The 256696-nt window shown below is 41.3% G+C and overlaps 3 protein-coding genes, 2 non-coding genes and 1 pseudogene across 31 annotated transcripts; 3 read left to right on the top strand and 3 right to left on the bottom strand.

The window, feature by feature from the left end:
• Positions 1-21534: 21534 nt before the first annotated feature.
• Positions 21535-30555, top strand: LOC102136015 (amyloid beta A4 precursor protein-binding family B member 1-interacting protein-like). Its single transcript, XM_015455670.3, has 3 exons — positions 21535-26551; positions 27516-27619; positions 30133-30555. Exons 1-3 carry the CDS (start codon positions 26515-26517, stop codon positions 30532-30534), a joined length of 543 nt encoding a protein of 180 aa, XP_015311156.2. The 5' UTR covers positions 21535-26514; the 3' UTR covers positions 30535-30555.
• A 47220-nt stretch (positions 30556-77775) lies between these two features.
• On the bottom strand, positions 77776-77872 carry LOC123567023 (small nucleolar RNA U13; annotated as a pseudogene).
• A 7552-nt stretch (positions 77873-85424) lies between these two features.
• ABI1 (abl interactor 1) lies at positions 85425-202848 on the top strand. Of its 20 annotated transcripts, none has more exons than XM_005564817.4 (12): positions 85425-85707; positions 122612-122779; positions 172269-172445; positions 178374-178388; positions 179118-179218; positions 180469-180609; positions 184179-184279; positions 185540-185620; positions 190479-190652; positions 193933-194019; positions 197910-198095; positions 200986-202848. In XM_005564817.4, exons 1-12 carry the CDS (start codon positions 85591-85593, stop codon positions 201159-201161), a joined length of 1524 nt encoding a protein of 507 aa, XP_005564874.1. In that variant the 5' UTR covers positions 85425-85590; the 3' UTR covers positions 201162-202848. The 20 variants fall into 20 exon arrangements, with proteins under 20 accessions (XP_005564874.1, XP_005564873.1, XP_073857364.1 ...); XM_005564816.4 differs by having other exon boundaries at positions 190476-190652; XM_074001263.1 differs by lacking the exon at positions 178374-178388.
• On the top strand, positions 158843-158949 carry LOC123567057 (U6 spliceosomal RNA). The gene has a single exon (XR_006689752.1). It is a non-coding gene; the product is annotated as a U6 spliceosomal RNA (small nuclear RNA).
• On the bottom strand, positions 160336-160482 carry LOC123566992 (small nucleolar RNA SNORA57). The gene has a single exon (XR_006689703.1). It is a non-coding gene; the product is annotated as a small nucleolar RNA SNORA57 (small nucleolar RNA).
• Positions 202849-202941: 93 nt separating the features above from the next.
• Positions 202942-254269, bottom strand: PDSS1 (decaprenyl diphosphate synthase subunit 1). 8 transcript variants are annotated; one of them, XR_012417543.1, is made up of 12 exons: positions 254098-254269; positions 249821-249853; positions 247516-247580; positions 246863-246971; positions 242030-242160; positions 229825-229966; positions 225991-226102; positions 225781-225894; positions 214662-214742; positions 214403-214516; positions 207416-207496; positions 202942-203403 (listed from the first exon to the last, which is right to left on the bottom strand). XR_012417543.1 is itself a non-coding variant. In XM_005564831.4 (12 exons), exons 1-12 carry the CDS (start codon positions 254224-254226, stop codon positions 203263-203265), a joined length of 1248 nt encoding a protein of 415 aa, XP_005564888.1. In that variant the 5' UTR covers positions 254227-254269; the 3' UTR covers positions 202942-203262. The 8 variants fall into 8 exon arrangements, 6 of the variants coding, with proteins under 6 accessions (XP_005564888.1, XP_045255657.1, XP_073857369.1 ...); XM_005564831.4 differs by having other exon boundaries at positions 225785-225894; XM_045399722.3 differs by lacking the exon at positions 254098-254269 and adding an exon at positions 253395-253573 and having other exon boundaries at positions 225785-225894.
• Between the last annotated feature and the right edge of the window lie 2427 nt (positions 254270-256696).

Below are 256696 nucleotides of genomic sequence, written 5' to 3'. Positions count from 1 at the left end.
CCAACTTTGTATAGTATCCTTCTTGATAGTAAGACATAGATGGAATTGTCCCTATCATACAAGATTATCTAAAAAAGGGATTCATTATTTCCTGTACCAACCCCTACAACACCCCTGTATTCTCTACCAAATGGTAGAGAATGAAGACTTTTTTTCTTGAGACTGAGTCTTGCTCTGTTGCCAGGCTGGAATGCAGTGGCACGATCTGGCTCACTGCAACCTCTGACTCCCTGGTTCAAGTGATTCTCCTGCCTCAGCCTCCCGAGTAGCTGGGATTACAGGCATGAGCCACCATGCCCAGCTAATTTTTGTATTTTTAGTAGAGATGGGGTTTCACCATGTTGGCCAGGATGGTCTTGATCTCCCGGCCTTGTGATCCGCCCGCCTTGACCTTCCGAAGTGCTGGGATTACAGGCATGAGCCACTGCGCCCAGGTTGTTTTGTTTGTTTGTTTGTTTGTTTTTGTTTTTTTAATGAGGTCTCACATCTCACTATATTTCCCAGGCTAGTTTCAAACTCCTGATCTCAAGATATTCTCTCTTCTTGACCTCCCAAACTGCTGGGATTAGTCATGAGCCACCATGCCTGGGCTAAGGGTGGAGATTTGTACAGAATTTGAGAGCAGTAAACAATAGCATAAATTTAGACACTCACATGCCCTTCTATCAGCTGTACCTGCTCCCAGTTAATATTTCTCAATTGTGCATCTACAGTGCCTTCTCTAGAATTCCTGTAGATCGACACAGCCAATAGTTGTTTGCCTTCACCTGGAGAGAGTTTTTCCCAGGATAGTGCCTATGATGTCATAGACACATAAGTGTTTATTGTCTTACTGACTGGTATAGTTTGGATGTGTGTCCTGCCCCAAATCTCATATTGAAATGCAATCCCCAGTGTTGGAGGTGGAACCTGGTGGGAGGTGATTGGATCATAGGGTCAGATTTCTAGTGAATGGTTTAGCACCATCCCCATTGGTAATTTATAAAGAAAAAAGGTTTCACTGGCTCACAGGTCTGCAGGCTTTACAGGAAGCATGGTGCTGGCAACTGCTCACCTTTTGAGGAGGCCTCAGGAGGCTTCCATTCATGGCAGAAGGCAAAGTGGGAGCAGGCTTCTCACAGGGAGAGACTGGGAGCAAGAGAGCAAGCAGGGGAGGTGCCACACACTTTTAAACAACAGATCTCCTGAGAACTCACTATCAGTGGGACAGCACCAGATTATGAGGAATCTGTCCCCATGACCCAAACACCTCCCACAAGGCCCCACCTCCAACACAGACGATTATATCTCAACATGAGTATATGAGTACGTTTTCATACTGCTATAAAGAAACTACCTGAGACTGGGTAATTTATAAAGGAAGTTTTAATTGACTCACAGTTATGCATGGCTGCAGAGGCCTTAGGAAACTTACAATCATCACAGAGGGTGAAGGAGAAGCAAGGCACATCTTACATGGCAGCAGGAGAGAGAGAGCAAAGAGGAAATGCCAGACACTTATTAAACTACCACATGTCATGAGAACTCCCTCACTATCACAAATACAGCATGGGGGAACTGCCCCCATGATCCAACCACCTCCCACCAAGTCCCTGCATCCACACATGGGGGTCATAATTCAAGATGAGATCTGGGTGGGAACATAGAGCCAAACCATATCAATGAGATTTGGAGGGGACATCCAAACTATATCCCAGGTTCAATAAATAATACCACGGAATGCAATCAGAAAAATGCAGAATGTTGAAATAACACAGGATAAATAATCTGGTTTCTTCAGTCAAAACTAAAGGAACCAATAGAGTGCAAGTGAATAAAAATGTAGGGACACATGTAGGTGATATACTCAAAGATATCAAAGGAAACTGAAGACGTCTTATCTAATTTTAATGTATACTTCTTATTCAGATCCCAATTAATATAACCATGAGGCTGGGCACGGTGGCTCACACCTGTAATCCCAGCACTTGGGAGGTCGAGGCAGGTGGATCACAAGGTCAGGAGTTCAAGACCAGCCTGGCCAAGATGGTGAAAGCCTATCTCTACTAAAAATACAAAAATTAGCCAGGCATGGTGGTGGGTGCCTGTGATCCCAGCTACTTGGAAGGCTGAGGCAGAGAATTGCTTGAACCCAGAAGGCAGAAATTGCACCACTGCACTACAGCCTGGGCAACAGAGTGAGACAATGGTCAAAACTAAATGAATAAATTAATCAATTAATGTAACTATAAGATAATGATGATGATAATAATGTATAAGACAGTAGGAAAACCTTGAAAACTGGCTGAATACTTAATGATACATTAAGAGTTACTGCTGATTTGTCTCAGGGTCATATGATGTCATGGACTGTTTGTGTTTTAAGTCATTAACATTTAGAGATGCATGCAGAAATATTTGTAGAGGAAATGAAACGATGTTTTTATTTTCCAAAAAAATGAGGGACATATATATTATACCTCAATTAAGGCAATAATTAGGAATATGGAGGAAGTGTGTGGAGGCATAGGTGAAGCAAAATTGGCAATGTATTAATCATTAGTAAGCTGATTAAATGGTAAATTAGGTTCATTAAACTATTAAAATTTTGTCTACCTTAGTTAATGTTTCAAAATTCTATCATAGAAAAAAAACTCTAGGAACATAATAAAACTAAATACCCACTGATGTGCCCCAAAGTGCTGAATTTACAGTAAATACTAGAGCAATATTTAATAATCCATTTTTTTCAGGTGGAGTTTTGCTCTTGTTGCCCAGGCTGGGGTGCAATGGTGTGATCTCAGCTCATTGCAACCTGCGTCTCCCAGGTTCAAGTGACTCTCCTGCCTCAGCCTCCCAAGTAGCTGGAATTACAGGTGCCCACAATGATGCCCTAATAATTTTTTTTTTTTTTTTGGTGTTTTTAGTAGAGAAAGGGTTTCATCATGTTGACCAGGCTAGTCTTGAACTCCTGACCTCAGGTGATCCGCCCGCCTCATCCTCCCAAAGTGCTGGGATTACAGGCGTGAGCCACCATGCCTTTGATTACAACTGTCATAAGATCTTGTAGTCATTGAGAATAACTCATGTGGTTTATCAAAAACACCTAATTATTCCATTAAAGTTACTAAGTAGAACAAAAATGATTATAAAGATGTTTGAAAGAATAGGTTCCAATTTAATTGGCTAAAATATTTGCATATATAATCATTATTGCCAAAGGTGGGGTTGGCATCAAAATGTGGATGATCAAAAATAATTTCTTAAACAGATTATTCTATGTTGTGTGTAAGGATAGAAGAGTCTTTAATTATTTTTCCAAAATGAAGTCTGAGATCTTTAGCCCAAGAAGGAGTAGGTGAGGTGTAGCCTGCTTTCCTGGCTGTTGAATGCTTCTGGAAAGGATGCTGAATAACTTGCTGGAGAAGATGCATATGGTAAACATTGTGGGCAGATAAATATAGATTATAATTACTCAGGACCCTGATGAATTTCTGCATTTCTAAATGGAAAGGTCAATATTAAATGTTTAAAAATGTTTATACTTTGGGAAGCAGAGGCAGGCAGATCACTGGAGGTCAGGAGTTGGAGACCAGCCTGGCCAACATTGTGAAACCTTGTCTCTACTAAAATTACAAAAATTAGCTGGGCATGGTGGCATCTGCCTGTACTCTCACCTACTTGGGAGGTTGAAGCAGGAGAATGACTTGAAACTGAATGTGGAGGATGCAGTGAACCGAGATCACGACACTGCATACACTCCAGCCTGCGTGACAGAGCTAGATTGTCTCAAATCAAACAAACACCAATAAAAGTTCATACATTTTGTCTTATGAAAAATCAACTCTAGTTGTTACTTAGAATTGCTATTATTCCACAGAAGTTCCTTAAGTACTATTTTTGCACTAAACTAAGAGAAAGAAAATGTACATTGTCATGGAGAGTACACATATATCCCCGTCATGTTAAGATCCCTTTACAGCATTAAGAGAATTCTAATTTTCTAAAATATTTAGCAAAAAAAAAAGAATAGGGCATGAATTCCAGCTCATGCTGCTTCCTCACTGGGAGTTTGACTCTATAATAATACACTGAGGCATCAACGACACACTTCTTTCAACAACAAATCAAAGATTGACATGTTTATTTTGCGTGGTTTTGCTATTTCTTAGGGATTATGAAGGAAATGCTTAGTTAGAATAGAGAGGGTAGATGATAATACCAGGAAATTAAATGTGAGAGGTCAAGGAGAACATTTTATTTTATCACTAGTATTTTAAATATAAAGATGACATAATCGTAAATATAGGGCTTTTGGAGCCCATCTTAGTACTTCTCCCCAGGTACGTTCAATACATATCATTTTATTGAAGTTGCTTGTACACCTATCAGTCTCACCTACTAGTTAAATGGCTCCTCTAATTGATTTTTACATTTCTCTACCACATCTTGCCTTGAGTCGATTCTAAAGACATGATTGATGAAAGAAGGTAAATGCCAGTAACGTGAACAGGGCTGCATCTAGAAAGCCGCTCTATCAGGAAATCATTTAAAATAATGATGTACTCAGTGTACAAATTTTAGGAAATTTCCCTATTATACTTGCTAGTTTGAATGATTTGTGTTATTTTCAAAAACGTAAATTGAATATATTATTATTGAGTGCATGTGTGTATATATATATATGAAATATGAAATATTTATGTTAACATCACAGAGCAGACTTAACTCATGGCAAAGTTTTTTTTTAAGCACCTGCAGAAATCAGTCTTCTTTCCAGTTTCGAAAACCCTCACAAGCCATGGGCGAAAGAGGATCCTTTGGATGCCATATAGTGCATGAAGCACATTGGGTTACAGTAATTTTTAAATAATTCATATTCATAATTCACAATGAGGAAACCTGAAAGTTGCTGGAAGCTATCAACGAATGAAAGGTGGGGCGGGGCCGCTGTCGGGGCGGGGCCTTGTGAGCCAGTGCCTGGACTCCCACTTCACAAATGAAAGGGAGGCGCGTGGAGGGAACTCAAGGCCTGATTGGTTCCTCCTAAGCAGGAGGCGATCTGGTTGGCAGGGCAACCGGCCTTCAGTTAGAGCCTTCAGTGGGTGCCTTCAGTTGGTGGCATTTGGTTGCCTTTCCTGGGAAGAGGTGGCAGGTGCTCAGCTCTGCAGGCGTGGGGGCAAGCGAAGGCCCCAGCTGCCCGAGAAGAACAGAGTTGCCCCACGGGGACCATGCTGACCTGTCACATGTGCACCAAAGCCAGCCTTAGGCAGTGCCAGCGCAGGGCTTCTGCGGAGCCTTCCTGAGGCTCTGACATCTATGATTGGGCGGCCAGCAAAGGCGCAGGCCCAGCACAGAGGAGCAGAGGAGCTGGAAACACGCTGTCCCTTAATACCATCCCCAAGCGGGGCCAGCTGAGGGTGTGGTGTTTGGAGCCGTCCTGCAGCTCTGAGATCCACGATGTGGCGGTGGGAGTAGCACAAGACTCCACTGCTTTGGAGCCTGCCCGGTCTGATTCAGGAGCCATGACTAGCAGCACATTGGCGACCAGAAGACGCCAAAAGGTAGGGAGACTACAGATACCGCTTGGCCTTAGGAGCTCCTTTGGCACTTGCTCACCCAAGGTTCCCCCCAGCGGCAACCACAGCCTAGGGCTCCTCCCTCCTGCCCCTAGTTCACTTTTCTAGGCTTAGGCCCCAAGCAGGAAGTACTTATTCTGATTCCAATGCCTACTCCGTTCTTCTTTCCCTGTTGCATCCAGCCGTTTACTTTTGGTCGCCCTGCCCAAATGTCCACTTCAGCGCCCTCTTCTTTTCCTAGGCTGGCCGAAAACCAAGTTTTCAAAATACAAAATGGATGCCACATTTTTCGTTACAGTAGAGGAAATGTTCGACAGCTCTTGTATTTAAACTGAAGTAGCCACATTGGGACTCCCAATTTCATATCTTGAGTTCTAGAGCAGAGCTCTCTCTCCTAAAGTGATGGCTGAGGGTTAGAGCTACTCTTTTTGATTCTAATAATCAGAAATGATTTTTTATAGAGACAGGGTCTCACCGTGTTGCCCAGGCTTGTCTCAAACCTTGGCCTCAAGTGATTCACCCACCTTGGCCTCCCACTTTGTTGGGATGACAGGCAAGAACCACCACACCTGGCCTTGGGAGCTGCTCCTGCTTGGTGTGTTTTGGCTGGTCTTCTGCGCAGCTGTCAGTAAGATGCTCCTGCAGCACAGTTCCAAATCTTTCCGCACAAATTCAGTGGATGCTGTGATTTTTTACATGGAATAGCCCCTTTATTTATTGCAGAGAAGTTGGACAATTCACACTTATTAACATACGGCCTAGCAAATTTCATTTCTTGATCAACACACCTGTTAAAAGGTGATGCTTGTGGTCTAAATATGCAGATTCCTCATCATCCCCAAGAAAAAGGGAACCACTGCAAGGCAACCTGGGAGGGAGTTTAGGATTGTTCTGAGGCAGTGCAAGCCATTGAAATTCACACAGGAGTGGGTAGGAAAGAGAATCCACATGTTTTGATCCCTCCATGTTCTGGGTATCACTTGGTCCTCCTTAAATTGCACCATTTTTGGTGTCAGAGAAAACTGGATTTGAATCCCAGGTCCATCACTCTTTATGATGTGATGGTGAAAGTGTTTTTAAGTTGTCTGAGCCTCAGTTTGCTCATCTATAGAAGGATGTGATTGTTATGAGGCTTCCACAAGGTAAGTGTGTAAAAACCATGGTAAAATACTTGTCATTTAAAAGAGAGTGTTATTATGAGGCTTCTGTAAGGTAAGTGTGTAAAAGTCTGGATGCAATGTCTAAAATTTTGTAAGTGTCCAATATGTGTACAAGGAGGATTATCTTTCATTTTTCAGATGATTAATTTTTAGACCAAGTTGATAAAATTGGGGACACTCATATTTCTTAGACAATCAAACCAAAGATCAGAAAGACTAAATAAATCACCACAGTCACAAAGCAGTTCACAATGCATTCACTGGGTAATTTCTAGTTAACAGTAGAAATGATGATCACATTGAAAAATCTCATATTTTGTGGTAGTTTTCTCTTACATAAACCTCTTGCTTTGTTGAAAGCATAGATTCTAAGCTGCTCTGTGAAAGTGATTATTAGAAAAATGTGATGTACTTACTGTGTACATTTGAGAAAATTTCTTCTGTTAGTCTTGTTAATTTGATTGAACATCTGTGTCATTTTCAAAAATGTAAATCGAATATATGTGAATGGGATATATATATGTGTGTGTACATATGGAATATAACTTGATATTAGAAAGTAGGCTTAGCTCATGGTAATGCTTTTTTTCTGAAAGCGCCTGCAGAAATCTCTCTCATTTCTAGTTTGTTAATGTTTCAGAGATTAAGGGGGGAAAAGGGGCTTCTATGAATCCCGGACACTGCGTGAGGCAGATTTGGTTTCAGTAATTTTAGCATCATTTATTGTAAGGCAATGATCCCTAGGAATTTCTTCACAATGAGAAACCTGAAAGGTCCTAGCAGCGAACAATAAATGAAATGTAGGGTGGGTCCACTGGCAGGGCGGGACCTTGTGAGCCAGGTGCCTGTGCACTCAATTTCCAAGTTTGTGAGGAGGCACGCAGGGGATTCTGGACCTGATTGTTTCCTAGAACCTGGATGCGTTCTGGTTGGCAGGGCAACTGGCCTTCACTTGGTGGCCTTGAGTGGATGCCCTCATTGGTTGCCTTCATTTAGTGCCCTCAGTTGGTTCCCTCAGTTGTTTCTCTTCAGTTGGTGGTCCTCAGTTGTTGGGCAGTGGTGGAAGGAGGATGATTCCATTTGTGCTCTCTCCTCCCCCAGTCACAGCTCCCAGACTTGTTGCATCCAGTCCCTTCTAAAATAAACCAGACAGGTTGGCATGGTTTTTTTTTTTAGCAGACAAGTCAGCTTAGGGTACAGGGGTGACCTGGGTTCCGGGATTTTAGTGCAGTGCCGCCCCATGGCCCAGGGCTGCCCATGCCAGCCATGCCTTTGCCAGGAAGAGGCGATAGGTGTTGAGCCCTGCAGACTTGGGGGCAAGCGAAGGCCCAAGCTACCCCGGAAGAACACAGGTGCCACATGGGGACCACACTGAACTGTCGCATGTGCACCAAAGCCAGCCCCAGTCAGGGTGCAGACAGCGAAGGCGCAGGCTGCGATAAACAGGACCAGAGGCACCCGGAACACGCTGTCCCCAATGTCCTCTGCAAGCGGAGCCAGCTCAGGGTGCGGTGGATGAAGCTGTCTTGCACCTCTGGGATCCACGAGGTGGAGGTGGCAGTAGCGCTGCACTCCACTTCTTTGGAGCCTGCCCCGTCAAATCTGGGAGGCAACAAGGGACCTGACAGCAGCACACTGGCAAACAGAAGACGCCCAAAGGTAGGGAGGAAACGGATGCTGCTATAGTTCAGAAGATCCTCTGGCTGTTGTTGGCCCAAGGTTCCCCCAGAGACATCCAAACCCACAGTTTTCTCATCTATAAAAGATGTGATTGTTATGAGGCTTCCATAAGGTAAGTGTGTAAAAACCATGGCAAAATGCTTGTAACTTAAAAGAGAGGGTTTCTATAAGGCTTCTGTAAGGCACGTGTTTAAAAATCTGGACATAATACGTGTAATTTTTTTTAAGTGTTCAGCATATAGAGAAGGAGGATTGTTTTCTCATCTACTTTTTAGAGCAAGTTTGTAAGATTGGTGATACTCATATATCTTAGACAATCTAATCAATGATCAGAAAGAATAAATAGATAACCAAGGTCACAAAGCAATTCACAATGCATTCACTGTGTAATTTCTAGTTAAAAGTAGCAATGATTTTCACACTGAAATTTTTGTATTATGTTGTGATTTTCTCTTACATAATCCTCTTGGTGATATGTAACCACAGATTTTAAGTTGCTCTATCAAAGTGATCATTAGAAAAATGTGATGTACTTAGTGTGTAAATTTTAGAAAATTTCTTCTGTTAGTCTTGTTAATTTGATTTAACATGTGTGTTATTTTAAAAAATGTAAATGTGAATTGGATATATATGTGTACATATGAAATATGACTTGACTTTATAGAGCTGGCTTAACTCATGGCAATGTTTTATTCTGAAGGCACCTGCAGAAATCTCTCTTATTTCTAGTTTGTTAAAGTTTCAGAGATGATGAGGGAAAGGGGGTGTAGGAATCCCAGACACTGCGTGAGGCAGATTTGGTTTCAGTGATTTTAGCATCATTCATTGTAGGTGATGATCCCTAGGAACTTCTTCACAGTGAGAAACCTGAAAGGTCCCAGCAGGCAGCAATGAATGAAAGGTGGGTCGGGGCCGCTGGCAGGGCAGGGCCTTGTGAGCCATGTGCCTGTGCTCTCAAGTTCCAAGTTTGTGGGGATGCCTGCAGGGGATTCTGGACCTGATTGTTTCCTCTGAACCAGGATGCAATCTGGTTGGCAGGGCAACTGGCCTTCACTTGGAAGCCTTCAGTAGGTGACCTCATTGGTTGCCCTCAGTTAGTGCCCTCAGTTGATACCCTCAGTTGTTTCTCTTCTGTTGGTCATCCTCAGTTGGTGGTCCTCAGTTGGTGGTCTTCAGTTGTTGGGCAGTGGTGGAAGGAGCAAGAATCCGTTGGTGCTCTCTCCTCCCCCAGTCACAGCTCTCAGGCTTGCTGCATCCAGGCTCTTCTACAATAAACCTGACACATTGGCAGGTTTTTTTTTAGCAGACAAGTCGGGTCATGGTATGGAGATGACATGGCATGCGGGCTGGTAGAGCAGTGTCACCCCATGGCTTAGGGATGCCTGTGCCAGCAATGCCTTTGCCAGGAAGAGGCGATAGGTGTTGAGCCCTGCAGACTTCGGGGCAAGCGAAGGCTCAAGCTGCCTGAGAAGAGCAGGGTTTGCCCCATGGGGTCCACATGAACTGCTGCATGTGTGCCAAAGCCAGCCCCAACCAGGACTTGCACAAGGTTCTGCAGAGCTAGCCTGTGGCTCTGATTTCTACGAGAGTACAGACAGCGAAGACGCAGGCCGTAATACCCAGAGGCAGAGGCGCCCGGAGCATGCTGTGCCCCAGTGCCCGCCTGAAGCGAGGCCAGCGGAGGGTGCGGTGAGTGAAGCTGTCCTGCAGCTCTGGGATCCACGAAGTGGAGGTGGTAATAGCACAGGACTGCACTGCTTTGGAGGCTGCTCCATCGAATGTGGGAGCCAGCGAGGGTTCTGACAGCAGCACAATGGCCCCCAGAAGATGCCGAAAGGTAGGGAGGCGACGGATACCACTTAAGTTCAGGAGCTCCTCTGGCTGCGGATGGTCCAAACTTCCCCAAGAGGCATCTAAAACCTCAGTTTTCTCATCTATAAAAGATGTGATTGTTATGAGGCTTCCATAAGGTAAATGTGTGAAAACCATGGCAGAAATGTTTACAATTTAAAAGAGGGGGTTTCTTTGAGGCTTCTGTAAGGCAAGTGTGTAAAATCTGGACACAATACCTTTAATTTAGGTCACTGTAACCTTTGCCTCCTGGGTTCAAGTGATTCTCTGGCCTCAGCCTCCTGAGTAGCTGGGATTAGAGGTATGCACCATCAGGCCCGACTAATTTTGTCCTTTTAGAAGAGACAGGGTTTCAGCATGTAGGTCAGGCTGGTCTCGAACTCCTGACCTCAGGTCATCTGCCTACCTTGAATTCCCTAAGTACTGGGATTACAGGCTTGAGCTACAATCCGGCCAAAAATTTCATTTCTTGATCAACAAACCTTTTCTAAGGAGATGCTTGTGGTCTAAATATGCAGATTCCCAGTCATTTCCAAGAAGAAGGGAAGGACTGCGAGGCAACACGGGAGGGAGTTTAGGATTGTTCTGAGGCTGTGAAAGCCATTGAAATCCACACATAAGACGGTAGAGAAAGGGAATCCACATGTCTTGATCCCTCCATGTACTGGGTATATCTTGGTCTTCATTAAGTTGCACCACCTTTGGCATCAGAGAGAACTGGATTTGAATCCAAGTTCCAACGCTCATTAGGACATGATGGGGAATGTGTTTTCAAATCCTCAAAGCCTCAGTTTGCTTATCTATAAAACATGGGATTCTTATGAGGGTTCTGTAAGGTAAATGAGTAAAAATGTGGGTGGGCAAAATGCCACCAGAAGACGTCCAAATGTAGGGAGGTGACAGATACTGCTCAAGTTCAGGAGCTCCTCTGGCCATTGCTGGCCCAAGGTTCCCCCAGAGACATCCAAAGCCTCAGTTTTCTCATCTATAAAAGACGTGATCGTTTTGAGGTTTCCATAAGGTAGGTGTGTAAAAACCATGGCAAAATGCTTGTAATTTAAAAGATAGGGTTATTATGAGGCTTCAATAAGGTAAGTGTGTAAAAATGTGGATGCAATGCCTATGATTTTGTAAGTGTTTAGTATAGAGAGTAGGATTATTTTTCTCTCATTTAATTTTTAGAGCAAGTTTATAAAATGGTGTTGCTCATCCTTTTGAGATAATCAAAGCAAAGATCACAAAGATTAAATGAGTCACCATAGTCACAGAGCAGTTTACAATACATTTAGTGGGTAATTGCCAGTTAAAAGTAGCAATGATGATCACATTTAAAATCTTGTATTATGTGGTGGTTTTCTCTTACTTAAGCCTCTTTTTTGTTGAAGCAGTAGATTCTAAGTTGCTGTATCAAAATGATCACTAGAAAACTGTGCTATACTTTGTCTATAAATTTTAGAAAATGTCTTCTATTACTCTTATTAATTTGATTGAATATGTGTGTTATTTTCAAAAATTTAAATGGAATATGTGTGGACTGAATATGTATGTGTATGTATATGTTGGAAATATGATTTGACATTATAGTGTAGGTGTAGCTCATGGCAATGTGTTTTTCTGAAAGCAGCTGCAGAAATCTGTCATTTTTCTAGTTTGTAAAAATCTCAGAGGTTATGGGGGAAAGAGGGTTTTTTGAATCCCAGACAGTACATGAGGCAGATTTGGTTTCAGTAATTTTAGCATAGTTTATTATAAGGCAATGATCTCTAGGAACTTCTTCACAGTGAGAAACATGAAAGTACCCAGCAGCCAGCAATGAATGAAAGGTGGGGTGAGTCTACCGGCAGGGCGGGGCCTTGTGAGCCTGGTGCTTGAGCTCTGAATTCCAAGTTGGGGGGACACATGGAAAGGATTCTGGGCCTCATTGTTTCCTCTAACCAGGATACAGTCTGGTTGGCAGGGCAAGTGGCCTTCACTTCGTGGTCTTCAGTGGGTGCCCTCATTGGTTGCCTTCATTTAGCACCCTGAGTTGGTTCCCTCAGTTGTTTCTTTCAGTTGGTGGTATTCAGTTGTTGGGCAGTGGTGGAAGGAGGATGAATCCGGTTGTGCTCCCTCCTCCCCCAGTCACAGCTCTCAGGCTTGTTGCATCCAGGCCCTTCTAAAATAAACGAGACAGGTTAGCAGGGTTTTTTTTAGCAGACAAGTCAGCTCAGGGTACAGGGGTAACACGTGGTACTGGATGCTAGTGCAGTGCCATCCCATGGCCCAGGGCTGCCTGTGCAAGCCATGCTTTTGGAAGGAGGAGGCGATAGGTGTTGAGCTCTGCAGACTTGGGGGCAAGTGAAGACCCAAGCTACCCCAAAAGAGCAGGGGTGCCCCATGGAGACCACACTGAACTGTCGCATGTACACCAAAGCCAGCCCCAGTCAGGACTGGCACAAGGGTTCTGCAGAGCCAGCCTGTGTCTCTGACATCTACGGGGGTGCAGACAGTGAAGGCACAGGCTGCAATAAACAGGACCAGAGGGACATGCTGTCCCCCAATGTCCTCCGCAAGGGGGCCACCTCAGGGTGTGGTGGGTGATGTCGTACTGCACCTCTGGGATCCACGAGGTGGAGGTGGCTGCAGCGCCGGACTCCACTGCTTTGGAGACTGCCCAATCGAATCTGGGAGCCAGCGAGGGACCTGACAGCAGCACACTGGCCACCTGAAGACATCCAAAGGTAGGGAGACAACAGATACTGCTTAAATTCAGGAGCTCCTCTGGCCGTTGCTGGCCCAAGGTTCCCCCAGAGACATCCAAAGCCTCAGTTTTCTCATCTATAAAAGACATGATTGTTTTGAGGTTTCCATAAGGTAGGTGTGTAAAAACCATGGCAAAATGCTTGTAATTTAAAAGAGAACTTTTTTTCAGGCTTCTATAAGGTAAGTGTGTAAAAATCTGGACACAATACCTATAATTTTTTAAGTGTTCAGTATATGGAGAAGGAGGATTATTTTTTCTCATCTAATTTTCAGAGGAAGTTTATAAAATTGTTGATAGTCATATTTCTTAAACAATCTAACCAGTGATCAGAAAGAATAAATAGATAACCGAGGTCACAAAGCAGTTCACAATGCATTCACTGGGTAATTTCTAGTTAAAAGTGACAATGATTTTCACATTGAAAATTTTGTATTATGTTGTGGTTTTCTCTTACATAATCCTCTTGGTGTTTTGAAACCACAGATTCTAAGTTGCTCTATCAAAGTGATCATTAGAAAAATGTGATTTACTTAGTGTGTAAATGTTTGAAAATTTCTTCTGCTAGTCTTTTTAATTTGATTGAACATATTTGTTATTTTCAAAAACGGAAATTGAGTACATATTGATTGGATTTATATGTGCTTATATGTGCATATATGAAATATGACTCAACATTATAGAGTAGGCTTAGTTCATGGCAATGTCTTTTTCTGAAAGCACCCACAGAAATCTCTCTTCTTTCTAGTTTGTAAATGTTTCAGAGATTATGGGGGAAGGGGATTCTATGAATCCCAGACACTGCGTGAGGCAGATTTGGTTTCAGTGATTTTAGCATCGTTCATTGTAAAGGATGATCCCTAGGAACTTCTTCACAGTGAGAAACCTGAAAGGTTCCAGCAGCCAGCAATGAATGAAAGGTAGGGCGTGGCCACTGGCAGGGCGGGGCCTTGTGAGCCATGTGCCTGTGCTCTCAAGTTCCAAGTTTGTGGGGAGGCAAGCAGGAATTCTGGACCTGATTGTTTCCTCTGAACTAGGATGTGTTCTGGTTGGCAGGGCAACCGGCCTTCACTTGGTGGCCTTCACTGGGTGCCCTCATTGGTTGCCTTCGGTTAGTGCCCTCACTTGTTAACCTCAGTTGTTTCTCTTCAGTTAGTGGTCCTCAGTTGGTGGTCTTCAGTTGTTGGGCAGTGGCAGAAGGACGATGAATCCGTTTGTGCTCTCTCCTCCCCCAGTCACAGCTCTCGGGCTTGTTGCATCCACACCCTTCTAAAATAAACCAGACACTGGCAGGGTTTTTTAGCAGACAAGTCAGCGCATGGTGTGGGGGTGGCGCGAGGAGCGGGCTGCTAGCGCAGTGCCACCCCATGGCCCAGGACTGCCCTTGCCAGCCATGCCTTTGCGAGGAAAAGGCGATAGTTGTTGAGCTCTGCAGACTGGGGGAAGCGAAGGCCCAAGCTGCCCGAGAAGAGAAGGGGTGCCCCATGGGGACCACACTGACCTGTCACATGTGCACCAAAACCATCCCCAGTCAGGGCCAGCACAACAATTTTGCAGAGCCACCCTGTGGCTCTGAGGTCTATGAATATGAAGACAGGGAAGGCACAGGCCGCGATATACAGGAGCGAAGGAGCCCTGAACATGCCGTCCCCCAATGCCATCTGCAAGCGAGGCCAGCTCAGGGTGCGGTGGGTGAAGCTGTCCTGCAGCTCTGAGATCCAGGAAGTGGAGGTGGCAGTACCACCGGACCCCACTTCTTTGGAGTCTGCCCAGTCCAATTTGGGAGCCAGCGAGGTTCCTGACTGTTGTACTTTGGCTACCAGAAGACACCCAAAGGTAAGGAGGCTTCGGATACCACTTAAGTATAGGAGCTCCTCTGACTGCCGCTGGCCCAAAATTTCCCCCGAGGAATCCAACACCTGGGGCTCCTGCCTCCTGCCCCTAGTTTGCTATCCTAAGCCCAGGCCTCAAGCAGGAGGACTGACTCTGCCTCATCTCCCCACCCCTCTTTTTTCCTTGCTGTGTCCAGCTGGTTTCTTTCCTCTACCTACCCCAGTGCCCAGTTCTAGGCACTCTTCTTCTTCCCCTAGGCTGTCGGAAAACTACGTTTTTAGAATACAAAATTTATGCTACAGATGTCGTTGCTATAGAGGAAATGTCTGACAGCTCTTGTATTTAAACTTAAGCAGCCACATTGGGACTCACAATTTCATTATCTTGAGTGCTAGGCCAGAGCCCTCTCTCCTAAGGCAATGTCAGAGGGTCAGAGGTACTCTTCTTGATTTTAATAATAAAAAGGGATTTTTTTGCAGAGACAGGGTCTCACTGTGTTGCCCAGTCTGGTCTTGAACTCCTGGCCTCAAGTGATCCACCCACCTTGGCCTCCCACTTTGCTGGCATGATAAGCAAGAACCACCACACCTGGCCTTTGGAGGTGCTCTAGTTTTGTGTGTTTCAGCTAATCTTCCTGCACATCTGTCAGTAAGATGCTCTTGCAGTATAGTTCCAAACCTTTCTGCACAAATTCAGTGGATCCTGTGATTTTTTTACATAGAATAATCCTTTTTTTTTAAATTGCAGAGAAGCTAGACAATTCACAGTTAGTAACCTAAGGCCTAGAAAACAGTGTGTCTTGATCAAAACAATTGTTCAGAGATGCTTGTGGTCCAAAGATGCAGATTCCTAATAATGAAAGAGAAGAAGTGATGTCCACTACAGGCAAGCAGGGAGGGAGTTTAGGATTGTTCTGAGGCCGTGAAAGCCATTCAAATTCACCCATAAAAGGGTACAGAAAGGGAATCCACATGTTTTGATTGCTCCATGTGCGGGGTATAACTGGGTCTTCATGAAGGTGCACCACCTTTGGTGTCAGAGAGAACTGGATTTGAATCCCAGTTCCCACACTCATTACGAAGTGATGGTGAGTGTGTTTTTAAATCCTTTGAGCCTCAATTTGGTCATCTATAAAAGAAGGGATTCTTATGAGGCTTGCATAAGATTAGTGTGTAAAAATCTGGGAATAATGCCTGTAATTTAAAAGATGGGTTGTTATGAGGCTTCAATAAGGTAAGTGTGTAAAAATCTGGACACAATGCCTTTAATTTTGTATTGTACAGTATATGAAAAAGAAATATTTTTTCTCTCCTTTTATTTTTAGAACAATTTATACAATTAGCATTATTCATATTTTTAAGATAATCAAAGGACCAATAAGTTTAAATAAATCACCATACAAAGCAGTTCACAATATATTTACTGGGTAATTGCTACTTAAAAGTAGCAATGATGATCACACTGAAAATCTTTTATGTGGTGGTTTTCTCTTCCATGAGCTTCTTCATTTGTGGAAACCATAGAGTCTAACTTCTCTATCAAAGTGATCATTAGAAAAATGTGATGTACTTAGTGTATAATTTTAGAAAATTTCCTCTGTTAGTCTTGTTAATTTAATTGAATATGTGTGTTTTGGATTATGAATATGAATATGTATTGATATATGAAATGAGGCTTGACATCAGAGTAATCTTAGCTCATGGCAATTTTTTTTTTTTTTTTTTGAGACGGAGTCTCGCTCTGTCACCCAGGCTGGAGTGCAGGGGCCGGGTCTCAGCTCACTGCAAGCTCCGCCTCCCGGGTTTACGCCATTCTCCTGCCTCAGCCTCCCGAGTAGCTGGGACTACAGGCGCCCGCCACCTCGCCCGGCTAGTTTTTTGTATTTTTTAGTAGAGACGGGGTTTCACCGTGTTAGCCAGGATGGTCTCGATCTCCTGACCTCGTGATCCGCCCGTCTCGGCCTCCCAAAGAGCTGGGATTACAGGCTTGAGCCACCACGGCAATGTTTTGTTCCGAAAACACCTGTCGAAATTTGTCTTTTTTCTAGTTTCCAAAAAAATCAGAGGCGATTGGGCAAGGTGGCTCTTTGAATGTCAGATAGTGCATGCGGTACATTGGTATACAGTAATTTCAGCATAATTCATATTCATAATTCACAATGAGGAAACCTCAAAGTTGCTACCAGTTACTAATAAATAAAAGGTGGGGCGGGGCTGCTGTGGCGGGTGGGGGGGGGCCTTGAGAGCCAGTGCCTGGACTCCCACATCACAAATGGCAGGGCGGAGCCTGGGAAAACTCAAGGCCTGATTGGTTCCTCCTACGCAGGACGCAATATTCTTGGTAGGGAACCGGCCTTCAATTAGTGTCTTTAGTGGGTGCCTTCACTTGGTGGCATTTGGTTGCCTTTCCTGGGAAAAGGTGGCAGTTGCTCAGCTCTGCAGGCGTGGGGGCAAGCGAAGGACCACGAGCTGCCCGAGAAGAACAGAGTTGTCCCATGGGGACCAGGTTGACCTGTTGCATATGTCCCAGAGCCAGCCCAAGGCAGGGCCAGCTCAGGGCTTCTGCGGAGCTGTCCTGAGGCTCTGACGTCTATGAGTGGGCGGCCAGCAAAGGCGCAGGCCCCAGCACAGAGGAGCAGAGGCGCCCGGAGCACACTGTCCCTTAATGCCAGCCCCAAGCTGGGCCAGCTCAGGGTGCGGTGTTTGGAGCCGTCCTGCAGCTCTGAGATCCACGAGGTGGCGGTGGGAGTAGCACAAGACTCCACTGCTTTGGAGCCTGTCCCGTCAGACTCGGGAGCCTTGACTAGCAACACATTGGCGACCAGAAGACGCCAAAAGGTAGGGAGACTACAGATACCGCTTGGCCTTAGGAGCTCCTCTGGCCGTTGCTCACCAAATATTCGTTCCTCCGAGAGGCATCCGCAGCCTAGGGCTCCTCCCTCCTGCCCCTAGTTCGCTTTCCTAGGCCCAGGCCCCCGAGCAGGAGGACTTGCTCTGACTCGACTCCCCACCCCTTCTTCTTTCCCTGTTGCATCCAACCAGTTGCTTTTCATTGCCCTGCCCAAATGCCCACTTCTGGGTCCTCTTCTCCTTTGACTAGGCTGGCAGAAAACTAAGTTTTCAAAATACAAAATGGATGCTACAGATTTCATTACCATAGAGGAAATGTCTGACAGCTCTTGTATTTAAACTTAAGTAGCCACATCGGGACTCCCAATTTCATATCTTGAGTTCTAGAGCAGAGCTCTCCCTCCTAAAGTAATGACTGAGGGTTAGAGGTATTCTAATAATAAAAAATGATTTTTTTTGTAGAGTCAGGGTCTCACTGTGTTGCCCAGGCTGGTCTCAAACCTTGGCCTCAAGTGATTCACCCCTCTTGGCCTCCCACTTTGTTGGGATGACAGACAAGAACCACCACACCTGGCCTTGGGAGCTGCTCCTGCTTGGTGTGTTCTGGCTGGTCTTCTGCGCAGCTGTCAGTAAGATGCTCCTGCAGCACAGTTCCAAATCTTTCCGCACAAATTCAGTGGATGCTGTGATTTTTTACATGGAATAGCCCCTTTATTTATTGCAGAGAAGTTGGACAATTCACACTTAGTAACATACGGCCTAGCAAATTTCATTTCTTGATCAATACACCTGTTAAAAGGTGATGCTTGTGGTCTAAATATGCAGATTCCTCATCATCCCCAAGGAAAAGGGAACCACTGCAAGGCAACCTGGGAGGGAGTTTAGGATTGTTCTGAGGCAGTGCAAGCCATTGAAATTCACACACGAGGGGGTAGAAAAGAGAATCACTTGTTCTGATCCCTCCATGTTCTGGGTATAACTGGGTCCTCCTTAAATTGCACCATTTTTGGTGTCAGAGAAAACTGGATTTGAATCCCAGGTCCATCGCTCTTTATAATGTGATGATGAATGTGTTTTTAAGTTGTCTGAGCCTCAGTTTGCTCATCTATAGAAGATGTGATTGTTATGAGGCTTCCATAAGGTAAGTGTGTAAATACCATGGCAAAATGTTTGTCATTTAAAAGAGAGGGTTATTGTGAGGCTTCTATACGGTAAGTGTGTAAAAGTCTGGACACAATGTCTACAGTTTTGTAAGTTTTCAACATGTGGACAAGGAGGACTTTCTTTCATTTGTTTTAGACCATTAATTTTTAGACCAAGTTTATAAAATTTGGTACACTCATATTTCTTAGACAATCAAACCAATGATCAGAAAGACTAAATAAATCACCACAGTCACAAAGCAGTTCACAATGCATTCACTGGGTAATTTCTAGTTAACAGTAGTAATGACGATCACATTGAAAATCTTGTATTTTTTGTGGTTTGCTCTTACATCAGCCTCTTGCTTTGTTGAAAGCATAGATTCTAAGCTGCTCTATGAAAGTGATTATTAGAAAAATGTGATATACCTAGTGTGTAAATTTTGGAAAATTTCTTCTATTAGTCTCATTAATTTGAACATGTGTGTCATTTTCAAAAATATAAATCAAATATATGTGGATGGGATATGTATGTGTACATATGAAATATAACTTGATATTAGAGAGTAGGCTTACCTCATGGCTATGTTTTTTTTTTGTGAAAGCACCTGCAGAAATGTCTCTTATTTCTAGTTCATAAATGTTTCAGAGATTATGGGGAAAAGGGGGTTCTGTGAATCCCAGACACTGCATGAGGCAGATTGGGTTTCAGTAATTTTAGCATCATTCATCGTAAGGTGATGATCCCTAGGAATTTCTTCACGGTGAGAAACCTGAAAGGTCCCAGCAGGCAGCAGTGAATGAAAGGTGGGGCGGGGCCGCTGGCAGGGCGGGGCCTTGTGAGCTGTGTGCCTGTCCTTTCAAGTTCCAAGTGTGTGGGGAGGCATGCAGGGGATTCTGGACCTGATTGTTTCCTAGAACCTGGATGCGTTCTGGTTGGCAGGGCAACTGACCTTCACTTGGTGGTCTTCAGCGGGTGCCCTCACTTTTTGCCTTCAGTTAGTGCCCTCAGTTCGTTCCCTCCGTTGTTTCTCTTCACTTCGTGGTCTTCAGTTGTTGGGCAGTGGTGGAAGGAGGATGAATCCGTTTGTGCTCTCTCCTTCCCCAGTCACAGCTCTCAGGCTTGTTGCCTCCAGGCCCTTCTAAAATAAACCAGACAGGTTGGCAGGGTTTTTTTTTTTTTTGCAGACAAGCCAGCTCAGGGTACAGGGGTAACACGGGGTACCAGATGCTAGTGCAGTGCAACCCCATGGCCTAGGGCTGCCTGTGCAAGCCATGCTTTTGGAAGGAAGAGGCGATAGGTGTTGAGCCCTGCAGCCTTGGGGACAAACGAAGACCCAAGCTACCCCAGAAGAGCAGGGGTGCCACATGGAGACCACACTGAACTGTCGCATGTGCACCAAAGCCAGCCCCAGTCAGGACTGGCACAAGGGTTCTGCAGAGCCAGCCTGTGTCTCTGACATCTACGAGGGTGCAGGGTGCAGACAGTGAAGGCACAGCTTGCGATAAACAGGACCAGAGGGACATGCTGTCCCCCAATGTCCTCCGCAAGGGGGCCACCTCAGGGTGTGGTGGGTGATGTCGTACTGCACCTCTGGGATCCATGAGGTGGAGGTGGCTGCAGCGACGGACTCCACCACTTTGGAGTCAGCCCAATCGAATTTGGGAGCCAGCGAGGGACCTGACAACAGGACCACATTGGCCACCAGAAGACATCCAAAGGTAGGGAGGCAACAGATACTGCTTAAGTTCAGAAGATCCTCTGGCCATTGCTGGCCCAAGGTTCCCCCAGAGACATCCAAAGCCTCAGTTTTCTCATCTATAAAAGACGTGATTGTTTTGAGGTTTTCATAAGGTAAGTGTGTAAAAACCATGGCAAAATTTTTGTAATTTAAAAGAGAGCGTTTCTTTCAGGCTTCTATAAGGTAAGTGTGTAAAAATCTGGACACAATACCTATAATTTTTTAAGTGTTCAGTATATGGAGAAGGAGGATTATTTTTTCTCATCTAATTTTCAGAGGAAGTTTATAAAATTGTTGATAGTCATATTTCTTAAACAATCTAACCAGTGATCAGAAAGAATAAATAGATAACCGAGGTCACAAAGCAGTTCACAATGCGTTCACTGGGTAATTTCTAGTTAAAAGTGGCAATGATTTCCACATTGAAAACTTTGTATTATGTTGTGGTTTTCTCTTACATAATCCTCTTGGTGTTTTGAAACCACAGATTCTAAGTTGCACTATCAAAGTGATCATTAGAAAAATGTGATTTACTCAGTGTGTAAATGTTTGAAAATTTCTTCCGTTAGTCTTTTTAATTTGATTGAACATATTTGTTATTTTCAAAAACGGAAATTGAATATATATGAATTGGATTTATATGTGCATATATGAAATACGACTTGACATTATAGAGTAGGCTTAGCTCATGGCAACGTTTTTTTCTGAAAGCACCCGCAGAAATCTCTCTTCTTTCTAGTTTGTAAATGTTTCAGAGATTATGGGGGAAGGGGATTCTATGAATCCCAGACACTGCATGAGGCAGATTTGGTTTCAGTGATTTTAACATTGTTCATTGTAAGGGATGATCCCTAGGAACTTCTTCACAGTGAGAAACCGGAAAGGTCCCAGCAGCCAGCAATGAATGAAAGGTGGGGCGGGGCCACTGGCAGGGCGGGGCCTTGTGAGCCATGTGCCTGTGCTCTCAAGTTCCAAGTTTGTGAGGATGCCTGCAGGGGATTCTGGACCTGATTGTTTCCTCTGAACCAGGATGCGTTCTGGTTGGCAGGGCAACTGGCCTTCACTTGGTGGCCTTCAGTGGGTGCCCTCATTGGTTTCCTTCGGTTTGTGTCCTCAGTTGGTTCCCTCAGCTGGTGGTCTTCAGTTGTTGGGCAGTGGTGGAAGGAAGATGAATCCGTTTGTGCTCTCTCCTCCCCCAAGTCACAGCTCTCAGGTTTATTGCATCCAAGCCCTTCTAAAATAAACCGGACAGGTTGGCAGGGTTTTTTAGCAGACAAGTCAGGTCATGCTATGGGGCTGACACGGAGTGAGGACTGCTAGCGTATTGCTGCCCCATGGCCCAGGGCTGCCCGTGGCAGCAATGCTTTTGCCAGGAAGAGGCGAGAGGTGTTCAGCTCTGCAGAACTGGGGGCAAGTGAAGGCCCAAGCTGCCTGAGAAGAGCAGAGTTTACCCCATGGGGTCCACACTGAACTGTCGCATATGCACCAAAGCCAGCCCTAATCAGGGCTGGGACAAGCATTCTGCTGAGCCAGCCTGTGGCTCTGACGTCTACTAGCATGCAGACAGCGAAGACGCAGGCCGCGATATACAGGAGCAGAGGCGCCCGGAACACGCTGTTCCCCAATGCCAGCTGCAAGCCAGGCTATCTCAGCGTGCGGTGGGTGAAGCCGTCCTGCAGCTCTGAGATCCATGAAGTGGAGGTGGTAGTAGCGCAGGACTCCACTGCTTTGGAGGCTGCCCAATCGAATTTGGGAGCCAGCGAGGGTCCTGACAGCAGCACATTGGCCACCAGAAGACACCGAAAGGTAGGGAGGCGACGGATACTGTTTAAATTCAGGAGCTCCTCTGGCCATTGCTGGCGCGAGTTTCCCCACAGGCATCCAAAGCCTCAGTTTTCTCATCTATAAAAGATGTGATTGTTATGAGGCTTCCATAAGGTAAATGTATGAAAACCATGGCAAAAATGTTTGTAATTTAAAAGAAAGGCTTTCTATGAGGCTTCTATAAGGTAAGTGTGTAAAAATCTGGATACAATACCTATAATTTAGGTCACTGTAACCTCTGCCCTCTGGGTTCAAGCAATTCTTCTGCCTTAACCTCCGGAGTATCTGGTATTAGAGGCATGTGCCATCAGGCCCAACTAATTTTATTCTTTTTAGGAGAGACAGGGTTTCACCATTTTGGTTGGGCTGGTCTCAAACTCCTGGCCTCAGGTGATCTGCTCACCTTGGTTTCCCTAAGTACTGGGATTACAGGCTTGAGCCACCATCCCCGGCCAAAACTTTGGTTTCTTGATCAACAATCCTGTTTCTAAGGAGATGCTTGTGGTCTAAATATGCAGATTCCCAGTCATTTCCAAGAAGAAGGGAAGGACTGCAAGGCAACCTGGGAGGAAGTTTAGGATTTTTCTGAGGCCATGAAAGCCATCGAAATTCATACATAAGATGGTAGAGAAAGGGAATCCACATGTCTTGATCCTTCCATGTACTGGGTATATCTTGGTCTTCATTAAGTTTGCACCACCTTTGGCATCAGAGACAACTGGATTTGAATCCAAGTTCCAACACTCATTAGGATGTGATCGTGAATGTGTTTTTAACTCCTCTGAGCCTCAGTTTGCTTATCTATAAAAGATGGGATTCTTATGAGGCTTCCGGAAGGTAAATGAGTAAAAATTTGTGTGGGCAAAATGCCTGTAATTTAAAAGATAGGATTGTTATGAGGCTTCGATAAGGTAAGTGTGTAAAAACCTAGACACAATGCCTGTAATTTTGTAAGTGTTCAATGTATAGAGAAGGATTATTTTTCTCTCATTTAATTTTCAGAGCAAGTTTATAAAATGGTGTTACTCATATTTTTAAGATAATGAAAGCAAGGATCACAAAGATAAATGAGTCACCATAGTCACAGAGCAGTTTACAATACATTTAGTGGGTAATTGCCAGCTAAAAGTAGCAATGATGATCACATTTAAAATCTTGTATTATGTGGTGCTTTTCTCTTACATAAGCCTCTTTTTTTGTTCAAGGCATAGATTCTAAGTTGCTGTATCAAAATGATCACTAGAAAACTGTGCTATACTTTGTCTATAATTTTTAGAAAGTGTATTCTATTACTCTTGTTAATTTGATTGAATATGTGTGTTATTTTCAAAAAATGTAAATGGAATATGTGTGGATTGAATATATATGTGTATATATATGTGAAATATGATTTGACATTATAGCGTAGGTGTAGCTCATGGCAATGTGTTTTTCTGAAAGCACCTGCAGAAATCTGTCATTTTTCTAGTTTGTAAAAATCTCAGAGGTTATGGGGGAAAGAGGGTTTTTTGAATCCCAGACAGTACATGAGGCAGATTTGGTTTCAGTAATTTTAGCATCATTCATTGTAAGGTGATGATCCCTAGGAACTTCATCACAGTGAGCAACCTGAAAGTTTCTAGCAGCCAGCAATGCATGAAAGGTGGGGGAGGTCCACTGGCAGGGTGGGGCCTTGTGAGCCTGGTGCTTGAGCTCTCAATTCCAAGCTAGGGGGACACATGCAAAGGATTCTGGGCCTGATTGTTTCCTCTAACCAGTATGTGGTCTGGTTGGCAGGGCAACTGGCCTTCAGTGGGTGCCCTCATTGGTTGCCTTTGGTTAGTGCCCTCAGTTGGTACCCTCAGTTGTTTCTCTTTAGTTGGTGGTCCTAGTTGGTGGTCTTCAGTTGTTGGGCAGTCGTGGCAGGAGGATGAATCCGTTTGTGCTCTCTTCTCCCCTAGTAACAGGTCTCAGGTGTGTTGCATTCAGGCCGTTCTAAAATAAACCGGAGAGGTTGGCAGGTATTTTTTAGCAGACAAGTCAGCTCAGGGTACGGATGCGGGCTGCTAGTGCAATACTGCTCCATGGCCCAGGGCTGCCCGTGGCAGTGATGCTTTTGCCAGGAAGAGGCAATAGGTGTTCACCTATGCAGACTCGGGAGCAAGCCAAGGCCCATGCTGCCCGAGAACAGCAGGGGTGTCCCACGTGGTCCACACTGAACTTTCGAATATTCACCAAAGCCAGACCCAATCAGGGCTGGCACAAGGGTTCTCAACAGCCAGCTTCTGACTCTGACATCTACGAGTGTCCAGACAGCAAAGACGCAGGCCGCGACATACAGGAGCAGAGGTGCCTAGAACACACTGTCGCCCAATGCCAGCCATAAGCAGGGCTATCTTAGGGTGCGATGGGTGAAACCGTCCTGCATCTCAGAGATCCACAAGGTGGAGGTAGCAGTAGCGCCAACTCCACTGCTTTGGAGCCTGCCCAGGAGAAGTTGGGAGCCAGCAAGGGTCCTGACAGCAGCACATTGGCCACCAGAAGACACCCAAAGGTAGGGAAGTGGCAGATACTGCTTAATTTCAGGAGTTCCTTTGGCCGTTGCTGACCCAAGGTTCCCCCAGAGGCATCCACAGCCTGGGGCTCCTTCCTCCTGCCTGGCGTTTGCTTTCCTATGCCCAGGCCCCAAGCAGGAGGACTGGCTCTGCCTGGAGTCCTCACCCCTTCTTCTTTCCCTGCTGTGTCCAACCGGTTTCTTACTTTCCCACTACATACCCCAATGCCCAGTTCTGTTTCCTCTTCTTCTTCCCCCAGGCTGGCTGAAAACTAAGTTTCAAAATACAAAATATATGCTAGAGATTTCATTGCTGTAGACGAAATGTCTGACAGCTTTTCTGTTTAAACTCTGATTGTTCTCTTCATTTCTTTAAACGTTAGAATAATTAAGTCTCATCATAGACGTGCTTTTGTAACTTGAAAGTATGACAGTAAATTTGCACAATTTAAAATTTCTTCTAAATTTTTCTTTTCATAAATGTTTGGCAAACAGGTAGTATTTAGTTACTTGAGTAACTCCTTTAGTGGTGATTTGTGAGATTTTGGTGCACCAATCACCCAAGCAGTACACACGGAATCCAATTTGTAGTCTCTTAACTTTCTCCCCCTTCCCACCATTTCCCCCTGAGTATCATCCTTGTATTTGAGACTGAGTCTCATTGTGTCACCAAGGCTGGAATGCTGTGTCACGATGTCAGCTCGCTGCAACCCTTGGTTCCCAAGTTCATGTGATCCTCCTGCTTCAGCTTCCCGAGTGGCAGGGATTAGAGGTGTGGGTCACGATGCCTGACTAAATTTTTTAATTGTTTTTTTTGTTGGTTTGTTTTTGTTTTGTTTTGTTTTTTTGAGACAGAGTCTCACTCTGTCACCCAGGCTGGAGTGCAATGGCGCGATCTTGGCTCACTGCAAGCTCTGCCTCCCGGGTTCACACCATTCCCATGCCTCAGCCTCCCAAGTCGCTGGGACTACAGGTGTCCGCCACCTCGCCCGGCTAATTTTGTGTATTTTTAGTAGAGACGGGGTTTCATCCCAGGATGATCTCGATCTCCTGACCTTGTGATCTGCCTGCCTTGGCCTCCCAAAGTGCTGGGATTACAGGTGTGAGCCACCATGCCCGGCCAATTTTTTGTATTTTTAGCAGTTAGTGGATTTCACCAAATTGGCCAGTCTGTTCTTGAACTCCTGACCTCAAGTGATCCACCTGCCTTGGCCTCCCCTAGGGCTGGGAATACAGGAATGAGCCAGCAGAACCCAGCCAACGTTCCCCACCCACTTTTTTTTTTCTTATGTCCTGAAGTCATTCTTTGAGTTGTCATGTAAATTAATGGGTTACTCAAATTACTGGAAAACTAGTTGAAGAAATAAGCAGGCAGTTTGTGAATATTAGACAGAACGGTGGTGCCGAGCATGGCTAAAGCATCTCTGCATTCACAGGGAGAGGAGCGGAAGACCTTCTGGTGTGGGCTGGGCTGCAATTCACTTGCAGGAGAAACAGCCCGGGTGTGGAGAGGTGGCCATCCTTGGCGGGATCCTTTCTGAAGAGCCGAGAAATCAACACAGAGCTTCTTCTATCTGATTCTCTAACAACTGCAGACCTTCCATGAGTCAAGCTTTGTGTCAAAAGGACAAATTAAAAGGCAAGAAAATAAAATCTTAATACCAGGACTTTTGGGGAAAACAAAACAAACAAAAACTCACATCTAATTCCAGATTATTTCAGGGACCCGCACATTTTGTCCAAATCTGTGTCTGTTGTTTCTGTGTCCAATGTACTCTTTGTTGTTGTTGTTATTGTTGTTTATCTGTTTTTCGTTTTTGTTGTTGTTGTTGTTGAGACTGAGTCTCACCCTGTCACCAGGCTGGAGAGCAGTAGTGTGATCTCGGGTCACTGCAAGCTCCGCCTCCCAGGTTCACACCATTCTCCTGCCTCAGCCTCCCGAGCAGCTGGGACCACAGGCACCCACCACCACCCCCGGCTAATTTTTGTATTTTTAGTAGAGACGGGGTTCCCCATGTTGGCCAGAATGGTCTCAATCTCTTGACCTCGTGATCTGCTCGCCCTCGGCCTCCTGAAGTGCAGGGATTACAGGCCTGAGCCATCGCGCCCAGCCCAATATACTCTTTGTCGAAGACAATGTTCGAAAGTTGTTCCTATACTCAGCATGGTATGAAACTAGATAAATACATTTTAGGGAAATCAACAATACAATTTTTTTGAAAGAAAATTGGTTTTCAAGGTTTATTCTTCAATTATCAAAAGGTTTTCAAAAGTAAAACATACTATTCCTCTCCACGATCCCAGTTAATCCAGACCCTCCTCGGTGAGCTTTATCAAATACCGCACTCATCTTCCTGAATCTTCTGCTGAATCTCCTATACAGTTTTGTCACAGAACCTCAGATTTTTCGTAAGGTTTTGTGTACCATGCCATGCCTGTGATTTGCTTTCTTTGCTTTGTTTTTATTTTTTATTTTTGTAAGAAGTAGCCGGCAAGTATCTTTCTTTGCTTTAGAGATGTAAACTGCTTTTATTTTCAGATTAACTTTCAAGAATGTTGAAAATGCTTTGCTCACTCTTCTTTTCTCGCTTCCTCCCTCTCAGGACCTATAAAAGGCACCGCCCAGCCCAATGGACAGATGCCCCAGGCTGCACATTCTGTCAGTGCTGTTCTCCAAGAGGCCAAGACACACGCTGAAACATCCAAGGTAAAACCAGCAAGCAGCTGACATACATTCCGTCAGCCGTCCCCCAAAACCCATGTTCTCAACCATTCACATTGTTCCAATAACTGCTCTTTTAAAAAGAGAAAACAGGCTGGGTACGGTGGCTCACGCCTGTAATCCCAGCACTTTGGGAGGCCGAAGCAGGATAATTGCTTGAGCTCCGGAGTTCCAGACCAGCCTGGGCAACAGAACGAGGGCTCATCTCTACAAGAAATAAAAAAACTAGCCAGGCTTGGTGGCATGCACCTGTGGTCCTAGCTACTTGGGTAGCTGAGGTGTCTGAATGGCTTGAGCCTAGGATTTCAAGGCTGCAGTGAGCTGTGATCACACCACTGCACCCCAGCCTACATGATAAAGACCTTGTCTTAAAAAAAAGAAACAAATATAAAAGAGGGTTACACTAAAAATGTGCATTTTTTATTGTTCCCACTGATGTCCTACCTACATCCCCAGGGTGATGAAGGAGAAAATACGTTGTAAAATGATAGCCAATAGGGATGACATCCTCCATAACATTTTTTCAACCAAATAGATCAATGAAGATTCACTTAAATCTATCTTAAAATCATAGCTAATAATTATGATTTCGTTACTAATCTAGTTCAAAACCTCTCAGTTGACTGTATAAATCTGTTGAATATTTCTCATGTGTGATTCAAAACAACCCGAAATAACTGTGACAACAGCATGTCTCCCAGCTAGGAAAGGCAGGGTGCTTCACTTTAACAATTTTTCACTTCTTTCACCCCTTCATTTTGTCCATCGGCCAGTCATGAAAACAACTAAATCTTGGTATTTATTGAACTTCTTATAATTTTGACAACCACTGCAGGCCTGTAAAAGTTCTATTTCTTTAGTGTTTTCATTATCTTCTCAAGCCTGACAATCTCTTCATGCAATGCACTTTCAGCTATTATTATTTTCATTATTTCTATAATGCCAATCGAAGGAAAGCATTTAAAAATGCTGAAAAAAATAAAAGAATCCCAGAATAGAAATCACTTAACTATATGTGAACACCAATTCCCAAGCTGCCTGTTCAGAGATTTTTTAAAAAGGAAAATGTACATCGCCAGTTAATTAGCTTATCATGCTAAGTAAATAAACTAAAATAGAAACTAAATCAGAAGGCACTGTTAGAAAAAAAAAACTTCCAAATTTAATTTTCAGTGTCAAGAGGCTATTAAGCAGAGGAAGAAATAAACTGGAACCCTGATGAAATGTCAATTGGAATGATAATTATCACTAAAACAGAGGGATTCAATCCAGCTGCCTGGGGACGTTTCATTATATACACCCAAATTATCCTTATCTATTCGAGTATTGGTGGAGGAAGGGCTATACCTCTATTAGACTTCAGCCACATTTGGCGCTCTGGTTTCTACCAATAGCACGCTGGTGATTTTTCTTTTCAGAACTCATATATGTATCTCATTTGATCTCATCACAACCTGAGACACATGTCATAATAGAGGCTACTGGGCTCATTTTATACCCGGTGAACCAGCCAACTTTCATGCAGTTGAGAAAAGGTAAACTGTCTGGGTGAGGTGGCTCACACCTGTAATTCCAGCACTTTGGGAGGCCAAGGTAGATAGATCACTTGAGCCCAGGAGTTGGAGACAAGTCTGAGCAACATGGCAAAAAACCATCTCTACAACAAATACAAAAATTAACTGGGCATGGTGGCACATGCTTTCATCCCAGCTACTCAGGAGGCTGAGGCATGAGGATCATTGAGCCCTAGAGGCAGAAGTTGCAGTGAGTCAAGCTTGCGCCACTGCACTCCAGCCTGGGTGACACAGCGAGATCCTGTCAAAAAAAAAAAAAAAAAAAACAAGGCGCAGTGGCTCATGCCTGTAATCCCAGCACTTTGGGAGGCAGAGGCAGGCAGATCATGAGGTCTGGGGTTCGAGACCAGTCTGACCAACATGATGAAACCTCATCTCTACTAAAAATACAATAATTAGCAGGACGTGGTGGCCAGCTCCTGTAGTCCCAGCTACTTGGGAGGCTGAGGCAGGAGAATCGCCTGAACCCAGGGGGTGGAGGTTGCAGTGAGCCAAGATGGCACCACTGCACTCCAGCCTGGGCAACAGAGCAAGACTCCGTCTCGATAATAATAATAATAATAATAATAATAAAGGCCATTGAAAGTCATTTCCCTATTCCAGAGCAAAGATGAGCTCATGAACAACCAGGGCTCTCAGTGACTGAGGGACGGAGGCTCCCCAGTGGGCAGACAGAGAGACTCACCTATCTATGGCATGGTCCTGTCCACTGGGGCTGTTTTGTCAAGAATAGAGAATGCTACCCAGGAGACTGAGGTGGGAGGGTTCGCTTGAGCTCAGGAGGTGGAGGCTGCAGTGGGCCCAGATTGTGCCATTGCACTCAGCCTGGGCGACAGAGTGAGACCCTGTGTCCATTAATTAATAACAATAAATTAAAATTTCAAAAATTTTAAAATAATGAATGCTGCTGTCACTGGGTTGCAGGATAGGAAGCCAGCCCTCAGGAACCACCAGGAGCCAGGAGCACCCCCGGCCCCACACGGCCCCAAGTCCAGCCTGCCCCCCGCTCTGGTGCATAGGTCCTGGGACACCATCTGCAGCCCTGTCACGCCCCCCAAGGCCAAGAGCACTGGCGGCGGGGGCTTCCCCGCCCCGCCCGACGACTTCCTGCCGCCACTGCCACCGCTGCCTCCATTGGACGACCCAGAGCTGCCGCCACCCCCGCTGCAGGATCCAGAGCTCCCGCCACCGCCCCTGGACTTCATGGAGCCGCCCGCCCGCCCCCGGACTTCGTGCCCGCTCCCCCAGCGGTCGTCAAGAGGCCTCCTATGCCCCACCCTCCCAACAGGCACGAAGCATCAATGTTCAGAACCAACAAATGAATAAAACAAATGAATAAATGTTAAACGTTCTTCCTACTGTATTTATACAAAGATTACGGGGCCAGTAGATCTGGAGGTCAACACTATAATTAAAAATAGCTTTCACCATCCCATGCCTTCTTAAGTCTTGGTGACCTTAGATTTTCATCTCTACCTCTGCGACCTTCAGAATTTTCAGGAAAATTGAGAGAGGAAAATGAGAAAACATGACAAGCAGAGCCTGTTCCCTTGCTCTGAGATTCCCGTCGCTTGATTGATTGGAGCCCTGGACACAAGCTGTTTTGGTTTTGCTTCTTTAATGCTTGAATAACAGTAATTTTAAAAAACAGTTATTCAGATAATTTTTGAATTCTCTGTTACTACAGCGCTGTAAGTATCCTGTAAATAAGAATGTAGGGGCAGGTAAAAGCAATCTTATTGATGTATATTTCAATCTGGAATATTTTCCCTCAGAGATACATTTAATGCCCAGTTTATCCTAGGCTCTTGTTACCTGTATCTCTTCTCTTTCAAATTGGCTTCTCATAGGCTAAAAGGCTATTTTCTTAAAACTAAGGAAGGTAATTAATGGTATGTTTTAATATCTGGGGAAGAGTAAGCTATAGATCATGCTGTCTCAACCCATGGGCTCCCGCGGCCCAGGACAACTTCGAATGCTGCCCGACAAATATTAAAACATTGTAAGCTCTTTGCAGGGTGCGGTGGCTCACACCTGTAATCCCAGCACTATTGGCAGGCCAAGGCTGGCAGATCACTTGAGGTCAGGAGTTCAAGACCAGCCTGGCCAACACGGCAAAACCCTATCTGTGCTAAAAATACAAAAACAAGCCAGGGGCAGTGAGCATGCCTGTAATCCCAGCAACTCCAGAGGCTGAGGTGAGAGAATCCTTTGAACCCATGAGGTGGAGGCTGCAGTGAGCTGAGATCTTGCTACTGCACTCAATCCTGGACGACAGGGCAAGACTCGCTCTTAAAAAAATTACGAGATATTTTCACATTTTTTTTTTTTTTAGCTGATCAGCTATTGCTAGTGTTAGTGCATCTTATGTGAGTCCCAGGGAAGCCAAAAGATTGGACACCCCTGCAGGCTAAATGGAAATTTAAAATGAAACAAATTTAGTTTTAAAACCAAAATATTTAGTAATTAAAACTGGCAAGGTGTTCTTAATTTATTTGAGCATATGCTTGAAATAGTATAGAAGGTAAATTTGCTTTACATTAAATTTTATCTCACAAACAGTAACTTTCTACTTTTAGTATACTATGTTCTTTTGATGTCAGATACAGTAATAATATGGTTTTTCTTTTTAAAATTTTTTAAAATATTATTTTACTTTAAGTTCCAGGATACATATGCAGAACGTGCAGATTTGTTACTTAGGTAAATGTGTGCCATAATGGTTTGCTGCACCTATCAACCCATCACCTAAATGTTAAGCCCAGCATGCATTAGCTATTTGTGACATTAGCTATTTGTCCAGGTTTTGTAATGGCAAACATACTCCCTGCATGACCATTCACCCCTGGACCCCCTGCAGCAGCGCCCCCACCATTAGTGAATGCCTTCTTATCCCCTTTTCAATCATTTTCTCAAATGGTTCCTAGTAGATACAAAACGTTTTTTTCTCCAATGGGAAAATAGAACACAGGGAGCCACTCAGTTTGCTCCCAACACCCCTTTCCAGTGGCTCACCGGAGCTACCTTGGCAAGTACTCTAGGAGTATGGGAAAATGAAAACAACAAACTCATACACCTTTTTAACATACACAACCAGTTCTGTCTACCCAGCCAAGGCATATTCTTCTTATATGGAACATCAACCTATATCTGCCTCCCCACTAACTGGACAGGCACCTGCACCTTAGTCTTTCTAAGTCCCAACATTAATATTGCCCCAGGAAATCAGACCTCATCAGTACTCCTTAAAGCTCAAGTCCGCCAGCCATACAACTAATACCCCTACTTACAGGGTTAGGAATGGCTACTGCTACAGGAACTGGAATACCTGGTTTATCTACTTCATTATCCTACTACCACACACTCTCAAAGGATTTCTCAGTTTGCAAGAAATAACGAAATCTATCCTTACTTTACAATCCCAAATAGATTCTTTAGCAGCAGTGACTCTCCAAAACCGCCGAGGCTTAGACCTCCTCACCGCTGAGGCTTTAGACCTCCTCACCGCTGAGGCTGAGACCTCCTCACTCCTAGCAACTGGGACTACAGGCGCCCACCACCACGCCCCGCTAATTTTTTGTATTTTTAATAGAGACGGGGTTTCACCGTGTTATGGTCTCGATCTCCTGACCTCGTGATCCACCCGCCTCGGCCTCCCAAAGTGCTGGGATTACAGGTATGAGCCGCCGTGCTCGGCCTCTTACTATAAATTTTTAAAACACATACAAATCTGTTTTATAGCCAATCTGTTAGAATTGCAATCTTAAAAATTACTCCAGGTCAAAACATTTAAAATCTCATCAGAAAAGTCTACCTTTCCAGACTGCTATATTTCTATGGAAAATCTTCAGTAGTAGCCTGCTGAAAGTTATCATCCCCTTACCCCCAATTAGAAATCCACATGCCTGTTCTTACTCCCCATTCTTGTCCTACCAATACTGTCTTCACTTCAATGCCACTTTGATCATTTTGTCTTACATTTGTATACAGACTTTTCAGTTTACAAGTGTTTTCACATTTGTTACATTTTTTCATCATGCAGACCTAAGAGGTAGATACGAGCACTATTTTTATAAACAAGGTTACTGGTATTTGATTAGGTTAAATGATTTGTTCCAAGTTCCCATAGCTAGTAAGTGGCAGAACCAAAATACAGACTTATCTTTTGACATCCACTCATTGCTGTTACTACTATGCAGCTGCTGCTTCTATCTAAGTGGTGAGGCCTTACCTATCTCTTCCACATCCACCGTTGTGACCTTGGAATCCATCATTATTATTTGACATTTATGTGGCTGCAAACCTGGCTGCCACAAAGGACTCAAAGAGTTCTCTTTGTGAAAAGAATGTCTACTTATGAAAACACTACTCAACTGAATTGTTATTATTATAGTTTTACAGGTGTCCTATTTCTCATGTTTATCCAGCTCCTGAAATGTTCCTTCAGCTGTATACTGGATAATCAAAATATACCAATACTTTCAAGTCCCAAGCATTATCTTTTCAAGTTCCAAGTTGTACAAGACTGAGACTACAATTTAAACTCTTTCTCTCTGAATCCAATTAGAGCTTTCGTAAATCTGGAGATACACAGAATCATATATTTGCCCATAGGTGAATGCAGAGAAATTCTTTAGTTTTTAGACAAACTTAACTTCAGAACTCAAATAGATTCCTAGTGACTTCTAAGCCTTATTTTCTTTCGCACTATTCTACACTGGCTTCTTAAATTAATCCTACAAATTAGCAGAATTGCACTATGCAATAGTTATCTAGTTGGCACATGATTATAAAGTATGTTCTGATAAATGTCTGAAAATAATTTCTTATGACACATGCAGAGGTGACAGAATAAAGTCAAATCATCTTTTTATGTTTTAACATGACTCATTACTTATGTTTTAAAATAACAACAGCAACAACAACAACAACAACAATATACTGTACCTCAGTATTTGAAGGTCATTTCGTATCTTCTTTTTGTCCTGATTCTGATGTGGGCATCTTATCTACAAAATGTTATTCACAGACACATATATGAGAACATTTTTTACTGTAAATTGTAAAAATATATACTATATCCATTTATGAATATTTCAATAAAATAACAGTAATAGCAAAAATAGAATTTCAGGATTGAAGCAGGTTCAGGAAAAAGAATTGATAGTATGGAAAAAGATAGCAAAAAGTATTTTTTTTAAGTAGACATTATATTTGGGTCTATAAAGTTATTTTCTAAATAATAGCGTTTAAGCATAAAAATATTTTCAGAGATATTCACTGACTTACCACTTCTATTATTTTGGTATAAAAAATAAAATTGTCATTGCTTGCTTGATTTTGTGGAGCTCGTTCAATAATGCCAATGTCATTTTCTTGTTTTCCAGTTATTGTCTTTGTTGCTCCCTCCTATTACAAACAAAAAACAAAAGCAACAAAAAAAAAACTTCAGAAAAAAATGTATTTATTCACTCACTCACTCAGTTTGTCAGTAAGACAAAACAACACACACACACATACATTGTATCTACCAAATCACAGGCACTATCCTGGGAGAAGCAGAAAATATATACAGAAGATAGATTCTGACCTATATTCAAGAAATGGCAGAGACATATGAACACAAATAAAAACAGAAAAAGGTGTAATTCACCAGTTCTACAATTTAAGTCAATAAAATACATAAGGGCACAAAGGAGAGAACAATCAGTTTTACCTGAAAAGCATAGAAAATGCTACCATAATTGGGCCATATTTGGAAGGACAGAAAAAGTGCAGAGTCAGGACACAAAGTCTAGGTGCAATAGCATGTGTAAAATAATAAGGCATGAAACAACATTGCAAATGAGGGGTGCCAAAGAGATGTGGTAAAACTGGAACACAGTCGGAGGAAATGAGATGAAGAGATAAAATGGAACCACACCATATAAGATATGTGTCACACTGGAATGTGAACTTACCCTTTCATGTGACGGGTATCCACTCCATATGTAGATGAGTTACATTATTACAAATATATTTTAGAAAGGTGACACTTCTAGCAGTGTAAAGATAGAGGAACATGGGGAGATGGGGCAAAACTAGAGAGGAGTATGTCAAAATTATAGGTAGAGAGTCAGTTATGCTAATGAGAGATGGAAGATTATAAGAAGGTAGAAAGTACACAATTTGGTGTGTGACTGGATTGGTGGCCTGGAGGAGGGCTGAGGGCAGGTTGAAGTGCTTGAGTGTTTCAGGGCTACTTCCTAGGTGTTATTTACTAGGGTGGGGAAACCACATGACAGGTTAGAGTCAGGAAAAGAATAAAAATGTTTTCAGTTTGAGACCTATAAAATTTGAGGGATCCAAGGGGCTTGGAAGAAAGAGCTGAATAAATACATTTGGAGTGCGAGTAGATGACCTACATCAGGAGAATTACATGGTGATAAGAAGATAAACATTTATAAGATAGACTAAATGGGTAGAATTAAATAACACAAACCTATGCAGAATGCTGATATTTTGAAAATGAAATCAAAGAAGAGAAAAAAATGGGATTAAGTTTTTCAATTACGTATTTCTACATTTGTTTCAAGAATATAATTTTATTTACATAGGTAAATATTTCTGAAATATTTTTGCAATATATATCTTTGAATTGAATGAAAACATTTAATTCTAAAATACCAATTCTGGAAGAGGACTTTTATAAAAATTAACCTTGAAACTTTTAATTGTACAAGAGAAATGCTTACCTAATTATAGAATTATGAGGCTTTTTTTCTTTCCTTTTTTTTTTTTTTTGAGATGGAGTCTCGCTCTGTTGCCCAGGTTGGAGTGCAGTGGCTCCATTTCCTCTCACTGCAACCTCCACCCCCCCAGGTTCACGCCATTCTCCCACCTCAGCCTCCCAAGTAGTTGGGACTACAGGCACCCATCACCATGCCTGGCTAATTTTTTGTGTTTTTAGTAGAGAGGGGGTTTTACCGTGTTAGCCAGGATGGTCTCGATCTCCTGACCTCGTGATCTGCCCACCTCGACCTCCCAGAGTGCTGGGATTACAGGCGTGAGCCACCGCGCCCAGCCTCTCCTAGGTATTTTAAAGAGTACAACAAATTGCTCTTACCTATAGTCGTCCTTATATTTTCTTTCAGCTTTTTATTAAAATCAGCTATAAGTCACTCAAAAACATCTGAGCAGTATTTTATTACTTGGCTATCTTTTCTTAATTTTTATTTTAAATAATTTATATCATAGCTTTTATTCTAGAGAGTTCCTGCTCTCGTTTAAACCACTATTTTCGCTGTGTTGTTATAATAATCTTATATAATATATATAATGTCTATATATAATATATAATCTTATATAATTATAATAATCTTATATAATAATATAATAAGAGTCTCATCTTGACTCTTATGTAGTCTCTATGTTTATCTTACTTTTCTGTATTGAATTATTTCCTTTCATCCCCTTCTTCTAATTGATTATTATACAAATATGGTGGCATCCATTAGATTATTTTTTGGCCAAAATAACCTAGGACAAAAATTTACCCTTACGTAGCTTATAGTATTGTAGAAATAATTAAGATTAAAAAATTTAAATTGCATGTTATATTTTGAAATATCTCTTCACGATTTACAGGTTTATTACCTCTTGTGTGGAAAATGTGAGATTTTAGTTTTTAATAGTACCGTATTTAAATGGGTTTGCATTGAAATAGTATAGGTTGTTTCTATTCTGTGTGTCAAATAGCTAAGTATAAATAATTGTATAAATTCTGCTTCTTCCAAAAAACAGAGAGAAAGAGAATAATGGGGTGGGGGGGCGCGCAATGATTGATTACTGAAAACCATACATAGAAACTAAATAGAAAACTGTAACTAAATATGGTGACAACTGAGACAGTGATAGCCTAAAAAACAGACACTGAAGAAATGTATTCTGTGAGGAAAAAAGTCTAGGGTAAATAATTTTTAAAAAGGTGAAGGAGGCCAGGCGCGGTGGCTCAAGCCTGTAATCCCAGCACTTTGGGAGGCCGAGACGCGCGGATCACGAGGTCAGGAAATCAAGACCATCCTAGCTAACCCGGTGAAACCCCGTCTCTACTAAAAAAAATACAAAAAAACTAGCCGGGCGAGGTGACGGGCGCCTGTAGTCCCAGCTACTCGGGAGGCTGAGGCAGAATGGCGTGAACCCAGGGGGTGGAGCTTGCAGTGAGCTGGGATCCGGCCACTGCACTCCAGCCTGGGCGACAGAGCGAGACTCCGTCTCAAAAAAAAAAAAAAAAAAAAAATTTTTAAAATCTAAACTCCACTTGGAGGATACTAGAAAATATAGAGTAACCTTCTTTCCTATTTACTACGTATCTCTGATTTATTGTCTTCTTATTTAAGACATATTTTCTCAACATAACTCACCTGAATTTATGCATTCTAAACATTACAAGAAACTATAAATTTAAGTCATATTTTAGAAATGCATTAGATTTCATTATTAGATATATTATGCATATTATCTTACTTGTAACATTCCATTACATAAAAATTCATTTGTCTGCTTATTTATTCACATTGAAAACCTCTTAAAATGCTTTTTATAGACAAGACTGTATTCTCGGTACTCTACAATGAACACAAGTATGTTTTCTAACCTCCAGTATCTCATAGTGATGCAAGAGCTTCAAAACGATTATTTAAACAACTAAATACAAAATCTTTTGAAATTTAAAATTTTCAAATGTGATCAAAAACCTTTGAACAATATGTTTAAAAACCACAATTTAAAAATTCTGAAATTAAAATCTTACCATATACTTATTAAGAGTGTCCACTTCCAGAACTGCATTCTTCATTTAGATGAAGAGTTTAAAGTATACTTTTAAAGAAATAACTTAGAAAACACACTGGCATCCCTTAGTAATACAGATTCTTAGAAAGATAATTTAGAATTCTAAATTTTTTCAGTTATTTTTTAAAATTAGAGATAAGGTTTCGCTATGTTGCCCACACTGGTCTCAAACTCTTGGGCTCAAGCAGTCCTCCTGCCTCAGCCTCCCTAGTAACTGGAACTACCATGCACCGCCATGCCCAAATAGGTTTTCACAATTTCTAATATTATTCTGGTGTAAAGAACCAAGAAGAGAAACTGAGAAAAAGCTCTCTCCTAAAAACTACATCATATCGAAATAATAAGTGCAAAAAAACCCAAAAAACCTATATGCTACGTGGTACAGTTTGGAAACTGAACGGTATCAGAAAGATTCCTTGATTACTATAAATAAGTAATTGGATCCATTAAAGATAAATGTCAGCATGAGTTTTTTTAAGTTACAATAGAATATTTTTAAAAGTCACAGTAAGAATACTTACTGCCAGGCTGGGTGCAGTGCCTCACGCCTGTACTTCCAGTGCTTTGGGAGACCGAGATAGGAGGATCCTTTGATCCCGGGAGTTTGAGACCAGCTTAGACAACACAGGGAAACTTCATCTCTACAAAAATGCAAATCAGCCAGGCATGGTGGTGCCCGCCTGTGGCCCCAGCTACTTAGGAGACTGACTGTGGGAGGATCACTTGGGCCCGGGAGTTCGTGGGTACAGTGATCTGTGATTGTGCCACAAACAAGGAATGAGAGGTCCTGTTGCTTCACAGCCTTGACAGCATTTGACGTTTTCAGTCTTCTGGATTTGGGTTATTATTTGGTTATTTGTGCTCCTGCACTCCAAGCCTGGGCAACAGAATTTCTCTCAAAATAAATAAATAAAAGACTTCTAGTCACTATATCATATCTATGTCGAACTCTTCACACACCAAGCTTGCAGAGTTAAAGCCCACAGCACCCTCTAATTATGTGATGGGGACCATGTGATTAAAGTGGGTGACCATGTTCTTGCTTTTGGTCATTCCAATAGATGTGCAGCGGGAGCTCACTACTGCATTTCCCTAAGGATCATTATATGGAGCATCATTCCAAACGCTTATTTCTTATTTGTATATTTTATTTTGTGAGATGCCTGCTACAGTCTTTAGCTCACTTTTTAATGGGGTTGTTTGTTTCTTACTATTAAGTTTTAAGAATATTGGTATATTTCGGATAAAATTCATTATTCAAATATGTTTCTGCAAATATTTTCTTCCAGTCTGTGGCTTGTCTTCCATTTCAGTGGCTTAACACAACAAAAATGTGACATTTTAATCAAGTCCAGCTTGTCATATTATTTCTTTTATGTATTGTAACTTTGGCGTTTTTTTCTTTTTTTCTTTTTTTTTTTTTTTTTGAGACGGAGTCTCGCTCTGTCGCCCAGGCTGGAGTACAGTGGCCGGATCTCAGCTCACTGCAAGCTCCGCCTGCCGGGTTCACGCCATTCTCCTGCCTCAGCCTCCGGAATAGCTGGGACTACAGGCGCCCGCCACCTCGCCCGGCTAGTTTTTTGTATTTTTTAGTAGAGACGGGGTTTCACCGTGTTAGCCAGGATGGTCTCGATCTCCTGACCTCGTGATCCACCCGTCTCGGCCTCCCAAAGTGCTGGGATTACAGGCTTGAGCCACCGCGACCGGCCTTCGGCGTTTTTTTCTAGACATAATCAAATCCAAGAGAGTCTAGATTTTCTCCTGTTATTTTCCAGAAGTTTTATATTTTGTATTTGACATTTAGGTCTGTGATTCATTTTGAGTTAATTTTGGTGAGGGAGTAAGATCTGATTCATTTTTTTTAATGTGGATATTCAGTTATTCCAGCACCACTTTCTGAAGAAACCAATCTTTGTTTCATCATATTGCCTTTACTTTTTCATCAAAGATTAATTAAGTATATTGATGTGTCTCTATTTCTAAACTCTCTGTCTTGTTTCATTAACCTGTCTATTCTTTCATCAATATGATACTGCTTTGATTACCGTAGCTTTTCAGTAAGTCTTGAAGTTGAGTAGTGCCTGTCTGTCCTCCAGCTTGGTTCTCCTTCACTATCGTGTTATCTATTCAAGGTCTTTTTCTTCTCCATGTAAGTTTTAGAATTACTTTTTCTATGTCCATAAAATAATTTGCTTCCATTTTGATTAGAAGTGCATTGAATCTGTACCCTGGGAAGAACTGACATCCTGATGATATTGAGTTATTCTATTCTTGAATATAATGTATCTTCTCCATCTGTTCAGTTCTTTTTTATTTCCATCATCAGATATGGACAGTTTATGAAATCACATAACTCTCTCTACCTTGACCAAAGGACAGTGATGAATTCCTCATTCTGCGGCCAACAAGTCACCTCTAGGGCCATGTGTCTAAACATAGACAGGAGGGTAAGAAAATGATAAAGACATCCTGGGAAAAATAGGAAATTCAAGAATCAGCAACTGTGTCTAAGTAACTCCTTTCCATTTCCCCAGGGCACCTGTTGCTTCAGCCAACACCTGCTGGCATGTGCCCAGGACGCTGGTGCTGCTGGCTTTCCCAGCCCTGCCTCCGGGGCTGCCATTAGGTGTGGTGTAGCTCTTGACCTTAGCAAGAATGTTCTTCTTCATCCCTACCATGGGTGAAATTTTTTCACAAACACTTTTTAAAATAATGCCAACTTTTATATTAGATAGAAGTGCCACGTGTGCAGGTTTACGTGTGTCTTTTTGGTAGAATGTTGTATTTTCTTTTGGGTGTATTCCCAGTAATGAGATTGCTGCGTCAATTAGTAGCTCTGTTTTACATTTTTTTGAGAAATCTCCAAACTGCTTTCCACAGTGGCTGACCTAATTTGCATTCCCAGTGACAGTGAACAGGAGTTTCCTTTGCAGCCTCACCAGCATCTGTTAACAAATAATGACTTTTATTCCAGACATAGATCATCTGTTAGTTTTGATTTTAGGACATCCTCTGAAAAAGACAGTGTTTTTCTAGTTTTTTTTTTTTTTTTTTTTTTTTTTTGAGACGGAGTCTCGCTGTGTCACCCAGGCTGGAGTGCAGTGGCGCGATCTCGGCTCACTGCAAGCTCCACCTCCCGGGTTTACGCCATTCTCCTGCCTCAGCCTCCGAGTAGCTGGGACTACAGGCGCCCGCCACCACGCCCGGCTAGTTTTTTGTATTTTTAGTAGAGACGGGGTTTCACCATGTTAGCCAGGATGGTCTCGATCTCCTGACTTCGTGATCCACCCGCCTTGGCCTCCCAAAGTACTGGGATTACAGGCTTGAGCCACCGCGCCCGGCCTAAGACAGTGTTTTTCACAACCAAAGATGATTCCTCTTTCCAAACATGTTTTTTTTTTTTTTTTTTTTTTTCTCTTTTTCTGAAGGTGTGTGGAACTTTCTGTCTGCATCAGTTTGGGGTACAGTTTAAGAGCATTGTACCTTGAAGTGACCCATGCAGTGTTCTGTCCCAGAACTCTCCACAAGCTTTTTCCCCCTGTGGGCCCAGTGTGGAGAGGAGCCCCCCCGATAGTCTTTCACCAGGCAAGTGACACAAAGAATTACCACAATCATGTGTGACTGTTCTCAAGGTTCCCAAACATAAAAAGGGGACAGTTGCAGGTAATACAGCTTTATTAATGGCAGTAACATCTCAGCTCAGCAGGAAACATACTGTGGGCTATGAGAACAGGTTACAATGAATATTGAGGCAGAAAAAGTCACATGAATCAGATATTAGCACAAAAATGTTCTTGCTCAAATGTTAAAGGTCCTTCCTGCACATGTGGCAATACCAGACTTGCAGAAAGCACATGTGTGAGAAACAAAGCTTGCTGCCTGTCTGTGAGCTTCAGTGCCCAGTGAGACGCAGCAAGCTTTCGTCTCTTCTTTCTACACTCCTGCTTTTATTGCACATTTTCATGTATGTTTTATTCCATTTTTCAATGTTGTATTCCATTGGTCTTTCAGACTAATGATGAAACAACACAACACAATTTTTTTTTTTTTTTTTGAGGCGGAGTCTCGCTCTGTTGCCCAGGCTGGAGTGCAGTGGTGCGATCTCGGCTCACTGCAAACTCTGCCTCCCGGGTTCACGCCATTCTCCTGCCTCAGCCTCCCAAGTAACTGGGACTACAGGCGCCTGTCACGACGTCCTGCTAATTTTTTTGTATTCTTAGTAGAGACGGGGTTTCACTGTGTCAGCCAGGAAGGTCTCGATCTCCCGACCTCATGATCTGCCCGCTTCGGCCTCCAAGACAGCACGATTTTAATTTCCAAGTCTTTACAATATTTTAAAGGACAAGTCACTCTCTTTTAATTTTCAGATTTTTCATGGATATTTTAATTTGTTTGCTCTTCTTTATGATAAAATTGTAAGTTAATTGGAGTTAAAATCAACTTTTTTCTTTTCTTTATTTTTTTAACTTTTATTTTAATCTCAGGGGTACACGTGCAGGACGTGCAGGTTTGTTGCACAGGTAAATGTCTGTCGGCGGGGCGGGGCTGTTGTACAGACTATTTCATCACCCAGGTGTTAAGCCTAGTGTCCAGTAGTTATTTTTCCTGATCCTCTCTCTCCTCCCACCTTTCACCCTCCGACAGGGCCCAGTGTGTGTGTTTCCCTTTATGTGTCCATGTGTTCTCATCATTTAGCTCCCACTTACAAGTGAGAACATGCCATATTTGGTTTTCTGTTCCTGCCTTCCTTTGCTAAGGATAATGGTCTCCACCTCCATCCATGCCCTTGTAAAGGTACATATACTCCATGGAATACTATGCAACCATAAAATCAACTTATTAATTAAAGTACCTTTGATGTCTTAACAATGCTTATCCTGCCTAATCATGTAATGTCTTAATTTTTCATTTATACAAATCTATTTTTACGTTTTAAAGAAATATTTTGCACCAATTCAATACTAATTGAATCATTTAAAATAATTTTCTTTTAAATGTTGGCATTATCTGTTTTCCATCTATGAACATGAACACAAGACACTCTCATTAGTTCAATTAATGTAATTTATTGTGTTAATGAATTTCCTAATGCAATGACTCTCACTTGCGTTTCTGGCATAAATGGACTTCCTAATGATCTAGTACTTTAATGGGTTGGCACAATGGTTTTTAACATTCAAAAATTTTACTTTCATATTAATATGCTCTAACTATCTACAGTATTCTATACAGCATCAAACAAAGTTATATCACTTTTATATATCCTTTCTAAAAACTATTGGGAAAATTGGTTACTTTATAACTATTAGTTTAAGCATATTGGTATATTAATAAGTTCATGAATAAAATTTTCTTCTGGACAATATAAATTTGGTGCTTTCTTGTGTGGAAAACAAATATTTAATAAATGTCCTGTTTCTTCTATGAATATTACTTAATTCAGCATGTCTATCTATATGGGGTAAATGATCTTAAAATACATTTCTTAGACTATATATGAGCCACAGTTTAATGTTAATTTGCATTGAAGCACACTATTTTGTCCCTGTTTTTCATTTTAATATTTGTCTTTAAGTTCTTCTCTGCACTGTAACCTGTTGACACCTCCCTCTCAAGGTCTTTGTGTGGTCCCATCTATTTACATACAATTCACTAATAGTTTGGCTCAGGAATTTGGGGGTTAACTGAAAATCAGATTTTCAGCAGAGGCAGATCTCAGGGAAGCGCGGAATCCGGTAAGTCACATGTGCTTTGCTGTCAGTCTCCTATGTCTCAGACTCAGCATGTCCTGTTCTCTCCATGTGAACCCCTGTCTGCCTCCAGGGATCATGCAAAAACAGAGCCTCTGCCATTTTCTTGTCTTTGAAGGTGCTTGGTAGAAAGTTGTCATTTTTCTGGTAATTGGAAACTAAGACAAAGTTATTCCGAAATAACTTTAACTCATCAAATATGTACTGTCCTTGGTGAGATGACAATTGCATTTCTCGGGGGAAGTAAAGTCACAGAATCACAAGCCCTTATCTCAGACCTTTATGCACTCATTGGCTGTTGTGAACATAAACCCGAGCCCATTGTCCCAGTAGCTGAAAGAAATGAGGCGAGTATTTTATGTTTCAATCTGTGAGCAGAGTCTATTGTCTGTGGATCAATAGGCAGAATAAGTGCTCATTCCTGGGGAAAAAAAAAAGCTCTGGGTCACAAACTGACCAGGGCCAAATCTATGCATGAAAAAGGAAATAATTACTGAGTCATGAGCTTAACTTGTGGGAAAATAATGAATGTCCAAGACCATAAATCAATCCATAAGTGTTCCTAAATTAACTATATGTAATTCTCACTGTTCATCATTGTTGAATTTTGATGTATGAAGCCATAAAATTTGTTTTCTGGCTGGGTGTGCGGCTTACACCTGTAATCCCAACAATTTGGGAGGCCGAGGAGGGCAGATCACGAGGTCAGGAGTTTGAGACCAGTCTGGCCAACATAGTGAAACCCCGTCTCTACTAAAAATACAAAAAGTTAGCCGGATGTGGTGGTGCGTGCCTATAATCCAAGCTACTCAGGAGGCTGAGGCCAGAGATCAGGAGGCTGAGGCCAGAGAATCACATGAACCCGGGAGGTGGAGGTTGCGGTGAGCCGAGATCACACCATTGCACTCCAGCCTGGGCAATGGAGCAAGACTCCATCTCAAATAAATAAATAAATAAATAAATAAATAAATATATAAATAAAGGAAATAAATGTTTTCTGAAGGTTCTGTAGTATAATTTGAAAATTAATCTGATAGCTGTTCTATCTTTCTACAAGAGTTGGAACATTTCTAGGATTAGTAGAGGTATTTCTAAAATACTTCCATCCCTGTAATAATTTATAAGATGTTGCTAATTGACTGATTTTGTTTTATTCAGAAATAGCAAATACGTATAAGCTTTATACCTACTTTGTATATACTTTGTATTTAGTGGAGACAGTGATTTAGTGGTGACAGAGAACAACAGGTGTCCGCAAATTATGATTAGACTATTTTTATTTTATTATTTTTCATTTTTAACTTTTGTGGGTGCACAATAGGTGTATACATTTATAAGATTCATGAGATGTATTGATGATGTGCAATGTGAAATAAGCACATCGTGGAGAATGGGGTATCCATTCCCTCAAGCATTTATCCTTTGGGTTACAAACAATTCAGTCACACTCTTTAAGTCATTTAAAAATGTACAACTAAGTTATTATTGACTATAGTCACCCTGATGTGCTATCAAATAGTAAGTCTTATTTATTTTTCTGAACTTTTTTTTTACCCATTAACCATGCCCACCTCCCAAGCTCTCCACTGCCGTTCCCAGTCTCTGGTAACCATCCTTCTCTGCTCTCTGTTCATGAGTTCAGTTGTTTTGATTTTTAGATCCCACAAATAAGTGAGAACATGTGATGTTTGTCTTTCTGTGCCTGGCTTATTTCACTTAATTGTTTTCAGGTCCAACCATGTTGCTGCAAATGACAGGATCTCATTCTTTTTAAGGCTGAATAGTAGTCTGTTTTGTATAAGTACCACATTTTTTTATCCATTCATCTGCTAATAGACTCTTAGGTTGCTTTTAAGTCTTAGCTATTGTAAACAGTCCTACAACATAGGAGTGATATACTGATTTCCTGTCTTTTAGATGTATACCAAGCAGTGGGATAGCTGATTCATATGATAGCTCAACTTTTTGTTTTTTGAGGAACCTCCAAACTGTTCTCCACAGTGATTGTACTAAACTACATTCCCACCAACAGTGTCCAGGGGTTTCGTGTCCTCCACATCCTCGCCAGCGTTTGTTACTGCCTGTATTTTTAGCGAGAGCGGGCAGCTAATATTCCTGGCTTTGAATCTTTTTAAGCCAATGGTACTCTTTCAAGTGACTCACCAAATTCAGTAAACCTTAACCAAGGTTATAGCTTAATTGAGGTTGCACGTGGAATCTCCAAAGAGGTGCAGACCAGTCCTCACAAGATCCAGAATCACCCCAAAGACAGCTCAAGGAAAGGAAAGTTTTGCTACCTGCAAATAGGATACAACTCACATTGGTTCAGCCGTATTCTCTAGGGTGTCAACTTCTCAGCTGACCGTCTACACACGAAGGCCCTAAATCCCCGTGTGCCCCACAGACAGAAAAAGACGAGAAATAAAAAGACGGGAACAATAGACACTGGGACCTACTTGGAAAAGGGAGTGGGGGCGGACAATGGTGAGGGTTAAAGAAACTACCTGTGCTCACTACCTGGGTGATGAAATCATTTGCATACCAAACCCCAGTGACATACAATTCACCCATGTAGCAAAACAGCACATGCACACACTGAACCTGAAATAAACATGTGTGTGTGTGTGTGTGTGTGTGTGTGTGTGTGTGTGTATGTATATATCCATTGGAGGGAAAAGGATGGGTAACAAATGGTCCCCCAAAAGATAAAAGTCACACAAATATCCAACCAGAGTGACTAATTCCCCACCAGGAATCAAACCCAGGCTATGGCAGTGGAAGTCTGGAATTTTAACCAGACTGCGAGGTGGAGTGGCCGGCACTGCAAATTCTGCAGGAGAGTCACAGCAGGCACTCGGAGCATACAACAACTTTAAACTTTGCTTTAGGCCAGATTTTCGTGTTTTAATTTTGTCAAAAGAATTTCTAAGGCTAGTCATGAAACCACCATGAGTCTTTATTTTAAATTAATCTTTCCATAAATACAAATGAGGCAATTGTTTAGAATAAGAGACCTCTCTTTCTAAATTTAGGAGTCTTTCTGACATGAAGGATCGGTTTTCTAACAACTAATGATTAGAATTTCCAATGGTGAACTTATTTCAATCGTGACTCAGTCCAACAGGCCTGTTCATGAAAAGCCCACAAGGCAATTTTACAGGTTTAGAAAAACTTTAACCATATAAACAAAAGGTATTCCTGGAGACAGCATAAATGAGGCAGCCCCAGTGATCCTCAAAAACTTTACTCTTCGAAATAGGCTTAAGATGGCAAGAGCTCTTGTTGCCACAGATGGTTAAGGATGGTGTTTGTGCATACAGTACCTCAAGTAACCCACAAATTAGTGGGGGACTGCCAATCACGGATGCCTTAATCTGCGATGCTAGGGAGGCCCTCCTGAATGTGTACTTTTCCAGGACTAATTAGGCAACAAGAGTTGATATGAAAAAAGCCCATAGGGATAGGACTTCTTAAGACAAACTCTCCTGAGAGCGTGACACAATAGGAACAAAAAATGTGCTTCCTAAAATCTTACATGTCTGAGGTCCCCAGCCAGTTTTAGACTGGCCACTGGATGTGACCCAAATATCACACTTCTCAGATGGTGGCGACCAAGAATGCTCCCACTTGGTTAAAAGCCAAGCTCTCAAGGACATGAAACAAGGTCAGAGGGGAGCTTCATGTGGTTTTATTTGGGGAACAAATGGTAAAGTTTCCCTGAATAGACACCAGTCTGATCAGAGCCATAAATCCGACCCGTCTTCAGAGAGGTGGCTCGAAATTGGGTTTCTAGGGGTTCGGAACCCCTGTTCTATTCTGAGGTGCCCTGCTTTATGACAGCACAACCAGAAAGACAGCGAGAGAGTGAGAGACTATTTCTAGGAGGAAAAGGGATCAAACAACATGATTATTCATGCCAAAGACTACACAAGAGTCACTACACGTATGACTAGTCACACAAATCTTTTTCTTCCACTCATCAAGATTTTATGGAGAAAGAAAATACAACAATTTTCACCATCTGCTCAAACAGATTCCACACAGAGGCCAGCAGCCTGGCTGGTAAGAATTTCTTACTCTTCTGCCAGCTGCTCTGGTCCTGGATTCCTTTGGCTGCAGCTTCTGGAAGAGCAGGCTTTGGTATTCTGCTCATAGCCACAAAATGATAGAGGACAAGGGAACACTTCCCCTTTGCGGTCTAAAGTTTCACTGAAAAATCGACTGGCCAAATGCAGATTAATAGGAGAAATGGCATGCAGGGTTATTGATGTGCACAAGGGAGAACCACAAAGTGATGACTCCAACCTCCAACAGTGCTTAGCAGCATAGCTACCACCTGGAGACCACAGAAAAAATGGGGGCTCAGAGCATGGCCAGAAACAAGTTATGGCAAAATCAGGTTATGGTGGCAAGGCAGGCTATAAGAGAGAAGAGAAGGCCTGGCTTGCAAATGAGGTCTTGTTATAGAGCTCATACTTTACAGCCAACAGCCCTCAGAGAGGGTAGATGGTAGAGGTTCCTTTAAAAGTGAGATGGCCGGGCGCGGTGGCTCAAGCCTGTAATCCCAGCACTTTGGGAGGCCGAGACCGGCGGATCACGAGGTCAGGAGATCGAGACCATCCTGGCTAACACGGTGAAACCCCGTCTCTACTAAAAAATACAAAAAACTAGCCAGCTGTGGTGGCGGGCGCCTGTAGTCCCAGCTACTCTGGAGGCTGAGGCAGGAGAATGGCGTAAACCCGGGAGGCGGAGCTTCCTGTGAGCTGAGATCCGGCCGCTGCACTCCAGCCTGGGCGACAGAGCGAGACTTCGTCTCAAAAAAAAAAAAAAAAAAAAGTGAGATGAAATATGTGTATTTACTTCACTGCGCTAGCCAATAGTATCCCCATCTGTTCTCAGAAGCTCAGGCAGGTAGCAGCGAGACAGGACTGGAATGAAACACCAATGAACTGTACTGGGTCCCACAGTCTTTTGAAATCTGTTTTCCCTAAAACATCCAGGCAACGCTCTCTGACCTGTCCTTTGGTGGGAGACTGACTTCTCCCAGCCACGAAGGGAGGAAACGGTCCTGGCGCTGGAAGTCCGGTGTGCAGCTGCATCTTCCCGCTGGACCAGAAGATCAGCACTGGGTGGGAGCCCAGGGTTTTAAAACCGCTGATCGGGAGAAACAGTGTGGCTGAGTCTGTCAGAGTGTTTTACACATAGAGGGCGACAGCCAAAATATAACTAGAAGTAAACTGATACACACACACGTTAATGTGTATATATATATATAGACATAGAATTATGCTTAAAGTTCTGGGGTACGTGTGCAGAACGTGCAGATTTCTTACCTGGTTATACACATGCCATGGTGGTTTGCTGCACCCATCAACCCACCGTCTACATTAGGTATTTCTCCTAACGCTATCCCTCCTCTAGCCCCAAAATCCCCGACAGGCCCTGGTGTGTGATGTTCCCCTCCCTGTGTCCATGTGTTCTCATTGTTCAACTCCCACTTATGAGTGAGAGCATGCGGTGTTTGGTTTTCTGTTCCTGTGTTAGTTTGCTGAGAATGACGGTTTCCAGCTTCATTCATGTCCCTGCAAAGGACATGAACTCATCCTTTGTCATGGTTGCATAGTTAAAAATATACACATATGCACATTATTCCTCAAGGATAATGTGTATATTTTTTACTATACAAAGTAATATATACCATATGTAAATATATAGTAAATATATAAGTAAATAAGAGATAAAATAGATATTTACACATAAAGTATGTGATGCTATCTTATAGTCTGAGGTGGTGTTTCTTCATGTAGGTGAGAGGCGACTTATGTATATAACCAGAGATACTACATGTAATTACATGTATGAACATGTGTTTCTCTGTATATAAAAGGACAAATATTTATTAAAAAAACATAATCCCAAAATCTCATATAATCACACATGCCCCCCTCAACGCAGATGCAATTCCACATTCCCTGGAGGATCTCACATAAACACACACACGCACACAAAGATACACTTCCATGTTCACTTTAGGATCACACACACACACACACACACACACACACACACACACACACACGTACTTCCATGTTCCCAGGGAGACACTGCTTTTCTGCCACCTTGTGGCAGCACAGGGAGCCAAAAAGGCCACAGGAGTCTTTTCCTGCCAGTTTTTTTTTTTTTTTTTTTTGAGACGGAGTCTCGCTCTGTCGCCCGGGCTGGAGTGCAGTGGCCGGATCTCAGCTCACTGCAAGCTCCGCCTCCCGGGTTTACGCCATTCTCCTGCCTCCGCCTCCCAAGTAGCTGGGACTACAAGGCGCCCGCCACCTCGCCCGGCTAGTTTTTTTTTTTTTTTTTTTTGTATTTTTTTAGTAGAGACGGGGTTTCACCGGGTTAGCCAGGATGGTCTCCATCTCCTGACCTCGTGATCCGCCCGTCTCGGCCTCCTAAAGTGCTGGGATTACAGGCTTGAGCCACCGCACTCGGCCTTCCTGCCAGTTTTATAAGACATTTTATAGTTGGCAATTGGCCTTTAACCAGAGCAAGCCCAGCGGCCATTGCCCTCTAGTGGAAAAGCTGCCCACACCTCCAGCACCTCTCAATGAAACTAGGCGCCCTTGTTTTGAGTACATAAGGTGTTTTGAGTACATAAGGTGGATGCATCCAATGGTGTCCCACATCTGGTGGGTGAAGAAGAGGCTTTCCCGGGAGAAGGGAAAATGCTGGGTCTGAGCTTGCAGAATGCACTGGGGGAAGGGCAGTTGTGGGGGGTTACGGTGGTACAAGGCCAGAGGAGGACTGGGCCGGGTGCCCCTGAGAGCTTCTGGATACCTAAGCCTACACACCCTGAGAAAGCCTGTTAGGACAGGGTCTCATGGGCCTGAGGAATCCCTGGATGAAAAGCAGCAGGAGAGCCATGAGCCTGAGACCTCACACTAGTGTGAACAGCAGGGAAACAGGGGTCTGGCTTAACAAAACCCCCTGGCCTGCGATGTAGGTGGTTGACAAGGAAGAACAGTTCAGTGGCAGAGTGCTGGGCACTGCCTTCCCAGCTGGAGGAATAATGCCCGTCCCCACGCCAGGGCCCAGCTTGTGGCTGAGGCGGTCCATTGTAGTGGATTCAAGTGCACTTGCTCAAGTGGGGATGCTACCGACAGCCCTCAGGCCTCGGGTCGCACACACTGTTCGCTTCTTGGCTGGCTCGTGCTTGCCAAAACAAGGCTGGAAAATGCATGACTGCACAAGCCAAAGAAATGAATGATGTCTTCTGTTACTAGACCCTCAGGGAGACAGTGACCAGGTGGAACTTGAGTGTAAGAACACCTAATGCGATCAGCTATCGTAGGCTTTGGACACTCCCATTCATGCCAACACAGCTGGGCAGCACTCTCTGTCGATCTCCAAAACTGTGAGTGCAAGCTGGCCCACACGTACTACAAACAGACGCACCTGCATGAATATTAGGGGCCATTGGTCCCCTGGGGCCTTCATGCCACCTACTAGCAGCCTAGGGAATCCTAAAGCCAGCAGGAGTCCTTTCCTGCCATGTCCATGTCACCGGTCCTGGATGGGAAACACCTGGCCATCTCCCTTTAACAAGAGGCAGTCCCAGGGCCATCACCCTCCATTGGGAAAAATGGCCAGTTTCCCAGAACTTGTGCATCAGGTTAGCTGCGCTTCTTTGGAACACTGCAGGTGGGGGCAATACAATTAGTTTGGTGAGTAGAGAAGAGGCTTTCCATGGAGAGAAAGAAGAGTCTGAGCCCTCAGGATGCACTGGGAGCAGAGAAAGGCAGGGGCAGTAAGATGGCACAGGGTGGAGGGACAGGCAGGCCACAGTGAGACTACACTGAGTGCCCTTGAGAGCATTTGGGGACGAAGAGCAGCAGCGTGACTTCCCCCAAACACCGAGGGAAGCAATGGCCCTGACGCCCGAAGTCAAATGCACAGCTGCACCTTCCCACTGGGCCAGAGAATCAACACTGGGTGGGGCCTGAGCTTTGGGAATCACTGCTCTGGAGGAACAGGGAGGCCCAGCCTGTCGGTCTGGAGTGTTTCACACACGCAGGGCCCCAGCTAAGACACAGCAAGAAATAGATTTATCCACACACAGAAATGTGTGTTTGTTAAAGATAGATATGTATCAGCATATAGATATTCATATATATACATATATACACATATATACACACACACATATATACACACACACATATATATATATATTTATACAGGAAACCGTGTAGCACTTTCTGCCTGTCCATGGTGGTGCTTCTCTATTCAGGCAAGAAGAAAAATCTATGTTCCTATCTATCTACCTATCCACACACACATAAATATAGGCATGTTCATATAAATGAATGTAAATACTCTGTATAATACCTATATTTATATATAGAAAAATATATATGAACACATATATAACTGAAGGTATATATGTACAAGTCTCTATGTATAAAATAAACATAACCAAACATGTTACCCCAAAACCACACAGATGCACGTGCATTTATACAAGAAGCCATTGGGCCCCCTTTCCACAGGCTGGCAGTGGAGTGAAACAAAAGGCCCAGAGGCTCTTTTCCTGCCAGTTCCGTGTGAGCCTCCACAAATGACAAACCCCTGAACATGGCCCTTTGACCAGATCCAGCCAAGCGCCATCGTCTTCTAGTGGAAAGCTGCCCACTTATCCAGAAGCTGTTAGTCAAGATGGGCTCCTCTTTTGATAGTTGAGGTGGGAACATAAAGAGGCGTCCCGGTTTGGGCGGGTGGAGGAGGATGAAAACAGGCTAGGTCTGAACACACAGGAGTCACTGGGTGCGGCATGAATCTGGGTGGGGTAAGGGGGTCTCGGGCCAGAGGGACAGCGAGGCCAGGACAGGATGGCTCTGAGTGCTCCTGAGAGCATTTGGGGACCAGGAGAGTGACCCGCAATTTATTTTGAAGACTGCACAGATCTGTGTGAGCCTGTTATGGCAGGCCCCAGCTGCACCTCGAGAAACCAGGGCAGACCCGGAGAACACTTGGATTAAAGACACCTGGGGCCGGGCGCGGTGGCTCAAGCCTGTAATCCCAGCACTTTGGGAGGCCGAGACGGGCGGATCACGAGGTCAGGAGATCGAGACCATCCTGGCTAACACGGTGAAACCCCCGTCTCTACTAAAAAATACAAAAAACTAGCCGGGCGAGGTGGCGGGCGCCTGTAGTCCCAGCTACTCGGGAGGCTGAGGCAGGAGAATGGCGGGAACCCGGGAGGCGGAGCTTGCAGTGAGCCGAGATCGCGCCACTGCACTCCAGCCTGGGTGACAGAGCGAGACTCCGTCTCAAAAAAAAAAAAAAAAAAAAAGACACCTGGGAGGGAGGCTGAGGCGGGTGGATCACTTGAGGTCAGGAGTTCAAGACTAGCCTGGCCAACATGGGGAAAATCCATCTCTACTAAAAATATAAAAATTAGCCAGGTATGGTGGCGGGTGCCTGCAATCCTAGCTACTCAGGAGGCTGAGGCAGGAGAATCACTTGAACCCAGAAGATGGAGGTTGCAGTGAGCCAAGATCGTGCCACTGCACTCCAGCCTGGGTGACAGAGTGAGACTCCATCTAAAATAATAATTAAAAAAAAAAAAAAGAGACACCTGGGAACCCACAGGCTTGAGGCTTCGTCCAAAACTTTGAGAATCATGGAAACGGGTCTGGCTTGACAAAACTTTCTGGTCCATGGTGTAGGTGGCAAATGAGGAAAATCAGGTCAGAGGCAGATGCTGGATGTGGCCATCCACAGGGGATGGATGACGCCTTTCAGAGAACTCAGGTCCAGCTTGTGGGTGAGGCAGGTCCATCGCAGGAGAATGAACTGCACGTGCACAAGTGGGGAGTCCCCGGGGAGCCCTGAGGTTCCGGGCCTGGCATCTGGCTTTGGGACAGCAGCAGTGCTAGCTTTCTGCACAGACCCCGGGTCGCCAAGTCTAGGCTGAAAACTGTATTGCCTTACACCCAAAAGAAAGTCCTGTCTCTTCTGTTTTTTGAAGCTCAGGGACGTAGCAACCAGATGGAACAGCTGTGCCTTCCACTCTCCGGGGGATAAACCATTGGTGGGGCTCAGCGTGTGGAAACTGCTGCTCTGGAGAACGGAGCGGTGCGCTCTGCCGGTCTGGAGTGCTTCCCACACACAGGGCACCAGCTAAGGCATGACGCGAACAAACACATACACAAATCCATGTCTGTATTTTTAATATATGAAGAAATAGAGAACATATAAATATATGCCTCAACGAATAAATACATAAAAATTAAAACATAGATATTTATACATGGAACTTTTTAGAGCTGTTTCCCTTTGTAGTGGTGTGCCTCCAGGCAGGAAGAAGAAAGCCTACATATGTAAACCAATACATAAAAACATGTAGTACTTAGTAAACATACGTAATCACATAAATTTATATATAAACATGCATGTATGTACATATATTCATAAATATATTTATGTATATTCATATATAAATTATAAACCCTCAACCATGTGGTTATACACACACACACACGTATAAACTAAACATAACCCAAAAATCTCACACAAAGACACACACCCCCCCACACACACACAGATGCATGTACTTTTACACTCCTGGCAGTTGGGCGATGCTGCCACCTACTGGCAGGGAGCCAAAAAGGCCAATTACATGACCCCTTTGCAGGTGGTAAATACCCAACCATTCCTTTGAACCAGGGCCAGTCCAAAGGCCGTCATCCCCTAGCTTAAAAGCTGTCCGCATCACCAGAACCTGTCAGTCAGCATAGGTGCTCTTAGGCGGTTGCTTTCAAGGGTGTCTTTCCTGGCTGATTGAACTACGCAGGAACAGGTGAGGCTTTCTCAGCACAGCTGCGTCCTCCCAGTCCGCCAGGGGAACCGCACTCCATGGGGGCTCAGGGATTTGGAATTTCTGCCTTAAAAAACAGTGTGGGGCAATCTGCGCGTCTGGAGTGTTTCACACAGAGAAGACACAAGCAAAGATACAACTAGAAATAAATATACACACAAATATGAATATTTAAAATGTATTGTGAAATATGTAACATGTGAATATATGCATCAACATGGAAATAATTAAACATTGATATACAGATATTTGTGCATACAACATCGTAGTGCTGTTTACCAGACTGTGGTGCTGTTTTTGTATGCAGGAGAGTAAAAATCATCTACGCTTAAACACACGCACACACACACACGGACGTATGGAAACTATAATATTGTACTCAAAATATACTTCTTTGACATATTTTGAGATGGCCCTTCAGAGCGCCTGCAATCAGAAGGAGTCCTGCAAAGTTGTCTTTTGCAGGTGAGATTTCAACTTTATAGAAAAGCTGCATTGATAGAGTCATAATTGAAGCTCTGAGGCCATTCCTTGTCTGTATGTAAGAAAGATGAACTGAGAGTCTGACACCTTTAGAGATCTGGAAAAAAAACATCTACCATCTCTTTCTCGGAGGGCTACTATCTTCAAGGATTCTTGTAAATAACAGGACCACCTTTCCTAGCCAGGCCTTTCTCTCTCCTCTGATAACTGGTTTTGCCACCATCCCCTGTTTTGCCACTATTCATGCCCCTATTCTTTGTGTTACCTGAAGATGTCATAAAACATCAACCCTTTGCTTCTCTTTCAGTTTCTATATTCTGTACATTTCATGTGCATGTTAATACATTTACATGCTTTTTCTCAGATTAATGTCTTTGGTCAGATGTTACTTAAGAGAAACTTCAGAGAGAAAAGGAGAAGTTTGCCCTTGGCTGTACAATATATTTATACCTCAATAAATACAGATATCATATATAGGGACATATGTGTGTAATATATAGAGATAAACATATGGACATATACAAATATAAATGTATAAAATAAACACAACCAGAAAATAAACACGCACAAACACAAAAACAGATGCAAATACATTTATACTAGGGACCACTGGGCCATCTTGCCACCTGCTAACTGTGAGGGGTGCCACAAAGCCCACAGGAATTTTTTTGTTTTGTTTCGTTTTTTTTTTTTTTTTTTTTTTTTTTTTTTTTTTTTTTTGAGACGTGGTCTCACTCTGCCGCCCAGGCTGGAGTGCAGTGGTGCGATCTCGGCTCACTGCAACCTCTGCCTTCCAGGTTCAAGCAATTCTCCTGCCTCAACCTCCCGAGTAACTGGGATTACAGGCATAGGCAACCACACCCAGATAAGTTTTGCATTTTTAGCAGAGACAGGGTTTCACCATGTTGGCCAGGCTGGTCTTGAACTCCTGACTTCAGGTGATCCGCCCTCCTCCGCTGCCCAAAGTGCTGGGATTACAGCCGTGAACCACTGCGCCCAGCTCGACCACAGGAGTTTTACCCCGTCACTTCCAAGTGACCCTACACTGATGGCAAACACCAGCCCACCACCCTTTAACCAGACCGAGCCCAGGTGCTGTCACCCTCCAGTGCAAAAGTTGTTCACAACCCCAGAACCTGGCAATCAGGATGGGCGCTCTTCTTTTGAACGCCTTAACTGCATACGTGTGTCCTGTTTGAGTGGATAGAGAAGAGCCTTTGTGCAGAGAGAAAGAAAGGCGAGGTCTGAGCCTTCAGCATGTGCTGGGGGCAGTGCGAGTGCGGGAGGAGCACGATGGTAAGAGGCTGGAGGGACAGTGAGGCCAGGGAAGGCCTCTGCTGAGGACCGTTGACAGCTTTCAGGAACCGGGAAAATGGGTCAGACTCTGAAGGCTACTCAATTCTGAGGAAGTTTGTTCCAGCCAGTTTCATCTGGACTGAGAAAACTCTGCAGTTGTTCTTGAGGTCCTTGAGGGGAGAGGTGCATGAGGTTTCTTTCATAAGAATAAAACACGTGGCAAACAGGGTTCTGGCTTCCTAGACTCTGAAATAGGTGGCAGGCAAAGAAAACCACGTCAGAAAAAGTCTGTTGGACACTGCTGACTCGGGTGAATGGATAATGTTTGTCACCAAACTAAAGCCTAGCTTGTGCAGTAATGAGAGTCTATCATGTCAGATATGAACTGTGCATGCACAAGTCGGGAAGCTACAGAGAGCCCCGAGGCCCTGGGCTAGGAATCTAGTCTTGGCCAGAAGCACTGCTAGCTTCCCAGCTGGCCTCTGCAACCAAAGGCCAGGCTGAAGTGCATGGACCTCCAGAAAGCCCATCTTTTCTACTTTTAAAATCTCATGGAGGTACCAACCAGATAGGACTTGAATGGAAGATCACCTGATATTACCCGGTTCCATAGGCTTTTGGCATCTCCATTCATCCCAGAACAGCCAGTCAGCCCTCTCTTCTGTGTCCCAGAGCATCAGGAAATGAATAAACAGTCCTAGAGTGAGACACGGAGAATACGACCAAGTATCAGGGGTGAACGGCCAGGCAGCCAGTGGCTCTTCTGCCTCATCCCCTCTGCGTGAGCATTGTGGGAAGGAGGTCTGGGTGATGGCAACCATTTGGAGTCTCCTCCCTCCTCACTGGAGAATAGCAAGACCTGAGGTCTGCAAGGAAGGACCCAACCATCTTGCTTTGTTGGGGGTCACTCAGCAGCCAACCACCTATGCTCTGGGTCTTTAGTTCAGATTTTGATGATTCCTGGGGATGCTATAGAGTCGTCACGTGCCTTGACAGTAAGTGCATGGGAGCTAGATTTACTCTGGCAGAAAGAGAAGTACAGGGACTCCTCAGGAGCAAAGCCTCTTCAAGAAAGATGAGTTGAGCTAAGGCGTCTCCTTCAGAAGTGCTGGCTCACTTTGGTTCTACACCTCACCGTACTAGGGGAATCTTCTGTGAAGCTGCCCCGGTCCTGTCTGCCTGGACGCTGCCCTGCAGATAGCTCTCTGCATTCGGCAGGGTCTGGCCGGGCCCTCTCCTGGGGGACGGAGACCCCTCTGCTCTTCTCCAGACCCTGCAGAATTCTGGAGAGGAAGGGAAGGTGGAACAAACACTTTCTTCCTGCTTCTCTAGGTTGCTGGGTCATCTCTCTCCTTCTTTTAGCTACAAACTCACAGTCCACCTCCTTCTTCTTCTTTACAAGTGCCTTGGGTCCTCCAAGAACCAAAGTAAAAAAATGTTTTAAAAGTGTGCAGGTCCATTCTACTTCCACCCTGCCGTGTAGCTTCCCTGAAGTGACCCTGTACAGATTCTTCCATCTGCTTGTGGGGGAGGAAGTTTCATCCGCTTGTGGAAAATAAAAGGCAAGCAAGGGATACAACTTAATTTTTTTTTGTTTTTGAGATGGAGTCTCACTCTGTCAGGCTGGAGTGCAGCGGTGCAATCTCGGCTCAAGGCAACCTCCACCTGCCGGGTTCAAGTGATTCTCCTACCTCAGCCTCCCGAGTAGCTGATACTACAGGTGCCCACCACCATGCCCGGCTAAGTTTTGTATTTTTAGTAGAGACGGGGTTTCACCATGTTGGCCTGGCTAGTCTCAATCTCTTGTCCTCGTGATCCACCCACCTTGGCCTCCCAAAGTGCTGGGATTACGGGTGTGAGCCACCGCACCCAGCCGGGATACAACTTAATATTTTTTTTAAAAAAAAATAATATTTAGGAAAACCAATCATAAAGATATTGATTATAACAGCCCACTATTTTGGTATAAATTTGTCAACCTGAAATAATCAAGGAAAGAGAATCCCATTTCCAATAGTTTATTCAAGTGAAAAGATGGGAAAACCCTTCCATCTTGGTAAATGTAGGAGTGCGAGAAATAGCATGCTTAAGTCATTTATTTATAGACAGCCATCCACTTCTTAGAATATGCTCACTGTACTCACACAACACTGTTTTTGAGGCCTACTAATAGTGCTTTATTTGTATGTATGTATGCATATATTTGCACATGTATCTATTTCCTATAGAATATATAGTTAATATAGCTATATTGCATCATGATGAAATTGTGTGTAATTGCTATTATATATAAAGAAAAATATATACATCTATAAATGTAAATATATAAAATAAACACAATCAGAAAATAAACACACACAAACAAAAAACAGATGCAAATACATTTACACTAGGGACCATTGGGCCCTCTTGTCACCTGCAAATACATTGATATAAAATTGTGTGTAAAAGCTATGATATATATAGAGAAATATATATGTATATCAATATAAATGTATACAATAAACACAACCATGTCTTATGCATAAAATCTCCAAGTAAAAGGCATTTAAATTTAGTATATGTTGCAGTACACTAAATGTTGCAAATAAGATCTTTGAAAATGTCCTCCATGGCTTCTTGTCAGGGGAATATGCCCAGGCTTTGATGGTTGGGACATAAAGTATATGCATAATTATTTTCACGAAGTGCGAAGAAAATCTCCAAGTGTGTCTGAATCCTTGAGATAAAACATGAACACGTCCACATACATTTCCACTAATTTGGGCATAATCCAAATTTCTAAAATTAATAAATTGATATAAAGTGCTTTTCTTTTTTCTTTTTTTTTTTTTGAGACAGACGTTCACTCTTGTTGCCCAGGCTGGAGTGCAATGGTGCAATCTCTGCTCACTGCAACCTCTGCCTCCCGGGTTCTAGCGATTCTCCTGCCTCAGCTTCCCAAGTAGCTGGAATTACAGGCACCTGCCACCATGCCCAGCTAATCTTTTGTGTTTTTATAGAGACGGGATTTCACCATGTTGGCCAGGCTGTTCTTGAACTCTTGACCTCAGGTGATCCACCCGCCTCGGCCTCCCAAAGTGCTGGGATTACAGGCGTGAGCCACCGTGCCTGGCCTAAAGTGCTCTTTTGTGTCATTTATCTGATGACTAATTTTTCTGAGTTTCCCTTCACATCTTTTCAACCTATTAAAGTTTTTCCTACTTTGATTTACCTAATCATATGCTTCTCAGTGTTCTGTTGGATTTCGCAAGTCTTTTCTTGTTAATATAAAATAGTTTCTTAAAAAGAAACTATTAAGATTATAGAATGAGTGTTCTGTGCATCTAAAAATCCTAGTTTCTTCCCGATATTTATTCTCTCATTTTTTTGTTAGTTACTACAGCCCCACATATTCAGTTGATAACATCAACATCCATGTAAATACTACACTTCTTAGCCTCCCTTGCAGGTCAGTGTGGCCATGGAACTAAAGTTGGGAAGGTGAGGTAGAGGCGGAACTGTTTGCCTGTGACTTCCAGGGACTTTCCTTACGGGAGGAGGTCTTTTGTTTTTTCTACTCCTTTTTCATGACTGCAGCTTGCGATGCAGTTGTGTTTCCTGGAGCTCCAGCAGCCGTATGTGCCCTGGGCACAGCTGGGGAGTGCGGAGTTCTGATGGCTCATGAAGCAGAGCTGCCACACCAAACCTGGATGGCCAAGCCTCTGCCTGATTTTACGTGAGCAAGAAGTATGCTAACTTCTCTAAGGGACTGTTATTTTGGGAATTTTCTGTCACCTTCAATTGAACCTTATTCTATGTAAGAGAGGCTATACTCCATAAACACAGATCACAGAGAAGGATCGGGAATGACACAGGCAATGTGGCTTTGCCATCATGAATCGGTCAAGATTATTCCATTTTCACTTCTGGGTACCTTGAATGTAGTGTTTGACACGTGTTTCATTTTCCCTTATCACAATTTTAGCTGATTGAATGAGTGCTGGGCTAACCATGGCACAGTCTTCTTCTGCACGTACCCTGCCCTACGTCCAGGTTCATGTCACTGTGTGATATCAGTGTCATTGTGACAGCCGTAAGAGAATACAGGAGCAATAGTGCAACAGAGTCACCTCTTGCGGCTGATGTGAGTATTCCCCTAGATTTAAGTGAACAGGAAAATAGACACATTTGCAACAGGGAGCTCAAAAACAGTCTGTCAAATGAGGTCACAGAAACTATGTGCAAATTTAACGTAAAATGCTGAGCTCTGTCCTCAGCTGCGTGTGCCTCTGCCCAACAGGTTTCTATTTGGGAAGGGCAGCGTAGTTCTTCGCACATTTTTCCCCTTTGTTTTCTCCCAGGTTTCATGGTAAAGCAGAAGATTCATGAGAGGGTGTCTGCAGACCGGTCCTAAAGTGCTTTTCTCCACAGGAATGTCACCTGGGCACTGCAGCCAGGGGTCCCAGGTGCCACTGCTGAGAGCTGCGTTCCCATCTTCAGTGAGGGAGAGCTAAGAGAAGGCAGGCGGGGTTCGCACTTCCCTCACCCACTTGCTTAAGCAATACATGAAAGGTTCAAACTAAAATAAATCCGAGATCTTACAGAAGCATTTAGAACCATATATAAAGCGTGGATCACTTTTAAATATTTAAAAATGCGCACAAACCACATGAAGCTACTTTTGCTAAAAGTATATGTTCTTTGCAGTAGTGGTTAGTAGTGTTCTTTTGTGAGATGGCTTTTTTAAAATTTTTATTTTTGAGACAGGGTCTTCCCGTGTTACCCAGGCTGAAGTGCAGTGATATGATCATAGCTCATTGCAGCCTCGAACTCCTGGGGTCAAGCAATCCTCCCAGGTAGCTGAGACTACAAGGACAGGCCACCACATCTGGCTGTTTACTTATTCATTTTTTCTAGAGACGTGGTCTTACCTGTTGCCCAGGCTGGTCTGGAACTCCTAGCCTAAAACAACCCTCCTACTTTGGGCTCCCAAAGTGCTGGGATTATAAGACTGAGCCATAGTGTCCTGCTAGCATTTTTTTTTTTTTTTCAAGCAATCACCATTTGGATTCTTAGTTCTCTTAACTTTTAACTTTTAGGTTTTTAGCAGTTCAATACACCTTCCAAGTGTTCCTTGGAATATTTTTTCTGGTTTAACTATTGGTGTAGGTGATGTCTATGGTCTGTTTTAACGCTAAGACTCTGATCTGTATCCATTTGGTTAGAGTACATATGAGTAAAGCCAAGGTCATCCAATGATGACTCCAATACCTTTTCCATGATTTCTAGTTCTAAAGTGGCCTGGTGATTTGGGGGAAAAAACTATGTTTTGAGAAACATACTTTAGAGTTCCTGCTCTGTTTTAATTAATAGTGATAATGACATTGTTTTGCCTTACTCAATTAGATTAACTGAGCAAGCATTTATTGAGCAGTAATTATGGGCAAGTCATTAAGAAGCAAAAAATGATAATAAATAGTCTTGACATTAGGAAGCTTAAGGGAAACATGACACATTAATAAATTACTACAAATAAAGGCATAATATAATAAAATAAGAAGAGAATAAACTATTTTAATAAACATGTTCTACCATCCACAATTCCCAATGTGCAGCTTCACTCAGGGGAAGTAAGTTTCTAGGCCAGCAGCTAAGGATGCATTTAGTTTATATTCAGCCTCTCAAAATGCAGTTATGTAATCAGAATACAAAAACAACCAACAATTCTTGCCCAAGTTTCATTACGTTTCAGGTAATACTAAAAGTCATACAATGCTTATAACATAAAACTTTGTTGTAGAAAGTATATTTGGCCAGGCACAGTGGTTCACGCCTGTAATCCCAGCACTTTGGGAGGCCAAGGCAGGTGGATCGCGAGGTCAAAAGACTGAGACCATCCTGGCCAACATAGTGAAACCCCGTCTCTACTAAAAATACAAAAATTAACTGGGCGTGGTGGCGCGTGCCTGTAGTCCCAGCTACTTGGGAGGCAGAGATAGGACAATCGCTTGAACCAGGAGGCAGAGGTTGCAGTGAAACGAGATCGCACCATTGCACTCCAGCCTGGGCTACAAGAGCGAAATTGTTTCAAAAAAAAAAAAAAAAGTATATTCAATAAACCTTGAGTGTAAAACAGTAAGAGCTCTTTGCCTACAAAATATAAAAAAGGAATTACAATTAAATACTCTTCAATAAATTTGAGTTGCATTGCTATCCCTCGCTGACTTGCTCAATTGATCCTCTCAGTCAACTTTTGTCTCTTCGTTACCACTAAGCGGCAGTAAAGGCTAAATTATGACGCAGCTCTACTAAAGCGCTCTCTATCCAAGTGACGTTTTCCCATTATTTCTACTTCTAAAAAAATGAGTGTGAGATGGGATTTTAAACTTCCACTTTAAAAAAAAGAAGAGTGGAGGGAAAAGTGTGGAGGGGAGAAATAAAGATACGTGAATAAAACATTTGCTTTACCATTTAATCTTTTAAAATGACATGGAATGCCAATTTCAAGATCACTGAATCTTTAAAAAAAACTGCAATCCGAACACAGTCCTTACAAACATGCCAATCGCTGGTTCACTGTGGTAGGTCTCCCATGTTGCCTATGTTGTCACTGAATTACACTTGACCCTTGCATGGGATTACCCTCCACCCTGTGGGGCTTCACTAACGAGAATCCCATCTACCTGCATGCCATGCTCACCACTTTCCTTGCCATCTATTAGCCCCTTCTTTAGTATTTGATCTTCAGGTCACCTGTTCCCTTTCTAGCTCTTTCTAGCACTCTGATTTTCTCTGTTCCTTTAGCCTATCCTATCCAGATCAGCTCTCAGAGATGAAAATGGGGACTTCAGGATGGAGAAATGAAAGGAAGCTATTATTATAACCCTTCCTTTCTTATTTTCTTATAAATTCTCTCTTTCTGTCTTAGTCTCTCTCTCTCTCTCTCTCTCTCTCTCTCTCTCTAAGAAATAGAGAGAAATTTACAGAGTAAGAGATATTAGGAAGATGAATTTATTGGCAGGGTCAGGAAAAATTGAAGAGTTGCTAATATTAAAACAAATTTGAAATAAACGTTTTTAGACTTCATAGGTAGCTCCTCTCAAAAAGGTTAAGTTAAAGAATCTGGTTAAGGGCAGATGACAGAATATATGTAAAACATTTGATACTGTTTTTGTTATTATTACAATACTTATCATGTCTATAATATTTTAAAAGTAAAGAATTATATAGTTGATATTTCTTTCTAATCTAGAAACAGATTCTTTTTTTAGTTTGGATACTTGTTAACCTTTTCACAATCATTGAGATAAAATTAACTTATATTTTATGTAAATTATATTCTCTCATGGAATACCATAGAATTGTTATTATAAATCTTAAGTAGGAGGTTATGTGTTTCATATAGCATTCCAAAAATAACACCAACAGTATGCTTTGCTTTCCATTATTATGAATCTGTGTTATAAAACTTTTAGTATTGCAAATATTGTTATAAGTAAACAGTTTGACTGAAAATGTGTTCAATTGCACCTAAAAATAGAAAATAAAAGCTTTGTCTTCAGAAGCTGTCAAGAAAAATTATAATAAAAGCTATATTTTCCACAATTCAGATTTAATTAATTGTATATATTGCAATTGATTTAAATGGAATTTTAATTTTAGAACCATTTTAGATTCACAGAAAACTTGTGATGATAGTATGGTGTTCCTGTAAAGCCCAAACCCAGTTTTCTCTATTATTAATATCTTAGTATGGTATATTTGATACAATTAATGAATCAATATGGATGAATTATTGATACATAAAAATCATACTTGTTCAGAATTCCTCAGTTTATTTAATGTCCATTTTCTGTTCCAGGATACAATTTAGAACATCACATTACATTTAGGCATTAGGAGAGAGACTCCAAGTTACATTGTGCTGCTCTGGTCCATTTAAAACTTGATGTTTGAAAATGTGTAACAAATTATATTTTCCAGTTTTAAAAGTCACATTTTTATCTTACAAAATGTTTAGAGTGCACATGAGTATGTGAAACAATTTCATCATTAAAATACTAAATTTTGGAATATGTAAGTTTCAATTATTAGAAAATGTTTTCAACTGTGGGTGTGTGTGGTTTATTTAAGTGTTTTTATGAAAGCATTTGGGAAGTCTCCACCCATGAATTGGTGCCTCTTAACTTCTACCTGTATTTCTAAGAGTGTCAATTACATACATTTCACAGATTTTCTATTTAATCCATGAAGTTATTTTTGAGTGTGGTGTATATCTTTTAACAATATGAAAGGCATAACTCTATCTTTTTTTTTTTTTTTTTTGAGACAGAGTCTCGCTCTGTCGCCCAGGCTGGAGGGCAGTGGCGCGATCTCGGCTCACTGCAAGCTCCGCCTCTCAGGTTCACGCCATTCTCCTGCCTGAGCCTCTGACGTAGCTGGGACTACAGGTGCCCACCACCATGCCCGGCTAATTTTTCGTATTTTTAGTGGAAACAGGGTTTCACCATGTTAGCCAGGATGGTCTTGATCTCCTGACCTGATGATCCGCCCACCTAGGCCTCCCAAAGTGCTGGGATTACAGGCGTGAGTCACCGTGCCCAGCCTTTTTGATTTTTTTTTAAACAAGAAACTCATGCTCTTTGAAATTTAATTATATTTCTTGGACTTAAATTTCCCTTTTTGTTTTATACTAAAAATATGTTTTTCTTCTGAATTATTCCTTTCCATTTATGCTATAGGGTGTTTCTAAACCTTCGAATGTTGTTTTAGATTGTATTGTTTTAATTACTTTTATTCTGTTACTCATCTTCAAGATAAATTAGACCTGGTGTCTGCCAATACACTGCATAGATAAATTCTCCTTGGCTCCAGCTGTTGTCCACCTGATTGCTCTCCAGGCTGGTCTCAACCTCCTGAGCTCAAGTGATCTACCCGCCTCAGCTTCCCACCATGCCTGGCTGGAGCTACTTTTTAATGGGTACGGAGTTTCACTTTGGGAAAAAGGTGGTAATGGTTGCGTAACAGTATGAATATGCTCAATACCACTGGGCTGGATACTTACAAAATGTTAAAATGGTCATTTTCATTTTTGTGTTATATATATTTTACCATAACAGCAAAAATTAACTTTATAAAGTTATATGCTGTTGGAAACTCTGGAAGCAGTGGGAAAAGGGGGAAATTCTATTAAGTAAAAATTAATTTTGCAATGCAGATCTTTTTTTGCTAACTCAAACTTTTGTTTATTTCAATAAAGCCAAATCCAGTAAACTATTTGAAGCCAGGATTAGTCACAACTAAAAGGTTGGACTGTTTCCTTCAGAAACTGACTGTTTTTCTTGCCTGCAATAGGCTGGTGTGTTCCAAATAATAATGGAATTGTCCTCAAAAACAGAAAATACTGGTTCGTGTATATTTTAGGGCCTGTTTCTGAATTTTCTATTCTTTTGTTCTTATCTCTTTATCTATTTATGTACCATTACCAAACCATTTTAATCATAGTAGCACTTACATATGTTTTAATAACACACAGGGCTAGATTTCCCTGTGTAAAATAAAAACTATTTATTGCAATATCGTGGTGATAGTCAAAGATTAAAAACAATTTAAATGTCTTTCAACATGAGACTGACTGAATAATTATGACCAGTGGAATAGCACAAAAAATAATGGGGAAGTTGTTAATGTTTGATGTATAAAGATCTCCAGAATATATGGTTAAATGAACAAAAAAGCGGCTGGGTTGCAGTGGCTTATGCCCATAATCCCAGGACTTTGGGAGGCCAAGTTGGGTGATCACCTGAGGTTGGGAGTTCGAAACCAACCTGGCCAACATGGTGAAACTAAAAATAGAAAAAGTAGCTGGGCATGGTGGCATGCACGTGTAATCCCAGCTACTCCAGAAGCTAAGGCAGGAGAATTGCTTGAACCCAGAAGGCGGAGGTTGCAGTGAGCCAAGATCGTGCCATTGCACTCCAGCCTGGGTGACAGAGCGAGACTCCACCTCAAAAAAAAATTTAAAAAAAAGTTTCCACCAGAGGTGCTTACATTTGTTGAACACTCACCTTTTTTTTTTTTTTTTTGACATGGGGTCTCATGATGTTGCCCAGACTGGTCTTGAACTTCTGGGCTCAAGTGATTCACCCACCTCAGCCTCCCAAAGTGCTGGGATTACGGGCATGAGCCTCTGAACACTCACTTTTGAAAATGTATTTATTTTTATTTTTTATTATATTTATTTACTTATTTATTTTTGAGACAGTCTTACTTGGTCATCCAGGCTGAGTGCATTGGCGCCATCTCGGTTCACTGCAACCCCCGCCCCCCAGGTTCAAGCGATTCTCCTGCCTCAGCCTCCCGACTAGCTGGGATTACAAGTGCCTGCCACCACACCCAGCTAATTTTTGTGTTTTTAGTAGAGACAGGGTTTCGCTATGTTGGCCAGGCTGATCTCGAATGTCCGACCTCGGGTGATCCCCCGCCTTGGCCTCCCAAAGTGCTGGGATTACAGGCGTGAACCACCTCGCCTGGCCCAAATGAGTGTTGTGCTAACTACTTTACAGTATTATCTATATTATTTCATTTATTGTTTACAAGACATAGGTAGGTACCGGCAAAATTATACACCTTGCCCGGGGTCACACAGGTGTGGATAGTTAAGCTTAGATTTAAAACAAATAGTGAGTCAGGCGTGGTGGCTCATGCCTAGAATCCCAGCACTTTGGAAGGCTGGGGAGGGAGGATCTCTTGAGCCCAGGAGTTTGAGACCAGCCTGGGCAACATAGTGAGACTCTGTCTTTACAAAAAATTTAAAAATTAGCTGGGTGCAGTGGCTCTAGGCTATGGTCCCAGCTACTCAGAAGGCTGAGGTGGGAGGATTGTTTGAGTCCAGGAGGTTGAGGCTGCAGTGAGCTATGACTGGATCACTGCACCCTACCCTGTGTGACAGAGGGAGACCCTGTCTCAAAACACAAACAAACAAAAAAAGAGCAAATAAGGGATGGCACTTCCAGAACAGTGGAGTATATACCTCCAAAGGCCTGCGGCCCCATAAAAACAATGAGAACACTGGCAAAAATTGCAAAAGTCATTTTTTCAAAACATCGGAAATTAATTAAGGCTTGCAACAATCTGAGCATCATCGATTCAAGAAAAACAACTGAATCTCAATAAAAACAGGAAGCTTTTAATATTTTAACTTGTCTTACTCTTATCCTTCTCTCCCCAGCTCCACAGTGGCCCTGAAAATGAACTTGACAATCATGGTAGCTATGAAAAACAGCAGTATAACAGTTATTTGAGAGGAAGGAACAGGTTTGGTATAAACCCCCAAACCCTAATCTAAAGAGAATTGTCATTATTTGACCTGACTGAAGACTCCTGGGAAAGATCCCATTCTCAGGACTTACCTTTATTTGACCAATACATTCCTATCCTGAGGGCATTTGTCAAAACCAATCAGTGGCAATGATTTGCCACTGAAGTGACTGAAGCAGTGATACCAATTGGGCAAATAAAAAGCTGAATCAGAAACTTAAAAGGAGACCAGCCTGGACAACATGGTGAGATCCTGTCTCTACAAAAAACAAAAAACAAAAAAAACAAAACATATTCCCAGCCATTCAGGAGGCTGAGGCAGGGTTTGAGCCTAGGAGTTTGAGGCTACCTTAGCCCTGTTCACACCACTGCACTCCAGCCTGGTTGAAAGAGCAAGACCTTGTCTCAAACAAACAAACAAACAAACAAAAGACTTAAAAGAGGCTCAGAGTGGTGACATGCACCTGTCATCCAAACTCTTTGGGAGGCTGATGGGGAAGGTTTGCTTGAGCCCAAGGGTTGAGGCCAGCTAGGGCAACATAGCAAGATCCTCATCTCTAAAAAAAGAAAGAAAGATAGAAAAAGGGAAAATCTGGGGAATTAGACCTCTCTAGAAGGCTTTGAAATGCAGTAACAAACACACACAAACACACACACAAAAGAAAAGAGCAGAAAAAAAATGCAGTAACATACTCTTGATCAAGAGGCGATGAATATCATATTAAAAGTCTTTAAAGAAAAATGCCATCAAACAAGAATTGTATACAATTTCACCAATACTATCCTTCACAAGCAAAGGAGAAATTAAGACTTTCCTAGCTTTAAAAACAACAACAACAACAAAAAAACACTGAGAAAAATTTCTCATTAGGAGAATTGTTCTCAAGAAATACTAAAAGGCGGCCGGGCGCAGTGGCTCAAGCCTGTAATCCCAGCACTTTGGGAGGCCGAGACGGGCGGATCACAAGGTCAGGAGATCGAGACCATCCTGGCTAACACGGTGAAACCCCGTCTCTACTAAAAAAATACAAAAAACTAGCTGGGCGTGGTGGCGGGCGCCTGTAGCCCCAGCTACTCGGGAGGCTGAGGCAGGAGAATGGCGTAAACCCAGGAGGTGAAGCTTGAAGTGAGCTGAGATCCAGCTACTGCACTCCAGCCTGGTGACAGAGCGAGACTCCGCCTCAAAAAAAAAAAAAAAGAAAGAAATACTAAAAGGGAATGGGAGGGGTTGCTCACGCCTGTAATCCCAGCACTTTGGGAGGCCAAGGCAGGAGAACTGCTTAAGCCCAGGAATCTGAGATCAGCCTGGGCAGCAGTGAGACCCTGTGTATTTTTAAAATAAATAAATTTAAATTATTAAATTTAAAATTAAAAATAAAATAAATTCTTCAGGTTGAAATGAAAGACATTACACAGTTACATGAAGAAAGAAAGAACACTAACTATGTAGGTCAATATAAAATCAATATAAATGTATTTTGTTTGTAACTCTTCTAACTGATTTAAAAGACAACTGCAGAGAGCAATAATTAAAAAGCTGTGTTAATGGACTTATAATGTTTAAAGATGTAATTTGTGACAATAATAGCACAAAGTGGGAGAGGGAAAGGAACTATATTGGAGCAAAGTCTTGGTATAATATTGAAGTTAACTTGGTACTAATTGGAACTAGATTGTTTAAAAATATTCATTGTAACCCCCTAGGGCAGCCAGTAACAAAATAACACAAAACTATACAGAAAAAGAAACAACAAGGGAATTAAAATAGTACAGTAGAAAACGTATTTAACATGAAAAAATGTAGTACTCATGAAATAGAACAAAAAAGGTATAAACCATCTAGAAAATAAATTTAGAAAATTATAAACATGTTTTACTTTATCAATAATTGAATGTAAATGTAAATGGACTAGCACTTTGGGGGAGGCTGAGGTGGACAGATCACCTGAGGTCAGGAGTTCAAGACCAGCCTGGCCAATATGGCAAAACCCTGTCTCTACTAAAAATACAAAAATTAGGTCTGGGTGTGTTGGCACACACTGGTAATCCCACCTACTAGAGAGGCTAAGGCTGGAGAATCGCTTGAACCCAGAAGGTGGAGGCTACAGTGAGCCCAGATCATACCATTGTACTCCAGCCTGCGCAACAGAGTGAGACTCTGTCTCAAAAAAAAAAAAAAAAAAAAAAAAATCCATTAGGAAAACACAATTATTATAAATATATATGTACCTATCAACAGAAACTCAAACATGAAACAAACACTGACAGAATTGATAAGAGAAATAGACAATTTAAAAAAATACCTGGAGACTTCAATACCCACTTTCAATAATGAATATGAAAAGAAGATTGATTTAAAAAAAAAAAAGACTTTGGACTGGACGTGGTGGCTCGCGCCTGTAATCCCAGCACTTTGGGAGGCCAAGGCAGGCAGATCACTGGAGGCCAGGAGTTGGAGACCAGTCTGGCCAACATGGCAAAACTCTGTTTCTACTGAAAATACAAAAATTAGCTGAGCACGTGGTGGCACACACCTGTAATCCCAGCTACCTGGGAGGCTAAGGGAAGGGAAATAGCTAGAACCTGGGAGGCGGAAGTTGCAGTAAGCCTAGATTGCACACCGCACTCCTGCCTGGGCGACCCAGTGACACTCTGTCTCAAAAAAAAAAAAAAAAAAAGAAGACTTTAACAACATTGCAACATCGTAAACCAATTAGACCTGACAGACACCTATAAAACACTCTACTCAAGGAGGCAGAATACACATCTCAAATGTACATAGAATGTTCTCTGCAATGAATCATATGTTAGGCCACAAAACAATAAATGTAAAAGGACTGAAATAATAAAAAATATCGTCTCCAAACACAGTGGGATGAAATTAGGGATAATAACACAAGAAAATTTGAAAAGATTCACAAGTAAGCAGTAGACAACATACTTTTAAATAATCAATGTGTCAAAAAAATCACAATAGAAATTTAAAAATACTTTGAGAAAAATGAAAACAAAAATATAACATACTAAAACTATGAGCTGCAATAAAAACAATTATCAGAGGAAATTTTATACACAAAATGCCTCTATTAAAAAAGAAGAAAAATTGGCCAGGCATGGTGGCTCAGGCCTGTAATCCTAGTACTTTGGGAGGCCGATACGGGTGGATCACGAGGTCAGGAGTTAGATACCAGTCTGGTCAACATGGAGTAACCCTGTCTCTACTGAAAACACAATAGCTGGGTGTGGTGGTGGGGCCTGTAATCCCAGCTACTCCGGAGGCTGAGGCAGGAGAATTGCTTGAACCCGCGAGGTGGAAGTTGCAATGAGCCAAGATCACCCCACTGCACTCCAGCCTGGGCGACAAGAGTGGAAATTCCGTCAAAAAAAAAAAAAAAAGAAGAAGAAATAGAATTGAAGAATTGATGGGTGCAGCCAACCACCATGGCACGTGTATACCTATGCAACAAACCTGCACGTTTCACACATGTATCCCAGAACTTAAAGTATAACTATGTGTGTGTGTGTGTGTGTGTGTGTGTGTGTGTGTGTATATATATATAAATATATATATTATAAGGCCAAGTGCTGTTGCTCACGCCTGTAATCCAGCACTTTGGGAGGCAGAGGCAGGTGGGGTGGATCATGAGGTCAGGAGTTCGAGACCAGCCCGGCCAAGGTGGTGAAGCCCCATCTCTACTAAAAAATACAAAAATTGGCCTGGCACGGTGGCTCATGCCTGTAATTCCAGCACTTTGGGAGGCCGAGGAGGGCAGATCACGAGGTCAGGAGACCGAGACCATCCTGGATAACACAGTGAAACCCGTCTCTACTAAAAATGCAAAAAATTACCTGGCGTGGTGGCGGGCGCCTGTAGTCCTAGCTACTCAGGAGGCTGAGGTAGGAGAATGGCGTGAACCTGGAGAATGGCGTGAACCTGGAGCTTGCAGTGAGCCGAGATGGTGCCACTGCACTCCAGCCTGGCCGACAGAGCAAGACTCCGTCTCAAAAAAAAAAAAAAAAAGAAAAGAAAAAGGAAAAGAAAAAAAAAAAAAAGAAGAAGCTGGGCGCGGTGGCTCACGCCTGTAATCCCAGCACTGTGGGAGGCCGAGGCGGGGGTATCACGAGGTCAGGAGATCGAGACCATCCTGGCTAACACGGTGAAACCCGTCTCTACTAAAAAAATACAAAAAACTAGCCGGGCGTGGCGGTGGGCGCCTGTAGTCCCAGCTGCTCGGGAGGCTGAGGCAGGAGAATGGCGTGACCCTGGGAGGCGGAACTTGCAGTGAGCCGAGATCCCGCCACTGCACTTCAGCCTGGGCGACTGAGCGAGACTCTGTCTCAAAAAAAAAAAAAAAAAAAAAAAAAAAAAAAAAAATCACTGGGGAAAGAATAGTCTTTTCAATAAATGATGCTGGGACAACTGAATAGCCACATGCAAAAGAATGAATTTGGACTTCCACCTCATACCGTATATAAAAATTAACTCAAAATAAATCATAGACACAAATGTAAGGGCTAAAACTATAAAACTCTCAGAAGAAAGCTTAGGCATAAACCATTGTTCTCTCAATTATGCAATGATTTCTTAGATAGGACACCAAAAGCACAAACGACAAGAGAAAAACAGATACTTTGAACTTAATTGAAATTAAAGCCTTTTGTGCTCCTAAGAATATAATTAACAAAGTGAAAAGAACATCTACAGAATGGGAGCAAATACTACAAGTTATAGATATGATAGGAGAGTTGTATCCAAAATATATAAGCGGGGTGGGGCATGGTGGCTCACGCCTGTAATCCCAGCACTTTGGGAGGCTGAGGCGGGCTGATCACCGGGTCAGGAAATCGAGACCATCCTGACTAACATGGTGAAACCCCGTCTCTACTAAAAACACAAAAAATTAGCTGGGCATGGTGGTGGACGCCTGTAGTCCCAGCTACTCGGGAGGCTGAGGCAGGAGAATGGCGTGAACCCGGGAGGCGGAGCTTGCAGTGAGCCGAGATCGCCCCACTGCACTCCAGCCTGGGGCGACAGAGCGAGGCTCCATCTCAAAATAAATAAATAAATAAATAAATAGATAGATAAAAAGACAACCCAACAGAAGATGTCCAAAGGATTTGAATAGATAACTTTCTAAAGAAGATATACAACTGGCCAAGAAGCACATGAAAAGATATTGAACATATTAGTGATTAGGGAAATGCAAATCAAAGCCACAGTGAGATACAACTTCATACCCACTATGATGGCTATATTCAAAAAGACAATAATAAGTACTGGCAAACATGTGGAGGAGAGAATGTTGGCAGGGTAATCAGACACTGTCAAATAAGACTTTCTGTGATGATGAAAATTTTCTGTGAATCTGTATTGCATTGCCAATATGGTGACTGCTAACCATATGAATACTGCCTGAAACGAGCACCTGAAAGTTGAAGTATAAATAGAAGTTTTAATTTTATTTAATTTCAGTTAAAATAATTGCGTGTGGGCTGGGCACAGTGGCTCTTGCCTGTAACCCCAGGACTTTGGGAGGCCGAGGCAGGTGGATCACCTGAGGTTGGGAGCTTGAGATCAGCCTGACCAACATAGTGAAACTACCTCTCTACTAAAAATACAAAAATATGTCAGGTGTGGTGGCACCTGTAATCCCAGCTACTTGGGAGGCTGAGGCGGGAGAATCGCTTGAACCTGGGAGGCAGAGGTTGCAGTGAGCTGAGATCGCACCACTGCCCTCTAGCCTGGGCTACAGAGGGAGACTCTGTCTCAAAAAAAAAAAAAAAAAAGAATAATAAATAATAAAATAAAATAGTTGCATGTGATTGGTAATCACCATATTAGCACAATATTTTGGATCATTATAATATACAGCTTCCCCAGAGGAATAATAACCCTTTCTCTCTCATATGTAGTAAGGTAAAAACTTACAAACTATACATCAGATACAAAAAAAAGTTGTATTATTTATAACTCATCTTGTTCTCAAGCCCCAGTTCAAGTGAAAGTGCAAGAAAAATCTTTGTATTGCCAGGGAAAAGCAAATCAGCCTTCTTCTGTTTAAGCACAGTCTCTTTCAGTCCATACCAGTTCCTTTTGTTAGATAATCAACCTATTTCTAGACTTCTACCAGGTTGCCTTTCTACCTTGAAATTGCTTCCCCCTCTCAATCCTCCTTAAATGGCATTGGTTGAGGGGAACTTCATGCTTCATCAAAGCGGGGGCTGGTTACTGTGGCTTATGTCTGCAATCCTCGAAGTTTGGGAGGCTGAGGTGGGAGGATCCTTTGAGTCTAGGAGTTCAAGACCAGTCTGGCCAACATGGCAAGACCTTGTCCCTACAAAAAGAAAAAATTTTTTTTGAGATAGAGTCTCACTCTGTTGCCCAGCCTGAAGTGCAGTGGTGTGATCTCAGCTCACTGCAACCTCTGCCTCCTAGGTTCAAATGATTCTCCTGCCTCAGCCTCCCTAGTAGCTGGGATTATAGCCTGCACCACCATGCCCACCTAATTTTTATATTTTTAGTAGAGACGGGGTTTCACCATATTGGCCAGGCTGGTCTCAAACTCCTGATCTCAGGTGATCCACCCGCCTTGGCCTCCCAAAGTGCTGGAATTACAAGCCTGAGCCACCGCGCCTGGCCTACAAAAATTTTTTTTCAGAAATTAGCTGGGTATGGTAGCTCGCGCCTGTAATCCCAGCTACTTGGGAGGCTCAGGCAAAAGGATCACTTGAGCCCAGGAATTTGAGGCTACAGTGAGCTATGACGGTGCTACTGCACTCCAGCCTAGGCAACAGAGTGAGACCCTGTCTCAAGAAAAAAAAAAAGAAAAAAAAAGGCAGGTATGGAGAAAAGACAGTGCAATGTGGCTTGGCTGCTCTGGCCTGGGCATCCGTGCTGGAGATCATGGATGCGTAGCTTGTCCCTCATGATTGCTTTAGGCACTCTGTCAACATCAGCTGCTAAATTCTAAGGTTCCTTTTCCCACCCTGGTCGCCAGTTGTAAGGTCCCTGTAGCTGCAGCTTTTATATTCTGACCCCAGGTCTTCTTTAGAATTTCAGTTTTCTTAGCATTTCCATATGCCCTACGGAGCCTTGTGTGAACTTTTGATTTTTTTACAGAGATCTGCAGTTATTAAAGAATGCAGGCACCATCTTTGGGCCCATTTGCCTAGAAACCTCCTCAACCATTTCAAAATTAGCACTTGGATGCAGTCATGTGTCTCTCGCCTTTACTGAATGGAGAATGTTTTCAAAGGGGTTTTTGATTTATTGGATTATGCACTGAGAAGTCAGGAGAAAGAACCCCTAGACTGAGTCCCAAAAACTTATTTGGATGTTTCTTCCCAGAGTATGAACCTAAATCTTTTTTCCCCCTTTCTTTCTTTTCTTTTCTTTTTTTTGAGATGGGGTCTTGTTCTGTCGCCCAGGCTGGAACGCAGTGGTGCAATCTCTGCTCACCGCAACCTCCGCCTCCTGGGTTCTACGGATTCTCCTGCCTGAGCCTCTCAAGTAGCTGGGACTACAGGCGCTCACCACCACGTCCACTTAATTTTTGTAATTTTAGTAGAGACAGGGTTTCACCACTTTGGCTATGGTGGTCTTGAACTCCTGACCTCAGATGATCCACCCGCCTCGGCCTCAGAAAGTGCTGGGATTACAGGCGTGAGCCCCCACGCCTGGCCTTTTCCCCCTTTCTTGCTTTTCTTTCCCCTCCTTCCCTGAGTCTTGGGCTCTCTAATTCCTTTTCATGACTTGGATCTTCTCTACACATGGCTTTATAATAAAACTCAGTTTCCTAACATCTAAGCCTTGCTTTTGATATATGAAAGGATGCTTTTAAAATTCTGAAATCCTTTTCTTATAATGAAGTCTGACTTGCCAGGCCATTTTCTCATGACTGGTTTTAAGATCCTAGTTTGCTTTGAAAAAAAAATCTGAAAATTGACTTTTTCATCCTCTTTTCCATTTGTGACCTAACAATCCACATTCTCTCCAGAGCAAATGATTGCCTCAGAATTAAAAAAAAAAAAAGGATTAAAAATCTAATTCCATCACTAGGAAAAGAAAAACATATTAATATATTTTTAAAACCATTACTAAAGCTACTTCCTGAAAGCTGGTGAAGCACTCTTGCGCTAATTTTAAAAAGGGAACCTCTTCCTCAGAGTGAATGCAGCCCACACCGGAGCTTTCAGCTTGGGGCACCAAGCTCAGATCCTACTTAATCCTCAGCCAAGTGTGCTGTGTATGAGTAACCCGCATAACCACACATGGTAGTCCTGGATAGCGCCCAGGTAACACGTTTATGTATTGCACAATTTTCCTCAGTAGACACCTGACACTGTTGTTTTCTTGATTATCTACTCTCTCCGGAAACTTCCCACGCCAACCTCAGGGTGGTTCAAATAGTTTCGCTGCTGCTGTTTGAACATGCCCCTACTGCCAAAGGTGATAAGTGGAAAGAAGATGAAATTCAAGCTGATGGTTGGGCATGGTGGCTCACGCCTCTAATCCCAGAAATTTGGGAGGCAGAGGCAAGAGGATCACTTGAGCCCAGGAGTTGAAGACCAGCCTGGGCAACAAGGCAAGACCTCATTTCTTAACAACAACAACAAAATCAGGCATGGCGGTGTGAGCCTGTAGTCCCAGCTACTTAGAAGGCTGAGATGGGAGGTTGAAGCTGCAGTAAGCCACAGTGAGCTGTGACCACGCCACTGCACTCCAGCCTAAGCAGCAGAGAGACAACCTGTCTCAAAAGAAAAAGAGGAGGAAGAAGAAAAAGAAGGAGGAAGAGGAGGATGGAGGCCCGTGGCTCATGCCTTTATCCCAGCACTTTGGCAGGCCAAGGTGGGCGAATCACAAGGTCAGGAGTTCGAGATCAGTCTGACCAACATAGTGAAACCCCATCCCTACTAAAAATACAAAAATGAGCTGGGCATGGTGGCACATGCCTGTAGTCCCAGCTACCTGGGAGGCTGAGGCAGGAGAATCACTTGAACCCAGGAGGCGGAGGTTGTAGTGTGCTGAGATAGGGCCACTGCACTCCAGCCTGGGCAACAGAGTGAGGGTCTGTCTCAAAAAAATAAATAAAATACAAATAAATTTAAAAAAGAAATTTAACTTGGAATAATCAGATTTTCTTTTTGCGAGATATGGGTTTGGAATGGAAGGATTTCAATCTCAGATTGGGCTTCTTGAATGCAGTAGAAGGGAAAACTTGGGATTTGCATTTACCATGCTCTCCACCATTTAGAAAGGGCAGCGAAAAAAACCTTTTCGCAAAGAAACAAGACATTTATTGAGAATGCTGCCTGGGTTCCTGCTGTTCTTCCAAATGATTCATTCCAGTACTTTCTTTTCTTTTCTTTTTTTTTTTTGAGACAGAGTCTCGCTCTGTAGCCCAACCTAGAGTGCAGTGGCGCCATCTCAGCTCACTGCAAGCTCCGCCTCCCGGGTTCACGCCATTCTCCTGCCTCAGCCTCCCGAGTAGCTGGGACTGCAGGCGCCCGCCACTATGCCCGGCTAATTTTTTGTATGTTTTAGTAGAGACGGGGTTTCACTGTGTTAGCCAGGATGGTCTCGATCTCTTGACCTCCTGATACGCCGGCCCCGGCCTCCCAGAGTGCTGGGATTACAGGCGTGAGCCACGGCGCCCGGCCCATTCTAGTACTTTCTTAGGACTGATTACTGATTGCATTTCTATTTCTGAGTTCTTTATGCCTGAATTTTTATAATAAAATCTTTTTTTCTCCCACCCTCAACTGATGATAGCTTGAGTTGTTTTCTGTAACTTCCAACGAAAGAAATACTAACTTTATGTGGATTGTCATTTGTCTCTAGAACTTTTTTTCAGAGACTAGGTCTCACAGTGTTGCCCAGGCTGGAGTGCAGCGATATTCACAAGTCCAGTCATTTCACACAACAGCCCCAACTCCTGGGCTCAGGTTCAGTCTCCCGAGCTCTTGGCTCCTGGGCTCTTGGCTCAGTCTCCCGAGTAGCTGGGACCACATCGAACTTTTATTTTCCCCCCACATCAGATGGGTAACATGCCAACATTCTAACAAGGTTTGATGGAGGCACATCTTACACATAGTGTGAAAATCCAATCATCATGAACTATGAAAGAATCAGAACTTTTAAATGTGTTTTTTTTAGTTGTATCAGAGTTCAGTCAGGAAACAAAAATTACTATAGCTATTTCAAGCAGTAAGGGATTTATAAAACCGTTGGAAGAGTTTGATACTCGAAGTTCAGGGAAGACCATCAATAGCTCCCAGCTCACCACTAGGCTCAGAGAATGAGGTACTTGTTATACCTGGCCAGCTTAACTGCTCCAGAAACTGCTCTGTTACAAATGCTTACAATATCTTACTGAAGTTGAAAAGGGAGGTGGAGAAGGAGATGTTGGAGGAGATGTTGGTTCAGTAGCTTCCAAAATTAACAAGAGATTTACTCATCTAATAACCATACTGGCCAGGCACGGTGGCTTATGCCTGTAATCCCAGTGCTTTCGGAGGTTGAGGTGGGCGGATCACAAGGTCAGGAGTTTGAAACCAACCTGGCCAACATGGTGAAACCCGTCCCTGCCAAAAATACAAAAAATTAGCTGGGTGTGGTGGCAGGCACCTGTAATCCCAGCTACTTGGGCAACTGAGGCAGGAGAATTGCTTGAACTCAGGAGGCAGAGTTTGCAGTGAGCCAAGACCATGCCACTGCACTCCAGCCTGGACAACAGAGCAAGACTCCATCTCAAAAAAAAAAAAAAAAATACCACGGCTGGGCATGGTCACTCATGCCTGTAATCCCAGGACTTTGGGAGGCTGAGGTGGTTGGATCACTTGAGGTTAGGAGTTTGAGACCAGCCTGGCCAACATAGTGAAACCCCGTCTCTACCAAAAAATACAAACATTAGCTGGGTGTGGTGGCACGTGACTGGATTCCCAGCTACTCGGGAGGCTGAGGCATGAGATTCACTTGAACTCGGGAGGTGGAGATTGCAGTGAGCCAAGATCATGCCAAATTCACATGTGGAAGTCCTAACCCCCAGTACCTTTAAAGATAGTACTAAGATAAGATCTTTAGGGTGGGGCCCTGATTCAGTATAAATGTTGTCCTTATAAGAAGAGGAAGGGACATCAGGGATGTGGGTGCAGGTGAGGGCGCAGTAAGAAGGCGACTATCTACAAGCCAAGAAGAGAGACTTCAGGGAAACCAACCCCGCACACTTCTTGATCTTAGGCCTCCAGCCTCCAAAACTGTGAGAAATAAATTTCTGTTGTTTAAGCCACCCAGTCTGTGGTATTTTGTTATAGCAGCCCTGGTAGAGTAATATACTCCTCCCTACCCTGTTTTCATGGAGAAGGTGGTCACGTCACATGGTGGTGGTGGTGGGTGCCTGGGTTGGCAGGGGTTGAGGAGGCAGGCACGTTTAGGGAGAAAACCCTGATTGCCTGACCCCTGGTTTCTTTCCACTAGTTCTCACTGCTATTCTACATTCTGGTCTGTGGACCACTCACTTCCAATGTAATGTTCTAGGATACCATATCGTGAATTAACTTTTCAGAAGTCTGAGATTCTCAGGATGCGGTGTGCTAGATAATAAGATCAGCAATTATGTACCAAAATAATCCAAATTATGATTTCGCCTGGAACATCTCTTAATTCTTCTGAAGTGAGTCTTTATGATGGCTAGCAATCTGCTATTTCTGAGCGAGATACAGAAATTTCAATTTCTCTTCATGCATATGTGCCGAATTTTCAGTTACACACGGTTTTTCATGACCAAATTGATTAGTCTGAGTAGACATCCATGAAATGAAATGTGCAAGGTCCGATTTACAGTTTTAGCCCTAGGAATACAGCATTAGGTATATACAGCCACTGTTTTTCCTCATTCTGTTGGGATTCTTTGAAAGGCATTTCAGTATAATTTATTTGCACAAAATCCACAGAAAAATACTAACTCAATAAAGAGTATAAAGGTGCACGTTACGGGAGAGAAGTTAAACTGAAAAAGTTAGCATGATGCCCTTAATTTAGTGTCACAGTGTCTACTTGCAATTCTTTTTTTTTTTTTTTGTTTTTGAGATGGAGTCTTGCTCTTGTTGCCCAGCCTGGAGTGCAATGGCATGATCTCAGCTCACTGCAACCTCCGCCTCCGCCTCCCGGTTCAAGTGATTCTCCTGCCTCAGCCTCCTGAGTAGCTGCGATTAAAGGCACCTGGCACCACGCCTGGCTAATTTTTGTATTTTTAATAGAAACAGGGTTTCACCGTGTTGGCCAGGCTAGTCTTGAATTCCTGACCTCAGGTGATCCGCCTGCCTTGGCCTCCCAAAGTGCTGGGATTACAGGTGTGAGCCACTGCACCCAGCCCTACCTGCAATTCTTAATGTTAACTCTTGAACTTTTAGTCACTTATACTTTTCACCATACATCAAAGGCAACAGAAATACGTAGTTTTCCCTTTTTTATTATTTGAAGCAAGGAATTATTTCCCTACTTGCATTTTCTTTGTCCAGCTTCATCGAGATATACTTAAGTTATTTATTTATTTTGAGACAGGATCTTGCTTTGTCACCCAGACTTGAGTGAAGTTTCACCATCATAGCTCACTGCAACCTCAGCCTCCTGGGCTCCTCCTGCATTAGCCTTCTGAGTAGCTAGGGAAGCCACCATGCCCGGCTCAGAGGTATAACTTAGTTGCAATAAAAGGCACAGATTTTTTTTTTTTTTTTTTTGAGATGGAGTCTCAGTCTGTAGTCCAGGCTGGAGTGCAGTGGTGTGATCTCGGCTCACTGCAACCTCCACCTCCCAGGTTCAAGTGATCTCTTGCCTCAGCCTCCTGAGTAGCTGGGATTACAGGTGTGCGCCACCACGCCCGGCTAATTTTTGTATTTTTAATAGAGATGGGGTTTCACCACGTTGGCCAGGCTGGTCTTGAACTCATGTCTTCATGTGATCCACCTGCGTTGGCCTCCCAAAGTGCTGGGATTACAGGCGTGAGCCACCACACCTGGCAAAAGGCACAGATTTAAAGTGTGTAATTCAATGTGATTTGACAAATGTATGTAGTTATGTAACCCCCAGTACAGTGATGATATTGAATATTTCCATTACGTCTAAAAGTTCACTTGCATCCGAGTATTTCCATTACGTCTAAAAGTTCACTTGCATCCCTTTGGTGTCACTCCACCACTACTCCAGCCTTTGGCAAAGTCTGATCCGATTTCTGTCACTGTAATTTTGCCTTTTCTAAAATTTCATGGAAGAGGAATCATACAGTATGTTGTTTGTTTATTTATTTATTTATTTGCTTGTTTGAGACAAAGTTTTGCTCTTGTTTCCCAGGCTGGAGTGCAATGGCGCAATCTTGGCTCACCACAACCTCTGCCTTCTGGGTTCAAGCAATTCTCCTGCCTCAGCCTCCCGAGTAGGTGGGACTACAGGTGTGTGCCACCAGGCACGGCTAATTTTGTATTTTTAGTAGAGATGGGATTTCTCCATGTTGGTCAAGCTGGTTGCGAACTCCCAGTCTCAGGTGATCTGCGCACCTCAGCCTCCCAAAGTGCTGGGATTACCCATGTGAGCCACCGTGCCTGTTTTTTTTTTTCTTTTGAGATAAGAGTCTCCCTCTGTCACCCAGGCTGGAATGCAGTGGCGTGATCTCAGCTCACTGCAACGTCTGCCTCTTGGGTTCAAGCGATTCTCCTGCCTCAGCTGCCTAAGTACCACGCCCGGCTAATTTTAGTATTTTATGTTTAGTAGAGATGGGGTTTCACCGTGTTGGCCAGGCTGGTCTCGAACTCCTGGCCTCAAGTGGTTCACCCACATTGACCTCCCAAAGTGCTGGGATTACAGGTATAAGCCACTGTGCCCAGTTTGTGCCTGGCTACTTGAAAAAATACATACATTTTGTAGAGACAGCCTGTTGCCCAAGCTGGTCTCAAACTCCTAGGCTCAAGTGATCCTCCTGGCTCAGCCTCCCAAAATGCTGGGATTACAGGTGTAAGCCACTGCGCCTAGCCTTTTGGCTTGTTTTAAAAACTGGTTTGTCATCTTATTACTGAATTGTAAGAGTTGTTTGTATATTAGGGTACAACTCCTTTATCAAGATATTTGTTTTGCAGATATTTTCTCCCAGGTTTTGGTTTGCCTCTTCTTCCTTCTTTCCTCTTCCCCTCCTCCTCCTCCCCACCTCTTTCTTTTCTCCTCCTCTTTCTTCTCCTTCCTCCTCCTCCTCCCCCTCCTCTTCCACCTCTTTCTCCTCCCTTTCCTCCTCCTGCTTTTCCTCCTCACCTTTAAGGCATGAGGGATAAGTTCTTTGAGTGAACTTTACATGAGCCACAAATATTTGTACAAGGTTGCACTATCCACTGGATTTTGGAAATATCACTGTATTAGTCCATTCTAGCACTGCTATAAAGAACTATCTGAGATTGGGTAATTTATAAAGAAAAGAGGTTTAGGCCGGGCGCGGTGGCTCAAGCCTGTAATCCCAGCACTTTGGGAGGCCGAGACGGGCGGATCACGAGGTCAGGAGATCGAGACCATCCTGGCTAACACGGTGAAACCCCGTCTCTACTAAAAAATAAAAAAACTAGCCGGGCGAGGTGGCGGACGCCTGTAGTCCCAGCTACTCGGGAGGCTGAAGCAGGAGAATGCCGTGAACCCGGGAGGCGGAGCTTGCAGTGAGCTGAGATCCGGCCACTGCACTCCAGTCTGGGCGACACAGGGAGACTCTGTCTCAACAACAACAACAACAACAACAAAAAAAAAAAAAAAAAAAAAGAGGTTTAATTGGTTCACGGCTCTGCAGGTTGTACCAGAAGCATAGCGGCTTCTGCTTCCAGGAGGCTTCAGGAAGCTTCCGATAATGGCGGGAAGGCAAAGACGAAGAGAAGTGTCTCAAGTGGCAGGAGGGGAGCAGGAGGCAGGCGGGGAGGTGTCATATACTCTTATTTTATTTTTTAGACATCGTCTTCCTCTGTCACCCAGGCTAGAGTGCAGTGGTGTGATCTTGGCTCACTGCAATCTCTGCCTCCCAGGCTCAAGCAATCCTCCTACCTCAGCTTCCTAAGTAACTGAGTCTACAGGTGCTCACTACCACACCTGGCTAATTTTTCGTGTGTTTTGTAGAGACGGGTTTTTGCCATGTTGCCCGGGGTGGTCTGGAACTCAAGCGGAAGTAGTTCATCATGTTGGTCTCCCATTTTGGGAGTCAGGCGAGTCTCCTGCCTTGGTCTCCCAAAGTCTGGGATTACAGGCGCAAGCCACTGCATTGGGCTGCCATGGACTTTTATTTTTTTATTTTTATTTTTTTTGAGACGGAGTCTCACTCTGTCGCCCAGGCTGGAGTGCTGTGGCCTGATCTCGGCTCACTGCAAGCTCCGCCTCCCGGGTTCACTCCATTCTCCTGCCTCAGCCTCCCGAGTAGCTGGGACTACAGGCGCCTGCCACCCCGCCCGGCTAATTTTTTTGTATTTTTAGTAGAGACGGGGTTTCACCGTGCTAGCCAGGATGGTCTTGATCTCCTGACCTCGAGATCTGCCCGCCTCGGCCTCCCAAAGTGCTGGGATTGCAGGCGTGATGTCATACACTTATAAATGAGCAGATTTCAGGAGAACTCACTAGAGATCACGGGAAGAGTTCCAACAGGATGCTGCCTAACCATTCACGAAAAATCTGACACATGATCCATTCACCCTTCCCCCACGTCCCACCTCCAACATTAGGGATTACAATTCAACATGTGATTTGGCCGGGATACAGATCCAAACCATATCAGTCAGTAACCTAGGAAACTTGACGGCATTTTCAGTACCCTTAGCTAAATTCCTTAACCTATCTAAGCTTAAATTTCCTTATTTGATAAAGAAGGAAAATAATATTTATATTATCTCTCAGAGTTGTGAGAAGAAATCTGACAGTACTTTTTGTTTGTATTTATCATGATTATTATTATTATTCATTCATAGCTCAACTGCATGGAAAGTACGTTGAAAATAGTAAATCAGTATCACCTCCCTAATCATTTCCCCAATGTTGTTGAAATGTGTCAATATTTGGATATATGCAAACCGAGTGATTTGTACAGTTAAACCTCAAGTAGAGACCAAGATCAATAATACATTAAATTTTAATAACTTGGATTAAGTCATGTTTGGGTTAACGATAAATATCAAAAGATAACTATTATACCTATTCCAGATATCATGGAAAGTAATACATTTATTATTGATTTATAGACCACAGAATCCTTGATGGAGAATCTGGTGGCAAGGGGAAGTTAACACTTTTAGTAGGAAACTGAATTTTTCCTTTCAGAGGTTGAGGAGGGAAACTAGTTCCCTGGGGCCCTGAATAAGGCCCCAGTAAAGGCAATATTCAATAAATACCTGGTGATGGCAATTTTTAATTTGGTTGAGTGATGTTGTTAATCCTATAGTTATTTTGATTCTAAATGACTTTATGGAGATACATGGACATATGGATTTTACAATGATCTTTAGTTTCCTCTTCGGCCTTTGGACAACACTTTTCATAGCTGATTATATCCAAAGCATTTAATGTTCCCGTTGAAGTGAAGAGCTTGAAATATAGGGCCTTTTGAGACTATTCCAAAGCAGGTGATAAAAACAAAACAAAAATCCAGAAGCAAAAAACGAAGGGCCAGCATGGGTGGCTCATGATTGTAATCCTAGCAGTTTGGGAGGCTGAGGCAGAAGGATTGCTTGAGGCCAGGGGTTCGAGACCAGCGAGGGCAACAAAATTGGATCCCTGTCGCTACAAAAATTTAAAAAGCTCAGCCCCGGTGTAGTGACCCTCGCTTGTAGTCCCAGTTACTCCGGAGGCTGAGGCATGAGGATCGCTTGAGTCTAGGAGGTCTAGGCTGCAGAGAGCCGTGATTGCGCTACCGTACTCCAGGCTGGGTAAGAGTGAGATCCTGTTTCAAACAACCCCCACCCCTAAAAAACCGTGCACTTGACTTTAAAAGTGTAGGAAGATTACATGCCAAGGAGAGTCACAGAAAAGAGAAATTAGGACAGGAAAGCCCTACAAGCTATGCATGTTTATTTTATAATCGAGTCTTTAAGGGTATGGAGTATTCATACTCAACTTGTACCCCCAGTGTCCAGTACACTGCTTAGTAAACAGCTGGAATCAAGAAATCTTTGCTAAATTTTAAATTAATTGATGGGGGCGGAAGCTCAGAAAGTAAAACCTGACTCGCATTATTTCTAAGAAGGCAGAGGAAGTAAAAATCTAGTTTTCTATACTCTGTCCCTTTTTAATCCTTCTGTGAATGGATGTCCCTGATTCACTGGCATTTCCTAATTAACCAAGTTCTGCCAAGTTTCACATGAAACTTGGGGAACCGATTTCATTCCCCCACAATCACCCTGTGGCGCCACCTTCCGGAGCTGTGAGGAAACTCCGGACTTCCCCCCAACACCGCCCCCTCCCTCCACCTTCGGTCTCCGCTTTCTGCGCTCTGCCTAGTTGTTTTCGGAGGTGTCTGCGCGCATGCGCTTTGGACGGGCAGCCTTGTCTAAGAGAGACTACAATTCCCAGAAGACAGTGCGAAAGAAAAAAAAATCCCGCGGCCCGGCGTGGGGGAGGTGGCAGAAATGAAGACTCGCGAGAGAACGAGGTTCAGGCGGCTGCGCGAAGTGGGTGGAGGGAGACCCGAGAGAGTGAGGAAGAACGGGAGGAGGTGCCGTCCCACAATACCAGGCGGGAGGGCGGGTAGTCGGTTTGTATCCGGGCTGTGAGGTGCTCGGAGCCTCGGCGGACCTTGCTGCCTCTGTCTCTTTAACGCGAGAGGAAGCGATGCAGAGGGGTGGAAAATGGCAGAGCTGCAGATGTTACTAGAGGAGGAGATCCCGTCTGGCAAGAGGGCGCTGATCGAGAGTTACCAGAACCTGACTCGGGTGGCGGACTACTGTGAAAACAACTACATACAGGTGAGGCGCGCTGGCGGCCGGCGGGCGCTGGCCGGGTCGAGGACCCGCCGGAGTGACCAGCCCACTGGGCGGGGTGGGGAACTGCCCTCACCTCAGCGGTTGCCACCAGCCCGAGCCCCTACCGCAGTCCCAACCCCAGCCCCAACCGGGGACAGAGCGAGTGGCCCGGCTGAGGGAGTCGGGCTGCGATACAGGAAGTGGCTGTGGTGGTGGAAATCGATGGAAGGGGAGAGAAAATGGGCGAGGGAGCCGGGAGCCCGCCGCAGCCCGGCGCCCCCCTCGCGTCCGCTTTCCCCAGGGCCGGGCCACCGGGGTCGCGCGCCCCCCAGGTAGCCTCCAGTCCACGGAGCTGGCGTCCTGGAGACCCCCCTGCTGCCGCCGCGCCGCCTCTCTGCGCCCGGAGAGGAGGTCCAGGACGGGAGAGGGGAGAGGAGAGGGCAGGGACCAGGCTGAAGCCGCAGAAGGGATAGGACCAGCGGGGTGTGTGTTGTGTGTCGGCGGAGGGTGGGGTGGGGGCCATTATGTCAGTTTCAGCCCCCAGAGGGTGTGTCTTTTATTTATTTATTTAAAAAAAATTTGTCATGAGTCACATTACACCGACCTCCCGGAGGAGAGGAGGAAGCGGGTGTGGGGAGTGAGGGAGGGCGTTTGAGAGAAGTTAATCTTAAAATTCCTTTAATTGAAGGTTTGTAAATCTGCCTGCTTGTCCATTTTCAAGTCGGGTTCCCCCCCCCCCCCCGCCATCGTTTTCGCTTCCGCCCCACCGTAATGTATTCTAAGAGGTTGTTAGGGCTGCTATCATTAATTATCAAACAGGAATTGTTTTTAACTCCTTGGAAAAACGGCTTAAATACTCTCTCTTCTCCCAAAAGTTCTTGAACTGTAGGCTTCATAAGTAACTTAATACTGGTGTCATCGCTGGTTGCTTATTTTCTGAGGTTTCTCTCTTAACAAGCTAAGTAAATGTATAGTATATGAATCCAAGTACAGAAATGAACAGAGGTAGCCTCCGAACTACAACATAAAAATATCAGTTATTGTAAATTAGAAAACTCTTGGGACTTTGTGACAGATGCTGGTTTGTTCATTTCTTTTTGGATGATTGGAAGTGAATTGTGTGTGGTAGTTTGTTTTGAAGACCTTTAACTGTGTAAACCAACAGTTTGCACTAGAAACAAAGTAGCACAGTCCTTTGTATAAATATAAAGCCACCAGAAATGCTCTTGCTTTTGGTAAGGCAAGGCTAGAACGTGCTTTGAAAGGTTAGGGTTATTGCAATTCAGAACTAAATTATTTATAGAAATGCCTCCCATGTGATTATAATTTTTAAGAACCAATGTTTGTGTGTTGGCAAATGCTTTCCCTCTTTATTTTTAGAGGGAGATGCTGTTTTCAGAATGTTTTGAATATTTCTTAATTTTGATGTTAGTAACATTGTATCTTCAGTAGCACTACTCGGAATTTATCTTCACAATTTTTTTGTAAAGTTTTTACTTTAGGAATTCTTCGGATAAGTAAACTTGTTGAATACCTGTCACATCTACTGTATCACTTTGTTTATGCAAACTTTATATTTAGCCCTTCGAAACTTAAAAATCGAGTAGAAAAGTGGGTATAGTTTGCAAATACAAAAGTGATCTTGTAGTTTATCGATATTAAAAATAGGCAACTTTTATTCAACTTAACATGAAAAGCCTTGAAATTGAGGAGAACCTTAATTTGCTGAAAGTTTTAAAGATTTTTGAAAGCCAAAAGGAGAGCACAGTAGGTTAAATTGCTCCCTTTCCAGAAAAGTTATGTCTTCTCTGTAGAAGTCAGTAGATAAGTACTTCATACAGGGTGGCTCCTTTTTGTTTTGCGTGTTGGGAAATCTGACGAGTATATAGTGTGGTAACTATGTGTTGGCAACTCTTGGTAACTGTAAACGTGTTTTAACCTGTGTACTATTTCTTTTTCAGGTAGTTGTATGCTGTAATGCTTTTTTTACCCCTCTCTGACCCCTTTCCTTTACTCCTCTTGCTACGATCATGTAACTTTGAAGCACTTTAAAACTTCTTTGCTAATATATCTAATTAAGTCATGTTATTTCTCATACAGTCTCTCACTTTATAAAATGTTAGTGCCATGGTGCAGGCCCCGTTTTTTTATTTTCTTTTTTTGCGGGGGCGGGGTGGGGTATAATTCTAAATCTGACACCAGTGAGGTGTTTTGTTTATACTGGGGGGGGGGGGGGGGGAAAGAATTCACACAAAGCAATGATGATCTAAATACCTTAGTAGCCTTTATTCATTGGGCTGCATGATCCAGGCCACTAGTTGCCTCCCTAAGGGACTCAGACAGGGTCAGACTCAGAAAGTGATGTGGAAGTTGATGTGGTAGGTGGTGCTGATGACTTTGGTGCTAAGAATGGGGAATGAATAATATTAGAAATATCCATTAGGGTGTCTGTTGAGGTCTTTCTATATCCTTCCTGGGACCTGATTGGGTTATTTATAACTAATACTCTTCATAAATATACCTCTTCTCAGTGAAAGTATGCAGTTCACATGTGCTTTGAGAATTTTTAAATAAGGTGAGCTAAGTTATTGCTTGGGTGATTTTTGTTCTGAGATTCACTTTTCATTTCATTTTTCTACAGTTTGAAAGTGCAGTCCAGTTTAGCTAAGGTGTGTAGCTGAGAAACTCTTTTGGCTGTGGTGCATTTAAGTTCTTGAGGCAGTTTATTAGTTCTTTGGTTCTGTTGACTTTATTAGATTGTATTATTAATAGCGAAACATCTGAAAAGATTCTACGTTAAAATGGACAGTTTTTTTCTTTCTTTTCTTTTTTTTTTTTTTTTTTGAGACAGAGACTTGCTCTGTCACCCAGGCTGGAGTGCATTGGTGTGTGAACACCACTCACTGCAGCCTCCACCTCCTGGGCTCAAGCAATCCTTAGCCTCCCATGTAGCCTCCCACCTTAGCCTCCCATGTAGCTGAGACCACACGTGTGTGCAAGGACAGGGTTTTAAAAGTTGCCATGGGGTAAATAATATTAAAAATAGAAAGCGTTCCTTTTTTTTTTTTCTTTTCTTGTTTTTGAGACAGGGTCTTGCTCTGTTGCTCAGGCTGGAGTGCAGTGATGCCATCATGGCTTACTGCAGCCTCAACCTCCTGGGCTCTGGAGATCCTCCCACCTCAGCCCCCACAGGTAGCTGGGATTACAGGTGCACACCACCGCTCTCAGCTAATTTCTGTATGTTTTTTGTAGAGACGAGGTTTTGCCATGTTGCCTAGGCTGGTCTCAAACTCCTGGGCTCAAGCGATCTGCCTGCTTTGGCCTCCCAGTATGCCAGTATTACAGACATAAGCCACTGCGCTTTGTCAGAAGGTGTTTTTTCGTTTTTTTGAGATTGAGTCTCGCTCTATCCCCCGGGCTGGAGTGCAATGGCATGATCTCAGCTCACTGAAACCTCAGCCTCCTGGGTTCAAGTGATTCTCCTGCCTCAGACTCTCAAGTAGCTGGGATTGCAGATGCCCACTACCACCCTTGGCTAATTTTTTGTGTTCTTAGGAGAGGCAGGGTTTCGTCATGTTGGCCAGGCTGGTCTCAAACTACTGACCTCAGGTGATCTGCCCTCCTCGGCCTCCCAAAGTGTTGGGATTACAGGTGTGAGCCATCATGCCTGGCTGAAAGTGTTTTTGTATAGTATTTATGTAGACATACAGAGGAGACTTTTCCATCTTTGTTTAATACGACCAGATAGAATTTTTCATGCCAAGGACAGTGCTTAACTTGAACACACATGTTTATCCAGTTCTCTGTGCTCTACCTTAGAGTTAGTTCATACTGCCTTTGTTATGGGAACTATTTTGGGAAATAGGAAGGAAAGCTGAGTGAAAAGGGGTAGAAATTGCTTAAGAAGATTTGTCAGGATGCAGATTGGTAGGCTGGGGGTAAGGACAGAAAAGTCTTCATACAGCTTAACTTTAAAATTTAATTTTATTTTTTGTCTGGAGTTCTACCAGGAGCTTTATTTGGGTTAACAAGTATGTTCTAAAGTCTGGGAGTATGAAGGGGATATCATCCCAGTATGTTACTGTGAGCTACTCACTTCAGCTTGCTTTCCTCCTCCTGTGACATTTGCTTCATTAGCACATTTAATCTCAGAAGGCGGGTAATTTTTGAGCAGGATCTCTTTGGAGTAGGTAAAAGCTAACATTTCTGATACTGTATACTTTATGCCAGTTTATAAACTGCATCACTTTTTTTTTTTTTTTTTGAGTAACTGATGGACAGTTAGAGGTTCAGAGGTATTAAATACCCAACCTAAAGTTCAGTAGCTTGTATGAGGTGGTGCCTGGAATCAAACCCAGATTTTCTAGATTCCAAATCCCAAATTGCATCTAATAAATCCTGAATGGTTTTTTTTTTCTTTTTTTTTTTTTTGACGGAGCCTTACTCTGTCACCTAAGCTGGAGTGCAGTGGCACGATCTCAGCTCACTGCAACCTCCAAGCGATTCTCCTGCCTCGGCCTCCCGAGTAGCTGGGACTACAGGTGCGTGCCACTGCACCCAGGTAATTTTTGCATTTTTAGTAGAGACAGGGTCTCACCATGTTGACCAGGCTGGTCTTGGACTCCTGGCCTCAGGTGATCCACCCTCCTCAGTCTCCCATGGAGTTGGGATTATAACTGTGAGCCACCATGCCCAGCCTGGAATGGGATTTTTTTTTTTTTTTTTTTGAGATGGAGTCTCTCTCTGGAGTGCAGTGGCAGGATCTCAGCTCACTGCAATCTACGCCTCCCGGGTTCAAGTGATTCTCCTGCCCCAGCCTCCCAAGTGGTTGAGATTACAGGTGCCCAGCACCACGCCTGACTAATTTTTGTATTTTTAGTAGATATGGAGTTTCACCATGTTGGCCAGGCTGGTCTCAAACTCCTGACCTCAGGTGATCCACCCACCTCGGCCTCCCAAAGTGCTGGGATTACAGGCCTGAGCTACCGCGCCAGGACCTGAATGGGGTTCTTAGGGCAACATAGGGGATAAAAACAGTGTGCGAATAGATAAGGGTAGAGGGTAATGTAATTGCTTCTATTTATTGAATACCTGCTCCATTGCAGTCTCTGCTAGTTGGTTTTGTATTATCTTTAATCCTTACAAACTCTATACGAGGAAATTAGGACTCATAAAAGTTAAGTTTTGTTTAGTCATAGAGTTAGTAATTGGCAGTCAGGACTTCCTTCTGACTCTGGCAGATTCCATAGGCTGTTCTCTTTTCATATCATACTGTTTCCACGTGAATGAATCTGGAACTCAAGACTGGTTTAGGAATACTGGGGAATTAACAGAATAGACTGTATTGGGCAAGCCTGGGAACCTAACAACTCTTTACCATTGTTTCCAGTTTGTGAATATAAGAAGAGGTATGTTCGTAATTTAGGGACTTGCCCATATCACCAGAGGATGGTAACTTTGGCATCTGAAATGTTTCAGATTACAGATTTTTTTGTTGAATTTTGGAATTATTTGCATTATATACTTACTGGTTGAGCGTCCCTAATCTGAAAATCTGAAATCCAGAATAGTCTAATGAGCATTTTTTTAAGTGTCATGTTGATGCTCAAAAAGTTTTGGGTTTTGGATTTCCAGATTAGGGATACTGAACGCTGTATAGGAATTACAGGCTAGTTTTTCACTGAGCTCCCTGGATCCTTTTTCTTTTCCTGCATCCTTGCCTGTTTTTTTTTTTCTATTCTTAGTCTGTGTTGCAATTGTGCTAAGAAATTTTGGAGAGGAATTTGTAGAGATTAACAAAAAATATGTTGAAATATTCTGGGTAGATGTGATTTCTATACAAACCAGGTTTGGAGAGAAACAAAGTGATTCAGGAGATTAGGATAGACTGGAATGGTTTGAATTCTTAGAATTGCACTTTGAAGTTTGAGTAGTGGCTAGCAAAGTTAGAGATATAGGTTGGAAATGTAAATGTATTTAACAGAAGGCTAGATAATTTTATGGGAGATCCTTGTTAAATTGACCCATGCCATGTCATTACATGTTTATTCATACTGTTGTGTCAAGGTGATACAGGGCTGGGTAGAGCAGGATCTGACCTAGCATATCAGTTCTTTTTTTTCTTTTCTTTCATTTTTTTTTCTTTCACACCATGTCTGTGGACCTAGCATATCAGTTCTTATGAAAGTTCATATCACATATATCAGTTCTTGGTAATACTCTCAAGGTGAATACTGAATATTTTTAGGGCTACATAATATTTGAAAATTTGTATTAAAACTAATGTCTCTTTTTTCTTTTGTAGCTTTAATACTAATAACAGCTTTATATGTAATACTTCTCTCTAGTCCTGGTCTGTTTAGAACCTCAATTTTAGCATGCTTCTGTCTTTTGGAGAGTTTTCTTAGAAAATTGTTGAAATAATCCCTTAGGATACTTTCAAATTTTTCTTATGTGCTTCTCCTTTCTCCAGTTGATTCTGATAGCTCAGGAATGCTAATAGTCCTTGTGGAAAGGAGATATTTAGGCAATTGGGGATCTGCTGTGTGGCCATTTACACTAACCTTATTTATATTCAGTGAAATTATGTTCTAAGAATTAAGACAGTTAACAGTCAAAAATACGTTAGCCACAGAGGAAGAGTGTTCATATTGGGATAAGAGGTTGGATCAAACTCTAGGAGATTGTGCAGATACAAATCTATAAAATCCATGAAAATAGTGTTGTCATGAAAAGTAAGGTAAAGGCTGGGCGTGGTGGCTCACGCCTGTAATTCCAGCACTTTGGGAGGCTGAGGTGGGCAGATCATGAGGTCAGGAGGTCGAGACCATCCTGGCTAACACGGTGAAACCCTGTCTCTACTAAAAATACAAAAACAAAATTAGCCGAGTGTGATGATGGGCGTCTGTAGTCCCAGCTACTCAGGAGGCTGAGGTGGCTGAATGGCGTGAACCCAGGAGGCGGAGCTTGCAGTGAGCAGAGATCATGCCACAGAACTGGCAGCCTGGGCGACAGAGCGAGACTGCGTCTCAAAAAAAGAAAAAAAAAAAGTAACGTAAAAATGATAGTTAAATGCTAATTTTGAAGCATTTAAAAAGTTTTGATTGGGAGTTTGTATATTTTTCGTAATATCATCTTGTGTTGATTGTAATATTTATTGAAATTATGGTTTGATTGTAGAAGAAATAATAGTCAAACCCCAGAACTACAAACTCTGTAGATCTTAGTATTTAATAAGACATCATGTTAGAAATAAGGGATTTTTAAAAAAAGGACATCGTTGAGAAATAAGACAATAGGAAAGTAGCAATTATTGAATTTTGTTTTTAAAGGAAATAGTTGACTTGGTCTTTTTAACAGTAAACATCCATCCCTTAGAATGGAGACTTGAAATTTGACTACTGTGTGTCAAGCCAAATAAGTACTTTTAACTTTAGATCTACTAATTTTCTCCATTTACAAAATAAAACTTTCTTAGACATAGTTGGTAGTGAACCTGTGTTTATGAAGAAAATCTGTTAATGAGGGACCACACCCAGCTAATTTTTTGTAATTTTTGTAGAGATGGGATTTTGCCATGTTGCCCAGGCTTGTCCTGAACTCCTGGACTCAAGCGATCCTCCTGCCTTGGCCTCCCAAAGTGTTGGGATTACACGTGTGAACCACCATGCCAGCCCAGCAAAAACATATTTTTGAAAAACTTCAATTTACCTTTAATTCACTCATTTCCTCAATGCTTTATAATTAATTTTTGTTAATAATTTCTACATTATTTGACAAAATTGTATTTGGTACATTTTATTTTTCCTTCTATGGAAAGCGAGTGTGGCACTTTTTCAGAACCCTTGAGAAATTAATGCCCTCCACTTAAACATCAGAAATGTATATATTACATCATATAGAAAAAGGTGCATTCTACTATGTCAAATATTAGCAACTTAAGAATTGTAACAATAGATGCTTATTTTATTTTATTTTTTTTTGAGACGGAGTTTCGCTCTTGTTGCCCAAGCTGGAGTACAATAGCACAATCTTCGCTCACCGCAACTTCTGCCTCCTGGGTTCAGTCAATTTTCCTGCCTCAGCCTCCGGAGTAGCTGGGATTACAGGCATGCACCACCACGCCTGGCCAGTTTTGTATTTTTAGTAGAGACAGGGTTTCTCCATGTTGGTCAGGCTGGTCTCGGACTCCCAACCTTAGGTGATCCACCGGCCTTGGCCTCCCAAAGTGCTGGAATTACAGGTGTGAACCACCGCACTCAGCCCAGATGCTTATTTTAATAAGGCAATGCAGAGAAAAGAGTACATGGGTGCCATTTTATTTTTAATTTTTATGAAGGATGGGGTCTTCTATGTTCCCCAGCTGTCCTTGTAATTCTGGGGTCAAGCAATCCTCTCATCTCAGCCTCCTGAGTAGCTGGTTCTACAGACATTCCCCCCCAAGCCCCTCCCACCATGCTCAGCTCACGGGTGTCATTTTAAAATCGTGATTATTACTCAAAAGTGGGCCCTCAGCATAGTTAGGCAATCCCACTAGATAACCTCGCCAGTTTATTCTTCCACTTACCACAAACTATTTTAAATTTTTTATCCCCTTTTGAAATCTGACTCTTTCCTTTCTTGTTTTTTGTTTCATAGAGAAAATAGACTTCATCATATAAGACCTATAATTTCTTACCACTGCATCTCCAAACCTGCTATCCTCACTCACCCTATTCTACTTCCTTTTTATAATGGAAGAGAGGCGTTCTTCCTCCTAGCTAAAGTCCTAACTCTGGGTCACATTCTCTCCTGCCTTTTCATAAACCTTATGCTCCTGATATATTTATACCTCCTCTGTTTACTGAATTTGTGTTTTCAGAATTGAAACATTTCAGATTGCTGCCATACTTGAAAACTCTTTTGAGTTCATATACCCATCTAGTAACTGACCTATCTCTCCTTTATGGGTTAACTAGTTTTATTACACTATTGTCAGCTAGCTGCAGTGGCTCAAGTCTGTAATCCCAGTTACTTGGGAGGCTGAGGTAGGAGGATTGCTTGAACCCAGGAGTTTGAGACCAGCTTAGGTAACAAAGCAGGACCCTGTCTCAAAAAAAATAAAAAATAATAATTAGCTTAGTCTGTAGTCCCAGTTACTTGGCAGGCTGAGATGGGAGGATCACTTGAGCTCAGGAGTTTGAGGCTGCAGTGAGCTATGATCGCACCACTGCACTCCAGCCTGGGCAACAGTGAAACCCTGTCTTTTAAAATAAAAACAAAAAACCAGGCATCTTCCTCCATCTCTCACTTTTCATTCACTCTTTAACCTGTTCTATTTCCAGTGCTCTCTGAATGCTAATAACCTCCATGTTGCAAAATTCTTTCACATTTTAGTTCTCATCGTGCTTGTTTTCTCTTCATCATTTTGCATGGTTGATTTTTCGTACTTTTTTTGAGAAGTTAATCCTTTGGCTTCTCTGATATATGTTTCTTTCATGCTTTTCCTATTACTCTCTGGCCCATTATTTTTTACTATTAAGTATTAAAGTGGCTTTGTATGGACTCACTGAAAACCTGGGCATCATTTTTTTTTTTTTGAGATGGAGTCTCACTCTGTTGCCCAGGCTGGAAGTGCAATGGTGTGGCCTTGGCTCACTGCAACCTCTGCCTCCCAGGTTCAAGCAATTCTCCTGCCTTAGCTTCCCAAGTAGTTGGGACTACAGGCATGTGCTACGACGCCTGGCTAATTTTTGTATTTTTAGTAGAGACGGGGTTTCACCATGTTGGCCAGGCTGGTCTTGAACTCCTGACCTCATGATCCGCCCGCCTCGGCCTCCCAAAGTTCTGGGATTACAGGCATGAGCCACCGCGCCTGGCCGAGAACTTTTTTTTAGGTGGGTTCTATCTATTAGCATTTACTGTACTAAAACTAAAACTGAGCAGTTTAAAACATTTATTAATTCATTTAAAGTGATATCTAATGGGTTTATTATTAACATAAATAATATGTTTTATGAAAAATGTAACCTTAGTTTTCCAAAACAAAAATGTTTAGGGCAAGAGTAACATTAATTTACATTATTGCACAACTCAGTGAAAAATAGATGGCAACAAAATTCTTATATCTGCTTCTGCAGTTAATCTGTTCATTTTGTTTTGGTTGAAGTATATGAAGGAAATCTGTTCTTACATGGTTATGTAGTAGAAAAAGGGGGACTTTCTACTTTTTCTACGCTGTGCACATAATTGTGGATAATTTTGTTTGATACTACAACAAAACTTGGTAGATGGTAGTTTCTTAAAGATTAGTTACAGTGTGGATTCTGAAACCGTATCAATAAACATTTTATACTCCATTGCATTAAAATACATTGCATAGGCCATTTGGAAAATATTTTTCACTGAGTTATGCAGACCTTCTGAATGTTGACACATTTCATTATACAATGTGAAAAAATTACAATCACTAATATTAACACAGATCTCACTAGAAGAATTTTCAAGTATCTCAAAGCTTTCAAGTTCACATTGATGGATGCAAGTTTTCTAAGATTGCAGTTTTTGCTTGAAAGCTTACATTTTATTATTGGCAACAAATATTGCCAGTTATTTTCCTTGAAGTGTTAGGCTTACTTATTCATTTTTAGGAAAATGTCTGCCAGATGCTCAAGTCTAAATAATCTTAGTTTACCTATGAGTTGTTTTTGAAGCAATAATGATGTTCCATGAATAATTGGCTTATTCTGCTTGCAAATAAACTGCACAAGTGCTTTTTCCTAACAGGAGCCATCATACTTAGTATGTAGCAGAAGTACTATATGTGTACTTCCATTTTGTCATACACAATATTAAAAGACATTTTCTCAAGGGTCAAGATTTAATAGAATAATAAATTTTCCTGCTTCATCAAGAACATTTTAAAGTGAAACTGGTTTTCTTAAACTTCTTTTTCTGTTTTTTTCTGTGGATGGTTGGCAGTAAAGAACACAGTGACTACTAGTATTGTTGGTGATGTTGCCTTGATTGCCTAAGAGGCTACTGTAATTTTACTCACCTTTGTTTTTGTACCCTCAATTCAAATGTCAACTTAGGAAAGAAAGTGAATAATGTTAGTAGTAGTATAAAAATAATTTTGACCTTGTGGACCCCGTGTAAAGATCTTAGGAATCCTCAGGGTTCTGCAGAGCACACTAGACAACATTTGGGGTAGATGATTGGTTCAGTAGACTTAATACCTTCCTTTTGTGGTAATGGGAGTCAGAATTTTAAATATCATTGTATACTACTATGTATCTTGAGAATCCCTGACTAATGTAGTTACCATTAAAATAAAAAATGTAAAGTTTCTTATGTAGAAAGTCTTGGCCAGGCGCGGTGGCTCACGCCTGCAATCCCAGCACTTTGGGAGGCCAAGGTGAGTGGGTCACCTGAGGTCATGAGTTCAAGACCAGCCTGGCCAACATGGTGAACTCCTGTCTCTGCTAAAAATTCAAAAATTAGCTGGGCGTGGTGGCACGTGCCTGTAATCCCAGCTACTTGGGAGGCTGAGGCAGGACAATCGCTTGAACCTGGGAGGCAGAGGTTGCAGTGAGCTGTGATCGCACCATTGCACTCCAGCCTGGGTGATAGAGCGAGACTCCATCTCAAAAAAAAAAAAGCCTCTTATTATATTGTGTACTGTGCTAATTATTTTGGTTCTTACTATTTGGGTCTTATTGTTCTGTACAATTCACCTTTCACTAGCACTGATTCTGAAACTGATTTGCTGCTAAAAGTTTCATACATCTGTTATCTTCAAATTTCACACCAAAAATTTAGTAATTTGTTGATATGAATTTATTTGATTCATAGGCAATTGTTAAATGATTTTAGGAAGTAGTGAGAAGTAATTTTAATTTTAAAATGATATAACAATCATTCATTTCTAATTTGAGTATGTTCCAAATTAGATGTGAAGAAATCTCTTGTTATTATCCATGGCACATATCATTTTGGTACTAATATATTTACATCTTCTTTTTTTTTTTTTTTTTTTTTGAGACAGGGTCTCACCCTCTTGCCCAGGTTCTGGAGTGCAGTGGCACAATTACTGTTCACTGCAGCCTTGAAATCCTGGGCTCAGGTCATCCTCCCACCTAAGCCTCCCAAGTAGCTGGAATCACAGGTGCACCACCATGCCCAACTAATTTTTTGGGCATTTTTTGTAGAGACAGGGTTTCACCATGTTGTCCAGTCTCGTCTTGAACTCCTGAGCTCAAGCAGTCCTCCTTACTTGACCTCCCAAAGTGTGAGCCACCAGGCCTGGCCCAACATCTTAAAAAATAAGAATAACCTAGCTGAAGTGAAAAAGGACAAAAAAACGGAGGGTACACTTTTTGTTTTAGTTGTTTCTCTGGCATTTTCCCCCTTTTATTATATACATTTTATGTTTTCCATGAGAAAAGATTTAAGATTTATCTTTTTCTTTGTTGAATCATATCTCTTTTAAAAGCTTTGAGAAGCCTATTTTTTTTTTCAGTTCCATCTTCCCTTAAAATTAATAATAATCAAATTTTGCTTTTTTTTTTTTTTTTTTAAGATAGGGTCTCTTTCTGTTGCCCAGGCTATAGTACAGTGGTGCAGTCTCAACTCACTGTAGCCTTAACCTCCTAGGCTCAAGCTATCCTCCCACCTCAGCTTCCCAAGTAACTGGGACTACAGGTGTGTGACACCATGCTTGGCTAATTTTTGTTATTTTTTTTTTTTAAATAAGGACAGGGTTTTACCATGTTGCCCAGGCTGGTCTTGAACTCCTGGGGTCAAGGGATCTGCCTACCTTGACCTCCCAAAGAGTTAAGATTACCGGCATGAGCCACCGTGCCTGGTCCTCAGAGTTTGCTTTGAATAGTGGGAAGACAAACTGGTGATACTCTTATTCTTTTAGAATAATCACATAATACCATAAAGATCCCAAAGAAAACTGGCAAAATTGTATAGGTTCCCAAGTTGGAACCACAGGAGTTCCAAAAGAAATGCACAGTAAAATGAAATATATGTGTAACTGTATGTATTATGCTTCTTAGTATGACAGAATTTATTAGTTTGTCACATACTCAGTTATTCTGGGACTTTTTACATGTATTATATGTCAGACTGTTTTGTCAATGAGACACAGTTTCTACCCTTAAGTGATTTATAGTTGACCTCCTCCATTAATCAAATAACTCAAACTATAATACATTACATCGGCCGGGTGCGGTGGCTCATGCCTGTAATCCCAGCACTTTGGGAGGCCGAGGCGGGCAGATCACAAGGTTAGGAGATCGAGACCATCCTGGCTAACACGGTGAGACCCCCGTGTCTACTAAAAATACAAAAAACATAGCTGGGTGTGGTGGCGGGTGCCTGTAGTCCCAGCTACTTGGGAGACTGAGGCAGGAGAATGGCATGAACCTGGGAGGCGGAGCTTGCAGTGAGCCGAGATTGCACCACTGCACTCTAGCCTGGGCAACAGAGCGAGACTCCGTCTCAAAAAAAAAAAAAAAAAAAAGAGAAATAAATTACATCTAGGGAAGGTACATGTGACATGAAAGTATATATCAGGTGCTGCCACCTAGCTTGGTGTGTCATAGAAGTAATGTTGGAGTTGAGATCTGAAGGGTGAATGTGTGTTAACAGAGAACATTTGGGGGAAGGGGAAACAGTGTCTCTGCAGAGGGGAACAGCATGCATACAGGCTCAAAGGTGAGTGAAGGCAGAGTGATTTTGAACAAGTTACACACTTGTGTACTTCAGAGTAAACAGAGTCATTTGTGAAGAGGTAGATAGGTACCAGATAAGGATTGATGTTTTCTTTTTCTGAGGCTGATGAGAAGGCATTGAAAGTTTTAAGCAAGCTGGGCACAGTGGCTCATGCCTATAATCCCAGCACTTTGGGAGGCCAAGATGGGCCCATCACTTGAGGTCAGGAGTTCGAGAGCAGTCTGGCCAACATGGTGAAACCCCGTGTCTACTAAAAATACAAAAATTAGCCCGGCATGGTGGTGCTTGCCTGTAGTCCCAGCCACTCAGGAGGGTGAGGCAGGAGAATCACTTGAACCCGGGAGGCAGAGGTTGCAGTGAGCTGAGATCGTGCCACTGCACTCCAGCCTGGGCAACAGAGTGAGACTCTGCCTCAAGAAAAAAAAAAAAAAAAGAAAAGGAAAAGTTTTAATGGGATCATACCTTTTTTACTTTTTATGAAGATTCCTCTTGTTTAGCGTGGAGAACAGATTGGAAGGAGGATTGAGTACAGATTGGAAGGAGTTCAGAACAGATTGGAGGGAGGCTAGTCTAGAGGTGATGGTAGCAACTGGTGGTGGTTTTTCTAAAATCTTTTGTTTTTTTGAGACGGAGTCTAGCTCTGTTGCCCAGGCTAGAGTGCAGTGGTGTGATCTTGGCTCACTGCAACCTCTGCCTCTCAGGTTCAAGCAAGTCGTCTGCTTCAGCCTCAGTAGCTGGATTACAGATGCCTGCCACCGTGCCCGGCTACTTTTTGTAGTTTTTTGTAGAGACAGGGTTCCACCATGTTGGCCAGGCTGTTATTGAACTCCTGACCTCAGGTGATCTGCCTGCCTTGGCCTCCCAAAGTGCTGGGATTACAGGCATGAGCCACCATGCCCGTCCATTTTTTCCAAAATCTTTAGTGCCTGAACTCATCATGGTAGACTGTGACTCTTTATTATTTTTCTTTTCTAAAAAGAGGAGTGTTTGAGGCTATTGGGATTTGTTGAACTGAAATTCATTCAACAAATAGTTAATTGCCTACTCTATGGAAGACTGTCTGCTAGATATTATGGCGTGGTGGTATGATGTTATTATTATTATTATTATTATTATTATTATTATTATTATTGTTTTTGAGACAGAGTTTCACTCTTGTTGTCCAGGCTGGAGTGTAGTGGTGTGATGTTGGCTCACTGCAGCCTCCATCTCCTGGGTTGAAGTAATTTTCCTGTCTCAGCCTCCTGAGTAGCTGGGATTACAGGCGTATGCCACCACATCCAGCTAGCATTTGTAGCTTTAGTAGAGACAGGGTTTCGTCATATTGGTCAGGCTGGTTTTGAACTCCTGACCTCAGGTGATCCGCCTGCCTCGGCCTCCCAAAGTGCTGCGATTATAGGCGTGAGCCATCACACCCTGCCTTGTGTCTCTATTATTTATAGGCTATGTAGAAATCATTGAAAAGCCTTAAATCTAAGAAAAGGAAGATTGGTCTATAGTATTTATAATTAAATGAGGAAATGTTCTGTATGGAAGAAAAATAATTGTTATTTTTGAAAGGTTTTTGATTTTAGTTTGACGGCAATCAGAAGATTGCTTATGGAAAGAGAATATGTCAAGTAGCATTTTTTTGTTTTAAAGCATTTAGGTAATATGTTCCTGTAAAAGAGTCAATACAGTTGTATTAAAAGTCAAACTTAAAATGTCTCTTCTTCTCCCCTCAAACTGTATGCTTGTTTTCTGCCTTTCCAGTTTTTGTACAAAGGATGTGCTTTGGGAAGATTCATCTTGAATTGGTGCGGGATGGATTGGAGAAAGGAGACTGGATGGACAGTGACCAGTTAGAGGACTGTCACATTTGTCTCACTGTAAAGAGTATTTCATGAATTGAGATAGCTATAGTAAGATTGAAAAGGAAGAATCAGCAAGCCTTGGTGAAGGAGATACGGGTGGCTGGGGGGAAAAGGAGAATCCAAAGAAGGCTTATTTAACTGGTATCTATTTTCCTCCAGCATAAAGCTAATGCGCCTACAGAAGGTAATTTGTAGTCACAGAAGTGAATCTATAGGCCCCCCTCTTTTTCAGCCGTTAGTACGCAGTTGGTTTCTGACACTTTCCAGCTTTTACTCCTCCACAATTGAATTGATTGGCAGAGCAGTGGGTTGGAGAATAGGAATAAAGCTTGACTGCTAGCTGGCTGTGTGGGCAGAACGGGGAAAGGAAGGGGGAAGAGGAGAGGAAAGGGATTCCAATTTCTCTGGCTATATACTTTTGTGGCATGAGGTGCATGTGTCTTTTGATGTTAATTTTGATGTTCTAACCTTCTGCATTATAGATTGTTGGTATTTTTATATGTGTAGAGTCTTTATAAATTTTGAATACATATGGCATGTGGATTGAAAATGCTCTCTTTGAAAGGAACTTTTAGAGAGAATTCTGAGGAACAGTACAGTGTTTGGGGGTTCTCAGGGCAAGTGTCTCCTAAAGAATGAGTTTAGCCGAGTCATTAATGTAAACAGTTGAGGGGAAGGGGGATTGGGAGGCAAGGGATATATAGGTAGTAGGAACAGAAAGATAGCAAGGCATGTTTGAGAGAGCTGTGAGTAGTGTCAAGTGCAAGGGAAGGTGGAGGAGATGAAATCTTAGTCAAAAACATACTTGAACTGCTGTCACCAAACTGTAGAAGATCAGGTCAGTGTTTCCCGGATTTGAAAATAGAAACCGTGTTTTAAATTTAACACTGGTAAGATGAAATTGTGCTTTTGCTGTGTCCTGACATATTCTGTTCATTTGTCTAGACACATTTTGCATAATCAACGGAAACCATTGGATGAGTGGTTAAATATAAGATAAATGAGTTATAGGTCTGAATCAATCACTTTTGTATGAGCTAATTGTCATAACTTGGGGACTGCTTGCATGAGTGGCTTTATTGTTAGTGCTTATTAATACCTTGTGGTATACATAACCTTTTTTTTTTCAACTCAATTGTATATTTCTTCCACCCATCCTGCCTCTCCTACCTTGCCCCACTACCACAAAGAAGAAGAAGAAAGGCGGCATGGTCCTATCTCTATGAAAATCTGCCACTCTCATTTTTGGTTCTTGGGTGAGGAGGTACGGTGCTGCAAGATGGGAAGAATATGTGATATATTAATATGTACATCACTGAGGAGAATTGCAATACATTCCTTTTATAGTCAGGTGGAAGTTTTAGGAAAAGCTTTGCTTCTACACACACACAGACACACACACACACACACATATATATATATACTTTTTTTTTTTATATAATAATCTCGCTGTGTCATACAGGCTGGAGTGCAGTAGTGCGATCTCAGCCTCAGTTCACTGCAACCTCCACCTCCCAGGTTCAAGTGATTCTCCTGCCTCAGCCTCCCAAGTAGCAGGGACTACAGGTGCATGCCACCATGCCCGACTAATTTTTGTATTTTTAGTGGAGACAGGGTTTCACTGTGTTGGCCAGGCTGGTCTCGAACTCCTGACCTCAGGTGATCTGCCCACCTCAGCCTCCCAGAGTGCTGGGATTATAGGCGTAAGCTACCATGCTGGGCCCCACCAAGATATTTTGACCTTATGGATACTGTAAATCATATAATCTTTTTTCCTTTATCTTTGTGGATTCATGCAAAAGCCAGAGCCAGACTTGTGGCTCTAATTTATTATTTATTTATTTATTTATTTTTTGAGACGGAATCTCGCTGTGTCTCCCAGGCTGGAGTGCAGTGGCTGGATCTTGGCTCACTGCAGCCGCCTCCTCCTGGGTTCAAGCATTTCTCCTGCCTCAGCTTCCTGAGTAGCTGGGACTATAGGCGTGCACCACCATGTCTGGCTAATTTTTGTATTTTTAGTAGAGGTGGGGTTTCACCACGTTGGCCAGGATGATCTTGATCTCCTGACCTTGTGATCCAGCGTCCTCGGCCTCCCAAAGTGCTGGGATTACAGGCCTGAGCCACTGCGTCTAGCCTCTTGTGGCTCTAATTTATTATGTATTACTCTGTGGTCTGTATATTAACATCTTGCCTTTATCTTTTATATTATGTGATAAAACCCTGATTTTTGTATTTTGAATTTTCTTGTTTAACTGTACACATTTTTGTATTGGTATAGCAATAGCTAATGGCGTTTCCCTAGACCAATGAAATTGGCATCTTTTTAGGGAGAGAGGGTTAGATTGGCTCTCAGGCTCTGGAATTTTTAAAAAATTCACCAGATAGTGCTGGTGTCCAGCTAGAATTTTTTTTTTTTTTTTGGATTCCACACCAAAAACTTAGGCCATAAAAGAAAAAATAAATAAACAGAATGATGTCAAACTGAAAAACTTCTGCAAAACAAAGGAAACAATCAACAAAATGTAACAACCTGTGGTCTGGGAAAACATATTTGCAAACCGTTGATCTGTTAAGGGGTTAATATCCAAAATTCATGAAGAACTCAAACAATTCAGTAATAGAAAAATAATCTGATTAGAGAATGGGCAAAAGACTTGAACAGACATTTTTTCAAAGAAGACATAAGGATGGCTGACAGGTATATGAAAAGGTACTCAACAGCATTAGTCATGGGGAAATGCAGATCAAAACCACTGTAGGCGCCACCTCACACCCCTCAGGGTGGCTATCATAAAAAAGTGAAGTGGTAACAAATGTTGGCGAGGGTGTGGAGAAAATGGACCCCTTGTACACTGTTGGTGGGAGTGGATTGGTGCAGCCATGATGGAAAATAGTATGGAGGTTGCTAAAGAAATGAAAAATAGAAGTAGTGTATGACCCAGCAATTCCTTATCTGGTCATATACCCAAAAGAAGTGAAATCACCACCTTATAAAGATATCTGCACTCGCATGTTCATTGCAGCGTTATTTACATTAGCCAAGCTGTGGAAACAACCTGAATGTCCACTGATAGATGAATGGATAAAGAACATGTGATATGTATATATAATGGAATATTATTCAGCCTTAAAATGCAGATACTGCCATTTGCCACAACATGAATGACCTGGAGGCAGTATGCTAAGTGAAATAAGCCAGAAACAGGGAGAAAAATATTGCATGATCTCATATGTGGAATCTTATAAAAAATTTTAAAAGAAGAGTCAAATATACAGAGTGAATAAAAGAGTGGTTACCAGGAGCAAGTGGGTGGGGGATGGGAAATGTAGGTGAGGGGTAACAAAATAGCAAGTGTAGGATGAAAGAGCCTAGAGATCTAATGTATAACATGTAGCTAATAAAAGGACTGTAGCTAATATTTGGAATTCCAGCTAAATGAATAGATTTTTAGCTGTTCTTGCCACAAAAACAAACCAAAAAAAAAAAAAAAAAAAGTAACTATGTGGGATGACATATATGTTAATTTGCTTCACTGAGGTAACCATTTTGCCTTCTATACGAATCCCATAACATCAAATTGTATGCTTTAAATATATATAATAAAATGTATTTAAAAAAATGAAATAAAATATGTGGTTGATATAAAAAGAATAAAAGCTCACCAGGTAGTACTGATGTCCACCTAGAGTTCAGAATCAATTTTCTGGAGCAAGAGTGGGCAGGTGTTTCCTGTAAAGGGCCAGATAGTAAATATTTTAGGCTTTGCATGCCATATGGTCTGACACAATTATTCAACTCTGCTATTGTAGTAAGAAAACCATAGATGATATGTAAAGGAATGGATGTGGCCATGTTGTAGTAAAATGTTATTTGCAAAAATGGGGAGAAGTATTTGGCCTGAGGGACATAGTTTCTTGACCTTTATTTTACAGCCTGAATTTTAATTACTATGCTAGAATCTAATGGTAGTGGTTGATGACGGACCAAAACTGTATTGGTACGGCCCACATACTGAGATGAATGCCTTTTTAAAAATGCTTTTGTATCCGGTTAATTGGTGTTAGATTTCTAAGTGATTAAATTATCTATTTGCCTGGGATCTGATATGATAATTTATTAATATAATACTTTTATCTTTTTGTCTCATTTTTATTTTATAATGTACATGTGTGAACAGAATATCCCTCTGTTCACATCTCAAATTTTTTTGGAATAGTAATGTAGAAAATTCAGTTGATTACAGTAGAGATTGATACTTACAGTTTTATAATTTTTATACTTTTCCAGAGCAGATTAAGAAATTAGGATACACGTAATTTGTCAGGTAGTGTCATACTGGTCCTGATTTTTAGTTTGGAAAATGTGACTAATGAATCACTAGGCTGGATATAGCTAAGACTAATTCTGTGAAGCTGTGTTGTAAGCTGGTTTAAGTGAGTGTCTTAGTCTGTTTGTGTTGCTACAAAGGAATACTTCAGGCTGGCTAATTTATTTGACTCATGGTTCTGCAGGCCGTATAAGAAGCATGGTGCCAACATCTGCTTCTGATGAGGGCTTCAAGTTGCTTCCACTTGTAGCTGAAGGGAAGGGAGCTGACATTTGCAGAGATCTCTTGGCAAGAAGCAAGGTGGGGAGGTGCTAGACACTTTTTAACAACCAGCCCTTTGGAAGTAATAGAGCAAGAATTTACTTGAGGACCCCAAGCCATTCATGAGGGATCCTCCCCCATGATCCAGACACCTCCCATTAGGATCTACCTCCAGCATTGGGGATCATAGTTCAACATGAGGTTTGAGGGGACCAACATCTAAACTACAGCAGTGAGGAAATATATAATCGGTAGGACAAGGTACTTTTGCTAGTATTCGTAGAATCTTGAATTTTTTTTTTTTTGATACAGGATCTCTCTATGTCACCCTGGCTGGAGTGCAGTGGTGTGATCATAGCTCACTGTAGCCTCAAAGTCCTGGGTTCCAGCAGTCCTCTTGCCTCAGCCTTCCAAGTAGCTGGGACTACAGGCACGTGCTACCATTTTTACTGTCTTTACCATCTTTAAAGTGCTAACTTTAAAGATTTTTTTATTTTTTGTAGAGACATGGTTTTGCTGTGTTCCTCTGTCTACTCGCAAACTCCTGGCCTCAAGTGATCCTCCTCCCTTGACCTCCCAAAGCATTGGGATTACAGTTGTGAGCCGCCAAGCCTGGCACGATTTTTTTTTTCTTTAAAGCAGAAGTACTTTTTCTCAAGTCAGTTAAGGGTGGTGCTGATTGTGACAGTGTTAACTACCACCCTGCCTATTAGTTTGTTAAAAGATGCATTATACTGCTTGAGTAATTTCCTAGTAAAGTTACCCTTTTTTTTTTTTCTTTATTTTTGTTTTTGAGACAGGGTCCTGCTGTCGCCCAGGCTGGAGTGCAGTGGTGTGATCTCGGCTCACTGCAGCCTCAAACTCCTGGGCTCAAGCAGTCCTCCTACCTCAGCCTCCCCGGTAGCTATGACTATAGGCTTATGCCACCATGCCTGGCTAATTTTTATATTTTTGTAGAGACAGGGTTTTGTCATGTTCTCCAGGCTAGTCTCGAACTCCTTAGCTCAAGCAATCCACTTTCCTCAACTTCCCAAAGTGCTGGGATTACAGGCGTCAGCCACCATGCCTGGCTAGTTAAATTTATGTGGGCATGAATTAAAGATGTGATTTTGTCACTTCAGTGAAGGATAACCTAGAAATGTGTTAAATGTTTAATTTTTGTTTCTTCCATTTATAGAACCCTATGTGTAGAACATCAATTGTTTCATAGATCAAAAACATTCTCAGTTATCCTGAGAACATTTTCTTTCTCACTCTCCTCTCTTTACCCTCCCAGTGAATTAAAATTCATGTGGTTTGCAGAGTGGTTAATGATGACTTGGAGTGGTTCATCTTAGAGGCCACATTAGAATTATACTTTGTTCATTTTTAGAATTATAAATGGAGGCAGTGTGGCATAGTGGCAGACTGGTCTTTGGGAGACGTAGTGGTTCTATTTTTCCTAGCAGTGTTATCTTGGGCAAGTTACTTAACCACGACAAATTTCTTTTTCCTCTTTTTTTGCTAGGCTAAGTGGGATATTTCACTTAAAGCTGTCTTTCTTGTGTAGATATCACAGAATACATATTACAACAGAATCCTTGTCTCCTTTTTTGTGTCCTCTGATTTCCACAATCTAGTTTATAAAACTGCACCTGAAGTGATATTTCTAAAGCCTAAAACCAGTCATATTTTTTCTTCCTAAAAATTCTTCAGTGTTTCCCCACTAGCCGTACACTGAAATCCACATTCCCTAAAATGCTTTCAAGGGCCTGTAGTGTTTCTCGAGCCCTGTAGTATATTCCCCCATTGCGTCTACTGTTATAGGCTTACTCACCTTTAAACCGATACTGTTCATTTCATTCTACTTGGAACCCTATCTTCTGCTTCTTCCTCTTCCCTTCCCCTAAACTGCTTCTGATGTTTAGAACATTAGGTGAAATGAAGTTCCCATACCTCAGATGCATATGAAAGATTAAGAGTTGGCCAGGCGCAGTGGCTCACGCCTGTAATCCCAGCACTTTGGGAGGCTGAGGTGGGTAGATCACGAGGTTAGGAGTTTGAGACCAGCCTGGCCAAGATGGTGAAACCCCATCTCTACTAAAAATACAAAAATTAGCTGGGCTTGGTGGCAGGCACTCGTAATCCTAGCTACTCGGGAGGCTGAGACGGGAGAATCGCTTGAACCCAGGAGGCAGAGGTTGCAGCGAGCCGAGATCGTGCCACTGCACTCTAGCCTGGGTGACAGAGCAAGACTCTGTCTCAAAAAAAAAAAAAAAAAAAAAAAAAAAAAAAAAAAAAATTAAGAACTGTGTAAAGATCAGTATCGGTGCCTTCATCTGTGAAACCAAGATATCTGCTTAGGTTACTGTGAAAATGCTTTGAAAACTAAGCTGGGTGTGGTGGCTCATGCCTGTAATCCCAGCACTTTTGGAGGCTGAGGCAGGTGGATCACTTGAGGCCGGGAATTTGAGACCAGCCTGGGCAACATGAGGAAACCCTATCTCTACTAAAAATACTAAAAAATTAGCTGAGTGTGGTGGCACACACTTGTAATCCCAGCTACTCAAGAGACTGAGGCATGTGAATCGCTTGAACCTTGGAGGCAGAGGTTGCAGTGAGCTAAGATGGATCGCACCACTGCAGTGTAGCCTGGGCAACACAATGAGACTCTGTCTCAAAAACAGAAACACCAAAAAAAGAAAATTAAATCCTAATTATATGTAACTGTTAACAGTATTGCTGTCAAGTATATATTTTGGGTATTTGTAAGAAGACATCATTTCCTAATGTTTAAAGTTAAAGATTATTCTAATTGTGAATAGAGTTGTGTCCCCCTGCCATCCTTACGTTGAAGCCTCAAACCCGTCTCCCCCACCATGTGACTGTATTGGAGCTAGGGCCTTTAAGGAGGTGAATAAGGAGGTTAAATGAGGTCGTAAGGCCGGAGCCCTGATCCCACAGAACTAGTGTACTTATAAAAGAGGAAGTCACAACAGAGATTGGTCTCTCTCTGCCATGTGAGGACACAGCGAGAAGGTAGCTGTCTGCAAGCCAGGAAGAAATCCCTTGCTAGAACCACACCCTACTGGAACTTTGATTGTGGACTTCCTGCCCTTCAGAACTATTCTCTTGTTGAAGCCATGCAGTGGTATTTTGTTAATGGCAGCCCAAGCCGACTACTACAGATTAAAATATAATTTCCTTGTGGGAAAGGCCAACTAGAGTGATTTCTCAGGTAACATTTTAATGAGTAACACAACCAGCTGTAAATTCCTGGACTAGTTTAGAAAACAGCCTCAGCAATTTGAGAATTATCTTAGTAGATCTTTTGTCTATGTAACTAGGGGGGTATTACTGTAAATTGTTACTTTCTGGTTTAGCCAAGACCCTTTTTATGAAAGTACTTTCTCCTCCCATATAAAAGTTAAATCATTTAGGATGCATTTGGCTATAAGTAATACAACTCAGTTAACTTAAACAGTAAGGAACATTTACTATTTCATGTAACAAATTCCAAGGTAGGAATTTAGTGTTAGGGTTAGGGTTAATTCTTCAGCTCAGTATCATCAAGGATTTACATTCTTTACATTTTCATCCTCATTTTTGGTGGAGTGGTAGGGAGGTACTGTTAGCCTTATTCTTAGTCTCCTGGTATCTGCAAGATGGTTGCAACAAAAATGTTACATGGTTATTGTGGATCATTTGGAAAATGTCACAAGAGGGAAAGGATGAAAACATAAATCACTCATAATCCAACTATTTACATGCGTTATCTTCTCATTGGCATATTAGTTTGTACAGGTACTAATTATATCAAACAAAATTAGGTCACACTGTTTACACAAATATATGTTGTTCTTTTCCATTAAGATACTATCAAGAGTCCAGGCACATTGGCTCACACCTGTAATCCTAGCACTTTGGGATGCTGAAGTGGGTGTATTGCCTGAGGTCAGGAGTTCGAGACCAGGCTGGCTAACATGGTTAAACCCCGTCTCTACTAAAAATACAAAAAGCCAGGTGTGGCGGCTCACGCCTGTAGTCCCAGCTACTCGGGAGGTGGAGGCAGGAGAATCGCTTGAACCCGGGAGGCAGAGGTTGCAGTGAGCCGAGATTGCGCCACTACACTCCAGCCTGGGTGACAGAGCAAGACTCTGTCTCAAAAAAAAAAAAAAAAAAAAAAAGATACTATGAAGAGAATTATCCATGTCATTAAAATTCTCAGTAAAAATGGACTGGGCGCAGTGGCTCATGCCTGTAATCCTAGCAGTTTAGGAGGCTGAGGCAGGAGGATTCCTTGAGCTTAGGAGTTCGAGACCAGACTGGGCAACATGGTGAGATCCAGTCTTTACAAAAAATACAAAAACTGCCAGGCGTGGTGGTGTATGCTTATAGTGCCAGCTACTTGAGAGGATCCCTCGAGCCCAGGATTTCAAGGCTGCAGTGAGCCGTAATTGTGCCACTGCACTCTAGCCTGGACCCTGTCTCAAAAAAAAAAAAAAAAAAAAAAAAAAAATTCTTAGTAAATTTACTAAGAATTTTTTTTTTTTTTTCTTGAGACGGAGTCTTGCTCTCTTGCCCAGGCTGGAGTGCAGTGGCACGATCTCAGCTCACTGCAAGCCCCGCCTCTTGGGTTCACGCCATTCTCCTGCCTCAGCCTCCCAAGTAGCTGGGACTACAGGCGCCTGCCACAATGCCTGGCTACTTTTTTGTATTTTTAGTAGAGATGGAGTTTCACCATGTTAACCAGGATGGTCTCCATCTCCTGACCTCGTGAGCCGCCTACCTTGGCCTCCCAAAATGCTGGGATTACATGTGTGAGCCACCGCACCTGGCCATAAAAATATTTTTTCCCTTCAAGTAATGATTGTTGAAAAAGTTGGATACAGAAAAATAGAATATTAAAAATTACCCATATCTCACAACTCAGAAATAACCACTCATATATCAATATATTTCCTTTTAGAACATTTGTGTGTATGTATTTAAAATTAGATATAGAATAATTTTTTTTTTCCTATGGCGACAGGGTCTAACTCTCTCACTGAGGCTGGAGTGCAGTGGTGTGATCATGGCTCATTAGACCCTCAACCTTCTGGGCTTAAGTGATCCTTCCATCTTAGCCTCCCAAGTAGCTGGGACCACAGGTGTGCACCACCACAGCCTGCTAGTTTTTAAATTTGTTGTAGAGATGAGGTCTTGCTGTGTTGCTCAGGCTGGTCTTGAACTCCTGAACTCAAGTGATCCTTCCGCTTGGTCTCCAAAAGTGCTGGAATTACAGGTGTGAGCTATTGTGCCTGACTAATTTTAGTTTTTTTGAGGAATCTTCATACCATTCTTCATAGTGGCTGTACTAATTTACATTTCAACCAACAGGATACAAGTGTTCCCCTTTCTCCACGTCCTCTCTAGCATCCTTTATTGCCTGTCTTTTTGATATAAGCCATTTTAACTGGGGGTGAGATGATATTGCATTGTGGTTTTTTAAAAAATTTTTTTGAGATGGAGTCTCGCTCTGTCACCCAGGTTGGAGTGCATGGCACTGCAGCCTCTGCCTCCTGGGTTCAGGTGATTCTCATGCCTCAGCCTCTTGGGTAGCTGGGATTACAGGTGAGTGCCACCACACCTGACTAATTTTTGTATTTTTAGTAGAGGTGGGGTTTCACCATGTTGGCCAGGCTGTTCTCGAAGTCCTAACCTCAAGTGATTTGCCTGCCTTGGCCTCCCAAAGGGCTGGGATTACAGGCTTGAGCTACTGCACCCGGCTTACTTTTTGTATTTTTAGTAGAGACAGGGTTTCACTGTGTTGCCTAGGCTGGTCTCGAACTCCTGACCTCAGGTGATCCGCCTGCCTTGGCCTCCCAAAGTGCTGGCATCACAGGCGTGAGCCACCGTGCCTGGTCTGTTGCATTGTGGTTTTGATTTGTGTTTCTCTGATTAATGATGTTGAGCATTTTTTCACATACCTGTTTGCCATTTGTATGTCTTCTTGTGTGTGTATGTGTGTGTGTGCGTATGTGTGTATGTGTTTTGTATGTCTTCTTTTTACAAGTATCTGTTCAGATCTTTTGCCATTTTCTTTTTGGATTATTTGGTTTTTGCTATTTCATTGTATGAGCTCCTTATATATTCTGATTATTAGTCCTGTGTCAGATGGATAGTTTGCAAATATTTTCTCCCATCTGTGGGTTGTCATTTTACTTTGTTGATTATTTCCTTTCTTGTGCAGAAGCTTTTTAGCTTTATGTAATTCCATTTGACTATTTTTGCTTTGTTGCCTGTGCTTTTGAGGTTGTCATTTTTTATTGACTAGATGATATTCCAGTATATTATGTTTTTTTCTTTTCTTTCTTTCTTTCTTTCTTTTTTTTTTTTTTTTTGAGATGGAGTCTCTCTCTGTCACCCAGGCTGGAGTGCAGTGGTGTGATCTCAGCTTGCTGCAACCTCCACCTTCCGGGTTCAAGCAATTCTCCTGCCTCACCCTCCTGAGTAGCTGGGAATACAGGCGTGTGCCACCATGCCCGGGTAATTTTTGTTTTTTTTTTTTTTTTTTTTAGCAGAGCCGGGGTTTCACTATGTTGGCCAGGCTGGTCTCGAACTCCTGACCTCAGGTATCCACCCACTTTGGCCTCCCAAAGTGCTGGATTACAGGCGTGAGCCACCGTACCCGACCCCAGTATATTAATTTTTTAATAATTTGTCATTGGCTATTCAGATCTCTTCTAGTTTTTTTGGTGTTGTAAATAAAGGTGGCATGAACATCCTTGAACATACAGATTTTTCGCATTTGGCCATTTATTTCTTTTGGGTGAATTTCTTGTAGTGAAGTATGTGTGTGTATGTATATATATACACACACATATATATATTTAAATTTTGTGATATACATTATCTGATTATATTTTTTAGTAGTACATGATAGTATTTGCCCAAGCTATATTCTTGATCATCATGGCTCTTGCTACATAATTCCTTTTAAGAAGAATTAAAATTATATGAGAAGATAACTTGTTAACATGGAAGGAGTTAATGGAAGGAAGCGAATGTTTTGGACTAATATGAGCTGTTTTCTATTAGTAATACTCAAGTATTTAACAGATTATGTGTTTGAATGTAGTTCTTTCTAGAGCTGGGGTTTTTCAGGTTTTGTAGTAAGACTGTTTTTGAAATATAAGCCTTGTAGTATGGCGTAGGATGGTAAAAGAATTAGTTTGGGGAAAGCGTCATTGTCTTAGGCTATAGCTGTGGTCAAACTTAAAATTTCAGAGGCTAATTATCTAGTTATTGGGAATGTTCCGGGGATGCAGATTGAAGTGAAAAGGTTTAAAAATACTCTGCATTATGGTTGAACTTGGAATTCTGTATACTGAATATGTATGTTAGCAGTTGATTGTTCTGTGTTGCTCTCCTGTTAAAGAACAGAGTACGCCCCAGCTGGCATTCCTGTCAGTCACAACTGTATGACACCACAGGCAGCAGAGGCTTCCCTAGACGTTGCTGGGAATGAACGGGCTCCCAGAGCCCTTGGCAGTTGTGTAAGTGGGAGGCGGTAGGGAAGCTGCGTTAAAGCTTGTAATGAAAGGTCTCAACCTGAATTGTTAGGCAAAAAAACTTATTTTTTTTGCTGGATACTTGCCATAACCTGGTAGGATTTCTTTTTAGTTTTCACTTTGATTGGAACAGGCATTCTGTTGGAGAAAATGAGATCCTTTTAGTGGTAGCTAGGCATTGCATATATGTATGCCCTAGTCCCCATGACTGTACTGTGATAGATTATTTGTCAGTAATGAACCAGCATTTGGCCCATGTGCTCTTTTTTCCCCGATCCTCTCCTCTCTCTCCATGAAGTGATTATGGATTCTCCCTGGAAGGTTTCTCAGGTCTGTAACCAACCAAAGCGTTTGTTGGCCTTCAGCAAAGTAGATGTTTGTTTTTGTGTACTTTATAGTGTATAATATTCTTCTTGCCACAGGTATTAAAACCTGAGATTTTAAATCCTTTCCATTGGTGTTAACATACTTTATTTTTTAAAAGGCCTTAAATCGAGAACTGTTTCTTGTATACTGTATTTCATGAATTCTAGTAACTGCCCCTCCCCTACTTAGTATCTCTGAAATTGGGAAACATTTTACAAGTAATCATGTCCTTAAAAAGTCATCAGCCAGTCAGCGGTCATGGCATATTTGTCATTGTTTGTGCTTATGTGAATTTGGTTGTTTTTCCTTGTGGCTTAACTGGATTATTGCACTCTTAACCTTTTGAACAACAAACCATTTAAGGACCATTGGAGGATAGGATAGAAGCCAAGTTTTTGTCGTAAAACATTTTTTTGACATCTTCTGGTAAAATCAATAAATTAGCTTCATCAGCATTTGCAGAATTGGTGTTGGCAGCTTGGAAGAAAATAATGGGAAGAAAACTCTGGAAATAGCTGTGCAACGTTATTTTAGATGTTCCATTATTTGTAATGGGAAGTTCACAGCATCAACTATTAATATATAGTATTCTTGCCACAATGTTCAATATGAATCTAATCATGAGGAAACAATCAGATAAATCCCAGTTGTAGGATTTTTTACAAGATGCCTGGATTTTAAAAATAATTTCTATGTTTTGAAAGGAAAAAAGGGTCAGGGTTGGAAGTGTGTTCTATATTTAAGGATATGAAATAGAAATATGGCTGTCAACAGCTGTGAACAATCTTTGATTAGATCTTAGATCATATGGAATAAAATAAAACATACGTAAAGAGATTTTTTTTTTTTCTTTGAGACAGAGTCTCACTTTGTCGCCCAGGCTGGAGTGTAGTGGCACTATCTCGGCTCACTGCAACCTCTGCCTCCTGGGTTCAAGCGATTCTCGTGCCTCAGCCTCCCGAGTAGCTGGGATTATAGGTGCCCACCACCACTCTTGGCTAATTTTTGTATTTTTAGTAGAGATGGGGTTTCACCATGCTGGCCAGGCTGCTCTTGAACTCCTGACCTTAAGCCGTCCACCTGCCTGGGCCTCCCAAAGTGCTGGGCTTAGAGACGTGAGCCACCATGCCTGGCCACAGAAAGGTTTTTTTTTTTTTTGGAAGTTGGAGAAATTTGGGTATAGGTTTGGATTAGAGATAAGTTAAATGTTAGACAAATATGGTGTGACAGATGTGACATTTCTAGAAAGAATGGGAGGAGATTTAAAGACGTGGAAACAAAATGGTAGAAAACTTAAAAACATGCACATGAGACCCTTGTTTTGTTATGTAAGTGGGGTTATTAGACTGTTGTCAGTCCCAGCAACTCAGGAGGCTGAGGTGGGAGGATCCGTTGAACCCAGGAGATCAAGGCTGCAGTGAGCTGTGATTGTGCCACTGCCCTCCAGCCTTGGGTACAGAGAAAGACTCTGTCTCTAAAATTACAGAATGGGTAAAATATTTGAACATTTTATCAAGGAAGAAATGGACGCCACATAAGCACTTGAAAACATTGTGATTTGATAGCAAAATGGAAATTAAAACCATAATGAGATATCATTATATACCTACTAGAATATTTAAAATTAAAAAGACTGACCATACCAAGTGTTGTCAAGGATGTGGGGCACTAGAATTTTCATAAGTTTCTAGTGAGAATGACAAATAATATTGTTTCTGTTTTTTGTAAAATAGTTTGGTGGTTTCTTTTTCTTTCTTCCTTTTTTTTTTTTTTTTTTTTAAAGGAGACAGGGTCTTGTTCTGTTGCTCAGACTTGGAGTGTAGCGGTGCAGTCACAGCTCATTGCAGCCTCAACCTCCCTGGCCCAACTGATCCTCCCACCTCAAGCTCCCAAGTAGCTGGGACCACAGGCACATGCTACCAGGCCTATCTGATTTTTTATTTTTGTAGAGACAGGATCTCACTATGTTGCTCAGGCTGGTCTCGAACTCCTGAGCTTAAGCAGTCCTCTCACCTTGACCTCCCAAAATGCTGAGATTACAGTCATGAGCCACCATGCCCAACTGGTAGTTTCTTACAATGTTAAATGTACACTTAACTTACCATGTGACTCAACAGTTGTTATCTTTAGGTATTACCCAAAATAAATGAAAACATATATCCACACAAAGACCTTCTACTCAAATATTCATAGTAGCCCAGAACTGGAAACAACCCAAATGTCCATGAGCTGATAAATGGAGAAACAAATTGTGATACATCCATACAATAGAATACTACTTAGCGGTAACAAGGATGAATCTTAAAGGCATTCTGCTAAGTGGAAGAAGCCAGATACAGAAGACTATAGCTTTCAATTCCGTTTATATGAAACTCTAGAAAAGGCAAAACTGTTGTGACAGAAGAGAAGTCAGTTTTTTCCAGGGTCCAGAGGATGGGGAGGGAGTTATGAGGGAAATGTTCTTTATCTTGGTGGTTATACTACTGTACCCATTTATCAAAGCACATTGAATTGTACGCTGAAAGTTTAACAATTTTAATGTATGCACTTCATACTTAATATTAAAGCTGACCTCCCTTCCTCATCCAAGAAAAAAATGAGATGATCCATAGCATCCTACAAAAGTTGCTAGTGACTTTTTGGTTTGTTTTTTTTAACTTTTTAATATTGTTATGAAGTCTTAAATGTAAACATTTTGTGTGTTTCTTTCCATCGCAGTTATGATCCTCATTGATCCTTACATTGAGCCCTTTGGACATGATGCTAGAAAATTCCTTTGTGGCTTTTTTGTTTTGTTGTTTATTTACTTAAATTGACACATAAAAATTGTATTTATTTATGGTGTACAGTATTTTTTGAAATGTGCATACATTGTGGAATGTCTAAGTTAAGCTAACATACCTTGCTTCACATACTTTCTTTTTGTGGTGAGAACCTTAAAATTTACTCTCAGCAATTTTCAAGTATACAATATGTTACTGTTAACTATAGTCACCGTATTGTAACCAGGTACCTTTTGATATAGAGCCTGTTTTAGGTGCATCACTATACGGATAACGGGTGGTGCTCCATGGCTACTAGACAGTCTTTATTCTTAGATCTTTTCATTGGACAGAGCTGGGATGTTAAGATATGATATGATAAATACATTTTAGGTTTAAACTGGTGCTTTTAGTTTAAGTCTAGAACTATAGGATTCTTTCTTAACCTGGCTTTTCTTATGTCAGAATCTGTTTTGAACCATGCCCCAAATCTCAGTTCTCAATGACTTAATTAATGATTTGCTATATCCCACCCTATGCAAATAACAGTATCAGGGTAATAATTTCAGTACTAACACCAGCAATAAAGAGACTAAAAACAATTTTTTTTTTCTTTTCTTTTTTTTTTTAGTTTTTCCTTCCCCTCTTTCGATTACTTTTGTTCTAATGGTAAATCCTATTAAGAATGTACAATCGAATTACTGTGCTTTGAAGCCACTTCTAGAGTGCTTTCTCTCTGGTTAAGACCGCTAATTGGATGCACAGTTAGGCTAATTTGATTAATTTACCTTTACTTTGGTGTAATTCCTTTTTAAATTTAAATTTTGTTTTATAATTGAATTATTTACAGGCATACTTCTCTTTATTGGGCTTTGCTTTAATGCGCTTTGCAGACTGCGTGTTCTACAAATTGAAGGTTTGTGGCAACCTTGCATCGAGCAAGTCTATTGGTGCCATTTTTGTAAGGGCATGTGCTTACAGTATGTCTCTGTCATATTTTGGTAATTCTTAAAATATTTCACACCTTTTTATTATTACTGTGTCTGTTATGGTGATATTTGATGTTACGACTGTAATCGTTTTGGGGCACCACAAACTGCACTCATGTGAGATGGTGAACTTAATAATTGTGTGTTCTGACTGTACCACCAACCGACCATTCCCTCTGGCTCTCCCTCTCTTTGAGCCTCCCTATTGCCTGAGATGCAGCAATGTTGAAATTGGACCAATTCATTACCCTATGTTGTCCTCTAAGTGTTCAAGTGAAAGGATTGCATGTTTCTCATTTAAAATAAAAAACTACAAATGGGAGCTTAGCGAGGAAGGCAAGTCAAAAACTGAGATAGGCCGAACATTAAGCCTCTTGCTCCAAACATTAGCTAAGTTGTGAATGCAAAGGAAAAGTTCTTGAAGGACATTAAAAGGGCTAGTCCACTGAACACGTGAATCATAAGAAAGAGAAAAGCCGGCCGGGCGCGGTGGCTCATGCCTGTAATCCCAGCACTTTGGGAGGCCCAGGTGGGTGGAATCACAAGGGTCAGGAGTTCGAGACCAGCCTGGCCAGCATGGTGAAACCCCGTCTCTAATAAAAATACAAACAATAGCCGGGCATGGTGGCTCATGACTGTAGTCCCAGCTACTCGGGAGGCTGAGGCAGGAGAATTGCTTGAACCCAACAGGCGGAGTTTGCAGTGAGCCGAGATCGCTCCATTGTACTCTAGCCTGGGTGACAGAGTGAGACTCCGTCTCAAAAAAAAAAAAAAAATACACCTTATTGCTGATAGGGAGAAAGTTTTAGTGGTCTGGATAGAAAGTCAAACCAGGCTGGGCATGGTGGCTCACTCCTGTAATCCCAGCACTTTGGGAAGCTGAGGTGGGCGGATCACTTGAGGTCAGGAGTTCCAGACCAGCCTGGACAACATGATGACATCTTGTCTCTACTAAAAATCCAAAAAATTAGCCAGGCCAGCTACTTGGGAAGCTGAGGCAGGAGAATGTCTTGAACCCGGGAGGTGGAGGTTGCAGTGAGCCAAGATTGTGACAGTGCACTCCAGCCTGAGCGACAGCGTGAGGCTCTGTCTCCCCCCCAACACAAAAAAAGGTCAAACTAGCCACGGTATTCCCTTAAGCCAAAGCCTAATTCAGAACGAGGCCCTAACTGTTCAGTTCTCTGAAGGCTGAGAGAGGTGAGGTGAGAAAGCTACAGAAGGAAAGTTGGAACCTAGCAGAGATGGGTTCATGAGGTTTAAGGAAAGCAGCCATCTCTATAATGTAAAAGTGCAAGGTAAAGCACTAAATGCTGATGGAGAAGCTGCAGCAAGTTACCCAGAAGATCTAGCTAAGATTATTGAAGGTTGCTACACTTAATGACAGATTTTCAATGTAGACAAAACAGTCTTCTATTGGGAGAAGATGCCATCTAGGGCTTTTACAGGGGAGAGAGGAGAAGCCCATGCCTGGCCTTCAAAGGCCAGGCTGACTCTCTTGTTAGGGGCTAATGCAGCTGGTGACTTTAAGTTGAAGCTGGTGCTCATTTGCCGTTCTGAAAATCCTAGGGCCCTTAGAATTATGCTAAATCTGCTCTGCTTGTGCTCTTTAACCAGAACAACCAAGCCTGCATGATGGCATATCTGTTTACAGCATAGTTTATGGAATCTTTTAAGGCAACTATTGAGACCTGCTCAGATAAAAATATTCCATTCAAAATATTACTGCTCATTGACAGTGCACTTAGTCATCCAAGAGCTCTGATGGTGATGTATAAGGAGATTAATGTTGTTTTCATGCCTACTAACACATAATTATTTTGTAGCCCCACAGAGTAATTTTGGCTTTCTAATATTACTATTTAAGAAATACATTTCTTTTTTTTTTTTTTTTTTTGAGACGGAGTCTTGCTCTGTGCCCCAGGCTGGAGTGCAGTAGTGAGATCTCGGCTCACTGCAAGCTCCGCCCCCCTGGGTTCACGCCATTCTCCTGCCTCAGCCTCCCGAGTAGCTGGGACTACAGGCGCCCTGGCCGGGCGCGGTGGCTCAAGCCTGTAATCCCAGCACTTTGGGAGGCTGAGGCGGGCGGATCACGAGGTCAGGAGATCGAGACCATCCTGGCTAACACGGTGAAACCCCGTCTCTACTAAAAATACAAGAAAATTAGCCGGGCGAGAAATACATTTCATAAGGCTATAGCTGCCTTAGGTAGTGACTCCTCTGATGGACTTGGGAAAAGTAAATTGAAAACTTTCTGGAAAGGATTCACCATTCTAGATGCCATTAGGAATATTAGTAATTCATGGGAGGAGGTCAGAATATCAACATTAACAGGATTTTGGAAGAAGTTTATTCCAACCCTCATGGATGATGCTGAGGGGTTCAAGACTTCAGTGGAGGAAGTAACTGCAGATATGGTGGAAACAGCAAGAGAACTAGAATTAGAAGTGGAGCCTGAAGATGTGGCTCAATTGCTGCAATCTCACAAGAAAACTTGAATGGATGAGTTACTCCTTATGGGTGAATAAAGGAAGTAGTTTCTTGAGATGGAATACTGTTGCTGCTGAAGATGCTGTGACCTTGTTGAAATGACAACAAAGGATTTGGAATATTACATAAACTTAGTTGATAAAACATTGGTAGGCTTGAAAGGATTGACTCATTAAAACAATTTTTTTTTTTTGAGACAGAGTTTTGCTCTTGTTGTCTAAGTTGGGGTGCAGTGGCACGATCTCGGCTCACTACCACCTCTGCCTCCTGGGCTCAAGTGATTCTCCTGCCTCAGCCTCCTGAGTAGCTGAGATTATAGGCCTACACCACCATGCCCAACCGGTTTTTGTATTTTCAGTAGAGACGGGGTTTCACCATGTTGACTGGGCTGGTCTCGAACTCGTGACTCAGGTGATCCTCCCGCCTTGGCCTCCCAAAGTGCTGGGATTACAGGTGTGAGCCACTGCTCCCGGCCAAATTTTTTTTTTTTTTTTTTTTCCGGAGACAGGTTCTCACTGTGTTGCCCAGGCTGTCCTCAAACTCTTGGGCTTAAGCAGTTCTCCTGCCTCAGTCTCCCAACTGGCCAGTATTACAGGTACAAGCCGCCACCACACCCAGGCTTGATTTCAGTTTTGAGAGACGTTCTCCTGAGGGTAAAATGCTATCAAATACTGCATGCTGTAGAGAAATCTTGTTAAAGGAAAAGTCAATAGATGCAGCAAATTTCATTGCTGTCTTATTTTAAGAAATTGCCCCAGCTATCCCAACCTTCAAAAACCCCACTCTGATCAGTCAGCAACCATCAACATGGAGGCAAGGCCCTCCACCAGCACACAAATATTAGGACTCTCTAAAGGCTCTGAAGATGGTTAGCATTCTTTTTTAAGCAATAAAGTATTTTTAGTTAAGGCATGTACCTAGTTTTTTTAGACATAGTACTATCGCACATTTAATAGACTACAGCATAATATAAACATAACTTTTATATATACACTGTCTCTAGCCAAAACCGCAGTATCTTTGCAGTGTGCCTATATGTGGTTCCAAAGAGAAATCTGTGAAACAAGATACGCTTAAGGGATTCTATCTACTATCCATGTTTTCTCTATCCTATTTATTACCTCTCCTCCTGCATGTGATTTTTTTTTTTTTAATGTCAAGGTTTATCTTTCCTTTAAAAATTAAGCATGTATTTTCATATTTCCTTCTGTTAAGAAGTAGTGTATTATACACATTTTTTTCCCTACATTGTGTGGGTTTTTTTTTTTTTTTTTTTTTTTTTTTTTTCACCTTAGCAATATTCTGGAGATCATGGAGTCATGGTAACAGAGATATTCCTTGAATTCCTTGTCCTTATTACGGCAGTATAATACTCTATTGTGTGGAGATACCATAGCTTATTCAAACAGTCCCCTGCATATGGGTTGTTTCCAGTCTTCTGCTGTTACAGATAGTGCTGCAGTGAATAACTGTGTACATATCTTTTTGTATTTTTGCCAGTGATTTTTTGAGATACATACCTAAAAGTGAGCTTACTGGGTCAGAAAGTAAATCTATGTGTAATACTGCTGGATATCACTAACCAGTGAGTCAGAGTTTTTTCTCACAGCTTTGCTGAGTGTCTTATCAGACTTTTGTATATTTGCCATTTGGGTGAGTGAGAAACAGTATCTCATATTGGTTTGCACTTGCATTTCTTTCCTATAATGAGTGAGGTTGAACATCTTTTCAGTGGTTAAGAGTGGTTCCATTGCTTTTTTGTTGAGCTTTCTGTTAGATCTCTGTTCCCTTTTTTTTCTGTCTAGAACTGGAAGGGACATGAGGCCATTTTGTTTAGTCTCTTGAGTTCATGACACTGATACCTAGAGAAAGAAATGATTTTCCTGAAGTTGTAAGTAGGTAGGATAGCCTTTTTTTTTTTTTTTCATTTTTAGATTATATGTTAGTGATATTTACTCTTTCTGGTATAAGTTATTGATTCCCCTTCTCACCCATATACAGTTTGTCACCTTTTAACTTTGCTCCTCTTTGAGGAGTTCTTGCCTTTGGACTGAGTTATCTATAGGAGTTTGGAAGAAGGGGTGGGTGGGGAAGGAATTGGAGCAGTAAGATTCACAGTAGTTTTTGTGGGGCATGATGGGCTTGAATCATCATAGATAACAAGGAGGTTGGATTTCTGATGGTGGTTAGTGGGCACAGGAATATAAGGCAGATTGGATTTAATCCATTTCATTGTAAGTGGATTGGGAGCTTGAGGCTGACAGTAAAGTCCTTAGGATGTAATGCAGTGAATTGGTGATGGAAATGGTCTAGGCAAGGAGAACCAATTGGTGCAGTGTGTCTCTGATACTGTGACTACAGTTAGTGGCCCCTCTAGTGGATGAGCTATTGAGGAGAGAGTGGTTCCCAGCTGGCACATGGGGATTTCTGCCATGGCTTAATGTAGTATCCTGAGACTATCATATGGGTACAGCGAGGTTTTTTTTAAAATTTTTTATTTTTTATTGAGCTTCTCTATTAAAATAATATAACTTTGCCTTTCTGTAGAATATATGTTTAATGCATGTTAATCTAAATAAGTATTTGTTGTTTTTGTTCTTATTTCAGGCTACAGACAAGAGGAAAGCTTTAGAAGAGACCAAAGCCTATACAACACAATCTCTAGCTAGTGTTGCTTATCAAATAAATGCATTGGCCAACAATGTACTCCAATTGCTGGATATCCAAGCCTCTCAGCTTCGGAGAATGGAGTCTTCCATCAATCATATCTCACAGGTAACAGCTTATAAAATGCTTTAAATTCAATTTCATTAAACTGTAGCATATGCCAAAGAAGTAAATAGCCCGCATGTATGGATTTCTGACTCATCTTACTGGTGATAATCACTATCATGTTTTAGTTTGGTAAACCTGCTGTTTTTCTTTTAGTCCTTTTTTTATCATGATAAAGTAAACATAACATAAAATTGACCATTTTAACCATTTTTAAGTGTATAATTCAGTAGCATTAAGTACACTCACATTGTACAACTGCCACCACTGTCCTACTCTTAAGAGCTTTTCTGACGTAAAGTTATTTGTACATAATTAAAGAAGAGAATTTTTGTAAGTTTTGACACAGATGTATACCCAGGTGACCATCAACACATTCAAGATAATGAACCATCCCCTCTCCCCGTGCCAAATTTCTTCATTTTCCTACGTAATCCCTCCCTCCTGTCCCCTGTCCTTAGGGTTTCTGTCCCTAGAGATTAGTTTAAATTTTCTAAATTTTTATATAAATGGAGTCATATAGTATTTACTATTTTTTTTTTGGTCTGGGATGTTTTACTATGCATAATTATTTTGAGATTCATTCATGTTTTTGCATGTAAAAGTAGTTCACTCTTTATTGCTGAGTAGTTTCTATTGTTACACATTTTGTTTATGTGTTCACATGTTGATGGAAATGTGGGTTGTTTTTAGGTTTTGGCTATTACAGATCCCATGAGAACATTGGTATGCAAATCTTTGTATGGTCATATGCTTTTATTTCTTTTGGGTAAATACCTCTGTGCAGAATGGATAGGTCATGTGGTAGGTGTCTGTCTGACTTTAGAAGAACCTGCCAAGTTGTTTTCCAAAGTGGTTATACCACTTAGTTTGCTGAGTGTTCTTATCAGGAATGGATGATGAATTTTATCAAACGCTTTTTTGCATTTGTTGAAATGTTCATATATGTGTGTGTGTGTGTATGTATATATATGTCTATTAATATGGTGAATTACATTGGTTTGTGTGTGTATTAGAAATTTTTGCTTCTGTACTCTTGAGTGCTATTGGGCTGTGGTTTTCTTTTCTTGTAATGCCTTTGTCTGGTTTTGGTGTCAGTGTAATGCTGGTTTTATTGACTATATTGGGCAGTGTTCCCTCTGGACCTGGAGTATTCTTGGTGAAAACGATTTTAACTACATATTTAGTTTCTTTTGTGGATACAAGCCCATTCTGTTTATCTGTTTTTCCTTGAGTGAGCTTTTTGTCTTTTTAGGAATTTAGCTATTTCACCTAAGTTGACAGATTTATTTGCATAAAACTTTTGTAATAATCCGCCTGCTTTTTTTTTTTTTTTTTTTTTGAGACAAGAGTCTTGCTCTGTTGCCCAGGCTGGAGTGCAATGGTGTGATCTTGGCTCACTGCAACCTCTACCTCCTGGGTTCAAGCAATTCTTCTGCCTCAGCCTCCCAAGTAGCTAGGATTACAGGCCATCGCCACCACGCCCGGCTAATTTTTTGTATTTTTAGTAGAGATGGGGTTTTGCCATGTTGACCAGGCTGGTCTCGAATTCCTGACCTCAGGTGATCTACCCACCTTGGCCTCCCAAAGTGTTGGGATTTCAGGCGTGAACCACGACACCCTGCCTAATCCCTTATTTTAAAAATATCTGTAGAATCTATAATAATTTCACATTGCTCATTCTTCATATTGGTAACTGGTGTCATCTTTCTTTTTTAAACTAATCATTGTGGCTAGTTTTCCAACTTTATCAATATTAAAAAACATCTTTGGCCTTATTAATTTTCTATTTTTTTGTTTTCTGTTGCATTGATTTCCATGTGACCTTTATTATTTCTTTTTCTTTTGCTTACCTTGGGATTGATTTGCTCTTATTTCATACTGTTTTGTTTTTTTTTGAGATGGAGTCTTGCTCTGATGCCCAGGCTGGAGTGCAGTGACATGATCTTGGCTCACTGCAACCTCCATCTTCCAGGTTCAGGCCTTTCTTGTGCCTTACCTCTCCAAGTAACTGGGATTACAGGTGCACCCCATGCCCAGCTAACTTTTTGTATTTTTAGTAGAGGTGGGGTTTCACCGTGTTGGCCAGGCTGGCCTCAAACTCATGGGCTCAAGTGATCTGCCTTCCTTGGCCTCCCAAAGTGGTAGGATTGCAGGTGTGAGCCACCACACCTGGCCTTATTTTATACTTTATTAAGGTGAAAGCCAAGGTCATTTACTTGAGACCCTTAATCTTTTCTAACATAGGTGTTTAGCTCTGTAAATGTCCCTCTAAATAGTGTATTATTGGGAGGTCGAGGCGGGTGGATCATGAGGTTAGGAGTTCAAGACCAGCCTGGCCAAGATGGTGAAACCCTATCTCTACTGAAAATACAAAAATTAGCCGAATGTGGTGGTGGGCACCTGTAATCCCAGCTGCTCCCTCGGGAGGCTGAGGCAGATAATTGCTTGAATCTGCAGTGGGCCGAGATCGTGCCACTGCACTCCAGCCTGGGTGACAGAGCGAGACTTTGTCTCAAAAAAAAAAAAAAAAATTAAATTAAAAAAAAGTAGTGCATTAGCTGTATCTCGTACATTTAGATATGTTGTGCTTTCATTTTCATTTAGCTCAAAATAATTTCTAAGTTTGCTTTTTTATTTCTTTCTGACCCAGGGGTTATTGGAAATGTGTTACTTAGTTTGCAAGTATTTTGGGGTTTTGCAAGGATATTTCTGCTGTTGATTTCTAATTTAATTTCTTACTGGTCAGAAAAATATACCTCATATGATTTTTTTTTTTTTTTTACATTAAGTAGTTTTCCCCCCAGCTTTATTGAGGTATGGTTGATATAAAAAGCATATACATTTAAGATGTACTGTGTGATGTTTTGAGATGCATATACATTGTGAAATGATTACCACCATCAAGCTGACTAGCATATCTATCACCTCACACAGCTACTTTTTTTATGTGCAGCGAGAGCATTTAAGATCGCCTCTTTTAGCAAATGTCAAGTCTGTAACACTATATTATTAACTATAGTCATCATGCTGTGCATTAGATCTCCAGAACTTATTCATCCTGCATAGCTAAAACTTTATACCCTTTGAGCAACAGCTCCCCTTTTCCCTTACCCCCAATCCCTGACAACCACCATTCTACTCTCTGCTTCATTGAGCTTTGATTTTTTTTAGATTCCACATCTGAAAAAGTGAGATCAGTTTTTGTCCATCTGCGCCTAGCTTATTTCACTTACCATAAGGTCCTTCCCAGTTTGTGTCATGTTGCAAATAACAGGATTTTCTTTTTTTAAGATGAATAATAGGAATAATAGTCCATTTAAATAAATGTATATGTATACCTGCCTCCCATATTTTCTTTATTCACCCAATGATAGACACCTAGATTGATGCTGTGTCTCGGCTATTCTGAATAATACTTTATATGCTTTGAGTGCTTTCATATTTATTAAGAATTGTTATATATCCCAGAATATGCTCTGTCTTGGTAAATGTTTTGTGTGTATTTGAGAAGAATATGTATTTTTCTCTGGTTGGGTGGAATGTCTATAAATCTCATTAGGTCAAGTTGGTTGATAATCAGTTCTTTTGTGTCTTTACTGATTCTGTCTGATTTATCAATTATTAAGGGAGGTAAATTGAAATCTCCAAATATAATTTTGAATGTCTATTTTTCTTTGCATTTTTGTCTTTTTTCTGTTTCATGTATTTTGAAGTGATGTTATATTAGGTACACAAATGCTTTGGCTCGTTAGGTCCTCTTGATGAATGGACCCTTTATCTTTGTAAAGAGACTGTTTTTATCTTGGTAGTATTCTTCAGAAATCTGTTTTGTCTGATGTGAATACAGCCATTCCAGCTTTCCTTTTATCTTCTTTTTCTGCCTCCTTGTGTGTTAATGGAGTGATTTTTTTTTGGGTGGGGGGCTGATTTGCTGTAACACTTTGTTCTGCTTCTCTCTTTTATTATTTCATTCATGTTTGCCTTAGGGCTTCTGGTAAACATCTTTAAACTTATTAATATCACTTGAAGGTACACTATGTTATTACTTCAGGAGTGTGCTAAGACTTTGTAATAGTTGATACCACTTCTCTCCTGTCTTAGGGCTGTTGGTGTCATGGACTTTCTTTTTTCTTTTTTTCTTTTATTAAGACGGCGTCTCCCTCTGTCACCCAGGCTGGAGTACAGTGGCGCGATCTCGGCTCACTGCAACCTCCACCTCGCAGGTTCAAGCAATTCTCTGCCTCAGCCTCCTGAGTGAGTAGCTGGGATTACAGGTGCCCGCCACCACGCCCAGCTAATTTTTGTATTTTTACTAGAGACAGGGTTTCACCATCTTGGCCAGGCTGGTCTTCAACTCCTGACCTCATGATCCACCCACCTTGGTCTCCCAAAGTGCTGGGATTACAGGTGTGAGCCACCGTGCCTAGCTCGTGTCACGCATTTTCTTTTTGTGTATGTTTTAAACCCCACGATGCTTTGCTCTTTTTTTTTTTTTTTTTGAGACGGGGCTCGCTTTGTTGTCCAGGCTGAAGTGCAGTTGCATGATGTTGGCTCACTGCAACCTTTGCCCCCCGCTTCCCCCACCCCACCTTCCCAGTTTCAAGTGATTCTTATGTCTCAGCCTACTGAGTAGCTAGGATTACAGGTGCATGCCACCACACTCGGCTAATTTTTGTATTTTTAGTAGAGACGGGGTTTCACCATGTTGGCCAGATTGGTTTCAAACTCCTGACCTCAAGTGATCTGCCTGCCTCGGCCTCCTAAAGTGCTTGGGATTGCAGACGTGAGCCACTGTGCCTACCTGTTATTTTTGTTTTGAAAAGCAACCAGCTTTGAATGAGATTTAATATGAGGAAAGTAATTCCTCTGTATTTACCCATAGTTACTATTTCTGATCAGAAAATATACATTATATGATTTGAGTCCTTTCAAATTTGTTGGGAATTTTTTTTTTTTTTTTTGGAGACGAGTCTTGCTCTGTCTCCCAGGCTGGAGGGCAGTGGTGCTGTCTTGGCTCACTGCAACCTCTGCCTCCTGGGTTCAGGCCATTCTCCTGCCTCAGACTCCCAGGTAGCTGGGACTACAGGCATGTGCCACCATGCCCAGCTTTTTTTTTTTTTTTTTTTTTTTTGTATTTTTAGTAGGGATGGGATTTTACCATGCTGGCCAGGCTGGTCTCCAACTTCTGACCTCAAGTGATCTGTCAGCCTTGGCCTCCCAAAGTGCTGGGATTACAGACGTGAGTCACTGCGCCCGGCCGGGAATTGTTTTATAGCCCAGAGTTTTGGTGGTTTTTATTCCCTTGGAATTCTGTAGCATGAAGTGTTGCTCTATTCTGCTGGTGATGAATTCTTTCAGCTTTTGTATATCTGAAAGAGATTTTTGCTTTTTATCCCTGTTTATTATTGTGGCAGAATATGCCTAAGACAAAATTGATCATTCAACCATTTTTAAGTGTACAGTGGCATTAAGTACCTTCACATTGTTTTGTAATTATCACCACCATACATCTCTAAAACTTCTTTCCTTTTTCCAGACCAAAACAATTGTACCTGATAAGCACTAACTCTCCATCCACAAGTGATCCACCCACCTCAGCTTCCTGAATAGCTGGGACTATGGACATGTGCCATTGTGCCTAGCTTATTTTCATGTTTGGTGGTATCCTATTGCCTTTTTAGATTTTAGGACAAAATTGGTATAGATTAGAACTTTGCTCAAATAGTTTTTTTTGTAGAACAGAATCTAGTATAAAGTGGTTCATGCTGGATCTTCAGGACTTGCACAATGTCTGGCAAATGATTGGTTTGCAGTAAGTGTTTACTGAATTAAAATAAATCTCTTGGCCAGGCAAGGTGTCCTGTAATCCCAGGACTTTGGGAGGCCAAGGTGAGTGTATCACTTGAGGTCAGGAGTTCGAGACCATCCTGGCCAACATGGTGAAACGCTATTTCTACGAAAAATACAAAAATTAGCCGGGGTGTGCTAGCAGGCACTTGTAATCCCACCTACTCTGGAGGCAGGAGAATCACCTTAACTCGTAGGCAGAGGTTGCAGTGAGCTGAGATCACGTCACTGGACCTCAGCCTGGGCGACAGAGTAAGACTCCATCACACACACACACACACACACACACACACAAGCACAAAAGTCTTTGCAAAATTATTTAGGAAAAGTATAATAGAACCTAGTTTTTAGCTGATTCTTATACATGGATTATAACTAGAGGATCACTGTACATTTTATGTATAGGCAGTCATAATTTTGAATGGTTATTGAAGATTATAAAAAAATGGTGATGTAAGCTGAAGGTATACAAAACAATCTTACTAATCAGTGGCTAAAATTATGGTTGTTCTGTGGTCTGTAAAATTTTTTGTCCAAACATTAAAATCTCTCTTTTTGTTATAGATGAATAGAGAAATGAAAAAAAAGTTATGCTAACTTTTAGTATACCATCATGTAAAACATTCGAGGTATTGAGAATTAAAGGGTTTTCTTTCTTTGTTAAAAAAGTAGTTTGACTAGCACTTGCTACCTTCTCACTGTATAAGTTGTTATGAAGCACACATTTTTTCTGTGCCTTGGCAAATTGTCTTTCTCCTTTGTCTGTGTGGATCAGCTCCTCCCAACATTTTATCCTTTGGATTTTAAATGTTGTGACGTATTCTAGAGTTTCTTTAATGTAAAATTTTTATGGGTATCATTTTATCTGTAGTATCTTCTTCCCTTTCATCTCAGCCACTTTGTTCATTTATGTTAATAAGTGCCTTCACGATATTCTTCTGGCTGCATATCTGTAGTCTCCTGAATGGCAGCAATGTCAACATTCCTATATGCATTATTTCTATTTTAATCCTATTTACATTCAATTCGAATTTCACCTCTAGCATTGTCACTTTTCTTGTCTTTGCTGCATTTTCATCTTTGTTGGACAGTTCTCTCTTTGATAGCCACTTTTGTAAAATGTCACGAAGGCTTATCATTTAGGGGACAAGGAAGCAGCATGACTATGTACTTTGTAGTCTGTGGATGAACTTAATATCAGACGTACAGAGACCATCCACCAATAAACTTTGAAACAAAGACACGATTGGTCACCAGTAATGATGCTCATCTGTTACTTACGTGGACTTAAGACCTAGCAGCAAAGTTTGTACTTTGTGTAATTATTTATAGTTCTTGTGGTAACTGAAATTTATTTTTATGTTTTTCTGAGACAGAGTCCTGTTGTTGCTCAGGCTGGAGTGCAGTGGCACAGTCATAGTTCACTGTAGCTTCAAAACTCCTGGGCTCAAGTGATCCTCCCGCCTCAGCCTCCTGAGTAGCTGGGACCACAGGTGCACACCATCATAACCAGCTAATTTTTATGGGTGGTGAGGTAGAGAGGGATCTTGCTATGTTGCCCAGGCTGGTCTTAATTTCCTGGCTTCAAGTGATACTTCCATCTTGGCCTTCCAAAGTGCTGGCACTACAGGTGTGAACCACTGCACCTGACTGTAACTGAAATTTAAATTGTGTAGTTGGAGGACCGGTGTTAACTAAAATATGGTAACTGAAATTCATGCATATCAGAACTGTGCAAAACAACTTCCTGTATTTTGTTTCTTCAATAACAAAACATTTTCAAATTATTTTTCCTCTTTATTTAATTATGAGTATTCTCTGTGTTCTGCTGAGCTTACCGAATTCAATTCTCATTCTCTGGAAGATGTCTTAATTCATACAGATGTAGTTATTTCAGTAGATTTAAAAATAAAGCTGTTAATACTATCAGTTGACTTACTGAATCATAAAATTAAGGTGACTAGGTAAATGAAGCTTTTGTAATTCTGTAAATTACATTGAATTACTTGGAACTTTTAAATGCAGCTGAAATCTAGGTGGCTAAATTTACTTAAAAACAGGCTTTTTGGGGGGCATTTATTCTTAATTGGGGAAGTAAAAAGAGTATTTTCTTGCTCTTCCAAATTGCTGTTCTTAAAACATTGCTTAAGTAAATGCATTGTAGTGAAATAAATTTTTTTTTAAATCTCTCAGAGCTTTATGAGGGATCTGCCTCTGTCATACCTGTTGAGTGGTGTGTTTTTAGTTAAAATTCTGCTTTATAATCTCTTAATATAGCACAGATTATGTGCCAATTAGGAAATAATCTCAAAATTTAGAATTCAGAGCTTGTTTGAGTTTTCAGTTTCAAAAAATTTTTAAACTAAAAAAAAAAAAAAAATCTCCAATTCTATCAGGACTTGGATAAATTAAATCTTTAATTATTTCAGGAAAGAGTCCCTTTCCTTTCAGTGTGGAGCTTTTAACTTTCTGTTTGTGTGTTGGCATGTTTTAGATTTATAAAGTTTTCTACTTTAACAATTTTACCCCCCATTTTTCCCATCTTAGATTAATAGTTACCAAATATTAGTAGCTTTCTCTCGTAAAGTAATTACTGAGAAGTCCTTTCTGTAAACAATATTCACTTCTTATTTTGTAAGTTTTTAAAAGATTCTTATAGTGATATTTCTTGTGGCACAGTAGTCATCTAAAGGTAGCCAGTCACTTTTCCTGGAAGATATAGGAAGTAATATTAGGAGAAAGTATGCAACTGTTAAATTCTTTTATATCACCAACTTTTTCACAATTAAAGTATTTGCTTAGTAGAGTGCTTAGCAATGTCCATTATGATTTCTTTTTCCATTGGCAATTTTGGGCTTTCCTCAAATCATGGAACTTAGAACTGGAAGGGACATTAGATCATTTGGTTTATTCTCTGATTTTATAGGTCATGACACTGATGCCCAAAGAAATAAATGATTTACCTGAAGTTGTAGGTAGCTAGTATAACATTAGAAATCAAAAGATGGGCATCGACTCATAGATGATCCCTTGGTTTTCTCTTCTGTACTACAATGCCTCCAATTTATAATCAGAGTCTTCAAAATTTAGGAATTGGATGAATTGCCCCATTCAGTCTATTTCTGTAGTGGGCTCACAGAACCTTACATAACAAACCTTCAAAGTAACTGCATCTTTTAGGAGACTGTTCAGTTTTATATAGGCAAAAACCTAGTTACTATGGGCACTGGGGAGGTAGGGTGGCTACCTAGAATGGAAATGCTAACTGAGTCAGTGCTCCGATTTCTCAAATGTTTTGTTAGGATCCTTTTACATCTTAAATTATTGAGGATCCAAATAGGCTTTGGATTCTTTGGGTAGATCTTCCAGTATTTATCATATCAGATATTCAAACAAATTTTAAAAGTATTTAACTCATTTAACAATAAAAGAAATCCACTATTAGTTCATACAAGTAATATTTTAATGAAAAAACCTATTATCCAAAACAAATAAATTTATGAGAAGAGTGGCATTGTTTTACATTTCTGAAAATGTCTTTAAAATGTTCAGTTGAAGATCACGGGGTTCTCATGTCTGCTTCTTCATTCACTCTGTTGTGATTTGTTGTTTGGGTTGAAGTATGTGAAGAAATTTTGCTTGACAAAAATATGTAGTTAGAAAAAACAGCATCTTGTGGACTTCAAGAGTCTTTATCAGAGAACTATTGCTTTATGTGGTTATTACAGTTTAGTCCCTATGGATATGTATTGTGAATATTATATGCAGGCCATCATGCTCCCATTTTAAAAGAGTCACCCAAATTGATAATACATCTCCACCTGTAGTTTCTTTTGGCTCTCCATCATACATTTTTTGTTTTATCCTTACTGACTACTTAGTGATATTTTTGGTGCCATTATCCCCATTATGAAGGGGCTTCTTCAGATTCCTAAAGGATTGTTGGTATTTATCTTAGATTTCCTCAGCCAGTTTCTTAAAGGTGTTTCATGAATTTTTTTCTTTTTTTTGGGAATGGAGTCTTGCTCTGTGGCCCAGGCTGGAGTGCAGTGTCGTGATTTTGGTCCATTGTAACCTCCACCTCCCGGATTCAAGTGGTTCTCCTGCTTCAGCCTCCCAAGTAGCTGGGATTACAGGTGTGCACCACCATGCCTAGGTCATTTTTGTATTTTTAGTAGAGATGGGGTTTCACCATGTTGGCCAGGCTGGTCTTGAACTCCTGACCTCAAGTGATCCACCTGCCTCAGCCTGCCAAAGTGCTGAGATTACAGGTGTGAGCCACTGCGTCTGGCCATTTCATGAATTGTAACATCAAGCATGCTACTATTCCTTGGCACTTACTGCCTGAGTTGTGTTCCCCCGCCCACCCCAACAGATTTATATTTTGAAGTCATAACTCCCAGTCCCTCAGAGTGTGACTGTATTTGGAGATAGGGTCTTTGAAGAGGTAATTAAGTTAAAATGAGGTTACAGAGTAGGCCCTAGTCCAGTATGACTGGTATTCTTGAAAGAAGAGAGTGAAGACGCAAAGAGAAGATGGCCATCTGTAAGTCAAGGAGAAAGGCCCTGAGAAGAATTCAGTCCTCATAACATGTTGATCTTGGACTTGTAGCTTCCTGAGTCGTGAGAAAGTAAATTTCCTAGCCACCCACCTGTGGTACTTTGTTACGGCAGTCCTAGCAAACTAATACAGCTCTCTTATGTTGTCATTAGCACTATCACTTTTATACTTTTTTCCAACTATTATGGATGTAAACTTTTGCCAGAACCTTCAATATGGACAGAAAGATATAATGTAGATTGATTTGTGTCATTTGTCATTCAAAATCAGAAAAGCGTGACATGTTCAGTCAGTGCCCAATGGCTAGGAGCATTCATTAGCACTCACTTGATATGGCTGATTTACTGTGAGAAAAATATGTTAACTGCACTAGTCAGTACTCTGGTGGGTTTGTATGCACGTCTAGTATTTCTAAGATGAACCATGCTTATGCTGTGTTGAGTAATGCTGCCAAAAGATATTCCTAATCCCTGGGAATGTGGATGTTACCTTCTGGCAGAAGGGGCTTTTTGCAAGTACAAATTAAAGATCTTGAGATGGGAAGATTATCCTGGATTATGCAGTGGGCCATAACTGTAATCACAGATGTCCCGATAAGAGGGAGGCAGAGGAGGGTTTGACATAGAAGAGCAGAAGGTGGTGTGGAAACAGGAGCAGAGATTAAAATGATGTGGTGACAAGTCAAGGAATGCTGGTAGTTACCAGAATCTGGAAGAGGCAAGTGAACACCCCCTCCTGAGCCTTCTCAGGGAGCCTGGCTCTGCTCACTCTTGGATTTGATCCTGTAGGATTTTGTTCAGATTTCTGGCCACCAGAACTGTTAAGAGGATAAAGTTCTGCTAAGAAATTTATACAAATCTTTGCATAAATTTATACAAATTTATACAAATCTTTGTTAGAGTTTGGTTCTTCATGAAATAGATTTAAATTGGAATTTTAAAAGGATGTTATAAAATTGTATAATATTCTTAACATCATAAGGAAAACATGAAAAATTCCTCAAGTTTCCTGCCAAAGCCCTATTATGAAATAGTATTTTTTATCTTCAGCTTTGTTGTTTTAAGACTGATATCTAACCAAAACAGTTGCTAATTTTCCTGTTGTAAATATTGAGGACCAATAGTAAAATGATTTAGAGCAAATTTCCTAACTCCCTTTCTTTGGAGGGATGACACCTTTTATTAATTCAGATTAATTAAGCATGCTTGCTTTAATTGTAGTTATTAACAAGGTATATTTATAGAGGAACGAGCTATAGTAGAGATACACTAATATAGAATGTAGATTCTTCTCTGAATGTAAATACATGCTACAGAACACATACATTCTTATTTGGGGGCTAGAGGGACTGAGCCATATCTTGGCACTAAACTTTATCTCAGCATTATCTAAAATAAAATTTTCTTAATTATTATATTGATAAACATTTGTTTCAAAATTATTCTACAGGGATTCTTAATAGCACCTAGCAGAGAGCCTGGTACTACTATAAGCTTACTTATAACCTTACTTATAGTAAGTTACTTCATGTTAATTGCAGGAATTTATGAATTTTAATATATTTTAGATATCTGAAATTTATGAAGTAAAAAAAACTCTAAAATATACCAGTGATTTCTGATATCATTAGATTTTCTTCCTTTGTATTTCTTTCTTTCTCCTTCCTCCCCTCCCCTTCTTCCCCTTTTTCTTTCTTTCCCTATCCCCCTCCTTTTTTCCTTCCTTTAACATTTCCTGCCAAGGAAACACATTTTGGCTAAAATATAATTTGTATCAGTTAATTTTTTTCTTTTAATGAACAGGTATACTAAACTCTCCCAGACTATTAGTTATTGGTGTGGCAACCAGACCTTCATGCCATCAGAAGAGTTACATACTTCATACTTATTGAATAAATAATCTAGTGCAGGGGTCAGTAAACTGTGATCCATGAGCCAAATGTAGTCCTTCCCCCTCCATTTTTACAAATAAAGTTTTATTGGAACATAGCTGTGTTCCTTTGTTTACATATTGTTATGGCTGCTTTGGCTGACACATGGCAAAGTTGAGTTGTTATGACAGAAACCGTATGGCCTGCAAAGCCTTAAAGATGTACTCTCTGATTGTGTCCAGAAAGTTTGCTGATCCCTGATGTGTTATACAAACATTTACTTCAAAACACTGGTTTCTCTATTTATAGTAAGTAACTTTTTTTTTTTTTTTAAGATAATTTTTCTGGAGGTGGATTTTCTGAAATTCCTTAAGGAGCCAGAAATTTTGAAGAGTGGGGCTGGTGCAGATTGCATGATGATACAAGTTGTACATGTTTATGGCTTCATTCCTACTATATCCCCAGCATATAGGCTTAGCTTGTGTAAGATATGATGGAAGAAGTTCTGTTAGGGTTTGGTGTTCTGACACCAGTGGAGAACTGCAGTGCTGTTCTGACACTGATCACACAGCGTTAGTGCAGACCCCACAAGGGAAGGGCCCAGTTCCATAGGCCTGCCTTCATTTCAGGTGCTAGTGGCAAGTAGGGTCCCCATTCTACCCATACTTATGGCCAACTAGCTACAAATCTGGGGAGTTTCCCACAACCCCCCTCAGGGATAATTTACTAGAATGATTCAAAGATTTCAGGGAAACACTACCCATATGATTGCAATTTTATTTAACGGATACAGATCAGGACCAGCCAAATGAAGAGACACATAGGGCAAGGCCTGGGAGCTTCCAAACATAGAGCTTCCATGTCTCTTCCCATGGAATCAGGGCATGCTACCCTCCTGACTCATCAATGTGTTCACCATCCAGGAAGCTCCACCAGGCTTCAGTGTCTAGAATTTTATCAGGGCTAGTGCTGTTTTCTCACAGTTGTTTTTGGTTTGTGCAGAAAGAAAAGTGAGACTAATTAGTGTCCATATGTATTGTAAGTTAATGAACTGTTGTCAGGTAAGGCTTATATCGATTCTAAGATTTCCCCCCCTTTTTATGTGAAAATGAAAGTTTATAGTAATATGTTTGCTTTATTTTTATTCTTTTATTTATTTACTTGGACACTCACTCTGTCACCTAGACTGGTGTGCAATGGTGTGATCATAGCTCACTGTATCCTCAAACTCCCTGGCTCAAGGGGTCTGCCCACCCAGCCTCCCGAGTAGCTAGGACTGCAGGTGCATGCCACCATGCTTGGCTGATTTTTTCATCTTTTTGTAGAGATGGGGTCTCACTTTGTTTCCTAGGGTAGTCTGGAACCCCTGGGTTCAAATGATCCTTCTATCTTGGTGTCTCAAAGTGTGGGGATTACTGTGAGAACTAGTATTTTTTTTTTTTTTTTTTTTGAGACAAGTCTCACTCTGTCATCCAGGCTGGAGTGCAGTGGCACGATGTTGGCTCACTGCAACCTCTGCCTGCTGGGTTCAAGTGATTCTTGTGCCTCAGCCTCTCAAGTAGCTAGGATTACAGGCACCCGCTACCATGCTCAACTGATTTTTGTATTTTTAGTGGAGACGAGGTTTCACCATGTTGGCCAGGCTGGTCTCAAACTCCTGACCTCAGGTGATCCACCTGCCTCGGCCTCCCAAAGTGCTGGGATTACAGGCCTGAGCCACCGCGCCCGGCCAGTTGTTTTTTAAAATGTCCTTATTGGCCAATAAAATTGGCAGCAATACTTTGTACTTCTCCCTGTATGTCTGTCTGTCTCTCTCTCCCTCCTGTATTACCTTTCCCCCTTCTCCCCTACTCCTTTTCTTTGTCTGTCTGCCTCACCTCCCTGTCCCCTCCCCCTTCTGGAATCTTTTAAAAACAATTTATTAATCTGTGAAATCCATAGTTAGAATAACCCGGACTGTTCCATCTCGCAGTTACCTTCTTTTTTTTTTTTTTTTTCCTTTTTTTGAGATGGGGTCTCATTTTGTCTCCCAGGCTAGATTGCAGTGGCATGATCTTGGCTCACTGCAACTTCTGCCTCCTGAGTTCAAGCCATTCTCCTGCCTCAGCCTCCTGAGTAGCTGGGATTACAGGCACGTGCTACCATGCCCGGCTAATTTTTTGTATTTTTAGCAGAAATGGGGTCTCACCATGTTGGCCAGGCTGGTCTCGAACTCCTCACCTCAGGTGATCTACCTGCCTCAGCCTCCCAAAGTGCTGGGACCCAGTTACCTTCTTTTAACACATGCATACACACCAACCCACCATCCCACCCCTGAGTAAACAAAGAATGAAACTTGAACCATCACCCTTATGGGGCCAGAATATTATTTATTTTTAGGATAGAGAATAGGGGCAATGCTATGAATTTAGTTTCTGTTCCAGAGTAAACCAACCAACCATTCTTCCTGTGGTAACGACAGAATACTTCCTATCAAATCAATCTTCTTACAGATAACTTAAACTCTGAACAAAATATAAAAAACAAAGAGTACCTGAAGAACAACTAGTAGCAGACAGAAACTACAGAGAAGAAGGTGTTATTATACACTTTTAAAAATGAAACAGCCCTGGTTGGTTTGCTATTTTTTTGAACAGTCTCGTTGTGATGCCCAGGCTGGAGTGCAATGGTGCGATCTCAGCTCACTGCAACCTCCGCCTCCTGGGTTCAAGCAATTCTTCTGCCCCAGCCTCCGGAGTAGCTGGGAATACAGGCATGCACCACCATGCCCAGCTAATTTTTGTATTTTTAATAGAGGCAGGGTTTCACCATTTTGGCCAGGCTGGCTGCGAACTCCTGACCTCAAGTGATCCATCCACCTCAGCCTCCCAAAGTGCTGGGATTACAGATGTGAGCCACCGCGCCTGGCTGGGTTTGTTAATTTTTGTAGCTAGTTTTGCACCATGCTAGACAGCTAAAACTCAGTTAGGAAACTGCATATAGCTTGTGACCCAGAGGGCAGAGTTCATGGTGACCACAACAGCTGGAAAGTGAGTGGAAAGAGAGACCTGAAGAGAAAGATCCCCAAATTTTGCATTAAACTTTGCCTGTATTACAGGCTGAGCTGTGTGTGGAGCAAACTGCATGCAACTCAGCCAAGGATAAAAGAACTGAACAAAGATTTCAGCTGCTGCCCATCTTGGAGGAGAAAGTTTGCAGTTTAAGTCAAGCTAAGTTTAGTATAAACTTTTTCTTTTTTTGAGGCCGCCGCTCACTCTCGTCGCCCAAGCTGGAATGCCGTGGTGTGATTACGGTTCACTGCAGCCTTGTCTTCCTAGGCTCAGCCTCCTCCTCCCACTTCAGCCTCCCAAGTAGCTGGGACTACAGGCATGCGCCACAACACCTGGCTAATTTTTTGTATGTTTTGTGGAGATGAGGTTTTGCCTTGTTGCCCAGGCTGGTGTCGAATTCCTGGGCTCAAGTGATCCACCACCTTCTGCCTCCAAAAGTGCTGGGATTACAGGCGTGAGCCACTGTGCCCGGCCTACTATAAACATTTTTTGTTTGTTTTTTCTTTTCTACTTCTTATCTTTTTATTTTTCCTGCCCTTGGAAATCAAAACATTTTTTAAAGGACTATAACAGAATCTAGAGTTTCTGTAAGATATCATTTACCACATATAGAATGTAATCTAAAATTACCATACTTAGGAAGAACCATGAAAACATGGCCAATATTCAAGAGAAAAGATAAAACTTGCAATTACATGCATGTTGGACAAATGATGATTTCTTATGTGTGACTACTTAGGGATTTAGGGACTTAAAACTTTTTATAGTCAAAGGGAATTTTAGGGTACTGATTCTAGTCTAATTCATTGTTTTTCTCATGTGTCTAAGGTCTAACTGGCACTTACCAGTTTGTTAGCCTCTTGCACTGATGTTACTCATTTTCTTTCCTTCTTGGTGTGCTTCTTCCCCTGTAAGGTGTTAACTTGTTTAGTGTATATGAGTCAAGGATGAGGAAATAGAAACCATTCTAACTATCTTAAATATAAATTTGCTCTCCACAAATAAGTTCCAGAACTCAAAAACTGATCTGCTGGGGAAGCTATAACCACCGATGGTGCCACGGAAATTACTGAGTTTAAGAACCTTATGCAAGGGTTTCAGGCCATTGCTTAGAAAGCTGCTGCCACTGTTGCTGCCTCAGCTGCCTCTTGACACCCACAAACCTGGTGACTGGGCATTGAACTTGGAGTCTAGCCGTTGTTTCCAGTGTGGTTGCCTGTAAACATCCGAACAGTTAGAGAATGGACACTGGAACATCGATTTGGAAAAAAAAATCTTATTTCTTGACTTGCTTTGCCAATAGGAAACGTAAAGTGGTAATAAGAGATCTCCACTTCACTTTCAGTTTATAAATCCCATGAAAGTATTTTTTGATAGATCAGAAACTGTATCCAGAAGCCTGGTGGTGAGAACAACTGGACAATGTTGATTTTAGCTTTTTAGCTTTGCAGTGCAAGCAGATACTCTTGGGGCAAGGATCGGGAGGGTAGAATTAAGATTGAATGAGCTGGTTTTACAGCATGGCTTGAAGGAATAACAGTTGAATTGGGCTTAACGGAAGCCTGTGCATTTATCATGTTGATATGGAGTATAGATGCATTCCAGTCTGAGGTAATGGCATTAGAGAAAGACATGGATGGTTTTTCCAGGGTGATTAGAATGTAGGGTATGATTTCTGCAATGAGGAAAGTACCTGGAGATCAGTTTGTAAAAACCTAAAGTTCTAAATTATAGCTTATTTTCCTTTGATTTGGTTTCATTGCTGAAGCTGACAAATTGTGTTGTGCTAGGGGAGTAGCTGGTATCCTTTGGCTTCTTCTCTGCTTCTTATATCTGCTAGGTGCTGGAATTATACAGCTTCTGAGTCAGAGCAATATGCTTAGCAGAAGTAAGCATCAGTCTTCCTGAACCATCAGATGGCAGACTGACGTGATATGCCCTGAATCAAAGGAAAGGCAGTATCTTTTGGAAAGTGGAGACTCTGTTCTTTGCTTTTAGGGTAAACAGCTGGCAATCCTGCTTCTGTTCAATATGCTTTTTGGAGACATGAATCACTTAAGCCTGCATTCTGCCTCAAATAATCTATATTTGTGGGGTTAAGGAAGCAAACCTTCAATCCCTCCCTGTTGATCACGAAGTGTAGGTGAAACCATTTCTCTGTTGTGTCCTAAAATTTGACAATGGAGTGTTCTCATTTCACTTAGAATAAAAACTACCTTTTTAAAAAAAAATAAATAAAAATAAAAAAGCGACTTTGGAACTGTCCTTAAGCTGATTATAAACAGTTAGTTTGGGAGTCTTCTTCCAAATTTCATGTTCTTTTGGTTGTCTGTAAGCCATTCATTCACCAGGCTACTGCTCAGACCTCTGAAGTCTGACTTCACAGTAGCCTAATCTTGCTTTAAAGTCTGGAAATGGATTTTTACTTCCTATAGTTGAAAGTTCAGATACCATAGCATGGCATAAAAGGCTCATTGACGTGGTCTCTTCAACTCTCATATTTCTGCCATGCCAAGCTTCTTGAAGTGTTGCAGACACAGCTGTGAAGTTGTGCGTCTTTGCTTTTCCATTATCTGTTTGTCTTACCTGGAATTCAGTTTGTCATGTTTTTGTTCTGCCTAATAGGAACACCATCTGAGGTCTTCACTAATCAGCTCAGGATAGAGTTACTGGCTCTCTCTTTGTTTTATACCTTCTAACTTATTCCTACTTTTACATTGATTTTTGGGTATATGTTTTTATTCCTTACCTTACTCTTTAAAGATAAGGACCATGTTTTATTCATCTCTATATCTTTATTACATAGTAACTGGCACTTACATAGTTTGATAAGGATATGTGGCAGTGTGGTGTACTTTGGAGTCATAAAGACCTGTGTTTGAAGCCATGTTCTGTCACTGTGTGATTTTTCCTACCTACCTAACTTTTTGAGTTTAGTTATCTCATATGCAGAATTTGGACAACAGTGCTAATCTTGGAGATTAAATAAGGAATTGCACATAAAGCATTTACCTTTACATAGTGTTGGCATTATTAGTCATCATGTCTGTCATCCCTTTTTTCTCTTACATTCCATCTCTCTTGTGTTCCCACTTCCAATAAATATTTAACATGTGTATGTCTTCCCATCTTAAGTTTTCCTAACCATGCCTTTTGATAAATTACCTTTCTCTGTTGTCAGTTTACAACCGAGTTCTTGAATCTGCTATTTCCTGGCAGCATCTTCCTTCAAACATATGTATGCCTCAATCCATTGTGATTTTTAAAAATTTTTTAAAATATGGAGCCTTGCTCTGTCACACAGGCTGGAGTGCAGTGGCGTGATCGAAGCTCACGGCAACCTCTGTCTCCCGGGTTCGAGAGATTCCTGTGCCTCAGCCTCCCAAGGAGCTGAGACTACAGACATGCACCATGACCCCTAGCTACTTTTTGTATTTTTGGTAAAGACAGGGTTTTGCCATGTTGGTCAGGCTGGTCTCGAATTTCTGACCTCAGGTTATCTGCCTGCCTCAGTCTCTCAAAGTGCTGGGATTACAGGCGTGAGCCACCGCGCGCAGCTGATCTATTGTATTTGACTTTGTTTCCTTCCAGTCCCTGGACATTGCTTTTGCAGAGTCATCAATTATATCTTTGTTCTAAATGTAATAGAATTTTTTTTTTTTACTTCATCCTTTGTACTACATACCAGGTTTGTAATTATGTTTATTTGTATGCTTACTTATTTAATGGCTATTCTTTCTTTTGAGGTTAAGTTTAATGATGACAGGAACCTTGTCTGTTTTGTATGTCACTGTATCCCTAGTATCTTCAGTAGGGCCTGGCAAGGAGTTGATCCTCAAGTCTCTAAATTTTCAGTGTGTCACTTTAGAAAATCTGCAGTTCTTTGCAGATAGGGCACAGGTGTCAAGTTTGTTTTTAGGAAGGTTCTCCATTTTGAAGCAGAATGCATACACTCTAGTGTAAAATTTCAATGATCAATTAATTGGTTCAGAATGTTAAATAGATGACTTAATGTGATCACTAAACATTTTTGCCTGCCTGTTTCCTGAAAAAGTCAAAATTTGGGAAATTAAAAAGGATGACGTAGATTAGAATTTGTGTAATAATTTAGTATTACTGGTGTTTGCATTGTTCTCTACATTTCCATTCTGCCTTGCAATTCTTGTGAAATGACCAGGCAAGAGCTATTTAACCAAGAAATAGGAGAGCAAATGGACTTCAGTCATTAAAAAATCCCTGTGCCTGTTACTTTTATTAAAAACCTACACCCATTTCTGTCAGATGAGGTCATGTCAATCTTTAAACTTTGCCTTTGGGCTAAAGGTAAAGGGAAGCATGGTATAAAAGATTGATCTTATTTCCCCTTACCTCTCTAGTTTTCTTCTTTTCCCTTTTTTCCCCTCATACTCTGTGCTTCAAACATCCTAATTTATTTACTCTACTGGAAGTATATGTTTGTAGTGCTAGTCCCTTTGCCTGGAATGTCTGTCTCCCCTATTTCTTCTGCCTAACTCTTGCTCATTCTTTAGGCTTCACCTTAATTGTCTCTGCCTAATGGAAACCTTTTTCTTGCTCCCAGAAGACTAGGTTTGATTTTTCCTAGTACTTCTGTATATACCCCTGCATGACAGATAGCTTCTCTTTGATCTTCCTGATCTATGCTTTCTTTTTCTCTCCTGTTCTTTGCCCAGTAGGCTTACTTGTATGGATTTTGTCAATCAGTATCTGTGACTTGGACTTCACAGTTCAGCTAGTGTAGAAAACAGGTAGATTGGAAGCAGTGAGAAAGGCCAGTTCAGAATATTTATTTCCCTGGTTTCTTCGCTGTGAGGTTACCTTGGGTTGGCAGTGTCCCCACACAGGTACTACCCCCCTCCAGGTGGCCTTCTCTATGTGACTTTCTGTTCCACATTGTTGTAATCTCTCCCATCCCTTGCCATTTGGATTTAGAAGTACTGCTCCTGCTGTTAGTGCTACTTCCTATATTTCCCATTTTTTCCCCTTTCCCCTCATCACTCCATTGTGTTTACTTCTTTTGTATGTAAATACTCTGTGAATGATCCTCATTGAAATATTGTATTTGTTTTTGATTGGAAGTCTAGTTAGTATATCCCCGACATATATTATTTGTGATACTGCCTTCTCTCTCTCAAACAATTGCCTGTTTTTGCCTTTGCCCTCATTTTAGGTGAACAGGAGCCTCAGTTGGTGAAATTCTAAAGCACTCTACCCACATTAGATAGGACAGTGCTGTTTTAGTGTATATTATATATTGCGATTCTCTGTAAGACTTGATTTGAAATTAGGGTTGAACAATGAAAAAAGTTTGAAAATTAGTGACTACAAGGGAAAAAATCCTAAACTATTTTTAATGGCATTTAAAGGTTCTTTAAAGGTCTGGCATCTAGTGCCTGCCTTAATTTTTTGCCTTTTCCTAACTCTTCTTGGACTTTTAACTTCCAGGGATAACAAATGTTCTCTCCCATGTTAGTGTCTTGACATGTGTTATTACAGACATGCATCACCTAGCTAATGCCCACTCTTCGTTTAGTTCTTATTAACCTAACTTTTTTAAAAGGGTGGTTTCCCCGTTTCTCCTTTCTGACCTGTTTCTTGCCAGCACACGTGCTATTAGGAGTCTCTGTTAACTATTTTTGTGGCATCCTATACTTTCCCTTCATAGCATTTATTATTTGAATTATATGGCTATTTGTCTGATTGTTCGGTATGTGCCTTCCATAAGAGGTCTATTATGGTCATTGCTCTATTCCCATTGTCTAGCATGCATGCATACATTTATCCAACAAATAAAAGGGAAGGATGTTAGAGTGGAAGGATAATCACATCATCTCTTTGGAGGAGTATGATGCAGAATTTAGGGCCATTAGAATTCTTCACTGTTTTGAATGAGGCCATCCCCTTTTAACTTCAGTTAATGAAAAATCAGCCTATCTTTTTAGAGAAATTTTATTGGATTGCAAGTTACAGGCATAGGACAAAGAGCTTTTTGTTTTGAACAGTTTGAGAATAACTTGCTGGTATGATGCCCTCATTACCCCTGAATACTGTGGTGTGTATTTTCTTTTTTCCATTCTTTTTTTTTTGAGACAAGGTCTGGTCCTATTGCCTAGGCTGGAGTGTAGTGGCACGGTCTTGGCTCACTGCAACCTCTACCTCCCGGGCTCAAGTCATCCTGCCACGTCAGCCTCCTAAATAGTTGGGACTACAGGCGCGTACCACCATGCCTGGCTAATTTTTGTATTTTTTGTAGAGACAGGGTTTTGCCATATTGCCCAGGCCGGTCTCAAACTCATGAGCTCAAGTGATCTGCCTGCCTCAGCCTCCAAAGTGCTGGGATTATAGGTGTGAGCTACCATGGCCGGCCGTGGTATTTTCTAAAAGCAAATACATTTTACTGCATCACTGCAGTATGCTCATCAAAGTCGGGTGATTACCACTGATACATTGCTACCATCTAATCGTCAAATTCCATTCAAGTATGCCAGTTGTTCCAGTAGTTTCATAGGAAAGGATCCAGTTCAGAAACATTTAAATATCATGTCTCCTTCATCTTCCTCAGTCTGGCACAGTTCTGCAGTCTTCTCTTGACCTCATCTGACCTTGATCCTTTATTTTTTATTTTTTATTTTTTGAGATGGAGTTTCGCTCTTGTCACCTAGGCTGGAATGCAATGGCGCAATCTCAATTCACCACAATCTCCGCCTCCTGGGTTCAAGTGATTCTCCCGCCTCAGCCTCCCAGGTAACTGGGATTGCAGGCATGTGCCACCATGTCAGGCTAATTTTGTATTTTTAGTAGAGATGGGGTTTCTCCGTGTTGGTCAGGCTGATCTCGAACTCCTGACCTCCCAAGTGCTGGGATGACAGGCAGGAGCCACCGTGCCTGGCCCCTTGATTTTTTTTTTTGAGGCAAGGTCCTGGTCTGTCACTCAGGCAGAGTGTAATTGTCCTGTCATGGCTCATTGCAGCCTCCACCTCCTGGGCTCAAATGATCCTCCTGCCTCATTTTTTGTTTTATTTTGTAGAGATGAGTTCTCACTGTGTTTTCCAGGCTGGTCTCAAACTCCAGGGTTCAGCCATCCTCCCGCCTTGGCCTACCAAAGTACTGGAATTACAGGTGTGAGCCACCATGCGTGGCTGACCTTGATACTTTGGAAAATTTATAGCCAGTTGTTTTGTAGAATGTGTCTCCATATGGGGATGTGTAATGCTTCCTTGTGATTAGATTCAGGTGTTTGTTTTTGTTTTTGAGACAGAGTCTCACTCTGTCGCCCAGGCTAGAGTGCAGTGGCGCGATCTTGGCCCACTACAACCTCTGCCTCTGGGGTTCAAGCGATTTTCCTGCCTCAGCCTCCTGAGTAACTGGTACTACAGGCACGTGCCACCATGCCCAGCTAATTTTTTGTATTTTTAGTAGAGACGGGGTTTCTCCATGTTGGCCAGGCTGGTCTTGAACTCCTGACCTCAAGTGATCCACCTGACTTGGCCTCCCAAAGTGTTGGGATTACAGGCGTGAGCCACTGTGCCTGGCCTGATTCAGGTGATATATTAAAGATTACTTTTTGAAAGCAGTAGTTGCCTATTTAAAAGCTACTGCCACTGTCTTCGTTTTTTTTTTTTTTTTTTTTTAAAACGTTTTTGTGGTTTATATTGTAAAATTTTTTTCCGAGTGTTTTTAGTTTTGTGTCTTTTGAATCTATGATAATCTTGAAATCTAGAGGAAACCTGTAGAGAACTTGGCATGCCCATCAAGATGTGATGTCCCTAAAAATATTTTGGAAGAGACCAGCAAAATGTACTGTTAGAGGAATTTTTTTCAATTAATTGGGAATAATTGATTTTGCGTTAATTTGTCATTAAGATCATTTTTAATTGAAAAATTCTTTGGCTTTTGAATTGCAAGTGGTACTTGAACTTCTAACGCATAAATAAGTATATTTAATTATGGCAGAACTTATTTCTAAAATTGCCTTCTTGGTTAAAACAAATTGTACACATTTCATCTCTCAGTTTTAGCTCTGAAATAATTTGAACATCCAAACGAAGGCAGTCAGAATCACTGTTCTAAGCCTATTTTTAGATTTTTTCCCCCTTCAGTTAGTTTCCTTTCTAGCCACCTGCAGTTTTATGTGCAGTCGCACGTGCTCATTTTTTCTAATTTTCCCCCTCCCCTGAAGCTTGGCAAGCAGCTTCTTTATTGCTTTTGGTTTGTTCTTTTTGAAGAGCGAAGTGTAAATTATAAAGCCTTCATTGCATGTTTAAATTTATTTAAAAATATTTTTGAGAAAATGCAGCATAATTATGGAATACAGGATACTCTGCCTCTAAGAATCTTTTCTGATTATAGTTCATCTAGATATTATTATATTAATATGCTATATATTAATATGCAGAATATATCTTTTTTATTCTTGTGGCTTTTTTCTATTTTTAAAGATTTGGATGACAGAGCTTTGGGAGATGGAACTGGAAAAAAGTTAAAAACATTGCCTCTTCTAATCATATAACTGGATTCACAAAAATACAGTGATACTTATTTTAATAGGAGTACTTATTGAATTTACATTTAATGTAGTTAATGATGTATTGGAATTCAAATGAAACATCATTTTGTGTTTTCTACTTATGTCATCTGTTCTGTCTCTTTTTTTCTGCTTTCTTACTTTCTTTTGGATTAACTTCCTTTGGAGATTTGTTACGTGTGTACATGCTGACTCCTGCTTGTGCTGAATTGTTTCCTGATGTGTTTTGTAAATTTGTGTTGTGAGCTTATTTTAAGATCTCATCTGTTGAGATCTCTGCGCTGCCTAAGGGATATACTATTGATCAGCTAAGCTGAAGGTATATTCCCTGTTCTGCTAAGTGTTCTAGGATGCTGTCAGTCCAGGACTATAATTTTTGAACCTGAAAACTTCATGGAAACGTGTGTATATTTTCTAGAACATTCCCCAACCCCACCTCAGTGTGTGTGCCTTAGTTTCCTATAGCTGCTGTAACAATTTATCACAAATTTAGTGACTTATATTTTACAGTTCTGGAGGTCAGAAGTTTGAAATGAGTTTCACTGAGCTAAAATCAATATGTGGATAGGGCTGTGTTCCTTCTAGAAGCACTGGGGGAGCATCTGTTCCCTTGCCTTTTTTTTTCAGCTTCTAGAGGCCACCTGCACTTTTGGTGCATGACCCCTTCCTCCATCTTTAAGTCACCAATGGCCAGTTGAGTCTTTTTCATATGGCATCACTGATCAGTACTGACTCTCTGGCCTCCCTCTGTGGCTTATAAGGACCCTTGTGATTTCATTTCGCCCCTCTCCCCCCAATACTGGATAACACCCCATCTCAAGATTCTTAATCACATCTGCAAAGTCCCTTTTGCTCTATCAGTTCTAACTTCCCACCTTCAGCAAGCCCAAAGGGTATTTTAATTTTGTCCCCATGTGGCATAAGAGTACAAGCTCCTTTGCTAGGGGCCAAAAAGCTACTACAGAGTAGCTGCAGCCTCGTTCATGTTTTCTGCTCGGAATTTTCATCCTCTCTTTTTCCTAGTCTCCCTGGATTTTCTTCACTCTCTTTAGTTTTGGACTGTGAATTTTAAAAAGATGCTTTCATAGCATCTTTAAATCAAGCGTTTTTAGGTAGTTTCCAGTGGGAGAGATTTCAGGTTATCTAATGTGCCATATTGCCCCAGTTGGCATTGCTTATATTAGTAAGGTGATAATGACTTTAACAAGACATGAAGTCTGTTTCTTTGTTTTCCTATTATCCTTTAATTTAAAATGCTTTTAATGTCAATCAAAACCCCTCAGTGAATCTCATCTTTGAAAAGTCAGTTAATTGTGATTAAAACTCAGTTTCTTCATATGAACATTCCGTTCTACTCTGATATCGACAAGCCATGCCTTTTTTCTTTAATCTGAATCAGCATGTCTTGGTTTACAGCTCTGTCCCCGCTATTCAGCCAGACCTGGTTTTTCCTACCATGCCTTGCCTCCCTTCTTGACTGTCTGCTGAAATTCTCCCTCATTTTTAAATTTTCTGTGTTTCTGCTTATCTTATTTGAGCTAAAGGCATATAGATAATCTTCTGTACCAAGCTGTTATCTTTGGGCTTCATTTTACAACTCCCTCCCTTCCTCCCTGTGATAATATGTGAATGTGATTAAAAACCAATCACATACTACCTAAGGGATTATAATGACAAGCGGAATTCAGTGCAATCCCTTCCTATCCCTAGTTGTGCTTTCTAGAGCACTCAGAGAGTGCATATTGTATACTAGACTTTTTATATAAACGAACATCTATGAATTAATTCGTTCTTATAACAACCTCATTTTACAGATGAAGAAATTGATACACAAAGAGCTTATGCAACTTGTTCAGGATAATACATCTATTAAATGGCATCATTTGAACCAGGCAGTCTGCTTTTAGAATCTACTTGTTATCACTATGCTATACTGTCCTTAGTTTTAGACTAAAAATTATTTTCCTTTAGACTTTAAAAAAAATAAATTTTACTGTGTATATTTGAGGTTTACAACATGATGTTATGGCAGGGGTCCCCAACCCCTGGGCTACTGGCCCGTACTAGTCCGTGGCTTGTCAGGAACTGGGCTGCACAGCAGGAGGTGAGCGGAGGGCGAGTGAGCATTACTGCCTCCTGTCAGATTAGCTTCGGCATTAGATTCTCATAGGAGCGCAAACCCTATTGTGAACCTTATGTCCAAGGGATCTAGGTTGCACACTCCTTATGAGAATCTAATGCCTGATGATCTGAGGTAGAACAGTTTAATCCCAAAACCATTCCCGTCCCCCTAGTGCGTGGAAAATTGTCTTCCACAAAACCGGTCCCTGGTGCCAAAAAGGGGACTGCTGTGTTATGGAATACATATAGATAGTAAATTAGTTACTATAGGGAAGCAGATAAACACATCTGTCATTTCACATAGTTACTTTTGTTAGTTGACAAGAGCACCTAAAATCTACTTATTTAATGAACATCTTTAATACAGTCATACCTTGCTTAATGACAGGGAAATGTTCTGAGAAATGTGTTCCTAGGCCATTTTGTTGTGTTAACGTCATAGAGTGTACTTACGCAAACCTAGATAGTATAGCCTATTGTATACCTAGACCCTATGGTACAGCCTATTGCTCCTAGGCTATAAACCTGTATGGCATGTTACTGTACTCAGTACCGTAGGCAATTGGAACACAGTGGTATTTGTATATCCAAACATATCTAAACAGAAAAGGTACAGTAAAAATACAGTATTATAATCTTATGGAACCATTGTTATTATGTGGTGTGAAATATATGTGGTCCATTGTTGACCAAAATGTTATGTGACACATGACTATAATACAGTTTTATTACCTGTGGTCCTCATGTTGTACCTGGACCTCTAAACTTATTCTGCATATCTGCTATTTTGTATCTTTTGACCCACATCTCCCCTTCCTGTTCTCCCAAAATAACAATGGTAACCACTGTTTCATTCTCTATTTCTGTGTATTTGAGCTCTTTTATTTTATTTTTTGAGAGTGAGTCTCACTCCATCACCCAGGCTGGAGTGCAGTGACCAATCATGGCTCATTGCAGCTTCGACCTCCCAAGCTTTTAAGCTCTTTTATTTTATTTTTTGAGACTGGGTCTCACTCTGTCACCAGACTGGAGTTTCTCCGTATTGCTTTGGTTATTTAGGATTTCTGTGGCTCTGTATGAATTTTAGGATTGTTTTTTTCTATTTCTGTGGAGGATGCCATTAGAATTTTGATAGGGATTGGGTTAAATCTGTATATTGCTTTGGGTAGTATGGCTGTTTTAACAATATTAATTATTCCTGTCTATGAACATGGGATATCTGTCCATTTATTTGTGTCTTCTTCAGTTTCTTTCATCAGTGTATTATAGTTTTCAGTCTACAAACCTTTAACCTTCTTGGTTAAATTTACTCCTAAGTATTTTTTTTTTTTTTATGCTATCATAAATGGAATTGTTTTCTTGATTTCTTTTTCAGCTGGGTTATTGTATATAGAAATGTCACTGATTTTTGTATGTTGATTTTGTATTCTTTAACTTCACTGAATTCATTACTTCTAGCAGTGTTTATATTTTCTGTGGAATCTTTGGGGTTTTCTGCATTTAGGAACATGTCATTTGCAAATAGAGATAATTTTATTACTTTCTTTCTGATTTAAATGCCTGTTTATTTCTTTTTCTTGTTTGATGGCTCTTGCTAGTACTTCCAGTACTATGTTAAGTAAAATTTTGTATTTTAGAAGTCAACGTATTTTAAAGGAAATAGTTCATTTCTTCTAGCTTCCAGTATTGTCATTGAGAGGTCCTATGCGTCACTGATTCCAAATCCTTGGTATATTCTTATCTTTTTCTCTCTGGAAACTTTTGGCATATTGAATGTCTTTACTGTGGTGTTTTGAAATTTCACAGTTACGTAACTTGGTGTGGCGTTTTTTTGTTTTTTTTTTTTTTTAGATGGAGTCTCGCTCTGTCGCCCAGGCTGGAATGCAGTGGTGCGATCTCGGCTCACTGCAATCCCCACCTCCTGGGTTCAAGCAATTCTTGTGCCGTAGCCTCCCGAGTAGCTGGGATTACAGACATGTGCTACCACGCCTGGCTAATTTTTGTATTTTTAGTAGAGACAGCGTTTTGCCATGTTGGCCAGGCTGGTCTCAAACTCTTGACCTCAGGTGATCCACTCGCCTCGGCCTTCCAAAGTGCTAGGATTACAGGCATGCGTGCCCGACTGGTTATGGTCTTTAACATTTTTTTTTTTTACACCAAAAAAAAAAGGTCCGTAAAGAGATGGGGTCTTCCTGTGTTGCCCAGGCTGGCTTTGAACTCCCAGGCTCAAGTGATTCTCCTGCCCCAGCCTTCTGAGTAGCTGGGATGTGTATACCACTGTACTTGGCAGGTATTGGTCATTCATTTATTTAATTTTTAAATTTTTATTGTATTGATTGATTGACAGGCTCTTGTTCTGTTGCCCAGGCTGGAATGCAGTGGTGCAGTTGTAGCTCACTGCAGCCTTGAACTCCTGGGCTCAAGTGATCTGTCCTGCCTCAGCCTCCTGAGTAACTAGGACTACAGGTGCATGCCACCACACTTAGCATTTTTTTTTTTTTTTCAAATAGAGGAAAGCTCGTGCTATGTTGCCCAGGCTTGTATCAAAGTCTGGCCTTAAGCCATCCTCCCACCTTGGCTTCCCAAAGTGCTGCGATTTACAGGGCTAAGCCACCATATGGTATTGGTCTTTTAAAAATACATTGTGCCGGCACTTGGTGAGCTCTTTTTAATCTGAAGATGTGCTACTGCATTTTTGGAAGATAATATTCTTTGATTATTTCTTTTCCATTGTATTCTCTGTTCTTTTTTTTCCCTAAGTGCTCCATTCAGATGCTAGACTTTTTGTATTAATATTTTAGTGTTATTTTCCTTCCTAATTTTCACCTCTTTCGGAGACTTCCTAAGCTTTAAATTCCAGTCTGTTGTTAGTTTTTATTCTTTTTTTTTTTTTTTTTAACTTTTTAAGGGTTTTCTTGTCCTTAGTTCCTTTTCTATAAACTGAAACTTAATGATTAGTTTTTATTCTGCACTTAAGTTCCTTTTCTTTTATTTTTAAAAATTTTTTAAATTTTTTTGAGATGGAATTTTGCTCTTGTTGCCCAGGCTGCAGTGCAATGGCACGATCTTGGCTCACTGCAACCTCTGCCTCCCAGGTTCAACTGATTCTCCTGCCTCAGCCTCCCAAGTAGCTGGGATTACAGGCATGTGCCACCACGCCTGGCTAATTTTTTGTATTTAGTAGAGATGGGGTTTCACCATGTTGGTCAGGCTGGTCTTGAACTCCTGACCTCAGGTGATCCACCAGCCTCGGCCTTCCAAAGTGCTGGGATTACAAGCGTGAGCCACCACGCCTAGCCTCTTATTTTTATTTTTTAAAGTATTATTCTGTTCCCTGCAAAATCTATTTTTTTCCAGGTTTTTTTTTCTGTTTTGTTTTGGGATCTCCTCCTTTATGAAATGTTGCCCTCAGATAGTCTGGTGATTCTTGGCTTTCTGTTTATATTTAAGAATAAGAGACTAAAATGCTTAAGTAGAAACTTCAAGTGTGTGACAGAGTCTATTAACTGGTGGTGTGACATGGCCACCAATTGATAGCCTCTGGCAATTGGTGGCCGTATCATGTTGGTGGATGAATCACACCACCAATTGATAGCTTTTGTCATATACTTAAAGATGGGAGCACCTCCATACACTTTCAGTGTATGGAAGTCTTTTCTCTTGTGCCATTCTGTATCTGCAGTGGAGAATCTTCTAATTTCTTTCATGAGAGTCACATTCTTAAGGGAGAACACGGTGAGTGGAAAGACTGGGAACTTCATTGTTCGATTTACAGATACTCAATTCTTCAGCTTTTTGTTGTTTCTCGCTTTTAAAAGAAAGTTCTATTGAAATATAATTAACATCATGTAATTCATCTATTTAAAGTATACAGTGCATTAGCTTTTGCTGTGTTCACAAAGTTATGCATATGTTACCACAATCAATTTTAGAACATTTTCATTACCCCAAAAAGAAACCCCATACCCCTCAGCTAATCACTCCCAATCATAGCATCCCCTCTCCTCCCAGTCCTAACAATTAGTCATCTGGTTTTTGTCTGTATAGATTTGCCTACCATGGGCATTTCATGTAAATAGATTCAAGCAATATGTGATCCTTTGTGCTTCTTAGTGTGATATTTTCAAGGTCCATGCATGTTGTAGCATGCATTAGTACTTTATTCCTTTTTATTTCCAAATAATATTCTGTTGTATGGATAGACTACCTTTTCTTTATCTGTTCATCATTTTATTTGACAGACATTTGGGTTGTTTCCACTTTTTGACTGTTACGAATAATGCTGTTGTGAACAATTGTGTACAAGTTTTGCATAGACATATGTTTTCAGTTATACTGGTTGTATACCTAGAAGTGGAATCGCTGGATCGTATGGTAACTCTGTGTTTAACTATTTGAGGAACTGCTGACTGTTTCCCCAAATGGCTGTCCCATTTTATATTCCCATCAGCAGTGTATGAGTGTTGCAGAGAAACACTTCTTTTGTCTTCACATCCTTACAGACTTGTTTTGTCTAGTATTATTTTTTTGAAATAGGGCCTTGCTATGTTGTCCAGGCTGGCTTCAGACTCCTGGACTCAGTTGATCCTCCTCCATCAGCCTCCTGAGTATCTTCTACTAGAGGCATGTGCCACTGCACCCGGCTCTATTTTTTTGATTATAACTATCCTAGTGAGTATGAAGTGGTATCTTATTGTGGTTCCTCATTTAAAGAACCTGGCTTCCAGAGACTGTTTCTTTTAGGACAAATTGCCTTGCTGTGTGCAGGTGTTTTAAGTTCTGCTTCTAGTCGGAAGAGTTAGCTGCCTTGCCTTGATTTGTTTTCTGATATTCAGAGATTTGTTGGAAATACTTGTCCCTTATCCCTCTAAAAAATGTGTGTGTGTGTGTATAAATAAATGAATCCTTTGGCAGTCATTTTGGTGACGTTACAGGAGGGAGAGACATCAGAGTGTAAATCCATCCTCAAAATTTACACTGAAGTACCAACTTGTACTTTTAAATATCCTTTCAGTATAAATATCTCCAAATGTTGTCATTGCTTGAAAGAAGAATTATAGGACCAAAAATACTCCTATAATGAAGAAAGAAATAAGGGTGCCTAGAAAGGGCTACTACTAAGTGAATCCAAATCCTTTTGAAGTTTTTAGATTTGAATCTTCTTTTTTGATAATATTGATTTGTGCTGCTTGTTTTGCATGCAGTATACTTGGGGTATCTTAAATGGACTAAGTAACAATTTCTTTTTCTTTTTCTTTCTTTCTTTTTTTTTTTTTTTTTTTTTTGAGATAGAGTCTCGCTCTGTTGCCCAGGCTAGAGTGCAGTGGCGCAATCTTGGCTCACTGCAAGCTCCACCTCCTAGGTTCACGCCATTCTCCTGCCTCAGCCTCCTGAGTAGCTGGGACTACAGGCGCCCGCCACCACACTTGGCTAATTTTTTGTATTTTTAGTAGAGACGAGGTTTCACCACGTTAGCCAGGATAGTCTTGATCTCCTGACTTCATAATCTGCCAGCCTCAGCCTCCCAAAGTGCTGGGATTACAGGCACGAGCCACCTTGCCCGGCCTCTGTGGGGACAGATTCTCATTCTATTGCCCAGGCTGGAGTGCAGTGGTACGATCTCAGCTAACTGCAACCTCTGCTTCCCGAATAGCTGGGATTACAGGCGATTCTTGTGCCTCAGCCTCCTGAGTAGCTGGGATTACAGGCGTGCGCCACAATGCCTGGCTAAGTTTTGTATTGTTAGTAGAGACAGGATTTCGCCATGTTGGCCAGGCTGGTCTCGAACTCCTGTCCTCAAGCAGTCCACCTACTTCGGCCTCCCAAAGTGCTGGGATTACAGGCATGAGCCACTGGGCCTGGCCCTAAGTAACAACTTCTAATGTCTAAGATTGCTAAGATGAGTTGTATTTATTATTGGCTATAAGCTTTTTCTGGTTTCATATCATCAAGTAAACTCAGTTAAACACTTGAATAAGGACTGGGAAACAATAGTAATAAAAACCTAACGTATATTGATTTTTCTACATGCTAGATACTGTTGAAAATCCATTCTATATATTACCTCATTTAATCCTTACAGTAACCGTGAAGTTGATAACTGTTTTTTTGCTTGTTTTTACATCTCATCTGTATGGTAAGAAAACTGAGGGCATAGGATGGTTAAGTAACTTACCCATGTTCACACAGTTGGTAAATGGTACAACTACCTATTAAATCCACACAGTTTGGTTCCTGAATTCAACTCTTAGTCATTAGACTATACTGCCTGACATATGTAGAGAATTTTATTTTACTTGTTTTTCATCTATTGAGACACGGTCTTGTTGTGTCACCTAGTTTGGAATGCAGTGGCATGATCACTGTTTACTGCATCTTCGACTTCCTAGGCTTAAGCAATTCTCCTGCCTCTTGTGTAGCTGGAACTACAGGTGTGAGCCACCTTGCCTGGCTAATGTAGTTATTTTTATTTTTATTTATTTTGGAGACAGAGTTGCTCAGGCTGGAGTACAGTGGCATGAACTTGGCTCAATGCAACCTCTGCCTCCTGGGTTCAAGGGATTCTCCTGCCTTAGCCTCCCGAGTAGCTGGGATTACATGCGCCCATGTCACTCCCGGCTAATTTTTATATGTTTTGGTAGAGATGGGGTTTCACCATGTTGGCCAGGTTGGTCTTGGGCTCCTGACCTCAAGTGATCCACCCACTTTGGCCCCCCGAAGTGCTGGGATTATGGGTGTAAACCACTGCACCCGGCCTTTGCCTGGCTAATTAAAAAAATTTTTTTTTTTTTTTTGTAGAGACAGGGTCTCACTATGTTGCCCAGGCTGGAGAATTTAAAATATATCATCTTTTTAAGAAGGGAGAGACACTCATGAAATATTGAAACAAATGTTAATTGTTAGGTAAGAAGTAGTAGGTTGAAGAATTAAGTACAAATTCATGACCTGGTGCTTAGAAGATAAACTGTGATCTAATGTTCTATTAAAAGTTCATATTTAGCTTAGATTCTAGTTTGGATAAAAAATGATTATCACTAAATTAGGCAAAAAGGTTTCTTTTTTGAGGTGGGTATGTGATTACCACATAGAGTATTTTGTAGTTTATCTTATATAATTAAGCAGGCGAGGAGGAGACAGAAAAATGTCATGGGAAGTACTAAAAAATTAGGCATGGGCCAGAATGTTAGTAACAGATTCAGTTTTTCCCAGGCTAAAATATTTCAGAATAATTCTGATCCAAGTGGTTTTTGTTTTTCCACCAGAGTCTGATTTTGCAGCTCATCTTTTCTAAATAGATCTATTTTATGGTGTGTATATGGGTCATTCTGAATCAAGTTAACTTCGAAGTTGATTGGGACCTTGTTTCAAGCTTATTGAACAAAGATCTGTAACACAGAATTTTGGGCATAAGGCCATTTCCAGAGTCTGGTCCAAATAAGCAATAACAGACAAAGATTGTCTCTTTCTTGGCTGAAGGCTTCCTCTGTGCAGCTTGTCTCAGGACTCTCTTCTTCTGCCCTTTTTATACCCCTCTCCTTTCTCTATTCAGGGCAAAAATATTTCGGTTTTCATTCTGTAGTTATTTTTTTAGCAAACATTTATTGTGTTTTTACTTATGTACAAGGTTCTTTGCTTAAAACCTATAATGCCCTCCCTGTAGTAGCAGTGGCAGTTGTGAGGATGATAGTAGGCCTTCTGAGATGATATTGTAGAAAATCCATGGAACATTAAGTAGTGTTGCTATGTCATACTTCTTTCCTGCCTGCCTTTCTGTCTTTTGGTGATTAAGAAGGATTTTTCTGGAAGATCTTTAAAAGAAGCATATGTATTCTTTTTATTTCCTCCAGAGTGACTAGGGAGAGAAAAAAGAACAAAATGAAAACCTATTTCTATACAGCAGTTTAAAATAATCATATCTTAAAAGATAATTTTAAAATCTTGTCTGCTTATGAAGTTTATCATTTTATTTCTACATTTTAGAAGATGTTTTCCTCTCTAAATATAATTGCTTTTAGAATATTTTAATGTTTCCTTTAGAACATTTACTTACCATACAATTAATTTTATTTATTCAATTCCCAATCTGCTTATTTTAATAAAAGCCTTGCTTGACCATTTAAAAAGAAGTTTTCAAGATTGGCCTCCTAATTTCCATAATCTTTTCTTTAACTCTTAATTAGAGTAGAGGTCAACTTACTTTTATTCATGCTATTTTAGCTTTTCTCTAATCTCAGAGAAGGTGTTGTGTTTTCATGCCTTTTTTCCCTGGCTTATACTGTCTGCTGTGCTTGGATTTTGACCTTTTTCCCCACTCTCCTTTTTTCTCTTTTACCTGCCAGATATGGCTGGCAAAATTGAGGTTTCTTTCATGGAGTCTTTTGATGTTGCTTCAGGAATATTAATCATTCTTTTCTGTGTGCTATTTGTGTGTAATTAAAGACAAAAATTATACTTATTCAAAAGAATAAATGTAATATATGTTATGCATATGCAATAATAAATCAAACATCTCTGAATCCATCATTAAAACTAAAAACTAGAAAATGACCAATTCTGTTTCTTTTCTCTGTATACTTCTCACCCACCACAAAAGGGATGTTTATCATTCCCTTGCACTTAACATTTTTTTGAAATCACATGTATGTGTATCACTAAACAATTATTGTTTAATTTTGCTTGTGTTTGGGCTTATAACAATGGATTCATCCTGTATGTACTCTAGCATGGCTTACTTTTTTTATTCAGCATTATAATTTCTAAGATTTATCCATATTACATACACATAGTTCATTCATTAGTAATTTGTTCATTCTCATTAATGTATATAATGTATAATGTTGCAAGTATAAATATGCCATTTATTTGCATTTAAATTTAAAGGATCTGGAATTAGTTTTCTCCTATGGTTTGAGGTAGGGATCCATTTTCAGTGTTTTTTTCTATATGGCAAAATATTTGCTCTACTCAAACAATACATTCTTTCTTTCTGTGCTATCACTGTAAGATACCAAATTTCCTTATAAGCATGATTTTTTTTTTTTTCTGAATTCTCTCTTCTGTTGTATTGGTCCATTTATTTAACCCTGTAAGAACCCTACTATCTTCTTTACTATGGTTTCATAATATCTCAAGAGGCAAGTTACCCTCCCTTCTTATTTTTCTTTTAGACCATGTCTCAGCCATTCCTTCCCCTTTGCCCTCCCATATAAATTTAGAACCTTGGAAATCTCTGTTGGCATTTTTATTGGAATGCATTGAAGCCATAGATCAGTTTGGAAAGACTTGGTATCAAGATAACATGGGATAGAAGGGGGACGATTGGGTGTATATGTGGTTGTGAGTAGATGGGGGTGTGTTGTATCTGGTTTTGAAGACCATTTAATTTTTTTTCCAGGTTTTTCTTTCAAACTCCTATCTCACTGTTTCCTTATTTCTTATTTATAACTAGAAGTAAAATATAATAGGGGAGAGAGTTTTTAGGGTTTTATTCAGGGTGCTCTAGTGATTTTTACTGTAGAATATTCCTGTTGATTATCTTATGTTCCATATTGCCATTCGTCTCTCTCACAACTCTTGGTATGATTTTTGCTTGTCATATTGAGTCTGCCAAAAGAGTTTTCCACTTGTATTGTATTTGCTCTATTTTTTTTTTTTGTTTGGAGACCGAGTCTTACTCTTACCCAGGCTGTAGTGCCGTGGTGTGATTGTGGCTCACTGCAGCCTTAACCTCTTGGGCTCAGGAGATCCTCTCACTTCAGACTCCTGAGTAGCTGGTACTACAAGTGTATGCCACCATGCCCAGCAAATTTTTTGTAGAGACGGGGTTTCACCATGTTGCCTAGGCTAGTCTCGAACTCCTGGACTCAAATGATCCATTCTCCTTGGCCTCCCAAAGGGCTGGGATTATAGGTGTGAGTCACTGAGCACAGCCAGTATTAGCTCTAGATTACGCCTCTTGCGTTACCCAAATTCAGAGGCTTTGTTTGCTTTGTATTGGACTAACTATAACTATGTCATTTTTACCAGCCCATTGCAGTACAATTTCATTTTATGTGATAAAAATACAACATAAGTGGTCACTTCTGCAGCACGTACACTAAAATTGGAGCAATACAGAGAAGATTAGCATGCCTCCTGTGCGAGGATGACATGCAAATTCATGAAGTGTTTCACATTTTTCTGACAAAGGTCTAATATCCAGCTTCTATAAGGAACTTAAACTTACAAGAAAAAAAAAAACCATTAAAAAGTGGGCAAAGGACATGAACAGAGAACAGACACTTCTTAGAAGACATACGTGCGCGTCCAACAATCATATGAAAAAGAATTTAACATCGCTGACCATTAAAAAATGCAAATAAAAACCATAATGAGATTCCATTTCATACCAGTCAGAATGGTTATTATTAAAAAGTCAAAAAAAATAACAGATGCTGGTGAGGTCGTGGAGAAAAAGGAACGCTTTTACACTGTTGGTGGGAATGTAAATTAGTTCAACCATTGTGGAAAACAGTGTGGTGAATCCTCAAAGACCTAGAGACAGAAATACCATTTGACCCAGCAATCCCATTACTGGGTATATACCCAAAGGAATATAAATTGTTCTGTTATAAAGACACATGCACATGTATGTTCACTGTAGCACTATTCACAGTAGCAAAGATGGAATCAATCTAAATGTCCCATCAGTGATAGACTGGATAAAGAAAAAGAGGTACATACACACCATGGAATACTATGCAGCCATCAAAAAATAATGAGATCATGTCTTTTGCAGGGACATGAATGGAACTGGAGGCCATTATCCTTAGCAAACTAATGCAGGAGCAGAAAACCAAATACTACATGTTCTCACTTATATGTAGGATCTAAATGATGAGAACACATGGACACATAGAGGGGAACAGTGCACACTGGGGCCTACCAGATGGTGAAGGGTGGGAAGAGGGAGAGGATCAGGAAAAACCTAGTGGATACTAGGTTTAATACTTGGGTGATGAAATAATCTGTACAACAACACTCATGACACATGTTTACCTATGCAACAAAGTAACACATCTTACATATGTACCCCTGAGCTTAAAAGTTAAATAAAAACATAAAATATTAATAAATACAGAAAATCCCTTTTAAAATGTGTAGATTTCTCTCACATTAAAAATTTTGTGAACCACTGCATAATTTCAAAACTGAACAGGGGAGTAGTTAAACAATGTCTTTTATTGTCATTTGATGTTTAGCCAGGAAACGGAAACACCATCATTTGTTATACTTCTTGAATTTTGTGAGCTTCGAATTATATAAAGCATATGTAATTCAAATGTGTGTATGTATTCAAGCTTTAAAAGGTGATTCCCCCTGTACATGTTCATTCTATTGGTTACTTCCAAATTTGTTTCATGTATATTCTATTTTGATTTTGTCTTTTCTCCTTCAGGTGCTGATGCATCAAGCATGGTCTTCATTTATTGAGAACTTGTCTTTGGGTTGTTATCTTTTCTCTAGTTAGTACTTTTGATACCCCTACCTCTGAGATCCACTTTCTTTTTTCTTTTTCCTTTTCCCTGGTGTCCTGGTGCTTGAGGATAGAACTGGCAGACAGGAAGCTGCATGGCACCAAAGACATGCCAAGGGGGGCCGGAGCTCTTCCCTTTGCCTCTGTACATAACAGGGAGTAGGACTACATGCCCAGTTCCTGTCAAGAAAATGAGGATCCACTTTTTTTTTTTCCCACATGAATTTTAGCATTTGTTTACCTTGGAATCAGTTGAGTTTTCAAACTGCTGGTATTTGTGTGTGTGTGTGTGTGTGTGTGTGTGTGTGTGTGTGTGTGAGAGTGAGAGAGAGAGAGAGTCTGGCTCTGTTGCCCAGGCTGGAGTGCAGTGGCGTGATCTTGACTCACTGCAAGCTCCGCCTCCCGGGGTTCACGCCATTCTCCTGTCTCAGCCTTCTGAGTAGCTGGGACTACAGATGCCCGCCACCACTCCTGGCTAATTTTTTTGTATTTTTAGTAGAGACGGGGTTTCACCGTGTTAGCCAGGATGGTCTTGATCTCCTGACCCCGTGATCCACCCGCCTCGGCCTCCCAAAGTGCTGGAATTACATGCGTGAGCCACTGCGCCCGGCCTCAAACTGCTGGTATCTTAATGTTTATTAGACTGGCTTTGAGGAGTTCTTCAAAATTGTATTGCCAGTGGCAAAACTGGAGATTGGAACCTAAATCACATTCATCATATTTCAAATACATAATGTGATACATTCATGTTTTCATATTCATATTTTAGAAATGCTTTATCTTAATTGCAGAGTTGTAGATTGGATAGTTTGATAAATAAGATTCAGATTTATTAATTTTTAGTACTTTTTTGTATCAAGCAATGTTATAGTTTCTAATATGCTATTCCCATTTTATATAAGCTGTATTAGTCTGTTTTCACATTGCTGATAAAGATATACCTGAAACTGGGAAGAAAAAGAGATTCAATTGGGCTTACAGTTCCACATGGCTGGGGAGGCCTAAGAATCATGCCAGGATGCAGCAGCAAGAGAAAATGAGAAGGATGCAAGAGTGGAAACCCCTGATGAAACCATCAGATCTCGTGAGACTTATTCACTACCATGAGAACAGTATGAGGGAAACCGACCCCGTGATTCAAATTATCTCCCACTGTGTCCCCCCGACAACATGTGGGAATTATGGGAGTACAATTCAAGATGAGATTTGGGTGGGGACACAGAGCCAAATATTATAAGCAAAATTAAATTTTAATTAATTAAAACTTGTATAAAATTTTATATCCAGTAAGCAAAAGAGTTAGTATTCAAACATAATTTTCTAATTTCAAGTTTGCGTGCTTTTTTTTTTTTAAACGAGTGGGTCTAAGGATTGCTATAGGGTAATCTCTTGGGCCATCTAGTTCTTCTCAACTGGGGTTACTCTGATTTTGACTCTCATATATTAAGACTAAAAGCTTATTATTATTATTTTTTAATGTCAGACTGCTGCTTTTGCTATGTAAAGTTGAAGAAAAACGTGTGAAAGTAAGGAAATTCAAGTATGAGAAAGAATTAGTCTCGCTGAAAAAGCTAACTCTCGCTTGGTGAACATATGCATGCTGTTGTTAGACAAATGTTCCAAACCTGTTCCCTTCTTCTCTACCCGCTTTATTTCCTCACCCTGCCATATGGAGGGTTGTGCTTTGCTGGACATGTTGTGTTTTGGACTTTTATGATTCAGAATTGAGAGAATGGAGAGGGAGTAGACCAGAGTATAATTTTTCAAGTAATTTGAAATCGTGTCCTGAATAATTCTGCAGAGTGTGAGTGAAGTAGGAAGGGTGAAAAAAGGATGATTTTAAGGAGGAGAGTTGTGGATTCCATGATGCTTGAGAAAAATAGGGAAAGAACAAGACATTTTGAATTAATTTTTCCTTTGAGGACTGGGGACCGTGTGGGATGCTCTTTTAATAGGGTTTAAACAGGTGAAATGTACACATTTTTAATTTTGTTTTCTGAAGTTTACTTCTTTTGTAAAGCTCTCCATGGTTACACCATAGAGAGCAGACTGGATAAAGGCCAGATTGGGTACAAGTGGACCAATTAGAAGGCTGTTGCAATAGCCAAGGTGAGAGATGGTAGTAGATTGAGTAGGATTAAAGTGTTAGAAACAGATTTCTGGTATTTAAAGGTAAATGTGACAAGATTTAGTAAAATTAAACATGAAGTAAATGCTGGATGTCTGACTTACATAAACTAATAGAGAATTGAAGTAGGAACATTGAAATAGGATTGAGTGGCCTGTGTGTTTGATTTTGAACATGTTCACTTTAAGGTACCATTCAAATATCTGAGAGAATGTCAGTTTTATACATGAACTTACAGCTTAGATGAGCGTTCTTGAATAGATAAATAGAAGTTTGTGTGTATATATAGTAATTTAAGCCTGAATGTGGACGAATTTGCTGAGGGGTTTTAAAGAGGAAAGTGAACCTGGAGACACTGTAAGATGACCTTACAAAGGAGACAGAGAATGAGTGTTTGGGAGAGGTAGAAACAAACCTAGGTAAATACTGGTCCATCTTTTCCAGCTTCCAATGAAGTCTCAGTATTTTCCTCTCTATGGAGTTAGGGATTCCTCAACTTAATTCTGTGTTGAGCAGAATTGAGCTAAAATTTATACTAGTGCTGGACCTATTAGAAAAGGGAGGAGTTTAAAAGATGTGTGGAGAGGCTGGGTATGGTGGCTCATGCCTGTAATCCCAGCACTTTAGGAGACTGAGGCTGGCAAATCAGTTGAGGTCAGGAGTTTGCCACCAGCCTGGCCAACATGGTGAAACCCCATCTCTACAAAATATACAAAAATAAGCCGGGTGTGGGGGCACATGCCTGTAGTCCCAGCTACTTGGGAGTCATGAGACATGAGAATCGCTTGAACCCGGGAGGCAGAGGGCGCAGTGAGCCGAGATGGCACCATTGAACTCCAGTCTGGGCGACAGAGCAAGACCCTGTCCAAAAAAAAAAAAAAAGTGTAGAGAGGCATTCTACAAAAATGTGGCTCTTTACATTTTGTAACATCAATGAATCAATGATTGTATCAGATAATCCTCAGAATTACTTGGGAATGGGGGTGGTCAGAATATGTGAATTGTTTCACTATAAAAACAGTTTTTTCAAGAACTATTAAGAGTCAGATTTTGCCCTCCATGCAAGCTAACGTCTTTTGTAGATGCTGGTAGAAGACAGAAGACTTCTGGACCAGAGACACAGGACTTTATTACTGATGAGAATAACGGGAGCCAGAGCGTTAGCATTTGTGCCGGTTTCCCAAACCCACTGCTCCATAGAGGAAGGTGAAAGGGGCCGAGTGATGCATGTGGTGATGCCTTTTCTGTAATGCACTGCAGTCTGTTACAGGAGAGGGACTACCAGTTTAGGGAACCCAAACTTTGATAATAGGTAGTAAGTTGTAAGCCTACCTGACCTTCATTCACCCTGGAGGGAGATGACAATTTTTTTTTTTCCAGACAGAGTCTTACTCTGTCCCTCAGGCTGGAGTGCAGTGGCATGATCTTGGTTCACTGCACTTCGTTCACTGCACTTGTTTCACTGCACTTGGTTCACTTCCTCCACCTCCCAGGTTCAAGCTGTTCTCATGCCTCAGCACCCCCGCAAGTAGTTGAGACTACAGGTGTGCGCCACCGTGCCCGCCTAATTTTTGTATTTCTAGTAGAGACAGAATTTCACCGTGTTGACCAGGCTGGTCTTGAATTCCTGACCTCAGGTGATCTGCCTCACTCGCTTCCCAAAGTGCTGGGATTACAGGCGTGAGCCACCATGCCCGCTGGAAATGACATCTTTATTGTACTAGACAGCAAACAAACCTGCCTTTTGCTCCTGAGGGAGACGCTGTTTCTTGATCCCTGAAGACCATTCCTTATATAATACAAACATATGTAACAAGTTGGTATGGAATAAAAGGAATCAGTCCCTCTACTCATGACAGGTACAGAAACATGAAAGACTCAAGTATAATTGCCTTCCAACAGTATTCTACCTTCATTTCTATACCTTCTTGGCTTCTGGTAAGATTTCCTTCCCATGATTATACAACTTCACTGGTCACTCTGATTAGTCTCACTGACAGAGCCTGGGACCAGATCCATTCAGTTTTTCTTATAACACATTTCATTAAAGTTACTATCAACAGGATAGCAGGATGAGGCCAGACTGCAATATTGACTTCAATTATGCTCCCCAGGGTCCGAGACCCAGCCAACATAACAAATGCAATAAACCTTTAGGGTCTATCTAAGAGAGCCAGGTGGTGGCTTTCTCTTTGTTTCTGCTCTGACTTTACTCTTGGCCCAAGGCATTAATCTAGTTACTGCAGAATATATAGCACAGATTTGGCCTTGGTCTACAAAGAGGTAGTGTAGGGCTATTCTTTTATCTGTAACAATCCTGGTTAGTGATTTGAGACTGTCCTGAATGCCTCTAGGCCCAAGGTGATGTCGTCGATTGTTTTAACTCAAGTCCGGAACAAATTTCAAACAAACTTTTCCAATTGGATGACTCCCATTATAGCGATTATTCCCTTGGTGTGCAAGTCATCACATTTTCTGAAGGGAGGCAATGCCTGACTTCCAAACAAGAAACACTCCCAAGGACTGTGTGCCTATAAAGAATGTGTTGTTTATATTGTCCTACTTCTGCCCCTCCGACACGCTCCCCCACCCCCACCTCCCAGTTATGTGGGACCTACTTTTAAGTCAGAGGGCACAGGCTGATAGTTTCTCCAATGTGGCCTCCCTGATGGCTGGTAAGCCTTAGGGTTCCGAGTTCAGTATGAATACTTCTCTAGTACTTGTTTGTGGAGAGACTGCCTGAAGGCAGTCAGTCCAATCTGTCCTATTTATTATCTGTGCCACCAACTTGATGGCATTCATCTGTCCCTTGAAATGACTGTGCCTTGAAAAGATGCCTGAAGTTATGGACAGGTGTTTCGTGTGGGAGATTTGGGAGCTTGGACCATCTTCTGCTGCTTCCGAGAGACTGTGTGGTTAAGGAGAATGATGATTGAGTAGTGATCAAAGCTGTGTGGCGGGGTAGGGGCAGACCCAGTAGTCAGTTAAATTTGAGGTTTTGCGCATTTGCAGAGAAATGTCCTTTGTGAGGGATGATTCTAAAAGACAGATCACTAATGTCCCTCCTTTTCCTTCCCAACATCTAAGGTGTTTCCCCACAGGTGCCAGACAGGGTTGTTGTACCCCTTCGACTGCCACAAAATCAGTGTGTCCCATTCCAGTAGCTAGCTTTACCTTTTTTCCAGTCATCTCTGACTCAAACCCAGACCTTTTGTCTGGAAGGGCCAGGTGCGAGAGCGACAAAGGTCCTTTTTATTAAACTTACAGCGACCCTTTTATGTCTCCTCCTTTAGTCCACATGAGCCACCCTAGGGGAAGCAGTATACTTAACTAAGTGGTCATTATTATTTAAGACCAAGGAAATCCAGCAAGAAAATCCAGATTGTCAATTCCAGGTGGCTGAACCTGAATTAAATTTATACCAAAGACCTCCTTTTGACTGGATTGCCACCCAGAGAGTAGACCAATCAAGCTAGCCTGGGATTTCCATTAGAGGAAAGAAAGAAGCATCATGCTTAGAAATGGTCAGGGTGGAATCCCAATTGGCCAGGAGCTGTTCTCTTCCTGGAGACAGCCACATTTAGCGACCAAACTGCTGTACTCCTGTGTAGACCAGGCAGAGGTGACAGAGGTATACTCAGAAATCTTTTGAGATGGTTAAAATTTTTTTAAAAATTGTGGCAAAATGCATATATGATTACAATCTTAACCATTTTAAGTGTACTGTTCAGTAGTGTTAAGTACAGTTACAATGCTGAGCAACTAATAATCTCTAGGACTCTTTTTATCTTGTAGAAATTAAACCCTATGCCCATTAAACAACAAGTGTCTATTGAGCTTTCCTCCCCCAGGCAACCACTATCTCCACTTTCTGTTTTTATGAATTTGACTACTCTAGTTACCTCATATAAATGGAATCATACAATATATGTCTTTTTGTGACTGGCATATTTCACTCAGCATAATGTCCTCAAGGTTCATCCATATTGTAGCTTGTATCAAAAGTACCTTCATTGTTAAGTCTAAATGCTATTCTATAGTATGTATATATCACATTTTGTGCATCCATTGATCTGTTGATGGATAGTTGGCTGTTGTGAATAAAGCTGCTAGGTGACCCTGCTTTCAGTTCTTTTGGGAATATACCTATAATTGGAATTGCTGGGTTGTGTGCTAATTCTGTTTTTAATTTTGTGAGGAATCTCACTATACTATGTTTCACAGTGACTGCAAGTGCACAAGGGCTCCCGTTTCTCCACATCTTGATTTTTTGATTGTAACCATCATTGTGGTTGTGAGGTTGTGTCACATTGTGGTTTTGATTTGCATTGCCCTCATGATGAGTGATATTGAATGTCGTTTCATGTGCTTATTGGCCATTTGCCTGTCTTCTTTTTTTTTTTTTTGAGATGAAGTCTCACTCTGTCGCCAGGCTGGAGTGCAGTGGCATAATCTCGGCTCACTGCAACCTCTGACTCCATGGTTCAAGCGATTCTCCTGCCTCAGCCTCCTGAGTAGCTGGGACTACAGGTACATTCCACCATGCCCAGCTAATTTTTGTATTTTTGGTAGAGACAGGGTTTCACCATGTTGGCCAAGATGGTCTCTATCTCCTGACCTTGTGATCCGCCCGCCTAGGCCTCCCAAAGTGTTGAGATTGCAGACATGAGCCACCATGCCCAGCTTCTGTTTGCCTGTCTTCTTTGGAGAAATGTCTGTTCAAGTCTTTTGTCCATTTTTGAGTCGGGTTTATTTTTGTTGTTGTTGAGTTTTTCGAGATGATTTCTGATAAGGCTGTTGCAGCACTAAGCAATATAAGATGCTTGTGGATGGTAGAGTATCAGATACCTTGACTAACAGCTCATTGTTGAGTGACTTTTGTGATAAAAAGTGTACCTATTGTCAGATTGCAAATGATGTGGAAAGTAAAAATAGGACACAGATTAGTGTCAAGGACTGCAATAGTATGGCTGGAGTCAGCTGATTGAAGTGGAATAGCAGTACCAGACCCTGAAAAAGTGTCATCAACAGTGAGACACCACTGATAGCCTGAAAAAGGTTGTCAAAGGTCTGATGCAACCAATCTGCCATTAGCATGTGATGTGGTTCCTCTCACCATGAGACAAATGATTCCTTTTCCAGGACTCACAAGTCTGGGATGAGGTGGCAGCCTCTGCATCAGGAACATAGAGTCTTTTACTTTGTATCCACTCTATGATGATAGATGTGTTGCTGTGTCTTGTATGATGATGGATCCAGCAGCAGTGGTAGCAGCCTTGACAGTGCAGTTTGATCAGTAGCTTGATTATAATTGGTCTAATCAGACAATGGACTCTTACCGTAAACATCTGTATTAATGACCCAGATGGTTTGATCAGCAATTACAATTGATCTCCATGGTTTATGGACAGTCTTAAATATGTCATTCTATAGTTTTCCAAGTGACTGACTAAATAGCTAGGCTGTTGGTAATAGCCTGATAGTCAGTAAAAATATAACAAGGTTTTCAAGGGGAATATTGGCTAGATCTGTGAGAATGTCCTTGAGTTTTGCTGGTGGAACAAAGCAACCACACCCATTTTCAGTTCTGTATTATGGGCACTGGAGTTTAAAGCCCACTAGGCACCACAGGGTCTCAGCTTAGTTGAATAATCAGTGAAACAGGCCCAGGCATTTATGGAACCTTTGTGAATCAAGGGCCTCACTGAGCTAGCAGATTTGGTTTAGGTGGCAGAATGCAAGATCAGATGTTCTCAAAGGGAGAAGCTGCTACTTTTTCACGTAAAGCTGAGATGCCCTAGGGGCCAGACTGGCTGCATTCTTGAATATTATCAGTTCATGTGATGAGAGAGGCTTGTTGGGCCTTTCCCACTTTGCTAGTCATTGCATTTGAGTTGACTCGCTCTCCTTTCAAAAGAGGCATACCTAGTAGCTATGTCAGGGAGGCATTGAATCCAAACCCACCAGTCACCTCCAGAAGAGGTTGTTCCTCTTGCCAGAGGGTCTACTCAGAAAAGTCATGTATGCACAGACTTGTACTCAAACAGGTCATAAGGAATGTGGGGCCCCAGACTTACTAATGCCTTTCTACATGGGCTCTTGACAGTGAGCATGATCTCCCTGGAGCTTATGATCACTCACAGTTCAGCATGTAAAATATCAATACCACTAGACACTCAGCAGTGGAAGCCACAACCAGTACAGTGAATGGTCCAAAGAGCCCCACCCAAAAGGTCACAGTAGCATCCCTTCCCTACTTTGAACCCTACCCAGACCTCAGTATTGGAAGCTTGTAACTTATTCTTCCGCAGGATGGGTATGAAGGTGCCTTGGGCTCCTGTATCCAACAGAACCGTAAAATGTTGAATCTGTGCTCTCCCCAAAGTTATGTAGCCTATCCAGGTGTGTGTGATCTTCAGTCTCCTTTGGGAACTTGGAGAACTTGGCCCCACTCCTAATCATCTTTCTTTGTAAAGCAGCTGAGGTTGAGGGATGAGGGAGGCTGGGAGAGAGTAGCTTTGTACCAGTGAACAAGAGACATTTACTTTCAGTTTTGAGTGGTGCTATAGCTGTGTGCTGATCAGTAAAATAAACCTGAGGTAATTTTGGTTCAACCAAAACCCTGTATTCTGTGCAAGATCATTATTGCTTGAGCCCAGGAGTTGGAGACCAGCCTGGGCAACATTGCAAGACCTCGTCTCTACTAAAAATTATATTAAAGAAATTAGCCTGGCATGGTGGGATGCACCTGTTGTCCCAGCTGCTCAGGAGGCTGAGGTCAGAGGATTGCTTGAGTGAAAGAATTTGAAGATTGCAGTGAGCCGTGATTGTTCCACTGCCCTCCAGCCTAGGTGACAGAGCAAGATGTTGTCTTACACACACAAAAAAGGTCATCATTATGGACGGTATCCATTTCTGTTTGGGAACACATTGATCGAACAGCTACAGTTTTGTCACTTTCTGGTGGGGGAAATGGGTTTTGTACCCTTTGGCTGACGGGCTTGAACTGCACAATGGCACCATTTTTTAGAAGTTCACCGTAATATAGGCTCTTTGCTGCTCCATTGTTAAGATAATGTCAAGATAAGATCTCTTAAATTCTTGCTTGATTTCAATACTAGGGCTACTGGAGTTTTCTAAGGCTGCAGGACTGACAGCAAGAATTATCTAGATTCTTTGAGCTAGTTTCTGATTCTCCAGTGAATCACCTTGATCCTCATTTTAAACCCAATCTAGTACAGTAGGAGTCTGTAGACTGGTTGGTGTCCAAGGGAGTTTGTCTTAGGGAAATTTCCCCAAGAGTGTCAAAGGTTCCTTGTAGTGGACAGGTTGTACCACCAGAAAATGCTGAGGCCCTTCGTAGTCATCTTGAAAGGATTGAATGTTGGCAAGGTAGACTGCAGTAGGAGCTGAGCACTAAGATAGCCAGCAAAATGCCATTCTTCTTTAACAAGCATTACATGCCTGAACAATGTAACTACATGTTCCTCATCTTCCAAGCAAACTAGCCAAAGTTCTAAAGATTTGTTTGGCTCTGCCAACAATGGTTGCAAATTTTCTTACTTTCAAACTCAGTGTAGATGCATGTCTCTGTAACTGTTGTCCAAAGGAAACAGAACCTTATGTGCCCCCGTCTCCCTCTTCCTGACAAAATCTTAGTCTGGAAGATTTCACGAGGCACACCTGCTGAGGCTGACTGTCAGCTTGATAAGGAAGTCCTCCCATCCGCAGAAGTGTTGACAGTAACCAGGGCATCATTCAGGCTGTTGTCTTTGAATCTGTCTACTTCCTGGTACTTATCCTGAAACTTCATTTTAACCTCATTAACAGGCAGTAAAGTGGAGGATCATTCATTGCCTGGTTGACCATACAATGGACAACATGTTCGTTAATGATTCTCGTGGACTTTTCTCAATTTCTGCTAACTGGTCTTTCCTTCCATTTCTAGAAAGCTTTGTCCCCATCAGCATTCTATTTTCATTGCCAGAACAATTGAAAATTGTGACGGTCCCGAGATTTATCCTTCTTAACTGATGAGTTAGCCTACCACAGTTTCATGGATTCTTTTGGAAGACATGAGACTCCTGGATCAGAAACAAAGGACATCATTACTCATGGTAATAGTAGTAGCCAGAGTGTCAGCATTTGTGCTAGAAAACAGCCCCAGTTTCCCCAGGATACTGCAAAGAGCCAAGTGATGCCTTTGCATACACAGTTGTGTGCATTAGAGAAAAAGTACTCTCAGTTTAGGGGACCACATCTTTTATAATGGGCAAAAAACCTTTCTCCTGGAGGGTTACATTAGCTTTATTATATTGGACAGTAAACAATTCTGCCTTTGCTTTCTAAGGAGATGCTTTATTTTCTAAGGCTGTTTACTCTATAAACATCCAGAACGAAGGGAGTTAGTGCATCTTCTCACAAGATGTACAGAAATGATAGATACTCATGGAGAGGTGTCTCTATCTATCTTGTTTTGGAATTGGGATAGCATTTTTGATTAGAAGTTCTTTCTCAATTAAAAAGTTCTGATAAAATAAGACAGAATTGTGACAGATTTGATTCAAGCATAACATTGAACTGTTCTTTTCCCTGGGAGTACCTTCCCCTCCCCCCCCTTTTTCCTGCTTCAGTTCCTATCCTGGCCTCGTCCACCTAGACTACCATAATTGCCCCTTAGTTGGTTTTACTCTCTGTAGTCTTGTTCTTTCTATCTTCAATACCTCTGCTACTGGGATCTTCTTAAAATGCAGAGGTGATCATGCCACTCAATTTAAATTTGTCATCACTTCCTTATTAAGCTGGATTTTAAGTTGTTGAGCAGTTGTATAATTATTTCTCATGTGCTGGCTACTGTCCAGTTTTAAGTTGGCAGCTAAATTAAAAAAATTTTTTTAAAAACCTTGTAGGCCAGTCCTAGGTAGGCTGTGCCAAACAGGTGTCTAGGCTGCTTGCTGACAGTGTATATCTGCTCTTACCATTTTTCTCTCTTAAACCTTTTTCTGCAGGATGTTATTCTCTCTGCCTTTAATATTTTTCATATCCAATTCTTGACTCCTGTTTATCCTTTGAAACCTACGTACTCTTAAAGCCTTTAAATGAACCTTTTCAACCTAGTTAGTTGTCTTGTTCTCAGCACCTTTATAGTAATTTTGAATGAACTGTGCATGTGTCATTATAGCACTTGCCTCATTGTGTTGTAATTACTTTTTTTGGGGTGTGTATGGGGGGGATTCTGCATCACACTGAATAAATAAAGTGTCAGCTACTCATACCAGGACAACTTTCCCTTTCTGCACATACCAAATCTCTTTCTTTTTTTGAGACAGGGTCTCCCTCTGTTGCCCAGGCTGGAGTGCAGTGGCACAATCACAGCTCACTGCAGCCTTCACCTCCCAGGTTGAAGCGATCCTCTCACTTCACGTCCCCAGTAGCTGGGACCACAGGTGCATGCCACCATGCCTGGCTGTTTTGTACTTTTTGTAGAGACAGGGTTTTGCCATGTTGCCCAGACTGGTCTTGAACTCCTGAACTCAAGCAGTCCCCCTGCTTTGGTCTAAAGTGCTGATATTACAGGCGTGAGCTACCATGCCCGGCCCACATACCAAATTGTTAGGAAAGAAAACTGCTTTCCAGAGAATTGTTTTAAAATCAAATCCATTACATTAGTTGGTGCTTTAAACCACCACTAAACATTCTCTGCTTTTAGCCTAGTATAATTTAATAGTATTCACTGGAAAATAGACATGTGGTGTACAGTCCTGTGGTCCATCCTAAATATGGTCCAATGTATATGGATAGCAAATATATTATGCCAAATAATATTTTCTTGTTTTGTTCAAATTTAAAATATAGACTGTGGATATTCATAAAGAGAAAGTGGCTCGAAGAGAGATTGGTATTTTGACAACAAATAAGAATACGTCAAGAACTCACAAAATAATAGCACCTGCGAATATGGAGCGCCCTGTAAGGTATATTCGGAAACCCATCGATTACACAGTTCTGGATGATGTGGGCCATGGTGTCAAGGTAAGCATTTTATATTACATAAACAAACTAATTTGCATATCCAGTAAATATTTTGGATAGGAAATATTGTGATAAAGATAATTGTAATTAATAGATTCTCTTTAGCAACTAGTATTATAATTTTCATACAATTTTTAATATGCATTTTTACTAAGGTTGGGGTGTAATTTTATCAGTGGAGTAGGCTATACTAAAAATGATATTAAAATTTGAAATGGTTATTAAACCATAAATCCTAGACAAATAAATATTATCCATTTGTGTTGTGAATTCCATGTCTTTCTTTCTCTACTGAATATTTAAAAATAAAAATCTACATGCTTTTCAAAATTACTTTAGAAAATAATTTATAAATACTTTAATCATTTCATTTCTAAATATGTATATATATTTGTATACCTGTGTGTATATGTAATGCCAGCAACTTATTAAAAAATGAAAATTGTATGTAATTTTGTCTTAACCCCCCACCCTCCCCCCCGCAAAAAAAAACCCCACAGATTTTCAGGAGAGAGATGATGTGTTGCCTGTGTTCATTTCTAAGCATGGAAAATTAGCTGATCTTGAAGGACACCTGTAGTGTGTCAGCTTTTTGGTATTTATGGGTCATTTTGCAAGCGTTTGGAATGACCTAAATTCTTTCGCTGTCTCTGCTCAGGATAAACTATTCCTTTGAAATTTGGAAGTTCCTTTCTAAGAGGACTGTTTGATTTGGATTCTGGTCTTCAGAATATTTTTTAAGTTGTTAAGGAGTCAGCTAGAATCTTGAAGCTTGTCCTAGCTGATTGATCTGACTGGTGCTGTTGCTAGATCTGTTACATTCTGGATTTTTTGGGGTTCCTGGTTGAGAGAAGAGTATAGCTGAAAGCATTAACCTTTATTCTATTTCTCTCTGAGACTATTGGAATCTCCTCTTCACTTTTTATGTCTGTAAATTGTATATAAAATTGGAACACATTGCAAATGCAGAGGAGATTGCTTGTTTATTTCTTGTATTTTTATTCAGAGATGTGGCTAGGCTTGTATAAGAGCTGAAATTCAGTTTTAATTCAAGGTGCTTTAAACTAGACTGATCTCTGGGGTTGGAGTTTTGAGAATCCGGGGAAAATGTCTTTTGTGTTACTATCTACCTTAAGATTTAAAGAAAAACAATATGTTCATGCATGCATGTATGTATACATATATACCTGTATATGTGCACACACACACACACACACACACACACTTCCCCATTTTGCCTCACCTTGATTATTCCTACCAAAGCAGTATACATTCATTAAAAATTTTTTTCTGTCATTATGTTAGTAGTGAATATCTTCCATTACCTCATCCCTCAATTAGTAGTTGTGTTTAACAGTTCAAGACATAGTACTTAGCTGAGTATACGATGAATCTAAATTTTACAAGGAAGTTTTGGATGAGAAAATTTAACTATTTCATCGTATATGTGTAAGTGGGAGATATAAACAGCATAATAAATGCTGAAAGTATAGGACTGTGAATTTTGGAAATCTGCTTTCTAGCCATAATATGGATATATTAGACACAAGGGTGGGGGGCTTTGTTTTTGTTTTTAGATTTTTTTACTGTGGTAAGATATACATAACATAAAATGACCATTTAACTCTTTTTAGGTGTATAGTTCTGTGACATTAAGTACATTCACATTGTTATGCAGGCTATTTTAAAATACGTTTTTGGTGAGGGATGAAGGTGCACGGTCTGAGAAGAATATATTTTAGAAGCTGATTATTTGGCATATGTGTCTATAGTTTGTTTCTGTGACTGAAAAATACACACATACACACAATTGCTTCTCCCCAGTAATCTTAATGCTGCTTTGTTTTCTTAGTTTTGTGTTCTCTCTAAAGGATCATTGTTGGCTTAAATATTTCCAGAATGTTGTAGAGATGTGTGAAGGTAGAAATTTTGGTAGTAGTTAATGAACATTTGCCAGGCCAAAATTATTAGAAGGAAAAGTTTACGTTTATTTTAAAATTAGTGTTTTGAGGATAGTGAGATACTGCTTACAGCTTTCAAATTATTTTTGTATTTTTTGCCCACTTTTCTGTTTAGAAGTTTGTTTTCTTACTGACTTGTCAGAGTCCTTTTTTTTCTGTTTGAAGAGTTAGTAGCCACTCATATATTGGCAACTATTTACTCATATTGCTGTCTGGCTTTTGACTTTGATGTTTTTTGGTATTTAAAAAATATACATACAGAATTTTTAAAATTGTATCTAAATATATTAATATTTTTCTTATAGCTACTAGGCTTTATGCTTACGATTGCCATACTCCAAGATTAATATTCCATTGCATTTTCTTATTTTGTGATATAAATTTTAGTGTTTTGGTATTTGTATTTAAATATACCTGGGTTTTATTTAAATAGTATTTACTGTGTTAATGCATTTTATGCTGTGAAATAAATGGTACATGTTAGTTTAATAGGAATTTAAAAATATGCAAAATATCCCAAAGTAAATCTGGTTTGATTTTTGGGAATAATAATAAGATACGTATAAGAGAATCCCAGCATAGAGAAACTACCAGAACATATTCATAAAGGAGAATTAAAAGAAGATGATCTTTGTAAGTGAGCACAAGGTTTGAGAGGAAGCTAGAATAGGGAAGGCCTGAATACTTAGCAAAGAAATTTACATTGATTTTGAAGAACACTAATAATAATTAACAGCCTGGATCATAATTTACAAAGGACTTTTCATATGTAGTTGGCCCTTTGTATCTCCAGGTTTCTATCTGTGGATTCAGCCAACCTTGGATAAAAAAAATTCCAGAAAGAAAAAGAGTAAAAAATGCAAGGACAATACAAGAATAAAAAATAATACAAATAAATATCATTACTATTTACATAGCATTTACCTTGTATTAGGTATTATAAGTAATTTAGAGATGATGTAAAGTATATTGGAGGGTAGTGTTGGTTATATGCAAATACTACACCAGTTTATATGAGGGATTTGAGCATCCTTGGATTTTGGTATTCATGGGGGTCCTGGAACCAAGCCTTCTTGATACCAAGGGATGACTGGATTAGTGTGTGCTTGTGTGCTTGTTTTTAAGCTTCAAAAGATTATGTGATCTAGGAGTTGTTAGATTTTATTATTGGTCTTCAAAGATAAACGTAGGTACGTTACCTTTTTTGGAGTTTGAGTTCACAGTGATTCATGAATCGGGCAGCTTCAGACCACAGAGACATGAAGCAGGGGGAAGTTCAAAGAAGCAAGACAAGCAAAATATTTGATTGGTTAGAAGTTAATTGTGGTTTCTGATTAGTAAAGTTCCTAGTTAGAGGTTAGTTGGAGGTTTCTGATTAAGTTACTCTCAGTTGTGTTTTGGTTTGCCTAAGTAGGAACCCAGAATGCGGGAGCTGTCTCAGCTTAATGGCTTTCTGATTAATTTTTTTTAAACAGTGTAGAAACTAAAGCTTTATAATATTTACATAGGAATGATTTTTTTTTTTTTTAATTTATAAAGCAGAGGAGTGAGTTAAGAATCATTTCAAAGAAAGAATTGGCCTTGGCTGGGCACAGTGGCTTATGCCTGTAATCTTGGCACTTTGGGAGGCTCAGGAGGGAGGATCACTTGAGGCCAGGAGTTCCAGACCAGCCTGGCCAACGTGGCAAAACCCTGTCTCCTAAAAATATAAAATTTAGCCAAGTGTAGTGGCACACACTTGTAATCCCAGCTATTTGGGAGGCTGAGGCACGAGAATTGCTTGAACCCGGGAGGCGGAGGTTGCAGTGAGCCAAGATTGCACCACTGAACTCCATCCTGGACAACAGCCAGATTCTGTCTGAAAAAAAAAAAAAAAAAAGAATTAACATTAGACATTGAGTGCCTATGACATACAAAGCTATGATGTACTTAGAAGATAGGGAGGAATCAAAGGGAATTTCAAACAGATTCCAGGCAAATGGTGAAATTACTCATCCATAAAGGTAAATGTTAAGGAAACAAAGTGAGATCTTTTTTAAAAAGAGACAGTGTCTCACTGAAGTGCAATAGCTCAAGCACAGTTCACAACCTTCTGGGCTCAAGTGATCCTCCCTCCTCAGCCATGCAAGTAGCTGGGACTACAGGTGTGTGCCACTATGCTTGGCTAATTTTTTATTTTTATTTTTTCAAGAGAAGGGGTTTCACTGTGTTGCCCAGGCTGGTCTCAAACTCCTGGGCTCAAGCAGTCCACCTGCTTTGGCCTCCCAAAGTGCCGGGAGTTGTAGGCAAGAGCCACTATGCCTAGCCTGAAATGAGATCTTAAGGAAATAAAAAACGGTTTCATTTTGGATATGTTTTGAGGATATTTAAATGGAAAAATTTTATAGATTTCTAACAAAAATATTAGTATTTTGAGATGTAAGATACAGAGGTTATTTCCTACTAACACTCGCCAACATTGACACATCTGCATATATAATAACACTTAATAGAGGAGGCTGAACTTCATAAGAGGTTAAAGCTTACACCATTGCATAGTAGCACAGAATTCAAGTAGAATTTTCATCCCCAGTCTAATTCTTTTATTCTTTCCATTTGGGACCAACTTATACTTGAATGCTTTTTTTTGTTACTTATCCACTTGAAATGACAAATGAAGGGAGATACGTGGACATATTTAGAATATTTTCTTAGTGATTTTAGGATAGTATTTAGTGTATTATGTATATACATTATAAGATATACATTGGTATGTAAGTATATTATATATCATAATACAGATACTGAAGTATACATTAGTACATTTTATCTTCAAGGATTCTAATAATGTTACTCAAATTTTATTCTTTAGGTGTGAAATGTCATGGTTGGTAGGGTGCCAGATGTTGTTTCCAGATAGAAATAAGCAATATCATTTTAAACAAACATTGAAGTGTACCATATTTCTGGCACAGTTTCTATAAATGAGAATGTATCCAAGAGATACCAAATCTCTTCTTTGGATGATTTCCTTTGATATTGCCTTGTGGCCACCTGAAAAATGGTAGTTACTTGTTGAGAATGTCAGATGTTGTTAAAAAAAACTTGAAGCCCCCAAATCTATAAAAAATTAGACTCTAAAACCTGAAGATACATATTTTTTAGTGGCATTGTACAAGTAGTGATGCTTTAGGACTCCACACATTGTTTCATGTTCTGTAGGCTAGTCAGCTTTAGGATCAAAACAACTTTTCTTCAGCTTTGAATTTTGACTTAAGTGGCTCAGATGAAAACTTAGAACTAAAGGTACTTAGAACTTCCTGTTAGTGTTGACCTGCTCAGGATTGGGGTTCAGAAGCTAGGAATGAGAGAGTTTTCCAGACGCTGTTTGTTTATATCTCAGTTAGAATCTGGCTAAGTTATCACTGTGCATGATGAGTTTTTTTAAGCTTCGAGATACTAGGTCCTTTTTTCATTTTTGAAAGCAATGTGTGGTTTTGAATTTTAACATTTGCAGTTTATCACTTTTTAAACTATACTGCCATTGAAATAATGAATACTCATACTTGGACATTCATTATCCAGTAAAGTGTTAGGTCTTATGCACCAATATGTTTAAATAGCTTCACATCTAATGTGTTATGGTATTTGTGTTTAAATGAACATATTTTTTAAATCATCTGTGATTCGGTTGGATTAGCTCCATAGGATAAAATACTGACTTAAAAAATCATTGAGCCTGCATGAGATTGGAATAATTAAGTGGTGGTTTCCTTATGAGTATAATTCTTTTGAAAAATATGTGAAACACATGAGTATTTCCCCAGTACTTATGGATATCTTTTTCTTTACAAAGTATTTGAAACATGGCTGGAAAAAAGCTTGTTAATATGAATTGAATAACTGTAAATGTAAACCTGTCCTATCAGATATAACTTACCTAGCATTAATGTCTACTTTTTCCCCCTCTTTTTTTGCCAACGTAAAGTGGCTAAAAGCCAAGGTAAGAGCCATTACTTATCATTTGATCCACAGTATTTCCTCTGTATTGATAGAGGCTGCAGAGCCACTAAAATTTGAAAACTCTTCTTATGTCTGTCTGCTTTTCCCTGTAGGATTTATGTAGATTAAATATACTCAAATTCAGTTCAAATAAGCAACATTTAGCTTGGCTGTGTTAATATATCAAAGATATATTGACATCTACGTTTGTATAGGAACATTAATTTTGCTAACATTTATTGCTTTGCTCATTTTTCAGTAGTTGCCTTGCTTTCATTGACTTACAATTAGGAGGTTTCCCAGACATCATATGTGACTTTGTTACTGAATTGTTAGGATGAAGATGATTTTTCAGATGGGTATTTGAGCAAATTGACAAGTAAGATCTATAGTTTATGTTCATGCACACATTTCAAAAATTTGTAGGAAACCCAGTGTTTGAATGCAGATAAGTCTGATCTCAGTGAACATGTTTAACAATAAAATAAGATAAACAATCCAGTGATCTCACATGTATTTTGCTACAATGTGATATGAATGGCATAAAATAATAGGAAAACCAAGTGCAAGTGGTTCCTTGACTTTTTAAACTGTAGTACCAAAGTCTTTATTCAAACTGTCTGGGAATCCTTAATTCACATTCTGATATTAAAAAAAAATAATACATGGTGTTAAAACACAAAGAGAACAATTTGATATAAAAATAAAAGCATTTCTTTCTACATTTTAGCACGGAAATAACCAGCCTGCAAGAACTGGCACTCTGTCGAGAACAAATCCTCCTACTCAGAAACCGCCAAGTCCTCCCATGTCAGGCCGGGGAACACTGGGGTAAGAATTCAACTACATTTTACAGAAGAAATTCATATGCTAAAGGAAAAGATGTTTCTGTGACTTAAGTAAGTGTATGGGATCCATGCCACACTACCTTCTCTATGTGACACTACCTTTTACAAATTCATTTTAATTCTTGTTTTCCTGAACAGAATCCCAAATGAATCTGCTGGCTTTGTAATACTCTCTAAAATCTGTACCAGGAAAGTTTTTATATACGTATAAATGGCATTGTTTATTTTTTTGTCATCTAATTTTTAAAAAATATAAATCTGACTTGTTTTAAATGGAATGATTAGAGTATTCCAAATGGTGCCTTTGCATGTGTTTACAGTATCTATATTATAGAACTTTGACCAGTGGTCTACTTTTGTGTAGTGTGGCTGAGTCCACAGCTCTTCTGTTTCCCCTATTGGTGTCTGAGACTTAGGGACTCTTTACTTTAGGAAACTATGCACTTTATTTGTAACTATGCTTCTGCTGGTGTTCTTAGGCCTCTTTATACTAGAGTAGCTCCATGGGAAGGCCAGTTGGACAAGTAGAAAAGATAACAGTGGCTTCTTCCTTCTTAATTCTTAGTGTACTAAATATAGCGAATACTTGCCAGGGCATTACGTTTCTTTAAGGTTGCTTTTCTTAATACTGGGAATATTATATTGGATTTCTTATATTTTGGTGGAGGGGTTGTTCAACAATCAGTCTTCTTTTAAGAAGGTCTTAGTTTTCATTTTTATTAATTAAACCCTCTGCCCCTGACAAAAAAAAAATGAAGTTATTAAACAGAAAAGTCGAAATCATTTATTGAGAAATTAATGATTAGAATAGAATGTATGTCTCCATTTATTGCCATATTGAGGTAGGAATAAGTTGCAGCTTCCTATATAAAGAAATTTAGCTTCCTGTTTAAAGAACAGTGGCTTATGAGTGACTGGACTGAGAATGATGTACATTTTAAAGTTTGATATTACTGAGCATTTAAAAAATTATAATTTTTAGAAATCAGGTTAGGACTTTAAATTACCCTTTCCTATGTTTTTCTTAGGAAAAGGAAACAAATTTTAGTTTTCATGTTAAAATAACAAAATTCATATATCCCAGTGAAGAATATTTTTTAAAATTACAAACTTTGTTATATATATTTTTAAATCCTGGCATACATGGTCACAAAGGGAAACTCACATATTTTTGGGAAAAATACAATTTTATCTTTTTTATTCATTATTCCTTTTTCCACTATGCTTCTTTAGACGGAATACTCCTTATAAAACCCTGGAACCTGTTAAACCCCCAACAGTTCCTAATGACTATATGACGAGTCCTGCTAGGCTTGGAAGTCAGCATAGTCCAGGCAGGACAGCATCTTTAAATCAGAGACCAAGGACACACAGGTAAGCCTTTAGGTTGAGTATTTGAACATCTCTAAAGTGGGTGTAACTGACTGGTGACAAACTCCTATGGAGGTGCTGAGTAAAGGTGAAGTGCCACTCTAATGCTAATATCAAATGTGAAAGTTGGGGGAATAATATTATATATGTTCCTGTAAACTTGTGTTATAACTTCTGTTTTTTGGTTTTTTTTTAAGATTTTTAAACACCTGTTTGTACTATTAATGGATTGTTTGTGTTTCCTCCTTTTGATAGAGGTACAGACTCTATCAGACTCTTTGGGTTAAGACTAAAGAATTTTTTTCTTTTTTTTGTGACGGAGTTTTGCTCTTGTTGCCCAGACTGGAGTGCAGTGGTGCAATCTTGGCTCACTGCAACCTCTGCCTCCTAGGTTCAAGCGATTCTCCTGTCTCAGCCTCCCAAGTAGCTGGGATTACAGGCCTGTGCCACCACACCCGGCTAATTTTGAGTTGAATCAGGGTTTCTGCATATTGGTCAGGCTGGTTTCGAACTCCTGACCTCAGGTGATCCACCCGCTTTGGCCTTTCAGAGTGCTGGGATTACAGGTGTGAGCCACCGTGCCTGGCCCTAAGAATGTTTTAAAATGCTCTTTTAAAAAAATTTAAGGCAAACCACTCAAATACTTTTGGAGAAAAGATTAACTATCATAGGAATTATACAACGTGATTTAAACTTTCAGAGATTGAAGGAAAGAAGATTGAAGTTAAATCTGAGGGAGACTTTCAAGAGAATCAGTATACTAGAATATGTTTTATTATTATTATTATTATCTTTTTGGAGATGGAGTCTAGCTCTGTCACCCAGGCTGGAGTGCAGTGACGCGATCTCGGCTCACTGCAACTTCTGCCATCCAGGCTCAAGCAATGCTCCTGCCTCAGCCTCCAGAGAAGCTGGGATTACAGGGGCACGCTACCATGCCCGGCTACTTTTTGTATTTTAGTAGAGATGAGGTTTCACCAGGTTGCCCGGGCTGGTCTCCAACTCCTGACCTCAGGTGATCTGCCCACCTCGGCCTCCCAAAGTGTTGGGATTACAGGCGTGAGCCACCGCTCCCGGCCTTGTATTTATTATTTTTGAATGTCCTAAAAATCAATTACCCGGTGGATTTTTTAAAATTTAGTTACAGAGTATAACATTCAGAAAAGTATCCACTTTATTAAGTATACAGCTTGATGGATGGACACACACTCATATAACCGTCACCCAGATCAGAAAATGGAACATTATCAGCAACCCAGAAGCCTCTCAAGCTCCTTCCCAGTTATTGCCTCGACCTTCTTCCCCCAAAATGTAGCCACTTCAATTTTTGAGTGCTTTATAAAACCAGATAAATTTATTTTATAACCAAATGTTTTATTCTTTAGTTTTCTCTCTCACGTAATAACGTGGGCAGGGAACCTCTCTTTTGCCTTCACTCTTACGTTGGTAAATGAGAGATAACTTATCAAAATGATTTATGGGAATTCCACTAAATAGGGCATATCGAGATGCGAGATGCTAGGTAAGTGGTATTTATTACTATTGCCACTGTTAGTAAACAAATTGTTAAGTTGATATCTGCAGATACTGTATCAAGTCAAGTTCTTTGAGGAACAAAATTGTTCTCTTTGTTGTTATTTGAACTATTGGATCAAAGTATAGGTTTTCTCTATAGTGGAAGCATAGTTTAATCATATTCAACAAACAGTTATTAAGTGTTGTTTCATTAGATATTAGGCATTTGCCAATAAGGCATAGTTCTTTTTTCAAGAGCTCATTCTATTAGAACAGGGATCAGCACACGTTTTCTATAAAGGGCCAGATTGTCAATATTTTAGGATTTGTGGGCCATATGGTTTCTGTTGCAATTACTCAGATCTGTCATTATAGCACAAAAGCAGCCATTGACAATACGTAAATGAATGTGGCTATGTTCCAGTAAAACTTTATTTATAGCACTGACATTCTAATTTCATATAATTTTAATGTGCTACAAAATATTATTCCTCTTTTGATTTTTTTAACTATTAAAAAATGTAAAAGACATTCTTAACTCACAGGTAGTAAAAATCGGGCAATGGACCAGTTTTAGCCCACAGGCTGTAATTTGCCAACCCCTTGTTGGAAAAAAGACAGTAATTGAAGAGGAGCATAATAAGAGGATAAATACTCATATGTCTGTGATGCAGTGATGGCACAAAACTAAGTGTTGATCACCTGGCTTGAGGGAGTTAGGGAGGTCTTCACATCTAAGCTGTGTCTGTTATATAAATGGCTTTTTTCTTTTTCTTCCATTAGCATATGATAATCTAATTATAGAATGATCATATTGCAGAAGAAAATAAAAATCTTATCCAGGCATTGCAAATCTTTGCCCTTTAAATTTCTGGACTCATTGAGCAAATCATGTAGATTTTAAAACATAATAGGGAGCGTAAGGATACATGTACACAAATATATGTTTTTACACATGTACACACATTACTATAAACAACTAGATGGCATAAGATCTAGTTGTTTGTGCCATACCTTACAAGAAGTAAGGCTTGTGCCATACCTTACTAGAAACAACTAGAGAGAGCCACGTCCTACAGCTAACAGGACAGTACATCCACAGGAAGTAGAATAGTAGTGAGGAGTTGATTAGAGTTTATCAGTAGCAACTATTCTAGAATGACCACACTGAAACTTCACTATTGTCTTTCTTTGTCATTATGCTTATTTTCCAGAAAATGTTTGTGTTATCACCTTTCTTTGAGATGAGAGGAAGTTTTCATATTAATTTTAGACTAGAATGGATTACCCTTTTAATTTACTTCCACATTATTTGTACTTTCTCTTTTGTTGTATCTGTTACATTACCTTTTCATGTCAGTTTTCCCATTATGAGCTTCAGACAGTGTGGTTCATCACTGCATTGCTCACTGCTCTTCATAGCAGGTTTTGAAAACACTTGTTGACTCATTGTACTGTAAGATTTTGTTGGTGATAAATATTTCAGCAGAGATGGTTTTAAGTACTGTGTTATCATTATATTGGTTCCAGATAGGTTGAGAAGTAGAGGAAACCATTTCAAATATTAGGATTAAGGTTTGTGATGAATAGTTAAAAAAATTCTTGTTACACGCACACACATGCACACACACACACACACACACACACCCTCCCATTCCCTTCCTCCCTCCCTCTCCCCTCTCTCCCTCCATCTCTCCTTCCCTTCCTCCCTCCCTCCTTCCCTTCCCCGCTTCTTCTCTCCCTCCCTCCCTTCCTTCCTCAGGTTCTGCGTTCCCAGAGTCAGCCCGTCTCAGGTTGAAAATACAGTATTCATGGGATGCAGACCCCGTGGATACAGAAGACCGACTTTTCATATCCGCTGGTTCTCTAGGGCCAGCCGCAGGACTTGAACATCCATGGGTTTTGGTATCCAAGGGGGTTCTTGAAACCAATCCTCCAAGAATACTGAGGGGTGACTATATGACATAAAAGGAGTATTCAGGGGCCTTGGGTGATTACAGTTTTTTTTTTAATATGTCTCTAGAATTGGTTTTTCACAATTTTTTTTTTCTTTTCAGTGGAAGTAGCGGAGGAAGTGGAAGTCGAGAAAACAGTGGTAGCAGTAGTATTGGCATTCCCATTGCTGTGCCTACACCTTCGCCACCCACTATTGGACCAGGTGTGTTATTTATTAATCTGTGTTTAATACGTGATAATATTTATGAGCTTTATTGTGGAAGGCTGAAATAAATTAGTCACATTGAGTAAAATTATTAATTAAATTTGTGATTGTTGCTAGAATAAAGGCTGATAACAAATTTAACAATGTTTTTAGATTGTTTTTCACAAAGTCTATAGGATTTCGCCAGCTGTTTCTCCTTATATATACTGTATATTAAGTAGTTTTGTTAAATAACTTTTTGTTAGCCATTTTGCTTTAGAAATGTATTCATTCCTCAGTGTCCATAGGGGATTGGTTCCAAGGTCCCCTGCAGATACCAAAATGCATGGATGCTCAAGTCCTTTCTATAAACTGGTGTAGTATTTGCATATAACCTACACACATCCTCTCATATTGTTTAAATCATCCCTAGATTACTTATAATACCTAATACAATATAAGTGTTACTTAAATAGTTATATTGTATTGTTTAGGGAATAGTGACAAGAAAAATAAGTCTGCACATGTTCAGTACAGATGTAGCCATCCCCTTTTTTCCCCGAAATATTTTTGATCTATTATTGATTGAATCCAGGGACGAAGAACCCCATGGATATGGAGGGCTGACTGTATTTGCCTAGCATACTAGTCAAGAATGACATTTATTATTTCAAGAGCAAACCAGTATTGTATGATACTCCAGCTGGAGAATCAGTGTCTATAAAGGTGAATTATGTTTCTAGGAGTTTTAATGTTGCCTTGCAGGCCAGTATCTGCTCTGGTGGTTGCTTATTTTGTGACTTTACTACATTTATCTGTGATATTCAATATATATTTCAATAAAATGCAATACATGTAAAATAAGATTAAGATAGGAAAGTTATTTTACTTTCAGAAAGTATGAAAATTTCAAAAATCCTTGGAGGGCATTAAATTAGCCTCTTGATTTTTAGTAAATGAAATGGAGACTTTTTATATTGTTAAAATGTATATTTTAAAAATATGATAATGAAAAATGTTAGAAAAAAATTCTTAGCTTTTCAAGCATATTTTTGAAAAAGGAGAAAAAGCCACTTATAAACATAGGCATATTTGATAGTTAAGGCAGGTATAAATTTGATAGCCTCTTTACCTACAAAATTCATACTCATTTGAGCATGCTTTACATGTGGGTATCTTTTTTCTTTTTATTTCCAATATATTGTACTTTCTTGCTGTTTCAAAATGTTGAGTTTTCTTTTCTTGTACTCTGACCTGAATTATAAACTATTTTATTAGAAAACATTTCTGTCCCTCCTCCTTCTGGAGCTCCACCAGCACCACCTCTGGCACCACTTCTCCCAGTGAGCACTGTGATAGGTGAGATTGCATAGCCATTGCAGCCATTGAACTCACTTTACATAATTCATAATAAACTCCTCTGTGCTAGTAGAGTGCTAGCATTTATAGTTATTAGGTTGCAGGTGATAATACAAAGATTAAAGTATTAAATCTAATATCACTAACTTCTGGTGAAAGGCTTCTGCACTTACACAGTAAACAAATATAAAACAACTTTTTCTATAATATGAAATGCTTGGTTTATAACCAACTTAATGTGTTTTTTATTTGTTGTTTGTTTAGATTTTTCTAGCCTAATCCCCCCGCCCAGCACAAGTGAAACTTAATTTGGAACTCTCTGGTATATACAACAGTCAAAGGATCAGGGTGAAGGTGGGGACAGGAGGAGAAAAATTGAAAGGCAAATGATACATGTGGGATGGGGTACTCTGAGGCTTTCCTGTGAATCATAGTTTGAAAAACTCTGATATGGCCCAGTTTTTATGACATCTCAGGATGCCATGAAATAGTTTTCTCGATAAAATGCATTTAAATTGTTCACAAGTTGGGGATGACTGGACTGAGCATATAAGGAATTTTAAGTGTATTTTAAATGTCAATGTAAAAACCATTGAGTCTAGAAATACACAATCACAGTAATCTGGGTAGAAATGGATAATGAGGTGTTCAAATAAGGAGAGCTGAGTTTCAGGTTAGGTGAAATAAAGCTGTCTAACAGCATATCTTTTCAAAACATCTGCACATACCAAGGAAAAGAGAGAAAGGAGGTAATAAAATGAAGACCCTTGGCTCAAGCCTGTAATCCCAGCACTTTGGGAGGCCGAGACGGGTGGATCACGAGGTCAGGAGATCGAGACCATCCTGGCTAACAGAGTGAAACCCCGTCTCTACTAAAAAATACAAAAAACTAGCCGGGCGAGGTGGCGAGTGCCTGTAGTCACAGCTGCTCGGGAGGCTGAGGCAGGAGAATGGCATGAACCAGGGAGGCGGAGCTTGCAGTGAGCTGAGATCCGGTCACTGCACTCCAGCCTGGGCGACAGAGCAAGACTCCGTCTCAAAAAAAAAAAAAAAAGAAATGAAGACCCTAAGAATAGAAATTGTTAGTAGAAAATCTGTGAGAAAAAAATGGCCTCAACCCAATTAATAATCAGGAGAATTAAAATTAAAACCACAGTGAAATACTATCTTATATCCAGCAGACAGGTTAAAAGGTAGAAGTTTGCTGGTATCAGTGTTGGTGAGGAAAGCAGATTGCTGGTGGGAGTTTATTAATGTGTACACTCACTTCAGAAAGTAATTTGTTGTTACCTAGTCAAGTTGAACATGTACCCTACCCTAGATTTATCAATTTCATTTCTACGTATTTACCCTAGAATACTAGGTCTCAAAATATGGTTAAGGGACCCCTGAGGATTACCAAGATCCTTTCATGGAGTTTTTGAGGTCAGAGCTCTATTCATTATTTGTCCTTTTCATTCTCATTCTGTTATAATTATATGGTGGAATTTTCTAGAAGCTGCATGAAGTATTGATAAAGTCATTGCTTTGACTTCTAATGAAATGTGTACTTGTGTATTCATATGTTTTAAAGATATATCAGTTTTAGTATCTAATGTAATTATCTACAGCTATAACCCATGTCAACAAAAGGCTTTTGGGGTTGTCTAAGAGTGGACCCTAAGACCAAAAAGTGTGAAAACTGCTGTCCTAGAGCAGTGGTTTTCAGAGTGTCATCCCCAGACAATCAGTATCTGGGAACTAGTTAGAAATACAAATTCACAGGTCCCTTCTAGGCCTAATTCAGTCTGGAAACTGAGGATGGGGCCAGCAGTCTGTATTATAACAAGCTGTCAGGCCGGGCACAGTGGCTCACGCCTGTAATCCTAGCACCTTGGGAGGCTGAGGCAGGTGGATTGCTTGATCCAGGAGATCGAGACCAGCCTGGGCAACATAGCAAGACTTCATCTCTGCAAAAAATACAAAAAATGTAGCCGGGCATGGTGGTGCATGCCCGTAGCCCCAGCTACTCAATAGGCTGAGGTGGGAGGATGGCTTGAGCCTGAAAGGTAGAGGTTGCAGACAGCTGAGATTGTGCCACTGCGCTGTAGCCTGGGTGACAGAATGAGACCCCATCTTAAACAAAACACAAGGCCTTAAGAAGAAATACTGATCAATGATGAAGTTTGAGAACCACTGTCCTAGAGATTCAGGAATTATATTTAGGAATGTTCATAGTGGTAGTATTGATAGCACAAATCTCAATAAAACCAAAATGTCTAATAGTGGTAGAATGGATAAATAAATTATGATATATTTACATACAAATAAAATAGCAAAAATGAATGACTGATATACATAGCCACATGGATGAATTTTTGAAAATATTATCAAGAAAAAGAGCAATTCAACAATATGTATAGATTCATTCTATTACAAAAGTTTATAAATTTGTAAAAACTATGTGTATTAAGGTTATATATGTGTATGTGTGTGTATATATATATATATGGTAAAAACTATTTACAAAAGAAAGAAAATGTTTAACATATACCTTGTGGGGGTCGGAATCCAGGAGAGGAGCACCCAGGAAGCCTCAGTGATCTTGTTAATATTCGATTTCTTGAGCTGTATATATTATTTAGATTTTTTTATACACACATGTATGTGTATAATTCACATGTATAACACATAATGATGCATATAAGTCGCACACCGTTTGGCATTATTTATTTTATGATAAAATGTTAAATTCTAAAATAGGCTCAGAATTGCTAAATGATTGGCTTTTTTTCTTGAATCACCAACAAAAATAACTCGGATTCTATACACTTTTTTATACAAGCCAGAGAAATGTAAAATCCTTTTACAGAGATTTCTATTAAAAATGGTTGGCTGGGAGTGGTGGCTCACACCTGTAATCCAGCATTTTGGGAGGCCAAGGTGGGAGGATTGCTTGAGCCCAGGACAAGACCACCCTGGGCAACATAGTGAGACTCTGTCTCTACAAAACATAAAAAATTAGCTGGGTTTGGCGGCGCTCTCCTGTATCCCCAGCTACTCAGGAGGCTGAGGTAGGAGGATTGCTTGAGTCCAGGAGGTTGAGGCTGCAGTGAGCTGTGATCCCACCACTCTACTCCAGCCTGGGCGACAGAGTCAGACTCTTTACCCAAAATAAAAAACTAAAAACAAAAACAGTTAAAGACTTACTCTTTTTTTTTTTTTTTTTTTTTTTTTTGAGACAGAGTCTTGCTCTGTCACTCAGGCTGGAGTACAGTGGTGCAATCTTGGCTCACTGAAACCTCCATCTCCCGGGTTCAAGTGATTCTCCTGTCTCAGCCTCCTGAGTAGCTGGGATTACAGGCGTGTGCCTCCATGCCTGGCTAATTGTTGTATTTTTAGTAGACACGGGTTTTCGCCATGTTGGCCAGGCTGATCTCAAACTCCTAAACTCAGGTGATCCGCCTGCCTCGGCCTCCCAAAGTGCTGGGATTACAGGCATAAGCTACCGCACCTGGCCCTTAAATGCTTATTTCTTGGCTCTCTGGAAAAACCTAGCTGTCCAAAATTACTTATTCACGAAGGCTTTTGAATAGACAATTATTTTTAAACTGTTTTCTTTTTAGAAAATGAGCATGTGGATGATTCAAATAATTAGTGACTGCTTATGACTTGGGAGTTCCAAAATGTTAGATCAGCACTTGTCTTAATGAACAACCTCTGCTGTATGGTTTTATCTAATACCTTGTGTGACCTCTAAGAATGATTAGACAACTGAATGAAGATAAACTAGGACGCTGGCTTTTTACTTACTCTGTCATTGTTTGTTGTTTAGATGGGGCAAGGAAAATAATAATAATCCCGAAGTTAACCTTGGAAAGTATAGTTAACTTTAGAGGCTTTGAACTCTATTAACGTTTTAAATATGAAACTTTTGAAATGTTGGGAAAGATGGCACTTAATACAATGTTAAGTATTAATATTTTCATCAGTTTCATTATTAACTGATGAAAAAATATATATGAGCATGCTAATTTTTTTATTTTTAAAAAGCAGATGCTTTGGATGTACTGTGGAAAAGCAGCTCTCCAGGCATGGAGAAAGAGAATAGATTTTCTAAACAAAACTGCCTTAAAATGCCATATTTTATAGAGTCAAAAAATGTTCTGCTTTTGTCAGTTATAAAAATTTAATAGGGAAAATGTATGTTAATCTTAGAAATTTGGAGGTCTACAACAAATCTGACATTACATGAAAGTGCTTTGAAACTAGAAATGGTACTTTTCTTAAAAAATGATTTTACCTAATATGTATTGATACTAATAACTGCTAATTCAATAAAAACTCAAAAATACTAGTAAATAAAAATTTATTGTTTAACTTGGATTTGGCTAGATAGAGTCTTATAATGTGAATCAAAATTCTGAAAGTTTTGTCAGTGGAAAGGAAGAAGTTTGTAAACCAGACATGAATCTACTTATATCTAAAGACTGATGCTTTCTGCCTCACACTGTCTTTTGGTACTTATTTTATTGGAAAGACAGTTTACATATAAAAGCTATATATTTGAAAATGTACAAAAAATTATATATAATATTAGCAAAGTATCATTTGGGATTGTGTTTTTTAAAAGCTTGGGAATATTACTTATTTACTTTTACAGCTTTCCATGCAGCTGTTTTTTTTTCTCTCTGTTTTTGACTTTGGAGATAAAGTTACTTGATTTTTATCTTTACTTTTGTCTTTATTTTGTGCCTTGGTCTTGAAAAAGTAATAAATATTTCTTACTGAGGCCCCCTCCCGCTTTGTTCTGCCATCTAAGGTGATTACAATGCTCAAGTCTCTTTGTTGGTTGCCTTTGACTAATGCTTTTCAGCAGCCCCGGGCTCAGCTCCTGGTTCCCAGTATGGCACAATGACCAGGCAGATCTCTCGACACAACTCTACTACTTCTTCGACATCTTCTGGTGGATACAGACGAACTCCCTCTGTGACTGCTCAATTTTCTGCTCAGCCCCATGTTAATGGAGGTCCACTTTATTCTCAAAATTCAAGTAAGCTTGTGCTTTGCAGGCATACAGCAACAGTGGAGCTCCTTTTGAAGGAAATTATTTGAAACTGTTATTCTTGCCAGTGATAGACAACAATTGAAAACCATGCTGTTTCATGTTTATTTTTGTTTTAGGATTTTGTCCTTGAATCATACCATTTTAAGAGTAATCGCTTACCACTTTCTCTTCCAAAATTTAGACCTATCAAGTATATTTAACTAAATTTATCAAGACATGTCTATATTGAGTATACTAAAATTTAACTTTAATATGCTATTTTATTACATAAGTAAAACTAGAGAACAAAAACATTGCAGAAATAAACTGAATTTATTGGCATGTTCGAGACAGCTTAGTAATGGTAAAATTAAAGACACAAACATTGTCAAAGTTTTCCTTTAAATTAATATAATGAAATTGCTGGCTATCACTTTTAAGGTCATTAACCTATTCAGAAATGAGTTCAAAACTAATTAAAACTGTTTGTGATGCCTGCTTAATTACTCTGTCTTTGAATAATTCTAATGGTGGGAATTTCTTCTGATTTCCTTCTGTTTACCTCAAATTGCACATCTCAACACTAATTGCAATCAGTGTTTAAAAGCTGATAAGAGAAGAAAATAGTTTTAGCATATAATGTTAGGAAGTTAGAATAATGTAGCGTAGTCATTAATATCACTTTCCATATTAAGATGTTCAGTGCAAAAAAGAAAACAAAATCAGAAATGAAACTGTTGTCCACCGTTTGCTTTTAGCTTACAATTGTGCCTACTGGGCATAGACTGAGACAAGCTTTCCTACAGGGCTTTTGTGGCTCTTTCTAGAGCTACATGTTATTTTAGTTTATACAACAACACTTAATACTCAGTGAATTCTCCATATTTACATAGGAGGTTGCTTTAAGCTCTTTGCATTTATAATGAATGACTCGTATATGTGTCTTAAAGCAGAGTTAGGGGAAAGTGTTTTTTTGAGACGGAGTTTCACTGTTGTCACCCAGGCTGGAGTGCAGTGATGCATCTCGGCTCACTGAAACCTCCGCCTCCCAGGTTCAAGCGATTCTCCTGCCTCAGCCACCTGAGTAGCTGGGATTACAGGCGCCTGCCACTACACCTAGCTAATTTTTGTATTTTTAGTAGGGACAGGATTTCACCATGTTGGCCAGGCTGGTCTCGAACTCCTGACCTCAGGTGATCCACCCACCTCAGCCTCCCAGGATGCTGGGACTACAGGCGTGAGCCACTGTGCCCAGCCGAAAGTTCTCATTAGTTTTTTGTTTAAAATTTAAAGATAAATTATGTTATAGCAAAAATTCCTAAGAATTGAAAACCACTTTAGCAGAAATATCAAAATTCACGAGTAATCCCAAAATTTATATAGCTTTTATCCAGACTAAAATATTAAAGCTACTGAGAAGTGTTAAACTTCACTAAATAGGATTTTACCTAAGATTTGGTATCAAAAGGTAGCCAGTGTCTGTCTAAATATTCTAGATTATCTAATAATTCACTTCACTTGTTTTGTCAACTTTATTTTTTTCATATTCTGAATTTTTAGATCCCATCTTTTTGTTTATCATTTTCCTTTTCCCCACTTTAGACATTTAATTTACTCTGCAAATAGGATTTTTGGTGACTCTTTTATATAATACATAGTTTTATAGTTTTAGCAATGCCTGCGTGGATTATTTTCAAACAGGATACTTTAATTAATGACCACGTTCTTTTGAATATTGGAAAGCAAATTTGGCCTAAAATTTTAAATAAATGATTATGTTTTGTCAAATTAATTATCCTTCAATCTGAGTTACTGTTGGTGTTGTACTACTGGTAGTAGTATGTGAATGTTTTTAGTGTTTTGATGTGCACATTTTCCCTTCTGTCTAAATGTAGTAATGATTAGTATCTTCACAGCATAGCTTTTCTTTTTCATTACATACTAACCAGCATGGCTAGTTACTAAGAGTTGTTTCTAAACACTTTTTTAGCTTTGTGAGAGTTTTCTGTTTTTTAAGTCAAAACCTCTAACCTTTTATTTAAGAGCCTTCTATAGCTTATTAGAATGAAATAGGATTGGTTTCATAGTGAATTGAATGTTATTTTTAGCTATACAATGAATATTAATGCACATAATTGCTTTGTTACTTCTTTGAACACTGAACTTCTTTCAAATTTTTATGCTTACCAACAGAATTTGCACGTTAGATTAATTGAAACAACCTTTTGATTAATCCTTGGTAACCAATAAATTGTTTTTCTCTATCAATTTAGTGTTACTACTTGGTGACTACCAACAGATTAAATTTTGCTATCGAGTCCTACTGACTTTTTCTAAGCAATCTTTGGCAATTACTTGTTAAAATGAGACAAAGTCACAAGCATATGAATGTTTACTTCTAGTGTATGTTATAATTTTTAATACATGAGTATTTGGTATTTCCTGTCAATTATGTCATCTCCACAAATACATGTGAATGTGTTTCAAGCTATCCAATGAGTTGTTAAAAATTAATGCAAAGAATTACATATTTTAACTTATTGGAGATCAGGTTTCCTTTTTCAGAACAGTGATAAGGTCACTTTTGAGATATCCCATGAAACTGAATGATTAACATGATATATTCCCTTGTAAATTTAGGACTGATATTTTTAAAAATAAAATTGCCAAATTAAATCACAACCTTGTTTTACAAACAAGAGTTTTTCCTGGAGAGCTGTGTGTGAATTTAGATATATAATAAGAACTGTCTTTAAAGGAAACCTGTGATTAATAGTTTTATTGATATATGAAATAAACAGCTATTATATATTTGTTTTATTTATTTGGGTCCCAATTTACAACATTACCTTAAAGCTAGACAAACCTGTTATAGTTATGGCAAAGACACAATATTCTGGAAACCTATGTAGGTATTTCATTGTTACCTATTTTAGAAGTCTTTCCTTATAATTTGAAAATTTTATTTTACCAAATAAAGTGAGTGTGATGGTAAATTTAAATCTTTCCCAAACAATATAACATTAGGATTAAATTAAGTATATTTGTTCTTTTATAAAATTAATTAATTGGCTAAGCACAACTTGGCCTTTAGGTTTGCTTGTGGGAAATGTACTCGAAGGTTCTGCAGGTTTTTGTTTTGTTTTTTGTTTTGTTTTGTTTCATTTGCAAACTGTTCTTTGCATACTTATGTTTGTGGTCCTTGTAACTGACTTCTGCTTTTTGTTTGTTTCCTTTTCTTTCCTTTATCTGTTTTACTTCCCCCATACTGTGTTGTTGCTACCAGTTTCTATTGCTCCACCCCCTCCCCCTATGCCTCAGTTGACTCCACAGATACCTCTCACAGGCTTCGTGGCCAGGGTGCAGGAAAACAGTAAGTTTGGAAAAACTGAGCTATGGAAGAGTAGAGGCTGTCTCCTTATAGCATGCATGGCTGACGATGAGTCATCGTTTTCCTTACTTTTATTGAGAAGCTAATCTTATCTTGAAAATAGGTGCAGATATGTTACTGAAACTGAAGAGCACGGTCTTCAGTTTTTTCTCTTTGTGTGCATGGTTACTGACCCATATAAATTTCAAAGCTGCAGTTTTCTTATGTCTTTACATGATCCTAAAACAGGAGATCTGATCTTTACATAATCTCAAGGAAAGAATAATCAAACACAAAAATTCAAATTGTATGGGAACTTTTAGCTTCTAATATTTATTAGAATTAGAAAGCATATTTTATTTTAATAAATTTATCAAGATATAGGTAGATATACTATGAGATTAAATTTAATATGAAATTGGGGCAGGTTTTCCCCCCTTAATTACAAAAAAATTTTAGGGAAAGCTTTGTAGCCTCAGATTTTCGTACATACATGATATTGAATCTACGTAAAGGTTCATTGTTTGGATAAGATTGAATGGCCAAGAATAAGTAAATTACATTGATGCTATCCATTTCAGGGTGAGTGATAAGCAATTTAGCATCCTTTTCACATTTTGGCTACATCCAGGCCCACGAAGATTGTTTCTGAATATGAAAATCAGTTAACTTTTTTAGTTCTTCTCTTGAATGAAGTTCAGGGATTTTTTTTTTTTTTTTTTTTTTTTTGGCGGGCGGGGGGGAAGTTATTTTGGATATATAGCTTTAATCAGGATAGACTAATTTATATTACTGCCTGATTACTTTTGAAATTCCAGAAGATGTATAATCCTAACTGCATGATCACAGTGAATGTTATATAAAGTGAAAAATACCACTATTTTACTGAATTATAATATGCTAGAATAGCATACTGATGGTAATGTGGTCTATTTTTAATTTACTTCATTTGGACCATCACCATGAAAATAAATCTCAGGATGGTTTGAACAAATGAATAACCCACTTGCCCAGCCTATCCTCCAAGACGATATATTGTGGCAAATTCCATTCTTCAGCTTTTGCTGACCCTGTTATGTTATTCTCCCCATTCCCTCCCTTCTGCCAGTCAAATATTTGTGTACTCGATGTTATGTGCCAGGCTCTGTGAAAAATACCAGCAGTTTAAGACAAAAGCCCCTTCCTTCAGGAAATGTGTGATCCAATTGGCTTGTTATAAAATGTTGTTTCGTAATGTTGACATTTCTGAGTGTAAGCCATCCTTACTGTTAATATGTGTTTGAAAACCCTAATGTGTGCAAACCTTTAAAAAGATATGAATAATCAGCCTGGGCAACACGGCAAGACCCTGTCTGTACAAAAACTAAAACATTAGCCAGGTGTGGTGGCGTGTGCCTGTAGTTCCAGCTACTAGGGAGGCTGAGGCTGGGGCATCATTTGAGTCCAGGACGTCAAGGCTGCAGTGAGCCATGATCGCACTACTGCACTCCAGCCTAGGAGTGCAAAAATAAATAAATAGAGTGCAAAAATAAATAAATGCATGGATGGATGGATAGATAGAAGTGAATCTTATTTTTAAAAATAAATGAGTAAGGGTAAACTGCTGGTCATTAATGCTGCAGAGTTTAAAGACAGACAGTGCGAACTTTTGAACTGCCATACCACTAACAATTATTAGGAAATAATTTAAAATAGTCATAATGCACATCAGTTTTGTGAGTCCAATGGTGACTGACTAGCTATTTGGTAAATCTTTTCTTTATATAGAAATCCAGTATTAGTGTGCATTATTCTAGGCATGTGTGGTCTTTGCTAAAGAGGCTCTTGGTATTAGTTCTTTTTACCAAACATACGAACTTGGGTCAGTGATTCTCCTTGTGCCACAGATTCCCTAACTTTATTTGGTTTCTGTTTTCTTTGAAAGTATGTTAGGAAGATTGGTGTTAAAATATGTATCAGTACTTTAAATGTTTTATGAAGTACAAATTTTATGTGTTCTTCTCTTAAATACCCAGTTTATTATGACACTCAAAGTGGGTGATAATGAATGCATGTAGCAGTTAGCCTATTAATAAGTGTTTCAATTTAAGATACCAGCCTCTAAAAAAGTCAGCAGTGTGTTTGCATCTCTTTATGATTATGCAGAGAATTAGATTAACCAAGACTTCTGCCATAATTTGAAGATAAGACATGTAGATTTACAACAGTTGGACATAAAGACAATTTCGTGAAAACATTGAACTAGTGTGATAAATCGAGAGTAAATTCAAAGTACCCACATATATAATTTACACATTAAGCCAAACTAAGGATATGAACTATGGCTGTTTGATGTTGGGAGGGGTCCATACCCATTTTCCTGTCCTCAATAATATTAAAAAGTTTTATAGAGGAAGTTATGGACAACGATAAAATGGATCTAGGAATGAGGCAGAAAATTTAATTGTAGACCCGTTTGATAGGTATTAGAGTGAGCATTACCATACAAGATTTGTTTTCTAATAGCCCTTTCATCCCTCAAGAGGATAAAATAGAAATCACAGCATTGAAGTGGTTATGAAAATAGGGTCATTATCTGCAAATATTTTAAACCTGGAGCCCTTGGTTGTATATTCAGCACATTATTCCCAGGAGGGTAAACGTTTAAACCTGTATGACAAATAGATTACGGCTGATTTCTTTGATCACGTAAATAGCCCCAGAAATTGGCATTTGATTTAGTGTGTTTGTATTATGAACTTCTCCCCTGCAGGAATTATATAATTCCTGTATCAATCTGTATGAAAACATTTTCATATGTCTTTTGAACTTTTAAAGAATTTTATGGATCAGAAATTTAAGTTAAGCACTAGTTGGGTTCCAGCTTTGAATTCTTTAAGTAATAGGAGCATTTTTACCTGATATTATGCTAGTTCATTGAACAGAGCTCTAGCCTGACATTTTCCCATTTCCCTGTTTACACCTTTGACTATGTAAAGCACACACATATGTACTGACCACGACCATCTAGAGTTTGAGGTATGAGTCATTTTTATTGTTTTGTTTACTATAAGTTTCTTTTTGTTTGTTTTTTTAATTACATCTTCAACACTTTATGTTTAAATCTTAATTGTTGATGTATTCTTAGAAAATTGAATCTTTAGGATCTAGGCTTGCCCTCATCCCGTGCTTATGTTTTACTAGCAATAACGCAAAATTTTAGCTTGCTTTCTACAAAAAAACTGATTATGAATATAAACATTTTTAAAAATATTCAATTAGATTTTCTACTGGTTGGGGATTCTTTTTCCATTTTTTCAACTTGTAAAATGTAAATAACAGAGTAGAAAATCTATACACAGAAGCAGACCTAATACCACCAACTTTAACTTTCTCTCCATCAAAACAAACAATAATCAGCAAAGAAACAAAAATCTGTCCATGGGAGACTCAATTTTTAGGGAACCAAAGCTGTTTCAAGCCAAAATCGGGCATGAATGAGCAGAGTGAAAAGTGATCAAACCATTAATGTAATGTTACTCATATCGTTTACTGCAGTCCAAATGACAAAAGTGACATAGATTTAGTTTAGGTTGTTAACATTTGTCCCGATCTGAACCTTGGAATAAGGAAACTACTCCTATAATCCTTATAAAAAGAGACATTGTCTCCTAACACCCTGCATTCATTAATTTGTAATACTTCCAGATACACTTATTTTTAGCTCATTTTGTTATTTTTAAATGATTCTTGAGTAGCATAAACTTTAACACACCAAGCTTTTATTTCTAATCATTGCATGTTTTATTATAGTGCATGCTGTACTTAAGTTAGAGCTTTCTTAAATTCTGTTAACTTATAACTTTCCATCTAGACTTATTTGTGATTCAAATCAATCATATGAATCTTTTTAGTTGCTGATAGTCCAACTCCACCGCCACCACCTCCACCAGATGACATTCCCATGTTTGATGACTCTCCACCTCCCCCACCACCACCTCCAGTGGATTATGAAGATGAGGAGGCTGCAGTAGTTCAGTATAATGATCCATATGCAGATGGGGATCCTGCTTGGGCCCCCAAGAATTATATTGAGAAAGGTAAGGTACAATCATTGAATTGATGTGAAGGAATATAACCTAATTGTAGAAATTTAGGACTATAAAGAACATCTAGTCCAATGTTTCTCAGCCTTTTAAACTGCCTTACCAGCCAAGATGATTTACTTAAACCTTACTTCCTAAGCTTTGTATTATTCCCAGTGTACAGGGTGATTCTTTCTTTGTATTTTAAATTAAAATTGCAGTGTTAGATTTGCTTTCAAACTACATATGTGTTCAGCTGAAGATTAACTTGCTGGATGGCATTTTGTAGATGAAACAGCTAAGGCACAAAAATGGAGTTATATGTAATTAGTAAAGATTTTAAAAGTTCTGTCAAGCTCTGTTGATGACCTTTCATATCTAAATATAGATGGTCCCTGAATTACAATGGTTCAGTTTAGGATCTTTTCAACTTTATGATGGTACAAAAATGATATGCATTCAGTATGCTTCTCAACTTATGATGTAGCTTTGTCTGGATAAACCTGTTATAAGTAAAAAATGTAAGTTATAGGTTGAAAACGTACTTTCAATTTACAATATTTTCCACTAAACAGTGGGTTTATTGGGACATAACCCCATCATATGGAAGTGGAGGAGCATCTGTCTTTAAAAATTTATTAGTACTATCATGAGAAAAGCCTCAATTAAGGCGTCAGGTGATTTTATAAAAGAGAAGACAAATTACCAGGATTATATTTCATGAAACTATGAACTACTATAAAGTCGTAATTTACCTACAGTACCCAATATTCACTGTAATTATCTATTAAGAAATATAGGTGGGGAAGAAACAAATCCTGTTTCTAGTTTTTATTTTTTCATCTAGTTCTGTGCTATTTTAAAATCTGTATTTCTTTTTGCAGAAATGGGAATCAATTAAAAATAAAATCAAATCTGTATTTCTATAGAGTTCTGAAAAATGCTTGTAATTTAGTTGAACACTTTTGGTTGCCTTTGATAGATTTCCTTCTATTGACTTTATTGGGTTAACAGTCTTTAAGCAAGTAGCTGTAGCTCTTGAGACCAGCAGCATTCTTTCCTGCCCAAGTTTTGGATATGTGGCAAAAGTAAATTTGTTTTCCTTTTATATTTTTTTATTTTTTGAGGTGGAGTCTTGTTCTGTCTCCCAGTGTGGAGTGCAGTGGTGCGATCTTGGCTCACTGCAACTTCTGCCTCCCGGGTTCAAGCAATTCTCCTGCCTCAGCCTCTTAAATAGCTGGGATTACAGGTGCCCGCCACCACGCCCAGCTAACTTTTATATTTTTAGTAGAGACGGGGTTTTGCCATGTTGGCCAGCCTGGTCTTGAACTCCTGACCTCAAGTGATCCACCCATCTCAGCCTCCCAGTTGTGGGATTACTGGTGTGAGCCACCACTCCTGGCCTTATATTTTTAAACGGTAAATAATTTACATATTGTTAAGAAAGTCTTAAATATTCTACTTTAGATTCCCATATACCTTCAAATAGAGAGCTGTTGTTACTTATGAGGATGATAAACTTGAGTGGCCTTGAATTGTGTTTTTACCCATATTTTCTTTCTTGGTAAAGCAAATTTAATTATGAAAATGGGACCATATTTATAGAAGTTGATAAATTTGGAATGACATATCGGGTAATATACTTGATAGTAGAGGATTAAAAAGTATCTTCCCAAGAACTAGGGGTGAGCATACTTTGTTTGGTATAAAGCCAGATGGTAAATATTTTAAACTTTGCTGGCTATACAGTCTCTGTCACAACTACTCAGTCCTACTGTTGTAGCGTAAAAGAGGACATAGTACATGAGTAAGTAGATGTGGCCATATTGCAATAAAACTTTATTTACAAAAAATGCAGTGGTTTGGATTTGTCCATGGGCCATGATACACTTTAGATTGCTTTCCACAGCAGTTTGCAAAGGAAGTGAATATAGGCTGAGCATCCCTATCTGAAAGTCCCAAATTCAAAATGCTTCAAAATCCACAATGAGTTCCAACATGATGCCGCAAGTGGAAAATTCCACACCTGACCTCATGTGATGGGTCACAGTCAGAACGCAGGCACATGACACAGTTTATTCAGTGTTCCCAAGGGAAAAATAAAATTACCTTCAGGCTATGTGTGTAAGGTGTATGTGAAACAAAAATGAGTTTTGTGTTTAGACTTGGATCCCATCTCCAAGATAGTATCTCATTACCTATATGTAAAATTCCAAAGTCTGGAAAAAAAAACCCAAATCCAAAGCAGTTCTGATCCCAGGCATTTCAGATGAGGGTTACTCAACCTGTATCTTGAACTGAAAAGAATTACAGACACCACAGAATTGCCACGTTCTCTAAATATTAATTAAAATCCTTTGAAGTAAGTAAATATTCTTTTTAAAAAATCTGGGAACAGTACCTTAAATTAGCATGGGTCCTTGAATGAGTAGGATGTGATTTACCTTCCAGTGACTGTGTATTTTCAAATTAGATAGCTTGGGTTGTTACCTGGTTTACTGAATGGCTATGCAGCTTTGCCTGATAATTATTTCGAAAAGCGGTGCTTTGTATATGATAGGCACTTGGTATTTGAATGAATTGAAACATCTAATAAATTCTGAAGTTCAGAGAGCTTTCTTAAAGTGATTGACAGAACCTATTGACCTGTTCAGTCTAATCAGATTGTCATTTGACTCTTAATTAAGCCAATGATATAAGTACATGGTTAAGTACATGGTTAGATTAAGCCAATGATATAAGTACATGGTTGGCACTGACCTACTTATATTGATAGATACAAAAATTAAGAAATCTTCATAAAAATGGTTTTGCTGTGCTATATATTTAATTGGCTTTGTCTTAAAATTCAAGTAAATGTTGGATATAGTGCATTCATGTGATATTTCAACTCTTTTTTCCATAGTTGTTGCAATATATGATTATACAAAAGACAAGGATGATGAGCTGTCATTTATGGAGGGTGCAATCATTTATGTTATAAAGAAGAATGATGATGGCTGGTATGAAGGAGTCTGCAATCGAGTGACTGGTCTGTTCCCTGGGAACTATGTTGAATCAATCATGCACTATACTGATTAATTTTTTTTTTTTTTTTTTTTTTTTTTTGCTTTTAAAGTAGATTCTTATTACTCAGTCATACTGTGGGACAATTATGGTTAACAGAACTGTCTTAATATGTTTTAAAATGTGCCCATATTTTCAGAACATGCTGTTTTATTGGTAAATTGAATGTCTACCTGTAAGCATAAATCTTTGAGGCAGTTTGTGTATTGCTAAATAGCAATTTATACAAGAAGCTGTCCATAACTGATTATGCTTATGTACTTACTTACACATTTTTAACTTTATGACCAGCCTAAATATTCTGGGGGAAGTGGGGTATAATATTTAACAAATCATTATTCAGATTGTACCATTACATGTTTCAGTGCAGCATGATTACTAACGCTATGTCAGACTAATATTAAAATCAGAAAATTTAAATGCTGGTGCTGGTCAGACTTTTTTTGTTAGATTCTCTCATTTAAAAAAATACTGTTTGTTTAAAGCATGCATAAAAATTTATGTATTGAAATATACTTAAAAATTCCAAGATGCTTCCCATTTGTGTAATATTTACCTGGAGGACTCATACTTAGGTGTCTTAACATGAATTGAGTCTCCAAGGGTCTCCATGTGAAACAAAAGAAGCAAAAAGAGAATTATCTGTAATGTTGTAATTTGTACCTAAGTTTTTTAATGAGTGAAATTTGCATTATAAATTTTTTCCATTCATAAATACATAAGTGAACCAAAGGTTTTTGTCCTTTCCTTCACTGGTTTGCTTTAAAAAAAAAATAAAAGATAATGATTTATTGCAGAATTATGGTTCTATTTTCTCAATATGTTAACTTGGAAAAAAATTTTAGCCTTATCTTAATCTGTCCCAACAGCAATGTGACGGGTTTTTGCAGATTCAAAATCTGCAATGGTTATTTACAAGTCAATCTACTGAATTCCTTTTTTAAAGAATCTTTTGAAGCTAAGAAAATGTGTCAAATTGTGTGCATTCATTCTGTAAGTAAAATTCGTAAGGATTGCCATGTCCTTCAGTTTTGCAGTGGACTGTTGTACACTGGTTCAATGAAAGGAAGTTAAAAGTACCTTTTACATATTGTAAAAGTGGATACAGTTGATTTGTGAATAGGCACTATTTAATCCATTACCTGGCACTAGCAACATTAGAATTTTAAAATAAAATAATTGGGAAAGAAGGTGGGTCATGTATTAATCAGTGAACAGAGATTTACCTAATGAACAGACTTGTATTGTCTTTTGACATAATCAAAATGCAACACATGCACTTTGTGTGTCTCTTAATTTAAGGGAGGGCTGAGGGATGTTTTCTCTTCTTGTGTATAATTCTATATTGCTTAGGATATTAAAGTAGAGCACTCAAGTGTGGGTTTCTGTGTTATTGAGGATTTGTTTGGAATTCAAATTACAGTTATGTACTGGACGTTACAGACTTGTAACACCATAGTGAATGGTAAGACTAGTGCAAAACAGTTATTTCTGAAAATTAAAGACCATTACTGCTACCAAATCAATGTGACTATTTCATACGCATTTTGCCTTTGTTAATTTTAAACAAAGTATCATTAGTGATCAGCTAGCTACCTTCTACTTTCCATTTTTGAAGTGGATTGTTCTCTTAATTTGTATATAACCTGTTGTCTAAATTTTATGTACAGTCTTTTATAATAAACCATTCTCCTATATGAAACTTTGGATACTGTTAAAATATAACTAATGTGGACTTCAATGCAGACTTCACATTTTTCTCATCTTTACTCCCACAGTAAATCAAGACAAACCATTTGAATTTTAACATCGATTATTTATTTGTGTAATGGCCTTACATGTGGATATTAACAGTGTAAACAATACCACATATAACCATCAAGATACCTCGATTATAATTTATAGGACTAGAATGACAGATTCAGATGGTTTAATTACATTTAAAAAGTTTTCTGAAAAAACTTTTGCAATAAAAAAAATAAATTGCCCATCAATAAGTTTGATATCTTTTAAAATGATTTTTGGTTATCTGCACATGAAGCAAACAAAGTGTATTCCACAAAATTCTTTAGGCACAGTCTGGTAAGGTAGCTGCCAGAAAGAACAGAAAGAGCTGTCATTTATCTCTCGTGAGGACAATTTCTGAAAGTTGAATGAGGGCATCTCTTTCTGGGGATGGTCGAAGTTTACTGATCTCTCTTATTGCTTCATGGCAGTACTGCTGGGCGAGGTAGGTTGTTTGTTGCACACCATCACTCTACGAGATACAGAACAAAACAGAGCAGATGCCTGTCACTGACTGGATCAGCATTTTAACTTCCTGCTATAATAAATGAACACATAGTTTTGAGATCAGATGAGCTGAGGGTTACAGTTTCAACAGTCAAACTACATCTCTAATGTTCTTTTCCCGACTCATAGTGCTAACTTCCTTTAGGCCTTTTTCTCATATTGAAGCAAATTTTTATTCTATTAGCATGCAAAACAACTAGCTCATCAATATTACGTGGTCATCCATTTTCCCCTTTTACTTGACTTTCTCAAAAGTTCTACATACAAAGTATTGTTATACATTTAAATGTAAAAAAAACACAAGTAAAACTTATAAAGAATAAAGACATAACAAAATGAAAGTACAGAGGGTTTATGAAGAAAGTCAGGTTCCTTTCTTCCAAAGGCACTCACTTTATCCATTAGTTTTTCTTTTTCTGTTTTTTTTTTTGAGACAGGGTCTCACTCTGTCACCCGGACTGGAGTGCACGGCGTGATCTCAGCTCACTGCAACCTCTATCTCCCGGGTTCAAGCAATTGTCCTGCCTCAGCCTCCCAAGTAGCTGGGACTACAGGCGCATGCCACCACACCCAGCTAATTTTTGTATTTTTTTTTTTTTTGAGACAGAGTTTTGCTCTTGTTGCCCAGGCTGAAGTGCAATGGCACGATCTCGGCTCACTACCACCTCTGCCTCCTAGGTTCAAGCAATTCTCCTGCCTCAGCTTCCCTAGTAGCTGAGATTACAGGCATGTGCCACCATTCCTGGCTATTTTTTTTTTTTGTATTTTTAGTAGAGACAGGGTTTCTCCATGTTGGTCAGGCTGGTCTCGAACTCCTGACCTCAGGTGATCCACCCACCTCGGCCTCCCAAAGTGCTGGGATTACAGGCATGAGCTACCACACCCAGCTAATTTTTTTTTTTTTTTGTATTTTTTTTTTTTTTTCTTTGAGACGGAGTTTTGCTCTTGTTGCCCAGGCTGGTCTCAAACTCCTGGCCTCAAGTGATCTGCCCACCTTGGCCTCCCAAAGTGCTGGGATTACAGGTGTGAGCCACCTTGCCCAGCCTAGTTTTTATTTCTTGATTGCCAGTTTTAGTTATTATCTGTTACCTTTTTATTGAGGATTTAGCCCTCCCATATTGTGCCTCCTGATCATGACACTGCTGTCTTTAGTTGTTTTGTTGATTGCTTCTGTTAGGTAGCATCAACTTCTGATTTTATCTTGTATGAGCTCCTGTCCTGTCCTTTAACTATACTATTAGACTATGGATATTTACATTCTATTCTGTAACCATGTTTTAAAATATTGGTTCTTTCTAAAAGCCAAATACTAATAAAGTATCATTTCTATGATGTAAAAATATTTACTGCAGAATCAAGTCATATACTATAATTCTGTTTCCTTCTCCATGGCTCATGATCCCTCTGACATTTATTATTTATTTATTTATTTATTTTGAGACAGAATCTTGCTCTGTTGCCCAGGCTGGAGTGAAGTGGTGTGATCTTGGCTCACCACAACCTCCGCCTCCCAGGCTCAAGGGATTCTCGTGCCTCAGCCTCCTTAGTAGCCAGGATTACAGGCGTGTGCCACCACGCCTGGCTAATGTTTGTATTTTTAGTAGAGACGTGGTTTCACCATGTTGGCCAGGCTGGTCTCAAACTCCTGACCTCAAGTGATCCACCCGCCTCGGCCTCCCAAAGTGCTGGGATTACAGGCGTGAGCCAGTGCGCCCAGACCCCTCTGACATTTAGAAATAGAATATTCCTAACACTGTGGTTGAAAGAAATCTGATTTTCTATACCAATTGCTCAAAACATGACACATTTTAGTTTGCTGTTCCTTTTTGTACAGAAGCCTGCCTTCTCTCAGTGTTTTCCACACATTTTGCTGAAGTACATCTGCAAATAACCTACCCAGAAAGTGTTCACGCAGGCCAGGTGTGGTGCTCACGCCTGTGATCCCAGCATTTTGGGAGGCCGAGCTGGGCGGATCACGAGGTCATGAGATCGAGACCACAATGGCCAACATGGTGAAACCCCCGTCTCTACTAAAAATACAAAAATCAGCCGCGCATGGTGGCGGGCGCCTGTGTTCCCAGCTACTCAGGAGGCTGAGGCAGAAGAATCACTTGAACCCGGGAGGCGGAGCTTGCAGCGAGCCGAGATGCACCACTGCACTCCAGCCTGGCGACAGAGCGAGACTCCGTCTCAGAAAAATAGAAAAAGTATTTATGGGAAGTCAGTGTTTTAGTCCCGATGTGTGGTGACTTTCTTTTGCCTTCAGATTTAATGGATCTTAGGTTTAAAATGTTTAATCATTATTTGCAAGACCTTCCTCCACTGCCTTCTAGCACCCAGTATTTTTGCTATTCATTGAGCCAGTTTTGACACCTTTTTCTTGCGTAAGTGACCACTTTTTAATTTTCTTCCCGAAATACTTGTTACATGATGGCACCGGTCCTTGTAGCTCTTCTTATTTTCACTATTTCCCCCTTTCTGTTTTACACTTGGGAGGATTTCCTCAATTTCACATTGCAGACGTTCTTTGGAGTTTGCTCTGCAGTCATTTCCAGTTTCTTAGAACTTGCTCTTACTCATTTAAAAAGTCTGATCCTGTCTTGTTTTGTGAATGTGGTATATTTTTGGATCCTCCTATTTATGTTTTTCCTGAGCTTCCCCCCCCCCCCCCGTTATTTTAGTCCCACTCTTTTGTTCAGCAAGCTTTAGTCAACTCATTTGTAACCCTGAGTTGTCTATTCACATTTAATGAGGGAATAGGACTAGAAGCTATGTGGGTGAACAGGGAGCTAGAATTTTGGAGAATTTGTTCAGAGAACATTCCCGTGGATTTTTGTTTTCCCTAAATGCGTTTCTGGCTAGGATTGCTGGAACTTTGCTATTTTCCATAGGTGCTACTATTAATTTCCCTCTTTTCAGTTCCACCTCCCACTCCAGCTTTCAATAATACCATTATTTCTGAAGCCAGAACCTCTCCCAGGGATATTGACACTTATCAGCTCCAGCTCCCTCCCATAGTTTTTAATAGTACTTTTAAACCATTCTCCAAAAAAGCCAGTAACCCATAGTGAATGATGAGGCTTAACAGCATAGTCAGTTAAAAGAGAAAAATAACCTTTTAGGCGTTGGGGGTTGCTTTTTAAATGTTTTAAGAATCAGAACGGTAATTATTTGGAAGTCTTTCAGGTACCACACTAAGTACGGATCTCACGGCACACTTGCTTTGTAACACTGTTTTTGCTCACTCCGACTCATCCAGGAGATCTGTTGGCTGCAAATGATGGTGAGCTTGGAAATGGCTCATTCTCAAGAGAGTCAGTCACCAAAACTCAAGTCATGCAAAGAGATGTGGCTTCCACAGAAAGCTTCTGAAGATATGTGGCAATATATTTAAAACAAGCCACTAGCCCCTAAACAGGGTTAAATGGTTCTCCCTTTAAAAGAAAAATGTTTGTATAAATGTATAGTTTGCCTATGTTGGTTTAATTGTTTTCAATGATCATGTCTTTAGTCACACTTTTATAACAGGTAGGACAGACTAGGAAAGCCCAATTAGGAGTAGCCCATTGCAGCAGTGCAGCTGCAGCCCACGTGGGGTCACGGATGGGGACACGGATGAGGCTGGGGCTGAGGCTGGGTGACTGGGGGCCTAGTGATTCTGCTGATGGACACAGGGAAGGCTGGTTCCACACCACTCTGCTTCAACACTAACAGTTCACCAGAATCACTTAGGTACCTTTTACCAGACATTAATATCTGTGCCTTACCCAAGACCAGTTAAAACAAAATATTTCCTAAGTAGTCTAGAAGAGAAATGAAAACAAAAAATCTGAAAAATGAGTTTTCCCTTCTCAGTTTTTGTCACATCAAGAGTTGACCAAACAGTCTTGTATCTGTAATTTAATGTTTACATTTTTGGATTAAAGGACTTTGCCACGTTGTTCCTGCTGCTGCCTTTCTTTTAAAAATAGTCTTACCTGTAACACATACTGTCGAGCTCTGTCTACATCTCCCGGCAAACTGAACCTTCGCATGATCATAGCATTCATTTCTGGGAACTAAGAAAAAAGAGAGAAAATCTGTTTATTTCTCTTGGGGGAAACAAGTGTTCTAACACTAGTTTGTAACAATAGGAAATAAGAAACAACAAAAATGTAATTAAATGTCTAAATGATGTGGGGGAGCAATAAACTGTGGCAACAAAAGCTGAGCTAAGAGGCATCCACTGTCTATGCCTAGGCACTGTGGTGGTGTAGAGGAGGAGAGACACTAGTCCTTGTTTATTCTGATGTTTTATCCTAGTCCAACACTGAGTAAGAGAGGCAGGAGGAATAAAGTACATCTCAACAACAACATGGTTCTGGCTGGGTGCGGTGGCTCACGCCTGTAATCCCAGCACTTTGGGAGGCCGAGGTGGGCGGATCACCTGAGGTCAGGAGTTTGAGACCAGCCTGGCTAACATGGTGAAACTCTGTTTCTACTAAAAATATAAAAAAATTAGCCGGGCGTGGTGGTGCACGCCTGTAATCCCAGCTACTCAGGAGGCTGAGGCAAGAGAATTGCTTGAACCCTGGAGGCGGAGGTTGCAGTGAGCCGAGATTGCGCCACTGCACTCCAGCTTGGGCAACAAGAGTGAAACTCCATCTCAAATAAAAAAATAAAAAACAACATGGTTGGTAAACTTGAAATTGTATCAGGATCGCCTGTACTGCTTGTGGGGCCTCTCCCCCAGTTTCTGATTGAGTAGGGGTGGAGCCTTGGCATGCATTTCTAACAGATTCCCAGGTGACACCAGTATCTCTGGTCTCTGCCAACATTTTGCGAGTCACTGGCCTAGGATGAGGATGGGAATTAGGCATTCTACTCTAAGTACTAAATTGATTACCAACTGAAAGCTATTGAGGTTTCTGAGCAGAGAGCATTACGTACAGAGCTCTGCCTTAAGCAGTGTGTACAGTGGATCTGAGCAGTGGTGCATGACACTGACTGCATACTGGGATCAGCTGGGGAGGTTTTTGTGTTTTTTTTTTTCTTCTGAGATGGAGTTTCGCTGTGTCGCCCAGGCTGGAGTGCAATGGCACGATCTCAGCTCACTGCAAACTCCGCCTTCCTGGTTCAAGCGATTCTCTGCCTCAGCCTCTTGAGTAGCAGGGACTACAGATGTGCGCCACCACACCTGGCTAATTTTGTATTTTTAGTAGAGACAGGGTTTTGCCATATTGGCCAGGCTGGTCTTGAACTCCTGACCTCAGGTGATCTGTCCACCTCAGCCTCCCAAAGTGCTGGGATTACAGGTGTGAACCACTGCGTCTTGCCTGGGGAGGTACAGTTGCCTAGATCCTGTTCCCAGAGATTTTGATTATATTGGCTTGGTGCTTAGTCTGGGCACCAGGATTTTCAACCCCTTCCCATCTACTCTGATATTTTTAATGTGCAGCCAAGGTTGAGAACCATGGAACTAAGAGAGTCAGAGGTAGACGGAACAAACAGGTTACTAGAGTAGTTTATAAAAAAGACCTGAATTAATCTGATAGCAAGAAGAGGGGAAAAAAAAAAGGTAAAAATCCAATTGAAGGTAAAATCGATATTCTACAATACTTAGCAACTATTTATAACTGTCACCATTAACAGAATACAAAAGCCAGGACACCAAATCACTTCACTTCCTAGATCCGAGCTCTAGTCTTGGTTTGGCTACCAACTGCCACAGCTGAGTGACTTCCTTAGTCCCTGGGGTCTTAGGCTTCTCCTCTTCATGACCGGAAGCCCTTGAGCTCTAACAGTCTACGGCTCCACGGAAGAGGTAAGATGTGTTTGGTTTTGGCCACGTCAGTGCTTATAGCAGTTGCCAGTTTTTCCCTGGCAGTGAACCTGAAGATGAAAAAAGTTGTTGTCCTGTAACCATGACCATGGTATTAGTAATCCTAGAAGAAAAAATAGGGCATACATAGAAAAGCCTCAGCCGAGTGATCACAGACGAAGAAAGAATGTTTCTTTCAGACCAAAATATGTGTCAGAACAAAGCTCTAAACATGTAGAGACTGCTAATGTGTTTACAGAATTTATAGAGCCAGCAACTGGTTAGTTCTTATGAAAACCAGTAATTTCCTTTAGTTACTGGTGTTTTAAGAAGAAAACAAGCTACTAGAAAGAAATCAGGGAAGCCCAAATCAACTTCTGTGGTAAAAAAGCCAAATCAAGTAGGTTTTAGTTTTGTTTTGAGACTTGTTCTGTTGCCCAGGCTGGAATGCAGTGGTGCAATCATAGCTCACTGCAGCCTCAAACTCCTATAGGTTCAAGTAATCCTCCTGTCTCAGCCTTCCAAGTAGCTGGGACTACAGGCATGCAGCTGGCTAATTTTTTTTAAATTTAAAAAAAAATTTTTTTTGAGATGGAGTCTCACTCTGTCGCCCAGGCTGGAGTGCAGTGGCACAATCTTGACTCACCGCAACCTCCGCCTCCCGGGTTCAAACGATTCTTCTGCCTCAGCCTCCCGAGTAGCTGGGACTACGGGGCACATGCCACCACACCCTGCTAATTTTGTGTATTTTTAATAGAGACGGGGTTTCACCATGTTAGGCAGGATGGTCTCGATCTCCTGACCTTGTGATCCGCCCACCTCGGCCTCCCAAAGTGCTGGGATTACAGGCGTGAGCCACTGCGCCTGGCCAATTTTTCAATTTTTTATAGAGATGGGGTCTTGCCTTGTTGCCTGGGCTGGTGTCAAACTCCTGGCTTCACATGATCCTCTCACCTGGGCCTCCCAGAGTGCTGGGATTATGGGTGTGAGCCACTACACATAGCCTGTTTTCGTTTTTTAATACCACATACTTGCTGGATATCTAGAAGGTTTTATCGTTAACACTAATGTGATCCTCTTGTAGGCATCTGGTGACATTACTGTGTTTGTGATGTATAAGCTTTTTCTACAGTACCAGCAAGTGTAGTAAGATGTGCTGACTGGGTGTTTTCACTGATGCTTTTACTATGAAAAGCACTGAGAAAGCAAAATTTGAAAAAATTATTTGCATTGAGTGACTACATCCTTCCTTCCAAACATGTCATGTGTGCAATTATAATATGCAAAACATCGAACTCTTCCCCGGGCACTCCCCAGTCCCCTCCATGTGTATGTGGAAAAGAAAAGAGAAACACAGCAGGAAGAACAGTTGCCTGCAGATTTAGTGACAAATAAAAGTTCTGTTTGCTCAGGTGGTGTTTTTAAGAGTAGGAAAACCACCTGTGGGTAAATCAGGTTGTAGCGCTGTGAAACCCATCCATACACTAAACCACCAAGGTGATCAGTAGATGAGTTTTCCCAAGCAAAACGTGGGTCACTCTAAGGCACCAACTAGTCACCATGACAGCATAAGGCCTGTGCAGCTGGTGCAGGGGCTGGTGATGGCATTTGGAAACGTGGCTACAGCTGACATTTGGGTCTAGTGACTTAGCAAATAAGGAAGAGAAGCAGAAGAAAGGAAAGATTTGTTTTTGTTAAAAAAGATATTTGAAGAGTGATGAAGTTTCATCAGATAAAGTAAAGCACTTCCATTTTGTTTCTGAAGCTTTCAAAATCCAATTAACTTGAGGTTTTTGTTCTTAAAGAGAATATGTACACATATACATACATACATGGGAGGGTGCTGTCATCCCTGGGACTTCTCCAGAAATCCCCAAAACTCTTCTTAAATCCTCTGAACCAACTGTTACCAGGAAACCCCTTAAGAGAGATGTTAAAAATAAAGGAACTCCAAAGAGAGGGGGTTTCTGTCAAGTGCTGGGTGGAGCAAACTCCAAGACAACCCACCACACCAAGTTAGAAAGGAAAAGGTGGTTTCCCAAGAATGCTTGCCCTGGCCCAGTGTTCACAAATGGAAAAGCTCAAAGAGCATCTCATCAGCACACACAACTCACCTACCAAAGGGAAAGGATTACAGGCGTCTTAGAACTCCTCCACTAAGTAGGTATGCTGTTCATAATAACAAAGACATCACACAGAGAGGATTCTTTGAGTAACATCAGTGCCCGGGTGGGTTAGTTACCTGCTCTGTGGGAAGGCCTGTTTGGTATCATAGCTACTAACTTCTCAGCATTACCAGTGGCAATAACACTGTGTATGATGTAATAAAATGAATACTGGTCTTAGACTTGTTCAGTTCCCTGCTGTGCCATTTACCAGATGTTTAATTTTGGCGAGGTTTGAGCATCAGTTTCTTACTCGTAGAATAGGCACCATGATATCTACCACAAAGAGGAGTTGTGAGATTAGAGATAATGTATGAAAGAATCCTTTGTAAACTAAAAACACATTTTCATTAAGTGGAGATACTGTACATTCTTAACGTTATTTTTGGAACTTGTTTTTACCCAGAATGAATTTTAGTCCCAAAAATCTTTTGACACATTTCTTGCTAAGAATCTCTTGTTTGACAGTGTATTCCACAAAAGGGCCTAACCTTGCTGTTTTATTAGAAGGCAACTTATAAATACATATTTGGCTAACGTCTGGCCCATGTGCCACAAGACAGAAACATCAGTCTACTTTTGAAATGAGTTCTGTCCAGAGTCACTTCCTGCTTGGACTCCATTCTGTGTTCCCTTTTCTGAGGCTGCAATGTGCCTTTTAAACTCACTGCCTTATGGGCAGATGAGAACACTGCTGTCTGGTGACTGTGAGTAGGTGCCTCATGACTGGGATTTCCCAGTAAAGCACACACAAAACCATGGCTCGGGGTACAGTAATCTTTTTTCTTCCTTTTGCTTGCGTTTTTTAACCAGCATTTTTCTTTCTTTCTCTCTTTTTTTTTTGTTTTGAGACGGAGTCTCACTCTGTCGCCCAGGCTAGAGTGCAGTGGTGCGATCTCAGCTCACTGCAACCTCCGCCTCCCAGGTTCAAATGATTCTCCTTCCTCGGCCTCCTGAGTAGCTGGGATTACAGGCGTGCACCACCATGCCCGGCTAACTTTTGTATTTTTAGTAGAGACGGGGTTTCACCATATTGGTCAGGCTGGTGTTGAACTCCTGACCTCGTGATCCACCTGCCTTGGCCTCCCAAAGTGCTGGAATTACAGGCATGAGCCACCGCGCCCGGCCTTAACCAGCATTTTTCAATCTCTTATAGATTACTGACAGATACTACGTAGAAGAGGTCCATCTCCCCTGTCCCCCACTATATATGAAGGCAGAGTTAGCCGTTACTCCTTTGTGTGTGGAGGGGAAAGTAAGTTAGTTTCTTTCGAAATATATTCAGAGTGAAACTTAAGGTTTAAGAAGGACTCAACCGATAACTTAGTATTCTGGGGTTCATAACAAGTATTTAACAACTTGAAGATTTTTACAAATACAGCAACCAAAACGTTTTCAGCGCCTTCTCCAGGGAGAGGCTTTTTCCTTCTATCCTGACAATCTTAGAGCCTAGGTAGAGGAATCTTTACCAAGCTAGCTGGATTTCAGCACACTCAGTCCATCTTACTGTCCTTCACTCATGTTTACTAACAAGCATCTGAGAAGTAATGTTCGCAGTTGTATAGGTGGAAGCCAGTGCCTCATTTTCTAATCCCCGGCATAGTATCTACACGGCTCAAACGTTCCTCACTCATGCCTCAATGTACAAAAGGGGGTTTTTAGAAATTTTTGTCAAAACTGGGCACATGTATGATGCTCCTTGATTTTCGGCTGGCAAGTAAGTCTCATTGGGAGAGAGGACCTATTTATAGCATATCTTTCACTTCTTACCTCAGCCTCCAAAGTCTGAGAGGATGGAAACCTTGTAATAATGAGGGCAGGTGTTCCTTCAAAGTGCCCTGACATCTCCATTCATAGCCCTAGCAAGCTGCCAAAGTAGCCTGGCCCAGCCACCCAGAACATCAGCCTCCCCTGGGAAGAATCACGCTGCCAATGGCTGTGCTAGATAGTGGGTGAAAGATAATCTTTCCTCTCTCCAATAGAAACCCACCAAAAGCAAGGGTCATGGTTTCTGTATCACAGTGGAATCACTGAATTCTATGGAGGACATGATTGACCTTTGTAAACGTGAAGACAGAATGAGGCAAAATCTCTGAAAGACCAAAAGTTACTATAAGTTTAGACCAAAGAGCTAATGTTGAATTTCATGGCACGGTGATGAACATCTTATTGCTTTGCTACATACCAAATTGAATACTACTAAGATGAAAATCTATTAACAAGATGTTCCAACACCAACTAATGTCTCACTTATTTCAAGTAACATTCAGTACAGCCACAAGCCATGTGGCCAGCGTTTAGAGGAGGCCGTGAGGATATCTGCTTTGTCAGTCGAGGGAACATCTTTGAAGCCTCCTAAGCCTTTCATTCACATTAAGGGGGACACGAGGGCAGCTGTACTGACTTCCTCACTTCTCAGTCCCTCGATCCGGAGAAAGAAGGAACTATGTGGGTCTACTGCACTCCACTGACTTCTTGACATTTTGAGGCAATGGCCGAAGTTCTAAGGCCTCTCTCAGAGCAGCAGAGTCTCATTAAACTTCTAAAACTGGAGAATTTCTTATGCTTGGAGGCCCCTGATGCTTCCTGTGCCTTTTAAGGGGCTCTGAGGACCACCAGAGTCCAGTCCTATAATCAACACTTGGAAACCGTTCACTTTGCCAGTGGCCAAAATATATGGAAATAATCACGATGCTACCTCAAATGCCTCTGGCACACCACAAGACACAAAGATCTTAAATAGGATCTTAGCTAATCCTCACAACCCCCCTGGGAGAAAGCTGATCTTCTCAATTTTACAGATAAGGAAACAGGCTTAGCAAGGTGAAATGACCAGCCCTAACATCTCACTCAGAGCCAGGATCAAAGGCAGACCTGTGATCTCTTACCTGAATGCCTTCCCATCGATTCCGTTATGCAACCTTCCCATCAGGTGTGTCGCGGGACATCAGTTCTGTGGGGCTATCAGTGGTGTGTCGAAGGGAGTTCGTAACACTTACCTGCTGACAGGCAAACAGGACAGGACCAGTGGCTAACCCGAGCTTCAGATCAGCTGATGTTGGTTTGCCCATCTGGTCAGAACATGAGGTGAAGTCCAACACATCATCTATTAGCTGGCAAAAGGAAAAATGGGATGTAAGGAGCACCGCCAGGCCAACATCGCTGCCATCGTTCCTACTATTTTGGCAATTCCACACTAGGGGAGAATGCTGACTGTATCACTGTGCCACCATTCTTACAAATAAAAAGCATACCAACCTGAAAAGCTATTCCTACATTTTTTCCGTACTGATAGGCGATCTCATGCACCACTGGGTCGGGACATCCTAGAACAGAGACCTGAAACAGAAAGAGCATTCTGAGATAAGCTGCTTCCAGGCAGCAGCACAGCAGCTGACCCCTGACTGAAGGAATTCCTTAAAATAGGAGGTAGCGGGGCTAGATTATACACAGTCCGGAGACGCTGACATCAGAGGGACACCAAGCATGTACAAAACCGCATTTCCAATCACAGAGTTTCGGCCTCAGATTGTGTCGTTAAATTCTAAGAAAATTCCCCTTCTCCAGCCCCTGCTTTCAGACAGGATAAGCAGCCTTTCCCACTGCTTAGGAAAAACGGAGCCACAGCTGGACTAATTCTGCTGGTAACAAGCTAAGTAAACCTTCCTGACATGCACAAGAAACAGACCCTCATCTGTGAAATACTGACTTCCAGCACTCGGCAAGCGAGCCCAATTACTGTTGGCTTTAATAATCTCCATCAATGTGTCCCTCATTTCAGGAAGAGATACTCATGTAATCACACACAATTTCCCCATCTGTAGTCCTTTTCATCATCTTTGGGAATTTCACCTGTTTCTGAATGCAGTTATTTCTTGCTTTGTCCATAAAAATCGTCTCAAGCCTCCTGCTTCAGACACAGATATCGCTTTTTTATTATCAGAAGGAACTTCACTGGTCCCACTGTTTCCACATTTCTCTCAAAAGGAGTTACTGTATAAAAACCCTTTTCCCTCCTCTCAGTGGGGGAGAAATAAGACTTCGGAAAGTCTTTTTAAAACTCCAAAAAGCTAGCTGGCACCGGCCACTGAAGTGCATTTCCCAGTGCCCTGCTAAGCATGTTAAGCAGGCCCAGCCACATTTTCAGAAAACAAAGCCTGGGTAAAACCAACACGGGGGAGGGGAGAGACGGTCTGTGTCTACCGGAGAGAGGTCTGTCTCTGCTCAATCTCCGTGAGAAAGCCAGCTGGAGCGCTGCAGTTAGCTGCCTTTCTGAAAGGCTCGCAGATGCTAGGAAACCCTGTCCCCTGACCTTCGGTCCTGCCTCTGTGGCTCTCCGGTCAGGGAGTGAACTTGGCTCAGGCATCCGTGTGGTGCAGCGCTGCAGGCTCTGCTGTGAGACTGTGGGGCTGCATTTGTGACCTTTACAAGTACCACGTGACGTCGGCATGTTACTGAACCTCTCTCGGCTTCAGCTTCCTCATCTGTACAATGTGGAAATCACAAGCACCTACCTTGTAGCGTTACTGTGAGAAACAGACATGATGCTGCATTTAAACCCTCAGTATAGTGCCTGGCGCCTGGTTAGAACTCAATGTGTGTTTGCTATTATTATCTCTTTTTAGAAATAGGATGTCACTCTGTTGCCCAAGCTGGGGTGCAGTGGTGCAATCACAGCTCACTGTAACCTTGAACTCCCAGGCTCAAGGGTTCCTTCCGCCTCAGTCTCCTGAGTAGCTGGGACTACAGGCACGTGCAACCACACCCAGCTAATTTTTAATTTTTTCGTAGAGATGGAGTCTCACCATGTTGTCTAGGCTGGCCTCAAAGTCCTGGGCTCATGATCCTCCCACCTCCACCTCCCAAAGCGTTGGGATTACCACCAGGTGTGAGCCACCACACCCTGCTGTTTGCCATTATTATGAATAATTGTCCTCCTCCTCATCCACTGGAACCAGAAATAGGAGCCTTGGCAGTGTCCACGCACCTCTGCCAACTGAAGCCAGGTCGCATAATGTCCTCAGCCTGAGAATGCTTTTTGACAACTTAATGAGGTCTGTTGACTATGTAGGGCTTGGGCATAAGTACATGGTAAAATTGCATGCACCATAAAGGGTCAGGTGGCCACGGACTTGAGTGAACAGTAACTGCTTTCAACAGCAAACCCCTTCCCGTGGGCAGGCACTGACCTCTGGGCAGTCAGGCAGGGCTCCTTTTTTCAACTAAAGAGTCTGGGAGACCACATGGGGGACAATTCAGAAACTTCTGAGAAGCTAAGATCAGCTTGGCTCAGAGGAGAGCATGGCAAGATCTGGGCAGCCTGGGATGTGCTGAGCTCAGGCCAGAATGATACTGGGAACCAAGATATTCCTAGATTGAAATCACTGAGAGTGAAGCAGTCTCCTGTAGTGAGATTAATGCTGTTTCCTCCACACAAAGCCATAGAGAATATAAACTTTCTTCCTGGAAAGTGAAAGATTTTCTAAAAATCCATTTCTTTTTTTGGAGACAGAGTCTCTCTGTCACTCAGGCTAGAGTGCAGCGGCACGATCTGGGCTCACTGTAATCTCCACCTCCCAGGTTTAAGCGAGTCTCCTGCCTCAGCCTCCATGCGCCACCATGCCCAGATAATTTTTGTGTCTAGTAGAGACGGGGTTTCACTAAGTTGGCCAGGCTGGTCTCAAACTCCTGACCTCAGGTGATCTGCTTGACTCAGCCTCCCAAAGTGCTAGGATTACAGGTGTGAGCCACCGCGCCCGGCCTAAAAATCTGTTAGTGAACATTTTAATGGAGTAAAATGTGTGGAGCACGTATGATGAGTACTTGGTATGATTTGAGCTAAACCTCACAATATCCCACAAATATGGATTATGTGGTTGGTGATGATAAAAGCTAACAATTCCTGAGTATCCACTATGTGCCAGGCACTGTTCTGAGAATTCTCACCTTTTAAGTCACTTATGAGGTTCGAGAAACTGAGGCACAGACGGTCCCAGGCATTACATGGCTCTGACATGCTGGAACCTGCATTTCATCCCAGATGGTCTGGCTCTAGGTACTGTTCTCTCCATCACTTTGCTGTGCTGCTTCTATGCTGGGCAATAAAATGGAACCTCCAAGAGGTCAAGGAACGTGTCCAAGTACGCACAAAGCTGCAGTCTGTCTGCACTGCCCCTCTACGCCCACACATGCTGACACAGAGGTTATTTAGTGGGCGGCTTCTGCCTGACACATGGCGAAGGGACATTACTGCTCAGATTTCAACTATCCCAGATTTCCCTGGGGTGGCATAAAGACCATGCCAGAGAGTCCTGCTTCCCCATCCCAGGTCAGGACTGTCTGGATCTGTGGCAGGAAAACAGAAAACAACTGCCACAAATTAGACACAACATGGCACAACATACAAGAAGGCAAAGAGGTACGCAGACTTGCGCTCAGCATCAGAGAGATGCCTCACATCTTTCCGGAAATGGGTGGAGCATGAAGAATGATTAAGTCAAAGAAAGTGGAGCTCGATCGACTGTTTTGTTTGAAGCAGATGCTGCAGCCAGGCTGTGTTGTGCATATGCACTTCTTTCTGGGGAACGTTCACACCTTGCATCACATCCTTACAAGCCTTGTCTCAACAAGATGGGGAAGGGCCGGGCGCAGTGGCTCACGCCTGTAATCCCAGCTACCTGGGAGGCTGAGCCAGGAGAATTGCTTGAACCTGGGAGGCGGAGGTTGCAGTGAGCCGAGATCGTGCCACTGCACTCCAGCCTGGGTGACAGAGTAAGACTCCGATAAATAAATAAATAAATAAATAAATGGCCCTTAAGCATCTGAAAAATGTTCCACTCACTCAGAAAGGAGAGATGTAAATTAAAAGTCCACCGCAATACATTCTCCTCTACTGGACTAGCAAAAACTCAAAAGTGTTATGGCACATTCAGTTAGTAAGGCTGTGGGAAAAGAGGTTCTGAAAAGCTGCTGGTGGAAACACATCTGGTACAGACCCAACAGAGGGAAATGTGGTGCTGCCTAACAAAACCATATGTGCAATTACCCCTAAATTCACCCTGCAGGCACTCCTCTCACAACACAAAAATAGGTTTATGCAAGGCCAGCCCTTGCAGTAGTGTTTGTAATTGCAAAACGAAACCTAAATGCCCATGTATAGAAGGTTGGTTGAACAAACCATGCTATGTCCACACAATGGGATCTGATACAGAAGCTTTAAAAAAAGTTTTAATTAATTATTATTATTAATTTTTTTGAGATGGGAGTCTTACTCTGTAGCCCACGCTGGAGTACAGTGACGTGATCTCGGCTCACTGCAAACTCCACCTCCCGGGTTCAAGCTATTCTTGTGCCTCAGCCTCCCAAATAGCTGGGATTACAGCCATATACCACCACAGCTGGCTAATTTTTGTACTTTTAGTAGAGACAGGGTTTCACCATGTTGGCCTCAAGTGATCTGCCTGCTTTGGCCTCCCGAAGTGCTGGGATTACAGGTGCGCACCACCACGCCCAGCTAATTTTTGTATTTTTAGTAGAGAACGGGTTTCACCATGTTGGCCCGGCTGCTCTTGAACTCCTGACCTCATGATTTGGCCACCTCAGCCTCCCAAAGTGCTGGGATTACAAGCATGAGTCACCATGCCCAGCCCTGACACGGCAGTTTTAAAAATGAGGAAGATCCTACAAACCAATGTGGAATCATTTTCCTAATAAACTGTTAAGAAATGCAAAGTAAAGCAGAGTAGTCTAGGGTACTACCTCTTCTGTAAGAAAGAAGGGAAGATTGGGCATACTTGTGGCTGCTTGTTTGTGCGAAATGAAACCCAGGAAGGAGGAACCAGAAACGAACAAGACTGCTTACCTACAAGGGGGCAGGGGAAGAGAACAGGGCAAAAGGGAGAGTTACTGTATTGCACAGTTCTGACTTTTGGAGCTAATTTTTCTTTTTCTTTTTTTAGACAGGGTCTCACTCTGTTGCCAGGCTAGAGTGCAGTGGTGTGATCATGGCTCACTGCAGCCTCAATCTCCCTGGGCTCAGGTGATCCGCCCACCTCAGCCTCCCAGGTAGCTGGGACTACAGGTGTGCACTACCACGCCCAGCTAATTTTTGTATTCCTGTAGAAAGAGGTTTCGCCATGTTGCCCAGGCTGGTCTCAAACTCCTGGGCTCAAGCAATCCGTCTGCCTTGGCCTCCCAAAGTGCTAGGATTACAGGCGTGAGCCACTGCGCCCGGCCACATTGTTTCAAACATTCAAAACAACAGCAACAATAACAAAACGCTCAAAACCAAAACCCGAAATCAGCAAGAATGAAAGGGAATCCCTAAAATGGAATAAAAATGAACCCAACTATTAACCCATTTATGCTGGAGGTTGCAAATTTTTTTGTGTGAAAAATCAGACCTTGGTAATGACATTGAGCAGTAGGATAGAAATAACTCCACAAGCTTAGCGTTCCAATAGTGGAACGCTAGCATAAATGGGTTAATATATTCCAAATAATAACATAACCACACTGATCCACAGAGAAAGGTAACTTTTGAACAGATAAACTTTGATTCTATTATCCTCAGGCCCAAGACAAAAGGAAAGGCAAATACTGGAGTCTAGCGACTGGGTTTGCTTTTCACAGAGATATGTATGAGTCATGAATCTGGAAACTCCTATGGTATATTCTTGGATTGTGCAAATAAATACACCGTGGAGAATAGGTGCCAGGTCTCTCATTGTTTGGGAAGTGAGTTACAAATATGGAAAGATGGAATCCTGGAATAAACCACAAATCCTGTGGTGTTAGATGGATTTAGAACTATCTGTTTGATACTTCATGGTTTTGAATAAGTGCGGATGGGTACAGAAAGATATACATGTATCTACCTACATTACATATAATACATACATGTATTTCCTAGCTCTGTCCATTGGGTGGGTCTAGAAACGGTGACACCCAATACTCAAATTCTGGTTTCTTAACACCATTTTCCACCAAAAGGAATGCGGGTTCCTTGGAGAACAGTGAATAACAGGGCTGAATATCTCCTGCCAGAAATGGGGTGCTGAAAAAACGATAGGAGGACACAGAACCAGATTAAAGGGCCTCCTCCATGGGCCATATGTTGGATAATTGAGTATTAAAATAAATAATGACAGTGTTATAATCTACAGAATAAAATAAGATGGCTGGGCGTAGTGACTCACGCCTGTAATCCCAGCACTTTGCGAGGCCAAGGTGGTGATCACTTGAGGCCAGGAGTTTGAGACCAGCCTGGGCAACATGGCAAAACCCCATCTCTACTAAAAATACAAAAAGTCAGCTGGGTATGGGGGCGGGCGCATGTAATCCCAGCTACTCGGGAGGCTGAGGTGGAGGATCACCTGAGCCCGGGAGGTGGAGGTTGCAGTGAACCGAGATTGCGCCACTGCACTACTCCAGCATGGGCAACAGAGTGATACCCTATCTCTAAAAAAAAAAAAAAAAAAAAGATACAGAATAAAATAAGAATCCAAGAGCCCATACAGTTAAGAGCTTCCTTAAATGGAATACCAACACTTCATTATTTTGAGAATGAAATAATAATAATAAAAAAACAATAGAATACCAGCTGTCTTGTAGAAGAGTGATATAGAAGAAATGATGAAAATAGAAAAACAGCCATTTGACAACCATCAGAATAATCTTTACATAATCTGAAAATACTTCACCCAAAATAGGTTAAAATAGTAATTTTAGATTGAAGAAACTGGCAGATGGTATCCTTTTTTTTTTTCTTTTTTTGAGATGGAGTTTCACTCTTGTTGACCAGGCCGGAGTGCAATGGTGCAATCTCAGCTCACTGCAACCTCCGCCTCCCGGGTTCAAGCAATCCTCCTGCATCAGCCTCCTGAGTAGCTGGGACTACAGGCATGTGCCACCATGCCCGGCTAATTTTTGTATTTTTAGTAGAGAAGGGGTTTCACCCACGTTGGCCAGGCTTGTCTCGAACTCTTGACCTCAGGTGATCCATCTGCCTCGGCCTCCCAAAGTGCTGGGATTACAGGTGCCCGCCACCATGCCCGGCTCATTTTTTGTATTTTTAGTAGAGACAGGGTTTTACCATGTTGGCCAGGCTGGTCTTGAACTCTTGACCTCAGGTGATCCGCCCACCTCGGCCTCCCAAAGTGCTGGGATTACAGGCATGAGCCACGGCGCCCGGCCCGACAGTATCCTAATCAAGTGATCCAGGCACACATCGCCGGTAGCAGGACAGAGAGACAGCACGTGCCTCCTGGTGTGAGGAGCTGAGGACGGCACCGCTCTTGTGGTATTCTTGCCAAACATTCATAACCTGGATCGAATCTTGAGAAATATCAGAGAAGCCCCACTGAGAGGCTCAACAACATAACTGGCCTGCACTCTTCCAAATACCAAGGTAAATGAGAGGCAAAGAAATACTGTTGTAGATGACAAGAGACTACAGAGTCATGACCCCTAAATGCAACGTGAGATCCCGGACTGGATGCTGGAACAGAAAAGTACGGTTTCCCTTTTGTTATAACGGTTCCCAAGTGGCAAGATCTGAATGAGGCCTACAGATAGATACGAATATTGTAAACAAAGAGGCCAGGTGTGGCATGTGGTGGTGGGCGCCTGTAATCCCAGTTACCCGAGAGGCTGAGGTGGGAGGATCACTTGAACCTGGGAGGTGGAGGTTGCAGTGAGGTAAGACTGTGCCACTGCGCTCCAGCCTGGTCAACAGAGCAAGACTCTGTCTCAAAAAAATGAATTAAATAAAAAAGAGTGTTCTGCTAACGTTACCCACAATATGCAATTCCGTAGTGGTACCGAAGGCTTTGAAAATCAAGTAATAGGAAGACAGCCCATTAATTCCAGGCCACAAGCTGCCCTGGAGAGAACAGAAATTCAGGAAAAAAAAAAAAGAGAGAGAGAGACAGATAAGGCAGGATTACCATACTCAGCTCTGGGTTCAAGTCCCGGCTCAGCTGCTGTCTGGCTGCACAACTGGACAGACCCCCTGACCTCTCAGGTCTCATTCCCACCAGATTTTCTGGCGAACAAGCCACAGTCTTCATCACTAAGCTACAAAATGTATTTTGCATGAGTATGTATGTAAATAAATAAGTCATCTTTTGATAATAACAAGAATTCTGCTTTTTTTTTTTTTTTTTTTGAGAGAGAGTCTCGCTCTGTTGCCCAGGCTGGAATGCAGTGGAGTGATTTTGGCTCACTGCAACCTCCACCTCCCGGGTTCAAGCGGTTTTCCTGCCTCAGCTTCCCAAGTAGCTGGGATCACAGGTGTGCACCACCACGCCCAGCTAATTTTTGTATTTTTAGTAGAGATGGGGTTTTGCCATGTTGGCCGGGCTGGTCTCGAAATCCTGGACTAAAGTGATCCACTCGCCCTGGCCTCCTTAAGTGTTGGGATTACAGGTGTGAGCCACCGTGCCTGGCCTAAAACGGATTCTATTTTAATATCAGTCAATCACAAAACAATCCCCATAGACAGCCCTCTCTTAGATGTTAATATTATTTTCACTAAAAAAAGGAGGGGAGACGAAGAAATGGCATCCTTAGTAGAATGCAGTTGGTAAGTTTCCCTCCAATTCTCAATACATTTTGCAATCCTGTTAGTTCTTCTTCTGTAATAATTCTGCTCTTTCAGTTCTCCTCCTCCCCTCTTTTTGGTGTGTCTAATTTGCTTTGCATGCATTTCTGTGGATCTCGCATGGCTTTGCATTTTAAATACCAAGAGTACATAAAAATAGCCATTTTGAATCCATAACACCTCTGGAATATTTCCACCCATAGGCACTTAAATATAGAAACTTTTATTCAAATAGCTCACACTATGATTTTGCTTTATTATTCTAAGAGCTCTGGAGTTTAGGAATAAATCACATGAAAAGGAGGTAGTGCTGGGACGATGCCAGCATGCCCCCTAGTGGGCAGCAGGAAACATTTCATTTTTAATAAGGGTCCAGCCACGTTAACATGTTCACTGTTCAGTTGCTAATCTTTGAAGAATGAATTGCATATCTTCATAAAAGAATTCCTGTGCATTATCTTTGGCTTCTTAAGCAGAGAACGGTGAGCATGAGGAAATCTCTCTATCACGACTCAGGTCCATTTCTTTGGACCATTTGTAAGATTCCATCACTGAGTGAATTTCTGTGCTAGCTCCAATTTGGTGCCGCCCCCTGTGCCTGTGGGATGTCTGCGTGGTGCACACAGTAAGTCTTGGTGTTTCCAATTCCAACAGTCTCACTACTACTAATGCTTGTAAGACTTTATTTTTTAAATATTATTTTTAAGTAGAGAGGGGATCTTGCTATGTTGCCTAGGTTGGTCTTGAACTTCTGGTCTCAAGCAAACCTTCCACCTCAGTCTCCCTAAATGCTGGGATTACAGGTGTGAGCCACCTCGCCTGGCCACGCTAATGCTTCTAAGTTTGCAGTCTCAAACTTGTGAAATTATCAATGGGCCTCACTTAACACATCCTCTTAAGGATAAATATTAATAAGTAATATTAAGGCATCCTAATGTGTTAAGAGGATGGATCCTGACCTTCAGGGAGATTTGGGCCATCAAGGGCACGATAATATATAAAGGATTACTGTAAAAGTGTTAGAACACCCATTTAAAATAGGCTATTCTCTTATTTAGTATCTTGTGTCTATACTTTCTTCCATCTCACTTAAAAAAAAAAAGACCCACATAATTTCTTGGAAATAAAAACATAATAGCCCTTTTAATAAAAAGACAAAAGTGGTCGAGACTGTGGCTGGCATGTTCTACATAATTCACATTCCTTAAAGTTTCCATTAAGTCTTTTTAGGAAGAAAAGATTGTCCTCATTTGTTTCTGGCTTGCAATTATACATTTCTTGACACTTTTCAAAACAGAGACACTAACAGCAAGAGACTTTTTCACCTGAGAGGTCTGAGCAAAAGCTCTCTTTACCTGTTAATTATCTTAGGAGTCTATCATGGCAGCAATTGACATGTGACCCTTACAAGTCTTCCTTATTTTGTGGCTGTAATCACATGGGAAGGTCATTTGTCCAGGTTTTATCTCTGTGTATCTGTCAGGCTTAGAGATGGGCAGAGAAACAATTCTTTGGAGAGACTGTTTCTCATTCTTGGACTAACAATGAATACCACATATTTGTCTACAGATTAAAGAAATTACTCATTAAAAAAAAAAATGTATACAAGCGTATGCACAGTGGAGGGAAGGCCAGGGAGAAAGCAAGGGGAGAAACAGTTATGGCTTATACTCACTTTGTACTCTGAAGAAATAGGACTTGTTTATATTTCATGTAAAATATTAGAAGGATTGGCCAGGCGCGATGGCTCATGCCTATAATCCCAGCACTCTGCGGGGCCAAGGTAGGTGGATCACTCGAGGCCAGGAGTTTGAGACCAGCCCGGCCAACATGGCAAAATCCCAACCCTAGGAAAAATACAAAAATTAGCCAGGCGTGATGGTGCACACCTGTGATCCCAGCTACTAGGGAAGCTGAGGCAGGACAATTGCCTGAACCTGGGAGGTGGAGGTTGCAGTGAGCCAAGATCACACCACTGCTTTGTAGCCTGGGCCACACAGCAAGACTCTGTCTCCAAAAAAAAAAAAAAAAAAAAGTATATAGAATGCTAGTACAATCTAATAGATATCTTTTCCTGGGTAAATATTATAGTAAAGAACAGAAATAGGCCGGGCGCGGTGGCTCAAGCCTGTAATCCCAGCACTTTGGGAGGCCGAGACGGGCGGATCACGAGGTCAGGAGATCGAGACCATCCTGGCTAACACAATGAAACCCCGTCTCTACTAAAAATACAAAAAAATTAGCCGGGCGTGGTGGCGGTGCCTGTAGTCCCAGCTACTTGGGAGACTGAGGCAGGAGAATGGTGGGAACCCGGGAGGCGGAGCTTGCAGTGAGCCGAGATCGCGCCACTGCACTCCAGCCTGGGCGACAGAGCGAGACTCGGCCTCAAAAAAAAAAAAAGAACAGAGCACTTCATTTTTAAAAGGTAAAGTATCAGAAAGAGTGTGTGTGACATCAATCATTAGAGAAATTACGGTAAATTGTTCAAAATGATACACAGTTTGGCAATTAGATTGGGGAAGGTGCAGGAAAGCTTATTTTGATTCAGTTCTTGGGAAGAAAAGATGAAAAGTTAACACCTGCATACCAAAAGAAGATAGCAAAAACGAAAACACAGCAGAAATCCTCTACTGTTTGGGGATGTCATTCTTTTCCTCCTTAACCTCTTGGGATTTTTGGATACTATTTTAAGATTCTTCACTGAATTATTTTCTAGGAGAATTAGCTCCCAAAAAAGAGCTATGAGGCTTTAACTTGAAGAAAGACAGAACGTACATACTGCTTTACAACTGTTGGCTATCAGGCTGGCAGTCTTCTTGAAGGTCTTCTCAAGGTAGTGTGCAAATCTTTCATTCTCATTTTCCTTTGACCCAAGCTGAAGAAATTCACCTATAAAGAAGGAAAAGAGTCATTTGAGAGGTGGTTTCATTGCCTAGCTACACACCAGGACTGAATAACAAAGAAGAAAAATCAGAATCAACGTACCACGCACCAAATCTTCAATAACTTGGGTTAAAATAGATATAACAGTTGTATTTCCAATTCGTGCCAGAGCTATAGATGCTGCAGAAAGAATTAAATCTCCAGCAAGAACAGCCTAGAAAAAGACAGGGGGAAAACAAAACGTTCAGAAAAATTTATCAAAGCAGTAGAGCCAACGATGAACCTGACTGGACGGGAGCTCCGTGGACGTGGGGGCTCATCTTGGATGCAGGTGTTTTTACCTTCCTCTTCCTCAACAGGAGTCCGTAACAATCAGCTACAGATTTGGACAGTGTTTGAACTGGATTGGCTCTCAGAGATGACCATGTCACTCTTCCCAGTTCGTAACAATCGGTTACAGATTTGGGACAGTGCTCGAACTGGACTGGCTCTCAGAGATGACCATGTCCATCTCCCCAGTTGACAGTTGAAGAAATCAATGCCTGGAGAGGGAGAGCAGTTTCACCCACCAGCCCCACCAAAATGCAGCTGCCTTCAGTTTCATTACACTGGATGTTCACTCTTCCCTTATGCCTTTCCACTTACTGTTCCTTCTGCTCAAAAAGTTCTGCCCCCTTCTTCACTGAGTGGACTTATTTGCATAATTAGTTCAGTTGCCACTTCTAAGAAGTCACCCCCGATCCCTAAGTCTGGTCAGATGCCTCCCTTTTGTGTGAGTACAACACCCGTACATGCTGCGACCATCACATCTTGCATACCAGTCAGTGATGCTCTAGTCTCTATACTCCCAGGTCAACGGGGAGGGTGGGGTGGAGCGGGAGCTCGGATTAGGAATCATCTCAGCTAGCACTGAGCACACCCCAGAGCATGGCACGAAACATGTTATTTTCAATGAAAATTAAACCAAAGAATTTTGGCTCCAAGTGAAATGCTTTTTGTACTATGTGACACTGCCCCTCACTCCCAGACACACACAAAAATTTTTTTCCATTGAACACTAAGCAACCAACATCTTTCCAGTCTTCTTGAGACTGTGATGGATGTCTACACTGTACTAGCAACTAGTTATAAATCACTGCATAAATAGTTGAATTATATGCTATAATGAAATACGTGCTATGTATATTAATTTGCATATTTAAAGATATATATGTTATGTTCAATTTTTTTTTTTTTTGAGAAAGAGTCTTGCTCTGCTGCCCAGGCTGAAGTACAGTGGCACGATCTCAGCTCACTGCGGACTCTGCCTCCTGGGTTCAAGCGATCCTTCCACCTCAGCCTCATGAGTAGCTGAGACTACAGGCGTATACCACCACGCCCAGGTAATTTTTGTATTTCGACTAGAGATGAGGTTTCACCATGTTGGCCAGGCTGGTCTCAAACTCCTGGCCTCAAGCAATCCAACTGCCTCAGCCTCCCAAAGTGCTAGGATTCCCAAAGTGCTAGGATTCCAGGCATGAGCCACCACGCCCGGCCGTTAAGTGTTATATTCTGTAGTAATTAGTCATAAAGGCTAGAGTTCACAGAATTTTCAACACACCTATTTTAGGTACTTATCGTCTTAGTTCTCTGGTATCTAAAATAGTGATGTTCAGTGTGTTTACCAATTAATCACCACTTTATGTAATATACATATTATGTAAGAGATCCTGATGTAAGTATATGCTTATAAAGTCATTTTACAAATTATGATATATAGGTACCCACTTATATTCTCCCACCCAGCCCCTACATCATTAGCAGCTCAGGGCTCAGGATCCATTGGCTTTTACTTCTTTCTTCTCCTGGCTGGGGGGATCCTAGAGACCAAAAGGTCCAGCATATGACATGGAAGCCACAGGACTGTGGACAGCCAGGGGTGGGAGTTAAAGGAAAGAAGAGATAGGAAGCCCAGGCCAGGCCTAACAAGGGCTCACCGAGAGGGCACAGTGTGTGTGGGTTTTTGTACCGGTAACGTAGCATTTGTGGGTCAGAGGCAGAAACAGGTAGGAACTGGCAAGTAGCCCTGTGCTAAGCAGATGGCTGTCAGAACTGAGAGAGGCAGGTGAGAGCAGCACATGTGTCCCTGGCCTGCTCTCAGAAAGAGGCCCCTAATGGCCGAGGCAGACACACAGGGGCTAGCCAAGGCGGAGACCATCATTTGTTCTCTTGATCCTCTTCCCCCACCCAAGGCTCCAAATAAGGCTTTAGGACTGGCCCTGCCTGAAAACAGACACAGCTGATTGCAGGGACGGGTCACAGAGTTACCCACGTCCTCTCCAAATCAAAACGCCATCTGCTTTTTCGGCCAACCTTCTGATGTACAGAATTTAGTCAACAGGATGTAAAGCCTTTCCATCTAAAATTTGAAATAAAAGGCATATAAATGAAATTGCAGGACTCCATTTCAAAACAAAGTCATTTATGTTCAAATAACATCAGCATGTGAAGATAATAATAAACATATATATGTGTGTATGTGTGTGTATGTGTGTGTGTGTATATCTTCTTTTAATACGGACAATAGGAATTAACCAGGAATACTATAAATCTGTGAAAGAAAAGGAGGTGAAGGTGGGGTAGTTCTAGTTGCACACACCTTTTTTTTTTTTTGAAATGGAGTCTCACTCTGTTGCCCAGGCTGGAGTGCAGTGGTGCAATCTCGGCTCACTGCAACCTCCTTCTCCCAGGTTCAAGTGATTCTCCTGCCTAAACCTCCTGAGTAGCTGGGATTACAGGCGCACGCTGGCTAATTTTTTTTGTTTTTTTAGTAGTGACAGGGTTTCGCCCTGTTGGCCAGGCTGGTCTCAAACTCCTGACCTCAGGTGATCCGCCCGCCTCAGCCTCCCAAAGTGCTGGGATTACAGGCGTGAGCCACTGTGCCTGGCCTGCACAAACTTTTTGTTTGCTCTTCAGTGGAGGCACGTGTGTGGTGATGGTGATGGATGCCTGTGCATTTTCATTCTCATCTGTTCAACTTTATTCTCATCCTTTAACCCAGAATCTATGCATCCTTAAACCAAAGTCCCTGTTTCTCATATTCCCAATGCTAATAATACAGAAATATGCTTTAATATATACATATACGAACTAAATCCAATTACAGAACTTCTATTTCAAAAGATAGAATTTTCATGGTAGAACAGTATCTCTGAGGTTTCTTTTTCCTTTTTTTTTTTTTAGTTTTGTTTGCTTTGACATTTATATGCAGCACTCAAACAAATGTTTAAAAAATTAAACTGAATCTGGGTAATCTAAGCCCAAAAGTAAAAGGTTTGATTCCTCATGAAATACACTTTTTGGATACCCATGAAAATCCCTTTCCTCATAACCAAAGGAATTCTATTAGAAATACTAAGTTTATTTTTCCATGGTATTTTTTATTATTTATTTATCAAATATCTGTATTATAGACAAGACATGAATACTTCTTTGAAATTCAGAAGACCATATTACATTTGAGCAAACGTATTTTTTTTTTTTTTTTTTTTTTTTTTTTTTTTTTTTTTTTGAGACGGAGTCTCGCTCTGTCGCCCAGGCTGGAGTGCAGTGGCGCGATCTCGGCTCACTGCAAGCTCTGCCTCCTGGGTTTACGCCATTCTCCTGCCTCAGCCTCCTGAGTAGCTGGGACTACAGGCGCCCACAACCGCGCCCGGCGAATTTTCTTGTATTTTTAGTAGAGACGGGGTTTCACCGTGTTAGCCAGGATGGTCTCGATCTCCTGACCTCGTGATCCGCCCGTCTCGGCCTCCCAAAGTGCTGGGATTACAGGCTTGAGCCACCGCGCCCGGCCTGAGCAAACGTATTTTTAATGAGACAAATCTGAGAAACAAATGCGGTCCAAAAAGCGTGTGATTCAGTAAGACAGATTTAAAAAAAAAAACAAAAAAACCATACCTTCTTTTCACCCCAGATCTTATTAACTGTGTGTTTTCCTCTTCGAGAACTTGCATCGTCAATAACGTCATCGTGAACCAGACTAGCAGTGTGGATCATTTCTGCAATTAAGGCTATGGTGCGCTGGCTGGCTTGCACATGTCTAATTAACAGAAAGCAATGCTTTTTTAACAGACGCCGCCTAGAACCTTCTCAGCAATCAGCTTGTGAAAACTGGACATCGGATCTAGGATAAAGAATGTTATTTCTCTAAGAGAAACAGTATAAAAACTTTGGCTTCACGATAGAGCCATTTCTATACATTTACAAACGTATGAGAAACCCTGCCACAACTACATTTTATGAATTCCGCATTAAAGAAGTAGAAATTGTACAATTAACCAAAAATGCAGTAAACGATCAGAAGTCTGGCTGATCTTATTGGGCTAAAGAATCATCTGTATGACAGTGTTCTTGGTCAGATGTTTAAGTCTGTAAGTTTACAATTAAATTTTGGGGTGGATAGGGAAGAGAGGCGAGAAGCATTTTTAAAAAGTATTTTAAAGACTCAACTGTCTCAATGTTCAAAGCTTTTAATACTGTCTTTTTTTTTTTTTTTGAGACAGGGTCTCGCTCTGTTGCTGAGGCTGGAGCGCAGTAGTGCCATCCTGGCTCACCACAACCTTCGCCTCCCAGGTTCAAGTGATTCTGCCACCTCAGCCTCCACGAGTAGCTGGGACTATAGGTACACACCACCCCACACAGCTAAATTTTATATTTTTAGTAGAGATGGGGTTTCACCACGTTGGCCGGGCTGGTCTCGCACTCCTGACCTCAAGTGATCCGCCCGCCTTGGCCTCCCAAAGTGCGGATTACAGGCCTCGTAATTACAGGCCACGGATTACCGCGGCCCGCGTAGTAATGTCTTAAATTAAACATTTAGTATGACAATCTCAGTAACCAACAGATGTTTGTAAAACTTTCTTCCAACTCACATTTAACCTTCTCATTAGAAATTTAAACTTTTATTTCCCAAATTTAACACAAACTATAGAATAAGTAGGCTCAAGAAGATAGTATGCAGATAGGAATTTTACAGTTCAGAGGGAATGTCCCCCATTTTATTTTAATCATTATTACCACCATCATCTACGGGAATTTTTATTTTTATTATTTATTTATGTATTTATTTATTTTTTGAGACAGAGTCTTGCTCTGTCACCCAGGCGCCCAGGCTGGAGTGCAGTGGCATGATCTTGGCTCACTGCAAGCTCCGCCTCCCGGGTTCACGCCATTCTCCTGCCTCAGCCTCCCGAGTAGCTGGGACTACAGGTGCCCGCCACCACGCCTGGCTAATTTTTTGTATTTTTAATAGGGGCAGGGTTTCACTGTGTTAGCCAGGATGGTCTTGATCTCCTGACCTTGTGATCTGCCCGCTTCGGCCTCCCAAAGTGCTGGGATTACAGGTGTGAGCCACTGCGCCTGGCCATCTATGGGAATTTTTAAAAACTAAATTTCAAGAAAATCAAATGGGGAAATAACCATTTGGAACCTAACACATATGCCTGATTTAAACACGCACTAACCAAATGTTGCACTTACTCCAAATGCTTATTTTCAAATATCATCAGGTTACATCTTACAGGGGAAAGAAGGTGGAGGGATTCTGAAATATGACTTTTTATTTAAAAATCGAATCTGAACATCTGCACAAGGTAATGCTCATTCCAATTCCTCAGACCCGGCAGAAAGCAATGAAAAATGAAGTATAACTACATAAAAGTGCTGGAATTCAACGATCGACACTAAATCAGCATGAGAAAACCTTTCGATCTTGCTTTACATATAATTTTACAATATGATGCCATGCTGGCTCGTCTTATCAGCAGCCTTGGAACTAAACCCTAGACCCTTCCAACTGCTCTCAGCCTGGAAATCGTGTCTACAGTGCTACTCATACTTTTTTTTTTTTTGAGATAGAGTTTCGCTCTTATTGCCCAGGCTGGAGTGCAATGGCATGATCTCGACTCACTACAACCTCTGCCTCCCGGGTTCAAACCATTCTCCTGCCTTAGCCTCCCGAGTAGCTTGCATTACAGGCGCACACCACCACACCCAGCTAATGTTTGTATTTTTAGTAGAGACAGGGTTTCACCACGTTGACGAGGCTGGTCTTGAATTCCTGAAGTCAGGTGATCCATCCACCTCGGCTTCCCGAAGTGCTGGGATCACAGGTGTGAGCCACCACGCCTGGCCTCATTCTTTATTAATATTTCAGTTACAACTTCTTAATATGTCTAGATCACAACAGATTCTTCCAAGGGGGAAGTATTAAAACAAAAGCAGTGGAGGGTAGGGACAAATTAGCATATAAAAACCACTTCCGTAGTCTAGGCACAGTTACAGGCTCCTGTCTGTAATCCCAGCACTGGAAGGCTGAGGCGGGCGGATCACTTGAGGTCAGAAGTTCGAGACCAGCCTAGACAACATGGCGAAACTCCGTCTCTACTTAAAATACAAAGATTAGCTGGGCATTAGTGGTGCGCATCTGTAATCCCAGCTACTTGAGAGGCTGATGCAGCAGAATCACTTGAGCTGGGAGGCGGAGGTTGAAGTGAGCCGAGATTACGCCACTGCACTGCACTCCAGCCTCGGTGACAGAGACTCCGTCTCAAAAAAAAAAAAAAAAAAAAAAAAAGAAAAAACCAAAAACCCCAATAAACCACTTCAGTAAATGAGAAAATAGAGGTTCAGGTGACTTTTAAGCCACCTGAATCCCTCAGTGAGATTCAGTTTTTACATTAGAATACTTAAATATTTTTCAGGTAAATGTACTAGGCCCTATCTTCTCTGAGTTGAATGCACAGGAAAAGATATAGACATTTACAGTTTTTTTTTTTTTTAATATAAAGGCTATTTTTAAGAATATTTTTACAAGTGAATTTCAGTCTAATAAATTAGACACCTCCTCCTAGTTAGTAGACCTTACCTTAAAACAACAGGTAAGGTCTAGCCTTTCTCACACATTCAGAAGTTGGGCACCACTTCCATTATCATAAATTGCATCAGCAGACGGGGCTCCTGCTGAGAAGCTGCAATGAAATTGGCAGCACTCACCAAGATACTAGAGTTGTTTTGGTAATCTGAAGCTATTATTACAACAAAGATTTCTTAAAATATTTTGAAATTTCATAGACTACTATATATCCATCTAAAAACGTCATTTTGTGCCTGGCGCGGTGGCTCATGCCTGTAATCCCAGCTCTTTGGGAAGCTGAGGCGGGAGGATTACCTGAGGTCAGGAGTTCGAGACCAGCCTGGCCAACACGACGAAACCACGTCTCTACTCAAAATACAAAAATTAGCCGGGCATGGTAGTGGGTGCCTGTAATCCCAACTACTTGGGAGGCTAAGGCAGGAGAATCGCTTGAACCTGGGAGGTGGAGGTTGCAGTGAGCTGAGACTGCACCAGCCTTGGGGGTAGAGTGAGACTCTGTCTCCAAAAGAAATAATCATAAATAATTTAGAAAATAGAATAAAAATGTCATTTTGCATGGCTAAATTGTTGACTGATGAAATCGGGATGAAACTGGAATGTTATCTGGTACGTAACACAGTCTCTACATAGACTACACATCGTATTTCAGATGCTCCATAGTTTTACCTGGTGTATTTTTTTATACAGGTTGGCTTTAGTGTGTGTCAGCTTAAATCTGGAAAATGCTGCCACTGCTTATCCACAACATGAGGGTGGGACAGATGACCAAAATGCACAGATTACAGAAAAACCTCACACTGTCCTTAAGATGACATCTCCAAAATGCCAAACTGAATCAAGCCTTCAAAAAACTGGGCACCGTTTCTACTTCCTACTGTGAAATAGTGGTCACATTTTCCCAGGATCTGGGAGAGGTGACAGGGAAGGTAGCATGGAAAACGAGGCCCTTGGTCTTGAGAGTTGGCTACGTCCTCTGTACTTCACACCTGCAAGAGTATGCTACGGTTCAGCATGCCTCTCAGGACTTTTCTTCCCCGCTTCATTAGATTTAAAAAATTATTATTCTTTTTTTGAGATGGCGTCTCGCTCTTTCCCCCAGGCTAGGTAGAGCGCAGGAGCGCGATCTTGAGTCACTGCAACCTCCGCCTCCTTAATTTTAGTCATTCTTCTGCCTCAGACTCCCAGGTAGCTGAGATTACAGGCGTGTGCCACCATGCCCAGCTAATTTTTGTATTTTTAGTAGAGATGGGGTTTTGCCATGTTGGCAAGGCAGGTCTCAAACTCATGACCTCACATGATCCACCTGCCTTGGCCTCCCAGAGTGCTGGGATTACGTAAGCCACTGCACCCGGCCAAAAAAAAATTTTTTTTAATAATGAAGAGTTTCAAACATACCTAGAAATAGATTGAATAATATAATGACCCTACCTGTGAATGCTTTACGAGATTTACATGCAGTTTTACAAAATATATTTTCCCTGTTCATATTAATGTAAAATGTGAAGTCTTAAATTCAAGTAAACCTCTAGTGTGTAGGGAGGGATCCATATCAAGGGCACCTCCAATTTAAGGAATGGCCCTGCAGGGAGGAAGCCTGTGAGCTCCACCTTCAAGGCCATCCTCCCCAGCCACTGCTCATTCACCTTCTAAACTTAAAGAAACATGTAAGGCTCAGAGTAAAATCTGTCTCTCTTCAGTGGGAATTGTTTTAACTTGATCATAACAGTCATAGATTTGTTAGCATTTTAATGTCAAGAGAAAATAATTGGTATCTAAAAGCAGCAACTCCTGAATATTTTCGGATTTAGCTGTGGATATAATGGATGTCTGCAAAGTTGCATCATAAATGGTGCGGGGTCCACGCTCTTGCTTATTTGCTTGCCACTGAAGCAGCACTTACAAGAGCTTCTGAATCTTGGGATACGTGGAGAGAGACCCCATGACGATATCTGGATCTGCAACTTACCCAGGTTGCTCTGCGCAGAGCTTTCTCTACAGAGTCCAGGGTACTATGGACTAACCAGCATTCAGTTCTTTCAAATTGGGCATGGGCAAGGAAAGTGTAGGAGTGCCCAGGCGCGGTGGCTCACGCCTGTAATCCCAGCACTTTGGGAAGGGGAGACAGGCGGATCACTTGAGGTCAGGAGTTCAAGACCAGTCTGGCCAACACGATGAAACCCCCTCTCTACTAAAAATACTAACATTAGCTGGGAGTGATGGTGCATGCCTGTAATCCCAGCTACTCGGGAGGCTGAGGCAGAAGAATTGCTTGAACCTGGGAGGTGGAGGGTGCAGAGAGCCGAGATTGCACCATTGCACTCTAGCCTGGGCAACAGAGCAAGACTCAAAAAAACAACAACAAGAAAAGTATAGAAGTTGATTCCTTCGCAGACAGAATCAGCCTCATCCTGGCATGGAGGGTGCTGAAGAAGGTGCACACACCACGGTCACAAGCCCTGCAGCCCTCTTGCTCTCACTGAGGTTCTTGTGCTTGACCTTGCACTCATGCATGAAATGATGACCATCTGCTCATCAAAATCTCCACCTTAGTGAGTGTCCCTTACCGTAGACTGTACTTCAAAGATCCGTTTTAACAGTGATTACAGACATATCCAAAGTGCCGTCTCCTAGGCGAAAGACAAAACCATGTCCTTTGGTAGCAACCTTCTTGCCTAACAGCAGCAGCAGTGGCTGGCTCAGTGACGCAGAACACACACAGAAACCAGGAATGGTTCTAGAGCTGTTAGTGGCCTGACCTTTGGAATCACTGGAGCCAGTCAGTGCTAAACGACTGTTTTGTTACAGTCTTTCCAGTGATAAGCTGTGGTAATTTCCTTAGTTTTTATAGTGCTATAAAAGTTACCTCCTCTGAATACAGGATTGTTATCAAACCTGGACTCTCAATCTGTTATCTAATGTGAAAACTGTGTCTTATAATTTGACCCTCTAAACATCTAGTTCAGCTTTGAAAACTGGACTAATGTAAATCAATGCCATTGACTATTTGCAAAATTGGTATCAACTCTGTTTTCTGGACATGTCAAGTCTGAATTACCTATTGTGTGGATTCCTACTTTCTCTACCCAGACACCATGGTTAGCAAGATTCAGAAAGAAAACAAACACGGGGTCCTGAGCTTTTCAGGGCCCTACTTCCCTTTGAGAATAAACTGTAAGCCATAGAAACCCTTCCCCAGAAAAATCCAAATATACACAAAATACTGCATACGTCAAGTGGTTTACAGATAACCCACAACTCCCCTGAATCTTAAGTTAACAACTCCCTGTAATCTAGCAGGGAACATTTAATGGACAACTGAAAAGCTTAATAAAAGAAAATATAAAAATCAGTAAGTAGTAGTTTCTCCCTCTTGCTGTTTCTTAAGATATACCTATCGTTTATTAAAATCCCCTCCAAAGTTTTGTTTTAAAAATCCCTCATTTGTTTTGTTTTGTTTTTGTTTTTGTTTTTTTGAGACGGAGTCTCGCTCTGTTGTCAGGCTGGAGTGCAATCGCGCGACCTCGGCTCACTGCAACCTCCACCTCCCGGGTTCAAGCGATTCTCCTGCCTCAGCCTCCGGAGTAGCTGGGACTACAGGTACCCGCCACCATGCCCAGCTAATTTTTTTGTATTTTTAGTAGAGACAGGGTTTCACCATGTTAGCCAGGATGGTCTTGATCTCCTGACCTCGTGACCCGCCTGCCTCAGCCTCCCAAAGTGCTGGGATTACAGGTGTGAGCCACTGCGCCTGGCAAAAAATCCCCAATTTAATACATACCTCAGAAGCAAAAAAAAAGACACAGTATCTGATAAGCCTCCTAGGAGCCATTAAACTTTGATTGTCAAAGGTTTAAAATGGTCTCCCTCAATTATGACATCACCAACAAGCAAGCCTGTCAGGTTCATTAATCTGGGGCCACTGAGGCTGGAGGGGCCTCTGCTGGCCCTGAACATAGATGGTGCTGCTCCTGAATCTTTAGCTGCCGTTTCCTCCTACTTTCCTAAGCCTTTCTCAGCAAAAGCAAAATCACAAATGGCCCAGCTCTCCAGAAGCCTTGTCCCTTCTTCTTAAGTGGCATGGAGATAATACCTACATATTTAGTCCTTTAAGTGCCTGATCCAGAAGAGTCCACAGAAAGCAAGTACTGGAGAGCAGAACTGCTAAGGTACTGTACCACCCAAACCCACGCCAAAACCGTGACTCGCCCCCATGCCGGACATTGTCTCTGCACTGTGACTTTCCTAAGCCCTGCTCCAATCACTCACAGGGAGAATGAGGCTGCAGTTCAGATATCCCCTGGAGAGGGCAGCAGTGAACTTACTATTTAAACTAGCAATGGCTTTTGTTATATTCTCCCATGTTTCCTGCAACTAACAATTTATACAATTTCCATAAGGCAGACTGAAAAAACTTCCAATTGGCCGGGCAGGGTGGCTCACAACTGTAATCCCAGCACTTTGGGAGGCCAAGGCCGGTGGATCACCTGAGGCCAGGTGTTTGAGATCAGCCTGGCCAACATGGCAAAACCCTATCTCTACTAAAACACACAAAATTGGCTGGGTGTGGTAGCGTGCATCTGTAATCCCAGCTACTTGGAAGGCTGAGGCAAGAGAATTGCCTGAACCCAGGAGGTGGAAGTTGCAATGAGCTGGGATTGTGCAACTGCACTCCAGCCTGGGCGACAGAGCGAGATGCCATCTCAAAAAAAAAAAAAAAAAAGAAAAGAAAAGAAAAAGAAAACGAAAAACTTCCAATTATGGGGACACTGGGTGATAGTACTTAAAGCAGTTAAAAAAAAATTTCCTTCCCATGTTTATTTCTGAGAGCAATGAAGTGTATTATGAATTAAGAGGGAAATTAAAAATATAAACACATTCTCTAGGCCAGTGATTCTCAACCAGGGGTGATTCTGTGCTGTCTGGCACCGTGGGACATTTGGCAGTGTCTGGAGGCATTTCTGATAGTTACCAACTCCAGGGCATCTAGCAGAGCCAGCGATGCTGCTGAACATTCTGTAATGCACACGGCAGCCCCACTGACCCCCAACAAAGAACAATGTGGCCCACAATCTGAACAGTCCTGAGGCTGAGGAACTCCGCTCTGGACCACAGGAGATGTTATTTCAAGTCTGGCTCAGAGGGAGCGTTTTTGCTGTTCTGCCTCCCGGTAAAGTGAAAGTGATCCTGATGACGGTTAAAGGTCAATGCCAGAGATTTCACTGCTTGCTACAAATACACTGTGAGCTCTTTGAAAGGCCCAGCTAAAGTGGCAGCCAGCCCTGGGCATGGACAATGTGCTGGACAAGGCAGGGCCAGCAGCAGGGCAGAGAAAGCTGTGGGCAGAGGTGAGCAGCCACTAAGAAGCAATATCTGACACTCATTCTTACAGTGTCATTTAATTCAGTACTGACAAATCTTAGGCATTCCTTAAATATCTACTGAGAAGGGGAAATATAATACAAATGTTCAACACTAGGGAAATGTATTAGTACATTACAGTCTACTGGAATTTCCATCAATAGATTATATGATGTAATTGTTATGACATTTCATTATTTTAAAAACTTTTTTTTTGAGACTGAGTCCATGCAACAGATGACTTAGACTTGACATGTCCAGAAAACAGAGTTGTGGTGGATTCTGAGACATGCCCCCAGACCCCCCGTCAGTGCACGACTCTGCCCCAGCTGCTGTACCAGGTATAGTTGGTACCTGTTGGCCTTCATTCCTTAGCCTCTTCAAGGATTGCCTCAGCTACAAAGCGTCCTGTCACCATAGGCTGTGCCCCTTCGGGAGGCAGCCCACATCCGAGGACTGAGAGATGAAGGGCCATTCTACCTGCACACCCTAGAGGGCGTTTCAGGCTGTTGATTGCAGCTCAGCTTCTCCTGCTTCCCAGTCCTGTTTCCTCTCCCCCCGGCTCAGGTGTCAGTAATCCCAAGGGATAATCCCAAATAAACATCCTGTCCTTTAAACTTCATCTCAGAGTCTGCCTCCTGGAAAACCTAACTTGCAACAGAGCTCAGCAAAATGCAAGCTCATTTTATTAAAGAACCCAGATCAAAAAAGAGCTTTATGGGCTAGGCACAGTGGCTCACGCCTGTAATCTCAGCACTTTGGGAGGCTGATGAGGGCGGATCACCTGAGGTCAGGAGTTTGAGACCAGCCTGGCCAACATGGTGAAGCCCCGTCTCGACTAAAAATACAAAATTAGCCAGTCGTGGTGGCACACGCCTGTAATCACAGCTACTCAGGAGGCTGAGGCAGGAGAATTGCTTGAACCCAGGAGGTGGAGGCTGCAGTGAGCCGAGATCGCGCCACTGCGCTCCAGTCTGGGTGAGACTCTGTCTCAAAAAAAATAAAAGCTTTATGATAAATGGATTTCTATAAAATTGCTTCACCCACTGAATGCAGCCCAGTTATGGTGTCTGCATGTTTCTCAGACAAGCCAAACCTAGCCTGCTCGGCAGCCTCACTGAAGACACTTATCAACGGCACCTGGATCTTGGCACCATCCATTCCTGTGTGAAACTCTTTTAGCTCGAGGAAGTGAATATCATTGCCAGCAATCAGGATAACAGACTACCCAAATTGTGCCGCACTGAGATCTGTTGACACCAATTTTGCAAACAGTCAATGGCACTGAATTACATTAGTCCAGTTTTCAAAGCTGAACTAGATGTTTAGAGGGTCAAATTGTAAGACACAGTTTTCACATTAGATAACAGGTTGAGAGTCCAGGTTTGATAACAATCCTGTATTCAGAGGAGGTAACTTTTATAGCACTATAAAAACTAAGGAAATTACCAAAGCTTATCCCTGGAAAGACTGTAACAAAACAGTCATTTAGCACTGACTGGCTCCAGTGATTCCAAAGGTCAGGCCACTAACAACTCTAGAACCATTCCTGGTTTCTGTGTGTGTTCTGCGTCACTGAGCCAGCCACTGCTGCTGCTGTTAGGCAAGAAGGTTGCTACCAAAGGACATGGTTTTGTCTTTCACCTAGGAGACGGCACTTTGGATATGTCCGTAATCACTATTAAAATCGATCTTTGAAGTACAGTCTACGGTAAGGGACACTCACTAAGGTGGAGATTTTGATGAGCAGATGGTCATCATTTCATGCATGAGTGCAAGGTCAAGCACAAGAACCTCAGTGAGAGCAAGAGGGCTGCAGGGCTTGTGACCGTGGTGTGTGCACCTTCTTCAGCACCCTCCATGCCAGGATGAGGCTGATTCTGTCTGCGAAGGAATCAACTCCTATACTTTTCTTGTTGTTGTTTTTTTGAGTCTTGCTCTGTTGCCCAGGCTAGAGTGCAGTGGTGCAATCTTGGCTCACTGCAACCTCCGCCTCCCAGGTTCAAGCAATTCTTCTGCCTCAGCCTCCTGAGTAGCTGGGATTACAGGCATGCACTATCACGCCCAGCTAATGTTTGTATTTTTAGTAGAGACGGGTTTCACCACGTTGGCCAGACTGGTCTTGAACTTCTGACCTCAAGTGATCTTGGCCTTGGCCTCCCAAAGTGCTGGGACTACAGGTGTGAGCCACCACACCTGGCCTAATAACAAAGACATTTCAGCAATGTGCGAAAGAGTTTAAAATACAATGGTAAGTAAACAAAGCTGAACACAAAATTATATGTTAATGTCTTGAATGACCAAATACAGAATGGACGGGAAGAGAGAAGGAGGCGATTGCTAGGCGAGATACGAGGGAAAGACTTTTACCTTTTAAGATTTCCTTTACATTGAAACATTGCAGGTTTTTAAAATATTTACAACTTTTATATATATTCAAAATGTAAGAGTTGAGGACCAATAGCCAAAAAAAGTCTTTCTTTTTGGAGACAGCGTCTTGCTCTGTCACCCAGGCTGGAGTGTACTGGTGCAAGCACGGCTCACTGCAGCCTCCAACTCCTGCACGCAAGCAATCCTCCTGCCTCAGCCTCCCGAGTAGCTGGGACTACAGGCATATGTCACCACGCCTGGCTAATTTAAAATTTTTCGTAGAGACAGGGTCTTGCTGTGATGCTCAGGCTGGTCTTAAACTCCTGGGCTCAAGCGATCCTCCTGCCATGGCCTCTCAAAGTGCTGAGATTACAGGTATAAGCCACCTCATCCAGGCTCAAAATGTCTTCTTGTTTTTTTTTTTTTTTTTTTTTTTGAGACAGAGTCTCGCTCTGTCGCCCGGGCTGGAGTGCAGTGGCCGGATCTCAGCTCACTACAAGCTCCGCCTCCCGGGTTCACGCCATTCTCCTGCCTCAGCCTCCCGAGTAGCTGGGACTACAGGCGCCCACCACCGCGCCCGGCTAATTTTTTTTTTTTTTTATTTTTTAGTAGAGACGGGGTTTCACTGTGTTAACCAGGATGGTCTTGATCTCCTGACCTCGTGATCCACCCGTCTCGGCCTCCCAAAGTGCTGGGATTACAGGCTTGAGCCACCGCGCCCGGCCTCAAAATGTCTTCTTTAAAGATGATTTCGCTTCTGTGCAATTCAGAAGGTCACAGAAGGCTGCCACCCCAGTGTGTATGTTTGTTGCCCAGTATAATGGTGCACTTATCACTTTAGAGCAATCAATCTTTTTTCCCTGTGTATGATGATTAAATGTATTCACCTGTCCTAGTATTACATTGTTTGCTTCCTAACAAGAAAACCAAATTTGGCTCTGAAATTTTTAAAAAATGTTAATTTGCAGTTAAAGTTTTTCTTCCATGAACATTAAAAGATCTTTTAAAAAAAAGATGCCAGACTAGATTCCAGAGTGACTTTAGTGACTTAAAGTCAGAATCTAAACATCACAAAGTGAATTTTTAGGTACATGTTACTTTTTTTTTTTTTTTTAAGACAAGAGTCTCTCACTCTGTCGCCCAGGCTGGAGAGTAATGGTGTGATCTCGGCTCACTGCAACCTCTGCCTCCCAGGTTCAAACGATTCTCCTGTCTCAGCCTCCCAAGTAGCTGGGATTATAGGCACCCGCCACCACGCCCGGCTAATTTTTTTTTTTGTATTTTCAGTAGAGGTGGGATCTCACCATGTTGGCCAGGCTGGTCTCAAACTCCTGATCTCATGATCTGCCCACCTCAGTCTCCCAAAATGCTGGGATTATAGGCGTGAGCCACCGCGCCCAGCAGGTATATGCTAATTCTTAAATGGGAAAGAAAGAGTAACCTTGGGAAGAAAGACTTCCCAAATATAAAAACAAAAAAGGAATGAACAGAAGAGCTCACCGGGAGTTGTTATGATGAATATTGCATGCTCGGGCCATTAGCGCCACAATAATTGGTCGAAAGGCTTTCCCTTTTCCATCAAAGTAGTACTCAGACATTTCCTTAAGTTCTGATGTTGATATAAGCAGTTCCTGAAATAAAGTTTCTCTGTGTCACAATGGCATCAAAACTGCACAGAAAGCCATCAGGATTCTTTTTTTTTTTGAGATGGAGTTTCGCTCTTGTTGCCCAGACTGGAGTGCAATGGCATGATCTCAGTTCACTGCAACCTCCGCCTGCCGGGTTCATGCGATTCTCCTGCCTCAGCCTCCCAAGTAGCTGGGATTATCCGCCACAATGCCTAATTTTTTGTATTTTTAGTAGAGACAGGGTTTCAACATGTTGGCCAGGCTGGTCTCAAACTCCTGACGTCAGGTGATACACCCGCCTCAGCCTCCCAAAGTGTTGGGATTATAGGCATGAGCCACCGTGGCTGGCCAAGATTTCTACTACAAAACTTTGGTTTGATTTAAGTGTATTCATTTCAATTGAGAAATTCAACACTCCGTGGGCAAGGCTCCCATGCTGCAGGGCCATCCACCTGGCTGTCCTGCAGGCTAGAACATAAACAACGCCTGGATCAGCCCCAAGTGGCCTGAGTGCTAGAACAGATACTGCCACCTGCTCCTGCTGATAGCATCAGACACCAGAAGACTCCAAGAGACAGCAGGAGAGGGAAGAAAGCACTAGGTGGCTAAGGGTCTCTGGGCTCACCGACAGCCGGACAGTGAAAGGAACAGGGGCTGGTTCGCAGCTTGAAAGATGGAGGTGGGAGGAGAAAGATGGGGAAGGTGGAAGCCAGTGGCCGTCCGGAGCCTGTGAAGCAGGTCGGGGGTGTCGGTGTTCTGGGTAGGGTGGCAACGTTGTTTAAATTTTTTAATTTTTTAGAGACAAGGTCTTGCTCTGTCACCCAGGCCTCAGGGCAGTGGCATGATCATAACTCACTGCAGCCTCAAACTCCTCAGGGCAAAGCTGTTTATGAGGGGCAGGAAGATAGTAAGGTCACAGCCAAGCAGAAGAAGCAGGGCTCAGTCCATGTGGCTTGGCCTTTATTTGGCAAAAGACATTTTGAGGGTTCATAGAGGCCCATGTAAGTGCATAGAGCCCATATAAGGCATGGGCTGTCTGATTATAAGGAGCCTACAATTGAACTGGAGAGAGAAACATTTCGCAAATATGAAACAATCAATGATGAATCCAGTGGTAGCATGAACAATACTATACATTAAACACATTAAAAGTTCAGGGAAGGAAGAGATCAGTGCAGGCTAGAAAAACCGAGTATTTCATGGAGGAGATGGGCTTTAATGTGGGATCAGAAGCCTAAACAGGGTTCTGACTCACAAAGAGGGCGAGAACTTTCCAGCTGACAGGTACGTGTCGCTTGTATCTGCCACTCCAGGACATGCTTGAATAAGTCAGAGTTTATCCCCCGGACGCAGTGGGAGCCAATGAACCCTCAGCCCAGCACAGGTGAACACAACAAAGTGGGCCCATCGTTAATTCAGCAAATTACCGACTTAGTGCCAGGCACTGTAACGGACACAGAGGCCAAAAAGGTAAGACAAGCCTTGCCTACAAGGAGCTCAGGGTCTAGATGGGAAGAAGTAAAACAATCACTGCCTTTGACATAACACAGTGTGATGGGTGCGGTGCTGTCACCCAGGTAAGCCGTCCCCTTGGAAGCTGAGACAGGAAGGAGAAGAGCACAAACGAAAGGACTAGGGGCATGGAATTGCCTGGCCTGTGGCAGTGGGGACTGACAAAGGGCAGACTAGAAGCACATGGAGGGGAAGGAGACGGACAAGTCCTGGGTTCTTCCCAGATTCTCCAAGCAACAGGAAAACAGCAGAACAAACAACTCGTGGGGGAAAAGTAGAGTCTCAGCTGAGTTAAGTCTGAGACCGTCACCGCCGCCCCATGGCGTTCCCGGTGAGCAGTTAGCTACCTGGGTGTGGGAGATGTGATTCAACCTGGAGTAGTGATATTATTTGGGAGACATAAGCATGGACACGGGCATATAAAGAATAGAGAGAGGAGGGGGCCCATGGAACCCGAGGGAATGGCAGAATGAAAGGAAGCGAGGTGGAGGTGATAAACTGAAGAACATTCTCAGGACAAGGAGGAGGAAGAAAGTGCAGCGTGAAGGGAACCATGTTTCAAGGAGGACTTACAGTCAATAGTGCTCAATGGTCAGAAAACCAGGAAGCGTCTGCTACAGTAGGCAGCTAGTCAGGTATGAGCAGGGCAGGAGGGGGCTCCCCCACCCACAACAGGAAGGTCAGGTGACCATCACGTGATGGTCAGGCAGTTGTTAACTGTCTCTAAAATACTAATTGGTAACAGCTGATGCCAAGGGACGGCAGTCTCTCGATAGAAAAACCTGAAACTGGTGATCAGCTTCCCAATAAGATCTCAGGAGTTGGGTGAGTCGGCTCAACCATGCACACTAAGAGGCAAAATGGCAGAGCTTAACTGGTATATGTCCTTCTAGGAACACTGGGACTGGTAGGGGAAGAATGCCTCAAGTGAGCATGCGCAAAACTCCGGTACCCACACTGAGCATGCTCCCCTCAGAAACACTGGCGGGTCCCTGCGCATGCGGGCAGCCCATCCCAAGAGAAGAATCCGGGGAGACCGGATGCAAGTCCCTGGAAGTATGCCAACATCTAAAACCCAAATTCCAACCTCAAACCACACACTTGATTTCTCAGGTTACCAGCTTGGCCCTCTTCCAAGTGTACTTTACTTCCTTCCCTTCCTGCTTTACACTTTTTTCTCCTGCTCTAAAACTCGCCTCCAGTCTCTCCTTCTGCCTTAGGCCCCTCAGTCGATTTCTTTCTTCTGAGGAGGCAAGAACTGAGGTTGCTGCAAACCTGTACAGATTTGCTGCTGGTAACACATCCATTGGATTGAGCACAGGGAAGCTATCAGTGACCCAAGCAAAACCAGCTTCAGAGGAGAGGCTGGAAAGGGGGGCCCAGTGCAATAGTGGGGGGAACCTGAAGGCACTGGAGAGAGGCAGAAGGCAGGGGATTCTGTGACGGAAGGGAGGGAGTGAAGCACTGGGTCAGTGGATGGGCCTTTTAAAAATGCAGGTGAAGAAACTGAACACCCAATGGATATAGAAGAGAACATGCCAATGAAAGTTTGTAGACAGAGGGAGAGACCATGTCTGGGGAAGTTCCTAAGGAACTGGGGAAGTGGCTAAAGGACTGCCCCTAGAGAGGGAAGGGACATGACTTCCATGGGTGGGAGGAGAGCAGGCAATCGCCAGAGAAGGCGCAGGCAAGCTGGCCAATTGCAACAGAACAGGAGCTGAAGGAGTTCTTCCACAGCCCCTACTGTCTATGAAACAGGAAGTGTTGTCATCAGAATATGACAGTCGTCAGTGTACTGGGGACTTGAGGAGGAAAGGAGAAAAGTGGGGACTTATATAGGGTGAGCAAGCTGGGGGGGGGCATACAGACATTTCTGGGAAGCATTTTATTCTTTTATTTATTTATGTATTTGTTTATTTTTTGAGGTGGAGTCTCGCTCTGTCACCCAGGCTGGAGTGCAGTGGCGGGATCTCAACTCACTGCAACCTCCACTTCCTGGGTTCAAGCAATTCTTCTGCTTCTGCCCCCCACAGTAGCTGGGATTACAGGTGCATGCCACCACCCCCAGCTAATTTTTGTATTTTTAGTAGAGATGGAGTTTCCGCCTCCTGGGTTCAAGCAATTCTCCTGCTTCAGCCTCCCAAGTAGCTGGGATTACAGGCGCATGCCACCACCCCCAGCTAATTTTTGTATTTTTAGTAGAGATAGAGTTTCACCATGTTGGCCAGGCACTTAAACTCCTGACCTCAAGTGATCCCAGCCTCCCAAAGTGCTAGGATTATAGGTGTGAGCCACCGTGCCCAGCCAATTTTTTTCTAAAGACAGAAAAAATGTCTTGCTCTGTCACTCAGGCTGGAGTGCAATGGCGGGATCATGGCTCACTGCAGCCTCAAATTCCTGGGCTTAAGCAATCCTCTTGCTTTGGCCTCCTAAATTGGTGGGATTATAGGCACGAGCCACCGTGCCCAACCACGTGAGGTTGGGAACTACTGAAAGTTTTCAGGAAAAAGAGTTGAATGAAGAAAGCCATATTTGGGGCAGACTGGCAATGACATTCAGAATTAGATAAGGAAGAGACAGCTGGAGTCACTGGGAGGTGGTGGGTTTAAGAGGAAAGGTGGGATAACTCACTGGACAAGCATGAGCTACCTGGACCATTTTTTTTCTTCAGGTTCACAATCCTGCCATAACCTCTTTATGGATATTAATACATATTGCCTGGCACTGGGTCACATGTGGTTCTTGCTCAAGAAACATTTGAAACTTGACCATACATGAATCAAGACTGCAAACTGCATTGTACAGATCTGAAAACCTGCATTGTTTTTTTGTAATCCCAGCACTTTGGAAGGCCAAGGCGGGTAGGTCACCTGAGGTCAGGTGTTCAAGACCAGCCTGGCCAACATGGCAAATCCCCATCTCCACTAAAAATACAAAAACTACCCAGGCGTGATGGTGCACGCCTATACTCTCAGCTACTGAGGAGGCTGAGGCAGGAGACTTGCATGGACCCTGGAGGTAAGGGTTGCAGTGAGCTTAGATTGTACCACTGTACTCAAGCCTGGGCAACACAGTGAAACTCCATCTCAAAAAAAAAAAAAAAAAAAATTATTATAATAATAAAAAATAAAATAAAATTTTAGTAAGTTTTGGTAAGCTAAAACATTACATCACAGCAGAATAAAAAACTCACCTTTCTAATGTCCTCATACAGACCTTTCAAGTCTCTCCAACCAAGTTTGAAAGGATCGGTGTATTTTTCACCACTGTGTGTTTTACTGTCCGGGGTTGTGTGATGAAACCTGGGACACGCAAAAATGCACATGACTTCATTTTCTAAGTAAGTTTTATATACATATATATTTAGTAGACTCAGATATGGAAAATTCAGCCCAAATACTTGCTAGAAATTAATCATGAATCTGAAAAGGTCATTATAATTTGGAAAAACATACAGAATTCTGTTCTTGCTAAATGACAGATCAATAGATAATTTTTATAACTACGACCTTGAGAACCCACAAATTCAAAGATAAACTGAACTATGTTCATTGTGTTCTGCGTTGAGCTCAAACTTTATTACATTCCTGTTTTTTAAATAGGCAGAGATCTACAATTTAGAATAGAAATTTACAGGCAATATAATTAACAATTTTAGGCTGGGTGCTTATGTCTGCAATCCCAGCACTTTGGGAAGCTGAAGGTGGGAGGATCGCTTGAGGCCAGCAGTTCAAGACCAGCCTGGGCAACATAGTGAGCTCCCCATCACTACAAAAAAAAATTTTTAATAACGATAAATTTAAAAATGGATAATTTTGGTAGTTGCAGTATGGACTGTAAACTTACCGTGATATACTATATACATTTGGACAGGCAGATGTTAAATGCTTCACAAGATTAATATAGGGTATCTATAAAATAAAAATATCAAGAAATTTATAAGAATATTCCTGAAAAACTGTAACATTAGATGATAACACCCCCATAATTATAATCTTTATCTTCTAATCACCCATTTATAGGCAGATTGCAAACTTTAGAGAAAGAATAATTTTAAAAGTTTCCTTTTGTTATTACAAAATACTTGTCATTGCAGAAAACATAAATAAGAAAAAAGGAGAAAATAAAAACCATCTTCAGTCCCTCCCTTCCCCCAAAGAAAGTCAATTTCCATATTCATATCTATCTTTCCAGACCTGAAAAGTAGTTTTAAAACAATTTCCTTCCATTTAACTAAGATTGGTCAGAGGAAAAAGATTTCAATAGCAAGGAAGGAATTTATATTTATACAAGCACTGTCTATTTTAAGTTCTTGTTCCTCAACATACTTTGGAAATGGTACTTTTGGATAAATATTGTCAAAAAAAAACCAACCCACCTCAGGACATTTTGATATTACACATGGGAGAACAGAGTTTGAAAGCACATAAACCAGGGTGTTAAAAGTAGTTATTCTGGAATGAATTGGATTGTGGGGGTGTTTTGTTTTATTCCTTCTTTTGGCAGATATTTTCTGATTCTTCTCTAATGAACATGTATCGCTCTAGCCATATTACAATGACAATGAAGGTTGACTTTGCCAGGCAGCAGTCAAAGTAGTTGGTCTGAGTTTCATTCTTTCCCTGGCAGCATTACGTATTCATTAAACCAGTAAGAACTTTCATGATGTCCCAGGCAATTACCATGTAACAAGAAAACAAAGTGACAATCGTTCCTCATGCTTTATATGACAACCTATGTCTTTCAGTCTACCTGGGTAATTAATTCATATGAGTTCAGTATTTTATTACAATACTTATGAATAAGGGCATCTTAATGGAAGAGTAAAAGTTCTTCAGTAAGAGACTTCATAATTATTATCAGGTCACTAGTAATAGTTATTATTAGTAGAAATCCTGAGCAAAAGTGATCCTCCTGCCATGGCCTCCCCAAGTGCTGGAATTACAGGTGTGAGTCACTGCACTTGACCAAATAACTATGATTAGTTATAATAACTAACTGAACTATTCTAACTGAATAACTTTTTAGTTATTCAGTTAGAGAACTCTAATCTGGGTTGAAGGATTAAAATTACATAGCTAATTAGTACAGGGGGCGCTTTTTACCACCAAGTGGCCTAAAATTTATTAGTAGCATGGACTTTGGAAGACAGATCTCGATTCAAATCTCAACATTTGTGTTACTTTGTGACATCTTTCTGATAATACCCACTCATGGAGACAGGTGGAGATTAATTTAGAGAGCATATATAAAGCTCTTAGCTCAGAGCCTAGTACACAGTATACATTTAATACAATATCTATTCAATCAAGCTACTATTTTCTGCTTTAAAAGTACTTTAGAGCAGTTTTCCAATGTGAGGTTAGAAGTGCTCAGAAAGGCAGTGAAGTATGAAAAGAGAAGGGCAACAGTCATTTTCTAATTCCGATTTTGTTCCTTACCTTTCCCTCATACACTCTCTGAAAGTCAACCTTGCCTCTCATGAATTTACTTTTATTTTATTTTTCCAGGCTGGAGTGTAGTGGTGCAATCATAGTTCACTGCAGCCTCAATCTCCTGGGCTCAAGCTATCCTCCCACCTCAGCCTCCTGAGTAGCTGGGACTACAGGGACATGCCACAACGCCTAGCTGATTTTTAAAATTTTTAGTAGACACGAAGTGTATCAGTACATTTTCACATTGCTATAAAGAAATACCCAAGACTGGGTAATTTATAAAAGAAAGAGGTGTAATTGACTCACAGTTCTAAACGGCTGGGGAGGCCTCAAGAAACTTACAATCATGGCAGAAGGAAAAGGGAAAGCAAGGCACCTTCTTCAATAGGCAGCAGGAAGGAGAATGAGCACAGGAGGAACTACCAATCACTTATAAAACCATCAGATCTCAAAAGAATTCACTATAACAAGAACAGCATGGGGGAACCTGCCCCCATGATCCAATTGCCTCCACCCAGGCACTCCCTTGACACATGGGGATTAAAATTCGAGATGAGATTTGGGTAGAGACACAGAACCAACCGTATCATTCTGCCCCTTGCTCCTCCCAAATCTCATATCCTCACTTTTCAAAACCAACCATTCCTTCCCAACAGTCTCCGAAAGTCTTAACTCAGTCTAGCATTTAACTCAAAAGTCCAAGTCCAAAGTCTTACCTGAGACAAGTGAAGTCCCTTCCGCCTATGAACCTGTAAAATCAAAAACAAGTTAGTTACATCCAAGATACAATGGGGGTACAGGCATTAGTTAAACGTTCCCATTCCAAATGGTAGAAATTGGCCAAAATAAAGGGGCTTACAGGCCTCATGCAAGTCCAAACCCAGCAGGGCAGTCATTACTGAAAGCTCCAAAGTGATCTTTGACTCCATGTCTCACATCTAGGTCACACTGATGCAAAGGGTGGGCTCCCAAGAACTTGGGTAGCACTGCCTCTGTGGCTTTGCAGGGTTCAACCCCCACCACTATTCTCATGGACTGGCACTGAGTGCCAGCAGCTTTTCCAGGTGCACAGTGGAAGCTGTTGGTGGATCTACCATTCTGGGGTGTAGAGGATGGTGGCCCTCCTTTCACAGCTCCATTAGGCAGTGCCCCAGCGGGAACTCTGTGTGGGGGCAGCAACCCCACATTTCCCTTCTGCACTGTCCTAGCAGAGGTTCTCTAAGAGGGTTCTCCCCCTTCAGCAGACTTTTGCCTGGGCATTGAGGCATTTCCATACATCCTCTGAAATCTAGGCAGAGGTTCCCAAATTGTTGTCTTCTGTGCACCTGCAGGCTCAACAGCACATGGAAGCCACCAAGGCTTGGGGCTTATACCCTCTGAAGCAATGGCCCAAGCTGTACCTTGGCCCCTTTTGGCTACAGCTGGGAAGCAGGGCACCAAGTCCCAAGGCTGATCTTGCTCAGCGCAGCAGGGCCCTGGGCCCAGCCCATGGATCCATTTTTCCCTCCTAGGCCTCCTGGCCTGTGATGGGAGGGGCTGCAGAGAAGGTCTCTGCTGTGCCCTGGAGACATTTTCCCCATTCTCTTGGCTATTAACATTGGGCTCCTTGTTACTTATGCAAATTTATGCAGCCAGCTTGAATTCCTCCCCAGAAAATTCTTTTCTATCACATCTTTAGGCTGCAAATTTTCCAAACTTTTATGCTCTGCTTCCCCTTTAAATTTAAGTTCCAATTTCAGATCGTCTCTCTAAAGCTCAAAGTTCCACAGACCTCTAGGGTGGGGCAAAATGCCGCCAGTCTCTTTGCTAAAGCATAGCAAGAGTGACCTTTGCCCAATTCCCAGGAAGCTCCTCATCTCCATCTGAGACCACCTCAGCCTGGACTTCATTGTCTGTATCACTTTCAGCATTTTGGTCAAAGCCATTCAACAAGTCTCTAGGAAGTTCCAAACTTTCCTGCATCTTCCTTTCTTCTTCTGAGCCCTCCAAACTATTCCAACCTCTGCTTGTTACCCAGTTCCAAAGTAATTTCCACATTCTCAGGTGTCTTATATCAATGCCGACTACTTTGGTACCGATTATCTGTATTGGTCCGTTCTCACACTGCTATAAAGAAATTACCCATGACTGGGCAATTTATAATTATAGGAAAGAGGTTTAACTGACTCACAGTTCTGGATGGCTGGGGAGGCCTCAGAAACTTATAATCATGGGGAAGGAGGAGAAACAAGCACCTTCTTCACAAGGCAGCGGGAGAGAGAATGAACACAAGAGGAACTACCAAACATTTATAAAACCATCAGATCTTGTGAGAACTCCCTATCATGAGAACAGCATGGGGAAATCCACCCCCATGATCCAATTACCTCTACCTGGTCTCTCCCTTGACCCTCCCTGGTCCCCAGTTGTAACTGGGGATTACAATTTGAGATAGATGTGGGTGGGGACACAGAGCCAAACCATATCAGGAGGTCTCACTAAGTTGCCCAGGCTGGTCTCGAACTCCTGAGCAAAAGCAATGCTCCTGTCTCAACCTCCCAAAGTGTTGGGATTACAGGCGTGAGTCACCACACTCAGCCAAAGAGAAAGTGCTAGGTAAGAATCAAAGACATAGCCGTGTGCCAATCCTCAAGCATGGGGGATTGCTTGAGTCCAAGAGTTCAAGACCAACCTGGTCAACACAGAAAGTCCCCATCCCTAAAAAAAAAAATTTAAAAAAAAAATCAAAGATATACTGAGAAGTGATTTGGCATGATCACATGCACACTGGTTTTTATCCTATTACAGTATTTGTTCACACTTCTAATGAAGTCAGGAGAATGTACAACCATTAGGAGGTAGTAGAGCTCTGGTGGAGAGCAAGACTTGGCTTAATTATTGCTGCTATTTGTCCCTGTGGCTTAGTTATTGTAGTTCTGTGTCCCCAAGGACTATCAGGCCCTGAAGAAACCAAAACATACATGCTTGAGGCAGACACCAGAATGCTAACATATTAACGTACAGTGAAAAGCATCACTGACACACACACATCAGAAATACATGGTCTTGGCATCACGAGTCCACACAATCCCTCCTTGTCATCATTCGGGCAGACAGGAAGGCCATAAAGCATATTCTCTCCAGAAAAGCACACTTTCCCTGGCTAAAGTTGCTTGGTGGGCATGAAATTTTTTTCAAAAGAAGTGTCAAGCCAGGTGTGGTGGCTCATGCCTATAATTCCAGCACTTTGGGAGGCTGAGGGGGGTGGATCACTTGAGGTCAGGAGTTCCAGACCAGCCTGGGCAACACGGTGAAACCCCATCTCTACTAAAAATACAAAAATTAGCTGGGCCTAGTGCTGTACGCCTGTAATCCCAGCTACTTGGGAGTCTGAGGCAGGAGAATTGCTTGAACCTGGGAGGTGGAGGTTGCAGTGAGCCCAGATTCCGCCACTGCACTCCAGCCTGGGAGACAGAGTGAGACTCTGTGTCCAAAAAAAAAAAAAAAAAAAGCATGTAGTGGCATAAGAGGGTGGATGCACCCATCTCTTCAAATACTGGCCTCATCTGTGGAACTAGAAATATCTGAAGTCTGGAGAGAACAGTCCTGAAATGTATCCCAGCAAAGCCTCCTTTAAGCTTCTTTTTCCACGTGCCCCTCACCCCCCCCCCCATTCTGTTCTCTTTACTGTCTAGCCTTGTCTAGTTGCCCAGCTGCCATTTGGTCTCCAAATGTCTTTTTTGCTTTTGATTTTTTAGAGATAGGGTCTCACACTGTTGCCCAGGCTGGAGTGCATTGGCACTATCATAATAAATAGCTCACTGTAATCTTGAACTCCTGAAATCGAACGATCCTCCTCCCTCAGGCTCCTGAGTAGCTGGGACTACAGGCATGCACCACCACACCCGGTGATTTTTTTCCATATTTTGTAGAGACAGAGTCTCGCTATGTTGCCTAGGTTGGTCCCAAACTCCTGGCCTCAACCGATTCTTCCACCTCAGCCTCCCAAAGCGCTGGGATTACAGGTGTGAGCCACTGCACCTGGCCCAAGCCTCGTTTTGGATAATTTGTGATATGCATCCACTTTGGTACAAAGTAGATATTTATAAGTGTTATATATTTCATACTGGGAAATTATGTTTGATGAGAACACGGACACAAAATCTGAATTTAAAGAGTACTAAATTCAAATAAACTTAAATAACAGTGAGTCCATAGATTTTGTACGGTTATGCTAATAGCATGGGCCTACCCCATGGCACACTGAGAATCATCACAAAGTGCAGAAGGGCTCACAGGGGCTAAACTGACCAGAAGTGGAGAAAAAGGAGATTGGAACCCAAAGGCAGCAGAGGAGACCCTGAGAGAATGGGCTATCGCTGAGACTCTGACTTTAGAGGACTCCAGGGTTTCTCTCCTCCTGACGGCCTCGGGCCTTTCTCCTTCCAGTGCCATTCCAGCCCCATCCAGGTATGCTCTCCTCCGGAAGCCACTGCTGGACACCTAAGGTCCGGTCCACCCTAGCACCAGCCCTGCATTCTCCACAAGACCTTTTCGGACTATTCCGAGGCCGATTTGATCCTCCGTTTCTCGGAGACAGCTCTGAGCACCTTTGACTCTAAAATTTCAGGCAAGATCTGTCTTCCTCTAACTCGAAAGTAAATAGCTGCAGCCGCTCTCCAGGCTTAACCTTGTCCATATCGCAGCAGTCAATCTGATCGCTCCCGCGCTTCCCCCAGGACCCGGCTACCACCGCTTTTTCCACTGCCCCAAACGCTCCCGGGATGCCCAAGACACCGCTTTCTGCAACCCCGTGTAGGGCGCCCCTACTTCAATCCAACGCTCGGCTCCGTCATACCGCGGGCACCCCTCCGCTCTGGAGTCCCACCCCGGAGCTACCCTGTGCGCCCCCGCGTCGCGATGCACGTGCTCCCTGCTCCCATTCATTCCGCCCGCCGCTGTCATTGGAGCCGTGACCTCTGAGCCCCGCCGGGCGCGCGCCTCCCAACCTCACCTGCGCGTGGGCGTCCGCAGCTGCCTGCGGCCCCCGCGGTCCCGCAAGGCCGGGGCAGCCGGGCCCGGGGCTCCGCGCCGCCGGCCTCCAGGAGCAGCCGCGCAGCCACCGCCACCAGCGGGAGGCCATGGTCGGAGTCTGAAAGTCGCGGCAGGACGGCGGCTCCGCCTCTGGTCCGCGATCCTCCTCCAGGGACCCGGAGCCGGAAACCTGGCACAGGAAGCGCTTCGGCCACACCCGGGCCCGCGGTTCGCTCCTCCCCGCGTATGGCCCGGCTGCCAGCGCCGGGACCTCGGGTACCTGCCACTCCGCAGCCAGCGGGGACCGCGGCCGCTCCCGGGAGGCAGCGGGGCAGGGGCGCGCGTAGACCCGGTCTGGGGACCCCGGGCGTGACCTTCCCCGGGGCAAGCCTCCTATCCCCACCCCTTCCCGGAAGCCGTGCAGGGGAACTGGCCACGCCTCCAGTCATAGCAAAATGTCCCTGTGGGGACCTTTTATTAGCAAGAAATAGCACCGCGCGCGACTCTTGCAGTCACTAATTCTTGTTCTGCGTGTTTAGGCAGAAACATAACTCAGAGAATCGGGTTCCCGCTCCGCAGCCTAAGCCAGAGGCGACGGTTTCCGCCACGCTATGGTCGGCTGCCTTTGCAATCTGTTCTTGAAGGAAGTTCCAGCCCATCGCATCTTCCTAGGAACATGTCGACCACTATCAGGGCTGTTGTGAAATAGGAGCTAAAGTAGCCTGGTGTCTTGACTTTTGGACTCTGCTCCGAACGCCTTGTAGGTATAGTTTGGCAATCTTGCTCACACATGGGTGTGAACCTGCGTGTACCCAGCCCGGGAGATACTGGAGTCTTTACAGGATTAGTACCCCTCATGGGTTAGAAATACCTTTTTTCCTTAGCTCTAAGGCCAGATCTACTGGTGCTAAGAGATAGCGTGTTTCTAACAGAAATTAAGTGATATAGTTAAGCATTCGGTGCATGCACTCAAACACACAGAGCCAGTGAGATAGAGGGTAAGCATTAGAGATACGGAAATGCAATTTAGTACTCAAAAAATTCACTCTAATGAGGAAATAGTCCAGCAAATAGGTAATTGCAGTTCCCTGATTCATGTATTTTCTCATTCTTCTTGCGTTAAAGAATGCGGTAGCCTCATAGCTGGGTACATTAATTTCATATTTAGTCGTGTGGGTTTTTATGGAATGAAGACATCATAGACTGTATAAAGACATCTATAAAAATAAGCCAGTTTGATGGGTTTTTTTCATCTTGAAGAATGGCATGTAAAAATATGCAAAGTGCTTTACGAGCACTTTGTAGATTATCTTGGATTAGGTTTATATATTAAGAAACATCCCACAGGTAGAACTTGCCAAATAGAGTGTGGCAATAAGCACTCAGGTTGTACTTGACAATCCTATGACTAAGACATTATCATTTGCCCTTTTTTGTATATAAAGATAAGGAAACATACAGAGAAAATACCGTATTGTCAAATAAGTATCACATTCAAGCTCACACAGTTGACAAGTATGGCACTACACAATTTTGTTAGACCATGTTCATTTACAGATTGCTTGACCACATTAAAACAGACAACATTGCTCTTAAAAAGATGCTGTAGGTTGGGTGCATTGGCTCAGCCTGTCATCCCAGCACTGTGGAAGGCTGAGGCAGGTGGATCACTTGAGATCAGGAATTTGAGACCCGCCTGGCCAACATGATGAAATCCATCTCTACTAAAAATGCAAAAATTAGCTGGGCATGGTGGTGCAAGTTCTATAATCCCAGCTACTTGAGAGGCTAAGGCAGGAGAATCAGTTGAACCTGGGAGGCAGAGGTTGCAGTGAGCCAAGATTGTGCTACTGCACTTCGCCCTAGGTAACAAAGTGAGACTGTCTTTTAAAAAAGAGAAAAAAGGATGCTGTAGTATTGCAAGGCTAAGTAGGGAAAGCAAATGAAGTTCCTCAAGACTTCCAACATTACTGTATAGCTAAACTCTTGAGAAAAAACAGTAACCTACCAATTGGACATGCGGAATTCATTTAACCCAGCTAGGCGAAGCATGAGTTGAGGAAGTTAAAAACATTATCTGAGTTGTGCAGGTAACTGCTAAAGAACAGACTTCTTTAGTCTATTTTGCTGCCCTTAGACAAATGTAAGAGCCAGTACAGATGGAACAAAATGGCCTATGTGTAACTGAAAGTGATCAAGGCTGTCGTTTTGATGTTGGAGTATTAGGTACCCACGAAGACATTTTCTTGCCATATTGATGATACTATTTAAAACATAATATCTACAATAGGACCAGGTTTTATAGCCAAAGAGATTGTAAATATAATACCAGGTCAGACAGAGTGGGTCATGCCTGTTATCACAGCACTTTGGGAGGCCGAGGTGGCAGGATTGTCGAAACAGGTCAGGATGTCGAAACCAGTTTGGGTAATATAAGCAAGACCCTGTCTCTACAAAAAATAAAATTAGCCAGGTGTGGTGGTGTGTGCCTGTAGCCCTAGCTACTCAGGAGCCTGAGGCGGGGAAGTTTGCTTGAGCCCAGAAGTTGGAGAGTTCGAGGCTACAGTGAGTTGTGATCA

The sequence above is a fragment of the Macaca fascicularis genome, chromosome 9 (assembly GCF_037993035.2).
Source record: "Macaca fascicularis isolate 582-1 chromosome 9, T2T-MFA8v1.1".
In the NCBI taxonomy this organism is placed as follows: Eukaryota; Metazoa; Chordata; class Mammalia; order Primates; family Cercopithecidae; genus Macaca; species Macaca fascicularis.
Note: the sequence above shows the minus strand (reverse complement) of the source record. Positions and strands in the feature narration are given on the sequence as shown.

What these genes read in the sequence shown, in the direction of transcription:
- LOC102136015 (XM_015455670.3), top strand. Translation starts at nt 26,515, where the DNA reads ATGAGTCAAGCTTTGTGTCAAAAGGACAAATTAAAAG. An exon ending in TCAAAAGGACAAATTAAAAG is followed by an intron (nt 26,552 to 27,515) that starts GCAAGAAAATAA and finishes CCTCCCTCTCAG; the next exon opens with GACCTATAAAAGGCACCGCC. An exon ending in CACACGCTGAAACATCCAAG is followed by an intron (nt 27,620 to 30,132) that starts GTAAAACCAGCA and finishes ACTGGGTTGCAG; the next exon opens with GATAGGAAGCCAGCCCTCAG.
- ABI1 (XM_005564816.4), top strand. Translation starts at nt 85,591, where the DNA reads ATGGCAGAGCTGCAGATGTTACTAGAGGAGGAGATCCCGTCTGGCAAG. An exon ending in ACTTTATTCTCAAAATTCAA is followed by an intron (nt 190,653 to 193,932) that starts GTAAGCTTGTGC and finishes TGTTGCTACCAG; the next exon opens with TTTCTATTGCTCCACCCCCT. An exon ending in CAAGAATTATATTGAGAAAG is followed by an intron (nt 198,096 to 200,985) that starts GTAAGGTACAAT and finishes TTTTTTCCATAG; the next exon opens with TTGTTGCAATATATGATTAT.
- PDSS1 (XM_045399722.3), bottom strand. Translation starts at nt 253,538, where the DNA reads ATGGCACTGGAAGGAGAAAGGCCCGAGGCCGTCAGGAGGAGAGAAACC. An exon ending in AGATCTGGGGTGAAAAGAAG is followed by an intron (nt 226,103 to 229,824) that starts GTATGGTTTTTT and finishes GTCTTTTTCTAG; the next exon opens with GCTGTTCTTGCTGGAGATTT. An exon ending in TCCTGTTTGCCTGTCAGCAG is followed by an intron (nt 207,497 to 214,402) that starts GTAAGTGTTACG and finishes CTTTTTTCTTAG; the next exon opens with TTCCCAGAAATGAATGCTAT.